Source organism: Diadema antillarum, unplaced genomic scaffold (genome assembly GCF_040938485.1).
Source record: "Diadema antillarum isolate AM-2024a unplaced genomic scaffold, OU_Dant_1.0 seq00000570_RagTag, whole genome shotgun sequence".
NCBI classification, from domain to species: domain Eukaryota; kingdom Metazoa; phylum Echinodermata; class Echinoidea; order Diadematoida; family Diadematidae; genus Diadema; species Diadema antillarum.
In genome coordinates this window covers 785,740-1,024,260 of record NW_027271508.1, presented here as the reverse complement: position 1 = coordinate 1,024,260, position 238,521 = coordinate 785,740, and the positions used below count along the sequence as shown (strand labels likewise).

The 238,521-nt window shown below is 38.3% G+C and overlaps 2 protein-coding genes across 6 annotated transcripts; both read left to right on the top strand.

Annotated features, from left to right (window-relative positions):
• Window positions 1-21,495: 21,495 nt before the first annotated feature.
• LOC139735340 (WASH complex subunit 3-like) lies at window positions 21,496-32,412 on the top strand. The gene is made up of 7 exons (XM_071646087.1): window positions 21,496-21,599; window positions 25,763-25,861; window positions 26,829-26,894; window positions 27,344-27,457; window positions 29,163-29,258; window positions 31,166-31,230; window positions 32,056-32,412. The coding sequence occupies exons 1-7, from the start codon at window positions 21,549-21,551 to the stop codon at window positions 32,159-32,161; spliced, it is 597 nt and encodes a 198-aa protein (XP_071502188.1). The 5' UTR covers window positions 21,496-21,548; the 3' UTR covers window positions 32,162-32,412.
• Window positions 32,413-47,599: 15,187 nt separating this feature from the next.
• LOC139735362 (proline-rich protein 5-like) lies at window positions 47,600-161,874 on the top strand. 5 transcript variants are annotated; one of them, XM_071646114.1, is made up of 10 exons: window positions 47,600-47,819; window positions 72,885-73,131; window positions 111,224-111,626; window positions 149,088-149,168; window positions 150,948-150,996; window positions 151,861-151,918; window positions 153,491-153,582; window positions 154,399-154,474; window positions 156,500-156,787; window positions 160,825-161,874. In XM_071646114.1, exons 3-10 carry the CDS (start codon window positions 111,316-111,318, stop codon window positions 161,103-161,105), a joined length of 1,236 nt encoding a protein of 411 aa, XP_071502215.1. In that variant the 5' UTR covers window positions 47,600-47,819; window positions 72,885-73,131; window positions 111,224-111,315; the 3' UTR covers window positions 161,106-161,874. The 5 variants fall into 5 exon arrangements, with proteins under 5 accessions (XP_071502215.1, XP_071502214.1, XP_071502211.1 ...); XM_071646113.1 differs by lacking the exon at window positions 160,825-161,874 and adding an exon at window positions 159,570-160,213; XM_071646110.1 differs by lacking the exons at window positions 47,600-47,819; window positions 160,825-161,874 and adding an exon at window positions 61,242-61,258 and having other exon boundaries at window positions 156,500-157,092.
• The last annotated feature ends 76,647 nt before the right edge of the window (window positions 161,875-238,521 follow it).

Sequence of the window (238,521 nt, the reverse complement as noted above, 5' to 3'; positions counted from 1 at the left end):
GAATGAGGATTTGGGGATCGGAATCGGCAGCCTCATTTTATGCATTCGCCGAGAAAAAAATCAAGATGTTTAGGAGCAAGGCATGGGTCCACCGTCTGACTCCTCCATTTTGAAGGAATATGCAAACAGGAGCCTTGACCATGTTCACGACAGTTGTCGCAAACAGATTAGAACCACGGACCTCCATTATTGAAAGACGTCCCGATCTGGAAATTGCCAATTCGTCTAATAATGGAACTACTATCGTACTTGACAGCTACATGGTCTAATCATGGAGCTGCAATGTCTAATCCCACTTTGCCAAATGCCCATGTCCCATTTGGCCTTATCCCACATATGGTCTAATTCTGTTTCTTCTACAACCAGTTTGTCTCGTAGCCATTATACGTAATTGAGATTGACGTAATTAAATTTAAAAGTTAGCTTATGCCCACATTTCGTCTATACCATCCAATTGGTTTATCACCACTTAGGCTATCTATCAGTTCGTCTAATCACCTGTTTGTCTACTATTCAATTCGTCTATAAATGCCCATTTAGTCTAATACCCATTTTGTCTAATCACCATTTCGTCAATAACGCACTTGGGCTCCACCCACTTTGATTATTCACATAGGCAATGCATCACTTCGTCTAAAATCACTCTGAAAAGCTTCATTTAGTTTAGTTACTATAGTTGGGCCACTTAGTCTAATCAGGGAGGTGGGAACCTCCCTGGTCTAATGTACAAGAATATGCTATAATGCACACTGGGTCTTGTCTGATGTTAACTTGGTCTAATCTGATTGTTTGTCGGTTACCATCACGGCTAACCTGGTATTGATATTGTAATATAGTGTTGACAGGTAACAAACGAAATTACCAAATGGAGACTTAGAATGATCGTTTTGGAGAAAATTGTACACCCGGAGACTATAATTTATTTATCATTATTTGCATTCTTTTTCTCATCCGCGAAAAAAAAGCCAAAAAGTTAGTGATTCTAAAACGATGATGAATGGCACAACATGTTTGAGATATTCATTGTTCATGATATAGCGGTATAATGACAATCGTCATCGTGCAATAGAAAATAAAGCTATACAAGTTTCATAGGTTTATGTCAGACCGACTTTTGTACCATCCTGCAATGGTGCCGCCGCACGATACTCTCACCGGAACGCGCATACATACGATAGTTTATCTTTTATGTTGCAAAAATATGTTTACATGTTTAAGATAATACTAGTAGACTAGGGACAATGATCTATGTCGTCTATATCAGGACTTGCACTCTGCACGAATCTGCACCGTATTATACCATGCGATGTGATAATTAATCAAAACAGTGTTTGGACAAAATGGCAATTAGATGAATTGGCTTGAAGACCAAATGGAAATTAGACCTGTCGGAATTAGACGAAATGAAAATAGACCAAGTCAACATTAGACATTGTGAAATACAGACAAAATGGCCATTAGACATGTTAGACCAAACAGGAATTAGACGAACTGTTCATAATTATGATAACCTAATTGTAAAATAGACTATTATATATATAAGTAAGTATCATACGAACTGACACCAGGCCTGTATAGACCAAAAACATTAGACGGAATGGGGGAAAATTACATTTAGACAAGGTGGACATTAGATCATTCTTTAATCAGTGGACGAACTTTGATTAGCTAAAATGGGCATTGAACGAAATGATGATGAGACTAAAATGGTCATTAGACCAAGTTGACAGTGTAGTACCTTAGACCAAGTTGACAATACACCAAACGGGTTTAGCCGTATTGGTGTTAGATGATCTGGAAATTAAACCAGCTATATATATATTAGTCCAAGTATAGTATTGGGCCGCAAGACCACAACGGATCCTCAAAGTTAGGTTCATCCCCAAACACCGGCCACTGTTTTATAATAATTATATCTTTATCAATCCATCTATTCTTACGGACAGTCGATGAAGACATGAATGCCGAAAGTAAAAAATAAATAAATAAATAAATGCTCCTGTAGCATTCTTTGTCTTTATTGATTTTTATCACACCTATAAGACGCTAAAAAAGAGAGAGAGAGAGAGAGAGAGAAAGAGAGCCAAGGGGGATGGAGGACGAAAGGGGTGGGGTGGAAGAGATGGAAGTTTTTAAGGCAAGTTGCATATTATAGTCTCGTTAGTGCAGCAAAATCAATAGTCATTATAGTTATTGTTTATGAGGAGACTACAAACTACAAACTCAGATTTTCAGCCGTATATTTCTATAAATTTTGATTCTGTATTTGTTGGAAAGGTCATATCTAATGTATTTCAGTTCACACGCAGTATGATGATAATGTTGTATATTGATTTTATGTAATTGTGTGTATTTAATTGTCTATTTTGCAAATGCATTTTTTAATGAAATAGATGAAATGGAATAGAAAATACTGTATATAAGTTATTTTGGAGTTAATTGTAATAACATTGGAATGATTACTGCGTGATATTTATATATGATTTCTTATACGTATACCATTATACAGACGTAATGGGGGATATCCTCACCCAAACCAGGGAGGTGTCTCACCTCCCTGCCCAAACCATGGAGCTACTTAGCTCCATGCCCAAACTACCTCGCACACCAAATCTGTCAGGGGCGTCACCAGCTTTTTTCAAGGGGGGTGGGGTGCGTTTATAATTTCTGATTCCACTTCCGGGTTCCTTCAGTTGAGAAGGAAGAAAAGGAACTCTTACCCGCGCGCTGGATAGAAGCTAGTGAACCTTTTTTAATGTCATAACTTTCTCCACTTAATTTTAAAGAAACTTCTGCTCGATTGACGTATCTCTTTCCCCTTACTATCATTCTCTTCCTCCATCCCCTCTTTCGCCCCTAATTATTCTGCTGAAACACATTATTGTCGATTACCACATCGCACAGCACAAGCAGTGATAACAGTTTGCGGTTGTTATGACGGTGTGGTTTCCAGTCAAAACTCAGCTGTTGCACAGCGTTATGCTGAGAAGGAGCTCCAGAGAGATGATGCATTTTGTGTGTATCATGTGCTTGTGCTTGTGTGATGGTGTGTTTCCGCACTTTGCGTTTGAGCGTGTGCGTGCATGTGTTCCTGAGTGAATCCCTATTCTGTACACTGAATTTAATGAGATTTTCAAGAGTACGTGCACGCTCGAACGAAGGGAATTTCGCTTTGATTTGTTTCAGTGATTATAGGGCTCACACCCATAAATATTTCCCCACAGGGATGTGTGTTAAAAATCAAACTTTAAAAAAATTCTGTAAGATAACTCATACAAATGGCGTCTTTCATATCGCATGTCAAAATAAAGTAAGACGTGCCCTTTCACTCATCAAAATATCAAGGGGGGTCATTCAGCTTAAACTCTGTCAAAAGGTCGGCAAACTCAAAAAGGCTCAGATTTTCTGTGCGTGCGCCGAGTTAAATTAGTCCCTTTAAATTCCACAAGAAAAAGCTATCACCTGCCAAGCAGAATATACATTGTAGAGGAATTCACACTCATCAACTTGAGCTAAAAACTTTTCTTCTACCTTCATTTCCTGATTTTTTTAATGATTTTTTTTTTCTGAATGAATTTCGGTATCTTTGGTACGAATTTGTGATCAGGCCGGGAAGAATCCATTATATCTACGGGTGTGAGCCCTACAGGGGATTGTATTTCCTTTTATCATTGTTCATTTCCCACTAAAGGATTTATCATCTCTTGTTTGAAGACACTATACCAAGCAAACGCAAATTTCAAGGATAAGTTATTAACAGATGTTCATCTCAATGTTGTTTAACGGGATGATCTAGGTTGAGACGCTGATCGGGTATATCAGATTTGTGTCCCACCTTTTATTAGGACCTCTTTGTTTGTGGATATTTTAACTTCAAAACCAAATATCACTGAATAAACTTTTAAATTCTCTTAGAATCGTATGCTCTTTGATATTTCGTGATAGGCCTATAAGGGCTTTCTAATTATCTAGCAAAGAGTTAAAATCTGAATCCCCATCTCAACCAAAACCATATATTCCCTACCAAATGAGATGCGTGTTTGAATAGACTTCAATGGTGATACATACGTAACCAACAAAAGAGCTTGTGTTATTCATGAAGATGTCATAACAGCTATCAAAAGATAAGAAAGTTTTGTATAGGCCTATATAGTTTAATTTGATTATTGTCTTTATACAGTAGACATATCAGTATATAACACTCATAGTAGATCAAATAAAAGCAGATAAGGCATAATGTCGTGGGCTCACAAGACTGCATTCCCTTGCACATACACTTCTTTAATATCAAGTTCCTCTTTGGACTTCAAAAAGAGAAGGAGAAAATCATTGGTATAAAATTGTGCTATAGTGCTTCAGCGATTCAACCATGGGGTCATAATGGGGTCATAAAAGTGCTAATGAAAAATTTAGTGATGATGATAAATAATAACGACAATAACAATAATAATGATAATAACAATAATAATGAAAATTAGTAATAACAATAAAAGTAATAAAGATAATGTGATATAATAATCGTAATGATACTGGTTATGATGATGATAACGACACAATTAAATGATAACAATTATTGTTGTTATTGTCATCATCAAAATATTGTTATTACCATGAAAATATCTTTGGTTATATTTTCTTTTTTTTTGTGTGTGAACAAAACAATGGGGCTTGCGAGGCAATGGACATATTATCACCTTTAAATCTCATCGTTAAGTAAATATGATATGCCGGTATGTATCTAGCTGTAAATCATTTACAAAATGTGTTCAGGTCTAAATATCTTATTGTCTTGCAAATGGTTGTTTTCACTGAACAAACACATTCGAGTCTTTGAATTCATTACATCCCATGGACGTAGCAGCGAATCATTTCATTTCACCTGCAGTTGTCGTTCATTAACCATGTAGGTATAAAGAGTGAAATCTGTTTATCAGTTTGAATGCACTGTGATATTAACACATCATCAATCATGTACCACATTTATCCATTATACAGGTATGGCAAGCCTCAGGCAAACTGTGTATGTCTGATCGTAAGGAGTTTCAAAATACGAATAGTGTGTCACTACACTATAGACTTTTGTGTTAAGCTATATAACCTTAAAATATGCTTTTTTCATACTATAGTCTGTGCGCCACAGGAAGTCAAAGTACATTTTAGACGTATATAATACCATGGATGGAGTTCAGATATTTCATAGCTCCATGCGTATACTATTATTATCAAGGAGCTGTGTATCACCTTTCCACCTCCCTGGTATCCTAGTGGCGCCATTACCACCAAACAAGTTGTCGATCCCTCCCCTTCTATTTATTTGGCATGCATGGGGTCGAAGGGGATCTTGGGAATAACCTTTTCATTTCATTTCATTCATGTTTTATTTTCATGTCCAATTATTATAGGTAATACAAACGTCAAATGATAACACATCTTGTAACATAAAATACATCTTGTTTCATTAAAGACTTGAGGGAAATGAAAATTGAGGGGCCCCTGCTAAAAAGCGAAATTGTATAATGCAGTCCCCTCACTTACGTTACACTACAACAATACATTGATACATAGCTTACAAAACTACAAAACATGTACCGAATAACTAATCATTGGAAGTACACACTTTTCATTACCTTGGGGGCTCTATATTGTAGCAGTTATAATTATGTATATCACTATACATGTGCTTACATGTATTCTGCCTTTTTCTTTTCCCTATTTCCCCACTGATCATAAAACGCTATCAGTTTATATCTGTCTTTGAAGATTTTATTGTGTTTTGATTCCTTTTTATACCAAAACAAACACGCATAGGCCTACACACAAACACACACTCAAAAGAATGCAACCTCGCGAGAAGTCAGATGAGGACTCGCGAATTTTATAGGGACGCCACAGTAAAATTTTCACCTCCCTTTATAGCGAGGTGGAAGTCCCTGAACGCTATGTTGATGATAAAGAAGTGGGAGAGAGCGACAACAGGAGTCGTTAAAATGAGGTTTGCCGATTTTGTAGTTATCACGTGTTGTTTGCATGGCATGAGACCTACATTAGCCGAGGACGACGTCCTGCAATATAAGCTGGAAGAAATTGTACTGGTAATATGCCGCCGAGAGATAACCTCACATGCTATATTTTTATGCAGAGCAGCGTTCCCGTTCAGAGATGTGGTATATGCTCCGACAAATCGACTTCATAAAGTGAAAAATATTTTACGTGAATCACAGGCCCACACATTGGGAAATGGGAACAACACTCCCTATTCATTTAAGAGATTGTTTAAGCAAAGTTGCTATTTGTAAGTAACACACGAAATTCATTCTGGGCTTTATCATTCCTGTATAATTGCGTTTTTAATTGTTATTTCGGCATTCTGGTGAACTCTTGCTGTGGCATGTATTTTTTATGTTACTTTGCAATGTACAGTATGCTGGTATGTATCTACACTGTATTATGTCATCTTCTGTATATACGTTTTGCTATTTAATGTACATATGTTCATCAATATTATTCAGGGCTCCATGGAAGACCACTATTTATTGGTGAATGGACTACCCTGACAAAAGATTAGAAATAAATAAATAAATAAATAAATAAATATATTGTTGTTCCTTCTGACTGTTTCAAATAGGTACTTTTTACGGCACTTTTTTACTCCGTGCACAGCTCATTTTATAAGAAATATAAGTTGTGGCTATACATAAAACCAATCAATCAATCAATCAATCAATCAATCAACCAACAAATCAAACATTCTCTCAGTCAATCAGCCCACCCATATCCCCCAGCCCCAGTCCCGCGAAAACAATGATAAGAATGCACACAAACACCAGGCATTGTAAATCTATCTGCTCCCATATCTCAAACAAAAATATGAATACAATAACGTGCTAAAAATAGCTGCGAGACTCGTTGCAACGAACGAAAACAGAACGAAGCAAAATGTTGTCCTCGATATGTGAACCGGAGGCGAGACTTTACTCGTCAGACCATAAGGTCAAAGTCTAACGTACCCAGTTTGCCTAACCTTTGATGTTCTTGTCCCATGATCAGAAGATTACTCCCCGCCCCCCCCCCCCCCACACACACACACACACTCGCAGAGTAACTTGTGGCAGAGTCGGGTGTTTGTTTGTTTTTTTTTCTGCAGCGTCATTCAAATGAGATTATGGTTGGTGCACAAAAGTCCTGTCGCATTTCATAGTCGAGTACAATAGACATTGCGCTGTTATAATTACTCATAATAATGATAGGACTTCACCACGACACCACATACGACAACCATCATGCCTCAGCTTTCAGCATACTCATGACATGGAGGTCTCACTTTTTCAATTTGCATGTCTACGTGAAATATGACATCAAGTGAGAAAAAAACCCAAACAGACAAACATGAAAGTCAGTGAGTAAAAGATTCGCGCTAGAACAATACATCGATAGACCACTATAAAGTCTGTGTACATAGAATGCAGAAACTCTCTGAAACATTACTTGTCCCTCCAACAGTAGTCTCTTGACCCAATTTATTGATGCGAGGGCATCGAGACGTCCCAAGGGCAACGTATTAGTCTTTGTTTTCAGACCTTATTCATGACACACGTGTAATGACGGAAAACCGGAAAGATGATGTGCAGGGGCCTATCTACTCTACTCCCTGGTTGAGGAAAGAGCATGTCTGGATAAAATGGGAACCAGAGAGAGGCTCGTAGTACTGAGTATCTCATGTCACATTCCTTTCAGATACGATCCACACTACATCAGCTCTACGACAGAGCTAGGTATCAGAGAGGATTATAGTATGACCGTGAATGGTGTCAAGTCAGATTTGTCATGTCATGTCAAGTCATGTCAAATTTGACCAGTTTATGATATCACAAAGACCAGTAACACTGACAGGCCAGCCCAAAGAAAACTTCAATGTGGCAAGTGTTGGCGTTTAGGAAAGCCGTATGTTTTTTTCTTTAGTGCTAAATTGAATAAGTTCTTGCTTCTTTGCATGTTTGAGGTTTAGTGAAATTCGTGTAGTGTCCCTAGATCGAGAAGGTAGATATAACATCAACAGGAAAGCGAGTGACTGAATCTCCGCACATTTTTCTTTTCAGCGAAAAGGACCGGGAGGGGGCCAAAGATAAGATTTGCTTATACGTTCCTGAACTGTCTGGAAGAAATGCAGTAACAGCAAGAATTAGCCGTAGTGCGGCGGTCGTCGTTGCCTTTCGTTTGACGGCTACCTTACCTAATTTGCATTTGTCTGTTTACTGACCCGGCTTAATGCATATTCATTATTATGCCTGTTGACGCGACTCGTGTTTCGTAACGTGTATTGTATGCAATGGGGGAATCGTAAGGTACTGTAGTACTCGTGAATAGAGTAGAAAACCTCGCATTGCATACCCAGTTAGGTATCTAGATAGGCTACCCCACATTGTTAGGGTTGACTCGGATTGTTAATACTCTTTTTTTCTGACTTTTTTTGAATAATTGGGATTGATCTTGATATACACAAACTGCTAGTGAAAGAGGATAAATCTCATCTCACACTCACATACGCCCTACGTGACGTGACCCTGGATCGAGCGATGGATAATGTACAACCGGGAATGCCCATAGGTTTCACACGTTATAGGAAGGGTGTATGTTTATAGACTTGACTACCCGAAATGTTATTGGGGCCCCCGTATATGCAAATTATGACATAGTCTATGATCATGCAGGTCCTAGACCTTTTGTCCGTATTTGCCCGTTCTCATAAGTGACAGGATTGATGTGCGATGATTTCTTACTTTTCTTTTTATTTAGATGTTTACGATGAATCAGATTTGATATTATGAACGTCTTCATTATGTGATAAGGAGTGACATATTAGGGCTTTATTATGTGATAAGGAGTGACAAATTAGTGCTCACATGCCTCCGGGTAGTAGTAAAAAAGTTTACTATATATTGTGAGCCCTGGCCTATCATGTGTCACTCCCTATACATTTTATGCACGTACCTTTGTATGTATGTTATATTACAATATTGTACGGCCAAATGAATAAATAAAGGAATAAATAAATAATAACGGTAATGTTAAGAATAGTAATAGTAGTGTGTACAGTGTACTTGTATGAGAAAAGCGCTAAAATTGATTTGTTTTTGTTTTTCACGTTTTTCCTTTTTGAGGTCCAAACTGTCAGAAACTGGAGGAGGGTACTATAACTTGATTCTCTCTCTCTCTCTCTCTCTCTCTCTCTCTCTCTCTCTTTCTCTGGAGGAGGTGGGGGTACTTGAAATTTTAACCACGTAAAATTCCCAATTTTCATGAAACTATGATTTAATGAAGTTAATTTTCAGATTATTTTTTTTTTGTTGCACTTCATACCTATATCAGCTAGATTGGTCATGTAATGAATTCTGCTGTGAATCAATTGAATTGGGTTTCCCATATTAACCCCCCCCCCCACACACACACACAGGCCCACTTCGTTGACCACTTCGTTGACAACATCATTCCTCGGTCTATTTTTACCATACGCTATGATCAAGGTACAACTGTGTCGCACCATGGTCGCACCAAGGAGGTACTACGCACCAAGGAAATCGTGTGCAAATTATAAAAAGCAACGTAGATACTAGAAACATATTTGCAGGCATCACAAACACACTATACATACAACGGTGCCGTACTATAATATTTCTCATGTACAATGGGAGTCCTATGGCATGAACAAGTATTAAACCTAGTGTACAATCTTACAAATAAAAACATACAGAAACATACGCAGACGCAGACATCACACTTTTTTTCTGTGATCTTCATCGATTTCATTCAAGTCATAGGCCTATTATAATAGGCCTACATAAAACCATCCGATCTGAGTACATGGTAAAGTAGAAATAAGAAATACAGTTAAAACAAAATTAACATTTTAGACATCGACAATGATTCATTCGTTCATTCATTTTCACCGAATAAAACATGCATACAATGTGACAATAATATATAATACACAAATATAACATTGCAAATATGACTGTATTATATACAAACAAATAACATATAGTTATCAAGTGAAGTGGTTAATGAGAAAGCAATGGGTCTAATTCAAAGCGAACCCCGAGAAAGTAAAGACGTACAGTGTTTGTTTTTCTTTCAATAAACTAACTGACACAAACTTCGGCATACACTGATGGGCAGGAACATACACATACATGCACACAAAAACATACACAAACATATCTATACTGTATATAGCAGATATAAATGACACACCCATCCCTATCGTGCTTGAAAACTTTCATAAAACCATTTACACTTTTATTGCATTTGACGTCAGTTGAGTGTGCAAAGAAATTCCAGACTCGAAGGCCTTGAAAAAGATATAGACTTTTTGTAGGAGGATGTACAAATCAGAGGTAACTAGAAATGTCTACAATTTCTTGTGCCATAATTATGATTTTCTGGGCTTAATTTGAAATCATCAAGTATGAGGATTCAGGTAAAGACTCATTATAGAATAAGAACGTAATATATTGCACCCTGTATGTAATGAATAACATGCACAGTTAAAATGATGATAAATCAAAAGGAGGCAAACCATTTAAACAATATGAACGAAACGATACTTTTTGCATTATATTTCAGTTCAGAATTACATCAAACCATATTCCACTTGAATAATGTAAACATGAAAATATTCATACACCACTTGAAAGAAAATACAGCACACACAAAAAGGTACATTATACATCTTTCTTAAAGCCATACCAGCTCTTCCCCTCCCAACCGAAACCAACAAACAAATAAACAAACAAACAAACAAACAGTTACACACAAACGTAATAGCGTCCTACGTTTCGTAACGTACAGCATAGCAACACTCGGACATTAACGTGTTCTGTATGATGTACAATAATGAATGGAAATACATTTCCACATCATTTTTTTTTTCACATGAGTTTGCATGCAGTGCATTGTTCTCAAAGAAAAATTCAATGGTCCGAATTCACGAAGGTGGTACAAACGAAACCATGGTTTAAACCATGGACAAAAACCATGGAGAGCCAAGTGTCGCATGGAATATTTCGTCGACGAAATCAGTCATTTCGTCGATGAAACGATTATTTTGTAACGAAATGACAATATTTTGTAACTAAATGAACATTTCGTCCACGAAATGAAAATTTCGTTAACGAAACGGTCATTTTGTCGACGAAATGACCAATTTCGTAACGAAATATTCCGTGCGACACTCGGCGCTCCATGGTTTTTGTCCATGGTTTTTGTCCATGGTTTCATTCAGTGTACCACCTTCGTGAATTCGGGCCAATGAATGTGACATCCATACACGTGTTAGAGGTCTTAGCGAAATTTCAGTCCTGGTACTAACAGCTACTTGAAGATGAGAGACACTGGCAAGGTTTGGTTATGAAATGTGATACCATTTCCCTTCAGATATGACATGGCCCGGAATTCCCAATTAAAGAGTCAGGTCTAGTATTTTGAGGAATGTTTGGAACTTCATAGGTGCATGTGACATAGTTTTTTGATATAAGTTTCTTCTGGAAACGATCAAAATACAAGATAATAATCATTTCCTAATAAGTCTTGTTTGGAACTCTGTGTGACAGAAGGTGTGAGCATATAAAGTTGTTGACATTCCTAAAATGAAAATCACTTTTCATGTAAGGTGAATTGTTGGCCAGTTCAACGTTATTCTGAAAAGAAAGGGAGAAAATTTGATCAAAGATCGGATAAAAATTAGGGAATCTATGAAATTTTGAAGTTTCGCTAATTTTTGCAAAACAGTTCTCAAACAGTTGATAATTAAGTATGCAAATGTGTGAGCTAATGATGTCATAACCAATAAAAATTGTCCAGTGATTGAGTACAAAAAATGATAAAAATTAAGTAAAACATGATTTTACTCTTGGCTGAATAACTTCAAAGTAATGATCAGTCAGATATGGGATATGAGACCGGGGCAAAAGACGTTTGAGAAGAAAAATAGAAATTCCAAGATTTTGTGCACAAACTGTATAATTATAATGGCAAGCTGTGAGGCGATGACATTATTGCTTCACTCATTTGTAATTTCATATTTAAAGAACTGTTTCGTAGAAATTAGTGAAACTTTACACCTTCATGACTTTCCTCATTTTTATCCGACTTTGATAACTTTTGACGGTTGAACTTTATTTCTTTTAACCCTTTCTTTCCATGCAGACCAACTTTTAACAGGACTTACACTCCCCTTTACTTTATAGAATCTTAACCAGGGTTAAAGTAAACATGCGATCCGATGCAAATCCGATGACCTTTTATAATATTGACTGGCCTCGAGGAAGATAAAAATATTGCCCAAACTGAAAGAATTATTGCCCGAGTCGAAGACGAGGGCAATATTCTTAGAACTTAGTATATGTTTTTCGCATTATCTCAACTCCGTTCTCGATCCTGTGCATGTAGCTGAAATGACGTTTTGAGGAAGAGGATCACCAGAAACATGTCCCCGAATCCCATTTTGATATGGCGGCATACAATAGGCAGATGCACCTTTACTCTCTGCAATCCGCACTTTACCCATTATAGACCAGAAATTAAATCAAGAAGTTATCAATAGACCCGGTATGAGATATTCATATACTGCGCTTGACTCTAGACAGATATATATTAAAGTCACATCCACACCACCTCTTATAGATGATAAAAATCTAAAGAGCTTCCCGAACATCATGAGCTATATCACGAAACCTGATGCCGTGCACCCTGATATTTATGCTGAAAGATGACCCTTCGGCTGCCCTCAGCCTTATGATGATGGACGCACGGTCCTCCGGCTTTCTTACAGCGTCATCCTTAAGGCCACCGCACACTACACGATCAGACTGGTCTTAAAGTCTTAAGCCAAGCTGTGTCTTAAGACCAGTCGTACGACCGGACACCGCACACTATACGACCCGACTGTAAAGCGCGTGTAGTGCGCACTGCGTGCGCTTGCATTTTACTGCATTGTGAATGGCTGAAAGCTCACGACTGGTCGTAGAAATTCAACATGTCAAATCTCTACGACTGGCGCTAAGACCCAGTCGTACGACTGGAAACTGGCAAGACTGTGACGTCACACATCTAGTCTTAAGGTCTTAAGACCGGTGAATCGGGGCAAAATCGTGTAGTGTGCGGCGGGCTTAAGTCTCTGGACGAAAATCCACCTTATGCTCCATGCACATCCCGACACGATGGGGATAGGCGTTTCTAGAAGACCCTCCGCCCGGGGCGGATCCAGGAATTTTGTAAATGGGGGGGGGGGGGGGGGGGGGGTGCCCTTTACTAAAGTAAAGAGGGAGCGTAAGCGCTCTCCTCCATTTTTTTCTTTTTATTTCTTTTGTTTAACACAAAAAAGGGGGCGCGCCCGGTGCGCCCTTGACCTGGATCCGCCACTGAATTCACATGCCCCATATCTCGACATGACGCTGGAATGTACGTATAACCAGGGAAGTGCCACCTCCCTGGTATTGTAGTCCGCTTCCACTACCTAATGGTCTTGGTTACAGTTCGTTAAACCATATTTCATTTTAGGATTAACGAACCTTCGGAATAACGAACCTTGGGAATAACGGACATCATGATGGTTTTGAAATACACTAATGCTCTTCCAGGGAGCCCTGTCATACCCCATGCAGCATTGCCATACAATGTACAAATACCCATTCATACTCCTGGGTCAAGAGGAACATTGTGGGCAAAACAACTTGTCCAAGGATCAATATAAAACCCAGCGGGCAGTATTCGAACCCTGTGTGCTATACTTATCAGAATCTCAATAATTCAGCACAAGAACTGATCACCAGTCGTTCTTAAGTCCTTAATTCGTAACTTTAAAAACAGCTTTGTGAAACACTCCCCCTGATCCTTACCCACTATACATTTTCACTGTTTTCCCAATGATGAAAGAAGATTTTTTGAGTCAGAGTGACGTATGCTTCTTCCAAGTATAACAAAGTTGCTGAATCTGCCAGACGTTTTGAATGTACTCAACAAAATACCTGAACCTAGCCATAAAAAAGTGGGAAATATTTCGATCAAAGAAATTGGAGGAAGAGATGCTCTTTTGAACACACACATGCCGCAATGCAACCTGCAAGTATAGTCAATTATATCTCATAACGCGTGATAAATCATTCAAGATAAATTCTACCAAAAGAAGAGAAAGGAATGTGTTTGTCCAGTAAGATGTATTTTTTTTTCTCGGTTTAATACACCTGCTGGAGCTCATTATAAAAGCACGTCAGAGAGGACAATGGCCATCAGCTAGAATATACTGATCTTGGGATAAGAATAAGGGTTGAGGGTTAGGTCAGAAAAAAATACATGCTTGACATTACAAACTGTAGTAATTTTCTCATACAGCGATGGCTGCGCATAATTAGAATTCGTTTAAACTGAATGCCCGACTTTCCTCAATTTTTCACTGATGTGTTCTACTAACTTTGCTGCATTCACTCATTCCACATATATATTTCGGTGAACTTGTCCTTTAAGTTTCATGTAAACATCCAAATTTTCATGTTGACCATGGTCACACACTCGCTTACACTTGGAAAGACGGGCGTTTGTTATCTAGGCCTATAACACCGATCAGATTGGGTTCGTTTTAGTGACTAACAACAAACAGCACCCGACGTAACACAATATGACATAGGAGAAGAGTGTTGAAGAAGAAAAGGAAGAAAGATGGGAAACAACAACAGCAAGAAAAAGAAAAGGAAAAGAAAGAAAAGAAGGAAAAGGTGAAGACGAAAGAGAAAAGAAGGGAGAATTAAAAGCATTATTTACCATTTGCAGATGTGCTTCAAAATAGTTCCATAATGCGAGTTAGGGATATACGGGTGCACGTCACGAGACCGACACCCACGAGTCATACAGCCCACAAGTTATACAGCTCACAAGTCATACAGCCCACGAGTCATACAGCTCACAAGTCATACAGCCCACCAGTTATACAGCCCACGAGTTCGACACTGAGTAAATAAAGCCCACGAGTTCGACATCAAGTAAAATAAGCCCAGGAGTTATACGGCTCACGAGACCGACACTACGCACAAAAGGCTCATGAGACCGACAGTAAGCAAACAAAGCCCACGAGACCGACAGACCGACGCTATACGCATATAAGGCTCACGAGACCGACATGACGCAAAAGAGGTTCACCAGACCGACACTAAGCAAAGAAGGCTCACGAGACCGACAGGATGAACAACGCCACCTATAGGCCAATAAATTGTATAGGGTGTCCTGATAATAGCATAGGAAGATATGAGAGAGGGAAAAGAAGAGTTGCCATCTCCGGCAGGGTGTTACCCCATCAGTTACCCCCCCCCCCCCCCACCCCTGAAATGATCAGGATCTTTAATTGTGTTTGCATGGGTGTGTGTTTGTGAAAAAAAATGAACAAAGTACAGTAAAAGTGTGTTATAGATCTTTACACAATAAACCTTCGAGGGTGTTGATTTAGTATTAATAAAAAATAAAAAAATAACGGAATCGTCTATTAAGGTAGCGTATAGGGTTCGGAAAAAAAACCAGATGCATCCATGAAAACAGCTATTGTATTTCATGATAGAATGTACTGTTCGGAGGAGAATAACACAAGCTACAAAATTGAGGTGAATCCCTGCGATATAAAACGTTTTAATCAGTAGAATTACATTATAGTTACAGAGAAAATTACAAATAGATCTTACTGCAAAACTTCAAAGCAGGAGGGTAGAATATCTAAAATAGAATAAGCAACTAGTGAATCGGGAAAGAGAAGAGGTAAAATTTATAGCTTGTCCATCTTCTAGCTAAAAACTGGGAAAGCCTATCAAAAATAGCACGATGGCATCATCAAAGCTCTACAATTAATCCATACATCGTTATTGTCCTCTTTTAAATTCATTTGTGTTTTTTGTCTCTTTCTTGGGGGGATGAAGAATACTAATTCTTCTATTTCTTTTTTTTTGGGGGGGGGGGGGCGGGGGCATGAAGAATACAATTCAATTTTTCTACTTGATAACAATGTCGCTCCCTGACACACTTGCCACCCTCCCCAGTAGTATTTAGAAATACATATTTGATGACGTTCATAATTATGTAGATGGTCACCATCTTTCAATTGATAGCGTTACGAAATTACACCCGCCAGTATGTTATTTTTCCGTTCATGGAACATCCTGTACAGGTGATTGAGATGTAGATGGCGCTGTTTATCCTGTCGGTCTCGTGGGCCTTCTTTGCCTACTGTCGGTCTCGTGGGCTTTCTTTGCTTAGTGTCGGTCTCGTGAGCCTTTTTAGCTTAGTGTCGGTCTCGTGGGCCTTTTTTGCCTACCGTCGGTCTCGTGGGCTTTCTTTGCTTAGTGTCGGTCTCATGAGCCTTTATTGCTTAGTGTCGGTCTCGTGGGCTATGTTTGCTTAGTGTCGGTCTCATGAGCCTTTTGTGCGTAGTGTCGAACTCATGGGCTGTATGACTCCTGAGCCGTATAACTCGTTGGCTGTATGACTCATGGACCTGATATTGATGTCGGTCTCGTGGACCGTATGACTCGTGGGTGTCGGTCTCGTGGGATGCCCCAGGGATGTACAACCAGTGTAAAAATGTTAAACAGTATATAGATCTAATCAATGTGAATAGCTATGATAAAAATGTTTATAGAATAAACCATCAACAGTTATGGCTTATTGAGAAAATAGTAATTTCTCCTTATGATATGTGAGGCTCTTTCGAGATTTTCTATGTTTTGTGACGACTGACTGACACACAATCATGTGCATCAAATGTGATAACTCGAATCACTGCTCCCAGTGAGGTGGAAGCAGTGGCGTATCTAGGGAAAACGGCGCCCGGGGCAAGCGCGGAAATCTACGCCCCTAATTTCTGAAAAAGTGTTCAACCCCAACCCCATCCTGGTAGGGACTTTATGCTTTTGGATGCTTTTTCAAGCACTTAAAAGGGGTCTTTTTGAAAGTGATTTAAATGTAATAAATCGTGATAAGTTTTGGCGAGCGAGCGCAGCGAGCGAGCCGCAAATTTTTGAGTTTCAGCTTACAAAAAATGGAATTCTTGTCATTTTTTGCTTACTAAATCTTACAATTCTAATCAAGATATAATGACGGCCTTATAGATAACGATGTATACCAACAAACTAAAATACTCCAACTCAGTACGCGCGAGTGAGCCGAAATCTGCATATTTCCGCGTCATCATCACGTTTTGTTCTTATCTTTTTCTTGTGACAAATTTTGGCGAGCGAGCGCAGCGAGCGAGCCGAAAATTTTTGTATTTCAGCCTACAAAACATGGAATTCTTGTCATTTTTTTGCTTATTAAATCTTACAATTCTAATCAAGATATAGTGACGGCCTTATAGATAACGATTTATACCAACAGACTAAAATACTCCAACTTGGTACGCGCGAGTGAGCCGAAATTTGCATATATCCGCGTCATCATCACGTTTTGTTCTTATTTTTTTTTGTGACAAATTTTGGAGAGCGAGCGCATCGAGCGAGCCGAAAATTTTTGTATTTCAGCTTTCAAAACATGGAATTCTTGTCACTTTTTTGCTTATTAAATCTTACAATTCTAATCAAGATATAGTGACGGCCTAACTGATAACCTAACGATTTATTCCAAGAAACTGAGGAGTTCAAGAAATACTCTAAATTACTATGCGCGAGTGAGCCGAAATTTGTATATTTCCGCGTCATCATCACGTTTTGTTCTTATCTTCTTCTTTTTTTGATAAATTTCGGCGAGCGAGCGCAGCGAGCGAGCCGAAAATTTTTGTATTTCAGCTTCCAAAACATGCAATTCTTGTCATTTTTTTTTTGTCAATTAGATCTTACAATTCTAATCAAGATATAGTGACGGCCTTATAGATAACGATTTATACGAACAAACTGAGGACTTGAAAAACATATACTCCATCTTAGTACGCGCGAGTGAGCCGAAATTTGTTTATTTCCGCGTCATTATCACATTTTGTTATCTTTCTTGCTTTTTTTAATAAACTTTGGCGAGCGAGCGCAGCGAGCGAGCCGAAAATTTTGTATTTCAGCTTACAAAACATGGAATTCTTGTCATTTTTTTTGCTTACTAAATCTTACAATTCTAATCACGACAATAGTGATGGCCTTTACTTAGATAACGATTTATACCAACAGAGGACTTGAAAAAATATTCTAAATTTGTACGAGCGAGTGAGCCGAAATTTGTATATTTCCGGTTCAACATTACGTTTTGTTCTTATCTTGTTTGAATTTTTTGCGCCCCCCCCCCCATGTTCGAAACCGTTGCCGCCCTCCTTTGATCCAATCGGCGATCGCTTCAGAACGAAAGAAATTGCAGCCGCTGCTCCGTGTGACATTTTGCCTGCTAAATATAAAATGACATGTGTGAACACAATATACATTGTCATTTTGTCCGCATCATCTTCATGTGCTGTTTTTATCTTGTTTGACTTGGTTTTCTGCCCCCCCCCCCCCCCCCCCCCCCCCCCGGTCCGGGCGAGGGTTTTTTTTTTTCTTCTTCTTCTTCTTCTTCTTCTTTTTCTTCCCCCTTTTTTTCTTTCTTTTTTTCTTCTTCTTCGTTTTTTTTTTCGTTTTTTTTTCGTTTTTGGCGCCCCCAAGGAGTGGCGCCCGGGGCACGTGCCCCCCTTGCCCCCCCCTAGATACGCCACTGGGTGGAAGAGATAGAGGAGGAACACGTCATCTAAAATTCATCCTAAAATATTTTAAGTTGCTGAAAATGTATATATCGCTTTTTGCATTACACTCCTCATTAGTGCTATCGTATGTTGACTATTTACAAGTACCAAACGACGCCTCCAGCCAATCGCCCATACGCCTTATGTTGACGTGCTTTAGTACACGTATTATACGGTACTTGTATTTCATAAGCTGTTTCCACCACATGTTGGCGCTGTGTATGTTAAAGGTGCATGGTCCCACCACCGAACTAAAAATAGTTCGGTGGGTCCCACGCATGGTCCCCGTGTTTTAGTCAAATGCGTACGCGGGCGCACGGCGCAAGTTTCCTATAGAGACCTACGCTATCGACTTCTCTTTGGCGCTTACGCTTTGGCCCACTTTCCCGAGTCCGAAGAAGTCCGATTCACTGTAGTCAGTGGTCCGATCTCAGTTCGGCTCATGATTCGGCTGAGGGGGATGACAGCTTTGGCAAACTTCTTTTGTGATGTCATAATAACAAGCAAATATGCACGCACCCTGGCATTACTACAGACTGCGCGATGCGCAGAGAAGACAACAGTAGTGAGGTTCACACCTAGGTCCCTTTACCTTAAGGTTTTCTAAACCTCGAGGTTTTGTAAACTACGAGGCACTAAACTCCAAGTTAGCGTAGATGTAGACGCATGTAGTTTAGAAAACCACGACAAAACCTTAAGGCGAAGACACCACGACAACACCACAAGATTTCTTAGGGTGTTGTCGTGGTTTAAGCGCGTAGTTTAAGCGCGCTGTGGCAGCGCGCTTAAACTATGACAGATGTGAACGGAGTTTTGTTAACCACGACGCTCAGTTTTTTCCACAATTAGCCATGTCTACACCTATCCAAAAACTTGTAGTTATACTAACCACGAGCGCAAAAATGCGTTCCCCTAACCACGACAAAACTTCGATGCCGTTCACACCTACATGCAGTTAGCAAAACCTCGAGGTAAAGATAACTACGATAGAAAATAAAGGACGCCTAGTTTGCACATAGGGTTGCGCACTATTGTGGAAAAAACTGAGCGTCGTGGTTAACAAAACTCCGTTCACATCTGTCATAGTTTAAGCGCGCTGCCACAGCGCGCTTAAACTACGCGCTTAAACCACGACAACACCCTAAGAAATCTTGTGGTGTTGTCGTGGTGTCTTCGCCTTAAGGTTTTGTCGTGGTTTTCTAAACTACATGCGTCTACATCTACGCTAACTTGGAGTTTAGTGCCTCGTAGTTTACAAAACCTCGAGGTTTAGAAAACCTTAAGGTAAAGGGACCTAGGTGTGAACCTCTACAAGTTTTTGGATAGGTGTAGACATGGCTAAAGGCAAGGTTACTTAGCAACACCTACGCACTTTACTCTTGATGGCAGCTCAACTTCGGTAATCTTCGTATCAATGCTAACAGTGATCGGCAGTGTCATCAACAGCGCCATCTACACTACCGGGACTATGCCCCTTTAAAGGGCTGGTACAGTATTGGTGGAGATGAGAATTGGGCTTTTAACTTTTTGCAAGATACCAAGAAAACACTTATGATATAGTACAGAGCATACTATTTTAAGAGGAATTCAAAGTTTATTTGATGAAAATCAGGTCTGGAATGACTGAAACATCCAAAAACAAAGTAAAACAAAGCAATCGTAATAAAGTGTGGGTCCCACACTGCAAAACTATATTGTCATGAATGTCATCAGCTGCCAATAGTAGCCTAAACAGCGGTTGTGCATGAAAAAAAAATCGTGTTTGTAGTCCATACTAATACTGTATGGAGGAAATCAGCAAATACAATTGACAATCAGATTACATTTCTTGGTCCTTGCCGCACAACAACCGAATCAGACAGGGAAGATATAATTTTTGTGTCTCACTTTCATGCCAAAAATAGATAAATAAATGAATAACTAGATAAATAAATGAATAAATAAATAAATGAATAAATAGATAAATAAATGAATAGATACATGAATAGATAGATAGATAAATAAATAAATAAATAAATAAATAAATACATAAATTAGTAAAGAAATAGATAAGTAAATAAATAAAAAAGAGAGAGAGAGGGAATTTAGAGACGATTCGATATTATGTGTGGAGGTCATTGGGAGAGATCGTGAGGCCATGAACTCATCACCTCACATAATTTGCATTCGTGGTTGACATATCTTTTTATGAAAACTGCGAGACCTTTAAATTCCATAACTTTCTCAGATGTTGATAAACCTTCTAGTTCTGCCATTCTGTCAATCTAAAATTGTACTTCAAGTGAAAAAGTATAACAATGCAAACGTGCCAAGTTTTTTTTTTTCAGTTTTTAGCTGTTTTTTTACCATCGGAACAGTGAAAAAATAATATCTTTTCGATAAAGTTAAAAATGCTTCTAAATCATCTACGTGCCCGACAAAGTGTAGGATAGTGAAACATAATTTTCCATAGGATGTTGTAATTGCTTTTAATAGTTGCAGTCGGACCTTACTTCATGTACACGTGCACTTTTTATGTGAGGGATCATCAAACTCCATGTGACGTGGTGTTGTTTTTGTGTTCTGACATGACAGTTACAATGGGGGAATGCAGCTGACTGTACCAAACGGGCCGCAATGTCACACACACGTACACGCACACACACACACACACACACACACACACACACACACACACACACACACACACACACACACACACACACACACACACACACATTTATTACACAGTTACATGTAGCTCCATCAGCCACCAGAGAAAGTGAGGAAGTAGCCTAGGTTAGAGAGAAGTCAACCAAACTCGTCAAAAGCTTCTAGTTTGATAAAGATGGATACAGATGGCTTACCGCTCGTGGGACCTGGAGTCGACTTGACAAAGGTGATTTTCTGCTGTAAATTACCGCACTATGAATTCACTGATAGGACTGAATCATTGCTTGTTCAGTGTTTGTAAACCGAACAAATGATAGGAGGCGGTGTCTTGGCCGTAGTCCCACTCATTGCTAAAATTGTACTGTGAAATGCAACGTACAGATTACAATGTAGGGGCAAGCATGGTATTACCGGACGCATTGTATTACCGGACACGCACATTTTTGCGTACTAATGACATTCTGTACGCGCGAGACTTCGTAGATTAGCCTCACAGAACTTTGTGTGGACCGAAATCGCAAAAAACGCCACATAAAAATGTAAAAACACGAAAAAATTCACATTTTACGTCAAATTTATACTTGAGAGACCCGCACCTCTTCATAGTTAATATTTATGCATGTTTGAATCACATTTCACGACTGAAATTCTATGTAATCCCACTCACATACAGGAAAAATGCTTAAGATTCCAATAAAACCAAAAGTTCACTGATCGATATCGGAAATTTGTAGCTATCGTCCTCAAACGCGAACGATGCGGAATAGTTGTGCGCTAAGGGGCCCGCAGCTCATCACCCGCGCGTGCAGCTCCTATAGACAAAGCACGTAAACTAGAAGTATAGAGTCTAACCAGTTGTCGATTTCTCACAAGGTTTTATTGCGTGAACTGTTCGAAATGTTCAAGACAGACATTTTACCGTAAAATACGAAATTTGAGCCTCATTTGCCGATTTTTTCTTTGTCATCCGCTCGGTGAGAATGTGTACGGTGATTTGTGGGATGAATTATGATTCTGGTGCAAGGACTAGGTGCGAAAGACCTCGATTATTCGATTACGAAAATCGCGTCCGGTAATACAATGCGATTTAGCACCGCGCAAAAAACAACTATTTTTAGAGGGGTATGTTTGAAGCATATTTTCTAAAAACTGGAACGAAGAATTGACATAAGTTGGCTGAATTCGTGATTTCCAGGAGTCTGTGAATAAGTGGTGTTATTTTTAGCCGAAATTTCATCCACTGAGTACGGAAATCAAAGCCACGAAAAAAAGCGTCCGGTAATTGGATGTCCCACCCTACGATCGATGCACAAAACGGAAAAGCCAGGCGCCAAATGATCATACCAGATGCCCCCACCCGGTACCTGATGATTCTGATTTGTTCTTTCAAACAAGTACAGTGCAAATGCTCTCACTGCCTGATCCATGGCTATCATTATTGTGCACAGTTGGTGATGAATTATATTTTTCGCTTGGCTTTATTCCTTTGCCCGCAGGCCGCCTACCTTTTTTGGCAATGTTTGGAGACGTAGGATTCTACACAAAGTCACAAACTCTAGATTCTCTGTATAGTTGTTCGAGTAGACACTCGCTAATTTTCGAGACACTTTTGTGAGACTCAAATTGTCTTTAGTATGGGTGGATGTCCAATGAATACATCGACACCCTAATGTTTTTTTCTATCAATAAAAACAAGATATATCACAAGTTGCCTGAAATTTTGCTCACGTAAAGAAAATTCTATAAGTATAACAATGTTAGACGTCTATATTCACAAGCGCACAAGTGATTTGTGGTATGTGCTCCAAGATAACTGCTTCGAACCCGTGGGGTGTTAATTTGACGCACTCACTTGCACTGACTTGTGCCATAATTTTGTGAAATGCACGTAATACTTTTCCAATGTGCATTTATAATCTACAAGTATCATTGTTTTGCTCATTGATCTTGTTTATTTTCGAGTTTTTCACTCCAGTAATAATTTATTTGGACATATCTTTACCCCAGTGAAGAATGCAAAACCACTGCGTGTAGTCTCATGCGTGAATGTTTGTTCAGTACACGCAATCAACGCTATAAATAGAGGGGTGTCGGTTTCAACAATGTACAGTGTCAATGATGTGTTGGACACCTACCATACTACTACCGGTACTAGATCTACTACAGTACATTAATGTACAAAAATCTAGAGAATAGATTAGATCTGTAGTAAATCTAGCATCTCTTGTCCCAGGCAAAAGGCAGACTAAGTACAATGTAAACTTTACTCTAGAACTAGAAGTAGAATTTAAACTTCAAAACTGTAGTAGTAATAGTATAGGTCTAGTACATGTAGATGTCCAACACATCGACAGATGAAAAAACCCATACATGTCTTGCCCCTGAGCACAAAAATGTGTTGTGTTCAGTTGCATATTAACACTTGCATACTGTGGATTTAGTGAATGCAGCAATATTACACACACTGTAGCAGAACACATCAGTGAACTTACAGGAAAATCTTACAATCTATTGAAAAGTTAAGAATTGTTTAAGTTTTGATCTCGCCAACGCTGGACAAGAAGACTTCTTCAGTTCTTGACGTCACTGCAGAACAATGATATAAAGAAAATGTATTAAAAAATACACAAAATGTTTTTTTTTTTTTTAATAATTGAAACGTGCACATTGTTTTTACTTGTTACTGACATACAGTTGAACCTCTCTTATCCGGCCTCCCTTTATCCGGATCTCTCTATTATACGGACGCAATCTCGCCGTGATTTTTAAAAAAAATAATTACGGGAGGAAAGGGGGATTCCCAACTCCTTGAGAACTCCTACACAAACACACATGAATTACATATGTACTTCCAACATGATTAACATACATTACATCAAATTTCCTTCCAAATTGCTTACCTTCAGACATTTTAACATCCCCAAACATCCCCAAATGTAAAAATGAAAAGGTTGTAGTATACACATACTACATGTGGTACTACAATGGGCTACATCAGTACATGTGTATGTATATGTACATGTATAAAGCATTGAGTCTCCCGTATCCGGCCAAATCCCTTATCCGGATGAGCCCCGGTCCCGACTTGTCCGGATACGAGAGGTTCACCTGTACATGTATATAATTTCTCCTCCATTCTGAAAGAAGTATGCCAATTGCTCTTTATTTATCACAGACTGTTGTAGTCTTCTCATCCAGTGTTGGTGGCACCAAAACTTTAAAAATTCATATTTTTCAATGGAATGTCCAATTTTCCTCAAACTTTCACTGATGTGTTCCACTCTTAACTGCTGCATTTACTCAAATCACATGTACATTTGGGGAAACTTTCCTTGTAATGATAGCATTTCTGATTGAAGAGAAATTGAGGAAGTAGTGGAGATCATGAGAACTCCAAATCTGTAAAGGCCCTGTGGCAGGCACAACTTTTTGTGGTTTGTGCTTTCATCCCTTCACTCACCTTGAGTCTCAAATAAACCTAAGAAACACAATGTGATATAAACCGAGGCCACAGTGCCTTTACTGAAAGGCCAAAAAAGGTGTGAAACATTGCTGCAATGTTCAGGTTGAGACCCCATTCATCCCTGCAAGAAAGTAAAATCTTATATGAGTTGCAATTCCTAGTTTTATCTTTTATTTCACAATATTTCTACAAAGAGTAAATGTATCTTTTATAAACAAAGCAGTAAAATAGGCTTGAGTCAGTTTGATCCAACTGCTGTAGGGAGACAGCAACAGGAGAACTGTGCAAACCACAAGACAAGGTAAACTACCTACATGTGTGTGCAGCAATGGAATCACAAACCCAAGCAAACATACATGTAAACTGTTAGAATTTAATTTATAGTAATGACATTTCAAGCTTGGTTCTCCACTCATCATAGTGACACTGGAAAACCAGAAACATTGCAGCATGAAACTTTGTGAATTGGAGCCGATAGCCCTTTTTGCTGCATGAATCTTCTAAGAATTGTTAAAATGCAAAGGTATTCAATTGATGCACTGTGTAGACAAAAAATTTAAGTGCATTTTACTACTCAGGAATTTTGCTACTCATGAAATTTACAAAAGTTTCACACACACACACACACACACACACACATTCTGGTTGTACAGTAGATGGTCATATACATAATGTCTTCTTCAGTACATGCCTGGTCCTGGGATGAATGATCATCTTAAGATAAGTGCATATTATAGAACATCACACAATATACACAAATCCAAATCAATCTCACATTGAGGTCGTAACCTGGTTGAAATTAGGTATGATCGATCGATTACAATGTTAACACATGAAGACATGATTTAGTGAATTTTTGTGACAAAATTCAATTCTTTTGTGAACAGATAGTCAATAATCTGCATTTCTGTCATTCTATTTTCCAGGTCGGCGCAATCCATTCAAAACGAATGCTTGCTTTCCTGAACCATTTCATCATCCACACAACCAGATTTCTGAATAAATTTTCATGCGTCTGTGAACAGGTAAATGAAGCTATGTGACAGATAAGTTCAGAGGGTGAAGGAGTTGTATGTTTTCATGTTTTGAGAGAATGTTTGTGTATTTTATCCCCCAAAGGCTGTAAATTCCATGATTCTAAGGCTCTTAATGCATAACATCGAAAATTTTCTTGAACCAACTTACCGTGCAGTGTACATGCTGTACTCCTAGTCTTTGGTAGTTTTTAAGTACCCGGTAACTTTAAAGTATGAATATCATGATGATAAGGATACAAGAGAGATGATTCTGCTACTACAGCCACTGTTGTTAAAATATCACTGTCACTGATAATGATAGTGGGTTTGGTTGCATACATCCATATCAAATTATTTTCACTTTGTCTAAAAGTACTGTGTACCATTATGAGCAGTGATTTGAAAAATGTTTGAGCTATCACATTTGATGCATATGTGTACATACTGTATGTCAGTTGCATCATGAAGCATTCTACCATACAGGTGTACAAACATTTTGCAGTGATGCCTAAAAGACAAGGAGAGTTATCACTAATTTTCTCAAACCATAGCTGTTGACAATTTATTCTAGAAACAGTTCTATTATAACTACATTTCTATTGTTCACATTTTCTATATTCAACAGTATTTAACATTGATTATACTGATTAACATTTTTACATTGGTCGTTTCTATCCCTAACTCACATTGTAGAACTATTTTGAAGCACTTTAGCTGGGCTTTTGTTTCTTGTGCAAATGATGAATAATGCTTGTAACAAATCTGAGAACACAGAAGTGTATAGAATGAATTAATTTACATGTCTACAATGTTGACTTGCGAGAAAAGATGGTCTTCTGCAATAATAGGTGATGTATCGTTCAAGGTGCCAAATCCAGAAAAAGAGGTTTAGAGTCTGAAATACTTGACATTCCTGTCCATGTTATGGAGAGTGGCTGTTTGTTGAAGCTGTTAATTACCTGATATTCCTTTCCAGAAACTATCAGACATCACTACCCGTATTCAGCGATTGGAAACAACCATCAATATCCTAGAAGCCAAGGTAAGTTTAATTGCAAGTCACCAGTGAAGTGGTCCATATTTTACTGTAATTTGCTTGTTTGTTTGTTTGTTTTGCCTTCCAACAATGTACATTTTATGCAATGACACCTGCGCTAGAATTAGAAGTTTTTGTGGTCACTATGCCTTTTAATTGTCATTTCAATATACAAGTATGCACCCATATTAACCATGATGTTAACTGCATGTTATTATTGCTATTGATTGGGGGAGGGAGGGGTATGGGAGGATGATATGTTGTCATGATGTAACTATTCATGGGATGAGGTGAATTAGCTTCTCGTCATGTGTAAATACTCAGAGTTATTTTGTGTTCAACAGTGTGTGTTGATAGCACTTCATATGCTGGTTTTATTTTCATCACATCACAGAGGGATATGCTTTTTCTGATGAAGGATTTCCCTTAACTTCATCTCACATTTCTTCTTGCAGCTTGCATCCATCCCTGGCCTGGAGAATGTCACAGTGGAACCAACCCCACCCCCAGCTCCACCACAACCATCAGACCTGCCTGCCCTCCCCTCCTCCGGCCCTGCAGATGGATCGGTGAGTTGGAGGGACTGTCTGAGTTTGTACCAGTATCCTATGGGAGATATGTGGAAGAATAGACAAATAGATATGGATTAAATACATATGTACAAGGATATGTAATTGTATAGCCGATGGGAAAATCATAGAAATTGAAAAAGGCTTAGAGAGCACAGGGGCGGATCCAGGAATTCTGTAAAGGGGGGGGGGGGGGGTGGGCATGACTAATATTTCTGGTGCCACTTCCGGGTTTCATTTCCATTTTTATCTTTTTATTTCTTTTGTTTTTAACGCAAAATAAAGGGGGGGGGGGGCGTGCGCCGGTTGCGCCCCCCTCTGGATCCGCCACTGGAGCAGAGGGTCTTTGTGTGTCATGGAGTAAACCTTTTCTTCTGAGACTGCAACGCACATGCGCTTTTTTGAAAACATTCTGTTTTTCAAAGCCATGTAACCTTTTTATATAAACTTTATCGCCAGACTTTCTAACAAGCAAAACTGGAGGGGAAAAAATCCAAAGCTTTGCAGTGAGGTAAACTGTGTGACAAAGCTAGGATTGCATTCTAACGACCAGTAGCTATGTTATTGTCCTGGTCTAGGAGGAAAGGCTTTTGCAGACTTAAAAAAATTGAATTTACTCTGAAACTGCTGTGGAACACCGCTATTCAATCACAAGGCAACGCAAGCTACATGTGTGGGGAATGGAATTGTGAGTAAAGCTTTCATTGTACTGTGGCATTGTATATCAATCATTTTTTGCAGGTTGTGTGTTTGAGCAAAATATGGGAACTTGGCACACTGTCAACTGAGTCGAGCATGGGAACGTGGTGCATAAAGAGTTGAAAAAAACCCTTAGAAAATGGGGACATACATGATAGATTTACAAGAGAATCTCCTACTGTGCCCACTTTAAAATTGTCATGACTGTTGTACTGATATTATACTTCAGTGATGGTAAAACCATGTTCGTGCATAATTAGTGTATGTATTGTTTAGGCTTTTGATGGTCCGGTGGTAATTGAACTGGTCATTACATAATATCCTAGAGTGAAATTCCCCTCCTCCAGTCCACTCGACTGGGTATGGACGTTGGTCTGTCATGGGCTAGAGCTGTACCCCTATGGGCCCCAGTCACTTCCTGTCACTCACACCAGGATAAACTCTGATGTGATAGGCCTATTGGCAGACCTCGGACAGGATACACCAATTTGTTAACTAGCCAGCATTGATAAACATGCATTAGACATAAGTGTACTTAAACATATTCTTGTGCATGACATGCTGTCTAAAATTCAAGATGATTATAAAATGAAAAAGAACTAACATTGTAAAACACCATGCTAGTAATGTATACCACCAATTGCCAAGAATCGTTTGCAATACCAGGGAATCTTTGTGTTACAATGTCACATATAGAAGGAAAGGAATGTTGAGTAGGATGTGTGCTTGCTCCAGGCTGTGATACAAGATTAGAGGCAAGTATTATATTCCTGCCAATGGATGTCTACGCAATTCTGAGGATGAGACTTGCTTTGATAATTATGACTTTTGTGCAGTGCCAAATTTACTGCCTTATTGTGACAGACCATCGGTTTGCAAGTCAGTGGTTCTTATCATGTCATTCATGGTCGTATTCTCCTATATTGCAGTATAATGTTCCCTAATTCATCCACCAACAAAAGCACAAGTAATCCCAAACTTTGCCTTGCTTCCCATCTCTTGCCAGAATGTTCCTGCTATCGAGGCCAAACCAGAACCAGCGCCAGCCATGACGGTATCCCAGGACCCAAGATACATGAAGTATTTCAGGATGATTAACATGGTGAGTAGTACTGTTAGCTGACAGGAGGAATACTGCAGTGTTTTCATAGTCAAAGTCAGACATCACCAGGATTTCCCAGTGTAGTGTGCTTTGAAGTCCTCTGAATGTGGTACACTTCTAATCTCTCTCTTGAACTCCTGTCTCTCTTAACCCGTTGAGGACAGGCTAATTTTGCTGTAACATACATTTCCCATAGACACCCGCCTGAGTATACTCAGGACTAGTCCTCAACGTGTTAATGCAGATGCCCGTAACTACTATTCATGGCCATGAATGCAAACTGATGTTTTGGAATCTGAATGGAAGCTCAACAGCATGCTGCAATCATTCCATTTTTGCCATAAAAAATGATTCACATGCAAAAGTTGATACTATGATAGAACATCTTGCTTTTCATGTAAACAATACTTTGGTTCAGTTTTGATGGTGTATATATCAATTGTCAATATTTGGAGTGTAGTATTAAGTCTTTGTGTGCCTCAATGTAAACATTCTGAGACTGCACTGCAAGAGCATCTTAGGAAAGCATTGTGTTTTTTGTGACAGTAGAATATTGCATGAAAAGAGTAGAACAAAAAAACCTTCCGTCTTTTTCATTTCTTTTCCAGTAATCATATTATGATGGAATACATTATGGGGGGGGGGGGGGGGGCGCCCCCTTTAATTTTGCAAAGGCGCCTCCCCTTTATGGAATTCCTGGATCCACCCCTGATAGGTAGAATCATAGAATAAAGTCACATTTTATCATGCAAGAACTGCAAAATAAACAACAACAACAACAAACTCAAAACCCACAAAAACTAAATCTTCACAGTGGGACATTCATTCATGTAATTTGTAGAGATTTGGTGTCAATCATTTCAAATAGTTGTTAGATTACTACAGATCAGGTAATTATGATTGCATGACAACTTTTCTCAAAATGATTGCCACTTCTCAATCAGCACATGCTAATTTGAGACCAATTACATGTACAGGGGGAACTCGGTATAACGAACACTGCTATAACGAGATATCGGTTATTACGAGGAAATTTTCCCGGTCCCAAATTTCCTTCCACACAAGTCTATGTAAAATGCTACTCTTATAGCGAGATCGGCTATAACGAAATAACTGCTATAACGAGATAAATTTTGTGATTTCCAAACAAAGAAAAACATAGCCAATCAAACCTGATATAGCGAGGTAAAGCAAAATGTCTTAGGGTAAAGCTTTACTTCGCCTGTGCTATCATGTTCCGAGATTGTAAAACTCGATGCGCCAAAAACTGTCTTGTACACACATATTTTCTTCAGTTCACTCTACAGCTAGCACCACATGTTGTACGTGTATGTGTGTGTGTGTGTGTGGGCGCACTGATACATGCAGAAAATGTGGTGGGACGGCCGTATACGTGTATATGTACATGACATCATCATGACGTTTAGCAAGTGTGAGGCAATCTGATGCTGTGATTGGCTTTCTACGTAGGGAATTCCCCATCTTCACACACACGCAGTCATAATGTACATACAGAATGTTTCACACACACACACAGCATTGTGCAGACCATATTCAAGCTTTCCACACACAACACACACCCATACCGTAACCACACACCAATCCACAGACGATCTTCACACAATCGCAAGCTATATAGATTTACAAATTCAAACATCTACAATTGATAAGAAAAACATTCTTGATATCGGATTTCATTGGCGAAAAAACATCTTCTACACTATAAAGGTGAGTAATTACCTCACACACATTACCTTTGTAGATTATGATAAGTCATAACATGTGAACACTTTCTTTTCTCACTAAAGGTCTTTGATCATTACATTTAGTGCCATTGGTTTTTTTCCCTGTACTTGTGAAGAGCAGCATAGATTCTATGATATGTGGTCTCTCCTTTGTTGTTGCAGGGTGTGCCAGTTGGTGCTTTAAGGCAAAAACTTCTCAATGAGGGTTTGGATCCTGGACTGTTAGAGTAAGTAAAATGCAGTTGTATCATTAAAAAAAGAAGAAGAAGAAGAAGAAAAACAAAACAAAACAAAGAAATACTGCTGTGCGTACTAAGTTTATATACACCCCTTGCCTTTCACTTCATGTTCTATTCAGTTTTGTAACGTGGTGTTTATGCCATGGTAATGTAGACACACAACCTTCAAATGTTCTTTGTCCATTATAACATTTTGTAGTATTCTGTGCTGATGAATGAACATTATTTTTAAGTGCAGTATGGACCAATTTCAATTCATAGGTTACATGCAATTCATCGTAACTTTCATATTTCTGCCCAACTTTTCCCACGTGTAAAGCAAATGAGTATCCCGGCTGTATTTCATTGATTTCTACAGTAACTTTCACAATGGGTGAAATTTTGCCTCTAGAATCAAACCCTGCATAAACGAGATCAAGTTTAGTCATTTTATGTGAAGTAGTACAATGAGTACTGCAAGTCAGGGAAATCTAATCAGAATAATGACAGTGCAAGTATCAGTATGTCAGCAAATGGGCCTTTCCATTAGAAAGTCAAATTAATAATGATTTGCTTTTGAAATTAGCATTCAATGCTATCTGTATGCTTAAATGTATATTAAGTGGCATGCAAAGTTGGAATGTGATATTTGTGTTTAAATTCAATGATTTCATGCTGGCCCTTCAATGTGATTGAATATCATAAGTCTTCAAGTAGACAGCCCCATCATTCATCCATTTCAAGGTTGAGGAAACATGCTCAGTAGGGAAAGGCAAGTGTAATGTTGAGTGATGTCAGTAATGCTCCATTGTTGTCACTGTCATGTCTACACAGCACCCCAAATGCTCCAGCTCCGCCCCCCACTCAGGAGTCGGACTCCGACGACTTTGGTAGTAACGAGAGCAGCGATGTCGGCGACTTCGATGACTCTGATGACTAAGGAAAGCAGCACAAAAATGTTGTATCATTTCAATATTCCATTTAAAAAAAAATCTATTCCTGCATGTATACTTCCACCTCATCTGATTTCCGTGACAACTTTAGAGCTTTCGGAAATGTAACATGGAATCTGTTCACTACATCAAGAGTAGTGTTCAGTATACATTCCAGCTTGGAATACATCATTCGTCCTGATACATCTGCTGGATGGCATGCTACCATGTAGTAAAATGAGAAAGAGCCACAGATTCAAATGCCTAATTATTTTTCCATAGAATCCTACATTGGGAAAAACAATGAATGTCAACAAACTTGCACAGAGTTTTGTCACAAGAAAACTGTGCCATTACATTATTGATGACTTTTTGTACAGGCCTTGACTAGTTTTAAGTGATCCGTCTCGTTTCATATTCATACTATTGTCATTATTTCTTTGTTGTTGTTTTTTTGTCATTAAATTTCTCATGAGGGATAATGTGAATGTGCCATCACATAGGCGCATATGCAAACAGCATCTTTGTGGAGGGTATATATGCAATCCTAATTGTTATACAATGTATGTGTACCAGGGAGTTTGTGAGAAGACATAGTGAAGGGTACCACAAAGAAGCACTGATTTCTCCATAAGCAGTGGGGGGGGGGGGGGGGGTGGGGGTGCAGCCCCCTACTGTCTTCCCCCCTAACCCCCACCCCCCCCCCCCCCCCCAAAAAAAAAAAAAAAAAAAAAAGATATTGCAAAGCACAACAAAATCCATAACTTTCAGAGGGTTCTGCCTTGAGATTCTTCCTTCAACCATTGACCCTTGGCCCAATCACAATCACTGCAGTGCACTTTTATTCCCCCCCCCCCCCCACATTAGAATGCATTTTGTGACCCCTGAGCTCCCTTGCTCTACAGAACAGATTCTGTGCCTCCTTCAAACATGAAGACTTCATGTACACCTGTTTATCTTTGCAATTTATAAAAGTGCATTTTTGTGTCACAACTCGTGGGAATTTCATTAGTGTTTAGTTAAACTGTAGCTATGCACTTTAGTTATTTACCTCAGAGACATTGTTAATCTCCATGACTGGATACAAGACACACCTGGGTCTTGATGACTATGAGTTGATATGAGGTATGAGGTAGTTAGAGCACAGGAATGAACCTAAATGATTTAAAGTGCTTATCTTGAAGGGATGTACAGTTTTGTTTGAGATGGGGTTTGAGGTTTTCAACGTTTTTTGATGATGACTTTTAGAGATAATGACAAACCTCAATGAAATATGAAAGAGCATATAATCATAAGAGGAATTCAAAGTTCATTTGATGAAAATTGGTTTTGAAATGGCTGAGATATCCAAAGCAAAGCAATCCTAATAAAAGTTGGGACCCAGCTATTATTAGGATTGCTTTGTTTTACTTTGTTTTTTGATATCAGCCCATTCAAAATCGATTTTCATCAAATAAGCTTTGAATTGCTCTAGAATTGTTTGCGTTTAAGCGTTTCATAAAATAGTTTGTAGGTATCTCGCAAAACGTTAAAGATGAATTCTCACCTCAAGCAACACTTTACCATCCCTTTAAAGTTTTCGTACTTGACATTCATCTAATGTGTGTTTATCAATTGCATCGGCCCTTGTGAAGTTCTCATTTTTTCCATGCACTGAAACACACTGTAAACACAAACATACACAAAGATGTAAGTATTGTACTGAAGTATTTGTAAGCACTAATTACCGAGATGATACAAAGTGAAGAACAGTGAGCGATAGAATTAAATGTACGGTACAAATATGTATATCATAATCAGGATGCATGTAAAAATGTACAGAGCAGAGAATATATACTGTCGAAAATGAAATAAATATATTATGCATGAAATCATCTTCAAGTCACAAAATCAATGGATACATTGTATGTCATCTCTTGTTTGGTGAGTCTGCTGGCTTAGCTTTTGCTAGCATGCATATATGTGTATTTTTATTTGTTTGTTTGTTGTACTGAAAAGAACCCTGAACACTGAAGAACACTGAAAAGAAAAAGAGGAAGAATAATTCCATTGTGGGTGATGCACTGGGAGTCAAAACCTGAATTCAGCTGGGTTTGTTTCAGAAATACATTGTACATGTATCATATCTTCTTGTTGGTTTGTTTGTTGAACTTGGTGGACGTTGGGAAATGTTCAGCATTGTGTCAGAGTCGTGTGCGCACTGGTGCCCCACAATTTTTAATGCAACAACGTAATGATACGTGTACAAATCTGAGACCCGCCCCATCCCCTCAATTAAACAAACAAAACAAATACAGCCAAATAATGAAATGCAACAATAAATCAAAAACATATACATGTATTAACAACTGAAGGGATATGTTCATCACGATTTCATGCAACTATGCTTCTTGTGCATGGTGAACATAATCAGAGATGAGTGGAAATGTCTCTGCTGCCCTCCCCCCCCCCCCCCCCCCCCCCCCTTAGTTCTCCACTCTGGCACAGGTCTGAAACGTGGCACTCTTCAGTATGAAGACACGCAACAGTCTCGACCTTTCAGACGTCAAAAGCGCATATAGCCGCTGTTAAAGATTTTTGTCAGTACATGTATAATGTAATTCCTTTTAGTAGAATTTTTTTTTTTCTTGAGCAGTTTTAGCCTTTTGCTGTAATCTACTTTGGAAATCAGCTATTAAAAAGAAGATTAATGACTCAGTCTTTCCTCTGAAGCTATGAAACTAAGGTGGAAGTGTTTTACATTTTCAAAACCATTGACAGTGTAGGAAGCTGTCTTTCTGTTAAATTTAGTTTTGTTTTTATTTTTTGTTCAAAGACACTATCGAAGTGGTGTTAGGCGTTCAATCACCGTTTCCTTTGAAATCCTCTAGCCAGGAGTAGAGGGACGTCGCCTCGGGATGCGGCTACACTCCGATTTAACTTCATCCGTCAATTTTCGCCCTCGATAAAGAAAATGCAAACCGCATGCGGTACATACTGACTCGCGTTCATGAAGAGCAATGCAACGAGAAACCAAGGGTGTTGTTTGCGTAAGACATGGCGGTGTAGGTGCGATATGGGTAGAGCCGTCTACTGTTATTTTATCATCCACTTCATGAAAAGAAACTCAAACTGAATATACATGCAGTGAGGTGCAGTATGTTTTGATTGGCTGATTTCTTTCTTACTTTCAAGAAGATGATAACCCGAGTGACGATAGCGCCTGGCCCGAAGCGAATACACACTGAACGCGATATCCTACACTGATAACCCCTAAATATATTGATGGGTTCACATGAATTAATGAATATAAGCGTCTAAAATTTCCCCCTTTGTGCTTCCGCTGTGCTTTATAACCACCCGCTAGTTGAGCATAAAACTCTTATAAGAAAAACAAGAAAACCGGTCGTTAACGTCTAGTCAACGCAAAACCAAACATGCTTAGAATATCTACTGCATGGTGAATGTTTGCTTGATGTAAACGAAAATGTTTCAACGCTGTATCAGACACATATGACGAGATAAGAAGAGAGGCGAGAAGAAGAAAATCACTGTACATTGTATCCACCTGATGAGTCCAATTGTCAAATTAGGCCTCAGGTGCAGCAATTATGACACCGGGTGCGCACTAATTACGGTACCACTGCTGTTACGTGGCTGGCATGTGGTTAATTTACCTTTTTTCAAGGTGCTGTATTGTGCCTCCCCCTTTTTAAAACAAATCATTCAGTATTCTGAGTGTGGATTTCCTAACGTATGTGCCCATAAAATAGAATAGACACGTACATAATATATGTGAATTACACGCGATATTCACTGGTAAAGACAAGCCAACGTCATAATTACGTCAGTCGGTCAGTTATGTACGGGGCATGTAGGCATTCAAGAAAGTCATAAGAACTCAACAGTGCCCCTGGGTCCTCTCCTCTCATAAGGATGCAACTCGACTTAAAAGGAGGAAGACGCCGTGAGATCGTCGCAACACTCCTGTCTCCATGGAAACGGTACTGTGTCTAGATATTCCTTCTCTCCTTAATAACGCAAATCCACCCAGGATAACCTATAACTAATCCTCCGCACGAAGACATATATATATATATATATATATATATATATATATATATATATATATATATATATATATCCATGCGAAGACATATTGATGTGCTTGGGGAACAAGAGGAGAAGATAGCACGATGGTACAAGATTTTAATAAAATGACGATCTGTCAAAAACAGTAGCAGTAGTTGTATAGCTGTTTCATTGTTCAAATGTTTCGTTTAATTCGTGCAGATTCCTGTCAAAAGAGCAAAAAAGCGTTACTACGAGTTTTCTGTCTTTTGACGCCTGAACATGAAGTGATATGTCGAAGATATATCATTTATCCGCAGAACAAAAAGTCAAAATAGCAACCCCCCCCAAAAAAAAAAGACCACTATGAGGTGTCTATTCGTTCTGACGACTTGATATATGATTTCACCAACGCTCTGCAAATAGGAATGTTTTTGTGGTGTACATAACAAAAGCTAATACATGTACTTGTATTTTTTTAAAATAAAATCTTCAGAAACATGAAAAAGGAATATAAGGCATACTCGGGCATGTTAACAAGAATGTACAAGTATGAAAATAAAAGAACCACTTCATTTTATTTACACTTATCATTTTACCCTAACATGATAATGACACGGCATTCTACATGTTCTAGGAGAGAGAAAGAGTGAGAGAGGAGAAAGGAGAAAGTGAAGTGGAAAAGGAGAAAATTATGGCATCGTGCGCAAAGTTTCCCACCCCGACCCGGCCTATTTACTAGTATACGGGACGGATGCGGCATACGTTGCAATAATATTATTACATGTAATACGAAGTATAGTGCGGAATGAGAGCCATGCACTACAGCCTGAAATCCTATTTAAAAATGGCGATGGGCTTTAGATAATATTTCTTCGTCTGTCGAAACAATTGGCATGTTTTTCTGTGAAGGAAGGCCCTGTTAGGATGCTGCAGGATGAATTTCAATTTTTGTTTGTTGTCTTTTTGTGTCTTTAAAAGAAATACACAAATGCCTTAACTCTCCTCCGACTCCTGTAGAGGAGAGGACAAAGAACTAAACGAACGAATGCTGGGAACGTCCGTCTTTCTCGAGAAATACGAGGTACGGGCCGGCGGGGCTCTCGTCCAAGGTTATCCCTGTTCAAGAGACATCTTCAGACAATAATGCCTCGCAGAGAAGAGTATTTGATATCATCAATACTGAAGATTATCCTGGAGCTATCAAACTCTGTCCTCCATTCCCTTCATAAATATTCTGTTCTGGAGCATGCCTTGGATCTGCCAGCCGTGTTAACATCCGGTTGAACTCGTGACGGGAGGACGGAATGACATAGATTCGGAGGAGCACCATTTGCTTTGTTTGTTTGTTTTATTTTCGTACATAAAAAACCGTCAAATCTCGTTCTTGATTTTAGTTTATTAGTCGCGCCATTAATTCCATAACTTTAAGGTGTTTTGTTTTTTTCTATCCAGCTTCACATTATTGGGTGAAACCAAATCGGCACATGAAAGTTTTTGTACATACAAAATGCTCTCGTTTCTTTGATGGCCCTTCGACCAAATCTGAACCGGAATCATGAGCATTTCATTTCTGCGCAATTACACAAAATAAAGTTTTATCGCCGATTTTAATTGATGCAAAATACATTATTACATTGCAGGTCTAACACTCGCAAATAATCATTTGTAGACACACGTGTTAAGAATTACCAAATGTAAAATAGAATAATGATAAGATAGACGAAAGATTTACATAGTGTCTTTCGTATTTCGTATCTAAGTGGAACAACTATTTTTCCCCTGCTCAAAATCAGCTCACAGGGCTTGAAAAGAAAGATTACGGTTTTTGCTATTTATTTTTTTATTTTTTATTTTTTTGTAATTTTTTTATTTTTTATTTTTATTTATTCATTTATTTACATATTTATTTTATTTATTTATTTATTCATTTATTTATTATTATTATTATTATTATTCTTTTTTTTTTTGGGGGGGGAAGGAGTTGCTTTCCAAGTCTACGACGAAGCATACTAGTCGTACGAGACATACAACTAGACAAAAACAAAAACAAAAAGCAAAAAACGAGGGATTTTTGAAGGATTCACTTTCATCAGCTCGACCTATCAATAGTTCTTAACAGGTCTATATGGCTTACTTCTTCTTTTCTCCCTCTAAGTTTAGTTTACGTGTCTGTAGTGCGAAAAAGAAGGGTGCTCTGCGTGGCTCGTCCACGTTATTTACAGATGTGAGACCTAAAGTATATATGAGTGGAAATAAGCTGGAGGTTTTACCGATACATTCATCAGTGTATTAGTACCTGTCTGGCTTGATGGCCTGAGTGAGTCATTCTTGACTCTTCCCATTTCTTTTTCCTGCATTTCACACATGCTTACTGTAAGCCGCTCAAGGTTTGCAGAGTACTAGTATTCAGACCATTCACGTTAATGGACGCATAAACTTCGAACTACAGATGTATAATAGGTACACCCATACACATACAAACTCAGTCTCTTACCGGTACTCATTTCACACACAGGAACAAAAACAAACACCCCCCTCCCCCCCCCCCCCCCCCCCAAAAAAAAAAAAAAAAAAATCACACACACACACACACACACACACACACACCCCGCAGTAATAGACCAGTTCGTAGTTCCAATTTGCGCATGAGCAGAAAAAGGTCATTTGTACCAAAAGACATTTTCGTTTGTAAATTCACTGAGATAAGCATCTGTGATGCGATGATTATTCATGTGATCCTTATCTAAATGGTGCTTGCCAGCACATCCACCTGACAGCAAGAATGGTATTTCGCATTCAATACTCTCTAAAAAAAATTGAGTGAAAATATTCACTCTTGAAGGAGTAAATACAAAAAAAGAGTGAATTTAGAGTGAAATTGGAGTAAATTTTGAGTGAAAATGTTCATTTTCACTCGTTTTAGAGTGATCTCAGGGATCAGTCTAAAATCTTCGAGTGATCCCTGAGGTCACTCCAAAATGAGTGAAAATGAACATTTTCACTCTAATTTCACTCCAGTTTCACTCTAAATTCACTCTTTTTTTTGTATTCACTCCTTTAAGAGTGAATATTTTCACCCGATTTTTTTTTTTGGAGAGTACAAAACAATGAAATGGATGCCTGCTAAATTGTCAACTGGTGTTGATTGAGCATTCTGATCACCTGCTCTAAACGCAAGCTCATTCTTTGTTTGAACACGAATTCCATAAATTGTTATGTTGGGCAAGCTTATGCATTATGCCGCTTTGAAAACGAGTGAGTGCCTAACCAACTGAGAAAAAAAGAAAGGTCGCTTGTACCAATGTATTGTTTATACATGAGCTAATTACGAACTGGCTTATAAGACAGAACTCGCATTGTAATTACATGATAATAATGACGGCAATGATAATGATAATAAAGATAATAATAATAATAATAATAATAATAATAATAATAATAATAATAATAATAAGGTGCCTCATTCGTGGATCGATGAATGCTTGCAAATGTTCGGACTTGCAGATAACATCCGAGCTTTACTGACAAATTCTATGAAGGCATGGTGCACAACCCTCACATCGAATGGCAAAGATCTTGGTCAGGTGAGAATACAACGAGGAATATTCCAAGGGGACTTACTGTCACCTCTCCTCTTCGTTATATCACTCATTCCACTTACAAGCGTTCTGCGAAATGTATCGGCCGGTTATGACCTCGGAGGAAATCATGGCTCCCTCAATCATCTGCTGTTCATGGACGACCTTAAGCTCTTTTGTAAAGACGAGAAGCAGTGCGACAAGCTAGTTCAAACGGTTCGTCTGGTCAGCAAAGACATCGGCATGGACTTCGGCATCAACAAGTGCGCTACCCTGGTTATGAAGAGAGGGAGACGAGTGAAGAGTGCTGGAATACCACTCCCTGATGGAAGAATACTACAGAGTTTGGAGGAGTGTTGGAATCTGATGATGTCTCGAACAATGCTATCAAAGTGTCTGTGACGAAGGAGTACTTCTCACGTGTAAAAAGTGTACTAAAATCACACTTAAATGGTGGACACGTGATCACAGCTCTAAACACCTGGGCGGTAGCAGTTTTGAGATACACAGGAGGAGTGGTCGAATGGACGAAGGCGGAACTGGCTGGTATGGATCGGAAGACAAGAAAGATGCTCTCGATCTACAAAACCCACCAAATGAGTGCTGATGTCGACAGGTTGTACCTGCCAAGGAAAGAAGGAGGCCGAGGGCTCGTGAGTGCGTCAGATTGCGTTGAAATGGAGCAAATCAGCCTCAACAATTACATAAACAGCAGTGAGGAAAAACTCCTTCGAGCCGTTCTGGTTGAAAGTGGAAATAATGTAAACGCCATTGATCCACTTACTTTCAAAAGCCAGAAACGAACAGAAAGATATGCAAAGTGGAGAGAAAAGCAGCTGCACGGGCAGTTTTGCAGAGAGACGGAGAACATCAGCAGTAATGACACATGGTTATGGCTGAAGAAAGGAGAACTGAAGAAGGAGACAGAAGGACTGATCATCGCTGCCCAAGAGCAAGCACTGTCAACAAATGCTCTGAAAGCCAAGATACAGAAGAGAGATGTGGATGCCACATGCAGGATATGCCGAGAAAGAGACGAGACAGTGCAACATATCGTATGTGGCTGTAGTAAATTGGCGCAAAAGGAGTACAAACGACGACATGACAAACTGGCACAAGTCCTTCACTGGCAGCTTTGCAGAAAACATGAAATACCATGTGAGAGTAAATGGTATATGCACGAACCACAGAAAGTTTCTGAAAATGATCAAGTTAAAATCCTGTGGGATTTCGATGTTCAAACTGACAATGTCATCCAGCACAGGCGTCCGGATATCATCGTCGTAGAAAGGGCTCGACAGATGTGCACAATCGTCGATGTCGCGGTACCGGGAGACAGCAGAGTAGCCGAGAAGGAGAAGGAAAAGATAGAGAAGTACCAAGACCTTGCCAGAGAGCTTCGCCGCCTGTGGAATATGAGAACGAAGGTGATCCCTATTGTCGTTGGAGCACTCGGAACAACGCCAAAGCAGCTGCGACGGCACTTGGACGATGTTGGTGTGCCAGATCGAGTGCAAACGCTCCAAAAAGCAGCATTGCTGGGGACGGCACGAATCCTGAGAAAAGTACTGGAAGTCTAAGGTTCCAGGATGGAACTTGACGTGATATTAATCTCCAAGAGATATCTTGTGAAGATAGAGATAACAATAATAATAATAATAAAAATAATAATAATAATGATAATAATAATAATAATAATGATAATGATAATGATGATGATGATGATTATCCTTATTATTATTATTATTATCATCATTGTTCATGCTACTATTATCATTATCATCATCATTATCTTTGCTATTAACTATTATTATCATGATATAATAATAACGATGAAAATGATAACAGTGATGATGATCATTATAACGTAACAACCTGAAGAGGACGTTGACCAAGGAAAGAAAAAAAAAAGACAGATACGATTCCACATTAACTTGTTCTTGATATTTTGTTCTCTTCGTTTTTTTAGGCGAGAGGTGTGAAGAATCCTTGCTTTTGATGGACGAGGTGCGGTTATCGCCGTCATTGTCGGAGCGAGGTTATTGCAGAACCATTGAATTAACTGGCATGATGACCGAGATATACTATTTGGCATAAGCAAATACACTGTATTTCAGCCTTATTATACCCTTAGAAAATAGAAAGGATCTGTGGAAAGATTTATCTCTACACACTTGTTTACTCTTGCCACAGTCATGTTAAGATTCTTGCCAATGCTTAATTCAAACCTGGCACTGGATTACAAAATAAAACATTCTTTCATAAAGTTCCGTTATTTCTGCTTTCTTCGTCCTTTCATTTCAAACTCGCTCCGTCTCAACGAAACATGAGATATCATATCACTGACATATCCCATATAATGTTCAGTTCAGTTTAGTTAAGTTCAAATATAATGTGATACAATACCAGCACTCTCTATATCCAGTAGAATGCATATAATAAATAGCAAAAGCTATACTATATGCCTATAAATATAACGCTCTCTTTGATTGACGCAGACACCACCCATATTTCGAGAAGATTTTTTTTAGCACTCAACTGGACAATTAATGTACGAAAAAAAAACCCACACACACACGCACACACACACACACACGCACACACAAAAGAAACGGTCGTTGTATCATCCTAAAACAATGTCAATCTTGGTAACACTTATAAGTTTGTCTTTATAGCTGATCGGCAATACTCCTTTTAAGCCAATCGATCACTGGATATAAACTTTAAGGAGAGTTTATATGATTGGTTGATTAACAGACGGGTTACAAATTTAGTCGGAAACAGAGAAATTGGAACAATCTATATAGTTTTCGCACATTACTTTAGACACTCCGATGTTATGGATGGCTGTTAAGCAGTTAGATGGATTTTCTTTTTTTTTTAACTGTGTGATAAAATCAGGATTTTATATTGCCAGCAATGTCTTCCTTTTTCTTACTTTGATTACGAACTGACAACATCACTGTGAATCACTGTTTTGATTTGTATTGCAAATGATTTCATGCAGCTTCGCTTCACAATCCAATTCTTTCCGTATTTCTGGTCTGTGAGATGTATTCTGAAAATTTCCTTTGCATCTTTTGTGTAACATGATATTTCCGTATCAGGTATTTTTGGAACAGAGAAATGGGTGGCAGAAATAGTAGAGGCACACATTTTGCTTTCTAACATTTAGTGGAAGAGCTCTGAAAATGTATACTAGTTGGATCTGACATGTCCAAATATCCAATACTATACTTTAACCGAGCTCTCTCCCCCCCCCCAAAAAAAAAAGGAAGAAAAAAGAAAGACAACTTCAAAAAAGCTAATTCTGCCTATATAATTTGATTTGTCACATGGAAAGAAGATAGTACAGTCTGTGAAATAAAATTTAATTTAGGCCGATGTAAATTCAGGCAGACAGATAGTATACAGACGGATCGACAACTGGCAGGGATCAATTCGAAAGAGCAGAGGCAAGAAAAAAAAGAAGAAAAAAAAAATGAAACCAAACGAGACCAACGCATGCACCCTCGGACTATTCAAAGCAAGTAAACTGAAAGTGCAGTAACCTACAACCGACTTATTTTCGCCGACTTTTCGGAGGAAACTGGCAGGTTTTATCGAGGAAAGGGAGACCAATTTAAAAGAAAATTCAGGAAAGAGATAGTGTCGATTGTGATCTCGATGGAAAATAACAAAACACATTGTCTGATTGTTCTTTGAGCTCTGGGAACAATGTAATCCGCAATTAACTCACCCTCGTGATAAACTTTCCTTTTTCATTGTGAAGTCTATAGAATGAAGTTGACGGTTGATTCCCTGCTTTTAGACGGGCATGATCCCATACCTTCAGCAAAGTTCACGTGTGCCTGCATATTTTACCCTTTAATCAGAGATATAAACTTACTTTGGGGATTTACATTTTTAAGCAAACGAGCAAAAATTTTAACTGAACTTGATTACTTTCAATAAAATTGCCATCCCAATGTGCCTAAAATATTGCACAGCAACAAGCACGACGTGTTTAAATATTCTGAAAGCCCCTACGTTTATGATTGTTACAATAAATTATTGAGTTTTACCTTAAAACTGGATACAAAGATCCAAATTACTCTCCATATTAATCAAGCAAGAGAGAATAATGCAGTATGTTGTCTTTGATGCTGTGAGTATCTGGCATGGAAATAACGTACGTATAGTTACAAGCTAGATACGGAATCAATTTGTCGTGCCTTGCTTGTGACTGGTCAATGACCTGAAAGAAAGAAAAAAAAATCTGATGTATACTCAAACATTAGGCGTTGTATGATTATCGTCATGAAATGAAAATCATGATTGTTGTCTCCTTTGTAGAAAGTTCTGTGCAAACAGTTGAACTAAACGCTGTGTATGGTGCTATTGTTGCTTACTGTCTGTCGTCAATGAAGACATTGATTATGCATGTCATGATTCATGTTATCCATTGGGTGCATGTATACTGTGGCCGGGCCTCCCTGCCTTGATAAATAAGTTACCACAATGGTCATAAATCAAAACTGTAATTCTGGTTGTGTGTAGCTGACATATCACAGTGTTATGATTTTCATTTTCATTTCATTTCAATTTATTTTCATATTTCTCACATATATCACAATAAAGTATATAAATACGAAAATTATACAAAACATAATTCAGATGAGACTTCATCAGAATGTACAGAAGTTTGATTTGGTATAAACACGAGGTCTGTATGCATGCGAATTACACTGTGGTCATAATGCGAAAAAAAAATATGATGGGGCCTGCGTAAAAGCATTAGCTTGTACAGCCGCAGGTCCCGTGAGTAATCAGATTAGGGGAAGTTTAAAGTACGGATGTTTTTTAAGACCAACTATATCTGGGGAAACCGATTAAAACAAACAAAACAAAAAATCCAATTAAATATATATCACTAAATAAAAATACAGAAAAACAGAAAGCTGAAAGGTCACATGTAGCAAGAGAAGAAAAGAAGACAACAAAATACGATATTCATCATTATGATGAAAAGTATTGTAAAGTGAGATAAAATGTCATTATAAAATTTGCTTCCGTTAAGTTCTTGAGCGTCTTTTTTTTTGTTTTAATCTATAAACAGCACGTCCAGTTATACGTTTTCAAGAGAAAGGAAATAGAGATAAAACTTCTGTCCCTTCATTTTTCACGTGTTTGGCAAAGATTATCCGTAATCAGAAATTATGTACGTATGAGAAACACAACACTACAGACAAGACGGAATTTCACATTGAATTAAAGGAGCCCAAGATAACTGACGAACAGAGTTCTCACAATCAAGGAGACACAAAAAAACAACTTACAGTTACTGAGTAATTGAAGTTAATACAGATACAACGACCCCGATTAGAAGATAATTGAAAAGAGGTAGTAAATGTTACCGAAGTCCTGAGATTTTGCTGTTGCGACCGGTCCTTTTGAAGTGAGTCAATTTGTATATTTGAATATTCAAATTGACATTGTTTCATAATTCGTATAATTTGATGACTCATCTCTCAAACTCAAAAGCTTGTTTGAATCTTAATTATATCGAATATAGTTTTATGACGCTTGTTATAGGAATCACAACTCAAAGCAGAATTCTTGTGCAGCACATGCTTTAATTGCGCTGTATCTGTGCTGTATTCGATTTCTTCATTCCACAAATCCGCTATGCTCTTGCTAAAATTTCAGTTGAATCGCATTACAGCCTAGACGCTTTGCTACAGATTAATCCGATTTGTATCTCGCGTTTTTGTCCAGGTACAACACCCCGTTCGTGCTGTCTTTTATCTGTTCAAAGTATGTGTTAAATATAGGCGTGAACTGTCTCAGAGTGAAAAGGATTAGCCGCGTTTAGTCTAGTAATGAAAAAGCTGAAAGTTATTCACGTCAGTAGCAAGCGGATTTCTGCCAAATCGCCAGTCCAACAAAGTTGATTTTATCATAGTACAGTACTCTCCGCATAATCGGGTAGGCTCAAGCAGAGCGTTTCTTACCCAATTAAGCTGAGTACCCGATTAACAGAAGAACACGTCTCATTCACAGTTGACACAATGTGTATGTACATAATGCATTGTACACCGCACCAAACACCTACACTGTATGATTAAGCTTGCACGGCACATTATACTTATATACCTCACATTTGCTCAGTCACGAGCAAAAATTTACACTCTTTTTATGGACAAATAATATGTTTTCAGAAAACTTCGTCATTTGAATATGGACTCCTCGCTAACAAGCAGGCGTTTTCCGAAATGACCACTTCTCTCACGTAGAACGTCGAGTTACTTTTCGATAAGTGAATGCATGGGAAAAGTAAAATTATGAAGCTGGTGCATGACCTGATTTTCGTTGAAAACTTCTCGTATTGTGAAATGATGTTGCGGAGCCAGGGAGGAGCGCAAGTGTGTTCAACTCCTGACTGACTATGCAATTGGAATGCCAGCTACATGTGTAATGTTCGTTTACATGTGGCAAGTCGGTACTGGTACATGTGTTTTCATGTTTAGGCTATTCACTCGCAAAATGATCAGTCTTCTTAGCAAATTAAGCAGAGAATGCGATTAGTCGTGGAAATTTTGACATTCATGGTTTCTTAAAGTATTATATCTGCGATAAAACGTGGGTAGAAATTAGATTAGACGAAAATTATTTACCCGTTTATGCGGAAAGGCAACCCGATTATCAGGTAATTTTAATATGCATTGGAACTGATTTTGACATTTTTACCCAATTAAACGGAGTACCCGTTTAAGCGATACCCGATTACGCGGAGAGTACTGTATACAAGATACTTTGTCCAGAGAGTGTATTTAGTTAAAACTATGGGCAGAGGTGACACCAAATGTTTTACTGTCAAAGGCACCAACATTTTATATTGGTTTCCATATTTTTGGATCAAAAATGTGAAAAATAATTACGTATGATTACAAATTACGTCGTGTGGTAGATGCGATTGATCGCACAGTGACCGTACGCAGCAGGGCGCGATGTCGCAATTGCTTTCTTTGACATGCATTTCACAAAGTGACCATACGAAGCAGTAATGTCATATTGCTTTGTCACATTTTCACAAAGTGACCGTATGAAGCTGCGTGCGATGTCACAATTGCTGTGTGACCTCATTTCACAGTAGCGTATTATTTGGAAAATGTTGTCATAAAAAGTGACGTCATTAATTTTAGGCTACCAAATAGTAGAGCCTATGCATACCACGGAGTGTCAAACGTGCCAGCATTCTGAAATGGTTAAAAATTACGAGAAGCTCTTTCAGTCATCCATCAAGTGGGGTATATAATCTGGATTAGGGATGTCCTTCCATACCTTAGCTGCCTATTTCACTCGCGTCTGGCAAATGAGTGTTCAGACTCTTCTCTGGTTTAATCATCAATAATTATGAGTGTCAAGAGAATAGATTAGATGCTTTTTTAGTATTCAACAGTAAACAAATTTTAATAAGTCAATTCGGAGACTGAGAGTTTAATTCTGTCTCTTGCAATGTTTGCCTGTCGAGTTAAGATTTCGTATTATTTGTTATCGTTCATTGTACTGTTTGATTACTTTTATTATTATTTCGTTGTCATTATAGTTCCGTTAAAAAAGGAGTATGGGCCTACTTTCCGCCCGCAAGTGGCACAACGGTACCTCTGAAACGGGCGTGCTCTCGCTTTGCCAGCATAACACGCACGCGCGCGTGATGTCGTCTGCTAAAATCGGCGCAATGCCGTGTTGACAAACTGTTGATCTCGCGCGCATGACTGTATGCACAACATATCCTCTGCTGCGTGGCGCTGACAGCCGATCGGACGTCTGATTAGTGATAGACCTGGGCAGGAAGAGTCATTAAAAGGTAATCGTCCATGGAGGGGTTCTCGTTAGCGATTTCATGAAAACCCATGTCAGTATTCGATGCCGTAGGACTTATTAACAGGAATATCACTGTGGCAACCGTATAACAGAGTGATTTCCCATGTTAGCAGCAGCCGTGTACGAAGCTCTTCAAAAGTCAAGCAAACTTCAAGACTACCGCCACACCGTAAGTAGTTGGAACATTACGATTAATGCGGTTACATGCAGAACACCGCTAGTGCTAATTAGTAGGTTTTGATTATATGTCACTCGGACTTTGTATCCCGAAGGGCCGACCAATTTAGTGGTGGGGCTTTACGGTGTATCAGTTGTCAGAGGTCATTGATCGTCATGTGAAACCAAGTCTACTGCTATCTAGGACATTAAATTAACCTGTACCTGTGGTGTAGAATTAAACATATTCATGGTGCATGCTAATATTAAAGAGGCTCATGAGGTTTGTATGCTGTTACATCGGACTGTGGATGGAAACAGGTTCGGGAATAACATTCTACTCCATATCAAAGCATACTCAGGTACAAATTCCGCAGAACCCTGCTTCTTTTGTCAATTCTCGAATTGTAATGTCAATGTCCCTTCTATCATTCCATGATGGTAAAACTGTCTAGACATCTATTATTGAGTTGATAGGTAAAGTCAGTAAAGACTAATGACGCCCACACTAGAAAGAAAACACAACCCACTGATTCTTTGTAGTCCAGATAAATCTACCATGGGCGTCACCAGGGGGGGTGCGTTGGGTGCGAACGCACCCCCCTTCAGATCCTTAAAAAAAAAAAAAAAAAAAAAAAGATCAGTCTGCGACCGACCTCAACGACGGACGCTAAATAATTATTCTTTTCTATTTTTTTTTTTAATATTTTGCACCAGGGACACACACACACACACACACACACACACACACAAAATCGTCGGCAAAAACAATTCGCACCCCTGGTTCTGGCAGCACTGATTTTATACATATCTATTAGTATTCTACAGTGTTTACTATCTATATCGACGGTACTGTACATCCCTACGATACGGAGCACTTATACACGTGTGCTAAGTATGTAGGGTCTATGTACGTTACTTCTGACCAATCCATATTGCCAGCCCAAGAGCGAGACTTAGCCTCATTAAAAAAAAAAAAAATGGAGGGGCAAGCATATTTTAGTTTTGCCCCCCCCCATAATTAATAATTCCCGAAATGAGAAGATTTTCTTGCTTTTGAAAGAAAGCAAAAATGTTGCCCCCATAAAAATATTGGAAGGCAAGCGCACCATTTGCCCCACCCCACATAATCATAATTCCCGCGATGAAAAGATTTTCTTGCTTTTTTTTTAGAATTCAAGAAATCTGTCCAATTATTTCACCCAACAGTGGCGTAACTACAGAGGGGGGGGGGGGGGGTGCGCCCCCTCCCAATCCGCTGGTAAAAAAAAAAAAAAAAAAGATTTACCGAAATAGTAGTTCAAGTGTTAGTAAACTGCTTTTGAATGAAAGGGTGATCCAGAAATAAGATATTTTTCTATGATTTCTTTTAACCATAATTAAATAGGTATATAGTGTGAAACATTGTTCAAAAAGCCCGGACCCGACAAAAGATTGTGATTCCTGGTTGGCATTCTGCATATAAGCAGGATGTGCGCATATAGTATGTACTCAGTACATCCGAACGAAGAGTCGCTACAATGTTGCGCAATGTGATGTAGAATGTACACCTTTGTACCTTACGCTTCGTTATATCAAAGCTAGATCATTGATTTTGCAGTGTTGCTTTACATACTAGTCTATATAAAAATGTCTTGCATTGCCAATAAAAAGACTTGACCTGGGCCAATTCCTAACTTTTCCATGTATATTATAATACACACACACAAACAAACACGCACTAGTTTAGGGGATGCTCTAAAGTGCAGATTTTGGACATCCTTTCCCCGCTTGGTCACTTCGACGCCACCTCGCTGGTCATACCTCCCCCAGTCATGAACATAAACCCACACCCTTGACTACCAGTGGCGGATCCAGGGGGAGGGGCGTACCGTGCGTCCCCCCCCCCTTTAATTTCCAAAGCGAAAAAATAAAATAAAATAGCTGCAAACGGCAGTTTTTTGACAGGAAAATGTCAACATTTTCAAGCTCGCTCGCTCCTCTCGCCTGCATTTAGTCGTAATGCCATTCTCCTGAAGTTGCTGCCAGTAATTGCCAACAGTTGCGCCTGGTGCGCCCCCCCCCCTTAATTTCCAAAGCGAAAAAAATATACCTACAAACGGCAGTTTGAGGACTGTAAAATTTCAAAATTTTCAAGCTCGCTCGCTCCGTTCGCTCGCATTTAATCTTTATGCCATTCTTCTGATGTTGCTGCCAGTAATTGCCTGCAGTTGCGCCCGGTGCGCCCCCCTTAATTTCCAAAGCGAAAAAAATATGGCTAAGAACGGCAGTTTTGGGACTATGAAATGTAAAATTTTCAAGCTCGCTCTCTTCGCTCGCTCGCATTTAATTGTTATGCAATTCACCTGATGTTGCTGCCAGTAATTGCCAGCACTTCCGCCCGGTGCCCCTCCCCCCTTAATTTTCAAAGCGAAAAAATATGGCTAAGAACGGCAGTTTTTGGACTGTAAAATGTAAAATTTTCAAGCTCGCTCGTTCCGCTCGCTCGAATGTAATCATTGTGCTCTCCTGATATTGCTGCCGTATTTGCAGCAGTTGCGCCCGATGCGCCCCCTTAAATTCTAACGCGAAGAAATATAGCTGCAAACGGCAGTTTGTTTGTTTGTTTTTTACTGTAAATTGTCAAAATTTTCAAGCTCGCTCGCTGGCTCGCTCGTATCTAATTGTTACGCAATTCTCCTGATGTTGCTGCCAGTAATTGCCGGCAGTTGCGCCCGGTGCGCCCCCCCCCCCCTCCTTTATTTCCAAAGCGAAAAAATATGGCTCCAAATGGCAGTTTTTGGACTGTAAAATGTCAAAATTTTCAAGCTCGCATTTATTATTGTTATGCCATTCACCTGATGTTGCTGCCAGTAATTGCCAGCAGTTGCGCCCGGTGCGCCCCCCCCCCCACCCCTCCTTTATTTACAAAGCGAAAAAATATGGCTCCAAATGGCAGTTTTGGGACTGTAAATGTCAAAATTTCCAAACTCGCTCTCTTTGCTCGCTCGCATTTAATTATCATGCAATTCACCTGATGTTGCTGCCAGTAATTGCCAGCAGTTGCGCCCGGTGCGCCCCCCCCCCCCTTAAGTTACAAAGCAAAAAAATGGCTACAAACGGCAGTTTTTGGACTGCAAAATGTCAAAATTTTCAAGCTCGCTCGCTCCCCTCGCTCGCATGTAGTCGTTATGCCATTCTCCTGATATCGCTGCCAGTAATTTGTCGTTTCACACCGTCATTCCATGATCCATTTATAGGGGGTACAGCCCCCTCCGGCACTTCCACACCCTCCCCCCACCCTTGCTCGCTCCCTCGCATACTACCCCCCCCCCCCCAGATGAAATCCTAGCTACGCCGGTGCCCTTTCCCCGCTTGGTTTCCCTCAAAAAACAGTAAAAGTCTAGGGATTGAGAGCTTCCTATATTCCAAATGTCTGTCCAAAAAATCCGGTAACCATTTAGTGTCAAAACGCACCCCCCTTGAAAAAAAGCTGGTGACGCCCCTGTCTACTGATTCTTTACAGTCCAGATAAATCTGAAGCTTTTCAGGTTCCTTTCCTGCAGCCAGTTCAGGAGAGAAGAAAATAAGATCAAATGAGAACTGAAGAAAAATAATTGATCACAATTTTCACGAAAAAAGAGGGAAGAATGTTTCGTTAGAGAAGTTATTGTTTGGAACAGTATTAGGCCTACGTGAGAACAGAACTATTAAACAATTTTTGGACGGCAGATTACAATAGTAAACGTTTACTTGTAAAGTATAAATATAATTAAAAGATATCTTTTTCCCCGACTCACACATATTCATTGATCTGCAATATGACGGGATATTCCATGGAAATTTCCAGGCAACTCTCTCCCTGTACATGTGATAAACCTTTCGTGAAAGTAGCGACTATCATTATGCAGCTTCATGCCAGGACCTACAAGCTCATGTCTGGCTTCATATACACACGTATATAATCCTGTAAATTTGTCACAGCGATCGATTCGCGATCATCATGCAGAATCAGAGCGAGTACGAGCAGTGACATGACCCGATGTTTCATAATTATCACTCACTAGCAAAGTTATGATGCATTAAATGTGTGTTTTGTATTCCACTGATATTGACCGTTTAGAGGTGATAATATACCACTTGACATCCTCGCAGAATTATATTTTCCACAAGAGATTATATTTTCCTCGAAGCGCGAAGCTCTTAGGGAAAATATTACGTGCATGGAGCGGGAAAACAACCATAACACCTTTATGAAGGCATTGTCAAGGTGTGATGTTACAACGAAAGACAAGGCAATATTTTTTATATTGTATACTCGTAGTCTACATAAATACATATCATTTCATTCTACTCCCTTTAGCAACCAGTCGAAATTCTGGCATATCATTATTACTTGAAGTGACGTCAGTGCAGGTAAACGGTTTCGACCCGCGCGGCATTACTCACGCGACTGCATTATGACCAATCACTGAACAGTATTCACGTTGGCCATTTAATGTAATTATGATAGTTTTATCTTTGTCTCTTTGTGTGTGTCAGAAGAGAATGAATTGGGTGGCCAGGTTGCAAGAAAGACCTCTTAAAGACCAATAATGATGATGGCACAGCAGCGAACACTGTATAGAATTTCACAGTAGTGTTAGACTCAAAGTTTATATAAAAATTACTGACATTTATATGGAACGTTACTTTTGTCCCAATATAAGTAATGGGTATACTGCTCACTAGTTGCAATAACATGAATTCAGACACAATGACACACTATCGGAAGACAGTCTATCTCCCATTGACTCATTGTGACGTTGGAAAGTAGACCAACAAGACCAATGTAATCTTTGACAACTCTATTCTAACACCAAGTTTTCTCTCATGTCTGCCTGGCTGTCTGTTTGTTTATCTATCTATTTTTAGATTCTTCTGTGCAATAATTCATTCATTGTCTTTTTTTTCAATTCGATAAAATTCCCATCAACAAAAAGTAATACACAATACGAAGTATGCATTTGTCAATTGGAAAAAATATCTATCCTGAAAAATAGCTCAAATTTCATACACAAGGATAACTGTACATCGGGAAAACAAGGTATACTTTGCTATAGAAACCAAGAATAAATGTTTTCATGTGTATCATCTATGTCATTAAAATGGGTGCTGACTATGCAGATAGCGAAACCTTCCCAGAAAGACATAAAACTGGACATTTAAAGTACTGAGTTATCGAAACCGGTTTGAAAAAAAAAATCAGAATTTTGTACAAATCTATATGCACGATTCGTTTGTTGCAATACATGCGCGTCCGAATCACCGTGTAGTCATGTTCATGTTGTTTAATGCTTTATTTCTTTAAAATGACCGTGTTTAGAAAAAGTGTGAAGAAAGTTCGCCTTGCCTAGCTTTCAGAGTTGCCGATGCCACGGTTAGACCGTAATCATAACGCCCTTGATAAAGAACTGTATAATGAAACCACTTTAGTCCATAATTTGTGACAATAATAAAAAGTGCAGGACATCGATAATTTTCTATAGCTATGTTTACACTTTGTGTACAGCTAATATTACCAGGATTAATTCTCCCATCAATCCAATGAAATTCATCTCACAGGTAACATCTCACTGTTTCCTCTGTCTTAAAAGCATTAAGAGATGAAGAGACAATAGGTGACGAAAAGAAGACTTCATTTTATAATGTCCCGCAACCTGCAAAAGAATCAAGAATTAAAAGGAAAAAAACAAACCATTTCGGATGTAAGCAAACAACCGAACTAACTAGAGATTGTAATTTGTCATCACTGACAAATTAAGGTGATCCGATTTTTGTTTAATCAATGATTCGAGTCCTGATTGCAATAGGCATGACCATACAAGTTCCATCTGTGTTTGGAGACATTGGCCGTGTGGTGTTTGCATTCTCATTTAGCAAAGGGAGTCATATCTGCCATGTTTGGTACCAAATTCTGCATACACTATAACAAAGAAACAGCAACAAGTACATATGACTTTTGACCCACCTTTGCACTCCCAAGATTGCATCTGATGAAATAGTGGTTATTTTGTGAAATGATTCTCGCGACATCGTCTATACGTGTGAAAAATATGGGAAAGATATAAGGACAGGTATTCACCAAGATACAAGATGAAACATTTATGACCTTTGACCCTAATTTACATATCCAAGATGTCCGATCTAGTAGTTGTTATCTCATTAAATAATGTACGTGACATGAACTAAACATGTGGGGTGATAGGGCGTGTTTTTCTTGAGTTATTGCAAAGGAAGTTGCAGAAAGAAAGAAATATCTCAATACATAGAAGATAAGCTTTAATTTCGACCAAGTTTTTTTTTTATCGTGATGCCGACAACGTATGAAAAAACGAAGGGCACAGTTATGGTAGCGTAAAGTCTCAGCTACAACATATTAAAATCTGGGAGAAATTCACCGAAGGGTAAGTGAGCTAGTGCTCGATAAAGACAATCATGTCAATTTTCACATTTAAAAAAATTCCCTCCCATAGAGATAACACGTCATAACGAAGATACAAAAGAAGTACATATGACCTTTGACCTCAATTTGCACAGACAAGATGGCATCTGAGTAAAAAGTGGTTATTTTGTGAAATGATCCTTGTAACATGGTCTTTGCGTGTGCAAAATATGGGAAAGATAGTACAGGTATTCACTAAGATACAGGATGAAACACTTATGACCTTTGACCCTAATTTACATACCCAAGATGGTGTCTGATCAAGTAGTTGTTATTTTATGAAATAATTTACGTGACATGAACTTAACATGTCCAAAATATGGAAGTGATAGAGGCCGTTTTTCTTGAGTTATTGCAAAGAAAGTTGCAGAAAGAAAGAAATATCTCAATACATCGAAGATAAGCTTGAATTTCAACCAAAATCTTTGACGTGATCCCGACAGCGTATGAAAAAATGAAGGGCACACTTACGGTAGCGTAAAGTCTAAGCTACAACATATTAAAATCTGGGAGAAATTTACCGAAGGGTAAGTGAGCTAGTGCTCGATAAAGATAGTCATGTCAATTTTCATTTCCAGAAAAACTGCACTCCCGTAGAGATAACACGTAAACTGGTCAAATTTGACAAGATTACTTTCAATCCATTTTTACGAGGTGATACCGTTATCCAATCAAAACTTTGTAATTTTGTGTTTGTAAGAACATTAAATAAGCTATAATATACTGAAATCTGGGTGAAAATTGACAAAGGACTAGTGAGATATGCTCGAATAAACTTGAAATTTGATGACGTCATTTTGAAAATTCACTTTTTTTACTTTATTAAGAAATTTGATATCTTTTGATCATTTTGTCAGCATTACCACCCCATGAAATGACATGTACAACTCATCAGCTTTCAAAATATGTAAAGAAAATGGGGGGTCACCGTCCATCCTGACGAGTAAAATCGGATTTAAAATTGGCGGTTTTTTAGCATAGTTGCACTGTATATCGCCATTGACGCGCGCGCGGAATTTAAACTTTGATTGGCCCGTATGACGTCATATTGAGTCGGATCGACTTGAAACTTGGTAGAAATATTCCTTGACATTTCAGACATTCGATCCGTGCGATAAAACGGGAAATTTCTATTGCATATGAGCTGTGCGTGCGTATATGCGCGCGCGCGTACGCGTCCGTCGATTTTTTTCAAAATGCTGTAAATGACCTGAAACGTGTGCAAAACAATTTTGAGGTTGATTAGAGCATGTTTAAATTTCAACGCGCGCGTACGCGCTCGTTTACTATGAACGTGACCAAATTTTATGAAATATATCAATAGACCTTGACTTGAACTATATGATATCTTAATTTCATTCAAAAATTCCGTTCCATTAATGAGATATTGATGTAAACGTGATTTCAGATAATGACGTCATAATGACGTCACGGTCAACTGATCACATTGATACACTAGATCTGTCGTCCTTAGGACATGATACATACATGGTATAAGTTTGAAAGTGATAGGTGGGGGACTTTTTGAGTTAACCGCTGCACAAGATTTGAGGAGAAAGAAATAAAGAAGAAGAAGAAGAAGAAGAAAGAATCCGTACAGATACAATAGGTGATCCGAGAGGATACTCGGATCACCTAAAAAATTCCCTCCCATAGAGATAACACGTCATAACGAAGATACAAAAAGAAGTACATATGACCTTTGACCTCAATTTGCACAGACAAGATGGCATCTGAGTAAAAAGTAGTTATTTTGTGAAATGATCCTTGTAACATGGTCTTTGCGTGTGCAAAATATGGGAAAGATAGTACAGGTATTCACTAAGATACAGGATGAAACACTTATGACCTTTGACCCTAATTTACATACCCAAGATGGTGTCTGATCAAGTAGTTGTTATTTTATGAAATAATTTACGTGACATGAACTTAACATGTGCAAAATATGGAAGTGATAGAGGCCGTTTTTCTTGAGTTATTGCAAAGAAAGTTGCAGAAAGAAAGAAATATCTCAATACATCGAAGATAAGCTTGAATTTCAACCAAAATCTTTGACGTGATCTCGACAGCGTATGAAAAAATGAAGGGCACACTTACGGTAGCGTTAAGTCTCAGCTACAACATATTAAAATCTGGGAGAAATTTACCGAAGGGTAAGTGAGCTAGTGCTCGATAAAGATAGTCATGTCAATTTTCATTTCCAGAAAAACTGCACTCCCGTAGAGATAACACGTAAACTGGTCAAATTTGACAAGATTACTTTCAATCCATTTTTACGAGGTGATACCGTTATCCAATCAAAACTTTGTAATTTTGTATTTGTAAGAACATTAAATAAGCTACAATATACTGAAATCTGGGTGAAAATTGACAAAGGACTAGTGAGATATGCTCGAATAAACTTGAAATTTGATGACGTCATTTTGAAAATTCACTTTTTTTACTTTATTAAGAAATTTGATATCTTTTGATCATTTTGTCAGCATTACCACCCCATGAAATGACATGTACAACTCATCAGCTTTCAAAATATGTAAAGAAAATGGGGGGTCACCGTCCATCCTGACGAGTAAAATCGGATTTAAAATTGGCGGTTTTTTGGCATAGTTGCACTGTATATCGCCATTGACGCGCGCGCGGAATTTAAACTTTGATTGGCCCGTATGACGTCATATAGAGTCGGATCGACTTGAAACTTGGTAGAAATATTCCTTGACATTTCAGACATTCGATCCGTGCGATAAGACGGGAAATTTCTATTGCATATGAGCTGTGCGTGCGTATATGCGCGCGCGCGTACGCGTCCGTCGATTTTTTTTGAAATGCTGTAAATGACCTGAAACGTGTGCAAAACAATTTTGAGGTTGATTAGAGCATGTTTAAATTTCAACGCGCGCGTACGCGCTCGTTTACTATGAACGTGACCAAATTTTATGAAATATATCAATAGACCTTGACTTGAACCATATGATATCTTAATTTCATTCAAAAATTCCGTTCCATTAATGAGATATTGATGTAAACGTGATTTCAGATAATGACGTCATAATGACGTCACGGTCAACTGATCACATTGATACACTAGATCTGTCGTCCTTAGGACATGATACATACATGGTATAAGTTTGAAAGTGATAGGTGGGGGACTTTTTGAGTTAACCGCTGCACAAGATTTGAGGAGAAAGAAATAAAGAAGAAGAAGAAGAAGAAGAAGAAAGAATCCGTACAGATACAATAGGTGATCCGAGAGGATACTCGGATCACCTAATAAACCACTTTTCAAAAGCGACGGGAACTTTTGTTCGCTGTCCAGCGGTCGAGTGATTTTTCCCCGAGGTAATGATGGCACCCTGCATTCAACCCCTTCCCTATCCCATATTATCTCCTCGCTTCCAGCTCGTCCCTCCCACTCTACCTCGCCCCTCCCACACTACCTCGCCCCTCCGTCACCTCACCATTTGTATCACCTACTGTTGTTACATTTCCCTGGATGGTAGGAACATCCCTGTCTATTATGGATGGCACGTAAGTATTCCTGGACTCTGTAGTCATATAGGACAGTGGGGAAATACGTACAACGATACATTATAATGAAATCGAATGGAACGGAATGTTTGGAATCGCTTTCAAAATCCTCCAACGGATCAGTCCTTGGGGTTCTTCTGGTATTCATTGCCCGCGCGGTTCCTTAGTTATAACAGGGAGATGTCTCACCTCCCTGGTTATAATGTTTGAAGCGGCTGCTCATGATGGTTTGCTTGAAGTTTTCCGAACCTCACGTGCCAGGAACATTCGGAATATGCCAATCTTATTGATATGTGGTAATATTTCTTGCCATTACATATGATCTTATTGTAATAATCATCGATCACTGGATTTGCGTTGGCGTGGTCTAAAAGTACATGATACATACTAATAAGTACAGGACTATTGTCCTAAATGTCTAAGCTCACAGAAAGACCAATCACTGTGTTAGATGTGAAGGAGCAAAGTAACATGATGCACAACAATCATGCAATCACGCAATGAAACAATTTTTGTATATAACGAGATTAGATATACAAAAAGTAAAACCCACGGTATTCCATGAAAAATTCGACTTTATATTAATATTTTAGATACTTCTTTCCTGTATGTCCATATCAAGTCAGACGTGTGTCATGCATATGTCCGTCCCTGTGACAAACCCTCGGACACTTTTGTATCATTCTGTGTGGACATGTTGTGATGGAATGCGACCTTCTCTGCACAATTCGCCTTACCCTGGTTATTGCCGTGACACATACTTAGGTCACACTCCGTGACGGACTATCCCCCCCCCCCCCTCCTATTCGTCTACGGTATATAGTCCATCCACTTTCTGTATCTTTCTTTAACATCTATCTTAATTGTTGTGTCGAGATAATAAAACGTTAAAGGACCCTTTTCCATCTGGAAACTCTGCATGATCACAAAGTGTTAATAGTATATTATAGGCTTCCTCTCGTTCAATGATGAAAGAAGATGCGATTACCACATCAATTATTGATGGTGTAATCTAAATCATAATAGAGAAAGATGACGACGAAGAAGAGGCGGAGAGAAGCCTGATGAAACTCGATGTCACATACAGACAGAATCGACTCCTCTTGCTTTGTCGCTAAAGATACACCCATAGTGAAATATATTGCAGTATCACACAAAAACGCAGATCGAGTGAATGTATTGATTTAAACATGATCACATTAATTATCAGTTATTATTCTCGGTTCAAGTAAGATTAAATCAGATCATTGACGAATCCTCCCCCCCCCCCAGCACCTTTTCCACATCCTTGTTTTGTGTGTATCAATCTTCTAGAGAACATTTTCTCAGTTGCTGTATTACGAGGATTATGAGCTGTCATTTTATCAAGCTTCGTTATACATGTTTATTCAACATTCTGTTAGAGGACAACCTTAGGTTCAGAAGGCAATGTATTGAAGACAAAATTTTCTCCTTTATTGCAAAGCCATATAACATTTGGAAAGATAACTCTCAGTGAAAATTATCTTGTTGGTAATAATACCACTGTTAGACAGACATGACAGAGAATGCTGAGGATGGTCAAGGAATATAACTGAATGCAATATTACCTTTAACTCCTCATGTCTAACATAAACTTGAGTGTCACCCATAAAAGTTTCGTCATCACATCCGTCTCTTCGAGCACTTTTCTGAACATGGTCTATATGAAAAACCACTACAAGCTGTATACGGAATAACTAAAATGTAACGAAACCATCCTTTGGCTCATTGCAATTGCTTGTAAGCAATTGCTTCAAGCAAAAGCACAAGCTCGTCTAGCAAAAGGTCTAGCTCAAGCAATTGCTTAAATCCATATGCATAACCTTTTGCTGGTGCTTATACCTTTTGCTTGTCCCGCACAAGCAATTGCTTGCGTTTTCAACAAAAGGGACGTCACGCCTGTGCGAACACAAGAACAAAGGCGAGTGTGGCAGCAGGTATTTGAAAGGGCATGTGTGTGCGGAAACATTTCCTGACATAGCAGAAGAGCTATCAAGTGACACTCATAAATGCACACACAGTCGCACACACAACTACACACAAACACGCATTACTGGCTGATTCCCATCACTGCTTGCAGTTGGCCGGATCTGCCAGATCGCACGTGGAGATAGGTCTCCTTGCTCTCCACCGAAGTCAGACATCCTACATGTTTTTCATCACATTTTGCATACTAACCACTGGACATTCCCGTTGTTGAAATGAAAAATTTCTTACTCTACTTATGAGTAATTTCTTATAGATTTATACCACTCCTTCACAAGTGTGGTCTTTCTTTCATGAATATGAAAATCACACTTAAAAGGGAACGTTCCAGATAAGCAAAAGCTCAAGCTCATTTTACAGAGCTTGGAAAAGCGTAAGCAATTGCTAGCAAGAACTAGTAAAAGGTATGTTTTATGCATACGTTTTTAAGCAAATGATTGGTCTCTAAGCAATTGCTTGCGGGCAGCAAGCAATTGCTTGTGCTTGCTAGCAAAAGCTTCTGCTCACAAGCAATTGCTTGTTTTTATGCATACGGATTCGAGTAAAAGGCTAGCATAAGCAATTGCTAGCGTTTATGCATCCAGCCCAATGTGACGGCATTAACAAAGTGAAGAGATTTCGTCAAGCTGCAAACAGGTGTTGCACTTTTGCCAGTGGTTGCTTAGTGGCTTGAAATGCGAATTCTGTAAATAGTAGATGACTAACAATCCATATACCGCCCATATAGGTACAGTTGTTGTTGTTTTTTCATCACTGCAGTTGATGCAACGCTGCCCTAATAGTTCAATTATCATGCCGATACCTTCAAAATTCGGGATTTACCGATGCGGAACAAAGTGTAATAGAAAACGTCACCTTTGTAACAGTTTGGTGCGTTTGTTGTCATTGTCATCACTTGTAGTTCATATCTGTTATCATTGTCGTTTTGCAGCCGATGTTATTTGAATGTGTCGTAGTGTTTGGACAGGCTCTAGTTACACCTCTCAAAACTGAATATGCTATAGTCTATTTTCAAATTTCCTGTGCTTAGAAAAGGGATGGCGGTAGAGTACGAAGCTATAATATGTCCGCTGTGAAGCAATCAAATCATTGAAGGGCTCTTTAAACAAATGAGTCATACATGTCGCTACAAATACGAAGTCTGTAAGTAAACAGTAAATCATTATAGCATCAGGAGTAAGTATCCAACAGACGATTGAAATGGTCCGTAGGCCCCTTGATTATAGGATCCCATTCCAAGCCTATCCACAAGAATGACTTAACGAAGACCATCAGGACGTCCACCAGCCCGCTAGAGAGACCAAATCGAAAGTGACTTGGGCTTTCCCTCATGCAACTGAAAGAGGCTGAACATCAAACCCAAGGAAGGCCAAATTGGAGAAGGATCACTCATAGGAGAGAAAAGGGACACACTGTCCTATGCAATTAAGTCAGTCAAGCCAAGGGACCTGTTCTCAGTAAGTTCTTTTGAGTCATTAGTTGACACATTGTTTACTAGATTCACGAAAAGCTTTTACTGAGCCTTCCAGATTCATTTCTGCGAGATGTGACTGTGTTCTCGAAAAGAACGGGGGCTTCGCGTGCAACATAATCACACGTCATTCAATCACGCACGCCTCAGTGCAATTAAGTCCATCTAGAATAGTCTGTTGCAAATTAATACCTTGCTCTCTCATTCCTATTATATCATTATACGACATTTCGCACAGTCTGTGTTTCGGTTACCCTGTGTCATGTTCATTTCGCCTTCAGATTCGTTGTCGTTTTATTGTTCGCGTTAGCGCTCCTTCCCAATAACCTATTAGTCAGTGCTTTGACAAGCAAGAGCCGAAACATGGTAAATTGAGACAGCTATAATCACCTTGATACGCGTAACGAGACTGAGAGAGCATTTTTGCTTTGTGATTTTAAGGATAAAAGAGACCAACCAGCCCTTAATGTACAGCGACGCCATTACAGGGATTGTCAATGTAAAACTGTATATACCTTCATAATTGACTACTAGTACTCGTACTTTAGCATCCATCTTCAAAAAGGACTGGAGTCTCCAGCTACCCCATGACCGCCTTAATTGATCGGACAAACTGCCATAATCTTTTGAATAAACTGAACAGATGATAACCTCGAGGCGACGTCTTATCCTGTCTGCTCCCATTAGGTCACGATGGCAAGCAAACAAAAAATCGATTGCTTAAATATAGTTAAGTATATGTATAAAACTGATGAATCCTGATAGCCCTTAAAATCACATATTTAATGTTCACAGATTTAGAACAGCGTGATTGTTATGATACTTGAATAAACTGAATTTTGATTTCATATCCAAATGAATCCTGAAGCATTTTTACAGTAATGTTTTATGATATTTGATTAGAATCTATAATTACTGTAGAATGCATTATACTGCAGAAGACAGGTCAAACGAGGAATTCTTCGCATTCTTTAGTACAGAATGTTGTTAATCTACCTTTTTCATGTAAATTCATATTATTTATTTTCTTTGTACGTCATTCATATTCTTAAGATTATGTTCCTTACAGTCTTACGTATCAAATGCAATCTTATCAGTCAAGGGTTTCAAAGTGTAACAGCCCATAATGCACAAACAGACCCATTATAGAAACAGCGTGCGTGTCTCTTGGAATTCTTGTATCATGCATATGCATGCTTGTGAATACGCTTAGTTTTGTACGACGGTTTTTTATTCAGTACATAATAAAGGTAGACCGTTATACTGCTGATATATTTTTGTTTGTAGGAACTGAATAGTGCAACATAATTATTAAGGACTCTCACCAAATTTGCTCACGAAAACAAAGATTCAGCTGGGGAGCTGATATGTTTCCCCATTTACGCGACTTCGAAAAGGAACTCTTTAACGTTCCTCACGATATTGTGAATTCATGCCCACTTCACTTTGCACATGCCCTATCAGCAAGTAGGATTCAAGAAATGTGCTTGAAGCGGTCTTATAAACGTTTTCAGCATTAAATACATTGTTGAAATGTTCCATCAATATATATCGAATGTGTCTCTATTATCAAGCCAAAAGCCTCTGCTGATGTGTCGACCGCAATATGCTTGAAATGCATCACACATCAGAAACATAGAATGTCTGTGATACACAGACAGAATGTGATAGAATTTCAGGGAACTGGAATTCTATCACAAATGGGCTGTCGAGGAGGGCAAGGAAGGGCAAATTCACACATTTTATGTTTCTTATATGCAGTGAGATATCATATACAACTATTTCGTAGGTTTATACACAGCGGTTTAGCAAGGTCTTATGTGCCGCACGTGCGTAGCAGACGTCCTTTTTATACCGTGCTTCCTAACGGGAGTTCCGCTGCTAATTTGACCCGCCTTCATCATTCAGAAAAAGTGCATTTCACTCTTCACTGACTCAGGGGCTATTTATGTCTCGCCAGGTTCTCGGTTCAGCACCCGGTACCATGCCCAAGCTTTACAATATCAGAAGAGTCAAGTGTATATAGCATAATACTTACTGCGGTAATTAAAGCAACGGGATATATAGAGTGGTACATTAATGATAGCTTCAACGTTATCTGAAGTAACAGGGGGAGTGATGACATGTATCAAGATATTTGTTAACAAAGTCAATACGAAGTGAATTTAGTTTACTTGTCAAATGCACGATTCTTAGTGTTGATAAAAATCACTGTGAGTAAGAGCAACAGTAGCAGAAGTAGTAGCGGAGGATGTACTTATCTACGAATTATACTATGCTGGTGGTGATAATACAGCAATAATGATAGATAATGAATTAACAGTAATAATGAAATGATACATAAGGCACGATAGTAACAGACACATGATGATTATACTAGTACCTGTATGAAACTTCGAATGTGTCTTTAAGATAACATGAGTGCAATTGTACTTGTCCTGGTGTTTAGTAGCATAGTAAAGCAGCAGTATAATGATAGTTAGTAGACCCTGTATTAGTTCAATAATATGATTTATTAATTAGCAGAGGCATAACTCGAGTGAACAGGTTGGGAGAGGACGAGGAGGATTACAAATGGGACTGCCATACCCTGAATTCCACACGCATTTGAATAATTTACTTATGTATAGCTATATAGAGAGTATTTCATTTTGCGTGTATTGCGCCATGCAGCCAAACACATTCACCCAAGCATTCAATTGCTGTTAAATGCAGCTAAACATTTGCTAAACCGCAGAAGGAAAGTTATGTCATGACATTGTGGCATACTTTTGGAGGATGTGCATATATTAAATATGGAAGACAAAATAGAGGAAATGACCTTTAAATATCGGACATGTTTATTTTATTGTGCGTCATATAAGTCCTTCTATTACCGCAACCTTCTCCTTTAAAGGCATTATTTACCATTTGCAGATGAAACAAAAACCGAGCTTAATGCTTCAAAATAGTTCTAAAATGTGAGGTATGGATAGAAACAGCCAGTGCAAAAAAAAAAAAAATAATCAGTATAATCAATTTTAAGCATTGTGAAACTAACAAAATGTGAACGATAGTTATTCTAGACTAAACCGTCTACAGTTGATGTGGTTTGATAAGAAACGCAGTGATATCTCTTCATATTTTAGGTTTTATTGCAAAATTTTTATGTGGTAGACTGTTTTGTGATACAACTGACCTACACATATGCATCACATGTGATAACTTGAACCATTTTTTAAAATCACTGCTCCCGAAGGTAAACAGTACCTTTAACTTTGAATGCACACATACACACATGCAAAATGACAAGTGCCTTGTAAACACACAGGGATCATCTACACTTGGTTTTAAGAAGTAGATTTGGCATTGATATCAAATGAGATAAGGAAGTGATCTTTGAACGAGCCATGAGAGCTAATAAAGTCGCTCAACGATTCTCTGCAATGTGCTCTTGTTAAGATACCCTATAGTACTAAGTCGATCGTGAAACGATTCATGGTCGTTCATCTATAGCAATATTCAACGGTGATGATAATAATAATGTTATTCTGCTTAGTAACTAATTTTTATGGCACGCGTCATTACCCTATGTGGAAATGGACTATAGCATTGGCAATGTACATTGAGTTAGAATGTCATTTGGTTTGTATATTCTTTATGACCATTGTGTGCTTACCTATACCGAATGCCTGCACCGGTTATACACTTCTGTGTCAGTACTGAATTGTCCTTCGTGAGAAATTAAAGGGAAACTCGTCTCTTCACCAACTTAAAAAACAACAGCTCGAGTATAGTCACAGAAACGACACAATTGACTTTTCACCATTCACTGAAAATGAGGTAACAAAATTTGTAGAATGTCATGTGTTTTTATGAAATTATCCTATTATAGTCACAAGCCCACGCATATTGAATAATGTGATGATGTCACCACATGACACATTTCCTTCTGACTTGCACACATGGCAATTAGCACGAAACTCGGTTTCTCGTTTTTGGCAATAGGCCTATATTGGCACCTGCATTCTCAAAAAATGACATCGCTTGATAATCATTCCTCTGGAACAGATGCGAAGGACAGAATTCCTTTTTTTTTCTGCATTCGTTCAAAGAGGACTAACAGTTTGAGTATGTTTTCAATTAAAGGATGATCTCAAAGTGCGAAATTATATTCGAAATATGAATACAGATATATTAGCCTACCTAGTGAATAACGAAACAGATATTAAAAAAGTTATATTCCATTGTCATAACTTATGTAGAATTTTATTTGAATCAATAACCGTGGTGATGTTCCATCTCAGATATTAGATATACTGTATATGGAGACGAATGATTAACAATGACTGACGGGTAAATCTCAAGTGTGTAAAGAGGTGTACCTTTGACTCCGACCTTTTTGACCATTAGATATCACAAACGTGGTATGAAAGTATATAGAAGATAGTATAATTGTACTTCAAATGACGCATAACGAGTTACCTATCCCTGATGCGATGATAATCGCCAGTTACAATCCTGTAAAGAGTTCTACTATTTTTTTTGAAGTATTGTCCTTTATGTGTGGGAGTATGAACTCGGCCTGCTTTCGCCAAGGAATATATCAAGCTAAGCACAAAATAATATGGCTTTATTGCTTTGTTCGTTTGTTTGTTTGTATTCAAATTCTGCATAATATTACCTGTCGACGTCTAACAACTAAAACTCAAAATCCCAATACCCACCCCAAAAAGTGAAAGACATAAGGATAAAGATAAGAGATAAGGAGACCATTATTATACGCTATGCGAATTATAAAAAGAGATAGCAGGCAATTTTATTTGGCCAACTTTATGGGCCACTTTAACATTCAAATAATTAAGATGTAATTCTCTCTCTGTGTTTCATTACATATCTTTTTGTTAAATTTTTGCAGACAACCTGGGCTGGCATTTGTTTTGTAACCTATTTCTAGGGAAGAGGAGGACATCGATAGATCGATCCACTCATTATTATTATAATTATTATTTTTGAGGACGTCGACTAGGTCAAAGGTGGGATAATCCGTTAATTTCTTTGGGTTGGAGGAGGGACGATTATCTGAGGATGCGGCTAGTGTAGCAGCTGTATTCACCAGAGAGGAACTCTGGTGATAATGTAAGCATACAGTAATACAATGTACTGCAAAATGTCCTTTCTCAACTTCTGCCGTCATCAATGGTTGTGGGTTGTACTGTTCACTCTGTAGAAGTTCAAGAAACAATAAACTCCATGGTCATTTGGGCTTTATGCCCGTCAGGATCCAATCGTACGTAGCTCTAATGGTGACCGCTATCGATCTCGATCGTGAAAGATATTGTAACCCAACCCAACAGAGCGCATCAGTTCGTACAATGGTCGTATCGCAAGGTATCTTAACATAATATCCACACGTACCAGATAGTCCCGTATCGGTGATCCCGATGGTAATGACCGTGTTAGATCGGGACCCAATCGTGGACACAATCGGGACAATCCTCACAGATCGTATCTGAACGGGATGCAGGTCGAGACAAATCGTGTCATCTGAAATCGTGACCATATCGCATCCAAACGCACAGAACGTTCCAGCACGTATCGACTCGCTTATACCTAAACGTGAAATTTTTGCGAAGTAAACTACAATAATATCTGCAATCAGCTACAAATGGCTAATCTGGCGTTCGTACATCGGATCGTACGACAGTGATAACCTAGCCCCACCAGCGTCGACATGTGCATGCTGTAAAGTGATTGGCGCCGCCACTTGGTGAGGATTGTTTGCTAAATCAAAGCATTTGTCATGTTGCTTGTAGTGATTTTACTGCGCATTGATATTCCACCCCTGCTCGCCAGATGCAGACACGCTAACCGTCATGACACCCACATAAACCGAAAGATTAATTTGACGGTCGCTCGCCCAAAGTATGTTTCCAGATGATATGAAATTTAGAGTCAGGATGGTTTAAATCATTTTGTGATGACACTTACTGACGAGAGCATCTCTGGTATGGCTAACAGCAACCACCGATCCCTATGGCAGAGTGACAGCTACGGCCAATAAACCGAAAGCATTTCGCCACAAAACAAAGCGCAAGACAGCAGCACTGCCCCTTATCTTGTATAGCTGAACACTTTCACTCAAGTACCTTTTTTTTTCTTCTAGCTGATATTAGTTCCTTGTGTTCTGTCTCATACAAGTGTACTAATACTTCATACTGATATCAGTTTTGTCTTCAATAATCAAGCGTGCATGTTTACAAGACTGTCCTCTAGGCAAAGTGTAAGAATTGTTGGGAATGTTGATTTATGCTATTCGTACTTAAAATCAGACAAGCAGGCTTTTACCAATATGTTTATTATGAAACTGAGAAAGGTTGCGCTTTATCCCACCCATTTATATACAACAGGAATGATAACTTTCAGCTTCCAGCCCCCGCAGGCGGAGTAAAGGATTTGTATAGGCACCTACTACAATCCACCTGCATCGCAGTCAGGCGAGCACATCACACTGGAATTTGTAATCGCTGCAGGTATACCGGTAAAATTGTCCCTCCCGTCTCTCCTCCCCCCTCTCTCTCCCACTCTCTCTCTCTCATCGTCACTCTCTTTTTTTTTCCTTTAATGCTTGCGACTTATTAATCACCCGTATACGTAAGTGCTGTAACAAAGACTTAGAGATTTGTGCATTATTGTTTTGACATTGAATGATTTCTACGTATCCTCTTAAAAATGTATGATAAATTCATTTACTCGAATGTTCATCAATTTTGATCTCTCAACTTCTGAATTGCCATTTCAAGAATATCATGAAATTGTGTTTACGTGCTCACCTTACATGTTTGATTACTGATTTGACGTTGTTGATTATCAATAACAATTGCACGTAAGTAGTCTTTGTTTTGATCTTTTTTTAAATTCTACATCTATTAAGCCACATAGTCCTCCCCACGATTTTTTTTTTTAACAACCAAACTTTCAAGACATTTTGGTGCCTTCATAGAACTTTCTGGGACTAATTTCCACGATCACCATCGTCGTTGTGCATGCATGTCCAACTTTCATCTGTTTATTTTACAAAACAATATCCTGTTTAGAGTCATTTCTTCTCAGCACCAATTCACTTTATAGATCCATCCATGATATCACCACAACTAGCCGACATACAATCACGAGGAATGAAGATGGTGCACTCACTGACATGTGAATTCGCAAGATTTGCAATAAGATACAATTTCCTGTCGGCAAGAAGCTCTCTCTCTGTGAAAGGCGTCATTCATCAAATACAGAAGCCATGCACAACACGTAAAGGGGAGTCTTGTCGCCGTAATTTGTATCTGACTCTCGAATTGCCCATTTGAACCAATTTACTTTAGGGAGGGGAGGTAGCGGCATAAACTTTTTTTTTCAAGTAAATTCACCTGACGTAACGGAGCGTTTTTGTTCCTTTGAGAGAGTGACATTTGCCAATGTTATGCGGCTCCAAAACAGAAATTATGTTTGTTTTTCAGGCGAGCACGCAAGCAAGAGGAGAATGTCGGTTGCCAAATACAACCCCATCTCCTTTGCAGAAATCACTAGAAATGGACTACTTTTCCATTCATTTGAATGAGACGTACGATTATAGTATTAAGCTACATGTTGTGTATGCGCGTTTACAAGTTATGACATTGGTAGTGCAATGGCTATACATTTTCCGATAATACAGGGTAACCGGATAATCTCATCTTTATGGTCATATTGACAAGGCTTTCTCTTTGGTAGGAAATCTAATGATGGTATTGACAAGGAAATAGTTTACAAAAAAACTGTTATCACTCAAAAGCATCAATGGCTAATATCATTTGTACCCAAATTGGTTATACCTCCAAAAAGTAAAAAACAAAAACACTTGAAGACGAGATCACGTCGACAATGTCAACGAAAATATATCTTTTGCCCAAAAAAGGATAAATTAATAGAATTGATAAAAAAAAGTAAGAAGGATTGTGCAAACTACTTAATGCTGTTTAAGTCACTGGGATGGCCTAGATGGCCCCAGTTTACACACTTTTATCCTCTTCTTGAAAATGTATGGTCACATTTTTCACGTAAATTGGCAGGAATTTGAAACGATATAAAATGTGATATCACTGTATTTATGCAAATGGTCATCATGCCCCAGTGGGGCGTCCATAGGGCTCAGAACTCCCAAATTGGATAATCTTTAAAAAGCCGTCTTTTATCAACCTCCCCCCCCCCAAAAAAAAAAAAAAAAAATCTCTGAGTGTGACTAAATTGTTCATTAGTGATAGTACTTTTCAAATTTGTTTATGGCAGATCCAGGGGTGGTCCCTTTGGGATCGGGACCAAATTAGGACCAGTTTTCACATTTTATCTTATTTTAGTCATCATGATGACCCACTTGCGGCGTCCAGCAGGCTCAGAACTCCCAAATCTTTCCTCGGGTTCTGACTCTTAACAATTGCAATTTCGCATTTGTACGCTGTTACCGTTGTTCTTATAGCTGCATGCTCCCTGATGTCACGGGGTCGTGTGCAGACAACTCCGTCCCCACACCCATGGTTTCCATGGCAACTGCAAAGTTTGCATCCATGTAGAGAGATGCTACCTCTTCTCACGGAGATGGTGAGTGGAGAGCGGAACGTGACCGATTTTTTTTTATGAATGTGTTTACGTTCTTGAAGCGCGCTGCGGCTTCGACCTCCATTTTGAACGGAAGGGGCTTGTACCTCGAAAAAAGACCAGCAAAATTTGCAGACGAGAGGCGTTCCCTGATGCCAGCAAAAATGCGCCAATGCGCCCTTCCAGACAGCTTCCATGAACCATAACCTTTACTATCATTTCAGTGTGATTCTTCGCATGAACAACTGAATGATGTCAGTGTTGTGGTAAGGTCATTTCTAAATAGGTTCTTATATTTGCCATCAGCTACTTATCGCAAAATAAAAAAGATAAACAATATCCCAAATTCAAAGTTAATAGCGTACAAAGTAAAATATAAAAAAAGAGAGGAAGAGTATAAGTATTATGATGGTACAAATCACAAGAGAAGCAGAGATTTATAGTCATGGGCCCCAGGAAACAGTGATCCCCGTCTATATAAGCACTGCTTCTCGTTGGGGGTTTAGTTTCCACTTGTTATCCCATGTATTTCTCCCGATATTTTTTATTTTCTTACGATTGATGTTATGTATTCTGCAACATTGATTGAATGCAAGTAGCTTCAGTTGAGAGAGCGCACCATTATACTCATGACAAATTTGATTTGTTCCGATACTCTGATAATAACGAAGATTTGTAATCCTGTTAATGCCAGCGAGATGATAAGAAATGACCTATTGGATAGACAACAATTTTTTGAGGGGGATGGACGAAGGAGTGATGTAGGTGTATTAGTGTACATCTACTACTATCAATAAAAGTAATGTTTTCTCCTCTCTCACGACACTTTATGATTATGTGAAATCATGGCCCATGATAAAATGATAACTGAAGTGAATTCCCCGAGTTAGACACCATAACTGTTTGATCAAAGACGCAAAACAGTGCAAGGGAGACGCGAGCCTCCGTGTATCCCAGTTGAAGACGCATTGAGCCATCATTGGCGGTTGTACGATGTCATGCGATTTACAGGACGCCGTGAAGTTTCACACCCGAGATTGCAAGTCTGCCTGTATTACTATAGAGGTATTTAGTCCCATGTATAAGGCCGCCTTGTGAAATGGTGATCTTTCTGTGAGTGACAAGGGATTGGCAGAGGATGTGCTCTTTTAGCGGATGAATGATTTTTGCCTTTAATAACAGCTTCTCTCGCAGCGGCGATTCGTGCCCCACTGATTGGACCTCATGAGGACGTAATCAAAGCGTGGCAGTGACTGAGTGGGGCAAAAGACTGCTCGAGTGTTCTCTGTCGATCGTCGACCATCACATGTACACCCAACCATGGCTAACTAGCACACTCCAACAAATAACCTTTTAAGGGGAAGCTCTCCCATTACATGCAACGGTTTTTTTTAGAAATAAGATTGGTCAACAAAAAGCTGTAAGTTCATAACGATTCAAGCTGTAATTAGAGATGACTTCAATTCACCTTTTGTCGAAAGACAACTAAAAGTAAAGGCATCTCCAATCAAAGTTTGTAACGATGAATTGGTACAGTCTTATCAATATCATTTCATTATGATTATATCAACATCATTCGTCATAAACCTTAGCCAATATCAACGTGATAAATGATATTATATCTCGAAAGTAAAATGTGGCAAGTGATTTCATACAGTGACAAAACATCTAAATTTATATACGCAGTTTCATGGACTGCATATCGCCTTAAGGCGCAACCCTAAATTGTTTGTCTTGCGTAAATTTCATAAAATAGCGAATGGAGGATAATGAATCTAGGCGTTAAGGTCATGTGTAATCATTGACTCCTTTTAACATCGCAAGCAGTATGAAGGGGACTATACTAGATTTTAAGACAAGTAACTCATTAGGTAACCGTCAGTATGAATTACTTTGGCCTTCTTTTTATGAGTCTGGGAAATAATGAAAGAATGGACATGTGGTATACACACGAACAGGGAGCACGTCACAATATACACATGCTGAAGGGGGGGGGGGGGGGAGAATTATTACGTTTTCGGACTATCGCCAGGTTAGTTGTTAGGCACAATAGGGTGATTAGCGTGCAAAAGTCAAATGACGAGGCGTCAGTGGAGATCCCTTATTACGAATAACGTATCAAATGATTATGAACACTCTTGCTGCCTGCACACGTTTCGTTTCATTCATGTGTTTTACTTCCTCTCTTCTTGCTGGCCTAAACCTTTGTTTAAGGATTGGTGTACTTGGACAGTAAAATTTCATCTCTTGTGAGGAATGACCCAGTTGTGAGGATACATTAGTTGTCTTGAATGGCATACTACTTCTACTACTGATGATAATTATAGTAATAAAATGATGGTGGTGAATGATGACGATGATGATGATAATTATAGTAATAATGATAATAGTTGAAGTGATGATAGTAATAATGATAATAATAGTAATAATAGTAATAATAACAACAATTATAATTGTTATTATTATTATTATTGTTATTATTATTGTTATTATTATTATCATTAGTAGTAGTAGTAGTAGTAGTAGTAGTGGTAGTAGTGGTAGTATTAGTATTATTATCATCATCATCATCATCATGATAATAAAAATAAAAATAATAATGATAATAATAATAATAATGATGATAATGATAATAATAGTAATAATAATAATAATAATAATAATAATAATAATACCATTTCCTTTCATTTCAATTCGTATGTAAAGAGTCTATGTATGCCAGTCTGAATTATGTGTAATGAAGTACCTATGGAAGTAATTATCCTTTCATTTATCAGTTGTGGTGATGGATGGATGAATGGATACTTAAGGTTCAAGTGGGGAATGAAGTGGAAGCGGCGGTGACATCTTGTGAGCAGCGGGAAGGGCATAGCATCAGCGCCCAAGGTTTCGGCTGGGACAAACGGCGAGGGAGATACACACGATGTCTGATGACATGCACAATCTACAGCATCTTAATGGCCGCCTGTTTTCTTGATGTTCTTGTTTTTGCTTTCTTCCTCCTTCAGGCATCGTCTGCCACTCTGTGGCTCGTCCGCTGATTCTCATTTGCGAGGGAAATTCTTCTCGGATGTTGTTGCCGAAGTGATTAAGATTCAAGGGGCGACTCCGTGTTGGTCCCATCACGAAGTCGATGGTCAGTGCATGACACGGCGGCCGGGACATCTCGAAAGCATAGTGCAGTTTACGCCTGTTTGAGAACTCAAGAGTTTTATCTGGGTAACCTGACTGACTTTCAGTTATTTATATCTGAAGGTAAGATCAGTTTTTCGTTTTTAAATGATTTTTAATCTGTCTTGTTTTCTTAAGTCGTTGTGCTCTTATCTGCAAGTGTAATTGTGATCTAATGAAAATATCTGCTATACCTGGTCTTTGAACTAATGCCCTATCGCTGATAAACTATTCACACAATGATCTGTCATTATCAGAAGTGTAAAAGATATTCAAGTTTTCGTCAAGTCATCACGGGACAGCAAAAAATATAAATAAACAAATAAAAGTCTTGCCCATTTGGTGATAATGAAAAAGAGAATGTTTCATGTTTTGATTTGTAGCATGGTTTGATTAATGAAATATCACAGTTCAGCAATTCCGAAAACATTCTATCAACTAGTTGATCAAATACTGTGGACATCTGAACGGCTTGCAGCCTTTAAGTCATAGTGGTTTCGTACACGGAGCCTGATGCTTGTGTTTGGTTTCTTGTGTCACATGACTTCAATTGCAACCTTCCTGTTTGTCATACTATGACAAAAGTTCTCGTGTCTTCTGATTGTACCCTTTTCATGTTGGCTAGCTTGTCCTGCCAAACTGTATACATGCTTACGATATATACCTGTACTGATCCCTAATACATTGAAAAGCCGTCAGTGGTATTCAAGTTCCATTTTTCCACGCTCTCTCACTTTAATTTGGATAAGCATGATTTTTTTTTTCTGACATGTAAAGTACACTCGTCAGAAGTTGTGCAAGACATTTCAATATTTTCTACACTTCGTCTTGGGGAAAGAGCTGTAGATCCTCTGAGTTCAAGGATCTATATACATAGTTTTATCTTAAGGTGTGACGCAAAGCTAGAAAGAGCTACATGAGTTTGAATTGAATTTATTTGAATTGACCGCAAAGCAATGAACGGCTATAAAACTATAACAATCGAGGGACCAACGGCTTAAAGGGGAAATCCGGGACAAATATAAGTTACCGCTAGTCTAAAAAGAAAGAGGAAAATCTTACAAGCACAGCAGTGAACGTTTGATCAAAATTGGATGAAAAGTAAGGAAGTTATATGAAACTGCGAAGTTTTCCTAATTTTTACGAAACAGTTCTTGAACAGTCTATGTGAGTATGCAAATATTGAATTGATGATGTCATCCCCTTAGTTACCGTACAATATGTGCATAAAAGTCATGGAATTCAAATTGTTTTGATCAAACACCATTATGCCTCAGACTCATATCAATATAATTATGCTTGTATATCTGACTGATCTTTATTTTCGAAGGTTGTCTGCCCGGAATAACGTTATGTTTTACACTTAAATACCAGAAAATTTGAATTTTCGTCAATTTTTGTTTTTACATGAGCAATGGCAAATTGTAAGGTGATGAAATTATCAGCTCACTCATTTGCATATTCATATCAACTTTACGGGAACTGTTTTGCAGAAATTACCGAAACTTCACAATATCATAACTTTGCTAATTTCTCTCTGATTTTTATCACATTTTTACTTCTGTGCTCGTAAGATTATACTCTTTCTAATTGGATTAACTTTCAACTGGCCTATGGGATTACCCCTCTCCAAATGAGGCTAAAATGCCCTTCCTTGCATTGGGGAACACCCGCTGCACCCTGGTGACTCTAACCAGGGACGTTGCGACTGACAGGCATGGTCTGATCCACTTTGCCTCAACAGCTCGTCAAGACAAGGAATAACTGTATAAATAAACATCAATGAAACAAAACACACACACACACACACACAAACATAAACATATACGTATGATAGGAGGGATCGACATTAGAGGTGGCCGGGTTGCCCGGCCCGGGACCTCTAAAACTTGGTGTCGGGCCACCAAATTATCTTTTGGTGGCCCGATCAGGTAACTATAAAGATTCAAAATGAATTGTTACTTTTGCTTTTATTTCGGGTTGCAAGATATCTTTTTTTTTTTTCGGACCACTAAAATTTCAGATTTTTAGGTTTTAGTGGCCCGGACAGGCACCAAACAAAAAAAAAAGTTCGTGTTGAGCCCTGTGTAATGCATTTGTTGATAATGTTGATGTGCCTAGCATAGAGTCATATATAGAGGTGTCTGGTTCCTGAGAACTTATGTGAAGTGCCATTTTATGTGCAAAACAAGTGTGTTTTGGGACGCAATGATGGTGAAGACACGTGACAAGGTGGAATGTAACGTGCTTGAGAGACTCCTCAGAGCATTTACCCACGTAATTCAAAGGGTTAAAACGTCTTTAGGCCTTATGTCTTGTAATGTTCTTCATCCACTTCTTTTTTTTTCCTGTCCATTATTGCCTTCTTTCGTGATACAGCATTTTTCTCTGTAATATGTATTTCAAGCCGTGTTATTTCGTTGCGAACCCGGAGGGAAGGGTCAAACCCTCTCTCCCCTGGAAACCAAAGAAGAGGGTGCCTCAAGGTTGACTCAATATGAATGACTTCCTCCCCTGGCTCTGCCCCTGCCTCTACTTCCTTTCTCATAGAGTTAAAGGGTAAACCCTTGTCTCGGCAAACAGACGTTTGACAATGGCTGTTATAAACACGACTAACTCGAGATTCGTTAAAAGATGTCCGTGCAAAAACCGAGCGTTCCAAAGGAACTCACACGTTGGGGCTGTGCGTTGCCCCTTCCTTACGATTTGAATGTCAGTAACTATCAACATCTTAAGTATTCTGTATTACATAATGTTTCTTGTGATGTGATTATGAGGTTACTAAAAATTTGATGTATTTATTCAGACTATTTGTACGATCTGTATGTGTGTGGGCATGTTTTTTTTTGTGTGTGTGTTTTTGTTCGGAGGTGTGTACAAAAACATAGTACGCACATATAATTGTTCAATCTCTGGCTCCCATGCACCGGAGAACATTCAAAATCACGTGATGGGCTCAGCAAGTTTCAAGCATCCCATCATCTGGTTGTTACAAATCCCATACCGTCTTCATCAAGAACATCTGCCGATGTCCTTGACATTGTAGCCTTCGCTTCATCGTCCTCATTGCTTGTCAAATCACACCACACATTCGAGAACGTTCGAGCGGCCCTCAAATGTCAGTCGCCTCGAAACGTCACCAGAAGTATTATAGGCCAAGACCTACTATCCCTTAAAATGAGCCATGACACATGAAGATCATATTGTACAGATTTGATTCGCGGCCAATAAAGGTAATGGCGTCATATTATTATGTAATAAATAATCACTTGATAGAGAAAAAGATATATTCTTGAGCCAATGCAGTTCGATTCTTTCAAATCGTTCGGGAATTTCGGAAATATTTGTCGTTATGTTGTCATTTCTGGTCAGGCACTGGATCATGTATGTCAACTTGATAAAGCACAAGCTTTAGCTGCAAAAGAAATGCTGCAGATGAAATGCTTGCTAGGGAGTGATTCGTCTGTGAGGAGCCACTCTGTGCTCAGATTGCTTTTAACGAAACGAATTAAAATGGTTGAAATTTTCTTAAAACCAGACTGAGGATAGGGAAATTAAGGCATTTCTAAGTTTTATGTGCTTTCATAACTCAGTGTTATTGATCGAAGGCACATGATAAGACAACCTAATTGCGGTGTCGATGTCATCCCGCTGACTGCGGTGCACAAGAAATATAGTCGAATTCATGTATTTGTTTATAAGTGAATTATAGACATATTTTCTTACAAAAATTCTGATTTTTTAATATACATTTAAGTAACAATGGTGATCCTCGCTCCCTAAGTAGTCCTCATTACTGTAATTTATAAATTATTTGCAGTAAACAATTACCCAAGCGCTCCAATTATCTATCTTTGATGATAATTTCAATAATAGGAAATTTCGTATTTTATCTTAACAGAGGGATATTTTCTTGCTTGACCTGTTAAAGGATCAGCCAGGATATCATACATAATATACATCATTTCCTCTGAGAAAGAAGTACTAATCAGCTCATGTTAATTCATGAGACAGTTTCATTCTTTCATAATATTTTGTCATTTTGTTTTTACGAAGCAAGTATGAAAAACGTCTGGCCAAACTTTATTTCTAAAAGCCCACAGGACTCCAGGATAAATAAATTGTCAAGTGAATGGTCCTATTTCCCGTTTTTATATGACTTTGTACTTATTTGCTTTTTTATATCACTGTCATCGAGCAAAGGCATCGTATCTTCTGCTTGAAGAAACTTGTCCCTCGAGTATAGAGTCATCCAGATATCTAGACTGTAAAGAGCGAAGTTAAATCAATCTATTTAAAACTGCTTAAGATAGCGTTCTGTCTTGGTTTGCATCATATCAGTTATGTGTATTCCTTTGCCACACCGAAAGATTAAATGGTGGTAACGAAAACGTAAGCCACAGCAACAACAACTACATACGCACACTAAAAGAAGAAGAAGAAAAAAAAAACATGCTAACAGACCTAGCAAGGAATAAACACTTTCCATAAAGCTTACAGTTAGCTGGGAACAATTATTTTGCGCTAACCCAACAACAAACACCAGATGCAATATACCACTCTCGCGCGTCCTGTCACCAAGGAGCTCCTTGCTGCCACCAATCACTGATCAGATATTAGTAGTATAGATATCCGGATGATTTATCAATGTCACCGCATACCAATTTAACAGATCGCCACCATCGATACTGGCTAGGAAGAACTAACAACGCAACGTTATAAACTTACTGATTTATACCCTGCAAAAGTCGTGTTTCTGAAGCCTCCTCGAGCAGGCGGCTACTTACGCTGAGTATAAAACAGTGCCTCTTTAATGGATACAGCAAGGAGGTACTCGGCGAGCCTTGTACTTCCTCGGATATGGCAAGCTCGTTTCTGTTTCGAATGGATGGAGAATTAATTACATTTCACAACTACAAGATGGATAGGACTGACTGATGTAAATTTAGATATCTTGGAAATATGTGAAACTGGGGGGGGGGGGTATTTCATAAAGCTGCTCTTAAAGTTACAAACGACTTAAGAACGACTGGCGATCAGTTCTTGTACTGAATTATTGAAATTCTGATAAGCATAACGCATCAGAACGTGTTCCAGTCGTTTAAGTCGTTCGTAACTTTAAGAATAGATTTATGACCCCCCCCCCCGTCAAAGGACAACAGGTCGATCTAATTGTCTATGTATGACTGTATGCTAGTATACATAAAATGGTACGATTATTTCATTTCCATCCCTTCATTACTTGAAATCCCTTTGTTAAAAGGCGAAACCCTCGTGCAAGAGCTATTTTTTCCTGTGATGCCTGAAGCACAATTTGAAGAGAATGAAATGCGAGAGAAATATATTCAACTGTATAAATTTATATTTGTGTGTGTGTGTATTTGTGTTTGTATGTATGTATGTATGTATGTATGTATGTGTGTGTGTGTGTGTGTGTGTGTGTGTGTGTGTGTGTGTATGTGTGTGTGTGTACACAGTGCGTCCAAGAAAAGAAAACACAACCCTTTTCTGCAGCTATTACTTTCCTGCTTTTGGTCAGAGCTGTTGTTATGCATGCTATAGCGACCGTCATGTCGATTGCGGTTTAAAACAAAACAAAACAAACAAACAAACAAACAAACAAACAAACTCATGATAAAAATGAAAATTAACAAAAACTAATAATCAGGGTAAAGTATAACTCGTATCCTCTGTCATATTGTCATTCCTAATAAAGCTTGATGTATGTACATGAGATCCTGGCGATCAATGGGCTATGACGATTACTTTATGTCGTGACGGGGTTTTCATGCTGACTACCAAAATAATGACTAAAAGATCTTCAGTCAAAATGTCGGTCTTGATTTGTTCGAAGTAAGAACCGTTTCTACCTATTGTTGGTACACAATATGAGTTGTTCATCTCTCAAGGTGTGTCAACATCACTCATGTGCGCTCGCATATTGACTGCAGATATTTTCGAATAAGACCAGCTGAAAACAGTCGGTACAGCCTGATAGTCAAATCAGGAATAGCAATTGTCTTGGAAATCTTTATGCAGGCAATATGCATCCTATTTATGAAGGTTTAAATATATAATGCATATCATTGGACAGAGTGAGCGAGAGGGAGGGCGAGAACCAGAGAAAGAGTAAGAGGGTGAGAGAGATACGATGACAGACAGTTGTAAATGTTGATTGATTTCAGACACTGGAACTGCAGCTTTTTGAGAAGGGAGACCTGGGAGCGAGTCGGGTCAGCTTATTCACAAAACTACGCTGTCCAAACACGAACGAGGTAAGAGACCGCTAAGGCAAATTTACTTAGCGATTTCTCACTTTCACTCCTTTCGCTGGTACGCAAAGCTCTCCCTATACTATCTGAAAACAAACTATAAGCCCGCAGATTTCACGTGATGACTTTCTCGGAGTTTGTCGTGATATGGTAGCTTCATCATTAGGTGTGGAAATGACTCGTTTATGTCTGCATTGGACAGCGTAAATGTCACGCGAATATCGTTTACATAATCGGGATGATCGAGGATTAAACTGGTTGATCGTGCGATTTGTGAAACGATGTTACATGCACCATAACACACTCTGTAAGGTAAGTCCGTCCCGATGTATACTGAATGTGCATTTCGGATTTCGTTCTTTAATATCCCAGCGGTAATCCGTTTGTCGTATAGTAGGCATTGTCACGTAGACGTTATAACGCAAAGATTTGAGTCTGCCTTCACAATGTGTACTCTCAGACAAGGCTATTGTAGCTCAGGATTTGCTTGTCAGAGAAGAAAGCTATGACGTATTTGCATTATTGAGTTCTTCAACCTGCCCCATAGAGGCCTACACGTGCATGATAAAATTCATAATTTGTTTCGGGATGTTTGGAAGGCGTACACGTCTTATAAGCCATGTCGTGTTATCATCCAATCCGTGCTATTCGTTCAATCGGATTGGCATTCTACATTCTCTTAGGAATGCCTCTGTTTACACGGTGGTGACATCGATATCATACTTTGAGAACTATACCACACTACGTTCAACTTGATTTTTTTTTTACGTAACCAATAAAATAAGACAACTGAATGATTCTGTTTTGTCGGAATAGGACATAATAAGATAATTACAAGAGCGCAGGACTTGTGCAAAATAACCGAGGTGATAATGTAACAAACTTGTAGTAAAACTGTATTGATATTTTGCGCAAACAAGCGTGATGATCTAGTAGTCCAATATTCAGGAACTAATTGTAAACCCTTTCCCCTTTGAAAGTCATTATCCCTTAGTTATTGCAATACAACAAAATTAATGCGAAACCTTCATATACCTCAATTTTTCCTTTTTAAAGGTCTGTATTGACAAAACTCGACCATTTTGTCTTTTCGTCTTAGTATATTACGGCCAACGAAGTAGGACGTACATGGCTTGCACTTTAGAAGCTTGCAGCACGATCCAAGTGATATCGATTTTTTAAAAACTGTTTTGAATTAGGCTACATTCACATAAATTCTGGAAAGAATGAAGGGATTCCTGAATCCAGACAAAGATAGCTGCACAGCGTTTTAGTAATTACAAACGTGATTTCACAGTACTTGAATAGGCCCTATGTGTATTATATAGGAATAACAGAAACTAACTTTCTTTGTTACTATACTTTAAAAAGCTTTAACAATGGGACGACGAGTGATACATCGGATAGCAATGCAACGGTACGTCAGTGTTAAAACCTATAACTAGTGACAGTGACCATAGAAGCACCGATCATTAAAAGAAATCGAGGAAAATGAATCCATAAAAAGATTGATCAATTGTGAATTGTAACTTCTTGGTCATTTAGGAAAATTCTCTAGAGTGTATGTGTGTGTGTGTGTTCTTTAGAAAGAAAAGATAATCCCTGATGATGCCTGCAATGTGTTGAAAATGTCTCTCTGCTTTTAATGTATGGAGTGGAGATCTGCTGACCGTTTGTTTGCAACTCGATTAAAACGAACTGCGCAAGGTTCCAATCACTATACCAGCAGTTTCGGCTGATTGGAAACAACCTGGTATCGTTGAAATGACCTGGAATTATGTGGTTTCTGAAATCACCTCTTATTGATGGATACTAATGAGCTCTCTGTCGCAATAGAAAACTTACTTGTCAGTCATTTCGGAGAAAATGATATAACCCAAAGCCAGTAGACCCCATGCAGTAATAATAATAAACCATGTTTTACACAGAGTATATCACCAGAAATATATAAATTAATGTCTGTATGCACATTGACGGAAGAAAAACAAAGAAATAAAGGAAAATAGACATGAGAGAGATAGAGAAGAGAAAACAAGGCAATTAAGATAAGAAATGACAAAACTTCTATATACAACTGTATACAGCGCAAAGCCTAGTCCATTGGCAAATTAAAGAAATACGTTTTCAAGAGACTCTTAAAATCATCTAATGTCAGTGTGCCGAGATACGTAGGTAATTTCTTCCATAACTCTTTGTATACGGCTGCCAGTTGGAAAGGTCTTGCACTCTAACAGTTTGTTGATATTGTTGGGTGGATATAAAAGAAGCCATTTGTGTTGTATACGTAGATCTCAACTCTATTCAAAAACAGGAGGAAATTTCACACTTTGGGAATGTTTCTTAACTAATAGAAAAGCCCAAGTAATTGAGAAGAAGGTAAGAAAATAAAAATGGCAGGAGGAGAAGAAATGGAGAAAAAGAATGAGAACATTATAGATAAAGGGAAAATAAAGAAATAAAAAGTATAAAAGGAGCGAAAGAAGAAAGAATGAAATAGACAAAACAAGAGAAAAAAGAAGAGGTAAGGGGCAATAACGAGTTTCTATTATGAAGTAGATCAATACACAGGCCTAACGATTATCATGCCTGTTTATTGCTGTATTGCTGCATAGTGTAGTATAGTATATATATGCTATAGTATTGTGACAGGAGCAGTTATTGTTAAGGCAATAGCATATAGGAGCACGAGGCTATACAATGGAACCATGATATATAAACTAGGAGGAGGAGAAAAGGGAAGAAAGATAAAAGAAAGGAGAATTGAGAAAGGAGAAAAGGACGCAATATCACCACGATGATTTAATCGCGTTCAGATAACGCTATGCAGTTTGTATCAGTTTAAGCTTTATATTGTATAGTTTCTTTAATACGAATGTGTGTGCGGTTTACATTCAACTTTACAAGTTATTCAGCTGCGTCAATAGCCTATCCGTGAATTGTATACATAATACAATATTTAGGTTGAATAAGATGAAAAACAAAATCAATTTGTACCCAGCGATTCAACATTGAAGGCGTACAGTCTCAGTTTTCATACTGTGGAGTGAACAATGGATATTCTGTAGAATACAAAACTGTATTGCAATTGAAGTATTTATGTTTTGATGAACGATTTCGTATTGGGAATCGTTCTCTTTGGCTTGTTTCATTATGACCACGATGACGGCAGAAATGGGACAGTTTCGATACAAGAAAAACAGTGTAACAGTTATGGTCTTATTATCATACGTGGGTATAGTGTGTGTTGGTATCTAAGCAAGAGGGGCTGTTTGTATACATGTATAGGTCCACAGGTTTTTCAATCAGTATTACTCGTAACTAGCCTTTAATTGTGTCTATGTTTTTACTTGAAAGAAAACAATAAGCGAAATGAGATGGAATGAAGCAAAGAAGGCCTCAATGTACTTGGAAATATGTAGAAAGGTTTGATGGGTTTATGGGAGGATCGATAGTTTGTGCATGCGTGACCATCGACAATAGCCTGGTTTCACATCCAAATTGTGTTTCAGGTTAAGATATCGTCATGCGATCAAATTAAACTGATAAAAATGGCTACAGTATGTGCAAAGGATATATCCGGGGACAAATCTGAGAATGAGGATCACGGAATAATGATTTATAATTCGTTGATGAAAATTGATAATTATTTTGATACCGTTACTGCTGCCATTACAAGTGTCACAAACCCGTGATGCCAATATCATACCGTTATGTTTTACACTGTCTACGTTAAATGACTACTACTATACTACCACTATTGATATTAGTGCTACTACTACTACTACTACTACTAATACTACTACTACTACTACTACTACTACTACTACTACTACTTTACTACCACTACTGCTATAACTACATACTACACTACCACTACTGCTATTACTACTACTGCTACTACTGCCACTACTTTGCTACAGTACTGCCTCCATTGGCTATTTTGTAATAACATGTAGACCCTATATGATAGAGTTACGTTGGAAATGATTGTATTACAAAACCTTTAGTGACTTTAAGTCAGGTAATGTTGACAACATTCCCGACGTACCAGGAAACTTATAATTCGTATTACATTGTTTTCTTCTTTGGTCCAGTTCATATTTGTGAGTGAATGAGATGATAGCGCTGTCTATTTTGGTGAGCTATAAGCATCAGGCATTGTCTCTCTCCGCTGTGCAGCGCGATTCCGAAGTGCCAGCTCATATCACCTAGAAGTTCATCTTGCTGTTAACCTGTGCTTTCTATTGTGAAAATCCCAAGTGTGTTCGATACGGCTGTCCTGGGAAAATTACTCCAGCAAATCTCGAACGTAACAGAAAGTCTGAGACATGGTCAGATTACATCTATTGTTATACTCAGCTCGTACACACTCCAACTACACCACGCGGATGGACCTCTTGTTAATGAGAGAACTTAATTTCCATTTATGTCTTCCGAGGTAAATTCTCTTTCAATAGTTATACAAAGAATTGTGGGATAAGGTCACACGTTATGAAATATACCCCCAGGATATTAAAGGTCACCGGATTGTTTATGCACTTGCACGTTCACTCAAGCAAAATATCACAACTTAATTAAGTTAACTTGTGGGCAAAATGAAGACAAAAATGAACACACACAGAAAGGAAAAAGATAGAAAAAGGTACACGTATGTAGAAGAAGAGAGGAAACGAGAGAGAGAGAGAAAAAGGGAAGGATGGAAAATATGGTGTTATGACAAAAAACATGTAATGCAGAGGAATCAAAAATGTTAAGAATTTTGAGACCGATAAAGCTGCAGACGCTCGTGCTCTTAAAACAAGAACAATTACAAAGAAAAATGCAAAACAAAACATACAAGTATTAGTATTCATCGTTACTGCTGTAACATGGAAATTCAACTTCAGACAATGTCAGATGAAGTTTGTGAACAGAATGGATTAGATAAATCGCAAAGTAAAGATTTTGCACGGAAGGAGCCATGAATTCACATAATGGTAAATTACTCCTTTAAGGTACAGTATACTGAAAGCGTCTAATCTTTGAGGGAAGTATCACATCATAGAAGAGATGAAATGTTATGCATCCTTTATGCACCACAAACACAATCAATCTTAAAAAGTTACGATGATCAGTCGACTAGCTGTCGTAAACCGTAGGCCAAACAGCTTGTTCCTGGACGTCCGTTCAATTCAGTTCATTTCATTTATTTTCTGCAACCTTTCATGATACAAAAATCGAAAGGAAATACAATGGTCACAAAGAACAAAATCAACGTATAATGCATAATGAGTAAACAAAGTATACACGAATTCAAAGACACATTAAATGTATATATGAGATGCTGTATTTCAATGGTTGATATGCTTTTCTGAACAAACTTTCTAAGAGAACAATTCTTTTATTTATAATGACATTTTCTAAGATCACAGTATTTTATCTTGTAATAAAAAGAGTAACTAAAAGCTGTCACAGGGACTGTCACTAAAAGCAAAGTTACTTGACGAGATGGGCGCCCTACGTGCCTAACGAAAATAAATTTACGAAAGGTTAATCTATATGGCAAAAAAGCACAAACAACAGCAAAAAATTCCCTCCAATCCAAGATTATCACAATAATCTCTAGAGACGGCATTACAGATCGAAGTTGAATGTTCGCAATACTAGTCGTATATACATATCAGAATGCTTCTAGAAATTGGAAGTGACTTAGAGGTAAAATCAAATTGAAAAAAAGGTTTGTTGTTCAATCTGATTTCAAGCTAAATCTGAACGCGACATTCGGAAGTTTGCGTTTAAAATTGTACTTAACCATTGTTATACACTCACCGTCACACATAAAAATACACTCACCATACACACACACAAAAAGGCCGTAAATTTCCGCACTTCACTTTGTCTGATATAAGTGAATTGCTAATTCATTGATCATTTTTGCTATTGCAATAAGTATTTTTACATTCTTTTTTTTGAAATCTTGATAATCTTGATAGATCTCTAGGGAACATGGTTTCTTCTGCCTTGTAAATGGTTCGCTGCTTACCAAGAATCTTCAATGTCCGTACATGTTTCCAACAGACTTCTAAATCATTTTCCGTGAAATTATGCTGTTACTCATTAGTTTACGCATTTATGAGTTTAAAAAATTGCCATAAGCTAGCGGAGGCATACGTACCAGTTGCCAGAGCGACATTTGTAGTTTTTAATTCAAAGTTCCTTGAATCACGTTCAATGAATATGAATGTATCGGCAATTTCATTTGCGATTAGAAATTGTGTCTTCACTCTTTCTGCTAATTCCTGATCTTAGTAGCGTGTCCAAAGCATTTCCACTCGACCTTTTGAAGGCACGTTTCGAGCTATCCGTGTGTCCTCCTTCACCCCCCCCCCCCCCATGTCACGAATTTGCAAATTCATAGTTTGTTTTGATTAATTTCTTGAAACGAAAATGTGCGTTCATGATCAGCGTGATAAGGCACCCGTGCACACATTCTGGGGTTTGCTAGCACCACACGTGGATGCCAATTCATGAACACGTATCATGTGATATACTGTATATAGGCCATCAATGTCTTGATTTGGGTTTGCCACCAAGTATCATATACATATACATCTTCGCAGCTGTGTGACCATTTGGCCATGTTGTCAGCATAAAACAACTGGAAACACACTTTCATGGTTTATCATGAAGCAGCGCCACGTGGTTAGCGTGATGTCACTTTTTAATGCGGTTTACGGCTTGCCGTTGACGGCAAGTGACGGCCTTGCGAGGGGGCCAGGACTCTGCCGGCGTCATAAAACGTCACATATTGTGTGAGAACGACGCATATCAACCCGTCTGCATTCCTGAAGAGTTAAAAAAGGCATCATGCTAAACTCACATCGTGTGGCAAATGTATTTGTAAGGTACGTTTGTAAGGTTGTATATAGAAGACACACACGTAGAAGGAAAATGTTTCACTTTGTCACTTTCACTTTTATGTTTCGGTATTCACTATGGCTGTATATGAGAAGGGGGTGTTATATTAATGATCTGGGAAGAGTCTTTAGTACTTGATGGATTGGAGCCATCAACAACACAAGACAAGGAATGAAATTGCTCTCGTACTTGTGATATAAAACTTGTAAGCCGATATTGATTGCTGTGGTACTTTCACATGATAAAGTGGGTGTTTGCGTGTAAAGGTGTCTGTGCAGAGGTATCAGTGGATCGGTATTGCGGGAAAATAAATACATGGACCGGTGTGCGGTCATCGACAGTAATGAATGCTACGTAGAATGCACGTGGTCGCCGTCAGTAGATATTTCATAATTAAGTACTTTCAGAGATTACAACCGTTCACCCTGGCCTCTTCTGGCAGTGCCCACTGGTTGTGGTCGAGTCACGGCCGCAAAGTGTGCTATATTTGAAGGCTCAGTTGCCCGAAGTGATGGCTTGCCTCCAAGGTAGTCAGCCAGGGCACCCAAACACAGGAGTTCTTCCGCTGCTGGGATATTTCTGGATCACATCCTATATAAAGGAGCAAAGGAAGAAATCAAATCCATCTTGCTAAACTCTCGTGTCGTGCACACCTGCGCCGTCTAGATGTGTATCTTTTGGAGGAAGTTGACGCACGTTAGCAGGAAAATACGAGAGTAATAACTGCAAATACACTCATGCCTTTAGATGGTAGGCGTTGACAGTGATTTTTTTAAAAACTCGAACCCGTCAAGATGATGGTGATGAATTTCAGGAAACACCCCTCCAGTCACACATGAATCTTTTCATGAAGCGATTGCCTGGCTCCTATTTTGCATACTTTGTTTTTGTTTGTTGGTTGTTGATTTATTTTCTTCAACATTATTTTCATACATGAATCAGAGTTCTTTTCAGTAGTACCTTAGAAAACAACAATATATAAATCACAATGTACACGATTCAAAGGAGAAAAGATAAATGTGTACGTTGATTCCATTACCAAAATAATATGTTGTATTGCCAAATTTGCAAATAATCACCGAAGAAATTATGCAGAAGAAGGACTGCCACTATAAGCGGATGCTTGAACATGTGGCAGCCCAGGAAACCTATATCATGTACATATTCAGTTTAGCAGAATGGAAAAACCCCCGAACATGTATAATGCATTAAGTTTTCATATTCTAGTGCATAGATACTAATAAAGATATGATATACCATGACTATGATGAAAGTGTGACGGTGAGAAGAAAAATGTGATCCTGAAGATGAAGGTGATGGTGATGAATTGAATTAGGTACGCACAGAAATATTGTATGTATTTACTGTGACCTGTAGTTTTGCATACGTTATACCTCTGGTTAGTTGTATGAGAAAAAAATCTTTCCAAAGGTTCAATGAAGAAGAATAAGAGGAAGCAAAATGTATCCTGGGCGTGTATATCGCTGTCGGTGAGTTTTACTCACTCATCTGATACCCCGCCATCATGTGATTCGGTCATTAAAAAGATCTTTTAATCTCTAACGTTTTACTTCTCCGGGACAATCAACTTTTTCAAGAAGATCAACAGTGTTGTCATTACTTTACTTTAAAGGACAAGTTCACCTTCATCAACATGTGGATTGAGTGAATACAGCAATACTAAGTATAGAACACATCAGTAAAAGATTTGGGAAAATCGGACCATCCGTTGAAAGTTATGATTTTTTTAAGTTTGTGCAAAGTAACTGCTGGATGAGAAGACATCACAGCTTGTGATGTCACATGCGTAGAACGATGATAAAGAGAATTTGACAAAATTTCATTTTTGGAAAAAAATACACATTCCCTCTCTCAACTTGTCACTGACATTATGTTAAGGGTAATGTCACTCCCCTGCCTTCTGAAAGAGGCAATTTAGTCAAGTGATCTTTCATTATGCGAGAAAAGTGAAAATATGTTGATTTTCGTTATATTTTCCTTATCATCATTCTACACATTGGACATCGCAAGCTTTAGTAATACTCTTCTCATCCAGCTTTCGCGGCACTGAAACTTTAAAAATCATAGCTTTTGAACGGACTGTCCGATTTTCCTCAAACTTTCACCAATGTGTCCTATACTGCTGCATTCTCTCTATTCACATGTATATGAAGGTGGGTCCTGAACCCATCCACATTTGACCTACGTCATTGCCATCAATATTATTTTGTTATTCATTTGAAGATAAGATGTTATTCTACTTCTCTAACCTCCACTACACGTATAAGCGCTATCTTTATCTTTATTCCTATATTCTCGCACTCCGTCTCTGGTAACCGGTGCAGATGAAATTCCCACCGCCTATATTACTTAATCAAATACCCAAAGCATGACGTTACTTATCATCAAGTCTATCCATTTTACATCACCCACCGCAGTTGCTATTGTCCGTGAATAAAGCATCCATTATAAATGGGAAAAGATACAATCCCAGCAGTGATAGAGTTAATTTTGGCGTGAAGTGAATGATTCATAAGCCCTCCGCGCACGGAGTAACAAACGAGGAAGGGAGTTGAAAATAAGAAGGAGAATTGGATTGGAATGTGTCTTGAATTTATAATACTCGCCAGGAAAATGGGTGAATACTAAAAATGTTTTCCACGTCACGTAAGACATCAACGGAAGAAGCAACAATATGGTCATCTCTTGCCCCAAGATACACAAACAATCAGTAGCACTATGTACACATCTCTCGTGCGAGCCATGCATGCGATTCCCATGCGTGTAATAACTGCGCATATTTCAAGATACTGCCCTACATAGCGCAATATCAATTTCATTAGTTTGCCTCTAACTACCAGCCTACGTTCCTTCCTCTTCAGGTAAATTCCAATTTGGCAGAAATAAGGATCAAAAACCTAGAGCAGCTGTACGGGTCGATGACGCAGTTATCAATTTTGTGGGTTTTGAATCAAACCAAATCGAATTTGTAATGAATTTTACCTAAAGTTGGTTACATAGCTCTCTTGCTCTCCCTCCCTCTTCTCTCTCTCTCTCCCTCTCCCTCTCTACCCCCTTTTTCTTTCTCTCTCTCTCTCCTGCTCTCTCCCTTTTCTTTACTATTCTTTCCACAGCCAGCCACATCATTGGGCTATTTTTACATACTTCTGCGTCTTAAAGGGACACTTTTATTTTATAGTTTAATATCATTGATGATGGATGCATGATGTACAACAGTGATACACAATATGACGTTTCCTTTGGTTCCATTTTGAATGTATAGAAAAATACCCCCGATAAGTGAGTCTATATGTATATATCAGTTTGTTTGGTCAGATTATATTCTTTTTCTTCGTTCTTGCAAAAGCGCATTTTCATATGGGTTGTGCAAATATTACTTTTGGTCAACACTTTCTAATCTGTAGCGAATTGATTTCGCATCACACCTTTGGTATGGATGCCCACACTAGTCATGCTAGTTATTGTTCAGTATCCTCTCACTGCGAGTAACCACACTTTTTGTAGGTCTAATAGTATCCCTCTATTGTTTGTTAATGTCTATGCCAGGGAATTAAGTTTGTTAGGGGATGGAGGGGGATGTGGCAGCACTTAAAAACGAAACAAGATATGAGCTCAAAAGAGTGTTACGTTGGGATATCCAAATAGAATCGGAGAACCCGTTTCTTTGTATATTAAACGATGAAAATTGTGCACTTCTAAACATCTTGAAAATTCTAATCACGGAGTTTAAGATATTCGTCATTTTAAAAATCATTTTCTTTTCATTGGAGTATACTTATTGATATGTCCAGCTAGGATGTTGCATCTAAAGCACTACCCTTTTAAGTTTAGATACTGTATGTGGTGAATTCCTGTTCATCGACAATAAATTTCCTTTTTGATCATATATTTCGGAAGAAAAGAACTCGAAACTAGATTGAATGAAAGAGACATATGGAAAGATTTAATCATGATGAAAGCTTTTGAAAAAAAAGGAAAGATACATAATTATTGTAATGGCACTGTATTCGTAAATCAAACATCCCATGTCACAATGTGATCATTGCACTCAAATGAAACAAGATGCGTAATAAGGAAATGACATGTTAAACTTCCCATGTTCCCTTTAAAAAAAGAGCTTCGTCGACTCATATCACCATTCTCCATGCAAACTTAGAGTCGATGGGACTATATAGGCGGAGTATAATTGTTCAACAGCCATCCTGGTACATGTACCGTTTTCTGTGTGCTCAAGATTTATCATTCGCTAGTCATTGCAGCAGATACGGTGGCTGTGTTTGGTGTACATGTTATCGCGAAATATTAGACCCGGTTTTAACGAGTCCTCCGCGCGAGCATGGCAAGGGTCCCTGATTAGAAGCCACAATGGAGACTCAAGTCCCGCTTTAAGACATACGCAAGAGATTAAGATTACGATTCTTACGATTACTTCGATTACTTCACGTGTTTTTTGCACCATGCTAAACAATGCTTTTTCCCCGTTGTAGATGTATGTGCATCATATCACGACTCTTACGAACAGCAGTGAAACATGATGTACCCACTGACAACTGAATTATAAACATCCAGCAAGATTCTAGATTTCAAGGGGTGAATCCATAGTCTTTTTCATCGTCTCGTACGGTCACCTTGTTTTAGGTACTTGCTCGTAATATCCAGGTCGATTTCATACCATGGCAGACCAAAATACACCTTCAGTCAAATCAAGTGCTCCCTTCGTGCATATCAGCATTTGTCATAGAATACAAAAACAAAATTGAAAAGAAAACAAACAACAATTAATTTCTGATCTCCAAGAACCGTGCAATCAACCACAGACACGAACTATAGAATATGACATGTACTTTTCAAAACTTGGGCATGCGGCATGTGCCGGTGTTGTATTCATTTCGTAGCAGAGATCTTAACTTATCACAAATAAGATACGATATAATTGTACAGATCCTTTGGCCGAAACCGATTGAATCAAACGGTTATGTACAGTAGATCATGGGAATAAGTTGTCACATTTTGGTATAGTTTCTGTACAGTGTGCTCGTGTAAACGGTTCAGGAACTCGCCAGAACAGTTTAGCACCACGTTATTACACTTTGCTGTTTATCAGGCGGCTATGCTTCATGTGATTGATCTAATGTTTGTCAAATTGATCGAATGCCTCCTAGAGAGTCAACATGGCTGAGGATGGGTGCATTTCCACAATGAAATCCATCAGAAGTCTGCAAAGGTTTTTTCCATACCGGAGGATCCGAAGCTACCCACTTTACAGGTCCTCTTTTCAGTTCCACCAGATTTACCTCACAGTTGACATCATAATCCTGCTTCGTAAAATTTCACTGTCCCAGTTGCTGTTAGTTTGTTTATTTCATTGTAACGGTAATTTCTATGGTAATTTAGAGTAATAGTCAATTTCTTGAAATATTCAACTTTTTGCCACCTGTTTTCCGCTATCATGAAAACAGAGCTATTCTCTAGAAATCGTTCATACTTTTGTTTGCGTGCAGGCACGAAACTCACCGAAATGTTGAAATGCAAGCATCCCCAGTGCAGATAGCACTTTAGTCATAGCTTTCATTTGCTTTTTATTTGTTATTTGGTTGGTTGTTGTTGTTGTTGTTTTTTACTGTCAGATTAAACCAACGATAACAATTCTAGAAGTGAGGACCGCGGCCGAAGCTTTATAGTGTAAACGGTAATGCTATAGGCCGCGGTCTATTTGGGGCCACACTTCTGGATGCATATATTATTGTAGTCTCACTTTGTGGTGTTAGTGGTTACAGGGGCTCGGCTGCAGCGCTAACGTTCCTTTTACACACAAAAAGCTCAGTTCTTTCAAGTATTTTTCATGAAGTACTAGTATAGTCTTCAACTTCTAATGTATCGCTTCGAAGTTCAGTAGATCAATACATCACCACAAAATTATGAATAATAAATCGAGATTGGAAATAATTTCATGATTAGTTGATATTTTGTATACTTCACAGGAAACATTTATCCCGATAGCCCACATGTTAGAATGTTGAATGTTGCTAAACAAATGTGAATTTGTTTAGCAGAGGGTTCACTTGAGCAGATAAAGGTCATTCGGACCGAACTTTCTCAATTTAGTTATTTGAAAAATTAGATATACAAGTATATAGATCTTCATGAGAGCGGTGCTTAGCTATTCATGCATGCTTCACATGTGCATTGGAATTGATGGATGATGGCATGCTTTTGGATGTCAGATATTGTATTGCTTTTCAATAACAAAAACTACAACAAAATCTGAAAGATCATATTGGACACAATAATTGATCACTTTGTAAGTCTGTTGACTATGTATTTCAGTGTAAAACCGTGATGAAAGGACAAAGTTTTCAATCAGAAATCAATCAGTACATAAAAAATGAGTTCATATCTTCTGACGAAGAGTGCTACAAAATCAAAGTGTGCGCACCGTAGAAAAAAAAACAAACAAAAACCTACCAACTTAATACACTGAGTTTCTTTTACGTACCTAAGGAAATGCAGGTAAAACACGCGAATTTCTTGTAATGATTCTTTTGAACCATTGCCATGAATCTCAGCGAGTCAAGTTATCAGGACATTTCCCCAGGGCGTGAGAGGCTTTTATAGAAACATTTTTTTTTTCTTTTAGGTGGAAGAGAATAATGTATTGGTGTGAACTTGGATTATAATGTAGACAGGATGCAAGCTGCTAAAGAAGTGAAGGAGCCAAGTGACATAGAAAGAAAATATACATGAATTGTAATTTGTTGTTTTTTTGTCAGAGAGAAAATTCGATCACAATGATTTAAACTTTAGAAGTAGTCATTATTGATCTGACAATCAATTATTAATCATCAAGGTGGGAATGGGGGGGGGGGGGGGGAGAGGGAGAGGAGGGGGAGAGGACGGGGGAGGCAGAAATGATGAGTGTGCGTGTGCGATGGCTTCTCGTTTCTCAAGCAATGATAATGATAAATTGTGGAATATTAAGTAAGGGGTAGTTACAGTGTACTTGATCACGCAATTAATAGATATCGTGATCACTGATTATATAGGGAGTATTTAACTCCTCCCTCTCAAGGATCTTTTCCAGAACGGTTATGCATGGTGATGTGATCAGAACAATGGATTACATTGAGAATGCAACAGCTGCAGCAAGAGAGAGAAAAAAAACAAGTTTTATATTGATGAATTCTGGGCTTAGGGAATCTATAGCAAGGCGTAGGACCTTGCCTGCCAGACGTGTCGAAAGAACAGCAATACATCATGTTCTGTAATCATTACACTTTCTCCGCGCGATGCATTCGCCCGCGAGAAAAATGATGCATCATCTGTCGATGGCGTGATTGCAACTTGCCTGCGAGTAGCGACATTAGCAGGTGAACAATCACTCGCAGTCAGAAGTCTCGACCACGGTGAATGGGCGTGTCTCTTCTAGGTCACTAATCCTCGCAGGGCGTGCAGAGTGACTAGCCCTTTTATAATGGGAAGTCGCACATGAGCCCCAAAAAGTCCCGCTCGGTAACAAAATCAGCGCATGCATGAAACAAAATACTGAAGCGATAATGTCCAGCCCTAGTCACATCTATAGCTTTGAAGGTGTCGTTTTGATTTGACGTGATATATCAACAATGATAGATGGTAAAGAGGACAATCACTAAATATCAGATCATATCAAGTCGTATACTTATTTTTTGGTCACGAACCACTAGGTCCTACCACTATAGGAGCAGTGGTATATTTGCTGAAATGAAGTGGTATCCTGAAATGCATAGCTTATAGAAGGTCCTACAACGAAACACAAATGAGGAGTCGTTCGTTCGATGATTTTGACTTCCCAACACCCTCAAGTCGAAGAGAACAGCGGTAAGAGGTGGAAGACTCAATGCATATACCCCAATTCAACAGATATTTTTTCTCAGCGGTCACTCATCGGAAGCAAAGATTGTCGCTTCCGGCCACCCACCGCATTGTATCGGATCGCAGTCTGATGAATCCGACTTGTGTTGGTCGAGTATTAGGTGAGTGTCAGACATGTCGCGCGTGATCCTCATCGGACGATCTTGCCTCATCGTATCACCCCATGACATGTCTGACACTGACCTGATAGTCGACCAACACAAGTGGGATTCATCGGACTGCGATCCGATATACTTCGGTGGGTGGCCGGAAGCGATTAATTAGCTTCCGATGAGTGACTGATGAGAGAAAATCTTTGTGGAATGGGGGTATTAGTAGTGGTTGCCGCATTGCTCGTGTGTGTGTGAGTCATGATAGATATAATGCACGTGTATAGTGACGTCATTGAATGAGGATTGTTACGGTGCACACACAGTCTACCGATCAACATGCATCTTGCTGTGGAAACAGCTTTAAGTCACCGGTTTGTGGCGTCAAAAATGCCCAAACTTCTAAGGTAGCATGGCGGATCGAATTTCGTCTTCTTTCCTCGCATATTATTCAGCAAAGAAAGAAAGTAGGAAATGAATTTTATTCTTAAGATATAAGATTACACTTCAAGACAACCTTGAGATCAGATGTAGAATCTCTGCGGAAACAATGTTGAAACACAAAGCAAAAGAAAGCTAGAAAACAGTCTTATAATGTGATGCTACAAAGTGTGTACTTTGTCCTAGAACAATAATCAATGCACCCTTTCAGAATAGGAGACAACTGTAGAACTGATCAGCAATCAGTAAACAAAGCTTGCATAAACACGTACATAGAACTGGAAAGAGGGAAAGACAGATGAATAGATGATGAAGAAGAAGAAACCGAAAAGGATAAAAATGAAGGAGAACAGAACCAACAAAAAGAGGACAAATTAAGAAACATAGGCACAGGAAAGCTGAAAAGAACAAATTTTATGTAAATACAGCCGATTATGATCACGATGATGCCCAGACGAATCGGCAAAGTGTATACCGTTCTCTCATCATATCACCATCTAATGTCAACATGCAGATTCTGAATACTCAGTTTAATCATTTCGGAGGCGGTGTGAGGTAAAAGAGTTGTGTAATCTGCGAGCAAATTTCAGTTAATCTGAGCACTATTAAAAGAACGTTAAGCGTCTCTACAAAATGTCATACTCATAGCATTCGAAGAAAAGCAGGAGTCAAAAGTATTATTTTTAAAGATACTGTGGCTTGACGGGTAGTCTCATTTGTATGATATGGATCGCAACGCTGATTTTTTTTTAAACACAAATTTATGATATATCAATACTCTGTAAGTAACGCAAGATATGATATCCTTCCATTCAATACATTTCGATGAAGAGTTCTGACAGAGACAAGAGTTATATGAGGAGTGCTGTCTACGCCCTTGACCTTTGCTCAAGTCGCTGTCTCACTTGCACCGCTGTCGTCAGGTGCAATCATGAGGCTATGGGTGACTGACAAGACTGAACAACCAATGCACATAGGACGACATAAAAAGAGCAGACGACAGAAATAGAACTAAAGAGAATCGAAAGGGAGCGTAACACCAGGGACAAGAGACCCTACTTCAAACCTTTGGGCTATTATGATAGGGACAGATGTGCACAAACAGAACAATCAGGAAAAGAAACAGTACAATAACGGCAATGATAATCCTCGTTCTTCACTCACTCGTGACAGCAAGACTCTGTCGCCATGACAACTAATGTCACGTGAGCCTCAGGATGAGGCAAGATCTCAACAGACGAAAATTGAATCATAAATATTCATGGTTTAAAACCGTACCTCGAGAGGATGATAAATTATTTCGAGGGGCTTGCATGGGGATTAAGAGGGGATGACTTAGTCTCGCTTCAAGACTGAAGTTATAATGGTTGTCCCACAAGGAGGGGTGGTAGAGACAACATGTTGCACTTCCAAAATATGTTATACCTCTCATAGGAGTAAGTAATTAGAAATTCATGCGAGGGCTATCCAGCGACCTCACTTTCTCTAACTGGCGATTCACACAGCACGCGCTCACACGCACACACATACATCAATGCACTTGGGCATAGCAATTATCTCGTGATTATATAGATGGATGCATCAATTACACGCAGGATTTTCGAGTTGAATATTGACCAATTTGTGAATGATGAGCTCATGCAGTTTCATCGGTGCTGAAGACTGAATTAAATAGAAAGGCTGAATGTGAACGAGTAACCGTGAGAGCCAAATTTTCACTATGGATCTGTGCTGTCGTTAAGAATGATATAAGGAAAAAGCATGGAAAGGTCTGAAAGCGTGCTGAATTACTTCTTGTTGACAAAACGGAAATATGTGTTTCCATCATTTTGAGTAAAGACAGGGCAATAAATCAGATAACTGAATTTTATTCAATCGAATTACAATTCATGTCGGGATGCACTTTACGACCGTAGTGTCTTCGCAGTTCCGATTTGTGTGTGTTTGTGTGTGTTTGTGTTTGTGTGTTTGTGTGTGTGTGTGTGTGTGTTTGTGTGTGTGTGTGTGTGTGTGTGTATGTTTGTGTGTTTGGGATTAGCATCTCTTTCGAGTGTTGGATCTGATATGATAATCATGTTCCTCTCTCATGTTGTTTAGAGCATTAAAGATTGACAGACCTCGTTGATGATTTAGATGTGATGTCGTCCATTACAGTGATCACTATCATTTTCATTATTCTGAATACTGTACTAGTGATGAGGGCTGAATATTAAGGAGGATAATGATAATGACAATGATGCTCCTTTTTAATACTCTCAAGCTCATCACGAAGAACAATGATGCTCCTTTCTAATACTCCATTGCTCATAACGAAGATAACGATTCTATATCGATACAGTTTTATCGAGTTTGTGTTCCAATTAGCACTTAGTGGTGATTCGGCATGAGCTTAGCACACAATATTGGTTCATCTTCACTGTCTGCAAAATGCCAATTTGTCTTTATGTTTACTGTGTCATTAAAAATACCCCAACGACAGCAACAACAACGACATCATTTCGAGGGTAGCTTTTTCGCTCCCCCGTGCGGAAATCTTCCAAAGCCCGCCTTCGGCGCAACTTAACGAATCTCTTTTTATAGCGTATACTCTTTCTCGTCTACCGGGCAAACTCCACAGAGTTAGAGAGCAATAATGAGCAGTGCCGAGGGTACTCTAATGATATCAAGATGAAACGGAGAGGAAACATTCCTAGAATCTTGGTTTCGGATAGGATGTTGACGTATGAACCTTACGATTTTCGAATAGATATCAAATTCCTTAGCTTTAATCAACTCACTTTCGCAGTTTTTTTTTTTGCCGTATAATTCTGCGACTCTAACTTATAACTGATAAGACGCACACACGCACACACACACATATAGGTTGTTATATACTTGTTGATGGATAGGAAGACAATGAGACATGCTAGAAGGATGGATTGACAGAAGAATTGAATGCGGGGCCTATGCGTATGCAGACCGATTTGAAGTTACAGAGAACTATTTCAAGTTAGAAGAAATATTTGAAATGTTGCATGCACAACTTTACGCTAAAATGGCTACATGCGGAGATAGACAGCACAAGAATTAGTAGAAAGTCATGTGGAAGAGGAGAGAGAGAGAGAGAGAGAGAGAGAGTAAAAAAGAGAAAACATCAGGCAATGAGAAACTTAAAAAAAAACAGTTTAGTCTTTTGTGACGTACATTTCAACATTGATTTTTCTTTATGCAACTTTTTTTTTCTCATGAATACGATACAAACGAAAATGCAAAGCAAACTATAACAGAAAAATTCAGTAAAGTAACATTAATTTTTCTCTGCAAAATCAAGTTGATAAACAAATTAAATGAATCATTATTTTGGGGATAATATACAACATATTGTTGCATTTTCTCTTCCATGAGAACTTCCACATTGCAGGGGCAGTCACAATAAACAGACATAATGATGCTTAATGAGATGACACGTACCCCTTTCCTCGTGACAAAACGACTGAAATCTGTTTTCAAGGCCGCTTTACACACGGAAGAAGGAGGGGTGTGCTGGGGAGGAATCGAAAGGAGTAATCACGAATGGCCTGCTTTGAATTTACTTGTAAATATAGTATTATGCCTCAAGGGACCATAATTCATATGATAATGACCTGATTAATAATAAGGGGATCCATTCGTGAAGGTATGACAAAATGGGAATCGAAGACGAAGTAGAAAATGAGAGCGGCGAAAAAAATAAAAAATAAAAATGCATTTCTATACTGACGAAGCACTATACAGGCTAATTCACAGGTAATATACGTACGTGATGTGTACATAGGTCTGTGTAAACGCACATATGCTATGTTGAAATACTTATGCATTTATGGAAAGGAGATTAGGGAAATTGACCGTCTTCCCATTACAGTTGCAAGAGCAATCCCAGTGAGTCAGGGCACACAACTGATATTTACCCACAGCCAGACCGGATTGTTTCCGAGATCTCTCAAAATTTTCCCACCTCCCGTTCCCATGGTGATGTATCTGAATCACATATTGAGTTTCATCTCCCGTTGTGCTATTCCACATCTTGGCAGAGAGGGGTGAAAAGCTCTTTTCTCTCCTCTCAATACACGGAGGCTGCCGAAACTTTATCAGTCTCGGTGAAGATGCCATAATAGCTGCAAGGGTACTAGAGCTTGCTGAATATTGTTACTAAACACCTTAATTCAAAATTACACAAGTAGAACGCACTGCCTTTGCGGAGGTTACCCAAGACAACTGCTATTCCTGACTTGACTATCAGGCTCTACGAAAATGTATGCAGGACAATATGTGACAGCAAATATGTGGTGTTGACATGCTTTTAGTGATAAATAACTCACATTGTGTACCAACAATAAGTAGAAACACTTGTTACTTCGAACAAATCAAGACCTATACATTTGGAATTGAAGATTGCTGAGATATATATTACTTGGCGCATGATCTTCATTACGCAGCATAGAGCAATCGTCTTAGCCCATTGATCACCGGGATCCGGTGTACTATGTGCAAAACATTTGAGGAATTGCAGCAGGCCTATATCAGAAGATAAAAGTTACTTTCTCCCAATCATTGGCTTTTTATCACTTTTCCCGCGATCTACATGATGATCACGATAACATACGCAGCTCTGAACAAAAACAGAGAGAGAGAAAAAAGAAATAATACACATGTAGATGGTAAGTGTTCACCAAAAAAGGGTAGGCCTAATAAGAAGACGATAAAGAAGAAGAAAAGGATAAAGGATAAAAAGCCTGAAGAAAGAAAAAGAGGAAGAAGAGGACAAGTCACAGTCAGGAGAAAAAAACAAGAAGATCAATGAGACAAAACAATCAGTCTGCAACTGAATCGATGGATGAGGCTCGAAATGTAACGTGTCTCAGATACGTCAAAACTAATTTTATCCAACAGATGAAGATGAACGAGAGGGGATGGGTACGAGTACAGAAGTGATGAGAACAGACGCGGTGTGCGTGTGTGCAATTATTAGCGTTTTTCACAACCAGATGACTATGTGATATTGGCAAGAGTTTCTAGCCATATCCTCTCATGAGATTAGACCTAGGTCGCTGACTATGAATATGAGGTTTGAACAAGCACTGCCCTGACGTACACAAATGCGCAACTTTGAAACGCCGCGCCGTGTTCGAATATAACATTAGTAGTGGTTGAAGCTGCACTGATCCAATGACGTAAGCTCCAACAATATCAACACTGCTTGCATAGGAGTTTTCGTAGGGAAGATATGGGATTAACCGCGAGTATATAAAGTAACGGAAGCCTTCATGAAAATACATAGGGCCAGTTCACCAGTGACTTTCGCGTCATTGCAATCTACGTGCGATTGAAGAGCTCTGGCTGCGAAAAATTCCAAGGGATTTCCCTTCTAAATATTAACGCCTTCCTTTTCCTTTTCTGTATGCTATGTAATGTGTTGGCAAATGATCGACAGTCAAATTACAGTGTCTTACTAGCATCCTAATACAAATGCAAATATATGGCATTACATTGAACTTTGAGCGTCAAAAAGACTGCATTATTTCTCATGTGAAGTATAGTATTACAATTCAATATGCCACCATGGATTGCTGTAGTTCTCTTTATTTTCTGCATTTTGACGAAAACGCGAAGAAGCATACACAATCTCAAGCAGACTGTATTTTTATGGACTGAATGATTGAACGTATCACTCACTCGACTATTGTACTAATGGTATTTCATACTAACCTTCAGCTTCCGAAATATGGGAATTCTCCATTATTTCAATACATAACATAAATATATCCTTTAACGGAAGGGAGTATTTGCAATGAGTATATCAATAAAAGTGAGTGGCACTGCGTATACCTACGTGCTTGACTGTGAGTGGTATCTATTTTTTGTTTGAGGGGGTGTTGTTTTGTTTTGTTTCTTGCTTTTACTTTTACCAATACATGGTTTCCGGCTATTAGATTGCAGTCACTGCGAAAAGAATCAGTTGCTTGACACTATAGTAAAAGCTCGTTCGACCGAAAACCAACATTCATGGCCTGACGTTTTGATACGTTTTCAGAGCCCTGTAAGAGAGTTTCCCCTCTGGGGAGAAAACACAACAAAATGAGAACACTAAAACAAAAATGAGCCAAGGGACTGAGGCAAAAAGATAGGTTGATATACGTATAGTTAGCGAAGGACCACGACGCAGGATCGAGGAACTGACAGATGCAATGTATAAAGTTTGTTTTCCTGTGTGAACACGTTAAAGGTCCTGTTTACCTTTGGGAACAGTGATCTAAAAAATGTTCAAGATATCACATTTGATGCATATGTGTAGAACCAGGTCTGTTGTATCACAAAACATCCTACCGTATGAAATTTTTGCAATAAAGCCTCAGTATTTTTCTCACTAAACCATAACTCTAGACGGTTTAGTCTGAAAACATTTTGATCATAACTATTATTCACATTTTGTGTATATAACAATACTTAACATCGATTATACGAATTAAAATTTTTTAGAGTGGTTATTTCTATCCCTAACTCACATTTTAGAACTATTTCAAAGCACTAATGCTGGATTTTTGTTTCATCTGCAAATGGTAAATTATGCCTTTAACATTGAATTGTCGGTTCAGCAGGGAGGTGGGAAGAAGCCCCCCTGGTTATTCATGCGTGTCAGCCTATCACTATGTTCGTTATTACTCTAACACCGCCAAATACTTGTGTGTCCCTGTACCCTTCCAATCTACCAATGCTTGAATGATTTGAAAATCTGGAAGCAATTGGATGGTGCTTCAAAGCAGCGACTATTTTCTATTGTTAGAACGTAGCAGATAAAAAAAAAAAAATAGGGCGTAACGTTGACTTATCATCATAAAGAGTAACGATATCGCGCTTTATCTCATAGATGAAGGGTAGACCTGAAATTGACACCCCGTAGTTATTGTTCGGAAGTGTCTTTGTTTGCTTGTTTGTGTTTTACATGTGTGTTTGCGTGTGCGTGTGTGAGTGAGGGTGTTTTATGTATGTAGGACCCCCTATGTATGTATGTATATATAAAGAGTTGTTCGCAAAAACCGGTAAGTCCATATTTGCCAAATGGAGATATTTGCGATTAAAGGTCAAGAGAAATAAAGAGAATAATAAGAAAATGTTTGCTTCTTTTGACCATAACTTCAAAAATGTACCTTTATAATGTAGTGACCAATATATCATTTAAAGGGTATTATTTTGTACTTTATGACAGAGACCGTACTTCAAAATCTTCAAAAATGAACTTATCGGTTTTTGCGAACAAACTCTTCATATGTATGTATGTATGTATGTATGTATGTGTGCGTGTGTGTATGTATATGTATAGGGGTGGGGGATAAACGGGGAAGGCTGGAGCATGAAAGATAGGTATGAACTTTAAGTAGGCTTTTAGAGGACACTGCTGATGATGGAACCATCGGATACGAGTGTGAAACATACATGAGTATGATGAATATCCAAGAATTGTGTGGGCGTGGTGGGAAAGATGCTCTACTATTAATACCACATCACAATACTCGAGTATGACATAACATGACATAGGTGTGTGCACAGGCGACTGTTGGGAGTAACCACGCTTCATCTTATTTGCTTCTACATTGTATTTTGAGTTTGACATCGTTGATTGCGTTTTCGGCCAACAGTCAGGTTTTTTCTTTTTTTTCTCTTTTTTTAACAAATACATTAAGTTGTACTTTCTAAAATGATCTCGACAACTCACAAACCCTTAAATCCACACACACATGCGCTTTTATCCTGTCATCCATATCAATTTGACAAAAAAGGAGATAATGTCCACTGATAGAATTATGAGCAAGGTCGAAAAAGAGGGAATGCCATGTGGTTTAAAGCAGGCAATCTGGAAGTTGTTTCCTGTTATACTTGTTTCTTCTCCGTCTTATCGAAACATCCAGGGCGAGACGGAGTGATATGTGTCTGTATGTTTGAAATGTGTGTCATACCTACACTCCCTTGTTTGAAGTCACGCTCTTCTCACTAGATGTCCACGACCATGCTGTAAAAAAACCGTGCCAAGCAGCACGTTTTCTTGCCTGCAGTAGAATAGCACGGCCTGCGCTCAGACGCCTGCAATAAGGAGTTAGGCATCGTGCGTGGTTTTGTCTAGTTTTACAGCTTTCGCCCTTCTTTCAAATAATAGTGGTAAAACATAACTGTTCCAGTACACTTTGTTTAAACGCTTCGAGCAAATCGATCGCACGTTTTTCTAAATCTTCAGAGAAAGTTCCATACTCTCAAAGCCCTATGGATAAATGTTTTCGCACGTTCCGTTTCGTTCTGTCAACAGTATCGACGCTCTTTATATCTTTCATCTCGGCCCTCTATACTATATATAACCGTCAGCGAAATCTTACAAAAACCCCAGGTCCGTCCGGAATGATAACGAAAGACAGATCGAGGTTCATTCCCAACACAAGTCAGCGTATTTCTCTTGCCGTGTTTCATTGCACATAAACATGATTATTGCTGTACAGTTGATCAGCTAGTCTGCCACTGAAGTCATTAGTCGTGGGTGTTATTTCCATGATATGTACGTAACTACTACAAACAATGCATAAACCATTTCCGTATATGCAAATGTCACGGGGATGGCAATGGCATGATTTGATAAAAGGTTTTTCATCACTATTATACTTCAAGATATAATTGCAATTCTGTTTGAAACCTATGTCTTACATGTAGCCAAGTCGTTGACTCTTATCCGGATGCAAGAGACCTAAGAGATAATGAGAATTTGTCTGCGAAAGTTTTATGAGACTGTAGCCATGGTTACATACTCTCTGTCAAGAGTCCTATCCCCCATTCCTGCTTATTTCTCTCTTACGTGTGTTCTTGCCTTTCTATTTACGTATCCTAATCGGCCTCTGGACATAATGACTTTGGATGATCATATTAACGCCGCCGTACAATAGTGGATGATTGCTTTGAAAAGATGGGAGCGCGAGGACAAACTGGTTGCATTCCTTAGATGTGACGATTTTTGTGTGTCACCTGTACCTTGGGGAAGCATTCCCAGAGATGTACCTTGACGGGGGAGTGAGATTTATGCTGAAGGAGCCAGAGGAAGAGAAGAGAAAGAGGATTAATAGAATGGAGGAAGAGCGGGGGAAGGAGGAGGATGAGGATGAGGATGGTTGCCTGGGAAGCGACGAGAAATCGCCTCGAATAGAGAGAACAAAGGAGACAATACAATAGCAGGGGCAAAGGGGCTGTTTGTTTGTTTGTTCATTTATTTATTTTTTTAGTCACAGAAAGTGGGGGAGAGTGGGGGATTAAGAGCCAAGGGTTTGTAGTGGTAGGATGTGGGCTTGAGATGGCGCTTGTAAATCGAACTCCGCGCTTCATACTGCACCAATACTGTTATTTGCTACCCTGAATGTCCTCTCCGTCCTCGTACACGATTCTCTTTAACATCCGATTCTCCATTCATTTACAACGGAGATGTCCAACACAATGCACATGGTAAGTGTGCAACATTTTGATAACATAATTGTGTACCTAACCATGACTTATTTAATAAATTTACCTTTTCTAGTTGGAATTATCGATTAAGTTGTTTCGACATTTCATCGTCATGATAAGAAGTCTTCACACTAACTTACTGTAGAATACAATATTAATGTATCGTCTGAACCAGTCACATGTTGCGACTCATTCAATAATCATGTTTTAAATGATTTTGATAAAGGAAAAGTGTTCTTTGAAAAAAAACACGTCAAATACTGCCCATCCGGATAAACATCGAACTAAATGTAAAGTTTGTATTTGATACATTATATCCAATCTTATTATTTGCACTAAGACAATGCTGCCACAGATCACAACAACGTAATAAGGGCAATGAACACGGTGATAAAACGTTTCCTTCGCTGCTTGGCAAGTGCATACACACTTATCTGTTGCTGACATATTCTGTACTGATTTGATGCAGAGACGACCCTTCAGAGGAGAGTGTTTGCTTCTATGATGTGCAATTTGAGTGGAGTGTACGAGAATAGGGAATATCCAATATAAGTTGAGAGTATAAAGTTACATCCTGAAAACACGAAGAAGGCGGCATTGAAGATCAAGAACGAATTAATGAAAGTTGAGGTTGCTCGAAGATTCAGAGAAGATTTGAGGCTTCAGACGCTAATAACTCCCGAGAATCTTTGAAACCATATATGATTGAAAAATAATGAGAACAACTTCTTTACAGTTGAACTGAATGCTATGGTTTTTAAAAATTCAATGTTCGCAATGAAACGGTCTGTATACGTCATCTGAATAAAATCTGAAATGGCGCCATCTCTCGGTGTAAATCTTGTCAGGCTGTACATGATGAATATAAATACTAGTAACTTATTGTAACGATGATCGTGGGAACGGTGTCATGTGTAGTACGTCCACGTGCTTTTCAAGGAATATTATCCGTACCGTAAAAGTTACACCTACTATGCACTTTACATTACTTAACTGGTAGGAGTTTCAGAGCTTCGAAATTAACAATATTGTCAAACCTTTCTTAATTGTAATGATCACAATGTGACTTTGTTTATTCATGGCATTGTGATAATATCTCTTCTGAAACGTTCTTTTTTAAAACTAGTAAACCTATTTCATGGTCCATTATGTGCATCGCTATTTTGATTGATAATTTATCTGCCATGACGGCAATATTGTATTTTGTTTTTCCTTTTTTTTTAATGGCATATGATCTTTTCCTTTCCACCCTGTACAAAATCAATTATTTATAAATTCTAACATCAAAACGAACTACATAATGAATGTGTTGCAGACCTTCATCAAATTGCGTTTGTATTATTTTGGTATCCAAAATCTACTACAATTTTTTTAGTGTTTCAAGTGATCAATCTTACAAGGAAGGAGATAATACAAGTATTTTATAGAATGCAGAGACATTAAAAATATGGTCCTTATAGAAGTGATAAAAAACATGAAAAGTAATAGATTGATGTAAATTCTTCTCATTTACCCTGTCCGAAGGACAAATACAGTGAGTTCATGTCCAGTCTCTTGATTTTAATAGATATCACTATTTATAAAGGCGATACTCTCGAAATTAGTGACACTCTATTATCATCGTTATTTCCACAAACCTTTCCCGAACCCCCGTGACGTCGTGTGTGCTACACTCAAGACGTCGATCGCTGCCGCAAGTATCTCGATTTGCTGCCCTCTATCGGGTTACACTTGCAATTTTAGTGGCAATCATTTTCGTAATGATTTTATTGGTCATCGAATGCCTATAGATGAATATTCGTTTGTACAGTCCCTTGGATTTATTTGTCGTGGAAATTATACGGCCGTTTACGTTGACTAAAGTCAGGTAGGAAATAATGTCCTGGGAACTTGTCAAGATCAACATATCATTTTTACTAGTATTTTTTTCAAATGTTAGAAAAACCTAAACTTTGTATAGTGTTGAGGGCTTCGAGAACTTCGGTATAGTAATACTGGTATAAAGGTGTGTGGAACTGTTGGGTTTACTCTGTTTCTTTGTGTAAATATTCTTTTTTTCTCTCCCACACCCTTATTTTAGTCATATATAGGATACTTCCGACGGAGAATTAAATTCACTATAAAACAACTTTGTGAATAACTATGTGACATAAAATGTATTGTTGGGAGCCGGGCGTCTTTGAATGTTCCACAGATAAATCACACACACGGTGCTTTATAAATGATGTTAATTATCATCATCATCATCATCATCATCATCATCATCATCGTCATCATTATTATCATCGTCATCATCATCATCAAAATCGATGATATCGATTCAAAAATACTTATAAAAGTTCGAACGAGCGGTTTCGCAGTACCGTATCAAGACCACTAGTATTCATAAGACTTCAAATATTCCTTATATTGGTGAATGACCCTTCTGAAAACTTGAGAAAGTTCAGAAAGATTGCGGTTAGATTGTCGTTCAGGGGATTACTTTGGCGTCTTATGCAAACTTAGTGGTCTTGGGCATGCGACTGTCCTGTCATTTGAGCACCACCTATATGTCTTCACTTTTTTTTTCTTTTGCACTGGAACAAAACCAATCTTGCTCGAATCTGTTGCGTGTACTCCGCTTCATTGTAACAACATTCAGCTATTGCTGATAATCATATCTTAAGACGAGTGTACAATAAGTGACGACATTACAGTATGTCCCCCCAAAAATTACAATCAGATTTTCGCATTGATAACACCCAATATGATTAAACCGTCTAAATGCTACTTCAGGGTCTTAAAATATAACATCTTAGCTCTATTTTGCAGAAAACCCCATTCAATTTGGTTAAGCGGTCACAGAGAAATGTGGATTGTTGTAAAGCATGTCATAAGTCTGATTCTTCCTAAGTTTAGCACTTGGATGCTCTTGATGTGTGTGAACACAATAGACAGAACTTGGAGGGAAGAGATTCCTGATATGCTCTACCAAATTCCTCATTTCTCTTTGACCACTGAAGCAAATCGAATGGGGTTTTCTGTAAGATGTGGGCAATGAGTTATAGTTTCGTACCCTGAAATTGTATTTGGATTGATTCACTATTTTTAAAGTTATCATTGCGGAGGGTCCCGTTGTATTTTTTCTCTCTTTTTTTTTTTTTGGGGGGGGGGGGGAATAGGGTACGTATTAGCAAAACACACATAACGCAAACACATGCACACAAACACGAGAAAGATTTCTGCAAAAAACGTCATAGTACCGTAATAAGACCATTATTATTCATATGATGCAACACTAAAATCAGTGGGTAGATCATCCCAGTTTTTCTCAGTTTTTCTTGTTGTCTTACATATAGCTTGAAAGCTTATCATACATCTAAATGTCATGTGATGTTTTCTTATCAATCATGATAATGTTTCTGTCACAAAGTTGATAAACAATACAATGTTGTTGTTTTTGTTCTACTGGTCTCCTTCAACCCAACAGTCGATTAAAGCTGCAATATTCCCCCCGTCTCTTTCGAGGCATGAAGCGATGATTGCTTATCAGGTTTTACTGTCACGGAATAATCAGTTAGCTTTCGACAGTCAGTCGATAAGTGTTAGATTTCAGAGAGCAGTAGAAGAGATATCTGATTATTTATTGCAGTCACAGTTGCATTGTTGCAAATCTGGCACTGTTATGGAACCAAAGTTCATTTCAATCTCAACGTACTGTTTATCGGAGGTCGTATTTGACAGGTCAAGGGACTGTCCAGTATTTTTTTCTCTGATTGCTTTGATATATTTGGGCCCAGTAGACCTTTCAAGGAGAAAAGCCTCAAAAGGGCTTTTTACACTTGTGTTTCTTAACCCCGGACTTTCTCTGACCCAGGACTATCGTTAGTCCCGTACCAATTTTTTTCTTCAGCTTTTTACACTCGCCAATTAGTCCCGTACTATCTCTTGTCCGGGGCTAAGGAGAAAACTGACCTTTTTACACTTGTATTTCTTAGCCCCGGACTTTCCAAACCACATGAATATTCATAATTACGCTGTGTACTGTACACGTACACGCACGCACCGGCAGCACTTGATTACCTCGTTTCTGATTGGTCAGTGAGGGTCGGACTTCGTCTCCGTCGCTTAGCCCAGGATTATTTTTTCGTTCTGTTTACACTCACTTGCTTGGCACCGCAATTGCGGTGCTAACCCCTGCTATTTTGCAGGGCCAGATAGTACCGTACTATCGGTGGGGCTAGCCCACTTTGGCAAAAACGAGTGTAAACAGAAAGTGGGCTAAGGATAGTCCCGTACCAACGGTGGGGCTAAGGCCACCCCCCCCCCCCCCTTAACCCCACCGTTGGTCCGGGGCTAAGCAAAAATTTACAAGTGTAAAAAGCCCTGAAGAGGGGAATGCGTGGCCAAAACCAACGGGTAAAATAAGAATAAAACTAGATCAGTCAAACTTTTAAATCGAGTTACTGCAGTTACCACAGAACACTGTCAAACATGACGTCCTACGAAACCTCAAAATACAGTAGTGTTCTAATTGGTCACACGGCTGCTGCTCGTCACGTACATTTGTGAAAATCCGTATTCACTTGGCGACATTGATCCACTTCAGAAACCGTAATTAAACAATAAATTTCCCTTTGAAGTAAATGTATGCAGATTAAAGCTAAAGTAAGTCCTTTGAGTAAAAAACACCTAAGCTAATTTATCATGGCAATTCGGAGTAAAAATAACCACCCAGGTTATAGTTATTTTTCATACGATTTTGGTTGCCCACTTACACGCATACTCAGCATGTGTTTCTTCTCCATCTATAAAAGTGCATTTTGAGTTTTATTGATTTCACAATCATACATGATGCTCATTGTTATACATGCACGATAGCGACTTCGAGGCGAGACGGTAAACTAAAGATGGCGCTGTTCCCCTGTGACTTAATTTCGCATTAGATGACTGAAACCACCGAGACCAGTCGTCTGCACTTTGAAAACCATTTTGATAATGACTGGAAAGTCTTAGATTACTGTCTGACTGAGGACTTTCATTAGGAATACATGTATTCGGGCGTGAACGTGTGCTATGATCCTGAGATTTGTTTTATGGTGACTTCATGACTAGTGCTGCGTCATATTCTGTGCAAGAAATGAAGCGACAACCGTGTTCCTATTTTTCGTTTGGTTTGGTTTTATTTGGTTTTATTTCTGCATTCAAGCGAATACAAATTCAACACAAATTCCAAAAATACAAAGAATGACAATTGCAGTGATTGATGTAATTAACCAAGCTTTCACAAAGGCATACGATATGCGTGAGTATTGTGTAATAAACATATCGTTCAAAACATATTAGATTTTCCCCAGGAAATGAGCGAGATAACTGAACGTAGGAGACCGCTATCGTGAGCTGTTAGGCTGAAAATGGATGGATTCTTTAAAAAAGATTCTTCAAAAAAATATTCGATGACAAAATTAGTAAAATTGAGTAATCAAGTGGAAGCAGTGCTATTGCGCAGGTGCATGTGCGGAATACAGTTAAATGATAAAAGAAAAAAAATCCGGTTGTTGGAATGGTTACAGCTCGTTATTTCGAAGGTTCGTTATTCCGAAGGTTCTTTAGTCCGAAGGTTCGTTATTCCGAAGGTTCGTTATTCCGAAGATTCGTTATTCCGAAGGTTCGTTAATCCGAAAATGTGATGAGTTTTGTTATTCCGAAGGTTCATTAATCCAAAAATGAAATAAGGTTCGTTATTCCGAAGGTTCGTTAATCCAAAAATGAAACAAAGCTCGGTGTTCCGAAGGTTCGTTACGGACCCTACATCACGTCGGATCAACGAACCTTCGGAACAACGAACCCTCGGAATTACGAACCCTATTCCATTTTCGGATTAACGAACCTTATTTCATTTTTGGATTAATGAACCTTCGGAATAACAAAACTCATCACCTTTTCGGATTAACGAACCTCTAGGTATAGGGAATTTGTGTGTTTCGGACGAACCTTCGGAATAACGAACCTTCGGAATATCGAACCTTCGGAATAACGAACAGCATCCGTTGGAATATGCATTGCTTCAATTTAAAGAGTGGGAAGCATAATAATTGTATTAGATAATGTTCGAGTGTAGCTTTTATGGAACAAATTGAAGACCTGAATATAAGTACGACCCAAGTCCAATTTTTTGGCCAAATTCAGTTTGACATGGGAAATTGTAGCTTATGCATGGACTCATCTTGTGTATAAATGATAAATCCTAATTACCCCCGGAAGCGCCAGAAATAAATGAGTCAAATCTTATATGAATGTAAGGATGAAGGACTTGGGTCATTCTTACATTCACATTATAGCGCCCTCTCTCGTCCTCATCTCTATAGCAGAATATCATGTATATGAATCAAAGAACGACCCAAGTCCATGAATCAAAGAACGACCCAAGTCCATCACACAAAATGGCCTCTCCACAATCAATGTAAATGTTAATTGTCATAATAATATATATGTTCTAATTTGTATATACAATGTTGCCTTCCCATCACAGTTAAATAGAATTATTATTGGACAATAAAAAAGATATGAAGTTTTTTTAAGTTTACTCGAAATGATCTTCCATGGACTTGGGTCGTTCTTATATTCATATACTCAATTTATTCCCATCTTTAAGGAGTAAAATATGTGTACCCATTTTGCGGTATTAATGACTTGCTTAAAACATCTGAAGGCGAAATAAATTATCCTTTTCAACATTTTAAAGTTGTGATATCTCTTGACTATTTGTGACATGCAAGTAGTCACAGTCATTAGACAAGACTTGCATTCTAGATGTTTATCCTAGTCCACGTGAAATTTGAGGACATAAATGGTCTATAAGTGTATTGCTTTCTTTTTAAACTCAAATATTTCATAAATCGAAATATGCACACTCTGCCTTATTTCCTAGCTGTTTATTCTGGTGCATACAAACGTCTGTTGACTCAAGGTGAAAATCATCAAATGGGTTTGATAGAAGCACTCTGTCATCATTCCATCGATACGAGTAGATATTATCTCTTTCTTGTCCTTTACTGTTTTTTTTTTTTTTTATTTCAGGAAACGTGCATAATGCCGTCACACTGAGGTACAGGGTATTCGCTGCTTCCAACTCCAAGCACCTATCCCGCTGTGGTGCTCTCCCATCAGAAATGAAACGCCGGTCTTTCGCTGAGCCCCATGCCACTTTGAGCCTATTGGCTGCTCACCACCAATCTCCGAGTAGTGGCGTCGGTGGGGGAACGGGGGTCGTACAGCCATGGATCAGCGCTACGGACACACCGAGCAAACCGCGCCGGAGTCCCGGCAAGACCGCACGTCGATTCTCGGCGTTCGTGGGAACAAACATCGGGCTAGCGACTCGAAGGGGGTCCGCCATGCCTGTTTTGCAGCACGAACCGGAATTCGAAGCTTCCACCAAGCCCCAGCAGGTTCTGGGACTAAGAAACGAGGAATGGAACAGGTACGTGGCTCAAATTTGTAAAACCTTCCCTCTTCATATTTTTGCTGTTACGCCTACCTCGCTGCAGGTGGGTGAGAGAGCTGTGTTATCTCAATTTAGCTTCGTGTATTATGTTGGGGGCCCGCCAGCGGCCCGCGAAGTGTGGCTTGTCGCGAGCCGCGCGTATCGTCTGCTCCGTTTTCTCGCTTTTCTTTTGCCCTGCTGTGTATGTCAATACTTCCTGACAACCAGACATTTTGACATCTTGATTAATGTGTTCAATGTGCTCTCAATGTACGATGTTAAAACTTAGAATGGGACATTGAACTTGATATCTAGCCGCGTGACATATAATTACTTGCAATAACGCATCAGGTTGAAAACATGGCGTGGATGTGCATCTCCAAGCTAATCACCTTATCACCATCCTACCTTGTCGTATGGTAGGACCTAGGTACAAGGACCTTGTTGTATGTCGTCACAAATGCAGAGTGCAAATGTCCCGTGACGGAATATAGGCCTACCCATCAGTGAAAGTTTGATAACGACATGAATAAACAGACCAGCAAGTTCGTATGTATGAAGCCAGATTCCCGGTAGAGAACGAGTGTTGGTAAACGAATTAATGGAGCATGACTTCTGCATTGTCAAGAACGGGAATATAACCGTTTTGCGGTTCACACGTAGTTAGGACATTCTTGCTCTAGTATTACAATGAAAACAACAATGTATCCCATCCTTGGGCAGCTGAAATATTTCGTAGGGTACTTTTACCAGGGAGGTGTCCACCTCCCTGCTTTTACCCAAGTGGATTAACGTGGCACAGTGTTTTACAGCGTTGTTTTATTAGTACTGAGTAAATATCAGGTCGGGTTTTCGGCTGGGAAACTGATAACAAAAGCGAGCTCGGTCAAAGTGCACTCGAGAGCCTGCGGTGTTTTCAGTGTTATTCTATACGTTGCCGGGTAGTACACAGTTTACGATGAGGGGTGGGGTTGTCGTACTTACTATAGAGTAGCCCCTTGTGACGCGAGGGGGAGGGGATGAGGTTGGAGTGGAGTGTGGATTGGTACAAATGGAGGTAAGTATAGTGAGATGATGGTGATATCAGATTTCAACACTCAAAAGAGTGTCAGTTTTGTGAACATGTGATAGCGTTCCCACCAGTTACTCTTCTCGTTTTCTTAGAGAGATATTTCAATTGTAACGTACCATCACATTCTTTTTATATCTGAGTGCCTTGTAAATTAGAAATGGTAGGCAAGATACACTGTCGAATTTGATGTGAAGTATACGTTAGGTTGAACAGTAGACGCGATTCTTGCCTCATATACGTTTTCCCATGTCACTTTAATGTTGTAATATTTGCTTTAATCGGATACTTACATTCAACATTATGTTGCAAGTACTCTGTGATTGATAAATTATATTGAAATGGGAAAGAGGGATAGAACTTAAAGCTGACGAACCATTTTGTTGACCACAGGGCCTGCATTGTAAAAGGATTGTAGTGAGTGAAAAAAAAAAGCAATGGAAAAATGAAAAGCTTCGAATCCTTCAGCTAACGATTGCTTTTAGTTTGAATACGTTCGAGCGTTTCAAAACAGATCATATGCACCTCCTTATCTCATGCAGTGGAGGTGAAATCGTGAATAGGCCTACTCACATTACGGTTTGTTTTCCATTATTTAGTACAGATGGTGCCTTTTTCCCCACGCAATGGCAGCGAAAATTACAATGACAACGGCAATGGACAGTGACAATAACAGGATGTTCAGGAAATCAGACAAAGTTCAATCAACCTGGCAACTTGCATGTCTGCAATGTATGGAGTACAATACCCACTCAGCAAATAAAGAAAGTAAACACTTTTTCGAGGTTATCTTTTTTTTTCAGAGAAGATTTTGATGAAAATCAATGTATCATATACGATATTGAAGTTAATTCAATTGGCTATCAACCTAGTAGGTCAATACAAAGGGAAACTTTACGCATGAGTAAGCACATATATGTTTTGTCCTCCAAGGCACAAAAGTGAAAATTGCAAAAATGGACATGTTGTCTTTCATTTGCAAATGTCCTTCAAGATAACAATAGTAACATAAGACCAGTTCAACACAATGAAATAGCAAAAAAAAAGTTTCTCGTTCTCTTTATCTATTTATAACCTCAAACAAAAGCAAAGTGGGAAACTGAATGGGGAAAATAAGAATTTTCTGTCAACTCAAACTTCAAATCACATAGGAAGTAAAGGCACAAAGATGATTAAATCAACATAATTTCTTAATTTCATTCTTTTAATTTCGTAATTTAAGTATCCATGAGACAATTTCAAGAACCAAATATTATTTACAGTTTTTCTAATTTTGTTCAATCAATTCAAATTCCTACCATATTTTGTTGATATTGCGTCTTCTCTCATTTCGTTTGAATTTGGATTTGATAGGAGATTCTTCATTTTCCTCCATTATTTTTCGCCTTTTTTGAACTTTTTGCCTTCAAAGATATTACAGAGATCATAGGTTTCATTTTGCCACTTAATTGATGTTTCTTATTATGTTAAATTTGTCTTTTGTTCTTATTGTTTATGGAAGAGCACTTACGCATAAATGATAACTTTTTCATTTTTTTGCAATTTTTACTTTTGTGCTTTGGAAGAGAAAAACAAAGATGTTGACTCATGCGTAAAGTTTCCCCCTTTTTTTTGATGATCTACCAGGTTGATAGCCGATTAGTTTTCTTTAATATGGTGTAAAATACATTAACTTTTAGCCAAATATTTTATGAGAATATAAACTTGAAAAAGAGTTTACTTTCTTTCTTTTTTTTTTTGCTGAGTGTATATAAACTAGCGGATTAGAACCAAAACACAAATGAAATTACAAACGAACGGGAACAAAACAAAAAAAACTCAAAAGAGGTTGTTGAGCCTTAATTGCATAGATAACTTTACACATTATGATTTTGAATTATCAAGAATCACACTGAGTGAGATGGATGAGTGACTGCCAGTGGCATTCTATTGCACATACACTGTATCCACACTGTCCCACATACATACTTTCTTGAAAATTTTACACAATGTTTACTGCAATGGCTCAAAAGTAAAGCATGATGATGCTATGATACAGTTGTTTTCGTATGCGTGCGTATTGGAAACTATTAAAGTTTGAATTTATTTGGACCATTCACATCGGCCTTTGTACCGCGGTGTTTTAAACCTGGCGTGTGACATTATTGCTTAAATAATATTTCAAGCCATTGGCACAGGAATATGCCTTTTCCTTCTCACGTTCACTTGGGCATTTAACCACGTATCACAGCTATAGATAAGCGAATGATCGAGCATATTGTACCCTTGAAAACTTTGCGCAATTACGGTTGCAATGGTATTCATTTGGCCGGGAGTTTCTTTCGTCAATTTCACTGAAGCTTCTGCGACGATCGTGTACGCTTGTGTAATTAGTAGTCCGATGACATTATGGAGAGCCTAATTGGTAATCATGCAGGTGATATGCTTTTTAGTGTTTCATAGTTGTAGTGTTTCATATCATGGACCTATGCCTATTGGAGAGATAGTGAGTGGGCTTGGCGCGAATTTCCTTGGAATGTGCCTGACAAGACAAGTGACATTTTACCCGCATTTTAACTCATACCTGTTACACTTCAAGAATGGCTGTAGAACGGTACGGTAGAACGGTACGGTTGAACTTCAACTTAAAGTTGAAGTTGATTGATTCATTCAATTACTGATTACACCACCACAAAATTCTGTTGACTTAGATGACTTTGTTAATGATATGACTTCAGATGGATAAAGAGGAGCCACTTATTGATACAACGCGATCATTCAAATCGAGTCTGATGGCACCTTTAGTAAATTATCGCTTCATTAAATGCTTTCAGCCAAAATGTGACAAGGTATTTGTGCCTATGATTACACCTGTACCTTAAAGGTATCATCCTATTATCATTCATTTCTCTATCAGTTATTGTCATTACTGGAAATGATCATGCAGCAATAATGGCATTTTCATTGAAAAATACATGGCCAAAAGTGTCGACGATTCGGTGTCATTATACTGAAGCCAGTGTCTTGCCTAACCCGCGCATGATTAAACAATACAGGTCCAAACCCCTTCAGTATCATCTTCATTCAAATCTGGGAGCTTTCCACGTCCCTCCTTTCGTCATCCGTCACGCTTGAGCATTCGATGTACGTCGTCGTCTATCAACTTGTCATTTCCTTTGACAGTGAAACACCATCTTACGGGCGGCAATGGCGACTTAATGTGCCCCATGCCGCACTCGATCAGGTCATTTTAATTCAGCTTAATTGAGGATATGATGGGTGTAGAAAAGTCGGCCTCCCCATCCATGCGAGAATCAATTCCCCACTTCGCAATTTCGCTTGCCCATGAGAGGTATGCAGCATTTTTTTTTCTGTGAGTCATTATTCTTAGTGCGAGGTAAGTGGAGGAGGGTTCTTGTAGCTATGGTCATGCGTGTAATGAAATAACGAAGAAGCCTGGTGGTGGAATTTTTCTCTCCATTACCATTGATTACTCGACTGGGACAGCCCAGCTTCCTCGCTATGCTCCTAGCAAAACTGCCCTACATAATGGGAGAGTGGGAAGTCTTATTTTAGCGATGCCTCCTGATACCAACCACACACTACAGGAGTGAGATATGTAACTGGGCAGAAGTAAAACTGAACTAAAGAGTGCAGGTGCATTCATCAACAAATACAGATGTCTCGTTCTTGCTTCTATAGTATTGCTCTTATCGACGATAAAAAAAAGGAAAAGTAAAAAGAACAAAATCTGAAGATTAAATCGCGATGATGTCAAGGGGGAGGGGGGTGAATTATGCAGATGGCGCACTTATAAGAAAACTTTAAGAAATTAGTTAGTGCTACAGAATGTGATGAAGGTGTATCATCCTTGCTGATCGACGTTCCATCAACTGGCCGCCCCCTTTTCAGCAGTGAGCATGATGTTCGTATGGAAATTTGACCTTTTGAAACAAACAAATGACCCTTCTTGTTGTAGTTTCAATCTCTCTGTTTTCTGTCTATGTATATGTCATGTTTATTCTGTGTGACCTACAGTCTAGCGTGAAGGAAAAACGGAGTGTTTCCTGTAAGATCACGTTGATTGCTGCGTCTTCGCCTGATGATAATTCTTAAGGCTGAAGACGGGTGTAATACGACTTTTCTCGCGCTTCCGCATAGCTCTCCGGATCAAACCTACTGAGTAACCTGTGGATTTAGACCTTCTTTGGTTTCACCACAATGAGAAATAATGATCAAGAAATAAGATTGCTGATAGATTGATCTCAACTTTCTTCCGCTGTTGACTCTCGTATCAAAAGATCTTGGCTTTTTGCCCGTTTTTTAATGAGCACAGTGTAGCAGAAAAAAAGAAATTCAGGATTCCCTGCGCTTCTTAATACACATAGATATATCTCTTCAATCTCTCTTTGTCTCCTCTCCCCTACCCCTCCTCTAGCTACAGTTATCTACCTATCTGTCGGTCTATCTGTCTATCTATATATATATATATATATATATATATATATATATATAGATGCGATCATGGGTAAACGTGCAGTGTGCTTGCACGAGTGTGAAGCTTGTACGTAGGTGTGCATACAATTTGTATCTACCTGAATTATATGTGGGCGTAATTATATTATTCGTGATAACGTTGCAAGTGTTGCAAGTAGGAGGGCATGTGCTTTATTTCAATATCAAGTGGTATCATATGACAGTGTATGGCTCGCATGTTATTACGGTTAAATATCACCAGTTCGTGAATTATATATGTCCTGCATATATGTTCCAATGTAAAAGAAATCAAAAACAAACAATCAAACGAACTGATATTTCGGTCGTCTCAGTCCGCATCAGTATGATACGGGGTTACAATGCAATCATCATAAGTGTGAAGAGAAGATAACATCAAGCATTCTATCATTGCTGTCTTGTTAAGTTTTGCATAGACTCAGTCCAGGGGTGTGTTTTGTAAAGATGCCTGCAATTTCTATAGGTTGCAAAGATGGCAGTTGCTATGACAGCAGCCAGGAAATAATCACTCAGTCGAGTTTTCAGATTGTTGCCGCAGTAACTGCTACTGTTGTAACTAACAAGGACTACAAACATTGAAACGGGTCACAGGAAAGTGAGTGGATTCAGTCGTAGTGTGAAATGCAAGTGTGACAGACGAGAAGCGAATACCCAAGGTCCACCGAGCATCCTCTCACAAATTTGCACGAAGACGTTTTTTTTTTCTTTCTTTCTCCCCAAGGAGTCAAGCCTTCTTTATTAGCACGATTCATGAATGTGTCCACAATTTGTGATATGATCAGTATTTTTCGTCGAGTGCTCGTACAAAGTTCAGACGCACAAAGTTCATAAACGTGTCGGTACGATAAGGTCAGGGAGAAAGCTTCATTTAAGGGCAAAAACGGTCATTCGTGTGTCATCCGATGGGCGCAAATCTCAGGTTACTTTGTTTATTACATTTGCTACTTTGAAATTATTTCTACGGCAAACTCTGTTTTTATATGCTTTCACACCTTCTTCAATCAGAATCTCTCATTCTGTAGAGACAGATAGTGCAAGCAAATAAATAAACAAGAAAGGAGAATCAGTAATCACAACTCACGTCATCAGTCTCAGGAAGCAAAGTGTATTCCGTATACTGGGCATGATTTTATCATGTGTTTTCAATTCATATAATTTATAATATGCCCCTCTCGTGGACTGATTTAGAAATGTGAATAGGAACACGACCTCCGAATAGGCCAGTGTAATTGATAAAAATCAGCTTGCATTACTCAATAGGCTTGTTCCTCAATCATGCTGATTTAATATAATGTAATGATTTGCTTTTCATTTCCTTACTTGACCGTTTTAGGTTATGAATGCAAAGGTAAACGCAAACACAACAAAAGGAATTGAAATAATTTTACTTTACCTTCTTTCAGAACCTCTGCGTTTCGCCGATTAGTTTTTTTTTTAAGTGGACCTAGATGATCTGGAATAGATTACCACTCTCTATCAAAGAAAGTACGTATCAAAATGCATTGTAGATGTACAAACAATTCTGATAGAGATATAATACATTGTGCAGTAATAATTTTCATAAAGACTCATATTGTGTGTGACAGAGAGAGTGTGCATATTTGTGTGTAGGAATGTAGACATTTCCTTTTTAATATGTCTCTTTTTTTTCTCTTTTTTTTTTTTAGGCGCTGCATGCCTTCCTATCGGCACCCAACAATGTTATGTGTGTAAATTAAATCATAGCTATTAATTTGTTCGAAGTTCGTCTTTTGTTTTTGTTCTTTATTTTTATGAAAGTGTTTAAGAAACGTAAAGAAACAAAAGTAGAAATGACTTATTCTATATTTATACTATATGTGATAGCAATAAAGCTGCGTCCGAAATAAGACAACACTCAACCATGATGTAATCGATAGTCTGTTACGTTAGTATAGAGAAATGATATGAAAATAATTTTTCTATATTCAAGCAACTACACCCTCCCCAATAATATTCATCATTGCTAATCATTGCTAATAATTCTGCACTGATTTAATTAATGCTTATAATGCAAAATTGTCTGTTAATATCATCTAAGTTTTAAAACAAAAGAAAAAAAATTAGATAGATCTTGTGTATTTCTGTGGTAAACTTGCGAAGAAATAACATCACCGCATATTGTCATACGTGACTATGACCTATTCAATTGTTTCGTGAAAACTGCAATGTGAATTTACTGTGTTAATTTAGTAAATCTTTCATTGTTTATTTGACATCACTTGAGCAGTGTGGAGTTTCCCTTTAAAGAAAGTCGTCGCACCGAGTCATGCTGAGAGTGTCGATTCATAATGCGTCACCTCCCCCATTTCAACTCGTCATATAACAAATTCAGGGCAATTTCTCTCGTGGTCGAATGAACAAACTCGCTTGTCTAGATCGCATTATTTGATTTCGTGTATCTCTGCCTTTATGTTTGCCTGTAAAATTTATGATATCTCGCTCATCCATCTAGGAAAAAATGATAATTATCAAACACACACACACGCACTGACACGCACATTCACACACACTTTTTTACTTCCCCTCATCTTTCGCTCCTCAAAGTGTGCGCATGTCCAACACACAATTTTTATGAAGACAAATTAAATCGAACAATTTTATTTGTGTATGTATGTATGTATGTATGTGTGTGTGTATGTGTGTGCGTGCGTGTGTGTGTGTAAGTATTGTATTTATTCACATCTAATGTGGCCGCATGTCGCGATCTCAAGTGAGTCAAAGGTATATAGTTTGGAATAAAAGAACGGAAGTGATGCTGAGGATATCAACCTTGATAGCGATATAACACAGTGAGCAAGGGATACAGTAAGGAAACAAAGCAGCAATGTAGGGGAAGGACAGTGCAGCGAACCAGTGGAAAAATCGGAAGTTTACTGCAAATTATCAAATCAGCCGTTACCATGACAGCAGTATCTGAATTCTGACTCCCTTCGATACGTTAAGCTCTCCGTGTAGCTCTTAATTATTTATTATGCGCACCGTTATGTTGACGCCATTATGAAAAGGTCCTGATGCAAATACATTCTATGAATAGTATTGATGAATTTAATTTCCTTCAATTACGTAGCACGGAATTTTAAAGTACAGTTCTACCTTATGGGTTAAAGCGTGAAGTAACATCAACAAATAGAATGGAACATTTTTATCGTACTACTCCATCGTAATGAAACGAGAAAGCTTATGGAATTTAGAAATTCCACGTATTTTCATAAAACAGAGTGACCACATAAAACATGCAAGTGGATGAAGTTACAAAGTCACGGCTTTACAAGTCTTCTGTTGACCTATACACGTATTCTAATTGATTTTCCCCTTTTACCATGAAATAAGAAACTCGAGCCTTGACATCAAATTTTGGTGTTGTTCCAATAATTAGGAACGTTGCTCATCTCTCTCTCTCTCTTTGTGTTTGTGTGTGTGCGCGTGTGTGTGTGTGTATGTGGGGGGTGGATGTAAAGTTGCTACATGCTAAGCTGAAACGTGATTCCATGCATGCTCATTTGATTTGTATTTACATCCCTTTCCTTTTTTCTCTCTCTCTTTGCACAAAGTAATGTCAGCGATGTGAATTAAATAGTCGACGCCTCAGCTATAGTTTTCATTCGTGCAGCGCGACAAAATATCGATATGTATTGAAAATATGTTCCCTTTTCCGTAGTATCTTATCTCCAATTTTGATGAAACCATTGCCATGTTGTTAGCCTGATTATATTCCTATTCATTAGAGTCAACGAGGTCCACATTTTTCGTCAGTCACAAAATCATTGTCCAAAACTCACACCGTTATAGTGTTCGCATAACTTATTATGCTTCCTCAAATCGAAATCCCGGTATTATTTGTTTATTGACAGGCGTAAACATTATATCAAAACTCTTTTTAATTCCATGATATTATGTACATGTATAATTACCGATTATACCAACATCCTATTTCAATCTCATGAAGAGACAACTCTACTTTCAGAAAAAAAACCCAAACCCGAAAGTCATAGGTATTTACACTAGTGACCCCGCTTTAAGTATTATGGTGGTGCATAAAATATACGATGGCCTATTAATGTAATGAGTGTATTATAGTCGCTTTTGCGCCATGCTTTTCAAAGATGCTGCATGCATGTTTGCATTGTAATTACATTCGACTCTTATTGGATGACACGATACCCTTCAATTTTTTCCGCCGTCTACATCATTAACCCAACAGCGCGAAGCAATCACCCGCCACTTCAGCTCACATCTCGGCCTCCACCAGACACGTGTTTCATACGCCTCGTAATCGCTTCGTGATTATGTCGAAATTAATCTGACATTTCGGCCCAAGGACGCCATATTAGGCACTTTGCTGCGCGTGTGGAAATTGAATATGGAAATCTCTCTCCGCTCACGGATTTGCTGCGGTCTTGCACGTATAGACTACGGGTGCATGACTTCAAAATGTATATAGTACAGTGTATGCATACATAGTGCACCCGTATTGCGTATAGAGCATCACGATGCAAAGCATTTCAGCCGATGGTGATAATTTCACATTCCTTTAATGTTCATTACGCTCAAATAAATCAACTGAAAGCTCACGAGATAATCTGAGAACACAAAATGCAGCGGATGCACTTACTTCATACCGATCTCAAATGATGGTAAATTGGAAGTAATTATACATACTTTTAAGGCAACTCTATAATGATAACAATACTCATAATAATTGTTCTAGTTGATGTATTGATTGGAGTACCAGCATTACCATCAGTTAAAAACACTGAATATATTTGATATAAATACATTACATTCTTTGCTTTTTATGTATAAGTATTTGAACAACTTACTTCCAAACATTTTTTCACGATTTCTTTAAACTGAATTATACCGTTCATTCATATCCCAATCGTAATTCGCAAAATTTTCATTTAGTAAATCCCAGATTATTAATTGCACAAAAATCTATAAGACACAATGGACCAAATCTTTGGAATACACTCCCAGATTATGTTAAATCGTGTAAAACTTTATATTCTTTCAAGGCTAGATTGAAAACTACATTACTGTCAGATAACAATCTATGAATATAGCATTTGAATATATGTTTTTTTTATATGATCACATTTCTTTTCCTGTAAATTGGATTTAAAACTACAATAAATATACGCAATGTTTCTGTGTCTATCATTTCATTCCCATTATCTTCAGCATCATCACTATCACTTTCATCTTCATTATCACATTTTTCTTCATCATTACCCTGTCAACATCATCATACATCACCATCATCATCATCATCATCATCATCATATTTCACGTTACTCTTATTCGTACCTATGCACTATACATATATAAAAAACATAATGTATTTACAGTGTTTTATATTTTGTAGTATTTCTCCATTCCGCAAACAATATAATTTTTTTTTTGTGTATTATGTAGATAGGTCCCTGGGCTGCCACGTGCTCAAGCTTTTGCTTATAGTGGCAGTCCTTCTTCCGCATAATTTCTCAGATAATTATTTGGAAAATTGGTAATACGATTTATAATTTGTTAATGAAATTAATTTACACATCGATTTTCCTTCTTTGAATCATGTACTTGTAATCTGCTTACTGATATTCCATGTGATATTACTGAAAATAATTTTGATTTATGTATGAAATTGTGTTGGAAGAAAAATAAATCAAACAAACAAACAAACTTACAGGATGATATTGATTATTCTAATAGTGTTGATGACATGAAATACACATGCAGTATAGTGATAATGAGAAACATGAGAACACTGATGTCAATACAGTGATAAAAATAAAACGTGTACGTTTGCAACTATTACTAATTTCCATTCTATTCAAATGTTTTCGGTAGTGACGAAATCATAATCAGTATTTCCGTAGCAATGAATTAGTTTGTTGTTGTTGTTTACCATACCATCATGTCATGATAAGTGATTGGACTGCAATGTAATCATTACGAATTATCCCGAAGAAACAGAGATGATATTGGCAAATCGCTAAATGAATAAGAGAAACCCAAAGGTCGGCATCATGTCATGTGTAGACGAAATTACACATAAACCTGAGTAATTAAAAACTGTTGCTGCAATCAGTTGCCGTAAGATCCCAAATCGGATATTTACAGCTATATAAAAAGAAGAAGTTGGCTATACAGTATTTAAATGACGTGGGCAGAACGTAGCTTCTGAAAAGACCAGACGTGTGGTTGCGAGACTATTTCCCTGACGCATTATAACACAAGATGGCAGTGTGCATGTAATTGAATATGTCAATGAACGGTACGTGCAGAGGAGGAAAAATGTGCGAATTAAGATATACCGATTGGATCAATATTTTGAAGAATGATTCGTAATGCGTGCGTCAAATAACTCACTGTTTTAGCAGTGACAGTCATGCGTTTGGAACTGTGTATGTTGATGTGCCCATAATAAACCCGTTCTAATGCCTAGGTTTAAAGGTATTTTGACCGAAAAAAAATAAATGTACACGTCTTTGAACACCGTCGGTGCATAATTTGATTACACATTCTTAGAGAGGAGGAGGGGAGGGGAGGAAGGGAGGGGGAGGGATATAAAGCGAGAATGAGAGAATTGGAGACAACGGAGGAGCTTTGCAGGTAAAATTCACAACTGATTTAGGACTTAATCATTGCGCAGATTCTAAAATATTTCTCACTTTTGTGAATGTGCATTCTGAAAGCTCGTTCTCTAACTTAATTCAAGACCCTGTACATCCACGAAAATCACATTCTTTTTATATACAGGGAGGTGAGCCTCCCTGTTATATGGCAGCTTCCTTAACCCAGTCAATGGGCCACGTTGAATAAAAAAGGCAAGACCTCGTAATGTCATCTAAACTTGTGCTGACTGGACGACTGACAGGAGAAAGTAAATTTTCACAGACTGAATATGAAATTTTTATGTTATCTGGATGTCACCTGTACAATTGCGCAGTCTTCGTATAAACAGTCTCTCTCTCTCTCTTTTAAATCCATCATTTTGTTTGACTTTATCGCCCCTCCTTACACACGAACGTGGCAATGGAAAATGAGGTTTGAACATTTAATTACATAAGAATAAGATTTATGACCAGAATGGCATATCTCGTGTTCAGGTTGAATAATAATTTTGTGTGTAATCAGGAAAGTAGTACCCAAAGTACATAGCAACAGATTTTGCTTATAAATTTTCAATTAGAGTGATTAGTCAGCCAATGACATGAAGACCGTATATACTGTATGAGAAGAACAGCAACACGAGGCAGACGTATCTAGGCTAGTTCTACCTGTGTTGTAAAAGGGGCTCTGTCACTCGAATCCAGTGTTATTAATATCAATCAAGTTTCGCACTCACTTCCCATCCCTCGGTTCTGCCCCTTTCAGTAAACGGTGCCGTAACTGTGGTTTGTGTTAAAGACATCAGAAGCCAAAGGATGGTTGTTCTGTGCACACTAAAATCTTTCTATCATGTCGTATTAGGCTATATGGTGAGATAGAACATCAACATGTCTAACAGTCTGACATTCATGACAATATTTGTCTCCAGAAGCATCGTTTTGAATGAGCTGTATTGCAGCAGAAAATGTCATTGTGAATTTTCTATTTCTTCAGTGATATTTCCAGTGTTATCATAAGGAAGTGCTAATCAATCTAGACTCACGTACTCTGTGCTAGTGCAGAACAAGTATATACAGTCTTGAAAAACTTATCATGATGATTACCACTTACTTTGTCAATAAGTGCAAGGCCCAGTAATATAGCTTCGCCGAATCAGTGGTATCGAGCGAATTAACAATTTTAGAGGATTACCTGAGTTTTAATGCCAGTGTAATAAATTGAAAGACATCCTGTTACCTGCAGAGGAAATGAAGGAAATCAGAGAATGTTTCTAATCGTCCTGGCTTGATCGGAGACATGTTGATGTGTGGAGTGACTCTCGCTACAAAATACGTGTTCACGACGCCGTCCTTGGGTGAGCTGTTATCTCTAAATCAACTACTTCTGTTGCAGAAGCCTACTTCTTGAATCTCAACTGTCCTTTTTTTTTGTTGTTTTTCTCTTTTTGCTTTGTAAGATACATCCGAAATATTCCTCCTCCAAGACTGCCAGTCTATCTCTCTGTCTCTTTATTGTACCTTCTTCTGCATGCTCACAGAAAGCGATGTTGCTACATTTGGCCTTGTATCAGTCTCTGTCTCTTTCATTCCTGTTTCATCAAAGAGACAATTTATTCGTCGCCCTACATGTTCTTGTTTGGCCTGCCGAACCGGCTTTCATTCAGTCTGTCGTCGGAGCGTGGTGAGGAAGGCCGTGAGTTGCGTGCTCATCAGCCCGCAATATTGTGCCTCCTTCTGCTAGCATCTCGATCACGCTCATCCACGAAGAGAAAGAAGAAGAAAAAAGAGAGAAAAAGAGAGAAATCCACCAACATAATGGCATTCCTTGAACTTGTCCTTATACTAGCTAATACCTGATATGCTCAAACATAGCATTTTAAACCTAATTACACATGATCACACGGGCTGCGAGTTACTCTTACCCCTTTTGCACCCGAGTACGTAAATTTTTTTATTACTTAAACTTCATGATTAACAGTTCTTGGTTAAGTCCACTCACTGTCAAAAGACTAGAATGTAAATTAGACTATACCTGCTGAGATAAAACCATACTTCAATTTCATGGAAAGTCACTGTGACCGTAGTGATTAAGAACGTAGAATCCCTATTTCGTGACAGGTAGCTTAAAGGGATAGTACAGTATTGGTGGAGATGAGAATTTGGCTTTTAACTTTTTGTGAGATACCAAGAAAACACTTATGATATAGTACAGAGCATACCATTTTAAGAGGAATTCAAAGTTTATTTGATGAAAATCGGGTTTGGAATGAATGAACCATCCAAAAACAAAGTAAAACAAAGCGATCGTAATAAAGTGTGGGTCCCACACTTTATTAGAATCGCTCTTTTTTGGATATCTCAGCCATTTCAAAACCAATTTTCATCAAATAAACATTGAATTCCTCATAGAATTACATGCTCTTTCATATTTCATAAGAGGTTTCTCATTATCTCACCAAAAAATGTTAGAAACCTGAAATTATGTCTCAACCAAAGCTGTACGATCCCTTTAAAGACATTTTGTTCCGATGAGAGAAGCGAACCAGCAGATATGTTATGTAATTCGTATCAATGTACTCAAATTTCTGCACAACCTGCGAACACAAGATACATCTTGACAACAGCACTAGTTCTAGAGATTAAACGCTCTTTCAACCAGAGAGCAGTGAATTTTTGGAATAGCCTGTGTGCTGATACTTTCGAGGCAACATCAGTTAATGCCTTCAAGTCTATATCAAACTCAGTGATCACTGGAAACAGACGCATTATAGATTCAACCAAGGAGCTTCGAAGCTCCTTGATTTAACTCAGATTGTATTTGACCACTCCGTGGGTATACATCACATTAAACTCTTCAGGCTCAGGACTGTATCTGTTGAATGGCCCTCTACAATCATGACAATAATACTGGGCATCACCATGGGTAATTCAGGAATAAAGTCAAACCTTCTTCGACTCAGAAACCCAAGATTCACAACAGCTACGAAACGGGTGAAGATAACTCAGATGACGTTGAAGACACAACATAAATCATAACACATTATCAAAGTCCCGTGTTAGTTTACAAAGCGCAGTATGTAGAGTGTTAAGACGATTCATTATTAAGGCAGCACATCAGTATAGTCTGTCACCATCACTTTGACTATGGTGCCGAGAAAGGGTAGATTAAAAGTATTCCCTCGATATCATGTTGATAATAAATTCTACTTCATTATTTTCAGCATTACTCTTCATTATTTCATCTTAGCTGTAGGTTGAGGATCTATCAACCTAAACACTTAGAAAAATGATTGTAAACAGAAAGGAATTCATAGTGCTATAAATGATCATGGACCAGAAAAAAAAATTGTATGCCCCAGATAGGTAAAAAGCGACATGCAATGCTACTGTTCATGTACGTCGTGCGCTAGCTAGTCTAACATGTACTCCGTTATTCATCGTATAGCCTTTAGATTATAATATTTTCCTCCTCGAAACAACCTGTTCACCACGCTCCGAAATTCCGAGCTCTTTGACATTTAATCTAATAGCTCCATCGAAAGCCGATGCTTTCACAGATACATGCATGTGTGTGGGGCATTGCAGATCGGGGAGGAGGAATGTATATGATAATATAAATCGTATAGAACGCGAAACTTCACGTGACTTGATACCGAGAAATGTATTGTAAGCATACTTCATTCTCATAAAATTATTGTGTGGATACCGCCTATTGTTAGTAAATCTCAATGACCGAAGGATGCAAAGCGGTGCGAGGAATGACCTTATGATATCTAAACTGAAGTCATAGTTGTTGTTTTTTCTTAACTGTAAGATGGTTTCTGTCAAGATTTCGTCGTTGTAGGTGAAACTCACTACATTTTTTCTTCCTTCTGCTTTGTGTTCACTCTTATATCATAAGCGATGTGATTATATTCATTGGCAAGGAGAAACATAGAGCTAGACGTTAACCTTTCACAATGTTAATAGAAGTGGAAGTAATTCTGGGAGAACATGGAACTGCTGAAGGCTAGTAGCTTCTTGTCGGCTTGTATGCAGGGGGATAGTGTGATGGAAGATGCAAAGTGATGCGACATTTCTCGTGTCCTGAGGTCCCTGTTTGACTCTCTGGCAGGTTCGTTCTTTCCTTTGAAGTCAAAATCTGTCGTGATGGGACAAGATCTTTGGAGAGAAGAGTGGGCTTGGGGGCTTGGGGTTGTATGGGGGGGGGGGGGGTGCTACAATACATTTGTTTGGACGTTAAGAAGACAGCAGTGGGAAGGAAATAGGTTGCTGTAGTACAAGTTAATGTCAGCATTATATCTTTAGCAATGCTGTGCATGCAAATGCAGGCAGCTGCGCTTGCTCGAAATTCGTGTAGAACACACGCACGACGTAGGAGAAGTGCAGAATACTTGATGATAACTGCATTTCATTAGAGATAACAGTCATACGTCAACATGCACGGATAGTAGATCGCCCATCGTCGCACTCGTGTACCGCACTCACGTGGTAAGAATGACATTTAACGGTTTGACGATGTCGATTTGCAACCCTGAAATACGGGGGCATGATGTATGACTTTTCGCCACATGCTGTTGCACGTGTACTTTCTGAACTGTGTGTCGCGTTGACATCGCTGTACATCTTAAGTGGGTTTAATGATTAACATTAAACACTGTATAGCCTTGTAGTTAAAATCTCACAAGAAGAAAATTGCGTCATATATCTACACTCGAATCACTATTTATTTAGGCGATGTTATCGCGTGATAAAACTCAGACTTGTGTGTCTGAGTATCATGGTTGTCTTATAGCAAAGGACTTTATACTCGAGACAGTCGTCACACTTCATAATCGTTGTTTTGATTCATATCTATTCGTATCCAAAATAACTATGAATAACCATAATATATAGGATCTCCAGTAGATGGAAGGTTATAAATAACAATAAACTTGTAATTTGCTCTTGTCATAATTATCACACGATCCACATGACTTTGATATTGATCCATGGATTGGATTTTACGTGAATTTAACCGCATTGAGTTCTAAGAAATCTATTGTTCATCCTGCATAATATACACTGATATTCATTTCAGGGTGTCGTGTTTGGATGCAACTTGTAAATGCAGTATTAGGATCATCATAGTGAGTGCAATCACAAGAATTGTTGTCACTACAATGCTAGCGGTTACTGTAAAGCATCAGTCGTGGAGTAGAAGAGGATGTACATAATGTATATAATGTGTATATTACACGCTCACATACACACACACAGTGTGTGTGTGTGTGTGTTACTGTGTGTGTGTGTGTGGGGGGGGGTGTTTTTGCGATTTTCATATCTACTGAAGAAAACTAAACACTAGATGTAAAACCCTCTTGTCAAAGCAGTGTCTTTGACAGGGTGCTACTGTTGTGTCCAGATGAACCTGTATGCTGTCGCTGTTCTTTTTTCCACACTCAATTCTTGTCTGTCAATTGCCCTAGAAACCTTAGATATATTACTGAATTATTGTTTGGAGTCTTATGTCGCCAGCGTTCTCTTTTTAAGGAACGGAGATACAACCCTTCTGTGTTCCTTTAGGCGTCTGGACAGGACTAGTGACACCAATGAAAATGTCATGCTGAACATGTGCAGACTAGCACTAAGTTTCTAGGCCATCTCTTCCACATCTCTGAATAAACGTGAGTCCAGTCACCCGCGACAGCGTCAGCTGTTGGAGTGTTAAGAATTACACAGCTTCCCTTCTACCGCACCTGATAACACCTTACGAGATCGCTGCTTGAACTCACTCGACGAAGCTTAAGTGGGACAAAATGATTACTCCATGGCACGATGATTGTCAGATAGTGAGAAGCATAATCTCAGAGAGGACCTTCGCCTCAAAGATGTTATCAGGAGTACCTTTTTCCTCTTTTATTTGTCATCGTCTTCCTGTTTATTATTATCATCATCATTTATCATTATCATTATTATTATAGAAATTATTATTATTATTATTATTATTATTATTATTATTATTATTAATATTATTATTATTACAATATATTGTACTATTATTATTGTTATTATTATTATTATTATTATCATTATTATTATTATTATTATCAATAATATTATTATCATCATCATTATTATTATTATTGTTATGATGATGATAATGATGACGATTATTAATATCATTGTTATCCTCAACATCGTCGTAATCATTGTGCTTAATTGTGCTAGTTATGTCGTATTTACCGCCTATGACTGTGACGAAGGACAAAGATTTTGACGATACCTGTTGATTACCTTTGATCATGTATTTTGTCATCTGATTTTTGGAAACGGCGACATACATTCGAAAATACATGTGAAATGCTTTTTGTTTTTAGTAGGAGTAGGTTGCATGAAAAATGGACTGATTTTCTCTTTGCTGTACTATATCACTGTCTTCGTTGTCTTTGATTGTTAATTTCATGTTTATGTTTCTGTTATTTGCTATTTAATTCTTGTAATGTACGAACAAATCTAACCACAAAGCAGCCTCAAAAGCAAGGAGGAGAATGTACATTAAGATGAATTATGGCATACAAGCAGGTCGCTGTCGGAAAACCTGTCTGATTATGCTGATGTTGGTTGCGTCTTCTACGAGGCAGATGCCAAACACGCATGGCAGCTCTGTTGATAATAGGTCCTGAGTGGTGATTGATACGTCATGATTTACCCAGCAGAGACTTGATTGATACTGTCTGCGACATATCGTGGTCAGACAAATTTGGGGATCATTCCTACCACCACACAAGCCGTGTGCCAAACTAATTAGCGTTTTTAGTCAGCAAACAAGGCAAAACGCATTATGGGCGAAGCGACATCACCATCTGCAAAGGTGTGCTTCAGAAATTGAGGTGCCCGTGTGTGACCGCCAGAACGGGCGAATATAATTATAGACGGAATCTCTGGCACATGAATGTAACCCCAGGGCATTCCTTTCCTTTCTATTGCTTCCCAACACGATGAATATGAATTAGGACAAGTTCGATCTTCGTGTCGACGCACAAGTCGTCTGCAGCCAACCGTCTCTCTTCCCGCCTGGTGTCAAAGATATTTCCTGGGCATAAGATTCAGAAGCATCTAGACTAGCTTTTCAGTCAATTAAAAGTCAAAATAAAACCTTTGTGAGTGCTATCGTTTGATCATGATATTCTAATTCTATGTAGAAATTTTAGAATGACGACATAGTGTGGTACGTATGTTGTGGTGCACGGTAAAGCAGCCTATACACGCAACTTTTCTCGTGTCGCACGTAAACAATAGAGGCAATTTGAATGTATTTCACATTAAACAAACCACAAACTTTCAGGTTTGGCAAAGTATTCGGTGTTCACAATGGTGGGGATTTTGCAAAACAAGGTTTTCGTTCTTTGGAATATTGGAGTATTTCATAAGCTTGATACCCACCAGCTGAAGTACTACCTTGATGGAAACTGCACCCACCACCAACAAACAAAGAAAAATACCACGGCTTGTGTTTTTGGAGCTGAGATCTCACTTCAGTATATCCTCGGTAGATGTTGAGGTATAGGGGTATCAGCGGTCGCTGTTATTGCATAGTGGACTCGCCTGAAGGTGTTTTTCACCACGATGTTTCCGAGCCTCAGTGCGATCAAATGACGATCAGTCGAGAGTTGAATGCATCCTTATTATTTGCTGGGATGAAAGGAGACACGCAGAATAATGTTACTTTGAGTAATTCTGCCTTCTTGTTTCACAACCACAATGGCTTGCCTAGTGGCTGTTTTTATTTCTGAGAATTTGCCATTTTTCTTTACTTTCTTTTTCCCCCGAAAGGAATGGTACATTCGTTCGATTTATCTCGATCATTGTGTCGATACAAGTTGTTAAACAAGATTTAGCAGTCACAGTTATTCAAGAGTTGTCAAAATGACACCTCCTCACAGAGTGCTAGTATTGAATTCGCTCTATAGACGTACCACATCTATATGTGTTTGTGTGTGTGTCTGTTTTATTCTTCTTCATATTTTTTTCCTCAAATTTGACCCCTTGCAGAAAGATGACGTCACATGCATATAATATGAGTCACAGTAATTGCAGTTTCCATTATAATGACAAGGTATAGGTAATGGATCTACATGTACAGGGAACTTACATTTAGGAATAGAACGAATATTTATTCTGGGAGAGATAAAAATCAGAAAATAAACTAAAAGCAAGAACTGGGAAAGGGGCAGCGTCGGAAGGTCGAATTGCTTTTATTTAGATGATAATGCATTTCGTTGATATGATAATGGGATGGGATAAAGTTATAAATCGAAGATAACGCTCACTATACAAGTGTGTTGAAACAAATTGACATGTTACAAGCCATGAGAGAGAGAGAGAGAGAGAGAGAGAGAGAGAGAGAGAGGGAGAGAGAGAGAGAGAGAGAGAGAAAGAGAAGACAGAAAGAGCAATTGAGACAAAATGTGATGTCGAGAAATAGATGCAGATAGGTATAGGTTGACAGTGGTTGATACATTGAGATAAAATTAATGAAAGGAAGGGAGAGTGTGTTTGTGTGTGTGTGTGTGTGTGTGTGTGTGTGTCTGCGTGTATGTGTGTATGTGCGTGTGTATGAATGTGTGTGTTTATGTGCGCATTTGTTTTAAGAATACTGGTACTAACAAGACAGTGTCTTTGCGAAAAAGAGGAAGAAGAAGAAGAAGAAGAAGAAGAAAAAAAAAAGAACCACCGTCGCCAGATCGCAACGAATCGATTAAACGGGAAGCTGTGTAGAAGGCCACATACTCTCTAGAGTGCTTCGTCTTATTCAGAGTTTATTTCTTTCAAAACGACGCCAAACGGCGAATTCCGCATCGCGTTAAAAAGGCGCCTTGGAACCATTCGAAGATTTGCTCTTGCCTCGTGCATGCCGTTAAAGAAATAGATCGATCGTGGAGGGAATCGTTAAACTGTCCATGGGGAAACTTTAATGGAGTCGGAATCATAATGTATTCGAGGCGAGACCATTTTGTTACCGCGATTATGCCCATTTGTACCGCCGACACTTGTTTCCTGCGTTTGAGTGTGTGCATGTATGAATTAACCGTTAGTGTGCCATATTCATTTCTTGTGCGTAGATATGTGTGTAAAATTTGAGCACAGTTGACTCATTAGCTCAGAAAGGAGTAAATGTTTGTACAATGTATTATCATAATATGTTGTTTGAGACATTTTTTTTTTCAGGTTTTCTGTTTAATCTGACCAATATCTTTTTCACATTTTACGAACGTAAACATTAAGTATTGTATTTTGAGTTATATGCAAATCATCAAAATGAGGAAATGTATACCAGAAAACATAGAACCAAATGAAGGTATGACAGTACCTCTCCTAAAATTGCTTCATTATTGCTTCTTCAGTGACATTACAAAAACACGTACAACTTGTTATTGTTTGGGTTTTTTTTTTTTTTTTTGCCCTGTATAAGCGTAGGCCCATAGGAAGGGAACCATCCAGACAAGTTGCATGCCTATAAGGCTGTTTCGTTATGAACCAGTACACATCAGCTGACTAAACGTCTAATGATTAGATAGTGGAAAAGACAATATTCATTCCAGCATATTACATTCGTTTTATCAAAAGATATAATCGATTATAAATTTCCTCACCACACAGGCTGCCATATAGACTAGAAATCAACTATATAATCAATTATAACTCTTCATAAAACAGGGCCCAGGGCCCAGCTGTTTTATGAAGAGTTATAATCGATTATATTGTTGATTTCAATCATGAGTCTATGGAAGCCTGTGTGGTAAGGACATTTATAATCGATTTTATCTTTTGATAAAACGGGGCCCAGGTGTCCGTACAGAAGACACCGCAGAATTACATTCGTCTTTCTCAACCTTATGATATGCATTCTTTTGACATGCGAGCAAGGAATAATAAGATATAAAGGATACCGTACAATCAAGACAGTAAGATTTTTGCTTTATCAGTATTGAGCAACTAGGGGGAATACACATAAACGCACACACACACACACACACACACACACACACACACAAACACACAAACACACACACACACACATGTGTTCGAGGTAGTCAAAGTTTTGGGTATTTTATGTGTTTGTGATGAAGATTTGGTCAAAATTATTAACTGAGAAATTACGCCTAGTAATGTAATCTACATGTTGCTGTTTTGTTAGCATTCCAATGGCGATTTTAATAATTTTTGGGTGTGTAATAAGCTTGAAAGCGTGGATAGTCTGGTTAGCACCAACAAGCAGAAAGGGAAGTATAGAAGATGCATGATGGAGAGCAGCAGCAGTGACACCAATGCCCCGGAGGATTTTAGGAGAGACGAAATATCGCACTCCGATGACACCACTATGATAAGGTATTTGAAAAGGAGTAGCTATACAAATATACCACCTTTCTCTTGACCTTTCTCTCTCTTTCTCTTTAGAATCCCTCAATAAAGTACCCATTCAGTTTTCCTCCTTTAACCCTTTTTAGAATGATGATGGATCAGACAATTTTTTTTTTCGTAGTTCACTAAATGGCTAATGTGGGATTATTCTACGTGGGAGTTGAAGCTGCAAAATTCAGTCCATTTGATTCTCTTCAATACAGGTGGATTTCATTCAATTTGCTCTAGTGTTACTTCTCTATTAAAATAGATATCTGGCCTTCGTCGGGTATTTCTAACACCTACGTATAAACAACATAAATCATCATGTCCCAAGGAAAATATGCTCTTCTTGAAAAAGAAATAGGACATTAAAGAGATGAAAATAGAACAGCGAAAAGAAAGAACCTGGTCGAACACAATAGCAATACAAGTGAAGTATTCCAACACAATAAATTGTTGGAATCATACAAAAGTCTGATTTATCTTAAACTCATGAATAACAATCAAGAAAACTATACGTATTTTCATGGTTATTAAGAGTATAATAAAGGCAAGGTTAAAATAATTACATTAAACAAGAACGCTGTCTTTGTGAAAAAACAAACAAACTATTTCCTTGTTTGAATGTAAAGAAATCATCCAGTGACAAATTTTCATATATATATATATATATATATATATATATATATATATATGATTTATTTTCCTTCATTTTTAACTATGGTGGTGTCTGTCTATTCATTGGCTATTCTTTTTTTAGTAGGTGAACAGTCTTTCTTGAGGTAAAAAAACTGTAGGTAGAATTTTCTACATCTGCTCTGAAAGTAAAGAGAAGTAAGATGTAAATCAAATGACGGTGCAAGATCCAGTGAGTATTTACATTGTACATCCCCTATAGTGCTAACAGCTGGAACAGTACAATATATCATCTTCTTCAGTGGCATTGGCTTTACATCTGTTGTGAAGATAACACCTCGAAATACTCGGAGTGTCTTTATTATCATTCGCACGTATTGTTATCTTTTCATATGATATTGAAGTGCACACAAAGTGTGCGTCAAATTGCCTCAAATTGAGTTGTGGGCCAACTGAATTTTGTACCCATGTTAATGTCTTGATGTATTCCATCTACGCTAGATGTGAGCTTGAACGAAGTGCGTGCTTTTAGTGCTGGCTGACGTGTGTTTTACAAACCAATGCATGACGTGTATAAACAGATGCGGGACAGCCATGGCTCGATATGTTAGTGCCTTCAGAACAGGGTGCAATATAAGTTGTTGGAGATAGAGACAGGAGGGATATAGGACGATGGGGGAGGGGTGGGGTGGGTGGGGGTGGGGATAAGTCGGCGAGGTTACCCCAGCCTCGATTCTGCCACCACGATGGAACGCTACGACTTGAGGGCGTAAATCATTTGATGATGGATTTTCATCAAGTCCGCTCACTCCATAGTATGTATAGTAGACTTGTTAAGGGGGTAAACGGTGCATTTTTTAGTACAAATGTCCTACTTGGCACAGATGTTCCCTTAGGGCAATTGAAAAATGTTCATCTAAAGAGACACTCTGTATCTATGCAAATAAGCCTTAATTTGCATGATTTATGCAAAAATACATATAAAAAATATTTAAAATTATATATGCATCCAGCAGAAATACCTAATCTGGTGGAAGTATTCTATAGAGTAAATGGACAAAATTCCTGCAAAAATTTATTTCATACCTATGTAAACGAACATAAAATTTGCATAATTATGCAAGTTATTGTGCAAAAATCTGCATTTTTGAAAGAATTTCTAATCTATTAAGTACTGGATCTTGTAGTACAAAGTTTGAACCTGTTCCTTGGGTCAAAAGCAAATGATTCATCTAAAGAGACAAACTCTCTCTATGCAAACAACCTGTTATTTGCAGAATGTGCATATCAATACCTATACATAGATAATCAGAACAAACAAAAAGCAATCATGTGACAATATCTTAAATCGCTTTTAATTTAATATCCAAAAAGCTAATAGAATAAGACAATATTCTCGCAACAACACTCTTCAGTTGCTTAAATTGTTTCCATATTATTTAAGTAACTTAGGCATTTTATGCATAAATTATGTAAATAGGTATACAAGACGTGAAATTTCGAAACAAATTGATCTTTAAAATCATTTTTACTATCAATTTTCCCTCATTGCGTAAATGCTTTGCAGGGTGGGAAAAATAGCAATCGATAGTGACATTCTTTAAATATGATTATGCAAATATAACAGTAGGGCCTACATAGGAACAGCACTGATATATGCAAATCGGAACAATATTGCTTACAAAAGGATTTTTTCCCCGTTATAAACAGTACACACCTGAGGTCATGGTTAGAAAATCATTACGAAAAACACCACCATTGTGAAAGTGTGAATTCTGATTTTCATTGTATTTTGTAGGCAACCAAGCGAATAAGACGCTTTTACATCAAACTGATTATAAACTTGTGCAAACTATGTGGATGCAAGGGTATCTGCACACATTAAGAACTTACAAGCTTGGGTTAGAAACAACGTCTGTTTCTGAAAAAAAAAGTTCCCTCAGTATACTGTGAGCTGCTATGGCATGGGAACTATGCTAGGAAATTTATACACAATAACATTGTGATAAGGCAATAATTCATGCAAAAATTGTCATGTGAACAATATAGGAGATGTTACACTCTAAGTCAAATAATCTTAGTCTCTGACTTAAAATCAGTCAATTTCAACAATAAATCAAAGCAGAAATAATATGTTCTTAGCCATAAAAGAGTATATTAGATGGCCTTTACAATTACTACGATGTGATTTGTCAACAGATCGTCACATGCTACTGTTTGCAAGGATCGTAAATGTCATATTCTCCCTGATCGTGATTGTCTTCCCTTGGGATATTGTAACTCCCTGGCTGTCCAAAGAATGTTATATTCCACCACATACCAGCTAATACCTGTATAGATCATCATGACCTACATGATCTTGAAGCTTTTTCCAAAAATAATTATGTTAACTGGTTTTGTGTAAAGATGTCAGAGGTTAAAATAGAGAAAAAAATACACAGGTAAAAATGTAAAGGGTAAGAATGTCAGAGGTTATACATATGTGCATCAAAATTAACTTTCATGCGACCCATACATTAAATGCAATGTCGGTGATGACTATACCATGTCACTGAATTCCATGTCCTTTCCTACTTATCAAGAGGAAACAAAAACACTTTAGAGGGGAGGGCTTAACATTTTTTCGATAATCAACAAGGGTATCACTGTCAGGTAGAACATGCACAAATATGTACTAAGTTTCATGATACCTTGATTCACATTCAAGATATGGAAGAAAAAGTGAAATATAGCACTTTCATCAGAGCTTTGACTTTTTGGCAGGAAATTTCCCAGAGAATCTCCATTAGGTAATATATGTATATATCAAGTTTCAAGAAAAATCCTACAAGCATTGCAAAAATATGATTGAAATAGTGAAATTTTAATTTTTGAGGGCCCAATTGTCCTTGATCTCTGACCCCTGACCTTTGACAAATGACCCATAAATTCCCTAGAAAATCCCTTCCAATACCAAGTTCCATGAAGATACCTTGAATCATTTGCGAGATACGGAGAGAAAAAAAAAAGAAGTGAAATGAACATTTTCACTTGACCTTTGACTCTTGACCTGAAACTCTCTAGAGAATCTTATTTTGGTAGTACATTTATGCAGTCAATAAGTTCAAGAAAATACCTTCTGGCATTGCATAGATATGGGGAAAAATGAAATTTTGAGCATTGACCTTGAACTTTTTGACCTTTGACCTCTTGCCAATTTTACTTAAAAACTACCTAATCAATTGCTCCATCATACGTCATCCTTGGACCAAGTTTGGTGAAATGTGCTTAATCCAGGCTTGATTTATCGTGTAAACTGATACAATTTCTTAGGTCGACCTTGACCATTGACTTATGGTACATTCGGGTATTGATATGCACAATATGCTAATTAGATGGTATTTTTATAGAGAAATAGTGTTTTGATATTACAAACCATTTCCTTTTGACTAAAGGATAAGCATACTACTTTGGTAGTCTTTATCATAAAATGCACTTCTTAGACTGTGAGAAGAACTTTAAAAATAATGTTTTTTAACTTTACTTTCTTTAGTAATTATGTAAATTAGCTGGTAATAATGGTTCAATTTTTCAAATTCTTTTCTCATTTTGTTTTATTAAAGGGTTATATCTATCTAGGATGAGATTTAAGGGGGTTTCATTGTTTACAAATCAAAATGCATAACTCGCGTAATTGTAATGCAAATTTTATGTTTATTTACATAGGTATGAAATCACTTTTTGCAGGAATTGTTTCCACATACTCTATAGAAAACTTGTACCAGATTAGGTATTTCTGCTGGATGAACATATATTTTTTGATAATTTTTATATATATTTTTGTGTAAATTATGCAAATTAAGGCTCATTTCATAGATACAGATTGTCCCTTGAGATGAAACAATTCCAATTGTACCGAGGAACACGTGTGCTAAATAGGACATTAGATTGTACTATAAAATGCAGCGATCGCCCCTTTTTTCGCCCTTAGCAAGCCTATACTATCATACTCCAAGGCTCACTCTCGTGAATCGGTATCTCAGAAAAGACACTGCTCTTCATGCGTGTATTCTTCAATATCCCTTTATAAAGCCATGTGCCCATTGATACTTAGCGATAACGTTCAACTTTTCGGTTTCCCCTCAAATAACATTTTTAGATATTCATCTCAATCTCAGGTGTAAACATAATTGTGATGAGTCAGTCACTTTGTTGACGACAGGGTGTACGATGAGTTTATCCTTGAGTGAAGCAGGAGGTGTCCGTGTGAAGGCGAATTACTCGACATTTGTCTCTTTTTGCGGGAGAGAGATTGGCTGCAATTGCCTGCCTCTCTTGAGTAATGACCTTCATCAAGAGATGCGGAGAATTTCAAATCAACGAAGAATTCATGGCATTGCCAACAGGTATACGCCGTTGCCATGCACAATATACTGATCACAAAAAGGATGATGAGTACTGTCCCCCCCCCCCAAAAAAAAAAAAAAAAAAACCCACCCACATCCAGACACCCACACCCAGACACTCTGACCTTTCCATAGTGACGAAGGAGGGAAGATAACGCAGATATAAAGATTGGACGAAAATCAGTTCCTTCATCTCTTCTCTTCCACATATTACACAACAGACATATATAAACATACCCAAACGCATGCTCCCCCAAAAAGAAACCAACTAAAACGGTGATCACCGAAATGTAGAGAGCATGTATTCCTTTATGTCTGTTAATAGTTACTTGTCTTTTTATGTGGCACGTTGTCGATTGATTTTGCCATGTCAAATCCCAGCATTTGGTTACGGCAAAATACGAGGAAGGATCAGTCCACGCAAATCTCCATAGTTTCATTTCTCCCACGCAGTTCTCATTTTCACGAATCATTGCTGAACGTCCAATATCCAGATGGCGTCAGGAAAGATGGCATAAATCGGTCGATCGGATTTACTCTCAGTAATCAATCACATTCGTTTTCGTCGACAATCCAACCGTCTCAAATGCTAATACAAATATTCGCATCGTTTTGAAGAGTGCAGTATGCTGAATAATGGCTAGAAGAGAGAATTGTTTCCATTTCATTATACCAGATTTCTTCAGGCGATGAACTTATGATGGCGCACCTGTAATCTGCAGGCTGTCAACCTGAAAATGGTTCTGTGATGTAGCAGATCCATAGATTTTTGAAACGAACGTAAACCTTGGTTAATTTATACGGTTGCGGTTTTTTTTTTCGTTTAAAAAAGTAGCAGTTAGGAACAAATAAGCACATATTGTTTTGTTTTGATTTGTTTTGTCTGTGATTTTTTTTTCATGACACGTTTGGGTAAACATGTTTGGTATATTCTACTCTCCTGATGAATAATGTTATGATAAAAAAGACATGCGTATCAACTAAACGTGTATGACGTATAAGATAAGGATTTCCTGTCTTCCCGTGTAGAAGGATGGATGCCAAGTTAAGATGCTTCCGTGTGTATTTTCTCTTCGCGAATCAGAATCTTTATTTTTTTTTCATCCCCAAACCGTCTTTTTTTTTTTTGGTGTTAGTCCGTCGAAATTTAATCTAACATTTCTATAATCATGTACCCTGTCTTATTCATCCAGCATGGTTTTGATTGATAGGATTTCTCCTTCTATCATTATGTACCCTGTCTTATTTATCCAGCATGGTGTTCATCGATACGATTTCTTTTTCCTTCGTGCATATTCAGTCGAATGTAATCTCTTTTCAGTCTATCATGTTGAGTTAATACAAATCACCAGTGACATTTTCAGTGGTAAAATCAACGATTGATTGTAGCAAGCTCTTTGTGTCAATTGAACTGTTGTTAATTAGCTTCAAAAAGAGTACGATATGAATAATAATATAATAGTAGTATTAATATGTATAATATAATAATAGTCCATGCATTCGTTGAGCGAGTCTTTGGCTTGCTTGGCTCTGGTTGGTCTTGTGGTAATGAGTACGGATCCGCGTTTATCATTTACCGTATTTTCGATTAGTTTACATAAAAAAGTATAGGAAAAAAAGTTCACTATGATTTTACATCAGGGAATGGGCTTATAACAGCGCTGTTTTACCCAAGCCTAAAAGCGATAGAAACATCGCATGATACGCCTGATAAAACTGATCCCTCTTTCCATTTGTCGAGTCAAGAGGGAGAGAGTGAGGTGTGTTGAAGCACTGAAAATTTAATGGTAGTTCATTGTGTATGATACCATCTTGTGATTCCCAGAGCGATATATGTGTACGTGTTTTAACGCACGTAGAGGAGACAGTCTATGAGAGTCATTAGGATTAATTAAACCAGAAGGGGTAAATGGAGGGAATGAAAAGAGGATTGTGTTTGTGTGTTTGTTGGTGTGTATGCATCTATTATAGTCGATGGTGGTATTGAGGGAGAGAGAAGGCATATTTTTCCCCTGACGTCATAACATCGATGCAACGCGTTGATGGAAGAAGAGCTGCTTGTTATCTCACAAAGAGCGAACATGACTTGAGTGAGAATCTTCTAAATCACTGCGGTTTGGAACGTGCAATTATAATTATGAGCTGAAGGTTGTCGAAATGACTTTATACAGGAGGAGGAAGGGTGCCCCCCGGCGGCCAACGTCAAGACAAAAATAAGGAAATATTTCCTGCCCTCGTTTTTTCTTCCCTGGCAATGCAGCTGGCAATCACCCTCTTTAAGTCATCGTGTGCTGACGTAGACATCGTGCCGAAAACCATATAACTTGGTGTAGTCACGCTGGCAAGAGACGCGCCACTTAAAGCAATCATGAAACCACTTTACGGGAGGGGATGTGATGACTAGCATTAGAGAATACCCCATGTTTGTTCTCTCATTCTTCTGAAAATGGTAAATTATTAAGACGTTGTTTTGGTATATGGGTGAATGGTATGAAAAAAAACCCTGAAATTTGATAAAGGTATGAATCATATTCGGAGGAAATATCACTTCTCATTTTCTATCGAACAAGGTGATATGAGCGTATGGCCCAATATAAAGAATGTAGTTTAGTTTTCAGTCTCATACTGACAAGATATTGACTATCGAATACAACGTATTGTCGATAGTTATATACTCAGTAGTATTCATGTCTGACTTTCACTGATTCAGTATTCATAGGAAGTGGTGTGCCATACCTATGGAGGATTACCTATAGAAGGAGGAGGGTTGATAATATTATAAAACGGTGTAAAAGGACCAGTTCACCTTAATATGCGTGAGGATTGAGTGAATGCAGCAATATTAGTAGAACACATCAGTGACAGGAATCACACAATCCGTTCAAAAATTATGAATTTTTAAAAGTTTCTGCTTTAGTCGCTGCTGGATAGGAGGATCGACTACTACAGTTTATGATGTCACGTGCGTTGAACAATTCAAGGAAACTAAAACGAGAATTTCACAAAATTTCATTATTTGAAGAAAGTACACATTCCCTTGAATTGTCACTGACTTATGTTAAGGGTTGTATTATTCCCATGCCCTCTTAAAGAGACAAGTCAAGTACTCTTTTATCATGAAGACAGGTGAAAATATGTTTATTTTTCTTCATATTTTCTTTATATCGTTCTGCACAAGCTGTAGTAGTCTTTTCATGCAGCGATGGTGATAGTGAAACTTCAAAAATTCATAGTTTTTGCACAGATTGTGTGATTTTCCTCAAACTTTCACCGACGTGCTCTATCGATATTGCTGCATTCACTCAATCCACATGCATATGAAGGTGAACTTGTCCTTTAATCTCATTTAGACTCCATCTTCCTCTATAACTGTGAAAATGGTTCCCGTCACGTTATCATGACTCACCAATGAGGATACCATGTAGGAACCAAATTTTCTCTAATGATGACTTTAAGCCGTCTACACTTATGATTTATTGAGAAAATTAATGACACAAGTATCTCCTTAAATTCGTGGCTTTATTGCGAAATCTTTATATGGTGGGATGTTTTGTGATACAACTGAACTATATACATATGCTTCAAATGTGATAGCTCGAACATCTTTTTAATCACTGCTCCCAATAGTAAATACTGACTTTAAGATCGGAATAATTTCAAGAAGCTCGTTAGACTTCTCATAAGATCTGAGATAGAAAAGCAAGTTGTCGCTGCAAACATAAATGAGCGGTATGTAAGAATGTTAATGTACACCTACAATCCGCCAAGCTATGCACTGTAGGATCCTCAATTTGCCACGACATTAATAGCCCACTAAGTGAAGAGCACGGAAACTAAAATGGCAAGGTTTGAGGGGCTTTAATGAAACCCATGGATCAAGCGATCAAGACGGCAAATTATGAAAAATTGACTGGGGGAAATTGAGATGACAGCTATGTATGCTATAATATAACGCTTTTCCTAAGCTGGGGATATATCGTAGGTATCACGACCCGATGTACTCACTATAAGTATAGAAGTGGTGTCCTCATTTTCAAACAAGGTAAGTAGGCTATATATCGTCGATATGCGCGTAGGTGTAGGCTGTTTGAAAGGTTCATCTTCAGAATGTGATTTGTCATGAATTTGCTGCTCTCTTCTATCTTTTTCTTTACCAAGGGTCTTTCTGTCAGCCTTGAATTATTTTAACAGGGGTTCTTAAAGACGACGACTGCGTAAAGAGGACAAACAGAAATAACTCTCGGAGTATAGTTCTTCTTTGGAATTAGGGCGTACCTCTCGTATGTCACACAATATTATTTCAGTAGTATGGTGTAAAAACTCCAAAAATAAGTAACATTGTAGTTGCAACGATAAACCTCCACTCCCCCCCCCCAAAAAAAAAGCAATAACAAAATGGTTGCTACCATCGTGTACGTTTGACGACAGTCATCCAACAGTGGCAAGCTGCTGTGGGATGGTGGCTGTCGCTCCTTGCTGTGCTTGCACGGACGAACTCCTCTGTGCTCTGTCTGGTGAAATTGCTGCACATTCTGTGGATCCGTCACACCGATTTAATTCGTCTTGACTGCAGAATTAGATGCCGTACTCCCCCGAGAGCAATGCGAACTTGGCCCCTCTATTGTGTCGCCCGTCTTTCTCGGGCGTGTTTTTCTTGCATGAATTATGCACGATAGGTGCATGTTGTACGCTGCGGCGGTCACCGACCACCAGACTCCCCGCTACCCAACTAAAAGAGATAGGGTAAAAAACGCTCTCCTTGCAGCAAGATGAAGATGACATTTAGATGTAGAACACAACTTAAAGCCCGCAGTCAAGTCAGTCTATGAAGTGCACGGGGAAAAATGATAATGTCATAGACAGACAAAAGCATCTAATTGTTCTTAGGTCTTCCATTTAGATAGGATGAACATTTCTTACTGTTTTCTACGTCATTTTGTTGTATTTCTCATCAAAATGCCCTGTACGCCTTACAGCGAGAGAGGAAGAAGCAAATCATATAGGGACGAATCAACCAATGCAGTTTTCATTTCACTTTGATAATTCATTATGGAAACTGATATTGCTGCAAGGAATGATAACCACAAAAGAACCGCGATGAACATAATTTGCCTATAGTGCAATTCATTTCATCATGTAAGGCAAATAAATCATTATTATATCACATTTACAATATTCAAATCAAATATCTTCATTTCCTTTTACATTTGGCGCATATGACGAGATTAACGCAAAAATAGATTTCTAATGTTGTTTTTTTTTCACCATCAGCTCAGATAGCCAGGGGATCCAGCATTAACATACCTGAGAATGACTCCAGCTTTTAAACTTGGTGCCGTTTTAGCGTGGCTTGCCAAAAGACAAGCTGGTATCCCGTTTTCTCGGACGTTTGCGATTGGAGTCGGCTCCAGAAAGGGTGCACAATAATGCTCCAGCTGCGTTTTTCTTTCATACAAAACTTTTCCACTCCTGAACAGGTGTGATATCAAAGGAGCGCGCACATCTTCTAAGGCTTGTAAAACCATTGTAGAGCATTTAGTCAGGTGGAGCGTCTTTCAGTCCTCACAATTCACCTATATTTACTCGTCGATTGGAAGAAGGATAATTGATATGATACTTGATGTGTGTGTGTGTGTGTGTGTGTGTATGTGTGTGTGTGCGATGCTGTTTATCATTATGATTATGATTACGTCCTATAAGTGTCATCATTATCAGTTCTTGTAGTTGTATGGACCAGTATAGTACCAGTCCCGTACGGTAGATTGTGTCAATTTTGTGTCACTATATAGCTGTATCATTTTAATATCATGGTTAAACAGAAAATAAGATGACCTTAACAATGAGTGCATGTTCTCTGCCCTTGACTCCTCTCTCAGCGTTTGAAAAGTGATATCTTTTAATCTCAGATGTCATCTCTACAAGAGTTAGTTTAAATCGGTCGACGAGAGCAAGAGAGGAGTTATCTTTTTTTTTCTCCTTTTTTATAGTGATCTGTGGACAGAATGGATCATATTCGAGTATTTCTAAAATTGAATGTCATAATTTACGTGATGTATGCTAGTCAGTGCTATTCGAGTCGACTTCCAGAGCAAGTATGCCGATCAGGAACGGTTTTCTAAAGAGACACAATCCAAACTTGTAGAGAATAGTCTGTGTGTAGTGCCGAGACAGCTGCCATGACAAACCGTAATCCACTCATATTGCAGATGTATAAGTTCACATCTACTCCTTGATATACTGCATATAATATACTCTGGTACGATGAGCAAGGATAGTACTATACCTCTGACATTAATAATTTGTGATAAACTGACGCCTATCTACTTGCATATTTATTTTTAATGATTATTATGATCAGGGATAATTTGTTTGGAAATATTTGTCAGTTTTGTTCTGGTTTTGAGTTTCCAATGTGGATTCAAAAAAGATATTCATTTTCATGTGAATGGACATGATATGTAATATTCTTCAGATACCTTTCATTTGATATTGTAAATACATAAGATTGAGTGCTTCATGAAATAGGCAAACTTATTTCACTCATCAGCAAATATACCACAAACCAGAAATTTGTCAAATGATATTAGACAAAAAGCCAAATCAGAGTGTATTATACTCATAGGTTTTGTTTTGTTTTGTTTTGTTTTGTTGTTTTGTTGTTTTGTTGTTTTGTTGTTGTTGTTGGTGTTGTTGTTTGTTTGTGTGTTGTTTTTTTATTGGGGGGGGGGGGGGGAGGACATACGGTGGGTGATCTTATCATTTTGACATGAAATACAAATCATACCATACTTCTTAATTGGCCCGTGGTTGAACATGTCATAAGATGTTAATATTCGCCATGGAAGAACAACAAAATGATGGTGAACCAAAAACCATGGCGGGTACATATCACCAGCTTTTTAATGTACAGTTGTCTTTGCTCTCTCGCTAAGCTTGTCAACTGTCCTTACATTTGTAAACGAGGGCATCAATGTACGATCCCAGGGGTCCCAAGGCTAGAAGACTAGGTCTCCGAAGCATTGACAGGATTTGATTGTTGCCAAGCAACCGTCTCCAAGAGTGTGAATCAAACCAATATATAATATAGACAGGGTTACGGCGAAGTTTAGTTTCATCTCGCTACTCATGAATGTTCAATTTGACAGAGAGAGAGAGAGCGAGGGAGGGAGAGAGGGATAGGGGGGGAGGGAGGGGGAGAGACGGGGGGGGGGGGGGGGAGAGCGATGAATAGTGAGCTGGAGCTTCCAACTCTCTATTATGCACGAATTATCGCTTATTTCACAGGGGATTTCAATGTCAAATGTATTCAGTGCTACGGTGCTGAATAGCGTAATACGGTACCTTAGCGTTTCATGGAGTTCTGCTGTTTTTTTCCAGTCTCCTTGCTTTGATATTAATCTGAGAGGGTAATAGAATATAAGATGCTGTGCCGAGGGGTACTATTGGTTCTGTACTAAACAAATTTTCTCCCGGAAGAAACGCGCTCACGCTCTTGAAATTTCCCACGTTGTTGTCCTTGCCAAATATTGTATGTTTTTATTGTTTTGATTTGTTTTTAGCTTGCTGTCTGTGTGTTTTCTGTTTGTCTATACATGTTTTCCTGTAAGCAGCTTTTCCGAAATGTTGTCAACGGATTTGGGTAAAAAGTTCTGAAAACGTGAGAAATGCATTTCTGACGCCGCAGAACAATGTAGTCAGGTTCTGGTAATGAACCCGTCCGCCGTCTTAATCCAATATTTTTTTTTTCCACAGATTTCTTTATCATTATGAAACGGTCAATGTCAACACTTTGCTACGTTAACTCCTCCTCCGGGAGTACCCTGAGGACGCTGGACAGATAATACAGGATGACCTCATAGCAAGTTCTATAACACCACACCCTTTCATCTGGATATTGAACACATTCTATATAGATTCGGCAAGCCAAAATAGTTAGGTGACAGGATGCTTTTAAAAAATGCTTCTGGAGCTACACGACATTAGGGGAAATGAACTGCTTTGATAGAGGCATGTGCTTTGTGAGTACTTTCTGATTATGTTATCCCATGCACGCAACATTCATTAATTCACAGACTGTACACCACACGCGCACACACGCACACACGCACACACGATACGTAATGTAAACACAGAATATAGGCAGGTGTGCATATGCGTCAAATCTGTAGAAACTTCTTCTTTGACGACCTATGGTAAGTGAGCTATTCCAGTCATCTATACGGTAAACCTGCTGAATGCATATCAGAACTATATAGTCATCCAGTGTTTGCGTGCATAATTTGTTGTTATATCGCAAAATTCCCGGGCAAGTTTTCTAGCAGTCAGGAATAACCTTTGTTAAGGGTATGAGTGCATAAATTTGAGTATTATGTGTAAAATAAGCCAATCTATTCATGCTGTGTAGTAAAGTGTCTCTCTGCGATTTGGCGCCATCAAGGCATTCTATCCCCACGAGCTAAGCTTTGTAAAGTTGAGCACTTGAACCACTCTGGTTTGATGATATAACTCTTCGCGAGACTCATAATGTATGGCAACACAGCATCAGGTGTCGTGCTCCAGATTTCAAGTCAGTTCAATCCAATAATAGCGACATATGATGGATGATCTCGTAGAAATGAATGCCAATCAAATCGATCATGAATTTTACACAACGAGAGGAGTTAAGAGAAATGGAGCAGCGTGCATGCTAGTGGGAAGAAAACAAAATATATTACCAGAACAACTCAAACCCCTAGAATCCTTTAATCATTTCATATACGAATGTGAACGTTACAATGTTAATGGGAAAATGACGATGCAAGCTGTTATTACTTCTTCATGACATTCAAACTCACAAAAAAAAAACTGCGATTAACTCACTTCTGACGTTTAAATGATATTTGATAAACTTAAAGGGACTGTACAGTATACTGGTAGAGGTAGGGATTCATGTTTTGAACACTCCTAAGTGAGATAATGAAAAGCCTCTTATGAAATATGAAAGAGCATGTAATTTTAAGAAGGATTCAACGTTTATTTGATGAAAATTGGTTTTCAAATGGCTGAGTTATCCAAAAAAGTGTTAATAATAAAAGGCGACATGCCACAACTTTATTAGGGTCTCTTTGTTTCACCTTATTTTTGGATATCTCAGCCATTTCAAAACCGATTTTCATCTAATAAACTTTTGATACCCCTTACAACTACATGCTCTTTGACATCTCATAGAGTGGTTTCTGAATATCTCGTAAAATGTTAAAAGCTAAATCTTCACTTCGACCAGAACTGTACACACCCTTTAATCAACTAGCACAGACAAACATACACAAGGACACACACATACAAACACCCATGCACAGACAAACGCGATAACATGTAAACACTGGTACTATATCACACACTCGCAGACACAAGCGGATGAATATTGCATGATTATCAAAGGAACGGTGCTAGTGAGCGTCTGTGTCAGGGTTGCTTTGTAATTTGCCCCCATGAATACATTCATATTTACCGCCATACCAGGCACAGCCAGGGTTCAACCGATCACAAAGTCGTTTTCTGGTTTTAAATCTTTGAAGCGATACGATCAATCAGGCAACATTTGGCATGACATTTTGACCGGCCACCGTGCATTGCCAACTGAAATTCGCTTTTCAATGATATTTCAAAAGCAGTATATATAGTAGTTATACGTCATTCAGATGTTAATTCATCGAAAAATCAATTTCTAATCAACGTGTCGTGGTACACTAGAAATATGTTTTCTACAGACACTGACAGAGTCAGAGAAAGCAGATATCATCACTGTAGTCTTGACATTCCTTAAAAAGCAACCCTGTTTTATTTCGCTCTCTTTCTCCCTCTCTTTCATTTTATACAGGGTTCAAAGTAAGGTCTTATCAGTATTCAACAAACGCAAACTCCAACCAGGCGAGCTCTACGAACTCAACAAAATGGTCAAGTAAGTAACGTTTTCGTAATATTCAGTCCTGTAATATTTAGTCCATATCTAAAATGATACATATTTCATTCGTCCACGGCCATCCGATATCTATGACGTCTACAACCTGTCGCATTGTAAACGTGCTTGCATGCATTCACAATGAGGTATATACGAATGGACTTGATAATTCTTTTCGTCATCCTTTTCCCTCTAGACGATCTATCAAAAGACAAGTCTTCTAGCTGTGGCACCAATGTGCTTCTACAAATTCAGTGTTTATCATGACTCTTTTTGGTTTCAGTGCACATTTTTGTGTAAGATTTACTACTTTGAAGTTAACGTTTGATAAGACGGATTTTCATAAACAGCAATGAGTGCATGAATAGGTAGATATTGATAAATAAATGAATGAATTTATTTGAGAATGAATTCAATCACTAAATCGTATTGTGCACAAGCAATTTTTGACAGAAAAAACCCTGAGACCTTAAAGGGATGGTATAGTTTTGGTTGAGATGGGGCTTCACGTTTCCAACCTTTTATGTGAGATAATGAGAAATAAGAAACATGAAAGAGCTTACAATATTCTAAGAGAAATTCAAAGTTTATTTCATGAAAATTGGTTTTGAAATGGATGAGATATCCAAACACGAAGAGGTCTTAAGAAAAGGTGGGACCCACCTTTTATTAGGACCACTTTGTTTCACTTAATTTTTTGATATCTCAGCCATTTGAAAACCGATTTTCATCGAATAAAGTTTGAATTCCTTTTAGAATTGTATGCCCTTTGATATTTCATGAGTGCTTTCTAATCATCTCGTAAAAAGTTAAAATCTGAATCCTCAATCTCAACCAAAACTATACCATCCTCTTAAGTGAAACATTCCAGATTGCACTGAAGTCGTTCCTCCTTCTGAATGCCATCACTGTCATCGAGTAAATGCACTTCTCACAAACTCGGCACGGAAATATTGTGGCATTTCGCTGACAAAATCCTGTGTTAAATAAGCAAGCGTCGACGCAGTCACGTGACCAGCGCAGCTATATTCGTCGAAGCCCACAGGGCGTGATTAAGAGGCCTGATTGGGCTTTTCAGATGCTTTCAGTCAAAATAACTCCCAATCTGGAGGTTGATGCGCCTTTAATTCCACAGCCATGACGTGTCTAATGGAGTAAAGCATTTCAGATTATTGATGTTGTTTGTTACTTTGCTCCATACATTTGTATTTGAGAAACATGGGGGCTGCCAGTCATGGTCTCGACTCGAGTTGCAAGTCGCGAAGATTCTGCCTGACACAAGAATTTCTTGGTTTGCATTCAGTTGCAGCTCGAGACACAGTGGTGATCAGAACGTTTTATTCTCAGCTTTCAACCATTTGACATTTTATTGGCACAAATTAAGACACAGGCCGAAGTCTCCCGGGAAATCAGACATTCTGGCTAACACAACCGTGACTAATAGTACCTCCTCGGGAACTTTGCCGGTATCTGTAAAATATTCACCGCTAGATGGCGTTGTACTATCAGTCCATCTGAAGGGACATGATTGTGGCTAATAATCAGTAAATTCAAAGTGATGGGATGTTTTGTTGTGTCATCTCTTTCCTTTTCTGCCTATCATCCGCCGTTTTCTCTCTCTCAATTATTTCTATTGCCTTATAAATATCAAAGGACTAATCAAACAATGAATCCCAAGTTCATTCTATTAAATGCTGATAACTGCATTTATCATCCTGTCGAGTTCGTTTTAGATATTTATGCCATTATTCAAGAAAATTTCTCATGTTAACGTTTCAGAGTGGCTATAAAATCGGAAATTGGGTCTTTCATCTCAGAGTATTACAAGGTAAGACGTTAGAATTGATGGTACTAGTCGTTCAGCGTAAACTTATGTCTGATAATGATGATAATGATAATGATTTAAAACAAAAAAAACTTTCGTTACATGATGATGTTGCAGTAGTAGTTTTCCAGTCTTTCACAAAGTGTTTCCTTATTTGAATCAAATCTCTTCGCTGAACATAATGCAGTCATACGTGTGTAAAAGTGTGAATATTCGTAAATACTTCGTGCACCGTCCTTCGTAGGCGCATAGCTTCTATCACATTGCATAGAGAGTTTGTCGTTATCTATTATTCTCCCCTGCATAATCGTGTCCTATTGAACGTCATGTATGTTCAGATCTGTTTCATTTTAGGTTATTTTATTTTTCCACTTGTACAAATGAAAAGAATTAACGTGATGGATCATCAACAATTTTAACAACAGCATAACAGAATCAGTCATAGCGTATAAACCTACTCATGACATGCATAGACATACAGGTATAATAACGAAATAATAAACATGGAAATAAACGTGTCTCGTGATTTTGTCTTGTGTAGTGGGTATAAAAGCTCAAAACAACAAAGAGAAAGATGTTGATTTTGGGTGAAATGAGTAAATTTCGTGTGCTACAGGGATCATTACAATACTGACGGAACGAGTGTTCGGCCGTGGGGGTGGGGGTGGGGGGAGGGGTAGTTTTCACTGGAAGAGCACCGACTTCTTTGATAATCATCGAGTACCATAAGAAGTCAATCCGACACAACGAAGCTTATTATAAACGGACCTCTTGTGTGAAGCGCCGGTTTTTGTTGCAATCCTTGTGTCGTAGCAGTAACACAAACCATACCTTTTTGATCACCTTTTTGTTTATCAAATTCTGCAGAAAAATTTACTACAGCGAGGGATGAAGATCCTGTACGAATCGCTGGACAACGATGGAGGTAAGACCGATATCACCTCCTTGTATTTAAAGTTTCATCCAATCATGGAACAAGATACCGGAAGTTTGTTTTAACTTGATGTCACGTTGACATTTGTGGAATGTTTGAACGCTTTTTATAACAGGCTCAAGTCATCTTCCCGCACCTATGACGAACCGTTTCCGCAGCAGGATTTTCACGTGTTACACGTTCATTTGGCTGATAGAATCATTCGTACATGTAGATGAGAAAAGTAGCACGAGACCTATTTCTGTTCTTTGCTATTTTAAGTAGAAGAGGATGTTCTTGATATTTTAGTGGCGTCATTCAGTATGAATGAAGGTAGATCTGATTTTACTTCATGACTTTTCGAGCGCAAAAAAGGTACAGAAATATTATCAATTATTCCAAATTGGCTAGCTCTTTCACGGGGTTATGATCTCATGTTGCAATCTGAAATTAATCTTATAGAAATGCATAGAGAGAGGTATGCAGTGTCAAAAGCACACAATATGCCGTGCTTTTCTTCTAATTCTGAAATTGACGTAAACATATAGCATGGCACTCAAATCCACTTTACTGGACCTGTTAGTCCCGCCATTAACCGGACTGATACCCCTTTCATACTGAGCATGAATTATCCCGTCTGCAAAACAGATGTATAGTTTCCTCCGTTGTGGGCTCGTGAGTATTGGACGAGAAGCAATCTAGGTAACTGTGGCAGACCGTATGCCGCCCTCTATTGTTATCGTGGCAGACAGCGTCTGTAAGCTATCGCAGGAATCCTTCGTAGGGTAGGGAATGCTGAGTTGTTGAAGCTGTGTCAGAGGGTTGCTCAAGACAGGTTATCGATTCCACTATCACTTGTATGTCTCAGAATCTTTCATGAGTACCCTATTCAAAACATGTGGTTTCTGTCATATCGATATTGTGAGCCCGGACTACTGCCATACACAGTTCTGTTACGGCGTAATGTGCTTGTTTTTTCGCTCCCGTCATGACGTTTTGCCCTGTATGTTGTCTTTTTATAAAGTTTTATAATGTGAATTTAGTCCATAGAGCTTCAGTATTCTCTTAAATCGTTCATCATGTATATTTCTTTCAAAATGATTATGTCTGAAATGAAATTTGTCCTTTAAACCACGACAAGGTTGCATTTTAGTTTTCTATGCGGTATGTGTATTTTATGTGAAAAAATGTACAGAACAAATTGAATGAAGAAGAGTATTTATCATCATAGAGTAGATTGCAGTGTGCGAATACAGAGTATGGCTAATTGAATCTTTGAAACATTCATATGATACCACTTTAAAGACGTTCTAATCGTTCCACTCTTCAAACTAAGAAATAGAAATGATAGCACATTAGTTAATGCATAAACTGACTGTACATCATAAAAGCATTGTGTATAGAGTCCCCCCCCCCCATCGTAATGAAGCAATTGAATTGAGAATATAGATTATTTCATTTTACTTAAATTATCACTCTAAATATTGTTCTACGTAAATCGAACCAACATGACTTAAAAGCGTTAATAGACGCATTCAATTTAAAATGTACTGTCTTTTTTTTTCATTCTCCCTCTTGTGCTAGGACCAAGGTTGCTCTCGAGCTTAGCTGACCTGTGGAACTGTTTCTTCTGTGAAATTCTGCCCACATTACGTGCTATATTCTACCCTGTTCAGGTGCGTCGTGTCCTTCTCTTCACTGCACTGTTTTTCGCTTTGTTCAACCAGACCCTTCTTAAGTAAAGTCCTTCTGCACATTATAATAATTATAGCAGAATTTATGATACCCAAATTCGGAGCAGCGGGATAAAAATGAATGAATGAATGAATGAATGAAAGAATGACTGTTTTCACTAACTCGATTAAATGTCGAAAATAAGTGTCAAATATATTAAGCAACTGAGCATATCCTAAATCATATTATGTATAAAAATATAACACACAGCACGAAAACAAAGATGACAATTACACTTTTCATAGTTTTGATTCCGCACTCCATAGTCTGCATCGTTTACAGATTTCGTTGTTTTCCCCTTTCGTTTCGTTTCGTGATGCACCGTTCGGAATTCATACAGTAGGGCCTATATATCTCTTCACTTCTCTTTCTTATGTCCATGACCATATTTTGAGGAATGATATTTTATATTTTTGAAGAAAAATTTGTTTTGTTACTGTTGTTCAGAAACACTGTAAGTATCACTTAAATCATCAATTAATTCTGTTAACTTTCTCTTTCGTTGAAGTAGAATGCTCATTCTTCCTCATCTTTGCCATCTTATTTCAGATTTGTCGTGTTTATTCATTAGATAACGATCACGTTACGGAGAAAAATAAACGACTATCGGTCTTTGCTTGACTTTTACAAATACCACGTGCTTAGTGCCAGAACTTGTCTAGGTCAATCTAATACTACACACGGAAACATGAGCAGACTGTATAAAGTTTCTTTTGATAATGCGGTGAGAAAAAAAAAATCTTCATCTTGTATTTCAGACCAAAGGACACACGATGTACCAGCTTTCACTGCTTGGTTTTCGGGACCATGTGGTACTGCAGTTACCCTTATCGAGTGAGTTGCGTAAATTTCTGTCAGAGATTATTGATAAGCCACCAGCAGTGTGCAGAAAACACAATCAGACGAGGTCTGAATGTAATCTGCGTGGGTGCTATTAGAAACCGGCCTGTATACGAAAAAAAAGCGGTTAAAGGAAAATGAAGTCAGTCCCGATCAAAGCACGGGGAATAATAAAAAAGGGAAACGAAGTTGCGATGATGATGATGATGAGGAGGAGGATGAGAACGATGACGGCAACGATGATGACGACGACGATGATGATGATGATGATAATGACTACAGAGAACAGAAAGCTCCCCCTGTAGTTGATTGTCGGAAGTCACATTGCTACCATAACTCGCATAGTAGTTATGACAACTGATAAACCACTTTTTAGCTCACCTGAGCCAAAGGCTCAAGTGAGCTATTGCGATCGTTCTTCGTCCGGCGTCCGTGGTCCGTGGTCCGTGGTCCGTGGTCCGTCGTGCGTCGTCCGTCGTGCGTCATGCATAAACTTTTTACATTTTCATCTTCTTCTTGAAAACCCCAGAACCGATTTTTACCAAACTTGGCAGGTAGCATCCGTAAGGGTTAAGTTTCAATTTGTTAAATTGGGCATCATGCCCCACCCAAGGGGGCCCAAACACCCCAAAATTAAGGAATCTTTAAAAATCTTCTTCTCTAGAACTAGAAGTGATAGAGCTAAGTTAATACTATGACTTAGTACATTGATGACTGTAGTTGTTCATGGCAGAATCAGGGATGCCCCACCCCCCCTTGGAACCCAGGGGAGGGGTCCCAATGGGGCCTAAATTGTACATTTTCATCTTCTTCTTGAAAACCCCATGACCCATTTTCACCAAAATTGGCAGGTAATTCTGCATCCCTAGGGGGTTAGGATCTCAATATAAGATGGGCACCATGCCCACCCAGGGGGCCCCCACAGGGGCCCACCCCCCCCCCCCCAAATTAAAGAATCTTTAAAAATCTTCTTCTCCAGATCAAGAACTGATAGAGCTAAGTTGATACTATGACTTAGTACATTGATGACTGTAGTTTCAATTTTGCTCGTGGCGGAATCAGGGGTGCCCCCCCCCCCCCTTGTGACCCAGGGGAGGGGGTGGGGAGGGGGTGGGGAGGGGTCCTAATGGGGCTTAAATTGTACATTTTCATCTTCTTCTTGAGAACCCCATGACCGATTTTCACCAAACTTGGCAGGTAGTATCCCTAGGGGCATAGGATATCAATCTGTTCAAATGGGCACCGTATCCCACCTGGAGGGCCCCAAGTGGCCCAAACCTCCCCAAATGAAGGAATCTCTAGAATCAGAAGTGATAGAACTAAGATAATACCATGAGTGAGTACATTAATGACTGTAGTTTCAAGTTTGTTCATAGAAGATCCAGGGGTGCCCCTCTTGGGGCAGGGGGGGGGGGGGTAGGGATGTCCAAATGGGGGCCTGAATTGTACATTTTCATCTTCCTCCTGAAAACCTCATAATGGAATTTCATTAAACTTGGCAGGTAGCATCCCTAGGGGGTTAGGATCTCAATTTATCAAAATGGGCACCATGCTCCACCCAAAGGGCCCCAGGGGGCTCCCAATGCCCCCAATATTAAGGAATCTTAAAAATTTGGGCCCTTATTGTACATTTTCATCTTCTACTTGAGAATGCCTGGTCAAATTTTGGTAGAGCTGTGAATAATTTAGATAAGTGACTACGTGAAAAGTGAACTTGCGATACTCGGATGAGCGCTAGACGCGCGGGTCTCTTGTTTGTTTGTTTTTTGGTGTGTGCTTTGTGCTGTGTTTTTGGTCTGTTTACAGAAAGTTCGTTTATAACTGGTGTTCCCAAAGAATCTGTTTTGCCATAAAATATTATATGCATTATTTACAGCAATTATAGTAATACGATGTGGGTCGGGACATCATAACAGTACTGCAAAGTTCTTAATCCAAAGTAAGGTAGCAAAATCCTGTAATGTCTGTGATAATGATGTTGTTTTTCTTTTTGAAATACATTACTGTTTACTTTTGTAGAAGCCTTATCAGAGTGCAACGACAGCGAGGTACCACCTGAGATCACGCAGATGCTTCTCAACCTTCATGCCGTGCATGAAGCGGGTAACCCGGCAGCCACGCCTTCGGAGGAGTACGTACAGCTGGAGCTCCTACTAGCAAAAGTAGTCTGCCCGTTCTTGGGCTCCAAGGGGCTCTACCTGCGAATGGGAGAGTCCGACCCCGCCGTACCAGCCCGCGACCCTAACGCCAAAGAAGACGGCCAGGGAACGTCGGGAAGCCCGGCCGGGTCTCAAGGCCGCAAGCATGGTCAGTATGTTCCCCGGGTGAAGCCGAGGCTAAAGGACAGCTTAAGGCTGCTCAGGGCAGGTGGTTTCATCAGTTCTCTGAGCATGTCTCACCTTAGCCTCTTATGACACGTGATCACATTCTAAAACTCCCAGCACATTACTACCTCTTTCTAGCAAACGTCTTCTTCGTTGTATACTGATTCAATGCAGCTGACAATGTCATTATAAGCTACTGTTTCCAAAAATGCAATCAATCACCTCAAATTTTATTAACGCGATGATATCTGTAAGGTTTAAAGATGTCATTTGGATGCGGGCAGGAACGACAGAACACCATGGGTGACTTCAGCCATTTGTGGCACACTGGTATTACGTTTTGAAACAATGTGAAACTATTCACTCGATGTTCAGCAAATAGCTTTCCTTCCACACAGCCACGCTGGCTACGCTGTTCTTGAAACAATCATTATGCATGCCATGCCGTATTTAGTGTGCATGGCGTGGAAATCATTTCACAAAAGATGTACAGCACACTTTTAAGGGAATCTCCAAATGCATAGAAAGAGGTAGGCAGTGTCAGGGGACACACAAATTGCCATGCTACAAACAAACTTGATGAAGCTAAAAAGTGAGAGAGATACGCAAAGATCTGATTAACTGTTGATGGGAATTAGGAACATTTTGAAAGAATGACAAGTACCATTAATTCTATCATACCAATTCAATACGCACTCTCAGCATCGAATAACGTCATAATGCTGTTACAGGCTTTCAGATATGGCAAAGCCTTAAGAGAAATATCATAAAGTCCCAAAAGGGCATTGATTTTGAGAATTAACAATGTGAATGGAACAATACTCAGGCAAAACCTAATATGACAGCGAAACAGGAGAGCAGTCACACAGATCAAGAAAATATATTTACCTGCTGTTACATTTCTTGCATTTTACTTCTTAGTATCGTATTGACATTCATTAATCGGTTTCGTGTATGCAGGAAGGAATGTGCACTGCATTTCAATTTCAGCATACAATGCGATAGGATTATTTGCATTCGAAGTACCATGACACTAGGGTGTGCCAGTGATGAATGATTAGAAAAGTTTATCGATGTCTTTGTTCTTTGTACGAAATGCACAATTTGTCATTATTGTGCCATCAGATTCGGGCTCTGTAAACACAAATGTGACTTTAAGCAGCATTTGTTTTTGTTTTAGAGAAAAGGGGAATCCATCGCTTGTGCTCTCTCTAGAAAATGTCTTCGAAGTTTTATTGTTACAGTTTTTTCTGTTTTTACGTGCCCTTTCCAAAGCTCAGCTTTCTTCGTCTCTTGAGTTTCACTTTTCTTTCTTGAAGAAATCAGTAAGATGCGAGACGTTTGTTCACAATCTTTATTTATCAATGAGCACAGAAACTCATTTAAAAAAGAAATACCCCATTGTACAATAGTTTTCACATCAGGTAATTCATAGAAATCCTATAGCATTTAGTAACGTTCTAAGATCAATATCTGTTATTTGTGTGGTCATTTCATGTACCCTTTCCCGTAGAATAACCTCGCCCTTTTTACGTGTAGAGGCTAAATGAGTTCATGGTATGTGGAGCTAATTTTCGTCCCAGCAGCTTTAATCTGCTAAAGTCTGCTCTAAAAAAAAAAAAAGAAAACTGCGAATTCTTTTAGAGCGTCTAACCCTTAGCTTACCCCTGTAGGATAGCCACAATGTAGAGCCTGCTTTCAAGTTTAAATCACGATATCCCGTTCAGAATATTTTGCGTTTGCTTTGCTGATTTTCCCCCAAATTTTTAACACGTTTCCCGATTTTGTCTGTTTTTTAAATTTCACTCCTTTTCCCTTTTCTACTTGCCTGTTATAACAACTACCACACGTGCTCCTTGTCATCGTACGTATCCGTGTCATCGCACGCTGAACTGCATGTTTCGTTCATTGGTCAATTGCTTTGTAACTTGTCATTACGTCATTGTCGTGCAGCCTCAGGATACGTACCGCGCGCATTTGCTTCGCCAAGTTTGGCGTTTCTGCGCAGGTCCAGATTCAGTTTTAGGATCAACAACGTCAGGAGAAAGTTTATGCGCATGCGCTTTTCCGACGATACACCCGACTCCCCTTCTGAATCCATGCCTGAGTTCGAAAACAAACTTGGGTCTGCGAAGACGAATAGCAATGGATGAGAGATCACAAAATAACTCGAACTCGGATAAACGGACAAAATACCGTTGAAAGACGGAACGCCTCTTGAGTGCGTTTGTCGCTCCAGCCACCCTAGCTGGAAAGAAATGAAGGAGAGAAAAAAGAAAGAAATACAAATACTGTCTTTATAGCGACTGGACTTGACAACTGTGGCAAACTAGTGCATTTTTGGAAATGTTATCATGGTTCTTTTTACTTTTTTGATTAAATAATCAGTTTATGTACCTAAAAGTCTTTTCCCCCCTGAAATTATTTGCCTATCTATAACTTGCCAAGGTGTGGCATTGTGAACGCTTAAAAGCTTGGTTCAGAGTTTTTCACGTGTATTATGTGCATGATCCATGTCCGGTTTTTTTAACATGTTAGTATGTGTCTAAGTCTGTATTTGTATGTGCAATATCAAATGCTACTTGTAAGGTTTTGACCGTAATTGATTTGATGTATCACGATACATTGCTTGTATAACTGACTCACGATCTTTATTCATGTTCAAGAAATTGTTTTATCTAACTTTGCTTTTATTATGTTTACTTTTATTTTGCTCCCTTTCCCACAAATTAACCCGGGTTGTACGCTGCATGCTGTTTTTACAGGGCATTTAGTACAAAGACTCACAATACTTCTGTAATACTTCAACTAAGCTCACCTGATTATTGTTATTTCTTCCTCTCATTCACCCATTCCCTGTGTGCTGTTTTTTAAAACCCACGATCAAACATCTTCTGCCTCAACTCATGTGCCACTGAAATTAAACAATAATAATCACACACGCTTGTTGCAATGTGTTTCTGTGTCCAACTATGTCTCGCTGTTCAAATGAGCTGTCGTTAATAATTTAATCTTATTTCTTAATTGCCGCACATTTCATGTGAAATCATTTTCTCCATTTCCAACAAAGCCATGTCTCTACCCTGTTGCTGTATTATTGTTACAAACTTATTCCTGCTTCGATAATCTATACAACGCTCGTGTGGTTTTATTGTTCTATAACCCTCTTGTCTATGTGTGATTTACGTGCTGTTTTTACATGCGATTTCCTATTTGATTATTCCAAAACAAATACTTATTGATACCATCATGAAATAAACGTAATGGACGTTTACATTCATTCCTCTCTTCGTATTCTAATTGACGAATATTTCGCCGTTTAATACGCTTTGTTCACCTAAAAAAAAGTGAACGTCCCCCATTTAAAAAACAAAAACAAAAACAACACCAACAAATTGGGACACAAATCCTTCCCATTGCTACTAATATTTGTGGTCTGACCATTGAAAAACTACTGTTTCACTAATTTCTGTTCAACCAAAATGGTATTGTGTCGTACTGTGTTAATTGTTGCTTGGGTGTTATCCACTGTGCGCTGTTATACTTGTCAACTCCGTCGGTCTTTATAAAACTCGCATCCGTTCCGCATCATGCTCACGCTGGATATTCATTCACTCGGCTGTATTGTCGCTGTGGTCATGTTTTTATCCTCGTTCTTGCCGCACTAAATGCAACGCTCTGTGTGCCGAATGGCGCGCCTTCCTAACGTCTTTGCACAATTCCTCATTTCATTTTCCCATTTCGTGACGAGCATGTCTCTGTTTCCGCACTGCTCCATCCATCCTTTTTTGGTCAACCCATAACTCTACATAACTTCAATCAATATCCTCCGCATTCTCATTCCCTTGCCACCCTTTTCCCTACTAATATCATAACCCATACCCTGAACAATCTACCATTGCTACCGCCAACATCCATCCCGCCTTCCCATCACCGACTTACATCACTCCTCCCCTACATTCATGCGCCTTGACGATTGAAAAAAACATGAAATCACACCCACGAATACATACAATGTAGACCGCCAGCGATCACTACAAAGGCTTAGCCTCCAAATCCAGCCCTCCAGTTTGGATTTTCCCACGAGCACATTTGGTGGGTCGACGCCGTCCTCTCCGTCGTCGTACGCACGCGACCACGCGGCTGCCAGAAGGCTACAGTTGACTCACCAGCGGCGAGGTAGTGCCCTTGTGCTGAGCTCCTTGGAGACGTTAGAGGAAGTCGACCGTACAGGAATGATGGGATCGTTCAGGGAACGCAAGCGGTCAAAGTCTGAGATCGACTTCGACAACCGTAGATAACGATTGCAGTTACCATTCTGTGTATTGGGTACTTATGTCCTCCACTTCCTGTTTTACGTCCTTTGGTTTTTATCTTCCCAATGCTTCCGTGTACATGTACAAGGCTGCCATCATACTATTTGGCATTTACTAACTCTCAGTTCGGCACATAAAAACACAGCTCATGAAGTCTCTATTTCTGGGCATTTTCACATAGGTGAAAAATGTGTGTAAGTACAGTGTGACCAGTGTCTGACTTGATAATATTATGTTATACAAGTTAGACGTAGACCTGATATTTACCTCATGGTAGGCCCTAAATTACTTGTAGATATAGTCACATGACTTGGTTACCATGACTATAAATCTGTGGGGTTGTTGTCTGTATTTGTTTCTTGTGTCGGTGAAGGTTGAGAGTCTGTATGGATTGCTACAGACACACTGCGACAGTGCCCCATCAACATATACATATGAAGAGTAAAAGAATATGAATCCGAGGATCACAAATTTGTATATGCAGCCTCTGTAGATAAACAAAACATACTTTCAAAGCAAATCCCACCAAACCACACATTAAAATAGCAGAAAATGTATGTAGGAGTGGAAACTGTCTACAAAGGAACAAAGTGAACCTCCACAACGGATTCGACTTGACTCGTAAAACGAATGGGATAGGTCAGTGAAACCGTCACTACATTCGGACATAAATGAATAGCCAAGTCGGTCTCATTCACATTATGCGAATTAGAGGAAGAGATGATGTCATTGCCTAGGAATAAGTGACCAGCTTCACTCCTTCAGAAAACGTATAAACCCCCAACAAAAACAAACAAACAAGCCCCCCCCCCCAAAAAAAAACAAACAACAAAAACAACAAACAAACAAAACAAACAACAGAACAAAACAAAACAAAACAAAACATGACCTTCGCTCCCTGTTCTCATTGATGTCTCTCCATTCAGTCAGTCATATTGAAGAGCGAAGTGGAGTTTCTCTCTGCCATGGTAGTTTCACTGCATAGAGTGAACATACTGACTTGCGAGTCAATTAAACATGTCTCCCGTCTGCATTGCATTTTTTTTTGTGACGTGTAACTATAGTAATGGATACCACTCCGTACTAAAATAAAGGATCTATAATGTTGTCGGATTTGTGCGTCACATAGCACCAAATTTAACTCTGTGCTGTGAAGTGCCATCAAGCAATTCATCATTTCACTATAATCTTATCGGAACAAAAATAGCGAACAAAAAATGCAAAATGATAAAACCCGAAATTCACATGTGATACTTACAGCATGGTTTCAGGAAAAGTACTATGTGTGTCGTCACCAGTCATGTACCAGCCATGTTTAGAATCTTTTATTGTGTGTGTGTGTCTGTGTATGTAATCATTAATCATCTTTACACCTGCTAAAAACATCCTCCAGCTCTGTATTGAATATGGAAACCGCACTTAAGGTGAACAAAAGAAAGCGCGTTGGCATCATTCTATTTCAAAGTATAGTCTGATTCTTCGAATTACGCCTATCGATCCACCTCAAAGTCAGATTTAGAGACGTCTGTTTCTTTTCTCAGCCTACTGTGAAGTGTTTCTTCTTTGCTTTTACTAGAGTTCCTGATTATCAGAGATGGTGCTCTGCAAGCAAATTCAAGAGCTACATTGAATATGGAAGGGAGGGATATTCCTCGTGGGAGGGTAATGCAAAGTTCGAGAATTTTGTGAGGAAGTACAAAGCACAATCTAACTTCAAATGAAATCATAATGACGTGGAAGATATTTAGTCATAAGTATATGTACCGATTATGCAAACAATATGAATGATTTTTTTTCTTTCTAAACTTCCCTTAATTTCCTTTGCTATGTCAGTTTTTGGTTCCATCATACTCATGGTAAGTCGTTGAAATTATCTTTCAGCAATCTATCGTAAGAAAAGATAGGTGTCGTAAAGATATGGACAGAGATATGAACAAGTCAAATACCACTTCATGAAATGAAATATCATTAGTAGTTATTCCTCTGATGAAGGCATCAGATGCCTTCGTTAATTAGATAAAGATTCCTCATGATTTTGAAAATGAGAACAGCGGGGACTTTGGAAAAGGCGTAGCTTGTGCCTGTGCAATATGATAGGAACCAGTAATGTTGGAGTGTGGAATCATGGCTGACCTAAATGTCCGTAGGATCATCGGGTGACTCTGGGAAGCTTGTCTTGAGTATGATGCTGTAAAGCGAGCAGGTATTTGGTCCTTAAACACACGTGTTCAATGATCTTCATTATCAGCTCCTGGCATATATCCAAAGTAGATCGAAGCTATCTTTCAGAGGTTGGAAATTAACACAAATTATTATCATGAAACCAGCGATTAAACTTGACGCACAACCCTTAACCCTATTCTGTCACTCAACTCGATGGATTTATGTCTAAACTATGTAAACGGAAGGGAAATTCATGGCTTGATATTCCATCAGGACAAGTAGTGTAGATTGTGGACAATGAGCTTGATTTCAAAGATGCAACTGTAGAACTAATGAGACACTGGGCAACGTGTGTGGTAGGTAAGCTATTGATTTCGATGATGGCCCCATGTCGCCAATGTAAGATTGTTAATGATAACATACACCGAATACCCCTGATGCCGCTAAATTGTTGGATTCCTGCCATGCGATGGCACTGAAGACATCTTGAATTTAGTAGCTCAATTGTCTTCATCAAGAAACACTTGATGCAATGAAATCTATGTACAAGGTAGTGACCTTGAAGGCCATATCTCCTGGAGTCATTTGTGTTTGTCATGTGTCCTGGTCCGTAACAATTTAAAGATTTTATAGATCAAAGTGTCGATAAATCTTGTGTTTGTCCTCAGGGCGTGTGTGTTCCATTTTTACGCAAATTACGTGAATCAAAAGTATTAGGTAATATCCGATTATGCCTCGTTTGGCGTAGTTTTGAACACTATTTTACTTAGTACATTTCACCCGATTCCGAAAGTGGAATGCTTCCCCCAAATGTGTGAGTAAGTAGTGATTTGTGTCTTGTCAGAGAGTTACTACCCATTTTTTGTTCTTTCTCTCTGCTGAATACGATCTGATTTTTGGAGGTAAATGAGAATATCTACCTGTCTGAAACAAAGGACAAAGGAAGTATAAAGAGGTGCATTTCGGACTGGATATGAACAAGACGTATATAAATAAAGTACAATACTTAAAACTATTCGTCAGGCCACACCTAAATTAGTCAAATAAGTTGAGATAACTTGTGCTTGTGTTTTGTTCACACCGGACTTAAACTGGCCTTGTACTCTCGTCAAAGGTGACATTTAATATTCAGTTTCAAGGAAGTTCAGCGTACATCATGTGAGCTTGAATACTCTGCTTATGGTCCGCAGATCTTTAAGCAGTATGTGTACTTTATTGTTGTTTTGCTATTATACTGTTAACACTAGAGAAAATTTTAAAGGACCCTAAGAAAAACGGTCACTATATAAAGACAAATTTCGTACCTAGAAAGAACTTTCGTCATTCATTTAGGATACATTTAAAAAAATTTCTCACTCAACCGTCAAACAAAAAGTTTAAATGAGATTGATATATAGTTTCATCGTTGTTTATCTTGTATTTTTATTTGATATTTATAAAAGATCCTTAGTAGACAGAGTAGAGTTTTTTCGTACGTGTGACCCAAAATGTTCGATGACAGAACATTCCCGCCACATTTTTCCAATGCAACAAAGTAATAACTACATGTATAGATAATACAGGCATGCCACATCGGTTCCTGTTTCGTATTATTTCCTTGCTAGGATTAAAAAGAAAATCGTATTTTACCTGAAAAATCTCGGCAGACAAGTGAATGCTTTCGTTCGGTTATGCTTCTTATTTGATGTATTTTTTTCTCTGTATGTTATATTGTTTTAGTAATAAACCTTATGGCCAATCGATCATACACAAATGATGTGCGATATTGTATACATTATAACATTCAGAAATAGTATGTGTGAACAAAGTTTATTTTTATGAAGTAAGCCATGTGATATTTTGTGACTTTCTGATTGAAAAGACAGATCGGAAATACATGAAACAGCTTTATGTGATGTAAGATCAAGACTTAATAGTTTATGTACAGACAGAAGTTTATCAAATGTGGGACATATTGTATATACTTGTGAAAATTTTGAAATATTCCTTTTATCAGATGTTCATTCTGAAAAGTATTCAAAGCTGTCATTAAATTACATGGACAGTGAAACATATGCACCTGTTCCGTATTTCTCTGATTTCGTTGTGCCAGACTCCCATGTGGTGCAGGGGGGGGGGGGGGTGCCCTGCCCATGTATCACATATTCCTCTGTGTGTTTGTGTGTGTGTGTGTGTGTGTGTGTGTGTGAGAGAGAGAGAGAGAGAGAGAGGGAAAATGTGTGTGTGTGTGTGTGTATATGTGTGTGTGTGTGTATATGTGTGCATGCGTGCGACAAGGTGTAGACCATGTAGACAGGGATGAGTTTTAACTAGGCAGGGTGAGGGGGTGGGGGATTGGTGGTAAGGGTGGAGTTAGGGACATGGGTTATGATTTTGATGTAATGACAAAAAGGATTTCGTTTGATAAATTCAAGAATGCTTCATTAGATTTTAGTTTACTGAGGCTCTCATGCCATGCTATCCTTTCATTTGTCTATTTTGTACCATTAAGCAGGCTTGCATATCATGCTGGCTGTTATTTCATTTGTATATCTTGTACGATTAAGAGGAAGTTTTTTTTTCAGTTTGATTACGTTGATTACGTTGAATGTTAGAATACGTTTTATTGTAAGAACGATGGTGACATCAAACGGAATTCCAATAAGCCAGTTCGTAATTAGCTCATGTACACATTGGTACAAATGACCTTTCTTTTTTCTCAGTTGGTTAGGCACTTCACTCGTTTTCAAAGCGGCATAATGCATAAGCTTGCCCGACGTAACAATTTATGGAATTCATGTTCATACAAAGAATTAACTTGTGTTGAGATCAGGTGATGAAAATGCTCTATCAGTTGACAATTTAGCAGGCATCCATTTCATTGTTTTGTGAATAACAGCCAATTTCCTTTAATATTGCGAAATACCATTCTTGCTGTCAGGTGGATGTGCTGGCAAGCACCATTTAGATAAGGATCACATGAATAATCAGCGCATCACAGATGCTTATCTCAGTGGATTTACAAACCAAGATGCCTGTTGGTACAAATGACCTTTTTCTGCTCATGCGCAAAGTGGAATTACGAACTGGTCTATTAAAAGAAATCATTAAAAAATTGTGTTTTTGTTTGTTTGTGTGTGTGTGTATGTGTGTGTGTGTGTGTGTGTGTATGTGTGTGTTTGTGAGGGCGATGGGTGTGTATTTAAGTGTAAGAGTGGTATGGGGCTTGCCATGACAGCTGTGAGAATATACATTTTCATTTGATTCACATCTTTTCACATATATTTTCATATTCCACATGAAATATTTGTGTAAAGATTGCCTTACGCAAATATTACTTTTATATTACTTTTATATCACTCTTGATATTACTTTTATTCTGTATACATTTCATTCTTTTTATATTACTTTTTTTGTCTTCATATCTTTCCGTCTTGGGGTTAAATTCCCAGATGTAAGTAAAGTCGTTCCCGGAAAGCTTTTTTTCAAACAAATCATCACTGATCCCCGGCGTCCCAATTGCCAATACCTATCTCATTTCTTTAGACGTCCGAGAACGACGATTAATGGAGACAGCGTAGATGCTCTCGGGAATGAAATCATGTAGGTGTGTGTGCGTGCGTGTGTTTACCCGTGTCCTACCATGCTTATTGATCGAACCCAGAAAGTGCAGATTTGTCTACATGTATTCTATTTTGTTCCGGTGATGGGATCATTTTTATGACATTTGATATTCGATGGAGTGGCCAATACACTTGTATACATGGATATAGGCCTACAAGCGACAGTCATGATTTTAAAATCAGAAAGGTTATCCAAATATTCTAAAGCCCCGTAAAGGGGAAATCCAGTCCAAATATAAGTTAGTCTGATAAGAAAGAGTGAAATATTACGAGTTCAACGGTATAAATTTGATCGAAATCGGATGAAAAATAAGAAAGTTATGACATTTTGAAGTTTCGCTATTTTTGGGGGAAACAGTTCTTGAACAGTCAATATGAATATGCAAATGGCAAAGTGAGCATGTCAATCCCTCACAACTTACCATATAGTTTGTACATACAATTTTGAAATTTCCAGTTCTTCATTAAAACGCCATTATGCCCGAGGCTCAAATCCTCGTATATCTAAGTGATCACTTTTCTGAAGTTATTCAACGAGGAATAACATCATGTTTCATATGTCAATGACAGAAACAATGAATTTTCGTAGTTTTTTATTGTTGTACACGATCAACGGAATATTGTGAGGGTATGACATGGTTGGTTCACTCATTTGCATATTCATATCCATTGTACAAGAACTGTTTTGCAGAAATTAGCAAAACTTCAAAATATCATAACTTCCTTATTTTTCATCCGATTTCAGTCAAATTTTTCCTGTTGACCTCGTAAAAATTTTCTCTTTCTTATTAGACTAACTTATATTTGGACTGGGTTTACCCTCTTTAAGGGGCTTTCACACCGGTCCTACGTATAAAGAGTTGCGTATAAAGAGTTGCGTACTTATCATGCCGAGCTTGGCCTTGTACTTATAAAAGCCATTTTGACGGAAGCAAGTGACCGCAAGAATGAGAGAAAGAAGTGTTTAGTTAAATCCTTGGATTGAGCCTCACAGGATTTTTCGTCGGACTGGCGTAGAGTAGCGCTCCTAATTTGCATACAAATTGGCGTTAAGTATAAGCGTAGTATTGCATAGTATTGCGTAGGCACGGCGTACAGATGCGTAGATTTGGGTAAATACTGCGTATGTTTGCCCCCTGCACTCTACGCCATATGTACGCAAAAAATTAAACTTGTTTATTTTTTTTTTTCGCGTTAGACCCCGCGTACCCCTTTCCGTAGCTCGGCGTATTGTTACGTTGGCTGGCGTAGCTACAGCGTAGGGTAGCGTAAGGTTGGCGTAGTCGGTACGCAACACTGCAACTCTACAGAAGCCCAGTGTGAAAGCCCTACAGTGTGTATGAAATGCACTCTTTTATATGTATATATGTATATATAATTATATGTGTGTGTGTGTTTGTGTGTATAAAGATGTGTGTAAGGCACTCTTTTATACATGAGTGTGTGTGTGTTTGATGTGCGTAAAAAAATACAGCACCATAACTGAACTTTAAAGCCAGTTAAATTGGCGAGCAATTCAATAATCCAACGTTTGTTTATTTTCTTTTAATGGTGTAAAGCAAAATGATCGAGCTTTACGAGTGAGTAGACAGGTGATACGCCAGGACATCATAAAGTGTCTAGAAATGAGTAATAAATTTTGATTTATATCAGGATTATCATACAGAAATAAATAAAATCTGTCACTGAAATTTGAACGTCCATTTGAAAGGCCAGAGATTTCTGTGTTTACTTAATAGAATAGAAGATGAAGCCTTAATATATGTATTTCTCTACGAAAACTGCCGTCGTTCTCACCTCTGGATCGACTTTACAACATTAGCACGCTCGAGTCGTTAAGGACCACTTAGCGGGGTGAAGCTTTCGGCCCTGTTTGCTGTTTGGTTACATATTCAAGTGGCCAGCGTCTAAAAAGGTCTTACCACCCAAGTTTTTACGGCGCAATGCTTGCGTCATTGACATTTGGGTCACTTTCTCTTGTAGGATCATTACTTCCCGGGCGGGCGTTGATAAATGCTCACAAATAATTTATCTATAAACATGGTAATACACGAAGAAAGCAAGCATGTTCCTATTTGTACTTTTAGTAATTCCGCATTTATAGAGACTTAAATCGTTGTAGTGATACTGTTGAATTTCCTTGGTTTTATACAGTAGGGTGGGCCATTGTGATTCAATTGAATCATACAGTAGGGTGGGCCATTGTGATTCAATTGAATCATATTTCCTTTTCCGTTTGGGTATTCATCGAATATCAAACTGTGTGCAGTGTTTTCACGGGCAGCAGTTGCGTCACACAAAACGAAAGGGCACGTTGATCAAATTCGACAAATGACACAATTCACAAACAATGCATTGTATTGTAAGAAAAGACCTCTCATATATGCCGATTGTCTACGCAGAACATGTAAAAAGAGTCAGTTCATAGAGAACATGGTCAAAGTATGTTCATATCGCACTGTCAACAGTGAAGGAAAAGAAGTCAGAAAATGTCTATCAAGGCATCCTGTTGCGCGTGTGTCTTAGAGGAAACTCTTTTAATGATATTGATAATCCATATGGACACAAATAAAACTTAAAATCTGTTCATGGGGTGTACAAAACAAAACACGATGTGACTGTCTGAAAGAAAAAAAAAATGACCGGTAGAAGCTCATTGCGATGTGTAACAAGGGCACAAATAACCGTTGATGACCAATCAAAATGTTTCAATGGCTTTTCAGAACTGACAAATAGGAATTGGTGTTACGACACGACACCATCTCGTTTCCCAGATTTGCAGTGTTGCAATCAGCAACAACGGAAAGTACGACCTCTTTTTCATTGCGTTATTTTGTTAGTTTCGTTATCTACATACTTGGTAACACCTATAAACACGATGAATAGTTACAGACTTTGTGTGAAATTAACATTGTAGCCATCCTTTAAAGTAAGAGAGCTTGGTGAAAGAAAAGACATGTGACTGGCCGTTTCCAATGATTTTTTTTTTTTTTTTTTGCCAAGGGATCCGTAATTCTCTCTACAACTTGGCGCGAAGGTTTTGTTGTGCACTCTAAACTTATCCCAAGTTCCTGCTCATGATGCCAAGTTCTACGATGCGTTTGCTTGTGGGTTGCCTTTACCATAAGATCAACTGGTCAGGGATGGTGCCCTTTACAAGGATGAATGTCACAAGTCCGTAACGTAAAGACTACAAATTACGGTAAAATTGGATTGTATATTCCATTCTTTTTCTTTTAACTTAAAGGTCAACAATTATACGGCAGAATATGAAGAAATTGAAGGTCTTCATGAAAAGGTTGAAATTCAAATCGGCTCAAATAAACTGCTGCGCGCTTCACAAGGGCTCAAATCGTAACCTTTGCATGGAAATAAATTTCAAAGAATTTAAATGGACACATAACTCATTTAATTATGATTATAGCAGAAACAAATTGGCAGGACACACACACCTGTGTGCACGCACAAGGCTGTGTAGCTGGCACGCTCACCAAACCTCAACCGACCACATTGTTCTCTCTCTTCGGACGATCAACGATCTGCTCTAGCACCCTCCGAGTGTGTCAGATGTCCGCGTACCACTCAACATTAATGATGACAATGCCGCCAGGTTGTGACGTCATCACGCCACTCACTATCCCGGTTTATTAAACAGTTAAAAGTGCGTCAGGATATCGAGATCGCCGTGCTGACAGCGCGCTGGGCTGGCTTGACGGTGGCGTGTGTGCAAGACACTTCGCAACATCCATCCATATATCGTATTAGGTGGTACTCCTTTAACAACATTCTTTGGTTGGCCACTCGGGGAAGAATAAAAGAGGGGAAAAAAAGGAAAGATTATATCCTTTATTTCACAGTAGCTGTAAAATCATTGCAAAGTTTGATTTCATTTTTTTTTATTATGGCAATTTGTTTTCATCTGAGGGATCATTAAGATAACTGTGAAAATTGTCCTCTCCTCGTTTTGAGCAGGATGAAAAGAATATAAGATTTTCGCTCTTTATAGCGTATCTGTTTAATGTTGATTTTCCCGGCCGATTTCTTTGTTTTGTCATTCAATTTCGTATTAAAAAGCATTCATTTTTGTCAAATTTACTGAGGTATCGAAATACCATCATTCAAAATAATTTTTCTATCTTCAAATTTACTAGATTTGGTAACCAAATTGTGTGAGAATTAGAATGTGCTAATTTCGCATTTGCACATTCCAATTCATGAAATACGCGTACCTTTTCGACAATGGTTATTCACCTTCGTCTCCACCTGTTGCCAGCTCTTTTCCTTGTATTCAGATTGGCATATGGGTAACCAGGTTCCTGTTCCGTCTCTTCATAAAAGGAGCATTCAAATTAAGTCTGTACGACGTCCATTAAAAGTACATTACTTGTAGTGAGTTTTAAATTGAATGCTGAAAACGTCTAACATTGTGGATCACATGATGATTCAAATAATTATGTAAAACGATAAAGAGAGCCATGTGATGACGTGACGAAATGAGGATTTTATATTGAAGTTTACATAAATGGTTTTTAGCAAAAGAAACAAATCTGGATGTTCAAATAAACAAATGCTGATCATGATGAAATTACCTTTACATAAAACGTAATATTCAAATTGAGTGATTAGCTTGACATAACTACTCTTGCTTAGTTATACTTATGTATACGTACGTAAGTATACGTACATTACGAAAATTTTAAGTGCTTATCGAGCCCATCGCACTAATTTAAATGCACAAATTTGAAATCCATGCCCAAACATGAAATTGAATGCTTACATCTGAATTTGAACTTATGACCATTTATTTGGGTACCTAAAACGAATTTGAAAGCATTAAATGTGAAATCGCTTGACCAAAGTCACATCAACGCTTCAAACATACATACGAATTTGAATGCACGTAAATGAAATTGAATGTAATTTTACGAAATTGGCCTGGAAAACCTATACTTTATAAGATCAAGATGATATTGTGGTGTAATGGGTGTGTGTGTGTGTGTGTGTGTGTGTGTGTGTGTGTGTGTGTGTGTATGTGTGTGTGTTTGATGATGGAAGAGGAGTAGGAGGAGGCTGTAGGTGGATCTCCCTGTCCATGTTTAGAAAAGCTCTATCCTTCCTGCCTTTAATGCACACACACGCACACGCACAAACACACACTCGTGAACATGCTATCATGTATACATACATTCATTGCAAGAGTATTGTTTAACAGTAATAGGACTACATGTACTATAATTCAGAGAGGCGCCATTACTTCAATTAAAAAACAAAACAATATATACATGTATATACACACTTGGTGATTCTATCCTACTATGAAGAGTGCGCGATATCCTCAAAGGAAGAGCTTTAGACAGAAGTATATATATATATATATATATATATATATATATATATATATATATATATATTTCCCGGAAGAACAGACCATTCTTTTTGCGGCAGGGCAGAATATATATATATATATATATTTTTTTTTTTCTTTTAGAGGTGTGATGGTATTACAGATACAAAAAGAGACTACTCGTAACCATAGCAACAATCACCGTGATGTTAGGAGAGGTATATTGCAGCCAATCCAGCGAATGTGTTATATTTGCCTCATTCTAGTTAATTGCATATAATTTGCATTTTATTTATTAATTCATACAAATATATCAGTTTATTCAGGACAGCTCGATCAGCATGCTGATTTGCATCTGGGTCTTGATACATACATCCATATGATAAAATGTAAACATTACAAGACAATTACTCCGAAACAGCTGCAGCTTGACTTTTAATGAAGGAGATCATGACTGTAAGAGAAAGAGAGGTAGTTTGGATGAATATAAATTTAAAACAATTAAAATATAATATAGTTTATTGAAAAGAACTCTCTTCAATTAATTTCCTACTGTACCCACGTCACAGAATTTCTACTAGCATTGACGAGTCTGTCTGCGTTTCATGATTGGCTGTTGGACATAACTGCATGAAGTCGGACATTAAACCAAATATTTGTTGATGCGGTGATAATTGGTATTATGCAGTCATGTTGAGCGTTTTGTTCTCGGATGTTTAGCGGTGATGTCTTTCCGAAGTAATGACAGCCGTGGATTCACGAGCCAGACTAAATCCATTCGGGCGGGAGGTGAACGGCCCAGTCGGCATATCACTTGAAGGAGTGAATGACATATTTACAGCAGGTGAGGATAGAATAAGAGGAAGGCAAATTTGCACGGTATTGATCGCTATCGATATTCCGCTGACACTGTACAAAGTCACACTAATACGATTCTAGTTCATATCGTCCTGGATCCTCTCCCCATGTCTATTCGCGTCTCCTGTTCCCTGGCTATAAAACAGCCTTATTTTCTCAACCCTTTTTTTTTATTCCATATCACTCATCAATACATAGACACAAAGAAAGAGAGAGAGAGAGGGGGGGGGAGAGAGAAAGGGGATTGGAGGGAAAAAAGAAAGAACATAACACTGGATTTTGGCTATTTGACTATGTAATTCTGTTTTCTATAACTCGATTTTTTTTTGGTCGAATATGTCATAAGTTACTCCAATTCTTACTCATCCATGCTTTATTGCTCTTATTAGGCCTATATATATATATATATATATATATATATATATATATATACATATCTGTTGATAATTTACCTGTATCTCTTTTACAATATTATTCTGTTTTCATCGCATTATGGTACTGATTTCCTGACATCTGTGTATACGACTGTTTCTTTGTATTTCTAATTATTTGTTTGTTGGAAATGAAATAAATCAACTTGACTTGATATATCAATCAATCAATATTCTCTTACGTCAGATTACCACCAAATTTGGATTTTTTTTTCTCTCTCTCTCACACAAACTTCAACCTCGGTTTCTTTTCCAATGATAGTAGACACTCATGATTCATGAAGAATTAATTTCGAGCATTTCTTTATACATTTCCTTTCTTTCTTCTCCTCTTTCTCCATTACAACTATCTCTCTCCCTCTGTCTCTCTTTCTCTCTCACTTTCTCTTATTATCTTTTCTCCTCTGTTACCACAATCGATCTTTCTCATGCCTTTCCTCTCATATTTACCTAACTCTAATTCCTTCCTCTTAGCTTCATTAACTGCTCTGGTCTCCTGCATACAATCCATCTCCCACACACACACACAGTGTCGTCTCGGTGTGGTCTACGTCAAACGCTCTGCATAGACGTCATCTTATTTCAATTTCCTTTTCCACCTTATCTTCGGGATCTCGCAAAATTTTGTGAATGACTGTCCGATAGTCAAGCGTCACATGCGGCGAAACGGGGTCATGTTTAATCTGTAATCAGTCATTATTTCCACGTGCCCGTGATTGCTTGCCGCAGCTTTTGCAGTAGATCAGAGCTAAGGGAGTGGTAACATGCTCCCGATATAGCTGAACTGAGACAACATGAAAAATGAAGAAAAAATACGGGGACGGGAAACATTCTTTATTTTGATAGGAATGCACTGTCAGTCAATGTCTTAATGTTAAATATAGACCTCTACCTCTCCCTCCTTCTCTCCCTCTCTCTCTCTCTCTCTCACACACACACATTCATTATTTGCATACAGTTTTCTTTCTTTTACACACATACACACACTTTTTTAGATTATTTTTTATTCGAATTTTGTTCAAAGCACAATTGTTTCCACAATGACACGAATACAAACAGTGATTTTGCACACGCACACACACATACAAACACCCACACATATACATGTATTCATATATAGGAATCTCTATACATGTATTCATGCATTCATGTATGTAATCTATATATATATATATATATATATATATATATATATATATATATATATTATATATATATATATATATATAATGCGTATAATGTTATAATTCAAATAACTTAGTGGAGTTCAATCACACGGCACATGAATAAATCTGCCAGGGACCCGTTTTATCAAAAGATAATTATAATCGATTGTAAATTCCCTTACCACACAGGCTACCATAGACTTATGATAGAAATCAACTATATAATCAATTATAACTCAAAACAGAACCCAGGTGTTATTCTTTAGTAGCAGAGCATCATTTGTTCGTATAGGGTTCTATTACTGTCATGATTTCAAGCGCCTGTGATTTTTATAAGGAGGTAAAATACATCACCCTGATACGTTTACTTACAGATTCTGTCCTTAACAAAATGTGACCAAACGCAACAACGGCAAAAACACGCAGAGCAACGTGTGACTTCACCACCACATTTTCCGGGGAAATCATCTTGACTATCAGACCACCATTACCATTGTTACCACTTTTAACGTAGTGTCTAAGGTAACTATTATAACAGGTATAACATCATGATTGGACACGATTACCAACTTAGGTTAGGTCCATTTCAGTTTATTTTCTTAACAGACCTACAAAACCAATATACCACAATATCTGAAAGTAAAGGATGGAAGAAGGCGGCGTATCAAGATAAGCAATATGTTAAACTAATACAGGATGAAATGTCCTGTCTAGAAAGCTGGTATTATCACTGTTGTTATATTGTATGCATGGAATAATTAAATCGCTTCAAGAATTGTATTTATTCTTATGCATGAACATACTCACGTTATTTGAATATTTACAAACAAACAACAGCAACAACTATGTAGTGATTGTGTGTATGTGTGTGTGTGTGCGCGTGTCTCTGTGTGTGTTTGCGTGCGCACGCGTGTCTCCGCATGGTTTAGGAGTACAACAGGTGTTCATCATTACAGGAATGTTAACATACGAGTCTTATTCCAGCACCCAATAGGGGTTTTAACGGCAAGCATATTATGGCAAAGTTAGGGCGATTATTTCAAAGTGCAATGCCACCCCATGTTCCTGTTTGCTGTGATAAAAATTGTATGAAAGCAAACAGAGCATGGTAGAAGTTTCATGAAATGTGAGACATAGAACAAGATTTTCATTTATTCATTTTTCAAATCGAATCTTATAGTTTCCCACGGTTTGAATTCAATTCAATTCAATTCAATTCATTTATTTTCATACTTCTCATTTATGAACATTACAACAGAAAACCAGACAAGTTCTTTTACCTTGTGAACAATGTGCAGAAAACAAACAATATACATGGTGATAACACAGTAATTACATGTAATGATAACTGGTCAAAATCGAAATCGAAATGGGGTTGATCAAAGAGAAGTATGACGGGACCTACATGAAAGCTAGCTTGTTTGGCTGTAAGCCCCGAGTAATCAGTGTTTGTGAAAAAGAAACGGAGAACGGATAGAAGATAAGACCAGAATGATGATGTAAGGTTGCCAAATTTTATGTAATAAAAAAGAATTAGTGATAGCAGCCATATATAAACTAGCACAGGTGACAATATCATCACCTCACAACCCTCCCATGATGGGCCCATGATTGGGTTAAAACCCAATAGGGGTTTTAACGGCAAGCATATTATGGCAAAGTTAGGGCGATTATTTCAAAGTGCAATGCCACCCCATGTTCCTGTTTGCTGTGATAAAAATTGTATGAAAGCAAACAGAGCATGGTAGAAGTTTCATGAAATGTGAGACATAAAACAAGATTTTCATTTATTCATTTTTCAAATCGAATCTTATAGTTTCCCACGGTTTGAATTCAATTCAATTCAATTCAATTCATTTATTTTCATACTTCTCATTTATGAACATTACAACAGAAACCAGACAAGTTCTTTTACCTTGTGAACAATGTGCAGAAAACAAACAATATACATGGTGATAACACAGTAATTACATGTAATGATAACTGGTCAAAATCGAAATCGAAATGGGGTTGATCAAAGAGAAGTATGACGGGACCTACATGAAAGCTAGCTTGTTTGGCTGTAAGCCCCGAGTAATCAGTGTTTGTGAAAAAGAAACGGAGAACGGATAGAAGATAAGACCAGAATGATGATGTAAGGTTGCCAAATTTTATGTAATAAAAAAGAATTAGTGATAGCAGCCATATATAAACTAGCACAGGTGACAATATCATCACCTCACAACCCTCCCATGATGGGCTTTCCCCCAACTTTTTCTTATTGTCTCAATGTCAACATAGTACAACTCATGATCTTCGGCCATAATCTCGTTTTTTTCTTAACATTTCTGTCGTTATCATTTACACAAACAAAGGCTGGAGTGCTTACCACTTTAAAGGGATGGTAAAGCTTCAGTTGAGATAGGCATGATAGGGCTTTAAGTTTCCAACCTTTTTTAATGATTTTTTTTTAAGATAATGCGAAAACTCTTATGAAATATGAAAGAGCATATTGTTCTCAGATTTTGATTTTCATCAAAATTTATTTGACGGAAATTGGGTTTGAAATGGCTGAGATATCCGGCTGAGATATCCAAATCAAAGCAATCTTAATAAAAGGTGGACCCACCTTTTATTACTTTGGTTTTAGACATCTCAGCCAATACAAAGCCGATTTTCATCAAATAAACTTTGAATTCTTCTTAGAATTGTATGCCTTTTTTACATTTTATAAAGTGGTTTCCAAGTATTTTACAAAAAGTTAAAAGCTGAATGTTCACCTCAACCAATACTACCATCCCAGATTGACCTTATTAATGGTTCTTCTCCTTCCTATTTGATTGATCGCTTCACGCTATGCAGTAGTACACATCGGTACAGGACAAGAAGGGCGGGCACCCATGGTCTTGTTTTACCCAGAGTCACCTCTGAGAGTGGGAAAAGGGCTTTTTCTTTCTCTGGAGCTATGCTTTGGAATGCACTTCCTGCAATTATACGCAGTTCTCCTTCAAAAGCTACCTTTTGCTGTAATTATTTGAAACATTTCGCCTCATAACCTGGGTTATTTGTTATCTGATATATGTAGATCTTGTTAGATCCATTTTCTGTAATCTCTGTTGTATATTTCTGTAGTGTTATTTGTCTGTTAAGTTTGACTTTTATGAATGAGTTTGTGACACAGGGCCTCTAGGGAGAACAGTGCATTGACTACTGATAGGGCCACCCTGTATAAATATGACTAAATAAATAGATAAATAAATAAATAAATATTAAAGTACCCGACACAGAATATCTCTCATCTGCATAATATTCAATTTTTTTCTTCATAAACTTAAACCTAGGAACTTTTTCTTTAACTTTTGTACAAACAATTGTTGCTTAATCAGAATCACAACACAGTTTAAAGCGTCATTTCTCCTTTCTTTAAAACCCAAAATAATATTTTTATGTTAAACTTTAATGTGCTCCAGAACCTTCATTATCCATTTTCTGTTTCATTCCAAATTGACTTACTAGATTCATATTCATTGAAAAACTGTACAATATCTTCTTACTCTTCTTTACAAACCGAGCATTTGAAATCACTACTGACTTTTTTTTGATGCAGTTGCTATTTCAAAAATAAGATCCTATTTACTATCTTATACTGAAAATATCTCCAACCAATTTCCAGAGTGAAACGAAATATCATTATGTGATATTTTTCCATTTTTACAGTTTCAGGGGGACTGTCCAAATGTTGTTCCAATTTAGAACATATCGAGGGTAAAACGTTTTGTTTTTCCAAGAAGTGTTCCATAAATGCGTCTACATCCTATTAATTCTTGCAGTAGTATTTTAAATGTGTGACGGCAATAATGGATCTACGATATTTTTTCCATCGTTTAAAATAAACACCAAACCGACTCTTAACTCACTTAACTACTTGACTTACCGAATGATAAGACAGGTAATTAAATTTTAAACAAAATTTCCGTTCACATTCTACACGGGTCAACAAATTTCCCCTAACATCGACCAAACCATTACCTGATACCTTTTTCATGCCAAGATTAGATAAATACAGTTTTGTTGTTGTTGTTTTTTTGCCCAATTTGAATAAAACTATTTCTTCACAATGGATAAGTTAAGAAATCTGATTCCTCTGCACGACATAATACGGACATGGCATAAAATACACCTTTCCAAAATGTATTTGCAACTTCATGGGATAAAGTTGCAAAATATTCATCGACAAACCCTAATTCAAATTGCTTTGTTATAAATGTTAAATATCAAATGATTGACATCATTACATATTCCTAAAATCGCTCTTCAAATCCACGTAAGTTTTAATGACATACCAAAATACTCAACATCCGGCATCTGAAGACACCCTCCCCCCTTATGTACCAATAACTTTTTTTTTCCCTACTAATCGTATCTGGCTTATTCTCCCATACAAACTTACAAAAAAAAATGTAATGATTTTCAATAATTTAGCTGAAGGAGCTGCTTTTGATATAAAAAGATGATTCAACCATGGCAACAGTAATGGTTTAACAACTGTTACTCTACCCATAGGCTTGACACACACTCACCAAAATGTGAAGAATTCATTGAAGTCATCTTGAAAAATGGGTCGGAATCGCACATTGATAACCATTACTACTTGTGAAAAAGGTTGAAGCGTTTTCTACTGAACACATTTCCTATACAGAAAACCCTCATAAAGCCACCCATTAATCAAAATTTATGGCATGCATAGCATTCACACACTCTTTGCACCATCTTCTCGAGACATTGACACTCAGTCTCTTTCCACTATCTTTGAAAACTTTGTCGATTCATCCAGCAAGTAAAACAAAAATGATACCCTCTTTCAATTCCTATATATGTACTATTACTGGGAGAAATTCACTAGATTAAAAACAAAACAAAACAAAACAAAGACGAAAACAAACGTTGCTCATTCCATTTTCTAGACAGAAATATTTAAGTCCATTCTTGCTCTGGAAATTTGGAAACGTGATTGTATTTATGTCCGTCCAACGGCCAAGGTGGCGATTCATCGGATGACCTGAAAATTGCTCCCCGGCAAAATGATTATCACTGACGTTTATGACCGTCACAGTTGGCGAGACATATACAAAGTCTGCCCCTAAGACCAAACATTGTGGAGACAAGAGAAGCGAAGTGGCGCAAGTCTAACTCAGTTTTTCCTGCAGTCTTCACTTGTAAACTAACGTGTGTCCTCCGCAAAGTGTGGAGTTATAGCAGGGGACGCGCAGAACACACGAAGCCGACACATTCTCACAGTCCGAGACGCCACAATGCAGAAACGAGAATAGCTCTTGCCTCGTCTTATGTTCAATCTCGCAAGACATGACATGCTAATGAAAGTCTGTCTCTTCGCGCCTCTGTTTGATGAGATTAAAAGACTGGAGCCGCCTACATGGGATGCTGAAAAGGGGATGTGCCGGTGGACATCGGTGAGAGTGTTCCTCTGAATTCACTTGGAGAAAATGGTCATGCGCCATTTCATTTGATAAACAGAAAAGGTGACGTGAGCGTAGAAGAGCGATATACACATGAAAAGACGCCACGGAGCATGAAGAATCACCATGACTTTGACTGCTGCGTAAAATCTGAATTGCCCATGAGTTTCATTAGTTGTCTCGTCACCGGCCAAACGAACATTGCGTTTCAACTAATAATTCCACATATCTCTCCTCGACAGTGGTGAATGTTGCAATTGCTTCTTTCCTAGAAAATTATAGAAAGAGCTTCGCTCACTTCTACTTGAATCTTTTTTTTTCTTTAGAAAATACAAGGTTGAGAACGATGGTTTGATATGTAACGTATCGTTGATGCACTGTAACAAAATATAAATGGATATAGGCAGACCATGCTCACTAGTTTATTTTCTCTTCCATTCATTCAAAGTTCAAACGCTTACTTGCCAACGAATTACGCTACACAACGTATGTCAGCAAAGAGATGATGGAAGAAGTAACATCACAAAGCAAAGTCTAAAAACCTTGTAACAAAAAGGGAGATATCAAGCATACTAAACAATGATCAGATGATTGCTTACAAGAAAGTTCCTCGCAGCGAATATGAATTATATTTTGCAATATGAGTATAACAATGTCGTCGAAGACACTTAAAAAAATGATGACACTTCAAATGTCGCAATATACATTGTGTATATGTAAAAACAAATGGAGGGGGGGGGGGGGGGAGTAGTTTTACTTCATTTTACTTCAATACCCTTCCAAAATATGAATCGGCAACAACAACAACAACAACAAAACCTTGTGCTTAAAAAAACATTTCAGGTCAGAACTACTTCGCTATTGTATATGCAAAGAAGTTCATTACGCTAATCACGATATCTATAACACTTGCATCATTCAAAATTGGAAATTGATGTTGTAAATGGATTCCTCATTGTAGAAAACCCTTCAAAAGTTGTATTTCTCATGTTTTCAGGCTTCCTGTATTAAGATTAGCAGTATATTACATAAAATGACACATGCTAATTACGTAACTATGCTAATTAGGCTAATAAAAATGTTGTCAAAGGTTGCCAAGATGGAACCAAGCTAAATTTACTTCATACCCTTCTAGAACACGAATCATCATCATCATCAACAAAAACAAACAAACAAACAAAAAAACAACAACTTGTATTTAACAACTTTTCCAGGTCATGTACATGGTCTATGACACTGTTTACTGGACTATAGAGAGTTATTTATAAATAAGTTAATACATAGCTCACGCGCAACGAGTTCGTATATCGATACCTATAGGTGAGCTGTATATTATTGCTACAATTTCCAATCACTGAATTCAATCTCAGAAAGTCTTAACCCTAAAAAGACTGGGCTATTTTGATGCTTCGCAGGACGGGATCTTGGCCATTGACAAGATCTTGGCCGTTGACCACGTGATCGCAAGGAAAATTGCCACGCGCGTCACCCACAGGGTAATCTACAAAACTGAAAGGTATTATTTCGCAATTATCCAAATTTATTTTTGATAAATTAATTACAGTAATATATGCATGCAATCAAAAAATTGGCTGTAAATCTGTAATTAAAGTTCCAAAACTGCTAAGTTTTGGTCTAGGTACTCTTTGTAGGATTCTTATTGAATAAACATAAACAATGGCGTTATCAAAAATGTTTCTTATGTATTTTATTGTTTTTTAAGTTTCTTATACATTTCATTGTTTTCGACTTTTTGTTTTTTATTGTTTTTATGGAAATCATCAGCGACACTATTCCAATCATGAACAACATTGAATTGATTGATTTTAATCAGTAAAAACAAAAATAATGATATATATTTATGGATTTTGGTCAGAAACAGAATTTGCATGGGATTTGTACATGAAAGCACGTTTTTGAGCAATTTCGGGTCTGACATGCACTTACAAAATATTGCGCAACTTCAGAACCGCGTAACCGCTCGTTGCGAATTTGGTCTCAAAAGTTGCCCAAGACTTAAAAGAAAAAAGACATGAAACGTCGCGGCGCGAGATTTTTACGTTATAGATTTATCGTGAAAAATGTCGGGGGAGGAGGGGGGCTAATAAAGCCCCCCCCCCCCCCAGTCTTTTTAGGGTCAAGTCAAAGTTCCGGGGGAAAAAATCAAACTAAGAAGAGATATCTAAATCTTCTCTTCATCGGTTGGCACTGACACAAAGACTGGTAACTGGAAGAAAGCAACACATGACTTCCACGCCGTTCGATTCTGCGCCTACCCCACGGCAATTCCAGCAAGTAAACTGCGAAAACTGCATGCATTGCCAGTGGTGGCACTAATGACAGCGATGTAGTGGCAGTACTGACAGCGATGACTTGCCAACGAGTTGGCGCCGTACCCATCTAGATAAGTCAGGTTTGTCTATAAGCCAGTATGTAGTTCCACTTTGCTCATGAGCAGAAAAACGTCATTTGTACCGAGAGGCATATTGGTTTTTAAATTTACTGAGATAAGCATCTGCCAAATAAATATCCATGCCAATTTTTGTGCACGGTGCTTGCCAGTACGACCAGGTGACAGCAAGCCTTGAATTCGACAATATGAATAAAAACAGATTTTTTTTTTTTATACGTTCAATGCTTCCCCGAGGGTTGATTGATGGACCATTCTGGTCAGTCACCTGGCCTACCCAAGTTCATTTTTTGTTTGAACACGAATTCCATAAATTTGTACGTCGGGCAAGCTTGGTACCGGTACATATTACACGCATTATATCGCTTTGAAAACGAGTGATGTGACTAACCAACTGCGAATAAAGAAAGGTCATTATATTGTACCATCGTGCAAATGAGCTAATTACGAACAGGGGTGGTATTCTGAGACCGTTTTATCTCTGTTTAAGTCCGTTGTAACAAATCGGTATTCTGAACACCGTTTTATCTCTGTTGTAACTTCTGTTGCAACTTGTATTTTATCTCGCGCTCTCTTTGCCTGCGCATACCATTGTCTTGAGGTATGCGCACGCGCGTAACTTTGGGCGCAAACCTTTGCACCCATCAGTTTACACGGTATTCTGAAAACTGTGGAAATAAACTATGATTGATTGAAAAAAAAATTGTATAGTGAGATAATGTATTAACTCAGTATTGTGTTATGCGAGTTCAAAATAAAAAAAAATATACAAAATATAAAAACAATGTATGTACAGAATGGCAAAAGATAAAGCAGTTTGACAAAATGTAAACTCATTCCACAATACAAAATTCGGTAACAGTAACCTTGCAAATATACGCGTAGCATAATATGCACATAGGTCAAAACACAAACACATGAACAGAAAGGTTACCGGCACTGCCGGCAGTTTGTTTTAAGCACTAAAGCACAAACTCATAAATACCAAACTTCCTATACCATGCCAGAAACCTTCTTTTAAAAAGTTTCCTCTGAATCATACTTAGGCCTATAATTGTTATAAAAAAGTAAAAGTCATATAACTCTACTAGCTTTATGGTATCGTAAATGATTATTCATCTTTCAAATTATTAAACTTTTATGATTTTACTATCTTCACCAATAAGATTTCATTTTGAGTACCTTTGGGTGTTTCAAAAGATATTTCTTAAGTGCTTGTTCTCAGAGAAATTTCAAAAAGCAGACATTGGATATTAAATTTTTCCCAATATCAGGAAGTCAATTAGATCTAATCTTCTGAATGTCGTGAGTGCCGTTAACAAACAATAATAGTTAACAAAACCGTTGTGACACAATAAGCGTGATAATTTCCCATTCCTCTAATGGACAATCTTGTGCAAATAATAATAATAATGATAATAATACCATGGTATTGCAAGGGCCTATTTTAATTTAGATTAAGCGTCTAGTTCCCCATAAACCATAAGATTTGGATTCCTCTCATGAACGACAAATATCTTATTAATTTTCAAACAAAATTTCAAAGAAAAAGACTCAATTTGAGATAGCTTTTTGAATCCCGATACCGCACGAACTATATACGTCAAAACCTGTAAGAAGGCATAATGATCAAGCTTCTGTAGTAACTTTATTTTATCTCTGACTCTCTTTACCTGCGCATGGCATTGTCCTATTTGTGCGCACGCCAGAGAATGAGCGCTTGTTAAAACGCGCAAAGTTAAGCAAGGCGCATTTGCCCAAGGGAGCAATCTTATTGGTTAAAATGTCTTAAATGCTACTTCTAACAATATTTCCTATTGGATATGATTGTTGCGATGGGCGTGGTTTTCATAACTTACAACACCAGGGGGGTGGTATTCTGAACACAGATCTTGTGCTTTATCTCTGTTGTAAGTTTGTAACTTTACGTTGTAACTTTTATCTCTGTGTTGTAAGTCTGTGAGTTACAACACCGCTAAAACAGTTGTAAATCGGTATTCTGAAAACTGTTTTAATGGTGTTGTAAGTCATGATAACCACGCCCATCGCAATAATCATATCCAATAGGAAATATTGTTAGAAGTAGCATCTAAGACATTTCAACCAATATCATCGCTCCCTTGGGCAAAACGCGCCTTGCTTAACTATGCGCGTTTTGACAAGCGCTCATTCTCTGGCGTGCGCACAAACGGGACAATGGCATGCGCAGGTAAAGAGAGCCAGAGATAAAAAAAATATAACAAAAAGTTACAACAGCTTGATCATTCATGCCTTCTTACCGGTTTTCACTTATGTGGTTGTTGCTGTAGGGGGGTTTGAAAAGCTATCTCAGATGGAGTTTTTTTTTAATTTGGAATTTTGTTTAAAGAATAATAAAACATTCCTCATGAGAGGAATCCAAATTTCATGGTTTATTGGGAATTAGATCCTTCTAAATTAAAACAGGCACTTGCAATGCTATGTTTTCTTCTTCTTCTTTTTTTGTGTACAGGCTTGTCCGTTAGACAGATGGGAAGTTATCACCCTTATTGTGTTTTGTTTAACTATTCATTGTTTCTTAACAGCACTCACGGCATTCAGAAGATTGATTGACTTCTTTATATTTGGGAAAATAGCCAATGTCCGCTTTTTGAAATTTCACGTAAAACAAGCGCTTATTAAATACTTTTTGAAACACCCAAAGGTACTGAAAATGAATTCGTGTTGGTGAAGATAGTGAAATCATGTAAAAATTGTTAAATATTTTGAAAGATGAATAATCATAAACGGTTTCATAAATAGAGTTAAATGACTTTTACTTTTTTATATATATAAAAAATTGAGTATAATCCAGCGAGAGGAAACTTTCTAAAAGAAGGTCCTTTGCATGGTATAGAAAGTTTTGCATATGAATTTGTGTTTTAGTGCTTATCATTAAGATAAACTGCCGGCGGTGCCTGTAACCTTTCTGTAGGCATCCATGTGTTTGTGTTTTTAACCTATATGCATGCATGCTACGCGTGTACTTCCAAGTTTACTGTTACCAAATTTTGTATTGTAAAATGAGTTTATATTTTGTCAAACTGGTTTTGCTTTTGCCATTTTGTACAAAATTGTGTTTATATTTTGTTTATCGTTGCTTATTTTGAACTCGCATACCACAATATTGAGTAAATAAATTATCTCACTATCTAATAGAAGTTCAAACGAAAGTTACAACAGAGTTGAAACACCTTCCACCTTGTTTTATCTCAGAAGCATAAGTTTGCACGTGGTGAGAGTTACAACAGAAGATAAAACACTTTTCAGAATACCGCGCAATCTAATGGGTGCATAGGTTTGCGCCCAAAGTTACGCGCGTGTGCATACCTCAAGACAATGGTATGCGCAGGCAAAGAGAGCGCGAGATAAAACGCAAGTTACAACAGAAGTTACAACAGAAGTTACAACAGAGATAAAACGGTGTTCACAATACCGATTTGTTACAAGAGACTTACAACAGAGATCAAACAGTCTCAGAATACCACCCCGGACCATACATAAATGGACCCTCAATCTTGGGTCTACCAGCAGTGCTCAGTGGATGTTCCTCTAGGCATTAAAGGTGCATGGTCCCGGTGTTTTAGTCAAATGCGTACGCGGGCGCACGGCGCAAGTTTTCTATAGAGACCTACGCCATCGACTCCTCTTTAGAGGTTACGCTTTGGCCCACTTCCCCGAGTCCGAAGAAGTCCGATCCACTGTAGTCAGTGGTCTGATCACAGTTCGGCTCATGATTCGGCTGAGGGGGATGACAGCTTTAGCAAACTTCTTTTGCGATGTCATAATAACAAGCCACATATGCACGCACCCTGGCATTACTACAGACTGCGCGATGCGCAGAGAAGACAACGAAGGCAACGTTACTTAGCAACACCTACGCACTGTCCTCTTGATGACAGCTCAAACTTCGGTAATCTTCGTATCAATGCTAACAGTGATCGGCAGTATCATCAACAGCGCCCTCTACATTACCGGGACAATGCCCCTTTAAGGCACTTTATCCTTTATCGCCTTGGACTTCGGAGGGGAACCTATATCTGCCTGTTTAGAGGGGGCCTTTACGGGCCTCTAATCATGTCCTCACCGGTCCACGTATAAAATTCCGAAACTCGGCTATTTACCTATCTAAATATTAAAAAACGACATATAAAATTCAGCTTACTTGGAAGCTATGCGCAGATGATCCATAAACGACAATGTAAAAGTTAATTTGTGTTACTAATGTGTTTCAGATACCATTACCTTAACCATTAACCATTAACTCGGATTCCATTACGAAATCCGAGGTTTAGCTTCAAAATTGGTTTAGGAATCATTTAAAAGACAGACAACAATTTGTATGTTATTATGACTGCATATCTTTAAAATAAATTGATCTCGTGTGGTGTTCCTCAAGGATCTGTTTTGGGTCCAACACTTTTTTCTCATCTATATTAATTATTTGTCCAATTCAACTTCATATTTTAATTTTAGATTATCTGCCGTTGATTCTAATCTTTTTCATACTTTCAATACAAATGAGCATAATACAAACTTAGCAGATGTTAGTAAGAATATAAAAGCTGTGATTGTATGGTGTAATTCAAACAAGCTAACAGTTAATATTAATAAATCTAAGTATATGATTTTTAAAAGCAGGCGTAGAAAAATTGAAATATTTGGTCAATTGTCAATTAACGAATCCGTTTTAGAGTCAGTTGATTCAATATCTTTTCTCGGAATCTGTATTGATGAAAACTTAAATTGGAAGAAACACATTAACAATGTATGCACTGTTTTAAGCAAAAAAAAATAGGACTTTTGTACAGAATACGACACTTCGTCTCTAAACAAATGTTGCTACTGTTATACAATGTTTTTATTCTACCTCACATAACCTACGGATTGGAGGTCTGGGGCGGAACAAACAAAACGTTCTTAAATCCTATTCTAATTCTACAAAAGAGAATGTCGAGAGTGATAACATTCCAAAGTTTCAGGCATCACTCAGCACCTTTATTGTATGAACTAAAATTATTGGATGTATTTAAGGAATATAGATACCTAATTGGAATATTTATCTATGATCTATTGAATGATAACCTACTTCATAAAGTATCGTATTATTTTTCTCATATTGACCATACATACGAAACAAGAAACAAAGAAATGTGCAATTTTAAACTAAAAACTGTCAGAACAGAATTAGGGAAACGATCAATAGCATATTCAGGTGTTAAAATATGGAACAATCTTTCAACTGATTTACGTTATACATCCTCTCGTAAAAAAATTGTAAAGTCTTCAAAAAGAATTTATTGGAAGAATACACATAATTGGAATAAACTTGTTTATTTAGTAATCCACAAAGCAAAAACTTCAATTCTAGTAATATAAGTAATGTAAGTACACTTATCAATTTCAAAATGTTAATCTTGTACATAGTGTAAATACACTTGTTTATAATGTAAATAAATTTCTTGTTGAATTTATTTATTCTTCTTCTGTATTCAAGGGCCAACGTCCACTAGCGTTGGTATTTGTTGGACCCTTTTACCAAATTTGTAAATATGTTTGTACTTTCATATTCATATTGTTGATTTGATTCTATACTTTCATGTCTTGTATTCCTGTTAATTGTATTATTGTATTCTCAATGATTGTATAAATTATCTGTGATTGTAAACGTGAACTTAAAAATTTGGTAATAAATCATTCATTCATTCATTCATTCAACTTTGAACAAGGAAACTTATCATATTCCTCCTGAGGATTATTGTTCTATCCACAAAATCTGCTTCCCAGTTAGCATTATCATCTATTCGTGAATCAAGTTGTCTTTGACAGCATCAATGCTTGCCCGTCGAGGGTTTTTTTTTCCATTAACAGCATCCCAATGCTTGAGATCCTATTATCATATTAGACGCTGTTAAATATAGGTCACCGCTATGTCAGCAAGCTTCTGTCGAGCTTGTTGACAAAACATTTTTGTTGTGACGGGGTGCATAAAATTTGAAATCTATACATATCCAAGTAACTATATAGTCCAACAGTCTTTCAGGTGATCTGAGTGCTTTGCATTTTCTTTACCGTATTCATTTTGTAGCTTCGTAAAGCTTTTGCCCAAAACCTTATCTAGTTTTCATTCATCAGTTGTACTACGCAGGACAAATTTGGACTAGCTGGTCGCTGTTATTGTTGTTGTTTTTTTGCTGTTCTTTTTGGCCTTTTGCGCTAAAGTAGTGCATAGGGATTTTCAAAAATGTATTACAAAACCTTCCATTGAATCCTTGAAATACCAGGCATACTGTGTTTCTTTTTTCTCCGTTTCCTTTTCCCTTTTATTTGGTCTAGATTATTTGGAAGGGACCCCGCAACATTTGTTGGAATTCGAGCAATTAATTCACGTGAACGATCCGAAGAAATTTCTCACATACCATTATTATGAAAATGCCCTATTCATTTAGCAAATGGAATTATTGTGCAAATCAGCAAGATGTTACGTGCGATAAAAAAGCAACTAGCACCAGCAGCAGTTAGTAAAACAACAAAAACATTTTGTCATCAATATTGGCAGAATAAATGTTTTGTGTCCAAAAGAAAATAACACCCAAATATAAACCAATGTGAAAATGATATCAAGCAAGATTTTATCGATGAAGCCAGACTGCTTTCATTTGTCAAACTGATAAAGCGACACTTATGACATTCTGCTCTCTTCAGTTATGAACATTGTTGAGTAAGGTGATGAAAAGACATAATCAAAGGTATCTGCGTGTGCAGGTGGTGTGATATTATAGACTTTTGTTGGTCTAACTCGATAAAGGCTGTGCAAAGCTCGAACAAGTTAGGGCATTGCACATAATCATATCAAAACACGTCTTACATACTGTCACGAGATCCAAAGGAGCTAAACTAACATCCACCAGTTCAGAGCAGTTTTAGGCTTACTGTTGAGTTCATGGAAGGAACTTCTTCGAAAGCTAGATTCGTTCTACACCAGGGAACTTTGCACTCACCAACAGTAAAAGGAAAAGTAGTCTAGACTAGTCATGGAAAGTACGAGCGGAAGGAGAGCGCACACGAGCATGTCTCCAATCTTCAAGATGACGGTACGTAAGGCAATGGCAATGTCTGTTCAACATCTTCATAGAGTTGTGTCGTATGTTTATACGTTCTTTTTAGCAATTTAGGTTGTAGGATGGCCACTTCTGCGCTGAAAGCTTTTAATAACACTTAATTTTATCCGTTATTTTGTTTACAGGTACCTCCAGGTATCTACTTATTGCCGTAGCGTGGTGAGTCACGTACCATGCGTAGTAAGCTCTTGCAACTTCCAAGCTCCCTTCTGGTCTCTAGCTTTCGCATGGCTTATGGTCGTTGAATTTCATGAAGTGCATGTACTTTTGCCTGTCCGTATGCACCTTAATGATTTAATCTTTGATGAGAACACAACCTTTGACCGTTGCGCGCTAAGCGCACTTATAGTCTGGCACTATAACTTCTTCAGTACGCATGGTGTGATCTGTCATTTATTTATTCATGTTTATTTCTGTCTTTTTATATATATATATTCACAGTAGTTTTCACGTGTGGCTGAGGTATTGGAAGGCCCCTAGGCATGGTGGACTCTAGGGCTGGCTTTTGTATGTGTGTGTATGTGTGTCTGCCTGACTGAATATCTGTCTGTCTGTCCGTCTGTTTGCGGGTCCGAGTGTGTGTTTCGGAACCGGACACGGGTCCATTGATGTCGTGTAAAAACACTATGACGGCTTCAAAGTATTCAAATGAACGAAAATGCTTCGTGTATGAATCGATGGACACATTCACATTTTTCTTCTTTTAAGGATTTTTTTTTTCATACGTTTTCCGCAGAAGAAAATTCTTCGAAAGAGCCGCATCAAGCTGTAACATTTAAAAGCATGACTCTTGTTTGCATGTTTATATGTTCGTGTGTGTATGTGCGTGTGGTGATTGTGTGTTTGTGTGCGTGTGTGTGTGTGTGTGTGTGTGTGTGTGTGTGTGTTTGAAGGACGCCCTACTAGAAAGAAATGGGCTATTGAATCAAAATCGTTTTTAGATATGTCTACAGACTACACCTATTTACACTAACCATCCCACCATGATAAGACGTATTTTGGTGATACCGGATCAATGTCTACCATTCACATTCTAAGATTGATGACAATAAGTAGGACTACTTTCATTTTGCTTGCGTGCTGTATGATTTGCCACTCTTTTCACCTGGATTATGGTCTTCAGTTGATTTTTGTTTTGCTTCGTAGATAATTTGGCACTTCTTTATAGACACCAACTGTCAATGTTCTTTAAATGCCACAGCGTGTCTCATGCTGATAGATCTGCAAAGCAGTCGTTGAACCGTCATCATAACACACACCTGAAGTCGTATGATTGAATCTCCAATTCTTGGCCAGGCTTTTGATTAATTTGGTTCTATATGGCACACAACCAAGTGTTTGTATACAGAACTGACGAGCGGTAAACACCTCCAATTCTTGGCGAGAGCTATACTCGAACTCGGGGTGAATCGAAATATGTTGCTTCATTTGCAGTTTACTTCTCGCCATTTTCCTGGTTCAAATGATAATATGAAATTCACTTTTTCAAGTCATGGCACATCAGGGCAGATAAAACAACCATTACATATTTTCGTGCTTATCAGCATTCATATGAATAGGTGAAACAAACTTCTGTCAATAAGTCCTGCCTGAGTAAAACTTTTATGTCCTGTGCTTTGATCGAGTTTTACCGAAACGACTGCTAAGTGATAATACGGTCTTTAGCGAAATATAAAAGTTATTTCTTGGACTTTTGATGAAAGCAAAAAATCGGAAATTCAAGACGTCGAATGATTAACATCGCGTAGGACACACTTTGGCCGGATGCCACATGTTCTCTGTACTTGACCTTTTCTGCCACGCACCTCGTCGCTCCGTTTCTTATCCCCCAACCTAGCCCGTCGCTGCACCCATCTTGCCCTAAAAAGAGTAGGAAACAATTAGCGATCGCTTTCTGACCGCATCCTCGTCTCTCTTCCGTTCTCTTTTTTTTTTTCTTCCTGAAAACATCCGAGCAAACCTCCAGCTCCCCCCGTCCCATACCTGCCGGGCTACCTGATGATTGTCCTTGTGCTTTGCAGCGACAACTGCGAGTTGGAGTTTAAAGGTCTTCGAATGTGTAAAGAGAGCTACTTTTGTTAACCTCCTCTCGCTAAGAATAGAACGGCTTCTCAGAAATAGTCTAGAAATACCAATTTTCAAAACATAAGATGAGCAATTACTCATCGAGTGGTTAAGGATAAACCTCCTGCCTGATGTTCTAACAATGAATTTATGATTCTATATTAATGAGAGCATATCCACCCGAACACAAACATCAGCTCAGCAGGTGTATCAATGATGAGTTAAAAAGGCGCAATTGTTTGCATGATTCAGATCGTCTCCGGTTAAAGAAACTACAAGGAAAGACAAGGATATGGGATAACAGTACTAATAACCCCACCTTTTACATTTCCTTTTTGTTCACATACATGATGGGTGATTTCTTTGTAAAATCCTTTATTATCTTCAAAAATCCTAACCAAATGAGCGCCATTTTGCAGGCTCACTTGATACGAGATCATAACTTCTGCTTCCTTTGTTAGCAGAGTGATTTGGATATCCCGCAACAATAAGAAGGAGGTTAAAAGTTTTGGGATTAATGACTGCTAGTATTAACAAAACAAATATTACAAAACTGTTGATCTTTTCAAGGTGCAATTCTACAGAATGTCCGATTAGATAATTCAAGAGTATAGATTATTGGGGGGGGGGGGGAGAATGCACGGTTAAAGTGGCCTGATAGCCAGCCGAAAATGATCTAAATATACTATATTACTATACTATACTATACTATACTATATACTATACAATCTAATGCAAAGGAGAGTTGTGATTGACTACATCATCATTTAACTCTTTACGTGCCACGATGTAAATCCCCTGTGTGCCACATTATTCTGAGACAGCAACGTTGTCATGCTTTGGGAAAGTGTGTTACTTTTATATATTTTTGTTAACCTGGACATGTAATGAACCGAGTTGTAGAGAAAATGCCCAACTTTGCTTTGATGTAAATTGTATGACAAATTTAGGATTGTTTTTCTTTCAAATGACCAGTAGCTACATTACTGTATCGCGAGGCATGGTTTTTGCACAAAAAAGAGTGACAGAAACCTAGAATTTACTCGCAAATCCCGTAGGGAACACCTCTTGATAGTCAATCACCACATGAAATGAAAGCTACATGTGACAGGAATGGAATCTCAAGAAACGCTTTCATTGTACTGTGGCATTTGGCGATTCATCGATAGGTTTTGGCGGGTTTGTGCGTTTGAGCAGAATATGCGAAGTTGGCACGCCGTCGACTGAGTCGCGGGCGTGCGAACGTGGCACATAAAGAGTCAAATTCGTTTCCACGTGATCATGACCAATAACACTATTCGGTGAAAATACGTTAATTTTACATTCCATAACTTTCGTATTATTTTCATGTCTGGATTTAAAGAAGCGCACACAGTTTGTTTGTCTGAGGGTACCCTATTCACAAAGGGTCTCTAACTATGCAGTGCGAGTGCATGTTGGCTTGTATTCATTCACTTTACCCTGTTCATCACCTATGCTTATAGCCAAAAGAATATCTACAGTATCATACGTGCCGTATATTCAATAATGGTATTTCATTCTACTGTTCTCCTTCAGATTACACTTAGATACGCCCACAAAAGCCCCTTCCAAATCAAGATGATTCTGTCAGTGACGCGAATCTGTCAATTATTGCTAAAAGTATACATGTAATATGATTTACAAAAGACATTGGAATGCACCTTCCCCATTAGACCGAGCATAACTAGGGTGTTTCCCTGCATTATCTTCAAAAAAAAAAATCATTATTATATTAGTAATAATGTTAACATGCAAGTTATGCTCAGTCTAGAGGGGAAGGTGCATTCCATTGTCTTTAGTTAATCATATCAGTACTTAAGTAATGATTGACAGATGACGTCACTGGTAGAATCTTGTTTTGGAAGTTGTTGTTTTTTTATTTCATGGGCGTATCCAAGTAAAAATCTCAAGAAAAATAGAAATCTTTCATAAAACATGTCACTGTGGAGACCATTAGCTAACTAATGATTTGCAGCTGATCAATTTCAACTTTAAGATATATATTTAAATATGTGTTTACCATGACGATTTAGAAAGGTTTATATCTATTTTTCGCTTGCAATTTTCGATGTTTTTCGTTAAAATTGCTTCTCTTTCTTTTTTAGTTTTTATTCTTTTGACAGATAGAGCACAGCGAGGATCGATGTCGATCTCAAAAATGTTATTTGACATAAGTGATATAGGGAAAAGCAGGCCTTGCATGATCTCATCTAATATTTCGTTTCCATGGTGATATTCGTATACAATCGTTCTCTAAACTTTCAATCTGCTGAGAAGAAGCAAGTGACGAATATACACAGGCATACTAATGACTTTGTTTTTCTCAAGACCCCACAAAGACTTACTCAATCTTTGCAAAGTAGAATTCATGTATTGTCAGTCCTAACGCGATAATAGTATCATATTGCATCATAATGTTACATATACCAGCATTTCTTTCTGAAGATGGCAATTTGCCTTGTATCCTTTTCATTTTCCCTGAAGAATGCAAGGTGTACTTGCATTTTGGAAGGCTTGAGAGTCTAAAACTCTTTTTTTTTTTTGCCATTATATTGCCATGATCGTACTGCAGCACTTTCTCTTACATTTATATCTTTTAAATCCAAAGTAAGGGAGAACAATTTAAAATCACGATGAGCTAAAACCGGAAACATGAGAATACGTTGAGCATGCTTTGTACAGGATTTCTTGATATCCAAACAGATATCTATGTTCTTTTTTTTTCAGTAATTTGTGTTTTACGAGTAGATGACCCAATCATAATACCCAGATAGAATCTAGTTGGGGGTGGGGATAAACCATCGTGCCCAAATTCACGCTGCGAAAACCGCATTACAGGATACCCAGACGTCCTCAGCCCATTATTGAAATTTTATCCCACACTTCGCATGCCATTTGCCCATCAAATCCTCACGACACTTATATAATGATGGCGGATTTCACTTTGCAGTCACAAATTGCCCTATTTGTCCAGCAATTTGCCGCGCAGTGGGTTGCCCGTCCGCCGCGCGTCAGAAGGTACCGCCTTTGCTGAGCGGCGCGCTGCTGTGAGTGGTGTAGCGCGCAGCACGAAACCCCTGTTTGCGCTGTTGTTGTTTTCCTCACATTTTGGCAAACCGTTCCTTGTAGCTGTCACCGCTCCTAAAGCAGAGATGGGGAAAAGCGAGGGTGGATTGTGGGTTCGGAGTAGGAAGTGTCTGACACACTGAATAGATGTTCCAGAAATGTGGGTTTGGTCCCACTACTGTACTACATAATCAACGTAGTGACTACGTTCTTGAGTTCCTAAGACGAAACAGATACTAATCCTATTGTATTATCTAGGCCCTACTTTCTGGAAAATAAAGGGTCTTTTTTGTTTGTTTCGTTGTCGTTGAAAGGGCAGATGAAAGTCTTTTCAAAGGACCAATGAACTTAATGTTTGTGCAGGCAAGAGAAGCTTTTAATTTAAATGCATAATCTAGCCCTCATTTCTTGTCTACAGTGTTTTTGAGGTGTCGGTATGAAAAATCTTGTAATGCGAATTCTCATGTGTGGATTTCCAACTTAGAATTGAGTAAATTTCTTGTGTTTTGATTTCATACCCCTTTCAAAAGCAGACTTTTTTTTCATCATGTTACTCATATCTGTAATCACCACAGTTGTTCAGTGAAAGAGTCCTTTATTTGTTTGTTTGTTTGTTCGCCTTATGTCTTGCATCGCTTTCAGGAGACTGGCGTTCGGTGAGGAGCTAATAGAACGGATGATGAAAGCGTAAAGTCAAGATATAGTTATCTGAATTTGGACTTGGCTGTGCAAGCCATTCCGCCCTTGTCCCTGGCAATTAACTTTCACCGTTGTGTTTCGGCTCGTGTCAAAGCAACCCGCAACAGGGTAGAGGTCAAACGACCAGTGACTCCCGCTACGCCCAAATTGCGGCTCACTGGGCCTAGGTGATGCCGTGTTTGTTTTTCACGAAGAAAGGGGCAAATAAGAGACCGGTGTGTACTGGTCTGTCAATTATGAAAAACAGATAATAAACCATAGCCGTGAGCCTTGTATTTTCAATTCAATAATGACTAATTTGTCAGACAGACAACATGTGAAAAACACCCATAAACCCTTTCAAATGGCAAAAAAAAAGAAAGAAAGAAAGAAAGAAGAAGAAGACGAAAAAAAAAACAACAAACAAACACCTTTTCGGTAGCCATGGAATGCAGTGGTCATCATTTTGTGCTTACGACTGTTACAGGGGAATGGAGCTTCATTTTGAACTCTGTTCTCCTTTGCCGATATTGGAACTTCACAAATTTCAAATATTCATGTTATCAAAGTTTCAAAAGTCCCCAACCCCCCCCCCCCAAAAAAAAGAAAAATTAATAAGAATGTCGACTCCCAGAAAATAGGCCTATATTGTTAGATTTAATCGATTTCAATGGGAACTCGCAACTTCAATTCAAAATCAATATGGGGGAGGGGGGGGTTAAATGGGTGTAAAGGATATAAAGAAATCACTTAAGATACCTGCTGTCGGTTTCTGATACCCTGACAGTGATGGAGATTGAAATTATCTGCAAATGACTGTAATCAAGCTCCAGAAAGTATTCATTAGTAGAGAACAGATTAAGTCTGAAAGGAAAGAAAAACGGCTGACATCCAAGAAGGGTGGGATAAGATAATCGCAGAGGATATCTTGCTTTGGATGATTGGCAGCCATTGCGGAACATCAAAATCAGAGTAAGAAATGCCGAAAGCAGGCGTGTGAACCATCTCAACTTACGTCCATCTGTCTGTCTGCCTCTCTCTCCCCCTCTCTTCGCCTCATCCGGCTGTGAGAGTGATGCAGAGCAGTGGTTGGCAGGGGATATTAATGGACACTCAGTGTGTTCAGGAGTCAGAATGGAAAGCCACCTCTCAGGAGTCGGATGTGATACCTCCGCCTCTCCTACCACTCGCCCCGTGTGTGTCTGTGTGTATCCCTTTCTCTCTCTCTCTCTCCGTGTCTCTCGTCCGCCGTAGCACAAAGGTAGTGCCGCATCTCTTGCGAATACACTAATCACCATCAAGATTTTCAACGGCTAAACGGACCTCCGGTTTTATCACCTCAACTCACCTCACCAAACCGCAACGGTAATTATATCACTTACTTCAGAGTTCGGGCTGTTGTGTCAAAGAAGAATTGACTTTGGATCAATTATTAGCGATGTTATACTTGTTTTGTATCCTTTTACTGTCAAATGCTTGTTTTTATTGACGAAGTAAACAATTTCCCAACACCAACAGCCTTAGAGGCAATTGTACAAAAAAGGCGATAAAATTGCTTTTGAACGCCGGCCTTCCTTATCCATTGTTAACTCAGTCACGTATATCCAAACCAAAAGATGTTTCTTTGTGTCCTCTGAAATGTCTTTCTTCTAACGATATGCTGGCAAGCAAACCAGTGAAACATTAGCTTTAAAACAGAAAAAAAAATGAATACGTATTTAGCTGTTAAGGTCTTTGACAAAGCTTACGCATGGCAGCCATAGATACCACAGTGAATGCATACAGAAACTTGACTGATACAGTAAGACCAGGGAGGTGGGGTTCTTCCACCTCCCTGGTAAGACGATGCCCAGCATTAATGTATCAAGAACAGACCCAGGCGTAATGAAGCATTTTTTTTTGTTAGTAGGATTAGCAGAAGTGTTTATCGAAATTTAATCAATCAGTGCACCATGATACACTTATTGTTGAAGATCATCGGCGATTGAGGAAAATTGTTTGGCAATGTTTGGAATTCTGAGGAATTGCCTCAAAGTAGATACATTTATAATATTATTGTTGGATTTCTATTACCAAGTCAATGACTTATTATGATATTGTTCATTACTCAAGTTAATATTTTCAAAAGGGAACATATTTAATACGACTGAAAAAAAATTTGGGGTATACTCACGAACGGATAACAAGATGATGAAAGACCTTCTTTGAATTCCTCTCTCACTCTGAACTCGTGGGGTTTAGTGAAAATATTAAACTTTTGTTCTAATGGATATCTTTTGATCTAACAAAATCACGGCATAACACATTTGCACGCTTGTTGTTTGTTCGTATGTTGGCATACTGTAATCACTTTACGTCCATGCGAATTCCGTATTTCCGAAAGGATGTTTAACTCTATCAATACCAAAGACAATTTGTTTGCGTTAAAATGTAAATGACATCTGAGATTGTGGTATTGAGAGGCTTGTTAATTGTACAATCATTCCGTTAGACTCCATATTCCTTTTTCTCTGTATTTTTGTTTATCATTGGATGCTTATAAAAACCAAACTTTAGCTTGTCAAGGTGGCTATGATCTCCTTAAATCAGTGTCGATACAATCATGACGTGAAGCCTTCAGTAGGAGAGGAAGTGTGCGAGGTCTTCGGTAAAACATTCTATTGTGCGTCAAGTCATGACAGCTAAATCACATGACAGCATGCAGTGATAGAAGGCTCTCTTTCATTCACACTAAGGAAGTCAAAGACATCCTTGTTTACTGACTAACATGTTTGTCTAAAGGTGTGTGTAAGCCATTGTATGTGCTATCTATAACCTCTCCATTGCGGTTCACATGACATCTGCTGTCTGCGTGAAGATAGGTAGGTACGTTGAAACTAGGCCAAAAAAGGAGAGAATTATTGTGCAAACAGGAATAATGTGACGGAAATAATACAACCATGCATTACTTCTCATGGGCTTATTTTGCAGACCACCATTTAAAACAAAAATCGATTGCTGGTATCAACCTTCGGGGATATTTGTATATCTATTCAATTTTTGGAAGATAGAAAGAAATAGATAAAGAGACAGACGGAGAGATAGACGGACAGACAGACAGACAGCAGACTGACACAGAGATAGAGACAGGGACGGTGACAGTGACATTGACAGAGATAGAGATCTTGGCGCACAGTAACAGTAACTTACGAAGATGTCCATGACTTCTTTTGAACTCCATGTATCCAACTCGTCATCATCATCACCAGCCGACAGACGGATGATTCTTTTTCCATTATTTACATTATACCCTTGTCAATTACATTGCTACCCCTCAAATTCGCAACGTACCAAAGCTGTTTTACACATGGAATCAAATATTTGAACCAACCAATCTTAATCCAAATTTCGTAGGGTATAGATTTGCCAATGAATTAAAAAAAAGTGAACGTGTTTTCATTTGATATTTTGATAGAGAACATAAAATTTGAATAATTGTAAGTCTTGGTTTTCATTGCGCCATAGTCGGTCTTTCGCAGTTATTTTCAAGTAGTATTGCTGTGTTGACATTAAAGCCAGTATCCACAAGGTATATTATACACTCCATTTATCATTGGTCGAGGTAGTGTGCGCTTCGCCAAATCATGATAGTTTCCTATCTTGTTTTATTTCTGATTGTTTTTACGGGTCAATTCCCAAGGCACACATCGTAAGAAACAGAGATTAAGGTTAGTTTTTTTTTTTTAATGGAGACTCTTCTCTTATGATTAGTTTTGACAATTCATTATTCATATTTACACTCCTCCCTATTGCTCTCGCAATGCAGTCTGCCAATAGTACGATGGGGTGGAAGATGCTGTCAATTACGCTGCTTGCGGCAATCCTATTGGCCACACTACAACACGTGACTGGGACGTTTCCTTTCCTGTGCGGTGAGGCACTGGTGAACGCAGTGGCGACCGTTTGTGGCGAACGAGGCTACTACGTGGGGCCAACTAAAAGATCAGGTAACGTTACTCCGCTTTCGCCGTTTACTGATGCCAACGTACGTCATCCGGCGTGATCCACCGGTGTAGCTTATTTTTACGATTACGGTGAATGTTTGTTTATAGCTTTATTTGCCATAGTCTTTTAATGATCCTTTTGAATTCAAATTTGAACCCGATGAAAAGGGTGATATCGTCAGAAAGCTACTAGTTGTGATTGATAGCAATTCCTTGATAGGGGGTCCTGTCAATATCCATTATTTTCACTTGTTCCGCATTTCATCTTGATGCAACCATTCACAAATCAAATCAATTAAAATGTGTACGTTGTTTGAGCTGTAAACCTCATAATAGTAACTTTAAAGACCCGGAAGCTTGAGGATACCATGGAGTGAGAAAGCTGGCCCGGCTCTGGTATATTCGAGAATACCCGAGGTCCCCATTTCGCATAAAGGAGACGCTTGAGAGGCCACTGACATACCCAAAATTGGCAAAATCCCAGCAGCCTCCAAGACCAAATATAAATAGTGTCAATGTGGAATGGTTCTAAAAACCCCTTAAAAGATCATGGAAAGACCAACAAGTAATGTTCCCGCAAATTTCTCAAGAGGTCTTTGTGGGACCTTGAAGATTACCGAACGTTCACGGAGAGACGGATAAGACTATTGATAGATCACTGATTTTTTTTTTGACATACTCCCTGACATCTTCGAGAGATCAATCAACATCTTTGAGAAAGTGATCTTTCGATTATCTTTCATTGATTTCCTCCGAAAATGTGGAAATTCTTGAGAAACTGCAAATAGATAATTGAAAGACTCGTTAGACTAGTGAACACTCTTTGAAAGATCACTGAAGACTGCTGAAAGACCACTAGGAGAGTATTTTCACGATAGGCTGCAGAAAGTTTATTTTGAAACGTTAAAAAAAAAATACTGACAGATCACTTAGGAATCATGAGAGACCTCGGAAATCACTGAAATTTCACAGAAAGATCATTGAGAGATCTGCCAATTTTTACTGTCTTTTAGAGGTCTTGCCCTATGTGGATAGTCATATAACGAATTGTGTACAACCTTATCACTGATCTCTATGCGAGTACACACAGCCCCCCCCCCCCCAAAAAAAATAATAATAATTGGATTCGACCGTTACCGAAGAGTGTCCGTTTCGATGCATATGATACTATTCGCTTACCGACACTCTTCGTGGTTTCAAATGTACCATAGTGCGCAGTTAATAAAGTTCCATTCAATCGGGTCACCCATGTATCCCCACACAACTGGGTCTTAATCTATATGACTGAGATATAACCCCCATCTCTTCTAGGTTACGGCATGTTTCCACTGAGATTTTGGCCCACCCCACCTTCGGAATTCTCTCCCGGTCCTTCGAACTGCTTGGTTTTCTTGCGCTGACCTTCACCTTGAGTTCCCTCCACGGATTTGCCAATAGAGTTGAGGTCGGGATTTTGGCTTGGCCATTTTAAAACATTGACAGCGTTGTCCTTAAAGGGAAGGTAAACCCAAAGAACAATGTGGATTGAGTGAAAGCAGCAACATTAGTAGAACACATCAGTGAAAGTTTGAGGAAAATCGGACAATCGATGCAAAAGTTATGAATTTTTAAAGTTTTGGTCTTGGAACCGCTGGATGAGGAGACTACTAGAGGATATGACGTATGAGTGGACAACAATACAAAGAAAATATAAAGGAAATTCAACAAAAATTCACTTTTCTAGAATTATGAAAGAACAATGGACCAACCACTTTCAGAAAGGAGGGGGAATAATTGCTACCCTTAACATATGTCAATATCAAGTTGATGGAATTTGTAATTTTCATGAAAAATGGATTTTTGCAGAATTTTCTTTATATTTTCTTGGTATTGTTGTCCACTCATACGTCATAACCTCTAGTAGTCTCCTCATCCAGCGGTTCCAACATCAGAACTTTAAAAATTCATAACTTTTGCATCGATTGTCCGATTTTCCTCAAACTTTCACTGATGTGTTCTACTAATGCTGCTGCTTTCACTCAATCCACATTGCTCTTGGGGTTTACCTTCCCTTTAAACCATTTCTTCACTTTTTTGCAGTATGTTTGGAGTCGTTATCTTGTTGGAAGATCCAATGTGGCCCAAGGCCAAATCTTGCAGGAGACTCTCGCCAAAAAGGCAAGAAATAGTCTGAGGACTTGCAATGCAGTCAATGTTTTAGAATGGCCAAGCCAATGCCCTGACTTCAACCCTAATCCAAATCTGTGGAGGGAACTCAGGGTAAAAGTCAGGGCTAGAAAACAAAACAATTTGAAGGACCTAGAGAGAATTTACGTGCCATTTAAAAAACATTTTGATTACGGTTTCTGTAATTTGCCTTTAAGAAAAATAATGGTTGTGGATAAGGAGGACGTGTAGATGAAGCTCCTCTTGACAAGGATACACCAAATAACAGTATTTGCTGCTCTAACGTTGTTGTTATTTAGTAGACAAAAGTGACTGGTTTGCACTTATGCTTTTTATGGTACATTTTCCTAGGATTGATTAATTTGATCAGTCAGTTTTGCTCTCTCTAAGTTTCCTTCATGGACAAAATAAGGTAAATCAAGGCTATTCATTCTCTTCGAACCGAATAATAAATCATACCATGAAATATTCTACCATCTTTTTTTTTCAATGCAGTCGACGCTTTTCAGCCCGAGACAAGAGCGAAGTCATTCCTTAGGAGTGTATCCTCGGCTGAAGGAGGACGAGAGAAACGTCGAGTACGCTCCAGCATGATCGTCAGGGAGTGCTGTGAAAACCGATGTTCATACAGCATCGTCGAGAGCTACTGCAATCCATGGCCCGAAACCGTGTCGCACACCGCCGTCGAACACGGTCGACACGGCAAGTCGGCCGAAGACGAAAACCGGATGGAAGCATCGACCCTGAGGAATCGGCCTCAAGACGGAGCCAGTCTCACAGACGTGGCGGAGGAGCCCGACGTCGTGCGCAACCGCACGTCCGAAAACAGAGTCGGAAATCGCGTCGAGGAGGTTGAGACGGTTCTTTCCGAGCGAATGAAACCAACATCGTCTACGAGGTCGTCGTCGGGAAGGAAGTCAAGGAAGCTCAGCAAGAGCGAGAGGAGGAATTCCTCGAGAGCCCTGAAGGCTGCGAGGAGAGAGGAAAGACGGAGGAACAGACAGAGGAGTTCTGGGGAGAAATCACGGAAGAGTAGAAGAAAGAACAGAGAGTCGGAAATGAGTCGACGGGCTAAGAGGACCAGCCTTACACCTTGGATTGACCGATTTGTAGACAAGGTAGGCTTAAAAGAACAACCACGATCCATAGTGACTTTACAGAGAAACAAACAGTGCCACGTGAATAATTATTAGACAGAATAAGGAAAGCGTGTATTGTGTAAAGTTACACATGTTTCACGAAGCAGTGATATTAGTCACTGTTCCTAATACAATGACTTTATGAGAGTGGTGATGTGATCCCTGACTAGCTTCACATTGACTTGTGCCCAAATCTTCCGTAAAGTCCATGAAAATGTATTCATGTATAAGCCAGTACGGGGCTCCATGAGCAGAGGAAAGTCATTTGTTCCAACAGGGCATGCTATTTTTTAGATTTACTGAGATACGCATCTGGTTTTATGAAGCATCTGTAATGTTATGATCATTCAAGTAATCCTTCTAAATAATACTTGCCAGCATATCCACCTGACACCAGAAGTGGTATTTTGCAATGTATCAGTAGAAAAAAAAAAGATTGTTAATACATTCAACGTAAGATAATGAAATTTGCTTTCCCAAGATTTAAGTTACGGACCATTCTGTTCACCAGTCCTGCTCTACGCAGGTTCATCCTTTTTTAACATGATTGATGAATTCCATGAATTGTTACACCGGGCAAGCTTATGCATTATGTCGCTTTGAAAATGAGTGAAGCATGATCTAACCAACTGAGAAAAAAAAAAATAAAAAAATCATTTGTATCCATGCTCACATGAGCTAAAACTCCGAACTGGCTTATTAAGACTTAATAATATACCTCTCCCCTTGAAGTGTCATTCACAAATATCCCTAGAACGTCAAGGCTTAATGAGGATTTTTCCTTGTGGCAGTACGTTTCTGACTCATCTGGCGATTGATATACACAAACAAAACAGATATGGACTCATCAAGTAGAGTTCGACCTTTACAGCAGAATGAAATAAAATAGATAACGACGAACTAAATTGTGTTCATTCGTCAAGCAATCGGATATCTTTCAAGTTGAATTTTCATTGATTATTTCCAAGAATCATTTGCACTTTAAATCAACACGTACTTTACATTTCAGATCAGATCAATTTATTTCTGCATTCCGTTTTCAATGCTATATTAAACAAAATTTGACAATATGTCCTGAATTATATGAATTGTACCAATTACGTATACATATCATATAATTTGATCGTATAGAAAAGATATAGGGAAAAATATAAAACGATATAAGAAAAATTTCTAAAACGATGTCAAATTGAAGGTACATTGAATTCAACTGAATTACTAACTCTACTGTATCAATTCGGTTGAAGCTATTGGTGATAAATTACGTAATTATACTAACTGTTCTTATAAACCATATTATACTCATGTGGCAGGCTGGTTTCCGTTGTCAGAGAACATTACGTTGAACAACCCTGCGTGCCATGTCCACATTGTACTCACAAAAAATGTAATCCCTCCTCCAATCAAAATTGCGTAACTTTTTAACGAAAATGTTTGAGAAAATCGATTGGGCAAGTCCATGCCTACTACATGTATTGACTAACTTCTGTGTAAAAATGAGCGTGATTATGCTGAGTCATGGATGAGTGAGCACACTAAGGACAAAGTGATCACTTTTCAAGTCACAAGAGTCATTTTGGGGGGTCTGTGAAACATTCTGTTTCTGTTGAAAGTTTAAGTGCTTATGTTGTTTTAGCAACCATCTTCTGACCCCCCCCCCCCCACGCCTATGCTGACACTTTTCATGTTTTTCTTTGTCGGTTTTTTTTTACTGTTAGGTGAGCACAATTTTTGATAGGGGAAACGGTTATGTTCAACCTCTTTTGATAACTGCAAATTACATTTAGTTTATTGAAAGAATTGTCATCAGATATTGTTACCAACATGTGACAGTGCATGTTGAGAGGGAAATGTTAAAATGCACTGTTCATATAGCATATGGGGGGGGGGGGGCAAATAATGGATGGTAAAACGACAAAAACACTTCATTCACCAGAAGCAGAGCGTTTCACAGACCCCCAAAGATGACTTTTGAAAATTTTTCATTTCGTCTTTCATGTGGGCTCATCTATGCATGTCTCAACTAATTACACTCATTTTCAGGGAGAAGTGAGTAAATAAGTGTAAATATTTTCCTGTCAAATTATATATCTCAAAGTTGTTTTTTTCGTTAAAAAGTTATGCTATTTTGATTAAGGGTGTTACTTTTGTTGGGTGTAGTAAATGTGTTTGTATTGAATTGTATGTTTAATGTCCTTGAAAATCATGGTTCAACCGCCTGGGGAAAACAACATTTTCTTTTCTCCTTTTATCTTGTTGTTTTAGATCTTCTTTTTTTCTCCTTCTTCTTCTTCTTTTCTCATTCTTCTTCTTCTCCTTCTTCTCCTTCTTCTTCTTCTTTTCCTTCTTCTTTGAAAGATGAACAGACATTGGGTTAATGACAAAATGATACACGTATTCCTCAGTGATTCTAATTTTCTCTTTCCGTTGTATATTTTCCGTTGTTTTATCAGACCTCCTACCTGTCAGACGCAGAATACATTGGCCGTTTAGAGCTCGAGAGAGAACAAGGAATAGCGCCACGCACGTCCAAGGAACGTACAACCCAGACAAGCACAGAATTCATCGCTAAACTGAGACACGCATTCAGCAAAGAAAACGAGGAATCGGCGAAAATCACGACGCATAATGGTGATCCCGCAGGCGAAAAACATGGCAATCTTGTGCCCGACTTCTTCCAAAGGTGGACATCTTTGAGAACTTTCTTTTCATCCCTGAGTGAGGGTAGATGAGACAGACTTACACGTGTACATAAAGATAGGATAAGCATTCGAATTATTTATTTCATCTTCATTTTGTAAGAACGACTTAGCGCCAAATCTAGTGAACGGCAACAGCAACAAACAAACAATTTCTGACAAATTTTGAATCTTGTTTTTTTCCCTTCATTTCTAAGAAAAAGTTTTGAATCTGTATTGCAAAAAAAATAAATAAATAAGAAAAAATAATTCAATCCATCGCTAACGATGATAGGATATGTATAATAAGGCAGAAAAATCTATGGGGAATCTTCATTACTCAACAGGCATCAAGGGTTCATATTTATCTACCGAGATTCTCAGAATGCTTAGGTGGCGAACATGGAAAAGCAAACTTTCCAAAAAGCAAATCGCGATGACGTCAAAACTGTGTAGTTCTGCAGACTGTCTTGCCCCCACAAAAAGAGGCTGATATGATTATACAACATTACAAAGCAAACTGACAAAGCGAACTTTTTGTCTGTCGTCTGTAAACTATTATGTGGTGATGATGAAGACTGAGGATCTACTGTTGAAAATAAATCTGTCCTGTTTTCGAGTCTTATTCTTCGACGAAAGCTCTTTTTTCCTTTTGCCCAGTATTCTTGCTATTGTGCGAAATTGGCGCGATAGTGTCATAATCTCCATTAAGAGCGTCATCTCGCCCTCTTGTGGCAGATAGAAGAAATCATGTCAGTTGCGTTGCTTATACTCTTGGCAACAGTTCGAACACACTGCCAAACTCCAGTGTAGGTATTCTTTTCCTTGTTTTTCTTCATGCGTTCGGATGAGGTACTACAGGAAATTGTCTTGCAGTACTGTAACAATGCTTTAACTATCAACAGGCATATAATGCCAGACCGTAGGTGTTTAGAGAGTGCATTGTTGTGTAGTAAAGGAGTCAACTGTGTCGATCCGTACTAATGATCAAAAGATTGATTCAATGATACAACGTGACAAAAGTGTTTCGCATATGTTGTAAGTGTATCTTAATCACGTGACATGTAGGATTTGGCAACTGTTACGTTACATAAGAGATTTGTTACTTGACTAAGTCTGCTGAAGAAGAAAAGCCTTTTAGTAAGATTGAGTCAAATACTAGATTTCTCTGTAGTATGAGAATAGCGCGTTTTAAGTTCATCAATACGCTGCGTGTGTCTTGGCAACGAATTGATTAACTTTTCTCCAAATTTCATGTCATTATTGGTGATAATTACACGCATATTTCATGTATGATGTGCATCAGTGTATACATTTTCCATGTTGTACAAATGTCTGTCTTAACTCTTTTGTCCACATACTAGAGTATATGGCAGAGTATGCCATGAGTTTCAGTGGTGGAGCGTTGCTGTTCCGATTTTACCTAATCACTGGTGACTATTAGGATCTTTGATGAAATAATATCTCATTTTTGTATTGATATTCATTGGGTAGTACTTAGTCCTTGTGACCTTTCCTCTCTCTTTCAAGAAAAACGAACTGGCAAATGGCTCATTGAAACATAAGTTTCCTCATTTACTTGCATTGAAATAAAAACTACAAAACTTAAACTGTTACAACTCAGCAACAGATGGCGCCATTGAAATTATCATTATTTACAAACATTCAATACGTTTATGGTTCTCATAAATTGGTTTGTTAGAATTGTCTCTGAGAGACGAGATTTGTATCTTGTTATCACCTTTTTATTTCACCTACCCTTTATTCCTGGAGCATTTTAATGCGTACTTCAAATATACATTGTAGTTGACTGTATTGACAGTATGGTGCTTCAAACTCATCTGTACCAAGTAATATAATTTACCGTGTCTGTATCACAATACTCATAATCCTTTCAACACTCGTTGTCCTGGCCACTGGGGCTTTTAATGATATTCTCTGTAATGTAAAAGTATACCATTTAAGATGACATGTTGTCCAGAATCTTTCATAAATCATGATGAAGTCAGCTGAAATATATTTTGATTTGTTATCTCTCTTTGTGCTGTGGTTGTGCAGTGGGCTGTTTTTTCCTTCTTGTATGTTGTATTTTTTTTTCATATCTTTTAATGGGAATATTTCAACCTCAACGCACCTAATATTATTTACATGAGATGTTAGTATGAGTAAATATAAATGAATTTACACTTGTTATGATTCTCTAAAGTGTCTTCGGTGATTATGGAGGAAAGTAGGCATCAGAGAAGGCTTTCTGTTTTTATCTTTGTTAAGCCACGTCTCTTCCAGTTGTTTGCTTTGTTTGATGAGTTATTGTTATAATTTAGTGCAATATCGTTTTGTCTTAATTTGAAAAGGTTGCATTGCACAGTACAGGATGGAAGTCAAGCTTGTCGTATTGTTTGCAAAGTCAGGTTCATGAAACGGTCCACACAAAAAAAGACACCCATAGCATGTGGAGTTCAACGCAGAGGGCGCGCAGTCGATAGGGCTTGCCAAGTGTATTTTTTCTGTATTCGTATTGTACTTACAATAAATCTTTACAACGTAGAATGTAAGGGTGAATGGAGTAGACGAAAACTATTCTATGAATACTCCAAGAGATGTTATGCAAAATGACGATAATGTTGTATAATTAATTGCGATTTTTTTGAAATTGAAAATTGTGGCGTTGATGTGACAAATATTGTATGGAAAGAACAATCAGTCACTGCATACTCATCCACTTTCTCTTTTTCACTTCCGTGTGTAGTATACACAACACAGGCTACATTTTCTCTGTCAAGTAAATTCTGCTGTACACCATTCACTGAAGACACCATACAGGCTGAAACAAAGAATGAGGCTGTCAGTCTGTATAATGCTTTTGCTTTGGGCTAACAGATGTAAAGGTGACAACCGCCATAATAAATTTATGCTAAATGAATCATTGCGTCTCGTATGTATCGACATGTGTATCCCCTTTCTATCAATTACGGTACAAACACACGCACAAATATAACATGCACAGTATGGTATGAATTCTCATGGTCGGACATCCGGGTATTTTGCGTGTCACGGGGTCATGGATAGCGGTGGAGTGAAAACAAACAGTCGCGTGAGCCTGGAGGGGTAACGCTGTACGTGTTTTCTGCCGGGGCGCCCCGCGAGCACAAGCTGTACTACTGTAGCTGTGCGGGCAGCAGGATTAGGCCCTAGACTAGGCCTACCCTAAATTAGGCCCTACCTTAAGCCTACTACAGTACTAACGTTATATAGGCCTATAGACCTACCTGAAGTTTCTATGAGGTACTAAGTAAACGTAGATATCGGGGTAGGGCCTACTCAATGAGGTTCTACAGCACATCTGGCCATTTTCGGGTCGTTGATCCAGAGTCCTGCCGCGATTTCATACGGGCACAGGTCCAGTCCGGCTGCCTTCAACTTGGCAAAATACCGGGATCCGACCGATCGATCGACAGGATCCAGATTTTTAGAATATTGCTGGCAAGACATGATGTATGTATCTCATGAATAAATGACAAAATGAATACTAGTAATGAAAAACAGTCCCCATGTCTGCATGCGTAGAGTTGCACATAAAACGCGTCGCACATGCAGGCACAGCATGCAGTATGCGCATTATGCATGGCATATGCAGGCTTAGCGCGTGCAAGCTGTTTGTTTTCACTCCAGTCAACCGGAAGTGACGTGTAGCCGACCGCAAGAATACTTATGATATAGTTATGAGTGTGTGCTCACAAATGATTAGTAACATGAGTATGTAAAATGTGTTTGTTTGTGTGTATGTGTGTATGTGTGTGTGCGCGCGCGTGTTTGTGTGTGTGTGTGTGTGTGTGTATGTAAGTTTGTTTGTATGATGTATGCATGTATGTATATACGTATGTGTGGTGTATTTATGTACGTTTGCATCTATCTGTTTATATGTGAACAACATGTACGATGTTAGGTGTGTGTACTTATTGTAGCTATACTTAAAAATGAATATGTATATACAAAGAGAAGGGACGGTTGCTAAAATGTGTGAAATGTATTGCCTTGAAGGCGCCTTGGAACGTACAAGAAGCTAGAGGAGATTAACAGATTAACGACAGGGATCCCTTCAATCGATACTTGAGATTTGACAGCGTTCTTACAGAAAGTGTTAATAGCACAAAAGGCTGATTTAACTTCTTAAAGCGGATTGATTCACTTTTTATTATACCAATCTCGTAAACAGACCACTAAGCCTCTAGAAGGCTAAACCCAGAGAGAGAGAGAGAGAGAGAGAGAGAGAGAGAGAGAGAGAGATGGAGGGAGAGAACGATATGGGGGGAGGAGGAATAGAGTAAACGCATAAGGAAAAAAGAACAGGATACAAAAAGAAGATTAGACGATTAGTGGAATCAAAAATTAATGATACGCATTGCCTGTGACAGCTAGAGAACATGCCCTCACCCTGACACAGCTACCACGTCTGGCTGAATGGCGGAGAGGGGACAGTGGTCTGACGAGTGCGATATCACTCCCAAAGAAACGACCTCGGACAATCCCGCTTTTTACATAGAACTTTAGGCAGACGACCTCGTGGTGACGAGCAGCCACCGATGTCCGACTTGCTGTCTGATTCATCATCATAATAATTATTTGTAACGATTTTTGTTCTTCTTCATCCGTCAACTGGGAGAATTAGAATCACTTCTACCACATGACGCGTAAGCCATCTCATCACCAATGGAATCCAATCAGAGTAGATTATTAGGTGATGAGAACGAAACACAAGCGGTCAAAATCGATGACATCGTTATCGTGTTTCAAAAATTCTCGGACGAGTCGTTTAAAGACAGATCTAAGCATACTTGCATTAAAAAACAAACAAACAACATTTTGACGTCCGTGCAGTCTGGTTGTATATGGACCACAACACTCTACTATTACTACGCATATGAAAGTAACGAATGACTGGCTCAATGCAGTTGATAGGAATGAAGACGCTGGAGCTGCTTTTGTCGACCTTACAACTCCTGACACAGTGAATTGTGATATTTTGATCAAGAAGCTTAGCGAAATAGGCATTGCTGGTACTCCCGATGCATGGTTGAAGAGTTATATGACAGACAGAGTTTGTCAGACAATGGTATATTCAAAATTTCCCGTCACCTTTGTGCTCCATGAGCTTATGGCGTCTTTATCATTAAGATATTTTGGAGGAAATGTTTAAGCAAAACCACGTCTCTTTGACCATTCCATTAGAAAATTATGGTCAATGGATCTGAGGATTTCTTTTAAGAGGGTACAGTTTTGATCGGATGAGAGGGATGCGAGGAATAATTCTGGGCGTAGATTCTGAAGACGTTGCCTATGATTCGGTGAACGCGAAGAATTACGGGTTCATCTCAGATCCTCATCTCTGAGAAGAAATTGCTTAGAAGACGAAATTTGGCCATTTTGTTTTTCCCGAAGCAATTAACATCTTGGAAAAGGCAGCAAAAAATGTGTCCCGTGTTAGTCTATGAAAATATAGTTCGTGTGCTCTCGCGAACACGTATTGTGTGTTGGTCTGTTTCCTTGTTTTTCTTGTAAATGAAATATGGAAATCCATACACGAACCTTATATGCAATAAACGTATTTTGTGAAAGATCTCAAGATAATTATGATATGCTTATTTTGTTGTTGTTGTTGTTGTTGTTGTTCTTGTTGTTGTTGTTGTTATTGTTGTTGAAATCACCATTGGAACAAAGACAACAAAGATGATTGAAATAAGCTGTGGGTGTGCGCATGAAGCATGGATGCCCGCACTGATATCTAAAAGCTTGTTGAATTTCTCCCTCTACGTCTCCTAATGCAGCCAAAGCTCTGATTTCCCAAAGACAAATTGTGAGTGGGTTACGTTCTCGTTACAGCCTTCTTTCACGCACTGAGCGTTGACTCTCTCCATTTCTTCATCGTTTTATAGCCCATTCAATTACTTTCTCTATTTCCCTGTCTCTGTTTTTGCCTCCCTCTCTGACCCTACCCTAGCAGACGATACACTCGACGCACCTTGACTGGGCAGCACATGTTACCCTTCGATCTTGACCGGGGCACGAAAAGTTGCAACTTAACTAGCGCCCCCTGATGTTCACCCTTGAGCACTTTTCCCTTTTCGATAAAACCGCGAAGGTCATAGCGAGCCGTGTCCGTAAACGTGTGCACCACTTTCTGTAATGATAAGCAAAGAAACGGAAGGGCTGAATAGGAAGAAGTACAGCAAACGAAGAAAAAAAGGAACGAGGAATAGAAGAATAGAAAAGGAAGAGAAGAATATGAGGAAGAAGCAAAAACAAAGACGACGAAGAAGACAGATGAAGAAAGAAGAAAAACAGGAAGATAAATAAGCTATGAAAATGTATAACTTCATGTTACCCTTGGTTAGTAATAGGAAAACCTATTTCTTTGTTTTGTTTGGTACGCCTTGCTTTTGTTGTTTGCAAGTTTGACAAGTTACCTCTGTGTATTGACAAGTTTGACAAGTTACCTCTGTGTATTGCATCAAACCCTCTGTAATGTAAATAGCGAACCAAAATGTTCGTCACGATGCTGGGGTCATTAAAAGGCAGACATACACTATACAGATCATACAAGAATTGTATGTCTTCTCGACATAATTATACTGAAGTCAAATCAAAGAATGTCCGAGACAGCTACACGCCCGAACTAGTTATCTGTATACGCATATATGAATTGATAGTCATACACAATTCGTTGAATGTGACACACAACGCACAAAGTGTTGAATGATGTGGTATCCCTTTGATCAATGCCTTTAGAATAGTTTACGCAGAGCTCATAATGTAAACTTCTGATGGCCTTTGCAACTTACTCCGTGAATATCCCAGAAGTCAAATGAAATGCAAATGAAAAGTTCTTGCGAGTTCAATGGTATTGATATCATTACTAATGCACTTGACAGACAACTCTTGAATACATTTATTTTTATTTGCAATCGTGACAGTCTAAATCTCGGGCTCACACTTTTTGCATTCAAAAGGATGTCATTTTTCGAGACCTCATCAGCATCTACATTATTCACCTCAAATCATTAATCTCAAACAAATAAAAGCAAGAGATATTAAAACGTGTACCAGTGGACCGGGAGGCGCGGTGAAATGACTGGAATTTAATTTCCCGCCCTCTATGTCGAACAATCTCACACGCCAGTAATCTCCATAACTCCCAGTTGGCTGTCAAACGACACGTGTTGTTCTCAATTCACTATTTTTTTCGCGTCGCGGATTTTCGTATTTCCATTTTCCCCTCCTCGCATTTCTTTCCGTCTTTTATCCCATCGAACCGCGGAAGACCGACGGCATGGTAGTCCTCGCGAAAGAAGTTTTTGAGGCCAGGGTCACGGTGGATATTTGTTGATGTTTTAGTCGGATTTGTAGAACCTCCTACCAGCATGTTTCGCATTTGTCTGCGATGTACATTCGCATAAAACGCCTCCGAAAGGTTACGGGAGGGTAGCGGCTCGGACGAGTTGGTCTGACCGAGTTTCGGGCCTAGGAGGTATGCTATCCCACGTCGAGACCAGGACGGCAAGGAGAAAAGGTTGACTCGCTGAGCACATCCATGGGTCTCACCTCTCTCATACCGATAGTCAGAATAGTTTAAATCGATACTCATCGCTTCGTATCGATTGTATATCCCCAAGCATAGACACTGACCAATACAGTTTCCATGTCCATTTCGTTTTATTTCATTTCCAACACATATGATTACATCATTTGAGTACACATATACTCATGATACAACAATGCAATGGAAAAAAAAACCCACACCTGTGAACAATAGTGCAATTTTGTAATTTCGAGACAAGTACAGACAAAAAAAAAATGGTGAAAAATGGAAATGGTTGGAAAACAGATTGGGATAGATAGACACTCCCACCCCGTTTCTCTTCGGAAAGGTTGTTTTCTCATACTAGTACCTGCCAAAGACACTTGAGTTGACTAACTTTGCAAACCATGATCCTTTCGGAAGATTACTCTCCTTTGAATAATGTTGAAAAGTATACATTCTTTCCGCTGTGTGTAACTTGCTATAACTTAATACAGTCCTTTTATCTACTAGAACGGACTAACATACACATTATACGTTATCTACTGTACGTCGTAAAGAGGGATTGTACAATGTACCTCAAATATACAAGTGACTTTCGTTAATGCAGAAATATAAGTATTACGTATTCGTGAGGTTTGAGTAAAATCAGACAATCCGTACGAAAGTTAGAACATCTAAAGTTTTGGTTAAATTCATGAGCTGTCATCCCTGGATCAGAAGACTACAGCAATTCGTAATGTTATAATAGGAGTACGATACAAAGAAGACAAAGAGAATTCCACAAAATGTCAGATTTCATGAATAACTAAATCTTAGAATTCTTAACTTTTTAACTTAGAACTTTTTGATTTTCCTCAAGCTTAATTCACTGATGTGTTCTATACTTATATATCTGCATTCACTGAATTTACCTATTCTATATCTGCATTCACTGAATTTGCCTATTCTAGTGTAAAGTCCATTTTGATTTATATCAATCATGCTGTCGTCATGCTGCTCGATGTCAAAAAAAAGGTGCTAAAAGGGATCACAGACATTCAAAACAATGATAGAAATATATAGACATTATCTATCTTGTCTCCACAAAGAAAGAGGAAGAAATGTTCCTAATCTTACCAAAATTGTTTTGATAATGATCAAAGCAGGGGAGCCATTCCGAAAGTTCGTTCAACTGCACCCACCAAAACAAAGGAAGAAAAAAGGAAGGAGGAAAAAAAAAGGAACAAACTTGTTCCAAATCCAAGGAACTCCAAAACTTTCACTTTCTCTTCTGACATAACAAATCTGTTAGCACATATCTGTAATGTCTATATACTTCGAATACAGTGAAGGAAACCTGACACCACAAACCGCAACACTTGTCATTTTCTTTGCCGTATCTTTTCCCCGTGGAAGTTGTAAGAGTTCGGCACAAGAACATTTTAACTGCGATGACGAACTGCTCTGATTTTTTCGCGATTTCCAAATAAACATGATAATGATAGACAGATTCGTGGTCGCGCGCATCATCTACCCGAAGGGGAGGGGAGAACCGTGAAGGAGAAGGAGAAGGACAGGAGATCTTGGATGAACTGGAAGAAGGAGGAGGACAGGAGATCTTAGATGAACTGGAGGAAGGAGGAGGATAGGAGAAAAGACATATACAATGACAGGTAGGGAATGCTATCATATTTCACACAGTCTGATGGCATGCAGTGGGCTTGATGTAACCACACAAAAATAAACATGGGAAGTAAACGATACGTTTCGAAAATGACTGCGAGGCAATCATTGAAGAGGTAGGAAGGAATTAAAAACCGGAAAGAAGCGAAAGAGAGAAAGAAGCAAAAGCAGACGTCGAGACAGTTGGAGTATGCAGAAGAAACTAGAAGAGGACTCGGAGAGCGCAGACCTCCAACAAGTACATATGCTAAAAATAGCCCCATAAATGATAAAGAATACTTCGAAAATTCAAATAATTCCTGGATCCAGACTGTGATCTAGAACACTATCATTATCAACTTTTGCTGAAAATTTCATCCAAATCCGTCCATAACTTGAGGCAATAATGTGAAAGAGCGAAGAGAACGAGGGTACAATTTTACGTCTTCATTAATCGCTCTTGTATCTATCCTCCTTGTGAATGTTCAATATGAAAGTAATTTTCAGATATACAACTGGAAAAAATTATATAATATAGGTATATCATCATCAAGAGCTTGCTTCCAAAAGGCGCTAAATCCATCATTTTTTCAATGGCTTTAGTGCCTTTTGGAAGCAAGCTCTTCTAGGTATACTTATTTATTGATGAATTGATTGATTGATGGACATAAAAGTAGATAAAGAGAGAGGAGCAAGAAAGAAATAGAGACAAGAAAAGAATGAAAAGAATATGGTTGATTCAGTTTCTAGTTTTCTGATAGTGATTTCGCATAACAAAATCCACGAAAAGTCGCATGGTTTAATTCATTTGTGTTCCAAAAAAGTGTTACGGGGGAAAGAATTGAAGTTTACGAATTAAGGAAAGTTCATTGTGTTTGCAGACATTACTTTTTTGTCCACTTCCGACCTTGTTGCACGTGATATAGTGTGCATGAAGACCATGCATAAACTTTTAAATTCAAACAGTCAGCATTGAACCTTTGCAATTGTCATTAAATTTCTAAGATTTAAGAAAGTAGGTCCAGGTTCATGATACAGGCCTACTCTGATAATCTCTGATTGGTGTAGTCGCTATGCGTTTTAAGTCCCGTCCCTTCAAGCCTCTTTTCTCAAAAGTTACATTAATAATAATGGAAGATGGAATTTTCGATTACACATTATTTTGTGTACACATTCATACCAATAATGAAAAATATATATCAGGATTATTCATCATTTGAAAATCTGAGATCCAGGTGTAAAGTTTGCAGTACCTGTTTGGAAAATGAAGAAGTAGCTCAAAGCAACAACTCAGACGTAATCATGGATGGATGACCTTTAAAGAGGAATTTCAGTCCAGTTATAAGTTAGTCTGATTAAAAAAAAGTAAAATTGTACTAGTACAGCTGTGGAAATTCGATCAAAATTGGATAAAAATGAGGGAAGTTAGGAAATTGTGAAGTTTCCCTAATTTCTGCAGAACATTACTCGTACAGTTGATATGAATATGCAAATGAGTGAACTGATGATGTCATCACCTCACAATTTTCCGTTGTTCCTGTACACACACACACACACATACATACACACACAAAAATGACGACAATTGAATGATTCTGCTATTAAAGTGTAAAACATGATGTTCTCCCTGGTTGAATAACTTCAAATTAATGATCAGTTGGATACAAATAATGCTCATTTCATTGCAACTGGCTACTATAGGTAGTTCTAGAATTGTTGGTACATGTTTTTTTTTTTATACTTACCCGGTCTCATAGTTTTCTAACTTGTCCAAATCGCATTATAACACTATAGGGCCTATTATAGTCAACACTGTTATAATAACAAATGTTAATCCGTCTGCAGTATGTGGTCTGTTCTCCTGATCTGTATTTGAGAAGAATTTCCTATATCGACAGCATTTTTGTCGTTTTTAAATTCTAGTCCTATGTTGTATACGTGCTCTTTATCATTCTTATCTTGGTCTTTAAACTCGGTTTCAATACTGGGACTTACGCTTAACAAGCTTGCTTTTAAGTGGGTTCCATCATATTTCTTTAACATTTACATGCATAGATTCAACCTTTCATATTCTTTATGTTTGCAATATCGATTGTGCATCCTAGTTGGATTTTATATGTTATTTCATTATGTTATATTTGATATCATTTCATTTTGTTTTATTTGATGCATTTTCCGTTGAGAAGTATGGAAATAAGATTCAAAGGAAATTGAATCAAATATGTTAAGATTTCAAACTGGGCGTAATGGCGTAAAAACTGGAAATTTCAAATCTTTAAGTACAAACTTTATTATTGCAAGATGTGAGGAGATGACAATATCACTTCACTACATTCATGTTCGTATTGACTGTTCAAGAACCGTTTCCTGAAAAAATGAGCGAAATTTCCAAATGTTATAACTTCATTACTTTCATCCGTTTTTCATAAAAATTTCATTGTTGCGCTGAAAAATTTTAGATCTTCCTGTCAGACTAGCTTTCAACTGCACTGGAATTTATCTTTAACTGTGAGTAACTACTGGACCTGTTTTCAGTGAATGTAATACCGTTATAAGAATAATTACATGTGCAGTACCGCAACATGTATTATGTCAACGGTCGGTTAGAGAATGAAGACTTTGTTCACTATGATGTGATCACTTTTTATGATGTTTCATTCAGTAGGAGTACTTCTGACCAATTTTTCGTTGCCTGTGAGATGTACATGATAATTGTTCATTCATGTTCCAGCCCCCAACGGTTGCTGCCTACATGTTATCTGTCGAGACTAAAGGTTTGGTCTCGTCTATACGTAGCGTAGATATTCTGTTCTGTCGAAGTCAGCATGTCTATCCCACGTTCCGGCTGTATCTCTGTACCTGTAACAGTACTCCCCTTGAGGCATTTGCTCGCCCCGAGACGGTTTTTTTTAAAGGAAAATTCGATGTTTTTTTTCATCATTCATCTTGCATGTGATCATGTATAATGCATTATGCCAGGACATTCTACCTATATCCTATAGCAAAATTTTAATGTTTGAATCTTTCACATTCACACGAATTTGTTCCAGTTATGTTTACATCTGCGTGATGAAAAAACACACACAAACAAACCACAAAACACTCCTTTGATTTGATGAACTGGTAATGGTGGGGCGGAGGGACAAACTACGAGAAATTAGATAAAACAGTACAACAACGAGAGCGTGATGTAACTTATTGTAAATTAACCAATGTCATGCCGACTGTCGCAAAGTTAGCGCCTATTCTTTCTCACTAAGTTTCGCCATCAAAATAAATTGGGCAATTTGTAAAATAATATGTACACTTACTCCTCAGTGCGTAAGAAGTCTATGCTAAGGGAAGTCACACGTTTTTGTTGGTCCTGAAAAAGGTATACGAGTATTCAAATCTGCTAACATTCTGTTCGTCATCCCTCGACACATATCAGGATATATTGAAGTTGGTTCCACTTGTATGCTTTCAGTGTTTATGTGTTTTGCTGCATCTAATATGCTGGGAAAACTGGAGCACTTTAGATTAAACGTAACCATAGCAACTTTAATGATGATGATGATGATGACGACGACGACGACGACGATGGTGATGATGATGATGATGTAGTCGTCTAATGAGGCGTGTCTGTCACACACTGGCATTGTCCTGTACACTGCTGTAAGGACAGTATTCATCGAAGGCTACGAAAATTACCACGTTTACCACGGCGGCAGACGTACTACCGATAAACCTTGTGACATATACAGTAGGTATATGCGGCATAAACTTTATGGGTCGAAATTTAAAGTATGACTTTGTGTAATGATAGATTTTAGGTATATACATTGCATATTGTACGTATTGTGTATATACGCAACACTCATAGTCATTGATAGTATAAACCATGGATAAGAGGGGATCCAGACTTTGATTGGCTTTTATACCTTCAATTAGAATCGTTTTTCCCCAGAGACCTGGAAAAAGATATCATATGATTTTCTGCTGGTATTTATATCATTTTTATTTTCATAAACATGTAGAATGCATGGAATTCTAATTGTCTCATGAGCAGACGAATGTAGATTCCGCATCGCTTGTCTCTTTCAATTTCAACAACGTGACATGATTACCTGTGCATATATAAACATACAACTGAATATCCTGAAATCCGTACGCTATTCCTCCATGTATGTGAGCCAATATAAACTTTCTCTTTTTTACCGCCAAAAATGCTCATATTACGTTTCCCAAATTTAGCTCAGCATCATGATTGCTTTCAAACGGGTTTACATAATGCAACTGTCATAATAAAATAAGATAATAATAATAAAGCGAAGCCAGTTGAAGGAAAAAATACAAGTCTAGGCTATTTGAATTTTTGTTTGAATAACTTTTTGTGAGGTGGTTAAATAAGCACATTGCCTCTTTAAGTTGTGCGTTTTCGGCTAAAACATCCGAAGAATGAGCTAAAAATGCCGCCCGACCTCACCGATTCTGTCTGTTTGAACTTGGGGGAGATATGCATTCGATATTGGGTAAACAGTTACTGTGCCCCCTACGTGGTGAGCACAATGTTTGGAAGACATTCATTTTCGGGGGAACGGGCAACCTGTTGACGAGTTACACCTTTTACCCCAATGCGAGCTGGGATTAGACGAGACAATAGACAGGCGAACTGTCATACAAGACGACCACCGTTCTGTAGGCTTTGGAATTCATCGCAAGTATACCTGTGCGTCCAGTATGATGAAAGACGTTCAAACATTCACGCGCAACATTATTTACCATCTTTATTTTTCTTGACCAAAGTCTTTACATACATATGACTCTTTCTTTCTCAGTACTATCTGTCATTTCATATATTTCTTAAGTATTAAATATGGAAGTTTAAGCCACAGAATCTCGAGTGGACCTTTATCATGATTATCATCTAATCATTCTGAGATTAAAATCATATAGACTCTCCACTTTTACACTTGATGTAATTCGGAGGTTGCTCCCTTTCATCTCGTGCTACATGACAAATACAAACAGATAAAGTCAACATGGTAAGTCCTATCCAGGAGAATTATATCATATTCTATCATTATTCATTATAGCAGCTGTTGTTTTTCTTTTTTCTTTTTTATATCAAAACCACAACCTGTTTCACTTCTTTTCGAGTTTCCCTTCATAATATCAATAGTGCATAATGGTCTTGAAGAAACGAATGCAGACAGTCATCCAATCGTGTTGGTTTTTATCAGCTGTATATAAATTATGATATAGAAAGTACGAAGGAATCGAGAGAATCGAAGTCTTTAGCGCAAGGTACTAGTACTCAGGCACAAATCGTCATGCATTTGAAAGGAAAGCCATTAACTCGTAGGCTTTCACAAGCACGAATAACTCCTGGTCTCCAGTAGTTATTCCTGTAGGAGATATCACACACATGATAACCTCTTTGGTCATTCCAAAGGATATTCCTTAAAGGGATGATACAGTTTCAGTAGAGATGGGGCTTCAGGTTTTCAGCGTTTTTTGATGATGGTTTTTTAGATGATTAGAAGCATTTTTCAAAATATGAAAGAGCATGTAATTCTTAGAGGAATTCAAAGTTTATTTGGTGAAAATTGGTTTTGAAATGGCTGAAATTTCCAAAACAAAGTAATCCCAATAAAAGGTGGGACAAACCTTTTATTAGGATCGCTTTGTTTTACTTTGTTTTGGATATCTCAGCCATTTCAAAACCGATTTTCATCCAATAAATCATGAATACCTCTTGGAATTGTATGCCTTTAAACATTCAAAAGTGGTTTCTAAGTATCTCGCAAAATGTTAAAAGCTGAATCCTCACCTCAACCAATTATATACTCTCCCTTTAACCACGTAACTTCTCTTTACTAAATAATAAAAGTCATCCGTTATTTGCGAATGTTTCGAATGTTTGTAAAAATACCTTGATACCGTATTTGACACGATTATCTTACTTTTTGTAATTCAAATATATGTTTGTTTATTTCTATGATAAGACACACTGAAACAGAAAATAGCTGAGAGTCATGCAGTATTATATTCCATCACTAACTCGTAGAAACTATTTCAACTGAAGTGACCGGCATTTTAATCAATCCACGCTTATGTGTTTATAAGTAACTGGTTATCGATGTGTTGACTCAGCTCATAATGCGTCTTGCATTATAATTTAGTTAAGTTCAATTCTAGAACAAGTGCAAAAGTCATGAAAAGGAGGGGGAAAGGGGGAAATACAGCTACGGACAACATTTGGGTCTTTTTTCCCTTGGTGCAAGTCTTTCCTTCCTTTTTTTTTTTTTTTTTTTTTTTGGTCTCCATGCTGTCAGCAGTGATAAACTCATCTGACTGGTAGTGCCCATACTTCGTATAACATGGTTTGATCCAGAGCAATCTTTTCACTTTTCAATTTATCCTCTTCCTTCAGATATGACCCATTTTTTCCTTGGTATTGATCGCTCGTATGGACCGGGGACAATGCTAATGCCATACCACACCCACTGCAGGTGGTAAGCTCTAATGGTGTTTGTTGTTCATGCGCCGAATGAAAAATGCCATTGCTTTCTTTCATTTTCCCCCTTATATTTCTCTATTAAAAACAAAAGACTTTTTTTTTTCCCTTTCCGTTTTTGAGAAGGGATGCGAAAGTTGAGCCTACACCGACGTGCTCGAGTGCATACCTTAGTCCGGCTCGGCGCCGGTCGGGCCAGCGCGGCGCATTCCACGGAGTGCACCACCCCCTGTCCTCGATGGCTCCGTCTGAGATGGAGGAGTCTCAATGCTGAGCGTGGAATGCCGCGGTAGACGTCCTCTCCTTATTTCTCTCCAAGCTACCTTAATTTCATATTTCATCCCGCTGATTGAATACGATAGGGGAGAATTCGATCGACGTCAAAAACTTCATTCAAATGGCACCTTTAGACATCCGTCGAGTTGAACTGATGAAAATAATGAGAAAGCGTTCATTTTTGCAAAAGTACAGAAGAATATTCAATGTGATATGTACACAGGACAGTATACTACATTGTCATCTCCAAAAGCGGAAGGAAGTCTCACTCAAAAGTGATCCACAGTTTCTTTTATGGTTTAGTTCAAGATCTCACAGCAAACCTACTTTAAGCTATGTCCTTGCCCAGGCAGTCTATCAGAATAGCAGCAACAACTATAACACAGGCAAATACAGCGTTTTATGTTCCGTCCTTTCATTACTGCTTAAAATAGGCTTGCCATAGCTTATAGTCCTAACCATTGGTCCCAGCCTCTTACGAATGAAGCGCCAAAATGGCAAATGGTTTGTCCCCATGTCAGCTGGAGCAAAGTTAGCAGTTGATAATGACGGCGGAGTTTTGCACCAAGTTCCCATCGTCCATGGCTACCATTCAGCACAAAAGTAACATGCCACATTACTACTCTTATAGTCAACTTATTTGAATTGGATACTGAACAAACGAGCATTCACTCTGTGGACTGGAGTGTATGGAGAGTAGCCATTTCAGTATCATGTTTTAGGTAATGTGTATAGTGATCCGATGTACGCTTGGGGTTCAAAAGTGTACATTGATTATTGACTAAAAAAAAATTTAAGGGGCATTGACGTACACGTATATTCGAATTGACACTCTCCCAGCATGCTTTTCCTTCAGCATTTAGAAGCCCCCCCCCCCCTTTTTCAGCTCCACGGAATACCGTGAGTGTGTAAGGCATATCATTCTAGACTTATTATTTCAATTCAGCTTGAATGGGAATCATTATTTCGAGATGATTCCTCTCGTTCGATGGAGAGGAATGAGGCTCAGGTCATCTCTCTGTTTGCCGACTCTTAAGTAGGCCAAGAATTTTGAGTAGGAAAAAAGAATAGGAAGAAAGGAAAGGGAGTAATCTCTGCTCTCAACACCTTTTCTAAGCTGCTTACGATTCGTCATCTTTCTGATTGAAGGGGTCTGTTTTGATAACTATTTATTGGAACGAGGATTGGTGAGGATTAGCACTTATGGCCAGTGGGCTCTGCAAGACTTATTTTTTAGTCAATACTTTTTGCTTGTGTATGAGAAAACAACGGAGTATGATTACATGTGCCACTGCCAGCCGGACTATAAAGCACTACAGCTGTAGGGTTTCAGGATAAGTTGCCGTGGTAATAAGAGACTCGGTGTGATTGCGTGGTATCATCATCATCAGTCATCATCATCATCATCATCATCATCAGAATCAGAATCAGGAATCATATCATTCTATCAATTGCTCCTAGTTTCCGTTATACTTCTAAATTGTACGTCATGTACGTTGTGATAGAAACTAATCGCACATTGACAGAGGTCTTCCCTGTAATTCAGAACGTCTATGAAGGAATTATTGAATGATTTAGTACTTCATTTTTTTTATTGAAATAACAGCGACGACATTAAACGCATGACTTGGAAGAATACTACAACTGGAATAAAAAAAGAAAGACGGCCATATAATCTGCCAACAGAGATATTGTAACAAAATACGAAATATCTCGATAGAGTTTTCTAAAGTCCGTGATTCATGTGATATGAAAGTACAAATAAACATGAAATACATTCTGTCAGAGTTTAAGTGTGTGCGTAATCGGATACGCAAAAGTGAAGTCAGTGTCATTTTTCTTTTCATTTCTTTGTCAAAAAACCACCTCGGAGTTCACTGAGAGTCTTATATTCGTATATAGTCACATGACTATGACCAGTGCGGATCCAGAGGGGGGTGCGCGGTGCGCCCCCTCTTAATTTTTTGTTAAAACAAAAGAAGTAAAAAGAAAAGATGGGGGACGCGTGCGCCCTCTTAATTTTGTAAAACCGCCTCCCCTCTACGGAATTCCTGGGATCCACGCCCCTGATGACGTAATTCGGGTAATGATCAGCATCTTTTTTTTTGTTGTTGTTGATAGAGTGACCACATCCCCCCATGTTCAAGGCGATTACATTAAGCTATGTCACTCACACAAAAGTATGCAAGAATGAGGCATGATGGTAATGTGTAGACCTATATGTTTCTCAACAATAGCCATATCAGTCTCACCCACATTATGCTCATAACATTCAGGCGACGATATCATACCACTCCTCAACTCTCCTTCTCGTTTGTTCACAAAAAAAGGCAAAATCCAAAATTGCGTACTACTGTCTGTTGATGCATTTATGGAGGTTGTATGAATTATTTCTCTTATCCTGCTATTATACTCATAGTGCACATACGGTTCGTGAACAATATCACTGTTTCGTGTCTGACACTATTGCATCTCTTAACCTGATTTGATGTTGTCTCTTTTCAATAACACTTATATACCATTTCTTTGCGTCTAATATCTACTCGACTTATTACTGTTAATGAAATGGGTTTTCTTGCTGTCACACACTATTCAGTGTTGAATCTCGTCTTCCTTTCAGACTGTAGAGAAGAGACAGCATGAAGATAATTATCATGCTTTCAAATGACACTCAAAGAATACGATCCGCCATGATCGAAGGAGCATGAGTCTAGCATTTAAGCTATCAGAACTTATCTATTTTGTTGTCACACACCCATACAGAGAAAATAACAACAATACACAAGTGAAGAGTTCAGAGTCCCCGTATATGATTACATATGTTGCATCATGTTATACTGACTCCACTTACAGGATGTTACGACTTCATTATCACTATTTTTTTTTTGCTGCGCACGAAGTTTGCGCGTTTGTTGTATTTTTCTCTAATATCTTATCTGAACAAACTTTGTCAGGAGTATGGATTACCTCTTAACTATATTCTTATGAAAACGTATCATAATGCCTAGAGTCCATCATTGACACAATCATGCATATATGAAATATAATATATCATACTTTATATCATTATTAAGTCACAGAAGCGAGAAATGTTTACATGTTTCTTTTCAGCCGTGACTATCTTAAGGTTACTTCGGTTAACTATCCGGGCAAGCTGCGACATCGCCTGCAGTGAGCGTCTGAAGTGAGCATTGCGCTGTCTGTGTATGTCACTCCCATCGCTGTGCTGTCCCGAAGTGGGGCAGGAGCTTCCGCCGAGCCTCAAGCCATCCGTCAACGGCCTGCAGTTCGTTGCTGGGTGCTCCTTGCACTGGTAGAGGTGTGAATTCACGTCATATAGCTCGATTCATCGCAAGCCTTGATGTCGCAGACACACCATCGCCAATTCACCTGTTTGCCGATGATAAGGGTCTTGTCACATCTTTCAGTCTGAACTCCGCTTCTTTTCCCCCACCGCTGTCTCCTCTCTTTCTCTTTTTTTTTCTCTCTCTCTGAAAAAAGAAATGCAATGTACTCCATCCCTTGCTCCTTTTTAATAACACATTGGTAACAGCAATCTTTTCGTCATCTAGTCTAGGAGGAAATCGGTCCCTTAAAATCCAGGGTGACATCTCAAGAAAGAGACTTTTCAAATGAACGAAGTCGATTCATGACTGTAAAAAGGTATTCTAGGCTACCCAAGACAACAAATGGTATGGGTTGGTTTTCATACTCATCCGTTCACAGAGTCTAAATATCAGCTGGAAACGATAGAGACCATTTATTTACGAGAAATCATACATACTGTGTATATAATACGTTAAAGTTAATATTATTGTGGTTATGAAGTGAGTAATTTCCAAAGATTACGATCGCGGAGATTCTCAAAAACAAGTTCTGAATTTGAACATCAAAATCCAGAATTAAACCAAGCATCAACAACAAGCAAGCAAGCAAACAAACAAAACAAAAAATAACAAAGAAGCCAGCTCCCTTTTACTTCTCAATATCAATTTAGATTCAAAGTGATGTATGTAATCATGGACCTATAACGTTGTATAGGTCCATGATCAAATATAATCATGTTCTGTATGAGTGATCAGGCAGCATTTTCCATTCCTTTCAACGCACATAAGTGGTTTAATCCCAAGTTGTACCCGACCGACACTATAATTGTAACACATTGTTCCACAAACATGTTCTCTTTGGATTGTCTACTTCTCATTTTCTACATGTGACCAGTCCGAGGTACTCCTTGTTGACCTCTAAGTTTTGCATTGATAATGATCTTTTGTTCTAATTTTCTTTAATTATGTAATATCAGAGGAATCCGCATTTTGAACTAAGATTCATTGTCGGATCGTTAAGATTTGATATAACCATACAACACTTTACGTTGTTTCTTTTTTATTTGTCCGCAACTACAAGTACAGAAGGGGGGAGGGATCTCATAGAATCGGATGGATTTTTTGTTTCTCGCTGTCGTTGTAGGTGGTATTTCTTGCTTCTCAAATCCTGGCCTATCCTTGGCTTGGTAATCTTGGACCATTTACGCCCGTTGTTTTTCGCGCCGGATTTGACGTGATTTTTGCGCCTATCATCAAGAGACCAGCTCTGAGCTTCGTTATACATCTTTTTATTTGTCGGTTTCTTTTTATTTGTTGTTGTTCTTTCCTTCTGCGCTCGAAACGAAACTAAAATTCTGACCTAGAAATAGGCACAATAGCTTCATCTCGTTGAGGTCAAATTAATGTTTACGAAATATGAATTTCTGGTCTACGTGATTGATAAACTGATTTCTTTCATGTTTAGTATAGATTTACGAGTAATTTTATGCAATCTGACAAAGTTAAGGAAGAACAAAACAATATTCATCGAGAGAAAGAAAAAAAAAAAACCTTTATAGCAGGTAATTCCTCCTCAGACAAATTGTTACAATGAAGGCGTGCATATCAATGGACACAGTACTCTGGTGGTTGTTGAAGACAGGTGACCGATAAGTTGAATATGTCTATATTACTGTGTGCTTGAAAAATGGTTGCTTGCAAAAAGAAAAAGAAAAGAAAAGAAAATTATTTAATAAGCTATTCACTGTTATTTTCCATGCAATGACAACAAACATGTCCCCCCCCCCCAAAAAAAAAAGAGTATGAAGAAATGCTATTGCAATCCACATATCCCATTATTAAAACTCATTTCATTTCTTGGTGACTTGTACGGGTGCACGTCACGAGTTCGACACTTACGAATCATACAGCCCATGAGTCATACAACCCACGAGTTCGACACTAAGTAAATAGGGCCCTAGAGATGAGTCCGACACTAGGCAAACAAGACCCACGAGTTCGACACTAAGCAAACTAGGCCCACGAGTTCGACATACAGCCCATGAGTTCGACACTAATCAAATAAGGCCCATGAGATGAGTCCGACACTAGGCAAACAAGGCCCACGAGTTCAACACTAGGCACACAAGGCGAATGAGTTCGACACATTAAGACCAGTGATGTAATGTCGAACTCGTGAGTCGTTTTACCTATAGTGTCGAATCCGCGGGCCTTTTTTGCTTAGTGTCGAACTCGTGGGCCTTGTTTGCCTAGTGTCGGACTCATGGGCCTTATTTGCCTAGTGTTGAACTCATGGGTTGGATGACTCGAGGGTTGTATGACTCATGACCTTTGTTCAATGCTCGAACTCGTGGGCCGTATGACTCGTGGGTGTCAGTGTCGTGGGACAAGCCATTTGTTCAGCGAGGTGAAACAAATGCCGTGTGTGTACGTGTGTGTGTGTGTGTGTGTGTGTGTGTGTGTGTTAATGTGAGGTAATCAATCAAATTTTACACTCTGATGTTCTTTTATTTAATTGTAAGGTACGTGCATGCCCATACCTCAACTGATACATGATCATATTCTTACCTCTTTTAACTACATCAATTTTGAGCACAGTGAAACATCATGCCTCGATCCGTTACGGGATCATGTGCTTTTAAAGGGTAAGCATGTAACGTCGCAGAAAATACTTGTCCATCGATTGACTTTTGACAGTGTATGATTTTACATTGCTTCATTTTGATATCATTTTGCCATGGTCTTATGTATTTGGTCGATAGCTGTGGTTGTTGATGGCGGCTGAGCAATAACTTCGCCTCTTGCATGGCTACCAAATTATCCGAGGAAACGATATTGGTTTCAAAGTCAGTTCGTGAACAGAATATGCAAGCAATGCTGGTTATTATGAAATACCCAGAGAAATATCAACCAACCTAATTGATTAGGTTACCAGTTTACTTTTTTTTTTGTTGATATGTCATGGAGATTATGTGGCGACGAATAAAAAATGAAGAAGATTTAAAATTAATGTCCACTCATTTTAGAGTAAGATTTAGTCTTTTCATAAGGTAGTCGTAAGCTACACAGTATCTATATCAGTTTGTTTTATGCGAGATATTCTCTCTGGGATCGAAGGGACATAAAATATAAAGAACGCTGAGAGGCTGAAGACGAAATTAGAGCACCCCTCCCCTTCATTCCTTGTGGATAGTGAAAGGGGAACCCCGCGGGCGATCATCTTGATCTACATGCCGTTTAAGTGGACGGCCAAGGCCACGGATTGCCCTGTAATGGGATGGCTGTTATGAGGAACGATCAACACGTGTGGCAAATCAACTAGAAATACGGTACATTGTTTCAAGATGGAGTTGTTTTGGGGGACAATTTTAGAAAAGTAAACGACACGGCCACATTGAGCTGCCACTGTGAGCTGAAACACGGCAACGGATCTGTGTGATTCTGGAGTTATGAATGAAGCAAATACGACAAACACTCTCCATTATTTAGTCATGTTCCAGATCATTCAAAGGAAACACCATGAGTCATTTGTCACGTGACAATGATATACTTACGTAGCCTCTTTCATTGATTTTTTTTGGGGGGGTGGAGTCGGGTGCAAATTGATCTAATATCACACTTTTGCTCCGAATAAAGATACAAAATAAAGAATTATTACGTGTTAAATACGTTTGGGAACATTATAACATATTGGAATAATATTACTTATCAGTTTTTTAAATCTTCTCTGCATAAGGCTTTATGACGTAGATTGTGATTTTAAGGTCCGCTATGACACATGGTCAGGATTTTTCAGACTGCTATTCAAACTATAGATATAAGTTTCCAACATTCGTGCGATATCTTTACAAATTTTGCAATTCTGTTAGTTGGGTTTACAGCAATGGTCTCGTAGCTATCCTGTCGCTATTTATACCAATCCGTGTGACAAGATAAGGAAAGAAGATCCGATGCAGACGTTCGGAAGATGCCGAGATAAACAAGGCCCAGAGAGAGGGAACATGAACGCCAGGAATGGAGACAGACGTGAGAATAGTCCCGCCTTCAAGCAGGCTCTTTTCTTCAAGTCCAGCGAACTGTCAAGTGGCAGAAACATTTGTAGGTGATAAATACTCTCTAAAACTTGGCTTAATTAATCCCAGTGGATCGTCGTGACATGATCATAGCAACCCAGTAGTTGTGATATTCACCCACTCTGCCTCTGACGGTATCTAACTTTGATCGCCCGCCACACAGAGGCTGCTACAGCAGTCGAGTCTCCGTTAAACTATCTCCTGAGATCAGTCATCGATGAGGTATAAATATCTGGGAGAATTTTTCCAAAATGTTTCATACACTGCTATTTACATGTCGGTAATCCTTTCAAGATATTGTTCTCTTTTTTGGTTTGGTTATCGTCGTAAACCCCTGGCGGCCGATCTCAAGTTTTAAAATTGAGGTTTGTTCTCGGTTTACGATAAACGCATACCAATCCATCATTCGTGCTTTCCACTCTGCAAAAATGGGAACCTAAAGGAATTGAACGAAATCTCAACTAATTTAGTATCTAAATAATTGTCAGTTCCACGCAAGTGCACATACTATTAAAGAAGATTTGGACTCATTTCATTCTGTTTACATATTATACAATTGATATTGCTGACCAGCATCCTAAATTGAAGAAAAGGTTTTTAGAAAGCTACATGTTGCTGCTAACATGAGGACAATTATGTCCAACCATCGTTTGACACACAGAGTCGTCAAATTTGTAAGATATATAGGCTCTATTTCTGTAGCGTTAGATTTGTTGTTTTCATTGAACTTTCCAGAGAGAGCGGGAAAGGTATTGAGGCGAAAAATCCTTCATCGTCACTTATCACAAACAACAACCACAACAACAAACAAAGAAAACAAAGAAAATAAAAACAAAACAAAACGCAAAAAACAGTTTCTGGATGGCCTGGACTTTATCACGGTCACAGTTTTGGAATTGCATCTGCCTAGCATTGCTAGCGGTACTTTTTTCTATTTTTAGAGACACAAAACATACTTTAAAAACTCACACATGACATAGTGGTATATGGCAGAGTCAGCGATGGTGGATCAGGGACCACTGCGAAGAGACGTGTGCCGGCCGGAAGACAACAACATAATCCTTTTTGACGATAACATTTCACATCCTTGCCAACCCCCCACTGGTAGACTACAGTACAATCCCACATTTAGCTCAAGCTGACTTTAATAGATTTAGTAAAATCAGAAGATCAGCATGATGAAAACTTCATCAAAATCGGAAATATCAAAAAGAAATTTTCCGAATTTTACTGTTTCCCTTGCACATTTTCATAAAACAGCGGTATTATAGTAGCAACCAAATTATGTAAATACTTAGCTTTGGTGGTGATGTCGTGCAAGTCAAGTTTCTCCCTTGGGTTCCTGTACAACATTTGCATGGAAAAATGTTTGGAATGTACATGTACATTTAATTCAACAACGATTTCCCCCTTTCTTATAGTCTTCATTGTTGGGTAATCACAGCAAGAAAACAGTATGTGAAGGACACATCGTTTTTACGGTAACAGTTCGTTATTCCGAAGGTTCGCAGATCCGAAAGTGAAAAAAAAAATATCGTAATTCCGAAGGTTCGTTAATCCGAATATGACACAAGGTTTGTTATTCCGAAAGTCAGTTAATCCGAAAACGAAATAAGGTTCGTTAGTTCGTTATAGTGCAAACATTTTTCTTTTTATCATTATTATTTTCGGATCAACGGACCTTATTTCGTTTTTCGGAGTAATAACCATGACCCTGTGGAATAACAGACTTTATAATTTTCACTTAAAAATAAATCGTAAAGATTCAAGTGTGTAGGTCAATATGAGGCTTGTGGAGGCCATAGCGCCATCACCTTATCCAATTTGAATATCTTGATGCTACTTTATCGCTATTGGGTGAAGGCATTTAATTTCTGTGGCTTTCATTCTTTAGGTCCTTTAATGATTACTCGGTAAATCTCTATACAGTCCTCTCTGTGTGCTTTTAGTTTTTTCATCAAAGGCATTTTTGGACATGGTGCGCGGGTTTGACAGAAATAAAAAGAAAATGTGGGGAATATTCTGTACATCAAAATAAACGACATTATCATGTCTCAACACCCGTTAATCACAAACTATATGTTATCTTTAAAAAAATATAACAGGTTTAGGACAACTTGATGCTGACGATGTTAGATATTTATAAATACCTTTGTGGTATGACCACCACGCCCTATTACCATTACTCTCTAATGACTGTTCACAAATCAATGTTTCAGTCATTGAGAAATTAATGAAATAATAATGATACATTTGCGATCAAAGTTATTGTATTATGATACTGATCGTGTGCGATTTAGGCCTCGGTGGTGTCTTTCTTTCTATTCCCTAATTCGCTTTTCTTTTCCCCTCCTCTGACGGACCAGGGTGAGAGTAAATGTCATCTCACATCGAACGCGTCTCCCGTCGTCACTTCTCGATTTATTTATTCCAAAGGGACTCTTCCGACTCACTCCCTCGGAACGATAGCTCCTCAAAAGTGTCCCTTGCCTGAACGAGAAATCACTTCGGGCTACACTTAACAAACTCCCAAAATTCGTTTTATGTTCCGCCCCTTACCTTGAAAAACACCTCATCATGTCGTTCTAGTGTCTTTTCTCCTCTATTCCATTCTTTCAAGAACGACACGTAAACAGGACAAAATCGAAACTGCCAAAAGCATCTGTTTTTAAAAAACAAATTCCCCAAAACTTGACCGGTGTCGTCTGAAGGTGATAAAAGTCATATCGACCTCTTCACCTTTGCCGCTAACTCAAACTGACCTTTTGACATATTTCGACATGTATGGGGACACCACGAGATGTGGGGTCCTAGCACGTCCACATTTTTGGGCCAACAAGGCCAAACTCCAAGTTCCTTGGGGACCAGTTTAGCTAGTCTAGTTCTCTTCATCTTCATTCCCCTTTATTTCGTTTCACTATTCAATGGAATTTATCTTTCTCTTTTCTCTCTCTCTTCTATATCCCAGTCTCTCTCCCTGTATTACTCATCTATATGTTTGTCTCATCTGTCTGTTTGTCTGTGTATCTCTCCATTCATTTGCCTTCTTCACTGTCAAAGCTGTCATCTCTCCAGGATTGTCTCCACCTCGGCCGATGTGTCTCCATCTCCCTCCAGAGAGCATGTGGCATTCGTGTTGCTTTATGTTTGTTTGCCTTCTTGAGTGTTTCTGACATATTTCTCCATCTATAGCCATTATTGCATGGTCATTGAGATTATGAAATGATATTATTTTCTCCTTGTTTGTTTGTTTGTGATTTCTGTTTTAACCTAATCTTTTCTCACTGATTTTGTTAGTTTGTCCATTATATTGTAATGCTATAATTCTTCCATGGTATTTTTATGCTATATATTTTATAGATGCAAGATAGCCCTGATATAGTCTTCACAAAACACAACTGCTTTTGGTTTTTGTCCAAAGCATTTGGTTTGCTTACATACTCCTTCATGCTTTGGCTGTGAGTAATGGCGCATTTTCCTCAAGTCTTTACAGAGCTGTGCTATTTAAGTTTAAATGTTCCCTTATGTAAAGAGACTTTTTAAAGCTGGAACAATTGGAGAATTCGGATTTGACATGGCGTTCAACTATATTCTCTTTCCCACGAAGTGCTCTCAGCTTTATTATGTCATCAATGATATTGCCTACATTCTGATGACAACCTCCGTCGATAACGGAAAAATTAAATTGCCGTTGCTATTTGTGTGCAAATCACGGCAATCACTGACCGAACAGTATTTGAAAAGTCACAGTGTGTCAATACTTTAACAGCGCCCTCACTAGAAATATGCGACACGCACTGTGAAACCATCCTGCTGCGTTTACGTGATTTTTTTAAAATCTTTTTTTATTTTTTTATTTTTTTATTTTTTTATTTTATTTATTTATTCTTTATTTTTTTATTTATTTGTTTGTTCATTTTTTTATTATTTTTATTTCATTGTTTTTTTTTTTTTTTTTTTGGGGGGGGGGGGGTTACATTGTTTTGTCGTCGCATTAGGATGGTGGTGATAGTCAAAGAGGTATAGGACTATATAGTTACGTCCTGGGGAAAGTTTCAAGCTAATATATTTTTGCAATAGTTTCCTAAGTCACTGTCCAAATCTTAAAATCATCCTTTTTTTTTTTTTAATGGAGCTGATAAAAAATGCAGCATAGAACAGTACATATACATAGCATTGAGATGTACAAATGAAATCGCCAAATATCCATTAGAATGATAATAATGATAAACCCTGTTATTTATAGTTCGCTATTCCAAGGTTCGTTAATCCAAAAAGGAAAAATGATTGTTAATCCGAAAATAAAAAAAGGAGTTGTTATTCCTAAGGTCTGTTAATCCTTAAGGGGTTCGTTAATCAGAACATGAAAAGATGGTGCGTCCTAAACGAACCTTCGATTAACGACCTTATTTCATTTCCAGACTAACGAATAACGAACAATAGCAGGTTTTGATAAACAGACGAAAATCACAAAATGCAAATGGGAAAGGTTTCATTAAATCAGACCTTTGGTGAGAAAGCTATGGTATTTTCGTGTTTCACGTATATTTAGGAACATGAATATTGAGTAGCAACCGCAGAGAGATGATGAAGAGGTTTAGTAACAGGACTTGACTAAACCATACACGCAGAGTGCAGTTGCACGTCTTTAACTGTAATAATTAACTTGAAAATCTACGATCATCCATTCCAATTTTTCTTCCAAACTCGTGTATTCGCTTGACAAATTCTGCAGCTACTATCATCTAAGTGTGCCCATTTAAAAAAAAAAGTCTATGTCTACTGGGGAAGCAACAGTATAAGTTGTTTTGTTTTTTCAAACCATCCCTTAGCTTTTTTTTAATTTAATTCCAGGAATCTAATATTATTTTGTTGAACACTTGGGGAATCAAACTAATGTATACTTTTTCATGTCATCAGTACTCCCAATGTCCTTTGTTTGTTTGATCACGACTTTTTTCTCCTTCAAATATGGTCCATGTCATATTCATTTCTCTGTCTTACACTCACCCTCTGTTTTTTATGTAACTTTAAGAATATTGCAATTTTCCTCAAGGGACCCACTTTCAAGCGTAGACTCAACAAAAATTTTAGGGCCATGAAGAACATACCTCAATCGTATAAAAATGTCAATAAAAAGGGTAAAAACAGACAAACTGTATGCGAGGGGAAAAAGGAATGTTGTCGGAAGAGTAAAAGAAGAAAAAAAAGCCACAAACTTCTGGCTCTTCTCCAAACCACGTCTAGCTAGTGTTGGGAGCTCTGTCCAAATTCTCTGCTCCCTTGTGCTTCCTTCTTTTTACCCCGCCTCTTGCGGATCCCAGCCGAGCCCTCTATCACCACGGCAGGTCGGAAATAGGGCCGAATAGACGATGGTGGATGACAAGTAGTGTGTAAGGCAATAGTTCCCCAAAGATCGTTGTTTACTGTTGTTAAACTCGCCCTGCCGCCCACCTCGCCCTTTGCCAACAAACCGACCGTGACAATTAAAGACCTCTACAAGTTTGGATTTCCAGCTTCAGAAGAGGACAGAAATCATAAAAGTTTTTTTTTTCTCTCTCTCTCTCTTGGTCTTTTCTTTTGCATTTTCCACGCGTGTATATTTTCCATCAACGTGAACCTTAGCGATCTCTGACCTTACTTTGTTCTCGAAACTCAAATAAAGGTTGATGAATTTTTATGGACTTATTTGTTAGCTCGCCTTTATCTCTCTTATCCTTAGTATTGATGTTTTTGTTTGTATGTTTTACTTTGCGTGGGTGCGTTCCACCTCTAATGTTGTTCAAATAAAAAATGCTGCCATCAACGTTCTCTAAGAGGAAACCAAGTTCTATTTCCAATACTCACAATAAAGACTTATATGATATACAATGAGAAATTTTATTTCGATAGGTAATGTGTCCTATTAACCTTTTGTTTAGTCTTCAGATTACTGCAAGTATTGATCGAACAAGTCTATTATTTTTATGTTTGAGAGTCTCTGTGAAAGGTAATACGTCACATTTGAGGCCCTGACATCACAAATCTTGCATATGTTCATCGGAAATAGGTTGTATTTTTACATAAACTCATTCATGCTCAGGAGATATTGATCTATCTATCAATCAATCAATCAATTAATCAGTCAATAACAATACATGCAAATAACGACAGAATAATCAAAATCACCACGTAAATTGAAATACCATGTACATTCTGTTTCTTTTATTTCTGAAAAAAAGAAGCATTGAATAACTCTTTCATAATTATACAATACAAAAAGACAAAACAAAACAAAACAAAACACGAACCAACAATTCTAATCTAATCAGCCTTGAGACAAGTATACTGATCTGATACACTGATCTGTACAGGGCAAAGGGCAAGGGTGCATTCAGTAGGTGTCAAAGTAGCCAAAGAAATACCCCCCAAAAAGTTAATATCATTGATTAACTAGTACGAAGTGGTAACAAATCCATTTGTAACATACTTGATACCGGTGTGGGATTCATGCTTTTCATTTCAGTCGAATATTTAGCCTCATTTCGCTTGGAAAATAGGGAAATATGATTTTGAACTTCTCAGGCAACACTCAACAGCCAGACGAACGAGACTCCAACTGCTGCTGTTGAAGACCGGCCGGTTGCTGGGGAAAAAGTATGGCAGCGTCGCGGCGTCCTTTAAGCGTGGGTGGCAAGTGATGCCGCTTCGACAATTGGGAGAGAGAACTGAAACATATATCGCCTCGTTGCAATAATGATGGATTTAGGAGACGACATCGGGCGACATCGGGCGCGTTTGTCAGCGAAGCTGGGGGAGTGTCGGGCTCACAGGACGCCCTCCCTCACCGCTACCCGTCTAAAGACCCGCTGACAAGAGTTTTCAGCCGGAAATGTACAGGCTGCAGTTCACAATACAGATACGAGGACACATCGCACAAAAAAGGCCACGAAATCAAAACAAATCAAAACAAAACAAAACGACGCAACACAAACAAAGAATCGAACTATACCAAGAAACCGAACAAACACACTTTTACATTTTTGCTATGGCTATAGATGTGCACACAATGAGGCATTTAGGTAGGGGAGAGACTTTAATGGCCGAATCATTTCCTCAGAGGAAAAGTATAGTGTGTGTGTGTGTGGGGGGGGGGGGGGGGGACATACGCGAGTAAAACAACATGAACATGTTTAGCAGGGAAATGTGGCAGAGGATAAGGATCCTCGAGACCAAATTTAACACTTAATAAAAAAACAGAGTTGATAATATTAACAGTAATAGAATAAATAGATAAGTTTTAAACTTACATACACTTCCAACATTTCGATACTAAATACTAATACCAAATTAAGATCGGGGGGGGGGGGGATGATGAAGAGTAAAGAAGGACTGGATAAGATGAAAAATGATAAAGTTCAGCTATTTACCCGTTAGAGAACAACCAATCAAAGCCTCTTGGAGGCAGCATGACCCACAAATTTTCTTTTGATAATTAGTTTAAAAGGCTGTTTTTCGCAGTGGGAAAGGGTGTCATGCACTTTGTCGAGTCCCTCAGCGTGTTTACGCAAAACTCTCGTCGTTCTAATCTGACTGTGAATACCCCACACAGCGTACAATTCTTGTCATAGGCAACATAACATGAAGTGTGCCGTGTACTATCATTGTTTGTTGCGCAAGTAATGCGAGTTGAAAGTCAAGACTGCCACGATCCAACCACAAAAAATACTATATTGCGTTTGGGGATGATCGCTCAAATCCATTTTCAAGTCAATGTCAATTCGTGACAAGACACTCAGCCAGTATTTCGGCAGGGCATTTATTTGCAGTGGGATTGCGGGCATTAGGTTGACCACGTCTTCTGATCAAAAAATGCATTCTAGAGCCAAGAGAAACGACGAACCGTCATGTCAGAGAGCGGAGAGAAGAGACCCCCAAAAGTGAGAGGGAAAACTTACTCACCGGAGGTGTGTTCGTAGAAAGACTCGAATTCGTTGTGGGCGAGACTGAGGAGAGGATAAAAGATCAAGAAAAAGGATGCGATCTTGGCAAAGTTAATTGAGTTGTCAAAGTTGATAAAGCAAACACTGATATTGGGAATGATCTTGACCTCATTCCTCGGCATGTCACGTGACTTGGAACCCACTTTTCCAAATCTTATCAGCTTCGGCAATCTTTAGCATTTCTACGTTTGGTCCTGTTGGTTCTCATATTTACACCGTCTTATATTTGGTTTGTCTGAATTTGTACCAATCGGAAGTTGAGAGATGACACTGCGGACAGAAAGCCGTTAATGATACGGACAGAGAGATGGGGATAGATAAACTAAAGATAGATAGATAGATAGATAGAGATAGATAGAGATAGTATATCGAAGAGGGAAAGTGAGAATGAATGAGTTATGGAAAAAACAGTTTGGATATAAAGTTAACAACAACAAAAATACTCCAATACCGCTTTGAGAGTACACTCATGTTGGTATCTAGAAGAAAACACACCAATATGTTAATCTCAATCTCAAGAAAGATTTTCAAAACATCCATAAAGAAAAAATCGTCACAATGAAAAAAGAAATGCCAGTTTTTCAAGTGAACAGAATGAAAATAAACGAAACCATAGAAGTTCCATTGAAATCGGACAAGAAATGAGAAAGCGTTGGAATTTGAAAGAACACATACATTCGTAGAATATAGTTATATCAGTCACTGCCAATAATTCAAGTTAGATAATGTAATATTACCGGCTCAAAGTTTCTTAATGATATGAGCACATAGCTTCACTAGATTTACTTTTATGACTTCAATCAAAAGCTAAAGACTGTGTCCTTTACATCAAATTATTGTTGAATTTCAATAACTTGTAAATGGGTGAGGGGAAAAAGGTAATTGAATTACCAACCAATACGTTTCATGACTTTTCTTTTGTACATACCAATACTCTGACATCATCATTTTTCTAATTTGCATACTGTGCTCAACATCACCGTTTTGTGAAAATATGTGAAACGTAAAAGCGCTACAACTTTTAGACTTTAATGTTTGATGCTACAAAGGGACTGCTATTTTGGAGCGACTTGTCCCTGTCTTATCGATTATTTGTATGAAAATGAAATACTAGATTACTGTAAGAGACATTGCTGTTCTTAGAGGGAATAATAAATAGATGCAATGATTAACATGTAAAACAGCAGGTCTGATGGCCACTCACAAACCCACTTGACGATTATAATCAAATATAATGTGTCGTCAGGAATCTCTTCAAAGAAAATCAAAACCTAAAGAGATATGTGGGTTGAGTGAAAGCAGCAACATTAGTAGAGCACATCAGTGAAAGTTTGAGGAAAATCGGACAATCGATGCAAAAGTTATGAATTTTAAAAGTTATGGTGTTGGAACCACCGGATGACGAGACTGCTTGAGTTTATGACATCATGCGTGGACAACAACATTAAGAAAATATAAAGAAAATTCAACATGCTCTTACTTTTCTAGCGTAATGAAAGAGTACTTCACTAACCGTTTGCTGCAGTGGAAATCTTAACATATGTCAGTCTCAACTTGTTGATGGAATGTGCAATTTTCATGTAAAATGAAATTTTAAAATTGATAACTTTTTCATCGATTGTCCGATATGTTCCTCAAACTTTCACCGATGTGTCCTACTA

Bases quoted from the DNA above. Each gene is read 5' to 3' on its own strand.
- LOC139735340 (XM_071646087.1), top strand. From the start codon at position 21,549: ATGGATACAGATGGCTTACCGCTCGTGGGACCTGGAGTCGACTTGACA. The intron at 21,600-25,762 runs GTGATTTTCTGC...TCTATTTTCCAG, and splicing joins CTGGAGTCGACTTGACAAAG to GTCGGCGCAATCCATTCAAA. The intron at 31,231-32,055 runs GTAAGTAAAATG...ATGTCTACACAG, and splicing joins TTGGATCCTGGACTGTTAGA to CACCCCAAATGCTCCAGCTC.
- LOC139735362 (XM_071646114.1), top strand. From the start codon at position 111,316: ATGAAACGCCGGTCTTTCGCTGAGCCCCATGCCACTTTGAGCCTATTG. The intron at 149,169-150,947 runs GTAAGTAACGTT...TTAACGTTTCAG, and splicing joins GAACTCAACAAAATGGTCAA to AGTGGCTATAAAATCGGAAA. The intron at 154,475-156,499 runs GTGAGTTGCGTA...TTACTTTTGTAG, and splicing joins ACTGCAGTTACCCTTATCGA to AAGCCTTATCAGAGTGCAAC.